This window comes from Stegodyphus dumicola, chromosome 2, assembly GCF_044657685.1.
Source record: "Stegodyphus dumicola isolate Sdum_Otavi_A_Nest chromosome 2, ASM4465768v1".
In the NCBI taxonomy this organism is placed as follows: Eukaryota; Metazoa; Arthropoda; class Arachnida; order Araneae; family Eresidae; genus Stegodyphus; species Stegodyphus dumicola.
Genome location: NC_140769.1, coordinates 259,533,312 through 259,805,146, shown reverse-complemented (window position 1 = coordinate 259,805,146; position 271,835 = coordinate 259,533,312). Strand labels below are relative to the sequence as shown.

Below are 271,835 nucleotides of genomic sequence, written 5' to 3'. Positions count from 1 at the left end.
ATACACAAAATATAATGAGCCCATTTTATTAATAATATTAATTTTCTTTCTCTCTTTTGTGTGTATGAAAATAAGAGACTGACAGATTAAATTTTTCTTTCTCTTTTTTGTGTGTAGGAAAATAAGAGAGTGACAGATTAAATTAATCTTGAAAAGACAATAGAATAATGAAGAATGCTAAATGCATGTGTGTCTTATTTTTGAATACCAGATTTAAAATTTTACTTTCTTTGTATTTGAATCTGAAAAAAAAAAACAGCTTCCAGTGCTCCTTACATATGCATTACTGATAATTAATGTTTTGTTTGAATTATCAACAATATTACTTAATGAACATGTAGATTATGAAATTTTCTTGAATGAATTTCTATAATAAACAAGATAGATATCTAATTGTGAAAGGCAGTATAGAAGATTTTGCAACAAATATTAAACCTTGGAAGTAATTGTGAAAGGCAGTATAGAAGATTTTGCAACAAATATTAAACCTTGGAAGTTTTAATTACGGTGGTATTATTTACGGTGGCCTTTGGGACCCTTAAGTGTCCTGTCATGCTGAATTATATTTACATGTATACATTTTAAACAAAAAGGTGGCCTGCATAAAGTATGATTAAGGACCTTTGGAAATGCAGAAAACAGGTTGTGCCACTGTGTTATATACATCAAAACTTCGACTGAAAGATAATGTCGAACTGAAAGATAATGAAATTAAAAAAGCTGGTCATATGCATTTTGATTCCCAGATGAGTGCTTTCAAATCATGAGTGATGAGGATGATTAGTGGTAACTGGTGACAAATTGGTGGGCATGCTTATTATGAGAGTTCTAATTTTTTAAGGCGTGCATGTGGTAAAAATTAAGGTGTGGAACATCAGGACCCCTGTAGAACCAAAGTACAAGGTGATTATAATTAAAGTTGCAATTTCAAAATGCTTTAAAATTACCAGTAAAAATGACTTGATATTTTAGCAGAACAGTCGTGAGGCAATGGAATTTTTTTTGGTGAAGAAAAAAAAAAAAAAAAAAAGTTCCAAAATGTGCTGATAGATGGCGTTGTCAGGGTTCACATGACTGTTGTGGAGGTATGCACATTCTTAAGACTTGATATATGCACCACAGACATAGTTGTAATAAAAATACAGAACACTAGCGGAAGACCTAATGCTTTGCCTGAATGCTTCATCATGGCTCACAAAGAAGGATCACACTCTGCTCGTGAAGCTTTTCTATCAGAATGCTGATGCTACGTTAACAGCCATCAGGAAGTTCTGGACATTAAAAGGCATAAAATCCAGCCCCATGACCATTCAGCTGACTGAGAAATGTTTGAATACCCTGTGTAAAAAAACTTATTTTATAGGTTACTCTATTTCTACTGTAATTTATTGCATAAAAAACAATTTGGAAATGAACGTGACTTTGAAGTATTTCTAAGTATAAAATAATCTATAAAAAGCATATTGGAGGTCTCTTGAAAAGAGATAACCGTGTTCCAGGGAAAGGAAATTTACCTGCAACTTTAATACTTTAATACTTCTTAATAGGCCTGTGTTAGCAGGAAATTTACCCTGCTATTAGAGGCATCTCAAATCACCCTGATTTGGAGAGACTTCACATTATTCCTAGTTCCGCTGATATGTTGGAATTATCATGCGAAATTGCATGACGTGATCCAGCTCTCTGAAGTAGTATCGTTCAACGCCTGGCTATAGCATTTTTTGACTGACTGCTGCTGTTGTTGAAGGAGTGCTAATGGTTGAGGTAAGGAACGTGACCGTTGCCACATGGGTGTTGGAAGTTTTAACTTATTGGTCTGGAGGAGTCTTGATTTGCTGTCCTGTGTCTCGTGAGTTGATAACGTCTCTTGATTTGTGGTGATGAAATTATACAGTACAAAGTCCGTAATCCGGACTCGTCAGGAGTTTGGCGATTCCGGATTAAGAGATTTTCTGGATTATAGATCATCAATTTAAATCTGGTTAGATGGCTTGCAGAAATTATACAATTAAAAATATGAAACCGTAATTTATGAAATAAAGAGCAATTATGATCTAAAGGGTAACAAATAAAAAAAAACTGCTTAATATTTATTTGTTTACTTTATTAAACATTTCTTTCAATGTAAGTTGCTTCGTTTTTTGTGCTAAATGCGCATGCGTAAAGTATACAAAAAAAAGTTTGTGGCTTTGAGGTCCGGATTACAGACTTTGTACTGTACAGCATTTTTTTCAAACAGTAATATAATATGAAAATTAAGACGAATAAGATAAATTATATACATTATTTACACTATATACAATTCCCCATAGCATTTTAATATTCGTAAATTAGGTAGGAAAATTTGAATCAATCATATGACTACACATTATTAGAACATTTCGATAAATAAATAATAGCTGGTGGCGCCATCTATTGAAAACATAGAATTGCTTGATATTTTTCATAAAAATGGATTGAAGTACGATTCATTAACATGCTGCCGTCGGTAAACGGAGAAAAACCATGTTAAATAATCGCCTGCATTTGTATTGCACAGAACTCTAAGAAGACAGACGGCAGCTGAAAATTTTCGCTAATTATAATTAATAATAAAAACATATTTGAACTAACCATTTGCTACTCTGAAAAAGGATCAGATTATAGTAGCATTTGTCAATCTGTGGTCTTACTACACTTCCAAAAAGGAGAAAAAAAATTCAAATTAATTGAAATGCTACATTATAGGCTAAAAAACCTCTGGAAATTACACATGGTAATCCTCTATAACTTTTTTTCCCAAGACTGACATTTATGAAATTTTTCTCTGTTCATCCTATCCACTCCAGTGTTAACAACAAAGGAGAGATTTAAAGTATTATGACTGAAGTGTTTGTTATGAGCATAAAACCAAACATATAATAGTTAAAAGAATCGGCTTGCCAATCTATTTCATTAATTGTGGATACCAATATTTATTTAGGTTTTAGTTAAAAAACACCCAAATCCCATAAACTTGAATTATTAAAAGCAATTTTAAAGTTTTCCTATTAACCTAATTATTCAATACGTGTAAAATTAACTGAATTTTAATTAACTTCACTTTAAAAATATAAATATAAATATACACATGTTTTCAAAGAAGAAAAGAGGAAGTTAGTCTGCAAAACATTCTAACTTATAAAAGTGGTTCGCTGTTAAAATAAGTTTTGAGAAATCTTGGGCTATAGGATTATTTTATCCCAAATTCAATGTTTTACAACTATAGGTTTATTATTTAAATCTATAATTGTTTTAAATCAGGTTCATTTTTTAAATTAGCATGAAATAACTCTTATTCATTATTATAATTAATTATTGCTATATAATAACTAATTTAATAATAATAATATTAATTTTATTTTTAAAAAGGCATTTTAAAAAATTCAAACGAATGTAATGAAAGTTAAAAAAAATTACGAAAATTTCGCTAATTGTTTTGCAATTATATGCTTATTTTTTAACTATATAATTGTTTTAAATCTTAATGTTTAATCAGGTTTGTTTCTTAAATTATTACAAATTAATTATTATGAATTATTATTACAATAATGACAATAGTAATTATTATTATAGAAATAATAATCATAATTACAATAATGACAATAATAATTATTATTATAACAATAATAATCATAATTATAATAATGACAATAATAATTATTATTATAACAATAATAATCATAATTATAGTAATGACAATAATTATTATTATTACAATACTAATAAACATAATTATAATAATTACAATAATAATTATTATAATAATTAATTTAATAATAATAATAATAATAATTATAATTTTTAAATGCATTTAAAAAATTTCAAACGAATGTAATGAAAGTTAAAAAAACAGAAAGAAAGGAAAATAGAACTTTCATATCTTTTGTGCCATTACTATTTTATATTGCCACTTGTTACTTGCAGGTATTGTTATTTGCAGGTAAAAAAAAGTTTTAATAAGAAGAAATAATATTTGAAATGGGCCATGATCTGGAAACTATTATATAAGAATTAACAATCGATGAGTTACAAAAGCTTCTTTTATAGGCATTGTAGCACATGCTTTGATAGCATGTCCTATTTTGACAGGAAACGGATTCTTGCATAGGGAACTCGTTTTACTTTTTCCCTAACGCATGAAATTAGATGTTTAGAGAAACTATGACATCGGATTTCCTATATTACAAAGTTATTAAAATTTTATTTTATTATTTTTTTTTTTTTAAATTCCAATTTTATGTTTGAATTTTGAAAAATATTCCAGTAAAGAAACAATTAATTGCTGGATCTATCATAATTTATCGTAATGGTTTGCATGTAAGTTTTATTCTAATAAATTTTAATAATTATTCTAATAAATTTTAATAATTATTCTAATACATTTTTCTTTATATTAATATAATCCTCTCTATTTCATGGAAGAAAAGTGCATATAAATTCTAACCTGTACAATGATTAAAATAATTACATTTAATATTGAAATATACAGAAAAAAAATCTGAAAGGTTCAGACTTTTAACGATCTCCCAGAAGGGCTCTTTTAATATTTACTATGGTTTATCAGTAGAGATAATAGATAGAGATGGCCCAAACAGAATAGCCAAACATTTTATATGATATTAGACGAATGTGTACTTATTTAACGCGGGGACGTTATATACAGTGGTGGCCAAAATTGTGGACACTTTTGGAAATTTTTATATTTCTGAACTTTGTATGCTTATAGAAAACGTTACGTTTCACAAAATGCAAACTTGTATATATCATTTTAAAGAGAATGTATTACTGAATTCAATACAAAACACAAAATTCAATTATTTGCAATACAAAAAAGTTAAACATAATAGTTATCGAAATACATTAGATAGTGATGATTGCAGTGAGTTATCAGTATTTAGTTAGGTACCCTTTATTTTTGATTACAGCTTCACATCGACGTTTCATTGAACTGACAAGAGTTTTAAGCTCTTCTTTCGTTATTACATGATGCCAGGAAACAATTATAGCCTCAATTAGTTCCCTTTTATTTGATGAGCGCCTCATTCGGACAAGAGTTTTCAAACGGTGCCATAAATTTTCGATAGGATTGAGGTCAGGACTGTTTCCTGGCCATGACAACAATTTAATGCTCTTTGTACGAAACCACTCTTTCGATATTTTGGCCGTGTGGCAAGGAGCAGAATCCTGCTGAAAAATAAACGAAGCATTGTTGGGAAAGAGATCTCTGATGGAAGGTAGAAGTTTTGGTTCTAGAATAGTGTCAATGTATTTTCTGGCATTCAGTGTCCCATCGATGACATGAAGGCGACCAATACCATCTGCTGATATGACATGCATGACCAAATCATAACACTAACTGAGTTCTTCACAGTTGCTTGAATGCAGTCAGGATGTAGCTCTTCTCCTATTCTATGTCTTACATATTTTCGCCCATCACTACCGAATAATGATATCTTAGTTTCATCACTCCATATAACTTGTGACCACTGATCATCTGTCCAATTAATGTGTTCCTTTGCCCACTGTAGTCTTTTTTTTTCGTTGCTGAAAATTAAGATAAGGCTTTTTTCGTGGAATTCTACTTCTCAGTGCAACATCTGTTAATCTTCTCCTGATTGTTCTTGAACTGACAGAAACACCAGCATCATTCAGATCACTTCTGATGGCCGCTGATGACATTTTTCTATCTTGGAGACATAGTCCTTTTATTCTTCTGTCATCAATAGATGTGGTGTACCTTTTTCGGCCTTTTCCTTCTTTGTTTTTTATTGAATTTGTCTCCTGATATCGTAAACAAAATTTTCGGACTCCAGATGTAGTCACTGAACCACCCACCTGTCTTGCAATTTCAGCATAGGAAAGACCACTTTCTCGTAACACTATAATATTACATCTCTTTCTAGGTGCCCAATCTATTCTTTTATTTGATGTCATCGCTTCTTGACTAAATGTTAAAAATTTTTCCAAAAATCTTACTTGTAATTTCAGTGTATAAGAAACAGGTCCTCCTTCTACAGAACAAAGCAAAATAATAAATTGTTTCAAGTGTAAACATGATGTCAGTTTCTACTGGCAGTTACTAACATTTGATTGGTTCTCAGAACAAGAACAGTGATTGGCCAGGAAAGCTACACATTACAAACCACTTCATAACTGTGTTTTTTATTTATATTAAAATACATATAACTTTCTTTGTATTTGTATTGCAAATAATTGAATTTTGTGTTTTGTATTGAATTCAGTAATAAATTCTCTTTAAAATGATATATACAAGTTTGCATTTTGCGAAACGTAACATTTTCTATAAGCATACAAAGTTCAAAAACATAAAAATTTCTAAAAGTGTCCACAATTTTGGCCCCCATTGTATATATATCTTCCGCAAGTTCAAAAAGTGAAAAATATGTGATGTACTTCTATAAAATTATTTAATGTTTTTAATCAGATATATCATGAATCAAATGCATTTTTATTTCACTGAATTAGATTCAAAAGTAAAAAAATTTCTCATTCAATTAATTCAACTCTCACTTCGCAGGCTAATAATACTTATAATATGAGAACTGATATTAAAATTTATTGTAATAAGTAAATCATTTTAAATTTATATGAGATATGACATACACATTATTCTAAAAATAAAACTCCCAAACGAAATGATTCCTCGAAAACTGGAACTTAGTTCTTGAAATTTTATAGGGAAAACAAAGAGGTTTGATTTTTTACATCACTTTAAAAAGAATGACTATCATCTGGTATCAGCAGGTCTAAGAAAGGTTTTATATAAGTATCAAATGCATATTCTTAGTCCAAAGGGGCTTTCTCCCTGAAGGACTATTGTTTTCGTTTTGCGATTTTGCGTGAATCAATCTGAATGTCCGTTTCACTTTTCAAACTGTTGCCACCAAATATTATCGCCCTGTATTATATTTGAAGAAATTAAATAATGAAGAATCTGCATAAATGTATGTATGTTTTTTGCCTTGTGATAAAACAACGGTACCTAGAGCCGTCAAATTTTCAATGACGTACTCCTACTGCATCTGACGTAATCCCTCGGCATCTGGAAGCCCAAATTTAAAATTTGAAATTTGTTTTAGTATCGATTTCCTATTTTGTAAAACTTTAACGAATTTTTTATTAACAAATTCAAGGATTTCAAAGCGAGCAATGGCAACATTGTACAGAAAAAAACATTTTTATCTCCAGTGCGCTAGACTGTGCATCGGAAATTCTAAAGATATTCTCAATTTAAAATTATTTTGCCATATTGCTCTTGAACTGAATTTTAAGTGCGAATAACATGATATTTAATAAATAAAGAAGATAACATACAAAATGTAAAAAAAAAAAAAAAAAAAAAATTCTTTAAAAATTCTATTGCATTATTTTTATGACACTGCATATTGGGCAATTTGCTTCATCATATTTCTGTCATCTTTATTAAGACACTGTCTGGCCTATAAACGGCGCATACATGTCGCTCTATTTTTTCCATGATTACAATTCTATGAATATCGTCTGCATGCTTACTTAAATCTTAACTTCTCTTAAGACAACAAGTGACAATAACAAGCTAAAGACTAAAAAACATTTCCTAGTAACCATAATATATTTTTTCCTTCCCCTTTCGCTCGCTTCGGCGGTTTGGGCACAGAAAATCGTCGAACGCTTAAGAGGATAGACAAAGCGGGCTATCCACATCTTGTTACAGCTTTAAGAACGTATCGGAAGGGTGATAATATTAGTAAAGGGTGATTAATATTAATTCAACCAAAAGCTATTTCCGGTATTGATAATCGGAAGTTGTTTTACTATGGATAAGACTGAGCGTGGGATTAAAGCCAAACGGAAATATTTTTTATTTATAGCCTCTGACTGGTCGCTTATCGCCTTGTTCTGACAGTTTTGCTTTTCAAGATATTTATCTAACCTAAAAATCCAACACTGGAAATAACAAAATAACGATAGCATCCGAAATTCATAAATGTATTTTGCTTTGAATATATACAGAAAATATTATATATATATATATATGTACATAATTATATATATATATATATATATATATATATATATATATACTAGAAAGCCCGGCGGTCATACGAAATGACCGCTGTTCTAGCTATTATTGTAATTAAAATGATATGTGCAAAGGTGTCTACTAATTCAAACTGAATTACCCAGGGCAGGCGGCGAGAACGCCCCTTTGCCACGGGATTTCCCCCTTCTACTTGCTTAATTGCTTAAAGTAGAGTGCAATGAAGGAAACCACTGGCGTTACATTTCTTAAGAGCCACCGCTAGCTCAATAAATAAAGGTGATTTAAATAATAAAATGTTAGTTCACATGTCAAAGATCTCTTTGTACACAGCATTTCTTGTGTAGATCTTTCCATCATTTTTAAGCTCGCCTTGCAGAGGACCATCCATTATTTTTAATTTTACGTCCGTTCTTTGACGAACTCTTGAACAGGCAACGTGAAGTTGACCGTGCCCAAATGCAGGCTCAGGTAAAAAAATGCCAACACGCTTAAGCGTTTGGCCCTGAGACTTATGGATGGTCATAGCAAAGGCAAGTTTTACAGGAAATTGTCTACGTATCAATTGAAACGGCAATCATGTGCTGTGGCAACTTCACCCCATTGGCTAGTACAGTTACACAGGCAACCAATAAACTATCAGCGACAAACAGACACTTAAGCCGCATATAATAAAGATATTTATTTATTTCATTTTATTTGTTTTTTCATCGTTGCCGGTTTATGCCGGTTGAATATTTCCGAATTCTAATATATATAGATGTTAAATTTATTTATTAAATGTTAAATGCACGTGCTCTTGTATTTTTAATTTTTCCGGTTTAGCTTTCTCATAATATTCGTCCCGCGCTACACTGCACGGGGAATAAAACAATTTACAGCTACGCAAGCAACCAATAAACTATCGGCGACAAACACTTAAGCCACTTATATATATATAGATATTATGTATATATATATATAAACCCAATAATTTATAATTTATAATAAGAAAACTTTCCATATACCATCTTCAAAGAATACAAATTCAATTTGAAACTATGATTTAAAACATTGATTTCAATGTTCCTCCTTCTGACGAAGTTGCATTGAAGTTGATTGAATTCCTTTTCTATTATGTTCGTTTTTCTTTCATTTTTTGAACTGATGTATTACTTGTTTGAAAAGTTTTGGTTTTAACATTTTTAAATTCTTTGTTTTATTCTTTCTTTATTATCTTATCTCCACGATTGGAAGTGGTGGAAGATGAATGTAAATCAATAGTCCAGTAAATTTCACGTAAAACCTTTGTATCTTAAAAAGCACGAAGCAGACAAGAAGATGTCCAACAAAAAGGGCTATCAGATCAAACATATTAAACAATTCTTTTTGCATTTTGAGCATTAATGAAACGGATTTGACAGCGTTCTAAAACTGTGCTATCGCCCTTTTGCGTATGCCAAATTTGTTTTAAAAATACATTCTACACCTGATATGAATAACTATATTTTAATTTATCAAAATAAAATGAAGTTTTAAATTTTTATTACAAATATTTATTTACACAGACATATAACATAAGAGTACTGGAAAGTCTTTTTAGTCCAAAGTGGCGTTAGCCCAGAAAGGCTATTAATTTCGTTTTGTCATTTTGCGTTGGTCCACTATAAATGTCGGTTCACTTTTCAAATTGTTGCCACCAAATATTAGAGCCCTGTGTTATATTTAAAGAAATTAAGTAATAAAGAATCTGCATAAATGTATGTATGTTTCTCGCATTGTGATAAAACGACGGTACCTAGAGCCATCAAAATTTGAATAACGTAATCTACCACCGAATATCTGGAAGCCCAAATTTGGAATTTGAAATTTGTTTTATTATCGATTTCATATTTTGTAACATTTTAACGAATTTTTGATTAACAAGTCCAACGATTTCAAAGCGAGCAATGGCAGTATTGTAAGGAAAAAACATTTTTATCTCCAGCGCCCGAGACTGTACACTGGTGTGCAAAAATTAAGGACGAAGTCGAAAAATTAGCATATCAGCTGAACGAAGAGGCAGAGCGTACAGAAAGACCAATCAGGAGATTAAGTAAGATGATGTACGGTAGCACATGCGCAGATATGCAGGTAGACGTAATGGGGGAGTGTCTGAGTAGTATAAAGCATGTTGTCGGTGTAAGATCAGTATTTCTGGCAAAGAGATTGCACGCCGTATAGCAGTTAAAATCACACCGAGTTGCTGCCTCAGCGAGAAATGGCGAATAATCAATCTGTTAGACGACATCTGGATGCTTTTACCCGAGGTCGAATCATTGGGAAGTTGGAGGAAGGCCGCAGTGTGACAAGTGTGGCTGCAGAGTTCGGAATTGCTCACAGCATCGTTTCACGACTTTGGAGACAATTTCAAACTACAGGAACAGCTATCCGGGGGTTTAGTAGTGGTCGTCCACGAGGAACCACACCCGCAGATGACCGGTATATTGCCTTACAGGCCAAAAGAAACGGGCGGCAGACAGCGGGAGAAATCGCTAGACACACGACACAGGCGACTGGACGACCGATATCGCGTTTTGCCGTGGCCAGAAGACTGCACGGTGGTGGTCTGTTTGCACGACGCCCTGTACGGTGTGTACCTCTAACGCCTGCCCATCGGAGAAGGTGCCGGGAACACCGGAATTGGAGAGACAATGAATGGGGACGAGTACTGTTTACAGATGAGAGCAGATTCAGTCTGAGTAGCGATTCTCATCGCATACTCATCTGGAGAGAGCGGGGAAGCCGCAATCATCCCTCGAACATCATTGAAAGGGACAGGTATGGAGGTGGCGGTGTTCTCGTTTGGGGAGGCATCATGCTTGGTAGTCGTACAGACCTTCACATCTTCGACGCAGGTTCAGTCAACGGGACCCGTTATTATAACGAGATTCTTCTTCCATATGTGCGTCTTTTTAGAGGCGCTATGGGTCCGCAGTTCCTTTTCATGGACGACAATGCACCATGTCATCGCACAGTAGCTGCCGAACAGCTCTTAGAGAGTGAGGATATTGAACGTATGGATTGGCCGGCACGATCTCCGGATCTAATCCCATCGAGCATGTATGGAATTTTCTAGGCAGACGCTTGGCAGCTCGTACCTTACCACCAGTAACGATTCCGGAGCTTCGATTGGCGCTGCAAGACGAATGGGCAGCAATGCCTCAACAACTCATTGACACCCTCATTCTCAGCATGGGCAGACGCTGTGAAACCTGCCTAGCAGTCAGGGGAGATCATATCCCCTATTAAAGACCGGATGTTTCTTGCTGGACACCCATCACAGGGATGTTTCGGCCTTCAGTCGCATTGCGCTCCATGCTACTTTTTCAATAAAGCTTCTTTTTATCCCTCTGATTTCTGTTTTAGTAAGTGTTGCTTACATTACTCATGTCCTTACGTATTGGTGATCTTACGGTATTAAATGTGTTGATTTGGAAAGCTTTTGTACAAAGTTATATTGAAAAAACCGTCTCGTCCTTAATTTTTGCACACCAGTGTATATCGGAAATTCTAAAGATATGCTCATGCGATATTGCTGTTGAACTGAATTTTATAGTTTAAGTGCGAAAGAACATGATATTTAATAAATAAAGGTAGCACACGAAACTTTTAAAAAAACGCCCCTTTGGACGTAATGTAAAATCTGAAAGCTTTGAGATTAATATATATATATATATTGTAGAATGCTTTGAATTCTGTTTCTGTCAGTGATAAACTCAAAACGATTTTCTTTAGCTGTAAGTTTTAGATTTTTAGATAACGTTAACCTTTCTATTATTGCTCTTAGATCACGGACAAGTACAGAGAAGGAGAGGGAGTTCATGAAAAATGGCAAGCTATTTTAAGAGAAAGGAATTGCTTTTTTTACGTTTTTCTTTTCGAACCTATTTAACCATTCAAGACAACTCTCCGAGTATCTTCGCCGCAGGATTTCGCAATTACTTTCTTTTCTTCTCCAGAGCATCCAATCACGATGGAACACTGAACTGCGCCGTTTTGATGTTTGCTGATTATTATTTTTTCTTTTATTTATTTACTTGGAAATGTTTTATTCATATAATTTACTCATTGAAAACGACGAGGAGGAAAACTTTATGAGAATATTGTGTTATGTAATGAAGCAATCACCAATTTCTTTACCTATTTGCCGAAAGTTTGTCTTTATCAGTTACATGATTACAAAACAGTTAAAGTACATTTATTTCTTGCTGTAACGAAAGTTCACTTTACACGATATTTGGCTGTTCTACCTTCGGTTACCAAAAATGACGTGATTTTTTTTTTTCGGTTAGAAGGAATTTGAAAAGGAGTTTCGTTTGAACGGAAAGAAAAAATATTTTTCTGTTCTTATTTTATACCGCGGGAGAAAGAAAATAAAACTTTAAAAGAGTAATAAAAATTAGATAAATTTTGCCGGAAGTTTCGAACGTCTATAAGGAATACGACGTAAAAAAAAAAAAAAAAAAAAAAAAATTGTGAATCTAAACTATGGTCTTCAAACTACGACCGGATCAGCCCGCAAACACTAACTATCCCACCTGCCAAAGGTTTTCTAAATAATTTTATAAAATTTAAAATAAATAAACGTACACATTAACTATTTTATATAATAACCAATCTGGAAATACATTGCTTGTAGTGCATGTTTGTTTTTAGCATACTATAAACATTATACAACCGTTTCTAAATTTACAATGAAAGAAAAACAGGAATACTCTGTATAGTCATTAGGATTTTTTTTTACTTGAAAAGCCGGGATTCGAATATGGACTCTCGAATACGTGCCGAGTGTGCTACAGTTACATCACGAAGTCATGCAGAAAGAAGGGAGAAAATACCTTATAACTCTATTAAAAAACTTAGCATTTTTCTTTTTGCTATAATTAAGGTTTCGTGTGTTTTCTTTACCTACTTCCACAGCAATATTCTAGGTTTGATCATAGAAATTGGCAGCACCTATATATGTGAACAGCTTTTTACGGATTGCAACAATACTGATTAAACCGGATTATTGAAGCTGTAATCAAGAGTAAACAATGTCAACTTTCGCATTAAAAACTAAAGTAACTACCATCAGTAGTGATGTTATTCAATGTTCCTTTCAGCAGTGATGTTATTCAAATATTTTATTCTGTATAGTTGCATTTTCTTTTAATTTTGGAGGTTTTTTTTATCACATAAAACTTGCCTAAAACATGAAACATCTATGTGCAAAAGTTTACAACTGGTCAAAATGTGAACAAAATTGCGTTGCCGAATTGTCACAAACGGAAGCTGAAATTAATTTACATCGCAAACCGAAATATCTGATATTCTGAGACAAGAAAATTTTTGCAAATGTCTAAACAATTTTAAGAAATGGTTAATCTTCGGATTATGGTAACTTGGTGATTTTTTGGCGAAAATTTGGCGACCAACCCTGCTACAGCAACCTGCTAGTTTTTTTTGGATGCCATTTTGTTTTCACGAAATAAAGGCGTTTTTTTTTTTTTTTTTTTTTTTTTTTCCTCAACATTTTTTTTTCCAACAATCTGCTAGCCGAATTACGCTTATGCTAGAACTTTTATGGAACAAAAGTGCTTAATCATGACGAAGATTAGGTGTGCAGAATCGTCCACTTCTTGCCGCGTTTATAAGAATTGCACATACACGGTATCCGTGTACACGTCGATCTATTTTCACTTAAAAAAACATCCCAGAATTGCACAAAAATGGCATTGCGCACACTCTTGACTTTATCCATGTACACTGCTAAAGTCCTAGCTAGTAACCTTTATCGCCTTACCAAAATGTCGCCAAACTACTTGTTACCATATTCCAAAGATTAGCCTAAGAAATTCATGTTAGCTGAAACTAAATTAAAATCTAAATAACATATCTTTCCGTGTTACCATAGCGGCATAGATCCAATCGCATAAATCTCGATGCTTAATTTAAATACATATCTAGGTATTCATCATAATTATATCACCATGGTATGATGAACTAACTAGGTCTTGGCCTTCGAAGCTTCGTGAAAGAGCCAATACGGCCTGCGGGCTAAAAGTTTGAAGACCCCTGAGCTAAACCATGGATTCCCAACTCTTTTCTTGCACCGACTCCTTTTAAAAGAACAATTTTCTTCACCAACCCCCTTAGATTTTTCTCTATGACACAACATAATTCATAATCATAATACGCACAAATATGCTGCAACATAATCGTAATACAAATAATTGCGTGTAAATAACTTACAATTAGATTAACTTACAACAAATGTTTTGAAAAATCGGTTTATTAGACTTACAGATTAGATTTTATTATTTATTGTATTATTGTTATTTTTAATTTTACAAATACGAATAAATTATTTGTCACAAATTCATATTCTGATTGCCCAAAAGTTCGATTTTAATTAATGTAGGTTGTTCACACATTTTTGCTACGATTTTGATTTTTAATAATTGAACTTAAATTTAATTTTAAAATACAAATGTGACTGGCAACAAATTAGAATAAGGTTTAATTATCGTCTACAGTAAGAGGTCTTCAAACCGTGGCCCGCGGGTCCGCTGAAGGCATTTTACTGGCCCACATTTAAATTTGAAGAAAAATTGAAGAATTTTAAGAAATTTTGATTTCAAGAAAAATTGCCTTGTCTGCTTTTTGTCGTAAAAAAACTTTTTTCTCTCATTCTTGATATTTAAAACATTTTATTGACATGCCTGATATTATCTGAGACAAATGTTTCTGAAAATGATCTCAATGATTTGAACTACCGTTTACTGGGAAAAATCCTACTTGTTCATAATCTTTATTACTTTGTGAAAGCTTTTGAGACAAAATTAATACTGCCTGTAAATCAGTTGCTAAATAAGAATTCCACTCACTTTCCAAAATTGATGGAGTGTGTGAAGAACTCTATAACATGGAATTCAAATAATTATGTACAATGGCATTTCAGATTTGAAAGAGGAATTCAAAAGCAGATTTTCCGATTTTCGTGGAAATGAAATTTTGATCAGAATGTTATCCTTGCCGTTTTCAGTAGACGTTAGAATTATTCCATCTGAACTTCAATTAGAATTTATAGATTTACAGTGTGACTGGGCAGAAAAAGTGCAAGTTTCTTTAAAATGCTACATTAATTGTTTTTTATTCGAACTACGTGACTGAAGACAAGTATCCAGGAATTCGTAAACATGCACTTTTTTATATCTTCTATTTTGGCAGCACCAACATATGTGAACAGCTTTTTACGAATTGCAACAACACAGATTAAACCGGATTATTGAAGCTTTAATCAAAAATAAACAATGTCAAATTTCGCATTAAAACTAAAGTAACTACCATCTCCCGCCAATACTGTAAGTTTTTCTTCTTCTTCTTCTTCTTTTTTTTTTTTTTTTTATTGTAAACGCATTTTGTAACACCGTTTTGTACAATCATCTTTATGCTTTTTTATTCCGTAGTTAAGAAAAGTTGCAAAACATTTAAATTCGATTTCCATTTGACTTTTTGGAACCAATGTATATAACGCATAATACAAATCTGTAACACTATACAGAGTGTTTGTAAAGTCCCGGACCCATTTGGATGTTTAATAACTCATAAAATAATGAAGATATAAACAAACTTATGGCATTTATTGATGGAATAACTTATATATTTTCCTCTTCAGGTTTGAATATCTTTACTTTTGTGAATATCGTCAGCGCGTGTGGTTAATTTCAGATAATTTCATTTTCCAGTCTAAATATCTGTACTTTTCTAAATATCGTCTGCTTATTAATTGCATTTTTCTCTCTTTTGTTTTTGGCAACTATTGCAATGTTATATTTTCTTTTGATGTGTTTGTTCTAATATTTTTATATGTGATGTTTTATTCCCGAATTTATGCCAGAATTACAACCGCAATAGCCTCTGTGGATGCCGACATCCTTGCCGGTACCTGGCGTGAAATTGAAAATCGACTTGAAATTCTCCGTGCGACGAAGGGGGCACACGTGGAAGCTCATTGACAAGTGTCATGAAACCTTTGAGTCTATCTAACCATTCGTGTTATTAATTTTAATATATCTTTATTATTTTATGAGTTATTAAATATCAAAATGGGTGCGGGACTTTATAAACACCTTGTATTTTCGCTTAAAATCAATTGTAGTCTTACAAAACAAACCTCCCTTTTTTATATAAATTTTATGACTGCACTATTTTTTTTGACAGAAATGCGGCCCAGGGATCTATTTGAATTTATTGATGTGGTCCTCGGACGTAAAAGGCTGAAGCCCCCTAGTCTACAGCATTAAAATATTCTTTAAAATGTTGCTGAAAAATGAACAATGGGTCGAAGGCTATATTTTTGTACTGTCCGAAGAGAAGTACTCTTATTCATTATTAAAAAAAGATGTGAAAAGTATGGTTTTAATATTTCTACATGTAAAGTAAGTGACATAATCAATGCGAAAGGAAAGAAACGTCAAACCTTACATCTGACTGGGAAAAGGGCAAAAAATGCACACCCGACAAAGGTATGTACAGGTCTTGTTTAATCTAAAGTCGTATTTCTTGTTTTAAAGGAAAATCCAGCCGCCCAAACAGCAATTGCAAAATATTTAAATATCTCTGTAAGAACTGTGAACAGAATTATAAAATATGATTTAAAACTAATCAAAACAAAAACACATGATGTTCATCGCCTGGTGACGAAACATGTTTCTCGGCGTAGGACTATGTCCAGATTGCTGTATGAAAATTATTTGGCAGGAGAAAAATGGAAATTTAATGAGGCTTGGATATATTTATCTGACTGCAATAGAAAAAGATCGATTTTCTGCCGAAAAAGACTAGAGAAAGACTTAATATACTGTTCAGAGAAAACAAGGAATATTTTTCTAAAGGTTTTATGGTTATTACTGGATTCTCTTATAAAGGAAAACTTAAAATAAGGAAAGTAGAAAAAAATGTCAAAATTATTTCAGATTACTATTAGAAATATGTTTTAACACCTATTTTTAAAGAAAAACTTCCACCTCTTTATCCAAACAAGTTCCATCCGGATAAGGTTACAAGCCATACCTCTAAATCGACTGCTCAATTTTTTGAGAAAGTGAGAAATGAAGCCGGAATTGAAGCTATTCCTTTAAAATGCATCCCACCTAAGTCCCCTGTTGTGTCTCCTTTGGATTACTGTGCATTTAGACTTTTAAAACAAGCTCTTTATAAGCGGCATCCCAAAACATTGGATGGATTTTGGAAGATTGTGAAAGAGGAGTGAAATAAAATCAACCTTGGTGTTTTTACGAAAAGATTTTTATCTTGGAAATCAAGATGCATATGATAATTTAACAAAAGGGCTATTAGAAAATAAAATTCTAAGTTTTATTTATATATAAATCTTTGCAAAATCGTTACAAATATGTTGGAACACTTTCTGTATTGATGATAATTTATCATTGATGCAATTTTTTTAATATCATGCATAAAATTTCTTAGCTTAATTCTTAAATCCCCTCGTTAAGACATATTCAACCTGTTTCCTGTTTTCTGTAGTAAGCTGTTGACTTAATAAAGTGTGCCCTCCCCTGAATACGAAGGAAAAAAATCAAAAATGAGCGTTCGGTAGCAACTTTAATTTTGGGATATTTCTCTCGGGTTACTTTTAAATTCATAGCATACATATTTGTTTTATAGAAGACTGAATTGTAGGATAAAGCTTTATAACAATAATTAATTTATTATCAATATTATTATTATGTTTTTGTAATCAATGGGTTCTTGATTAGGCTGATCAACTGCTAGCACATATTCATCGACTCTTTAATCATTATAAACACCGTTCAAAATTTCATTAACACCCAAGATATCCATACTGACGTTTGGAAAACCATGATCTAAACAATTAAGCGTGGTCTAAACAGTGTCGTATTTAATAGAACAGAAACCTCTATTTTTGCTTTGGGACTGGAAGGTAGATAACTATAAAAGTTATAACTTGTCAAACATAAATGATGATGAGATAGAGATAACCTTCATCTTTCCTTCCTTCATGCTTTGTTTTGTGTTCTTTTACCAATGTTGGAAAAAAATAGTGTTTGTAGCATCCCCTCGGGAGCAAATCTCGACCTGCCATGAATTGGTTGTCATACGATGACGAAAAATAAAATGGCAAACATTGTTCGCCGGTAAAAGGATGAAGGACGGTAAACGATGTTTGTGCCACAAAAATGAGGTAAACAGTTATGCTTTTTGTTGTGGCCGGATGCTGTGGAAACAACCGAAGTTTGAACAACAATTTTTTACAACCTTATTAAAATAAAGATTTCCTTATTCAACCCACTATCGAATATTTGGCGATTTAGTTTAATGCATTTTCATTATTAAAACTTGAAAGCTATATGGCGTCATCGCTTACTTTCTCGATTTTGGAATAGAAACTGCATTGCACTCGTGTTGTTTCAATTTCTTCATAAGCTGTACCTTTATTACATGATTCTAACTTTTAGTATTGCTTTGATTTTCACGCGTTATCTTGCATGACCTGACAGTTTTTATTATTAGGAATGTTTCTAGCGGTACCTTTTCAAACTTTCTGAAGCATAGCATCACATAACTTCACGTTGGCATGCCGTGTTTTATGCACGAAACGTGGCAAATGTTGCCATATGCAATCTTTAATTTATCCTTCCAAACGATACGACATATAGTTTCAGGAGTGTCGCTATTTCGGAGTGACATTGTAAGAATTATGTTAATTTTATTAACAGATAAATTTTGAGTTAAACTTCCTTTCCTATCGATTCTTACTTCAATTTACCACTTCCGGCCAGAACGTAGTTTTAGAATCACGTCTGAAATGTTAATAAGGAAGAGCGGTATATAACCACAAAGTTCTACAGTCTTAGTGAGAGAGATACCAGATATTCTGGCTGTACGCTTCCGCCTTTTTAGGCTACTCTCTCGGAAGCTATTAATTATTACCCTCGGCCGTACTTTGGGCCCTTGATAGCTTCGCAGTCATTTAGCGTTAAGGGACCAACTCTGTTAGAATTTTGATAGCTTCGGCTATATCTCTTTCGTTAAGATTAGTTTAGTTTAATTCTTAGTCTCTTAAGTTCAAGCCTAAGTGTCGGCTTTATTGTACAACTCCAAGACGGAGTTTTGTTAAACTTTAGTTGGAATAATAAAGGGTTATTTCACCCTTCTTACTTGTTGTTTTCTATCTCAAGTGATTATTCGCTTACTAGTTCTTAAGGTTCTTCACTTTCAACTGTAACTTAGAAAATACACAGTGGAGAATCCTGCAACATAAAACCTTTAATTGTCTTACAAATTATAAATGTTTAACAAACTGAGCCCATTCAAAAGCAGTGAATGGAAATGTTGATATGTAAATCAGTTATCTACCTCATAGCTAAAAACAAATCTTTGATTTATTTGTTTAATAATATATCTAATCTATACTTCAATGAATGTATAGTAAAATTTAGAATAGTAATGTGCTCTCGTTCTGGATAAAATCAAACATTGATGAAAAAAGTAGTCAGCTAGAATAATCTAAGAAGTTAATCTTATCTGATCAACCAGCATTTTTGCAAAAATAATGGAAAAATGGTGATAAACAGTTGAAGTGGTATCTCGAACCTAACGGCTTACTTCATCCTTCGCCATCAGGCTTTGCATAGTTTCGATCGAATGAAGAACATACAGCAGTTATTAGTCAGAACATAAAGGATAATTTAGATAAGGATCACACTGCAGTTGCACTTTTTGTTAATGTTAGAGCATGTAATTGCATTTGGAGGATATTTCTGCTGAGGAAACTTTGTATTCATGACTATTAGGAAATATGCTAGCATAGATCATCAGCTTTACTAGCCAACAGTGTGTAAGCATACATTACAAATAACTTCAGTCCGGCCTTCCACAGGCAGCAGTGACCAGCTGTTCCTTTTTTAATATATCAAAGATCAACGACATTAACGATTTTATATCTGTGCTAGAAGACAAGGATGTAATGCGAACAAGGATCATATGCTGCCGATTTATCCTCCACCCAAAGATGGACGCAAAGAATATGAGATACACTAAATGAAGCCACAAGCAGGCTAACACAATGAAGCCACAAAGAGGCTAACACAATGAAGCCACAAAGAAGCTATTTGGTGCTATTTAAATAATGTAAATATAAACCGTGGAACGACAGCTTGCTTGACTTTCTCACTGTGTAATAAGCTTGAGTTTTTTACATAATAATACTCAGTACTTCAATGCCAAACTCAAATATTTGGGGATAGTCTTAGATTGAAATTTATCATGGAATTTCTAAGTAGTAAAACTGAAGGGTAAATAATCTTTTGAACTTAATTAAACAGCTAGCAGAAGTCCGTGCGGGATGTGCTACTTCTAGCTTACTTACAGATTATAAACATTGATATGCTCTATTAATAACTTGACGTTGAGAATTGGAAGAACAAGCTGCAATATTTGTAAAACCACGCTCTTCGTCTTCTTTCTGGCTATGTAAAATAAATCCCATAATGGGTATTTGTGCATGGCTCACGAGATGCAAATTTCCAGCTAAACGTTAGACATCCTAAGATGCACCAGAATCTTATGGTAAATTGTCAACGTCTAGAGTAGAAATTCGGCTAGATTTTTATTCATTTTGCTTTGAGGGATGAACTAAAATATGGAATAAATTTCGACTCATCTTTTTACTATATACCTGTGTTCCTATTAAAATTCGAGTATTGGCTTAGGACTGGATCTTTGTCAGTTGTTCTAAAATCAGAAAGCAATCTAGAAATTTAGTTTTCCTTAGCGATGGAAACAACTGAAGAACCTTATCCATAAAATGAATGGCTGCATTTATTTATGCAGATGGCTGCAAGCTTGTTAAAGAGGGTAAAGCCGATGTTGGACCATTATTTAACCTCTTGAATTTCAAAGAACTGCCTATGATGGTGATATTTTGACAGGCCATTCGGACATCACTTTTGACTATAAAACATAGACCTTCGCGTTCTCTAAAATGCTTTTAGATTTCCGCATTACTGAGGTAAAAACCTATCAAGATGCTTAAAAGTTCAAGAATGTCGATTATAACTCACAAATTTATCTAGAATACAATCGTTTTACAATGGATACCAGCTCATTGGGGTATACCTGGGAATGAGGCGACGAATGATCTGGCAAAGAAAAGCATAAAAGTTACACAAAGAACTTCCAATAAAATATTTTTAAAACAGTTGGGAAGATCATAGAGGACGAAGTTAAAAGTTTCTTTATTTGTAATCTTCAAAACTATACTGAAAATAAAGTGTGGAGCAAGAATATGAACTATTTACAGTACTGCACTGGAGAAAGTTCATAGCTGTGATTCGACTAGCAGTTTGACATGATTTTTTGACGTTTCCAAAGGCGTTTTGTGTATTGGCAAAAGAATTTTGTGTCTAATCGATACAATCTGAAATGTATCTAAGTTGTCATTTATTCAACCAATAACTGTGAACTTTTGCAAATAAAGAAATTTTCTTGCATTTATTGTGTATTCAGATACAGAATGGTTTTGTTCGAGGAGTTACTCATTAGGTGGATGCAATAAATATACTATTTGAGGTTTTGAAAAGTGTCTGTTTTAGCTCATGATATACATGCTGAATCTATAAAGTTTTAGGACCCAATTCGAAAAGAATCGAAAGTTGAAGAAAACAATATTTTTAGATTTCCATATACAATGAATTTCAATATAACACTTATTACTTTCATACATCTTCTTGATTCCCAGAATAATTTTTCGGAACAGTGATTAAATCTCTTATTAAAGTTTCCTGAATCTCTTCAGTGTTATTAAAATAAGCAATTTTGGGGTGATATTTCACTTGATGACCGTTCGGATTTCACTTGATGACCCTTTACCGTTCGGATGGCAGGGTCTGGGTTTGGCGTCTACCTGGAGAACGTCTCCTGCCAGAATGCATTGTGCCAACAGTCAAGTTCGGCGGAGGTGAAATTATGGTCTGGGGGTGTTTCTCCTGGTATGGGCTGGGACCCTTAGTCCCCATTCATAGTAAGCTCAACTCCGATGCCTACTGCACTATTTTGAATGACAATGTGCTTCCTACGTTGTGGAAGTTTTACGGGTTGGACCCTTGTTACTTTCAGGACGACAATGCCAGTTGTCATGTTTCGGCGTTGGCACCATACCAAGGCTTGGTATGGTGTCAATGGAGTTCATCGAATGGACTGGCCTGCCCAGAGTCCAGACCTGAACCCTATCGAGAACCTCTGAGACAAGTTGCATCGCTGAATTCAGGGGTGCACTACCTGTGCAAAAATATGCATAAACAGTAATAAAAGGAAGAGGAAGCAGTCTTGTAGGTGCAAATTTGGTGAGCAGTGTGAGAGAGGATGCTGGAAATCGTGTCACTAATTTGCTAAAAACTGTTTCAGAGAAATGGAATTATTGCCCGCAGCAGTAACCAGACGTTCCATTGAGTTTTTTTCAGGACTAACTTCTACCCATTATATCATCATAACTTATGGTGTTAGTTCCCTCTCTAGAATCTTGTGAATTATTTATTTCAATCAAAAAACTGTCACGACCATGGTTTCTACCTGAAAGTTCTGAAACCGAATTCGGTGTAGCTGTGATGAACCTTCTTTACCTCAAACAGGTGATATTTGTTTTGTCTCATGATCATAAGCAAAGCACCAAGATTCATCTCCAGTCACACTTTATTTGAAAAAAATCAGGATTAATGTCTGCCATTTGGATCAAATCATGGCAAACAGAAATTCCAACTTCTTTTGTACTGAGTCTAGTGGTCTGGGATCCACGTTGCATGCGGGTCAAATGCACAATCTAAAGCAGCGGAAAAGTCGGAATAAAATTAAAAAGAATAGGGAATTTTTTAATAAAATTCACATTTTATTTAAATTAAAAAAATTTTCCCCCTACCCCCGATATTTGTCAAAATTATGCACAAACAGTAATAATAATAACAACAATACAAAAAAAATGAATCATGCTTATTTCCTATATGAAATCTTAAGGCAATCTGAAAGAAATTTTTTCAGATTATATTTTGTAATTCAAACGTATTAGCACTAAATATGTAATTTGCAGATTGACTCTTATTCAGATAATTATAATATACTGTATAAGGTATTTCTCCCGCCTTCCTAGCGTGCCTTCGTGGTGTAGTGATAGCACACTGAGCCGGTATTCCAACTCCGGACGTCGAGTGTGCTTCGAATTACACAAGGAACATAGAAAGGAGGAAGAAAATACTTTACAAAATCGTAAAACTCTTCCCTTTATTTTTTGTTATAATGATACTAATTATTTTACGCGAAATGTATATTCTGGGGTCCTGTAAAATTGCTTCGGGAGTAACATGCGGCCCTGGGGCAATCAGTTTAATATTACTCCTGTTGTGAATGCGCCAGAGATAAAACGAGAACAAAGCCTTCTTTTCTAAAGATCATCCTCAGCAGTTTTACGAACAGTGTTTTTGCTGATGTTAAGCTCATCAGCTAACATCTGAAGAAATGGGTGACTAAATTTCAGCAAAGACTGTGAAACGTTTTCGATATTTTCACCCGTTCGAAACTGTGAAGGGTTCCCTTTCCTCAGCCACTCCATCAATTCGTATTCCTCACTAAATCGTCGGTACCAATGGACAAACATTGGATTGTGTTAATGCTTAATCTCTGTATACTTTACACACTATTTCCGATGTCTCAATTTCTGTTTTTTTATGCTTTATAGTAAAACGTTTGTAAGATCTTGTCTTCTTGGGAAGCATAAAATTGGATCAGAATTCTAAAAGAATTTTCACTGTGTTTTGTAAATACCACAGAGACAGAGAAAGAGTGTAAAGGACAGTTTCATCAGTACAAAATAAAGTTTAAGAGATGGCACAAATTCGTGTTTACAGAAGCCAATACTTTTGGCTTAAATCAAAGATAACGGATAAACTAAAATTAATGAAATATAAGTACATCCAAAGATCTTCACGAGGCCCACCAGCGGCCGAGCGGTAAAGTCGCTGAACACTGGTAGTTCGGTCCGAAGTTCGAATCCCGCGAACGGGCTAGCTGCATGGGTGTTTTCGTGGTTTTCTCCATGTGTAACGTGTATACGAGCCAGTTTCCCTTAGAAAGTCCTCCACGAAGGCATCCCTCCCCTTAGGCAGATAGCCATAGTGTGCTGTGCCATAATTAAATACACCACACCACCAAAGATCTTCACAGTATAACTAGCCGGCAAGCGGTCTTTGACTAAAGTCGGCGTAAGCAAGCTTAATGGCAAGAATAATTCAAAGCCTCAGAATTCTGATTGCTAGAAAATCAAAGTTATCAACGTGGCCTTCAAGCAAGCAGAACACGCTCTGATTTTACCCGGCAAAACCTTCATTTAAGTATTTCCTTCTTTTTACCTAATTTGACTAATTTTTGACCAAATTAGGTAAAAAATTAGTTTACCTAAATTTTTAAAATTAGGTAAACTAATAAATTTAGCTTTATCTAAATTTTTAAATTTAGGTAAAACTAAATTTACATTCTGGCAGGGAAATTAAACCAGGCTTGATAGGAAAGTAACTTAAGATTACTGGTTAGAAAATTTAAACGAGACTTTATAACGTTACTACAAGTCTTTGCTCATCTTTCAAATCCAGGACAGTAATCGATAACGAAATGTAATAATAAAAAGTAATAATAATAATAATAAATGATAACAATTATCGTGTATTGTTCCTCGTCCTTTCATTATGATGAAACGTCGAGGAACCCAGTGAAATACGCAACGACTTATCTCTGAGCTCAGACAGCTAAGACGTAGACTCGAGAAGTGTTAAATTACCCTTTTATTCACTCAAATAAATAATAACAGTCGACCTCTACTCGGGCTTACAGGGAAGCCTCTATTTGGGCTTTAACTCAGAATAAGAAACTAATCTAATACTAACTAAAGTAGACTTAGCCGAAGCTAGACACAATTATCTAACGTAGTTGGCCCTTAAGGCTGCGTTCAGACGGCGGCGTAAGGCGTAGTCATAAGGGCATAAAATACGGGAATTTCGTTCACACTTGCGAGAACGGGGTGTAAGCCGTGGCCAATGAGAGAAGCTAAATTTGCGCATGCGTGGATTGTCTACAACTTTCCCGCGCTGTTCTCCTGCTCGATTGATTTCCCACGTTCGCTCTGCTTGTTTTGTGGCAACGAAGTCTTCTGTAGAACGCCGCTTCGTTTTAACTTCCCTGTGATTATCCCGACGCTTATCTCAAACTCGGAGTAAAGTTGAAAACTTTGAACCCTATGCCACGATCCCTAAACCAGATTTTGTGATGTAGCACAGACTGGTTGCCTTGGCAACGGAGCTCGGCTTTAACCACTTATACCCCTTACGCTCCAGTCTGAACGAAGCTTTAGGTGCAACGATGACATCGTTCTTTCAAACCTATAATTAGAAAACATGCCACGTCTTTTAGTGATTTTGTCAAACTTAGCTGATTTGAATTAGGTTTTGTAGTAATAGGTTTTGTTTCATTACTACAATAATTTCTTTAGTGAACAAGAAGTTTTATCTATGCATTAATGGCAGAGATGGGATTGAATTTTGTTTTAATTTTCGAAGACGCCGCTTCGTTTTGCTTCGCTCTGATTGGTCGACGCTTATCCCAAACTCGGTGTAAAGTTGAAAACTTTGAACCCTATGCCACGAGCACTAAATCAGATTTTGTGACGTAGCACAGACTGGTTGTTTTGGCAACGGAGCTCGGCTTTAACCATTTATGCCCTTTGCGCCCCCGTCTGAACGAAGCTTAAAATTAAACTAGCCGGCGAATATCAATATTCACGTATAATGCGGCCGAGCGTAACAGCTTGAATAATTCACCCAGAAGGGAACACCCTCCACTAAGGGCTCCTAGTGTTCTCTCTCGAAGTTAGTTGAACTTCCAATAAATACTACTCCTAACTCATATACATTCAATGCAATTCTAAAAGCTCATTTTGGTAGGGAGTTGTAAGCGGGAAACAAGAACTGAAAGGAAAACTTTCCAAAATTTAAAATAATTATCATAAAATTAAAATACATTTTACACTCATTTGGCAGGTCTAGTGAAATTTGTTAAAAATTTAGTTCAAAAATTTTGTAGACGCACCGGTATTGAACGCAGAAATGAATATTTCTTTACCACTTTATTTATAACGTAAAGCTTTGATGTAGGAAATCCTGATATTTTATGTACTCAGTAATCGAAGTTATGATAGTTAAAGGCAGTGACCTTACCGGGTACAAAAACCGTTTACAGTTTTATGAAGTGTAGCTTAGTTACAGAGACATTAAAGCTGAGAAACTTACAATGTGTAATATTCGCTTAATAAAACATTTTCTGCAGTTTGTCGAAGCATCGATCATTTCTTTACTTTAGAAGCTTTACAATCGTGTAAGAAACAATAGTTAAGCCAATAAGAAAAAATGATATATTTCAGAAGCGATTTGTATTCGACCGTAAAGTCGGTGAAATAAAAATTAGCATTGAAAATATAAAGAGAAAATTTCTTTTTATTGATAAGGTTTTAAATCTTTGGCAGGGTTAGTGAGGAATATAATACTTTTATCTGCAGCACTTATGTAGCATAGAGTGCGTCCATATTTGTGAATGTTCGGATACAATATTTTTTTTTACTACCATATTCGAAGTTAGATAAAGTCTTCAGTATAAGTACGTTTTGCTGAAATATGCACTCACTTATTCTGTCTTTTTCCTTTCATTGTCTTTTTCCTTTCATTTAATTCAGTTTGAACCTAATTCAGTAAAAAAAAAAAAAAAAAAAAAAAAAAAAAAAAAAATATCTTAATTAAACTTACAGTGGCTTGTTTTCACGTACATTTATTCCACAGATAGTCCGGGTTTAATAATCCAAAATTTTATTAATTAAATTGTTTTAAGCTTAGCTGCGTTTGTGCTAGATTTTAACTAGAGATTAACTTTCAGATTTTAACTTTTACATATTTATTTAAATATACATATAAATTGTGTTACCGTGAAAGACCGAAATTGGAGAATATCGACTTTCACCGGAGAATATCAACATTCACCAAATGCGTCGGTAAAAGACCGAATATTTCACTACATTCTTGTATATTCGGACCCTCACCGGTGTATGTCGACAATCACAGATATGCTCTGGTGAAAGTCGAAAAGAGAGGTCATAAAGTGCCATAATAGTTTAAGTTGTTGCAATAAATAAGATTTGAATCACATAATTTAGTAAGTTTTTTATTACTGTTATTTTATTTTCTCGTTTAGAACGTACTGTATAATTAAGTAAGTTTTTAACTTCTATTATTTTCCTTTCTCATTTTGTATGTATTGTGTGTTTTAGGTTCTCCTGTTCTTAAATTTTTATTTCAAGTCTCAAGTGCGTTTATTCACGACTGAGTTACGGAGAAGAAAATATAATATTGTTATAGGTTCAACATTCACCATTAGTACATGGTGAATGTAGACATTGACCGGTGTAAGTCAGAAATAAGAGTATTTGGAAAATATTTCGGACATACACCAAGAGACTATGTGAATGTTGACATTCATTCACCGGTGAAAGTCGACATTCTCCAGATTTCGGTGTTTTACCGTAACATATATATGTATATATATATATATATATATATATGTATATATATATATATATATATATATATATATATATACATACAATGGGGTTACACATGGGGAAAACCACGAAAACGCCCATGCAGCCAGCCCGTTCGCGGGATTCGAACCTCGGACCGAACTACCAGTGTTCAGCGACTTTAGACTTCTAAGCTGGGCCTTTGCAACCAAAGACCGTAAATTTAATCGCCATTCAATATCTTTATTTACTAAGCAGCGTTTGCCCTGAGTTTCGTAAATTATTTTGGAAACATACTTAGTAAAGTATACCGTGGTGTTTAATCTAACTTATTTGACGTAATGAGAACAAGCCCGCTAATTTTATCTTAGCAATAAGTGTTAAGTTTGTGTCTTTTGTTGGTATGAGCCTTAAGCTTGTATAAGTAACAATAACACAAACATACATCAATCTACATGCATCAAGCTAACATTCTGTACAAGCATCTAAATTACTTCTCTGGGGGTTCGAACCTGTTCACTTCGGAATGGCAGCCAGCGTCACTACTCACTATACCTTCGGGGCGGTGTACTCTATTGTCGGATATCAATATATTTTAAATCGAGATTCTAAGATTATTTCTCAGTGTGCTAATTAATTCTCACATTTTTTTTTTTTACTTGATGGCGGGTATTTTACCTAATCACTCCTAAGGCCATAAGTGGTGACCATTTTATTGTGGACGCACCTAATAGGCACCATTTTATTGTGGCCGGTATTCGAACCCGGACCCTTTGGTATCGCAGTAAGCTCCTCTAACCACAATACCGTATGGGCGGTAATCTTACTAATTGTCACAAAGCACAAAACATAGTAACAGTAAGAAATTTTACTTCTGCTTAAATGCGGCCGTAAAAAATATTTTTATTTTTATGAAACATGTCCATAGTACAAAAGAATATTTCAGAATTAAGCAACAATACTCTGAGCGATTAATAGTAAATGCAAGAAATCGTTAAGCATATAATTTTACCTTAACTGGCTTATCAGTTTCGCTGAGTTTTCTTCTTTCTTGGTATTGTTAATTTCTGGAGAAAGCATGAAAACTGTGTTGTAACAATGATAAACAACTGAACTGTTGTTTACTATGCATCATATTTTTTTTCCCACTTCTGACCTTGTTTAATTAAATGACCACGAAGATAACAGGTATTCAATGCCGTCTGGAAATTATTACATGGGGGCATTTTGTACCAACCGAACTGGAGAGGCCATTTCAAGGATATTTGTGTGTTTTTCCTTTACGAAAGATCACTGAAAGTTAACCTGATACCCGTAATAGCATTTTTTATGATAAATCCATTACTACATACGCTTCAATAAAATACACATAATAATATATTCGTTAGTTTTCATAATTAACTTTTACAAAAAGCTTGTTCTTCAGTAGGTTATATTTTTGCGACTGGGTAGTATAATGCTTAAATATACCACAAGAATATATTAAAATTATTTAAAAATTAGCTCAGTTAGCAAAAATATAAGAATAATTTATGTACCTTTTATGTATATTAGCAAAAATATAAGAAGTATTTATGTATATTAGCAAAAATATAAGAATAATTTATGTAATTTACCGTAAACCTTCATCGGTTTGCCTTCCACCACACTTTAAATCATGTCATCCGACTAAACAAAAGTTAGCTTCATTTTATTCATTTTATTCCTATGTTTTCCGTGCTCTTCAAGTTTGCTCCTCCAAACTAGCCCTTGATGAAGAACTAAATTATTTAAAAGCAATAGCTATTGACAGGGGCTTTTCACCCAACATTATTAATCAAGCAGTTAAAAAATTCTCATCTGAACACACTAAAAGCCACACTCTTATTTTAGGAGATTATAAAAATTCTGTTGTCATTCCCTTCTTTCCATCAATTAGCTATAAAGTTGCACATATTTTGCAGAAATTTAACTTTCGGGTTGTTTATTCTCCCATCAATAAAATTCCAACTTCTATACTCAAGGACCCCATTCCGGATATGAATTCCTGGGGTATTTATAGGATTCCTTGCCAGTGTGGTTTAATTTACATTGGCCAATCTAAGAGAGCCTTAAAATTTCGCGTCAAAGAACATGAGGCATATGTTAGAAGAAAGGAAACACAGAAGTCTTCTGTTGCTCAACATTGCTGGTCCGAAAATCACACTTTCAATTTTTCTGCTGCCAAAATTATTCAAAAAACATCTTCCATTGGAGAACTGGATTTTCTAGAGGCATTTCACATTCATAAAAATCTTTCTGTTCTAGTTAACGATCCTAATTCCAATCCAAATTTGCCTTCGGCTTTTAGAGAAATTATGTTTTAGTTCTGGTTTCGCCAACAGATGGCGCCACTTGCTTATTCTTGTTCAGGCTTTCTTATCTTATGTAATCATTATTTCCTATCTTGTTCATTTGCGGTTTTGCAGCTGAAGATGATGGTTCGGTAAAACCATCGAAACTAGTCCTGTGAAAATTTTGTAGGTATAACGCTGATTTTTGTTGTTTGACTTCTGAATTAGTTTTTATTCGGCGTGTTATTGTGTCTTAATAATTTATGTGTTATGATAAATAAGAGACAGTTTTCTCAGGTGATAAATATTTCCCTACTTCCATACGTGATGGATTTTAGTATTTTTTCAGTGCAATTACGTTACAAAATCACCTACTAATCAAGTCTAATTGATAGTGTACACTGAAGATAGACTTAATTAGTTGAAATTAAATATCCTTTCTTGATAGCAATTAAACGAATAGATTAAGGTACAACATACTTTATTTTAACCACTGATAATGTTATGGTAAAGGTGCGTTTCATATATAACATACTCTCGAATTTTCTAATGTAATAGCTTGTTTTGTTCCCAATAGTCTTCCACAAATGTAATCTTAATTTATCCAAGACGAACAACTTACTCTGGAGTATTGATAAAAATCAGCAGGAAAAAAATCTGAGTCAAATCATTTTTAGAAAAAAAGGGAGCTTAATCACTCAAAGATGTTATGGTAAATCAGAGTAAACACTTAATTAGAAATCATTTATACTGATGATACTTTTTGAGTGTATTTAACTGTTTATTTATTTAGGCCTGCCAGCGGACGATCGGTAAAGTCTCTGGACAGTGTTAGTTCAGTCCATGCTTCGAATCTCGCGAACGGGCTGGCTGCATGAGCATTTTTATAGTTTTTCCTACGTGTAACATGTTAATCTAAGCCAGTTTCCCTTACTTAGGCATCCATTCCTTCCGTATAGTACCTTAGGTTGGAACACGTAAGTTTGTAATACTTCTCAAGCCATACCAATAAGTCGCTTACTGTCTTATTAAGAATTAGCCACAAGTTACATTCCTTAAAACCTTAATCAATTGATCTATTCTTAAATTCAGAGATCCGAAGCACATTAACTGAAGCCATATATCAACCTTAAGAAACAACCTCATTTGTATATAAATAAGAGGATTTGTTTGCTCTTTTACTAGGTTCTTAATAAGTTTAAAATCTCTTGCATTTCCAAAGCCAAAATAAATTCCTAACTTTAATACAGGATTTTTACTAGGGTATGAATATGGTTCCTTTACCTATTATAAATTATCTGCAAAGGAATCGATAAAGTACAGTTAAGACATTAGTAATATAGGTACTTAGTACTACAGGTATTAAATTATCGTGCTTATGAAGAGGTTGACTATAGTAATAGCTATTATTTTAGTTTTAGCTCATAAAATAGTAACAATAAATGCACTTCAAAGTGCTCTCATACCAAAGTTTAGAATCTGATATTAATATTTTGAAATATTGCTTGCTTAAAATGTTTTAGATACTTTCCGATGTGAAGATCTTAAATAAAATTTATATTTTTATAAAACAGTGCATACCAGAGGGAAGAAATTAAGTGCGAAATAGAGGACGAATTAAGTGCGAAATAGAGGTGCGAAATAGAGGACATAAGAGCAAAGTTTAAGGACACAATCTGCCAAACAACCAATCAGGATATCGCATAGAGACTTGTATGGTTGGAACTGCGCATATATGCAGGATGATATACTGCCGACGACGTGGGACGTGTTTAAAGATGGTATTATATGCTTTGTATTCAAGGTGGGAGTTATTGGCAGTGCACATCGGTTTGAATGAAACTACGTTGTTGTGGTCGTGATATGTTCAACAGGTAGTTCCGTAGCTACAACCTAATGTCTTGACGACTTTATCTGAGGCCGAATTATTCGGAAGACGAAAGAAGGTCAAATGTGATTAGTATGGCCAAAGAGTTTGTAATCGCATCTCTGTCATGAGCTTGGATGGCGTTTTAAATGACAGGAGCCGCTATCGAGGTTTAGTGGTTCCTGTGTATTAAGTGCGAATTCCACAGAACTGGCAGTTGTGATGACCAAGGATGTAAACCTCCAAGTGTGCCAACTGTCTTGGATTATACGCGGCCTCATATAAGGGTTATGCCAAATTTCTAACATTTATGAGACCAAAAAATTCTTCCGCAGTAAAACCTGTTGTGAGCTTTGCATTATAAGCATTACAGTCTTCAGAAATAACGAAGGAGACACCCAGAAAATTAAGTGACACGTCTGGGATGCTAAAGTACCACAACTGCTGATGCTGAAATACCTATTGTGAATCTAGTGAAATAATATGAATATAATTCTGGTCATAGTGATACTTCTGAACTCATTAAGGTTATGTTAGAGTTTCAAAATATATTCCGTCCAAATTTTGGACGCATATATATGTATATATATATATACAAAAAGTAAAATTCCTGAATTAAAAAAAAAATGCACCTACATGTTAGATAAACTCCATATTCTGCACCTCCTATCTAGCTAAAACTAATTTGCTAATGTTTTAATTTGTATTCAATCACTTTTAAGTTCCTTTTTGTTCTGACTCAGCTTCGGTTTCTTTTATCGTTCTGTTATTGCCATTATTTTAATTGTTGATTTAATTCTCCACTACCGCTAATCTTTTTCTTTACAATCTCTTTTCTTTCTTCTTAGTTATTTGCAAGTTCTTCTTTAACATGGCTAGCAGCATGCAGATCTTGTAGCTATTTGATTCCATCGACCTACAGCCAGGAATACACCATCGAATGAGATAACATGGACTGTTTTATGTTGAACTCTGCTTACGAAATGCCGAATTATGAATAGATAGCTAACGTTCCCACGGACACTTTCGAATCTGAAACGTGTTCGAAAATCTCCAACATCATGTTATCCTGGGATGGAATTACGAAGTACCCATAACAAGTGAACTTCGTTCGCCTGAGCCGAGGTTTTGTAGTCGTCTACGTACAAATACGCGACGAAGAAGCGGCATTCGTCGCTTCTTCGTCGACGTCGTCGTATGCCGCGTAATGACATCACCGTTTCCGGTGGTGTCAGTAACGCAAAGATGGATAATTCATCAATGGAGGTATAGTGTTCTTTACGAATGAGAACTAGTTTAGTCTCACAAACGCTTCTGGACGTCTTATTGTGAGGAGAATCAGAGCATATGCAATTACATCTATAGGCAAAAATATATCACAGCAGACAGCGAGCGAAATCGAAAGTCATAATCAATGTATGGCTGAATACCAGATATCCCCTTTTCACTCTTACCAGGAAAAGGTTTCAGTGACCATTAAGATGTGTGACACTGATACTTACGCATCGAAGAAAGCGTTTCCGGTGGTATCAGTAACGCAACGATGGGATAGTTCAATGGGGGTATAGTGTTCTTTACGAATGAGAACCAGTTTAGTCTCACAAACGGCTTCTGGACGTCTAATCGTGAGGAGAAATCAGAGCGTATGCAATTACACCTCCAACTTGGGAAAAAGATATCGGTTAAAGGCAGTAAGGTTTTTGTTTAAGGAGATATTATGTTTGGCAACCATACAGAGTTCTACATCTTCTAAAGAAGTTCAGTCATTGGCAACTGCTACTGTACTGAAGTGCTTTTTTTCTCGAAGTTTGAGATATGGTTTGAGATATGGTTTCGAGTTCCTTTTCATGTGCAAAAAAGGAGAAACTCTATTATACAGTAGCTGCCACTAAGTTGTTGGAGAAGAAAGATTTTCGCCACTTAGTTTGGCTGTCATGGTCCCTAGATATAAATCCAGCTGAATATGTGTTGGAAGGTTTCATGAGACGCATAGCATCATGATGTTGTCAGCCACCAGTAGCAAGTAGCCACCAGTAGTTATGAAGCTGAGATTAGCTCTACAAGAAGGATAGGGTGCGGTGCTTAACTTATCTGACCGATGACTTCGTAGTGACCATAACCAGGTGGTGAAATTTCTTTTAGATAGGGTTGATGATATCCCTTACTAAGGTTGGCATTTTGTCTTTTTACCTTCCGTCATATAACTGACCTCCGTACTTGCAGCTCTAGGGACTCGCTTCCTTGATTGGTATAGTAGTTAGGAATGTTGGCTGCTGTATCGTGGGTCCCAGGTTCGAATATCGGAGGATATATGGGTGTGTGTAAATGTATAGTGTCTATCTGGCACAGTGGCACCTTAAACACTGGCAAGCTGAAAGTTCTCTCACCTGCTTTGGGGAAGGGGAAGATCACTTGGAGATCTTTGGATCCCTCCCCAAGGATCCCATTAAAAATTCGACGAAACTGTTTAGCTAGTTTTATGAAACTATACCTGTGAGACCATTTGATGAAGTTCTAGTGCTTCGTCCTCTTCTCCTTATCCTGACCTTGGTTTGGAACGCATTTTTGAATAAATGTCCTTGGCATCCCATGGATTCCTTTCTTCGTTGTTGATCTTCATCTTTCTCATAGTATTACATTTCGAACATATTGTGGTACAGATTGTGGTACGCTTCGCAGAGATCGAAAACACTTCTGCGTAATGGTATTTGCGAAAACATTTCCCATCCTTAATTTTTGCCCGCCAAGTATGTGCGTTATTAGGATACCGACCGAGAAGAAAACGCGAGGTCTGTCTGTCGAAAGATAAGATTTTTGGCTGCCCTGTTCCGTGAACTCAGCATACTACAGGTCCACTCCGCCTTTGGGCACTTCGTGGAGGTTCAACCTCCACTATTAGCCTTCCAGGGGAGCAGCGCACCACCTGGATACGACACTAGGCAGCACTGGTCGTCAATTGCTCCTGCCAGTCACAAGGGCGGGCCCGTCGCAGAGGGCCGTTATCCAGCAAACCGGGGGGGGGATAACCCTCCGGCTACGGATACAACCGCTCAGGATATGCCAGACTCCGAGGCCGGCCAATGAATGACATTTCCCAGAACCTTCAGAACCAAGTTCATCAATTTTATATCCCCGTGGCCGAGACTGCCTAGGTACAGATCCTAGCCAGTAGCTCTGTCTGTCGAAAACGATATGTAATTCAGCAAAATTCAGTATGTTAATGTTTTACAGAAGACTGAAAATTCTGTTTTCCGTGATCTTTGTTGGTGTCCGCCGAAAACATCGCGGCAAAAGCAATGCGGACGAAAACATCGCGGAGAAAACAACGCAAGACGAAAACGTAGTGGTACAAAATATCGTGGTCGAAAGTAACGAGGTTAAAAACTTCGCAGTTTAAAATCATCGTCGTCGAAAATATCGGGGTAAAAAATAAAGTACCTATAAATCATCCCGTGACGATAACATTGCAGATATACTATTTCAGGTTTTAAAAGTTGTAAGTGCATTTTCGAATAATGATCTGGGAGCGCAAGAAGGCAAGAAAATTCTGTATTTCATACTTTTGAACGAACTAATAAATTTTTGCTATAAAACTAAGAGGGAAACTTAAGCATTTAAAAATGAGTAGAAAACTAATGCAACTCTATAGCACTTAATAGAATTTTAAATTTAGATAGTTAATTAACGAAAGTTATTAATAAAATAAATTTTTTTATAAAGTTTTACTGGTAAGTTTTTATGAAAAATACAGTCTAAAAATGTTTAGGAAAAGGAAGATAAATAACTACGTAAAAATTGCTTAGTTAATTATCAAATTATTTTCCTTCACGTTTGTTAATCTGTTATTGCTTTAGTGAAAATTACATCTTGTTTTGCTTCTGTTTATTCTTAAAGTGAAATTAATATTTTCACCCTGTTTTCTTCTTGCGCTCTAAAATCATTATGCGAAAATGCATTTACAACTTTTAAAACCTGAAAAACGCACGTGTGCAATGTTATCATCATGCGATGATTTGTAGGTACTTTATTTTTTACCATGATATTTTCGGCGACGATGTTTCTAAATTGTGAAGTTTTTGAACCGCTTTATTTTCAACCACTATATTTTGTATCACGCTATTTTTAGAACTGCGATGTTTTCTCTTTGCTTTCTTTCCTCCCACGATGCTTTGTATTACGGCATTTTCGCCTCGCGTTGTTTTCTCCCCGACATTTTCGTCCGCGATGTTTTCCGCTGTAACCATCTTTGACGTACTCCACTCCAACTGAAAAACTTTATAAAGTACAGGTTTCTGGTCATTACGCACAATGAGATGCAGACAACATAGGGAAAGAAAAATGGCAAACAATGTATTGTTATTATTATATAGTTTGAACTGAAACTTAATCAAACATACTTTGAACTTTGGTGCAGGTGTTATACTGGGTCGATGCTCAAATGTTCTTTAATCCATTCTATTCTTTATTTGGTTGGCAACACTGCATTGCGAAGCTTTTGGTTTTCATTATTCAACTGTTTCTCTTCAGTTTAGGGCTTAATTGTCGCTAACAGGAGCTTGCATGTTGTTAACAGATCGTTTTGGCCATTTTCGAAGCTAATCAGTATGGAATGCCAAGCAGAAAAAAATGAACACTTTCGACAGATTTATCGTCCCTTCTGATTAGCATTTTTTCTGGTCTGTCTCTAACAACATTCAAGAACAAGAGTTTAATGATGAAGCTTCTCTTAGCAACTGACTAACAGATTTCTTCAACTCCAAACTGCAATTCGACAAAAGAGACACTGAACTCCTATCTGGACGGTCATTGACAAAGATGGCTATTACAACAGCGAGGGAAAGGTTTGGTTTATTTAATTATAAAAATGCTCTCGAGGGCTATATGTCTAACGGAAGGGATGCTTTAGTGGAGGAATTTGCCTCGTATACACGTTATACATGGGAAAAAAAAAAAAAAAAAAAAAAAAAAAAAAAAAAAAAAAAACGAAAACACCCATGCAGCCAGCCCGTTCACCGAGATTCGAACCCCGGACCGAATTACCAGTATTCAGCCATTTTGCCGTTCTAGAAGACTTGAATGAATGAGTGATTGATTATTAATTTATGATGCAGCGTGTCAGTGCCTTGTTATTACCCATTGTATTGTTTTGTAGTGTATTGTTATGTATTATATACTAATAAAATCTAATAAATATACTAAACAGTTTAGTTAAAATGATAACTCAGTAAAGTACGGTACGGACTTATACACTAACCCAGTATATTATAATTCAACACACGAAATAACGTATGTATGAAGAATTTCCTTCTTGATTACGTTAGAGGTTAAAAGCGTATGTTCTTGAATGATTTTGCTTCAAAATATTAGTGCATTGAGTGAATTAGAACATAATACACAATGTCTTTTAAATGCGTCTTTGTCAATGGAATTATGAATTTTGATTAATAATAATAAGTGTGGTTTTCGCGCTTAGTTATGAGCGGTGAAGCCGCAATTATTGTCATTGAAAGAGTAAGAATGATATTCCGGGTCTATCTGGAAACCTAATATGTGTGCTGGCAATAGCCTTTGAATACTCAAACCGCGTATTAATAATTTGTTCAAAAATCTACGAATTGCGAAATTATTAATTTTACGCACACAGCTGTTAAGTTTTTTTTAAACAAGTTAAAAAAACGACTAATTATAAATTTTTTGTAGCTATTCTTAAACATTTAGGAGCGAAATTTAAAATATATATATATATATATATATATATATATCAGTTGAAAAAGTAATAAGGTTTAAAATTTGGAGTTTACGATTTACAAAACAAAATAAAATAAATAAAGGAGAGAAAGAAAATCTGATAGGATTCAGATTTTGACTTCGCATCGGAGGGTTTGTGTTAAGGTCTTGTATGCTCTCGCTAAACATCGCAGCTTAAAATTCATTCTTGGACTCATACATGTAACAAATTTTTTTTTTTATCATTTTAGTTTTGTTATTAAGCATCACGTTCTTCACGCTAACACCATATACAATTCAACAGCACAATCACAACATTTTTAAAAGCAGAATGGCAACATATATTTAGAGTTTCCAATACACTGATAAAAGTTGACATACATGTATCTTTTTTTTTTTCAATCTTTGCTCAATGTATAATACTAATGTCCAGTTTTCTTAATAAGATGACTTACAAGCGTTTTCTTGTCTTTTTATTATGTTGCAAACATGCAAAAAGCAAGCAGCAAAATTAAAAAATACTAAAAAACAGCATAACTTCAGAATTCCTGATAGAGTGTTAGGGAGTTGTCCTACAATTTTTTTATATTCCCTGTATTATTTCTTTAAAAACTAACTTCAAGCCAGGCTATCCGCCTAAAATAGTAATCATAAAAATAAATATAAAAAAAGGATATAATAATAGCTTAAATGAGTTTAGCTGGTATCATTTGATAAAAAATATTAATTGCTTGTAATTACACATCTCATGATTTCAATACATCTTTAATATTTAACTCAATCACATTAAAACAGAAAAATATTCTTAAGAACTGTGTTTATTGCTTTTAAATCACTTAGCTTATTACTCAGAAACTTGAAAAAATTTGAAAGTATTTTAGCCTTTACCGAATGGCAACAAGCTAAGATATACAACAAGCGAAGATATGTGAAAGATAAAAGTATTTCATTTCCGGTCGCGGCAAAACACACAAGAAATGAGTTTTGAGTTTCGAGACTAATAGCACATCTGATGCTAAAAACAAAATAGGGAAGAGGAGAAAGAAAAAGGAAACTTTGAAGTGCACCTCTAATATACTAATAAAATTTGGTATCAATGGCGTAGTTTATTTCTCATTACATCTAATTGTTTATCGATGAAATGACTTCCTATAAAAATAAATAAAGTTGATTTCCATTTAAAAAAATTTTGCTGCGTTAAGTAAAGCAATTAGAAAATAATTATTCAGCTGTTTGAAAGTTTAAAAAAGAAAGCAAAAGAAATTTGGCTTAATTTTAATTGATTTTCTTACAACATCAAAATTAAGGTTTTCTTATAATGGTAAGACATTTAAAACAAAACAAAATGAATACGAAAATAACATTAAAAAGTAAAAAACAAAATAAATTCATAACATTATTTAAATCAATATACCCGCATGCTTATCTAAACAAACAACTTAAAATGAATGTAACCTTCAACCAGGTTCAGAGATATTCAGGATCAATAGCATGATGTTCTTCAATAAATAATAAATAAAAATAAATAAAAAAAGCATGCAACCATTATTTAGTCTTTGAATTGTATTCCTTGCAACATGAATAACTTTCAAACATCTAGGCCTGGGTCATACTGAGCAAATGAGACATAAATTAAACTGATCATTACCATTAAAACAGAAAATATCTAATTAAAGCTGGGGAAGAAAGGTCCACCCCCAACTAAAAACCGGTCACACCACGTGACTTCATTTGTAAATAAAAACGAGGGCACTAGAAAGAGCGCCTCAATCGCAGCTGCCGTGCTCGCAGGTAATAGAGGAAGAAGTAGCAGACGATAGACACTTTGTTTTTGTTTCCGTTTGCGAGTGGCCGGCATAGAGAAGAGTGGAAAAAAAGAAAGCACTTTGGAAAATGAAGTCGAAATTCTTGAGTTGTTGGTTACTGGGGTTGTTGTTCTATTTTTGGTGTCCTGACCTTTGTGATGCAGAGCCTGCCATACCAGAACAGGTTCATATATCTTTAGGAGGTAAGTTTAAACGAGCATGTGTATATATATAGATTTTCTGAAACCTGTTGATGATTACCTACGATCAATTAAGCGAATGCGATACAGCGAAGATAGCAGTTATGATTTTGTAAATATTGTTTATTTTTTTATCGTCCCGCTTAAAGCTGTAAAAGTGAACTGAAAGCGACTGTATTTCGTGCTAGTTATTTTTACTGTTGTTAAAATTCCACTATCATATTTCTTCAGTAAAAATTTTATTTTTCTAAAAATGTAATATTATCGTATAAAATCCGTCTGTGGATTTAACTTTATACAGTTGTTTTAATTGTTTTCTCTTCTTTGCAAAATTCCAATTAAAAAATTTCAGATATTTTAGTAGCTAAGTACATTTATGCATCAGTTATAATCTTCGATTAAAAAGATTCCTGATCTACGTCATTGATTTAAACAAATTCTATAACTTTCATAGACTTGATAAGGGAAAATAATCAGTTAAAATTCACTGTTTCAGGGTTTCGACAATTTCACATCACTTAAAACTATTCACTTTATTTTTAATTATGTATATCTTACTAGTTAAAAAGAATTCAGTTAAAAATCACTGTTTCAGGGTTTCGACAATTTCTCATCACTTAAAATAAAACTATTGTTTGCACTTTATTTTTAATTAGATATATCTTACTAGTAAACGCCACTTTAGAAATGTACCAAATAACTTATTTTGTGACCGTTATTTAATGCTGGAATTTTCAAAATTGTATTTTTTCATTTTTCCTTTCTATTAAGCGATATTCGGTTTACATAAAATACAAGCATTATCTTGTATATTCTTGGTACAAGAGTTTTCTTTAAGTTATGTTGATGATATAACGTGTATTTACTCTCTCATTAGTTATTAAACGTCATGAAATTTATTAAACGGAGTAATATCATAAAGGCTTAATTTTCTTTTATTTTGTAAGAAAATAGGAAAAAATGTGTCATTTTTTTAAATATCGTACATAAATTTATTGAAAACGTCTTGAAAAAAAAACTAGTTTTAAAATAAAATGACTGATATCTATTTTTTAACAAAAAGTAGACTCATCTTATTTTAGTATCAGTGTGTGTTGAAAGCAATAACAATTTATAATTAGTATTGCTGCAGCCGTCATAAACTGCATTTATTCATAAACGTCATCAAGTCGTCATAAACGGCGAAGAGAAATAAATAAATAAAGTAATAATAGGTGGTATGCGCTAATCAAAAGGTAGAGAACCGCTGGTTTAGATTTTAACGTTGTACCGGAGGGATTGTTAAGGTTTTTTAAGTTCTCGCTGAGCTCGAAGTGTATCAATCTGCTTTGAACCGACTTCAGCTAAAATAACATTTTTTTTGTCTTTTTATCTTTATTCATGAAAGATAATTTTCTTTGCACTTTCGCCACATGCAGCTCAGCAGCAAAATCGCTAAATATTTAAAAGCAGCATATGTTTAGAATTCTTGATGTAGGAATTCTAAATCAATATTTACTTGTGCCTTTAATTTTTTTATTAACGGCACAATCCTATTAACTAAGAATAGCGTATTAACTTGTGCCGTTAATTTTTTTTCCTGTTCATCACATGTGTGTAGTTATCTGAATAAGATAATATAAACAACTTTTTTTTGTTTTTTACCATTGATGTTTTGTCATTTTAACTTAATTTATCAATCATAACTTTCTTAGCTCTTACGTGACATAACATTCAACAGCATAATCATAAAAATTTAAAAACAAGCATATTTTTAAAATTTAGAGTAGAGTGTCAAGTGCTGCCATTATTTTTTTAAAATTCGCTAAATTATTTCTTTAAAATAATACATGGAGGTAACATTTGATGGCAACATTCTTAAATGCTACGGACAAAGAGGTGAGGATCAAGACTATTTAAGTAATAATTAATAATCAAGATTAAATAAAATATAATATGGTAAATAAAAATATTCATAAATTAATATAAATTAATGATCTTTAAAAAATGATGAAATTACATTACACTAATGCATCTAAAAGTGAAATATAATAATAATAATAATAGTAATAATAATGAAAAATCTGAAAGGTTTCAGATTTTAAATTACGTCCAAAGGTGGCGTTTTTTTTAGCATTTTCTGTGTTACCTTTACTTATTAAATATCATGTTCTTCGCACTTAAACCATAAAATTAAGTTCAAGAGCAATATCGCAAAATAATTTTAAACTGAACATATCTTTAGAATTTCCGATATACAGTCTCGAGAGCTGGAGATAAAAAAAAGTTTTTTCTGTACAACATTGCCATTGCTCGCTTCGAAATCCTGGAGTTTGTTAATCAAAAATTTGTTAAAGGTTTGCAAAATATGAAATTGATAATAAAATAAATTTCAAATTTGGGCTTCCAGATACCTATATTCGCAGGAGAATTAAGTCATTCAAAATTTGATGGCTCTAGGTACCCTTGTTTTATCACATTCATGCAGATTCCCCATTACTTAATTTCTTTAAATATAATACAGGGCGATAATATTTAGTGGCAAAAATTTGAAAAGTGAACAACGCTTGTAGTGAATCATCGCAAAATGCCAAAAGGAAATTAATAATCCTTCTGGGTAAATTGTATCTTTGAACTAATAATAATAATAATAATGATAAAGGTAACTCAAATATAGATAACAGGGAATGGTACAGCGATGGGTAAATAAACGTTTTGAATAGTATTCTTCGGATGAGATAAAACTCTTTCTTATTTTCGCTCTTTCAATTCATTCAAAACTTTCTTGACCGGCTTCGAAGAGTCTATAAGTATTCATCTTCCTGAACAGATGACATTGCGAAATGAAGGATGCATTCCACAGGTGCTTGAGTTTTTCCGCGTATTTTGCGTTTTTGATGGTAAGTGAGGGCAAATACATTCGGTATTTGATATCAGTATCAATTGCTAAACCGGTAAAAATATATTTACGGGTGCTCCTTGGTGAAAGTTGGCGATTTTTGGCGGTACAGGGATACCGAATTTGTGCAGTCCTTTGACTTATTATTTTGGCTTTGTGAAGCCAAAAATCGCCGCTACGCAAAGAAAAAATAACTAGTCAAAGAACTGCACAAGGTTGGTATCCATGTACATATCGACCTATTTTCACTTGGGAAAAAAAAAAAAAAAAAAAAAAAAAAAAAAAATCAGAGAATTACACTAATTTGGCATTGCGCACTATCTTGAGTTTATCCAAGTACACATCGACCTATTTCACTTAAAAAACACCAGAGAATTGCAAAAATTTGGCATTGCGCACTCCCTTGACTTTGTCCATGTACACATCGATCTGTTTTCACTTAAAAAGTCAAAGGAGCACTCAGTTCTACAGTACAGCCAAACAAAAAACACGTAATCTCAATAAACTACATTTTAAATCAAACAATAAAATAACATAAAAAAGGAAATTCATCTTACCAACTACCTAAAGGAAATATCCATTTACTTTATTTAGAAATTTCTACGTCTTCAGTATGCGGCACACAAAATTCCTTAACAGCATCCAAAACCTTCCTAAAATTATCTGAACTAAAATCCGTATATCGGCGTCACCTCATAAATTCACAAAAAGAAGATTTAAAAATATCCTCCGTAGTGGCGGTAGCCTCCGTTCAACCATACGAATTTCCTTCCTACAAACAGGACGCTTATAATGGCTACTAAGTAAACCTTCATTTACACACCATTGAATTAATGCTCTTTTCGCCTTTCGTTCTTAATCGCACAAAAACTTCAGATTAATCTTACCACATTCAGCCATTCTACCGTCTAAACCACAAAACAAGCAATGTATTTCCTAATCAACACACACAAGCACTTACAAATTTTTCCCATCATTCAAAATTTACAGCAACCACGCAACCGATTATGTCATAATAGGGTTTCCATGACATTCAACTACTCAGGTTACCATAAATGAATCAACAACTTGGCGATAAACGAAACAACAACTTAGCAATAATACAAAGGGCACCCTTCAATCTACTTTAACCAAAGAAATTATTGCTAAAAGAGAACTGCTAAAAGAAATGTTGCGTTAGTAACAGTTAGTTTTCTGTTTGTACTGCGAATTAGTTACATAGCAAAGTACTGTAACTCATTTGCCTGAGTCTCAGAAGTTCTCTGTCAGGAATTCAAATTTCACTCAAAAGCTGATATGGCTCTAGTGTAGAATTGGGTGCCCTTTCGATTGGCGACAAATTTTGTTCACTTTTGGCGATGAAACCCCATTTTTTGTTACCACGGCAGTTTTAACTTTAGATTTCTGATGTCTTTTTTAAGTGAAAATAGATCGATGTGTACATGGGCAAAGTCCGCAATGCCGAGATTGTGGAATTCTCTGATGTTTTTTAAGTAAAAACGATCTTGGCGTCAGAAAAGAATCGCGAAAAAACAAGGCGCACCTTATTGTAAACTTTTACCGTTAAGATATATCGGAGCAGGACTTCGGATGGTACCGGCTGAATTTAAGCACTTTTGTTTCCAACTCGATTATTTATTTATATGCGTATTGGCAACAGTAGTGTGAGTTAGAATTTCAATCAATAAATTTGTTTCTTGGGTTTAATAAAAAAACTAAAAGATCTGGAACAGCTCTTTAATTAATATTTGTTCCAGTTTTCTGCTTTTACCATTTCTGTTTTAAAATATCGTAAATTTGATTTTAAGAATAATATCGTTAATGTAAATCAATCATTAATTCAAACAGTTATTAAATTTTCCAAAAAATTTAAAATCTGAAAGGGTTCGGATTTTTAAGTTCATCCAAAAGGGCTCTCATAAAGTTTAAGATGGTTTATCAGTAGAGATTATCAACCGAGATGGCCTAGGTGGGATAGCGAAACATTTCATAGGATATTACACAAATATACATTTAGACTAACATGGAAACGTTATATATCTTCTGCATATTTAAAAAGTGAGAAAATATGGAATATAACTATGTAAAAATATTTAATGTTTCTAATTAGATATAGTATTAAGTCAATCAGATTTAAAAGTAAAAAAAAATATTTTTAACAACTATACTTATTGCTTTTAAATAGTTTAGTTTATTAATTAATTACTGACGGATTAAATGGGAAAAAATAAAAATAATATATTATGTTTTTCCGAATGGCAACAGTCTCAAACGAAAAGTGAAACAACGCATTTACAGTCAACCATTCAAAATCGCATTTGAAGACTACTAATGCTTTTGCGCTAATGATGAAATAATATATTATGTTTTTCCGAATGGCAACAGTCTCGAACGAAAAGTGAAACAACGCATTTACAGTCAACCGTTCAAAATCGCATTTGAAGAGTACTAATACTTTTGCGCTAATGATAAAATAATATATTTTGTTTTTCCGAATGGCAACAGTCTCGAACGAAAAGTGAAACAACGCATTTACAGTCAACCATTCAAAATCGCATTTGAAGACTACTAATGCTTTTGCGCTAATGATGAAAATAACGAAGTGTATGCATGAAAGATTTTGGGAAAAAACTTACAACTGTTATTTAATTGAATGAAATTCCATTTAAATTTGTTTGAATGATTGATCAGTATGTTGATAACTGCATGGCGATTTCTTTATATGTAGAAATAACTTTCATAGTTACACGTCGGAATCTTTCATATAATTTTGTTTCAGACCATTATTTGAAGCAGTCTGAATCTTTATAGCTTATTACAGTGAATAAGATTATTTTTCGGTCTGATTTTATAAAAGATAATTGCAATTACTGCATTTTAACATAATTGCATAAATGCAATTGCATTTGGAAATATAATTTAAAGCTGTGAAAATTTTTGTCATGCTTATGAATAAAGATTCATTTTAATTTAGGATACACTGAAAGGGCCAAAATCAAAACTACGTCACCAAGTTTTAAAAACTTGTTTTCGTTATTATAAAACTTAAAGCAAGTATTATGCTTAAAAGTACAATAACTAAAATTTGAATCATCGTAATATTTTTCGAATTAAACCTGGTCACAAATTTTGAAAAATTTGTTAGTAAAATTCACTGATACATATTTTACTTTTTCATTAATATTAAGGAGACATATTTTATGAAAATTTGTCACTTGTAAGAAATCCGACATAGTTAGCACTAGTCTCAAAAATGCCTTCTCTTTTGCCATCATGTGCTTTCTTTATTTCACAGTGTGAAAGGTATTTAATTTTAATTAACCACATATTATGATTTTAAGCCTCTAGTATAACTCCTTTCTCTGTTTCCCACCAGAATACAAATTAGGTTTTTGTGTATTTAAACTGAGAGTTTTGAATGCTTAGATGACAGCTTCCGGCAGCTGCGTCTTGTTATTACTTCCTGTCGCCATTTTTGCCTAAAACTGTATTCCGGCTTTAGCGTCTTGCTAGCCGACGTTTTAAAATGCGCGCTGGTAATTAATTACCTGAGCCAGCTTAAGTAACCTATTTTATCTGTAGTTTTAAACTACGTTAGCTATGTTTAAATTTAACCCTCTTTTATGTTCATTTAAATACCCACGACTAGTGGAAGTTTCGTCTGCAGCACAACTGGTGCCTCTTCTGTTCAATGTAAGACTAAACAGATTATTTTTCACCTTCTTCAGTATTTTGTGAGCTGTTTAAGATGTAGCAATAATTCGTTACCAGTCTGATAAGGTCTGGAAGATTTTAGCTACCAGATATAACGTAAGCCTAGAAGTGAAACGAAGAAATGACAAATTCTAAACAAAGTAAGCTATTCCACGGGGGAAAAAATGTCTGAAAAACTTTCAAATGAGCATTTTTTACGTTTCCAAACACATTTAACGTTTCGAGAGCATTCGAGCTAACGCCACTTTGTGCTAAAAATATTTAAAAACGACATATCTTTAAACTTTCGGATAGACAGTCTCGCGCGCTGGAGATAAAAAAATGTTTTATTCCCTTCAGTGTTTCCACTGTTTGCTTTTAATCTGTTGAGTTGTTTAATAAAAAATTAGTTAAAAATTTTACAAAATATGAAATAGACAACAAAACAAATTGCAAATTCGCGCTTCCCAGTGCTCTTCGGGTGCAGGACTATGTTAATCAAAATTTGATGACCCTAGGTACCGCGAGAAACATACATAGATTCGTGTACATTCTTCATTATTTAGTTTCTTTAAACATAAAACAGGGCGATAATATTGGTGGCAACAAGTTGAAAAGCGGTTCGGACATTTAAAATGATTTGACTCAAAATGCCGTTTTGAGACAAACAGGCATTCTAGGCTAAGAAACCAGGAATTATAGTAGAGTAGCTTCAGAAACCAGGAATTACAATAGAGTAACTTAAATTTGTAATTTAAAAATAACATTCGAGTTGAGTCCCATGCACGCGTCAGTGAGTGTTTGAAGACAGTATAATGCCACTCGCCCGAGGTCAGAGCTTTGTGTTTAGCATACTGTTATTAATTGAGAAGAATGTAGCGGAAGTAATTGGTATATTATTACATACTTTTTTTTTTGAATTAAACTGTCTCAATATTTTTGATTTTTTATGTAGAGCATACATGGCACTTAAAACTCGTAATGACAACTTAAATGAAGACATGTAGGGTTTCTGTTGTAACTGGGAGCTAGAGTTACAGCCCTGCAGACTCTGCTAGACAGATAGCGATTTATCGCTACGTCTTAAGCAACTCGTAAAATACAGAAGGTTTAAATAACTTTTTATTTAAGTTTCAAACTGAGCATAAAGGCAAACTCCTACGAATCCACCGTTGATGGATATGCAACTTTACGTAACAGGTAATTAAATTCAAACTTTTTTCAATGCATATTGTGATGAATTGTCTTTTATGTGTGATCTAGGACTACCCATAAAACAGAATAAGCGGGCTCATATATTTTGTAAGCGCGCATTTAAAACATCGGCTAGAGAGAATGCTAAAGCCGGAATACCACTTTTAAACAAAGCTGGCAAAAGAATGCTAACACCAAGACGTGTAAACGTTTATATATGATAATTAATGAACTGAAAGGGGAAAATAATTTTACGTAGACTAATGGGAATAACAAATAGATAAATCGATTCTAGTATTTACAGAATTCATCTACAATTTTATATCACGAATAGTAAAAGCGTGGGCCGCCCATGATAAATTAAATTAAAATATCTCATGTGTACACAGCATGATTTCCTTATACGATCTGTTAAATTATACACAGTTTTTGCTGCACTTCGTTTAAACTTATTTCCTCGAATTATTCTAATTTAATTAACCGATCTCTCGAGGCAAGTTGAAAATGATATAAAGAATTGCAGATTTTTACTTCCTTGTAAAGTAAAAAGGAAGTATTGTAATCGCGAAAAGTTTCAGGCAGCATATTTCAACGAAAATATCCATTTTGACCGCTATCGAATGCAATTTAACGATGTTTTTTGTGTGATACTTGTACGTAAGGACAGAATAAAATACTCTTTTCCTTCAAAAAAATTATAAAACTGCTTTAAAATTAATTCTGAAGAGAATTTTTCGTGGCGTACGAACGTATCTCGCATAACTCAAAAACGAGTACCCTCAGAACGTTGAAATTTTGTATATAGGACTGCTATAACATGTAGATGTGCACCTCGTATTTTGGTTGAAATCGGCCGCACCAAACGTATATAAATATATTTATATATATATATCCACTCTGTTACCCGGCTCAGTGATCTCAGTTTCTTTACTCTTATATGTTTGTAAATTGTACATTTTTTTCTTTAAAAATGATTGAATTATATTGTTTTTATCTTCCGGTTAAAGATTTTATGCCTTTAGTAAATCTGTGTGCAATATTTTTAGAATTATCAGTAATTTTAAAGTTGTTTAATTGCCGCTAAGCCTGTTTTTAATGGCGGCCATTGATGTTTACATTCGAAACAGGAGACTAGTGGATTTGTTGCCAGAGAAACTTAGCTTCGCAACAACAAAGATAACGCCTTCATTTATTATTGCCAATTAAATCATGCTTAATACTTTCTGGAATTTTTTCGAGGAAATAAGCGTTTGAGATTACTTTATATAGATATTTTGAGTTTTTATGTATTTTTGCCTTCTCGCGAAGTAAGAACTGAATTAATTAAATGAGAAATACTCAATCATCTGTGAAAAACTGTTTGTTTTGTTTTATTTGCTTAATTTCTTTTATACATAGTTCTAGCTTTATTATAGTATTTGAATAGAACATGTGGCAACGATTAGATGATTCTTTAAATGATATAAATTTTGTGCATTCTGAGTTATAATATGAATGAAATATAATAAATACTGTTAAGTAAACCTAGCGCCAGAGTGTTGCTATGGTAAACAAAGTGAATTTTAAAGAATGCATTTATTCTATTGTGGTTTATGCCTTTGTCGGCGAAGTAGGTTTAATTGAATCTAATAAGTTTAAATAAAATGAAAAAAAAAATGCGTATAATTTAATATTCCGTACAAGGAAGTCATGTGGTGTACACATCAGATTTTTTAAATTAAATAGGCCTGTCAATTTTTGTACAGGAGACAGATTTCTTCAAAAAAAAAGTTTATTTCATAATGAGTATAAAACTTCCCTAAATGTAAGTATAGGAACCGGGAGGCCGCATTAAAATTTAGATTTCGCTATTTTAGAAGCTCTCTCAACTAAAAAATCAAAACCTGCAGATTAAATATACACAAAGCTAATCTGCATTTTGGTGAAAAATACGGAAAAGAGAAGTTACAATAAAGATTTAAATAATAATAACTAGTAATAACTTAAATAATAATAAAAAAGAAAATCTGAAATGTTTTAGATTTTAAATTACGTCCAAAGGGATGTTTCATAAACTTTTTTTGTGCTACCTTTATTTATTAAATATCATGTTCTTCGCACTTAAACCATAAAATTCAGTTTAAGAGCAATATCGCAAAATAATGTTAAAACGGAGCATATCTTTAGAATTTCCGATACACAGTCTCTCGCGCTGGAGATAAAAATGTTTTTTTTGTACAACGTTGCCATTGCTCGCTCTGAAATCCTTGTGTTTGTTAAAGTTTTACAAAAATTCGCTAATGTTTTACAAAATATGAAATCGATAATAAAACAAATTCTAAATTTTAAATTTGGGCTTCCAGATGCCCATATTCGCAGTAGGATTACGTCATTCAAAATTGGATAGCTCTAGGTACCGTTGTTTTATCAGAATGTGAGAAACATACATACGTTTATGCAGACTCTTCATTATTTAATTTCTTCAAATATAATACAGGGCTATAATATTTGGTGGCAACAATTCGAAAAGTGAAACGGACTTTCAGAGTGATTTGACGCAAAATCGCAAAACGAAAACAATAGTCCCTCAGGGACAAAGCCTTTTTGGACTAATAATAACTTTAATATAAGGTTTTTTTCCCCTTAGACTAAGAAATGTAGACTTTAATATAAACTATAAATATAAACTTTAATATAATGTTAGTTTTTAAAAAAATTCTTCACTATTTTCTATTCTTTTATTTTAAATTTTATTATGTAAAGAATAGGGTTTATATAAAATGGAAATCAGATTTATGACTTTTTTTTAAAAGCTTATACATACATTTAAACTTAAGTTATTAAACAGAAAAATGTAGATTCCAGTTTTGGTTTAAAAGTTTGACCTGTAACACCCATATTTCCCCCTACATCTCGACTCTGGGAAAAGATCGTTTACCAAAATATGTCTACTTTTGGTTACAGGCATTTGCTTCCCACGCAGTTAAGGTAATGCATTAGCATAAAAGAAGTGTCGCAAATCCAGTTTCGAGGCTCCTTTTGGGATATTTCTTCTTGCTCTAAGCGAAGTTCAGAATTCCTAATATTTGGTTTTTTTTAATGTATTAAAGCTAAATCAGACAATCATTCAACTCTTTTATCTACTATATGATTTCCAAAACTACATGTCAATATTTTCACGCATGTCTCAAATAAACTACATGAAATGAAATTTCATCTCATGATCTTTGAGTCTACATGCAAGGGAAAAAATGCAATTTTAAAGAAATGTATTTCTATACAATAAGCTTTCATTTAAAATTAATATGATAATTAATGCACTGAAAGGGAAAAATAATGGACTGAAAGGGGAAAAATTATTTTACATAGGCTAATGGGAATAACAAAAAGATCAAATAATTGTAATATTTAAGTTCATCTACAATTTTATATCACGATTAGTAAAAGCGTGGGCTGCCCACGATGAATTAAAATATCTCATGTGTACACAGCATGATTTCCTTATACGGGTTATTAAATTATACACAGTTTTTGTTGCACTTCGTTTAAACTTATTTCCTGGAATTATTCTAACTTAATTAACCGATTCCTCGAGGCAAGTTGAAAATGACATCAAAAATTGCAGATTTTAAAAATTAAATAGGCCTGTCAATTTTTGTACAGGAGTCAGATTTCTTCAAAATTTTGTTTTCTTAACGAATATAAAACTTCCCCAAATATTAGTATAGGAGATAGGAGACCGCATTAAAATTTAGATTTCGATATTTATGCAAAATTAATATCCTTTAAAATGTGCCAAAATACGATTTTTGTTCGTCATTTAAAGCAGTTCTGTAACTTGAAGTATATGATAACGAACAACGATTGCAAAAATAAATGCCGGGTAAAGATTTTTCAGCTGGCTAAGCGGGTATATGTAAATACGTTTGGTATTGCAGATTACTATAAAAAAGGGAGGTGCATAACTAGATGTTATACCAGTTCTATAAACAAAACTTTAAACTTCTATGGTTAGTCTTTTTTTAATAATGCAAGATACATACGTATAGACGTCACACAAACACAAAAATCGTCCAAATGGTTTCAGAAATGGTGAAAATGGTAATTTCTGTTGAAATATGATACCCGAAGTTTTTCGCGATTACAATACTGTATTTACTTTCTACAAGAAATTAAAAAGATTAAATAAAATGACTTATAAATTTGACAATGCAATTAAACTAATAGAAAATTAAAAAAAAATAATGGCTTGTACATTTGATTGTGCAATTAAATGAATGGATTTCGTTATTAGGTGCCTCATGCTTTTCTGATTTCGGATATAAAATTGTAGTTGAATTCTGTAAATAGAATTATTTTATCTTTTATTCACATTAAGCTATATAAATTATTTTTCTCTTTTAGTGCATTAACTATCATATCCACGGTCTAAAAATCTTTTTTCTTTTAACTGTATTTTTTTTTAAAGTTTCAATTATACTTATCAACGATCAAATTTTTAGTCATTATTAAAACACAAGCAGTAATTAAAAGACAGTTATGAAGTTTGTCGAACTGGATATATTAACAATGTTGCGACGAGCATTTTACTTTTAGCTAAAATAAAAGACTAATATCATCAGTTCTTTACTATGTGGCGAACTCAAAAGCAATTTTCCCGCGAGAAATGGGTTTTTCCCTATCGTCTGCTTCAGATTGCAACACGTATTTTAAAAAAGATATAGAAAATCGCTCAATTAATATTTTTTTTAAATCATTCTTATTTTAAAAGAGAGAAAAAAGCTTGTCTTATATTCTGTGAAAATTTCAAAACTTTAAACCCGGTTCATTTTTAGTTGCCGAAATTTCAAAATCATAAGCATCAAATTGTCTAAAAACTGGAGCGATTTTCAAAACAAAACAAAATTTCATTCAAAATTTCAAAACAAAACAAAAATTCAAACATAACAAAATTTCATTCACAGTGAAACACTTAAAAAAACTCTGAAAGGTTTCAGATTTTAAATTGCGTCCAAAGGGGCGTTTTTTTAACATTTTTTGTGTTACCTTTATTTATTAAATATCATGTTCTTCGCACTTAAACCATAAAATTCAGTTCAAGAGCAATATCGCAAAATAATTTTAAATTGAGCATATCTTTAGAATTTCAGATACACAATCTTGCGCGCTGGAGATAAAAAGTTTTTTTTTTTTTTTTTTTTCCCGTACAGTGTTGCCACTGCTCGCTTTGAAATCGTTGAGTTTGTTAACCAAAAATTCGTTAAAGTTTTACAAAATATGAAATCGATAATGAAACAAATTCCAAATTTGGGCTTCCAGATGCCCATATTCGAGTGGAGGACTACGTTATTCAAACTCTGATGTCTCTAGATATCGCTGTTTTTTCATAGTGCGAGAAACATACGTATATATACATTTATGTAGATTCTTCATTACTTAATTTCTTTAAATATAATACAGGGCGATAATATTTGCAGACAACAATTTGAAAAGTGAAACAACGCTTATAGTGAATCAATGCAAAATGCCCAAACGAAATTAATAGTCCTTCTGGGCAAATTGCCCCTTTGGACTAATAATAACTAAATCAGAAGAGTAAATAAGAGCTTATAAAAACATGAGCATTGTAAGCGAAAATATACAAACGCCAAATCTTTACAGATTATGCATTTCTCCAAGCACCGATGTTTTTGTTAGATAAGTAGATGCGAATTAAAGCATCTTGATAATATGAATTCAGCTTGCATAAATAGCTTAGTTTGAAAGAAATTATTTCATTCTCTCGCACTTGCTTTTGTGGTGTAAGTGATTAATAAAATTAGCAAAGCAAGAACTATGTGTTTGGTGTAATTTTAGCCAATCGATTTCGAGGGCAACCAGGTACAGCTACCTCTTCGTCAGGAGCAATGAAATCTACACGACTGGAAAGTAGCAAACGCAGAGATCGTATTTTCTACGGCAGGAAAGCGAACAAGAAGGCAGCGCCATCTATCAGCAAAATAGTAATGAAATAGAAAAAAATAAGTTAATAGAATTTTTAAAAGGGTTAGGAAGGACTGGATTAGACTTAAAAGTCATTAACTAAACAAGATATTTCGAGAACAAGATATTCGGTTTCGAGGGCCGTAAAAAATCGCCAAACTATTGTTGATGCCGATGCTGCCAAAAATAATTGCCAAAAATAATTGCCCTAATAATTGCGACAAGAAACGAAATATAATAGTAAATAACTATCTTAGATTGATGTTTTAATTTAGATGAAAGGTTAATTTCATATAATACTTTTTTATTATTAAATTTATATGAAAAAGGCTAAACATGACGGAATGGAAGCATAAGAGTAAATAACTATTTCAGATCATTATTATAATTTATATAAAAATTGCTAAGCATAACTGAATAGATGCCTGCACCGCTATTTCGCTACCGACTTATTGCTAAAGCATAATTTCATCTCGTTGGTTGTTCAAACGTAATTTTCTATAGTGAATGATGCCTTTTCTTTAAAAATATTCTCGGTAAAGTGCAGAATCGCTCACTTATTTGTTTGCCGCTTTTTACGAAGGTAAAAACAATTGGATTTTTGAGAATTTTCTTTTACGTTTTAAGTGAAAATAGGTCGATGTGTACATAGATAAAGCCGAGGATGTGCGCAGTGCCATTTTTGTGCAATTCTGGGATTTTTTTTAAAACGAAAATAGGTCTATGTGCACATGGATACCGAGTATGTGCAATTCTTAAAAACGCGTTAAACAGTGGGTGATTTTGCATTTTACTCAAAATTTTATTGCCGACTTTTCGTCATGGGCAATTCCCAAATTGTTAAATCCATAGGATATTAATAAAGGATTTAAAATCAAAAAAGGATTTAAAAATTAAACTAGTATTTCAATGGCGTCTTAAGAAATATAGAACTATATAAACTTATGCAATCCGAAATCAGCCGTCATGGTGACGAATCAGCGCGTACGCTCTAGATTTGGCGCGCTGCTAAATGGGCGCGTTTGCTAGATTTGGCGCTTTTGCGCATACATTTTCGCTGCAATTTTTTACGGTCCTCAAAACGGAATAGTACCGATTTTTTCTTTGTGAACGTGAAAGGCTTCAGGAAAATCGAATTCGCCAAGTGAAGAAGCTTTCTAAAAGGTTCTGTATTTTGAATTTCTGGGGCTTGATTCTAAGAATACTACTATTCTTATATCGTTGCTAATTGCAACTGCTTTAACTTCGGGTGACATAACTTAGCATGAGGAGGAACATTTTAATGCGTAATTTTTAAACATCAGTTATAAAAAAAAGTTTTTGTATACACTTGAAAATCACACACACACGGGAAAAAAAAACTGTATAAAATACCATATGACAATTTTTAATATTTTGTACTGCAATAAACAGTTTACTGTCTAATACGCAACGTTTCACACAGAACAAATTTTAAATGAATTTTAAGAAACCAAACTAAATGAACACAACTCTCAGAACACAGGAATAAGTTTCGTTTGTAACTAATACTGTTATTACTGATGCTTATAACGCTAAAAATGAGAAAAATCAGATTGTTTGTGGCTTTTGGTATCTATTATCCAGTCGACCGGCCAAGAAGCGCAATGTAGACCCAATTGTGGAGGAATGTGTCTTTTAGAATCCCATAGAGACAATTGGCGAGTGGCGATCGTTGCCGAGATTTCCGCCAATGGTCGTTGGGACTTTCTTAATACGTAAGTACCTGAACATTTTTTTAAAGCCAATATGTGTAAGATGATATTTCTTTATATGTCATAATCTTCTGACAAAAACTGTTCTTAAGAAACCAGTAAACCACTCATTCTCTAAATCGAATAAAGTACTAAATTAAAATGATCAACCAACGTACACTGCACACACACACACACAAAACAACAACAAAAAAATATTTCTATATCTCCCGTTCTACTGGGCTGATTGACAAAATTCAACTTGTGTTTTTCGTGTCTCGAAAGCGCGATTTAGGATATATATATATATGCAATAATAAAATTCCATAGTCAAGAATACACATAAAATTCTAACTGTATGTTCTTTTCATTTTTAATGGCGACGTTCTCTTATTTGAAAGTACGTGAAATTAAATCCACAGCCCCGCAGTCAAGTTGTTTTTCCCTACTTTTCTACACGTACAGTTATAGAATGTTCTGGAAATATTTAAAGCGAACTGGATTGGTTGACGAGGCTGACGTCATTTCTTGGAAGCTCCGCCTTTCCAGAGACTTTAAAAGGAGTCGCAAAGGAATATCGGGGGCTTTTCTTAAATGTCACGATGCAGTAAACTTCATACAAAAAGTTATTAGTAATTCTTTTTATTTACTCCGGATATCTGATTTTGTAACTGCTATTTCTCCTGAATAATAATAAATAGAGCCTGTTTTTTTTTTTTTTTATTTTTTTTTTTATTTTATTTTTTTAAACCTATCGTCTGATAATTTAAGCTACGACTAAACCTGTTACATCACATATATATAGACTTAGATATATAGTTCGCTTTATATATAGCATTTTTCTAACATGGTATTTTGATACAAAATCGGACTTTTTATGAAATGATATACCAATTTTTTTCCATATTTCCATTCTACGACTCAAATTATACCTGGATATTAAACTTTGTATTTTTTAGTGAGAAATTTATGGAGAAATTTAAAAATTTATCTTGGCGCATTTTTTTCAGTTTGCGCTGGAATACTTAGCGACCTTCTTAATTTATAGCAACATACTTTCCTTTTCTTTTTCATTGCACACTAGCGGAAAAAAGATCATCTTTCATACTTTCAAATAATTTTATCAAAGTGCGTAAACCACATTTGGCGTTATTATCGCTTATAAGAAATATGCCAAATTTCAAAACGTGCCAATATGTAAATTCACGTTTATCTTAGGAGATTTTGAATAGGAAACTCTAATTTTTTGCAGGCATGCTTAGAAATACTTGTACTTTAAGATGATGGTAAAACATTTATAGGTTGTAATACAAAAGGTTTTTCAAGAAACATAGAAAAATTATTTTAAAACACAAATTTTAAAAATAAATCATAAAAATTGGGAGAATGTTATTTTCAGGGAATCTAAATTTCAGAATGTGAAACGAAGAATCAAATGAGTTTAGTAAAAAAGAGATATTAATAAATATATACCAAATTCCATTAACACGCAAGAGCTAAAATTATGAGAGCTAATTTTTTAAAAACTACGCCTGTGATTTTTACAGACCTTGGCAGTTTAGCTTAATTTGAGTCGTAGAATCGAAATATGGAAAAACAAGTGGTATGCTATTTCAGAAAAAGTCCGATTTTGTGTCAAAATACTTATATAAAAACATTGCTATGTATAATTTAATACAATAAATAATAATAAGTTGAATTTCGTCAATCGGCCCATTGATTCACTACAAACGGCGAATCACTTTTCAAACTGTTGCCACAAAATATTATAGCCCTGCGTTATATTTAAAGAAATTAAATAATGAAAATCTGCATAAATGTATGATTATTTCACGAATTGTGTTAAAACAATGGTAAATAGAGCCATCGAATTTTGAATGACGTAATCCTCCTACGAATATGGGTATGTGGAAGACCAAATTAGAAATTTGGAATTTATTTTATGATCGATTTCCTATTTTGTAAAACTTAAACAAATTTTTGATTAACAAACTTCAAGGATTTCGAAGCGAGCCATGGCAACGTTGTACAGAATTTTTAGACCAAAGGGATTTCAGTCCCGAAGGACTATTGCTTTCGTTTTGGCATTTTGCGTCGGACTCATAAACGTCGGTTCACTTTTCAAACTGTTGCCACAAAATGTTAGAGTCCTGCATTATATTTGAAGAAATTAAATAATGAAAAATCTGCATAAATGATTGTCTATTTCTCGCATTGTGATAAAACAATGGTACATAGAGCCATCGAATTTTGAATGACGAAATCCTACTGCGAATATGGGCATCTGAAATCCCAAATTTGGAATTTGTTTTATTATAGATTTTATATTTTGTAAAACTTTAACGAATTTTTGATTTACAAACTCAATGCTTTAAAAACGAGAAATGGCAACGTTATATAGAAAAAAGTACTTTTATCTCCAGCTCGCGAGACTGTGTATATCGGAAATTCTAAAGATATGCTTAATTTAACATTATTTTGCGATATTGCTCTTGAACTGAATTTTATGGTTTAAGTGCAAAGAACATGATATTTAATAAATAAAGGTAACACTCAAAACGTTAAAAAAAACGCCCCTTTGGACGTAATTTAAAATCTGAAACATTTCAGATTTTTTTTTCTTTTTTTTTTATTTATTTTTTGTTATGATTTTTAAGATAGACGAAGAATCGTCTGTTTTTTGCACATCCAAAGTAGATCAATATATGATTAAGTGTGGTTCACAATCCTATTGAGAAGTCTGAAAGTTTCATCCATAGAAATTTTAGTCTTGCAATAGAATGTTAAATGCAATCGAGTTATGGCAATATTCAAAACTTAAATAATATTTTAGTGCATTTTCTTGCAGTGCTCAAGTTAAAGAGCGATATGTCATCGAAGCAATTTTCTTCACCATTGCATAATAAGTGTCTTTGCAAGAACCATCTTTTCATTTGTGTGTTATTCATTAAAAATAAAGAGCGACAACGATGCAGTCGATAATAGGGTCATGCGCCTGCTCCCACTGAAGTTGCCCTTTTTTGTTTTGTGTTGGATATGTGGGCGTTTAAAACAAGCAGAAATTATTGTCTGTCATTTATTTTATGTCAGATTTTTCTTATATTTAATTCCTAAAATGTCCAAAATTTATAAAAAATACCATTCCTTTTTTTCTGATGGTAATTTCATTTTTTTTATTGAAACTTAAGTATTCTAAGGACATTTAGAACACCCTGTAACAAGAGCCAAATATTCAGTGTAAATAGAGAGTGACGGATAAATGGCGATCCGGAAAAGGGAAATTCTCTCGTAGGTCTCCCAGTAGCACGATATGGTAGATTACAACACTAGCGATGTTACTTTATCTCTCCCGCGCGTATCGCCGTAGAAATAAACAAACAAATTTTACACGCTTCTTGTTCCGGTGTTGAAGGAGAATCTCACAGAGGTTTGGAGCTCTTAGCTACGCACGAGTGCCTACAACACTTTCTCTTCCTATTTGCTCCAGCACTTCCTCGGCGTGCATCCCTTTTAACCGTAACCACGAGATTTCGGCACTCAAGCTGCGAAACTTAAAAACCCGTTTACCGTGTCCTACATGGAATTTAGAAAACGAAAGTCATGATCCCACGTTCTATTTCCGATGTATGGCGCATCGGATTCTAAATGTCTCTTTTTTTTTTTCTCATTTTTCTTTTTCAGCTTAATGGATCGTGTCGGAGATTTATTGGTGTTGAATGAGGATTTGTATGCATTAAAACGCTCATATATTCCTTTAATGATTTACTTCTATAAGCAAATATGATTGAATCAAATGAAAAAAAAATTGATAAAACATTATTTCATCTCAATAATTTAGAATGGATTTAATTCTTTAAGCATAATAGATTCAGGTTGGCAACAGCAGTATTACATAAGAGAGAGAATTCGCTACACGTCTTCAGCTCAGTTCAGTTGACGACGAATGGGGACACCTAATATTTACGATGGATTATTAGGTATTGTTCCAAATTCAGCATTAAATAGAGTTAATTAAATTTTAAATAATAATAATTAAAGAATTAATTACATTTTTGATATTACAACGCTAATATAATAGTATAAATTTTGACACACATTTGTGTAAAATAAAACTTAAATAAACATCTTTGTTTAAGTTTTATTTTACACAAAGACGAAAGTATCTCTGAGAACGTGAGTATATATTGGTATTGAGCATCACCTCTCTAAGGCGACCACTTGCAAAGATGGATTTTTATTTGCGGCTGGTTGCCTTAGAGAGACCTCGTTGTATATGATTACTGTTATTGTTTCCGAAAAAAAAATTTTAAATCAAATAAATAAGCATATTTAGTAAAAACCCTCTCTAAAACGACCACCTGCGTTTACAGGTTACTCTGATGGTCTTAAAGAGATCATATTTTCATTCTGTTAATTTTATTCTTTACAAGAAATCTTTTAACGTCAGATAAAAAATAGCATAAACCCATATAAACCAACAAAAGATTTATTATTATATTGATACCAGTAAGAAAACCAGTAAAAGTCAATATAAACCTATACAAACCAGTACAAAGTTCTGCCATTGAAATGTTGGTTGTATGGGGTGTCAAGTGATACTAGTAAGAAAAACCCACAGAGATCAATAGAAACCAGTAAAAGTCAGTAGATACCATCAAAAATTCTACAGGTACCAGTAGAAAGTTTTACTGGTTTCTATGGGTCATTTTGAAACCAGTAAAGAAAACCCACAGAGACCAACAGAAACCAGTAAAAGTCAATAAAAACCCATAAAATCGTATGGATACCCATAAAAAGTTTTACTGGTTTCTATGGGGCATTTTTAGCAGGGGAACTAAGGATAAAATGCAGTTGCACTGAAAATAAGTCCAAAGTTCATAGAGTTTACAGTGTAAAGTTCACAGTTCATGGAGTCCATAAGTTCGATCATACATTCAGTCGATCATACAAATAATCATACTGTCTTAATTAAGCCGTAGCAACTTATGCCCATAAAATGAAATTATAGTCTGTGAGCTTGTAAATAAATAAAATTTTCCATATTACAATACAAAATATAAAAGTATAAATTTTAAATATATTTCCGTGAAAGGGGAACAAAAGAATATAAATAAAATGCAATTAATTACATTAAAAATATGTCCACAATTCATTTCACAAAGTTCGATCATACATTCATAAACACGATCATAAAAATAATCATACTATCTTAGTTGAGCCATAACACCTTATGCTCATAAAATGAAACTATCGTATGTGAGCTTATAAATAAATAAAATTTTTCATATAACAATGCATAATATAAAAGTATAAATTTTGAAACACATTTGCATGAAAGGGGAAACAAACAAGAAAAAATAAAATGCAATTGCATTGAAAATAAGTTCACAGTTTAATGAGTCCACAGTTCATGGAGTCCACAAAGTTTGATCAAACATTCATAAAAACGATCATACAAATGATTATACTGTCTTAATTAAGCCACAACACCTTATGCTCATAAAATAAAATTATTGTGTGTAAGTTTATAAATAAAATAATGAAATTTAAAGAAGTAGTAAATACGCTACTGCTGTATTCATAGTTTTAAGCGCTAAGGCAGATATCTTTTCGCAGTCCAACAAGTAGATTCATAATTTTACAGATTTTGAGAACAAGTTGTTTTTGCTTAGTAAGGAATCTTTTCAAAAGAACTATATTAACTGCAGGAAATTTGATATAGTATTGTTTCATTAAGTAATGAGAAGTATGCATTGATATTTTATTAATGATTCTAAATCAAAAAAATGTCATATGCATATCAGTTGAATTATCTTCGGATGGGCACACAAAAGCTTTCGTCGAAAATCAGTATAACTATAAAAAAATCAAGAAATTTCTATAGTACGATTAAAGTGTTAGTACAGTCAAAAGTCGTTAATTCGGACACCTATAATCCGGACCTAAAAGCTAAAATCTTTCTGAGCATGCGTCGCGTTGACACATGCGCAGAGGCGTTTACGCGTGAGCGTAAGACCTTTACGACTGCGCATATGCGTGTGCGCAAGCGCAGAATACGTTTTTGCGTGCGCGTTTTATGTATAATGGACGGTATAAGCTAAAATTATCTAATTATCTATTTCAGTTAATGTTGATAATTGCGTTGTTCCTTAATCTTCGAATTGGATCCGGCTTATTATTTTTTGCAGACTGTAAGAGCAATTTTATAAAAGTAACCTTCAACTTTCGATTATGTCAAATAGAATTTCCGATGCTGGAGCTCCCAAAGGATGTACAAAACGAAAATATGTTTCGATGTCCATCAAACAAAAAGTGGAATTGCTGCAAAAAAATGGATAAAGACATGAAGAAGGTGACAGAGAGGCTAGTGAAAACGAAAAAATTTCGATTGACAAGTTAGTCGGTATTCTCGAAACAGCAATTACGGGACTTGAACAGCGGAACTTTGTAACTGAACAAGAAATTATGTCTGTTTATAGAATTAAAGAGAAAGTATTATCACATAAAACGAAGCAACTTAAACAACTTACATTGAAAGAAATGTTTAATAAAGTAAACAAATAAATATTAAGCTTTTTTTTTGTAAATTTTGATACCCTTTAGATCATAATTGTTCTTTATTTCATAAATTTCGGTTCCATATTTTTAATTTTAGAATTTCGGCATGCCCCGACCATTGGATTATCATTTATTTCGAAGTTTACAAAACTTTAAAAAAGGTTAGGTATAGTGTTAAATGGTAAACATTTCAGTTACAACTATAACTTCAAATCACACTTGGTTGTGTTCTTTGCTGATAAAGACCAGAATTTCCATGAGCGCGGAATCCTGAAGTTACCAGAAAAATGCCAAAACGTCGTCGAACAGAACAGAAGATATATGGCCGATTAAAGTTCATTTTTTGTGTAAAAAATTTAATTTTATTCCACACTAAAAAACCGAAATTACTTTCTTGCCAATCCAACATTTTTCCTGCGTATTCTCGAGATTTTTCTTTGAAACTATAAGGCAGGATTTAAGGTGTAGGAAATGAAGAAATTGTTTTTATTCCAGTTGCGTTTATCGTAATTGCAGTTTAACTTTAAAAGCTTTGACGCAAGCACATATATCAGTCAAAAGTATCTTCATTTCTTGCAGCTCTTTATTGAAAATATTTAAACGGTTGGTTAAGTGAGCAAAAAATGCTGAATTGCAGCCATCCGGCCTGCCATCCAATCACACACAGTAACAAAGATAAAACCCCCAACGTTTTCATTCCATCTTTTTTTCCTTCAGTAGCAATCGCGAATATGAGCTCAACCCATATCGGTATGTTTCTAAAATCCTAAGCATTATATTGAAAAGAAATACATAATTGAAATGTTTTCCCGGGCCGTGTGAAATTGCTTCAGAATCTGGCAGCAGAAAGCCAGTTTCAGACTACTTGCTTTGGGGAATATTTAACTTTCTGCAGAGGTCTAAGTTCGGTCAGTCTCAAGTCAATGAACCATTCTCCGTTTTGGCTTTGATCTAAATGATGTCTTTCACACATGATTGACAAGATGTAATTATTTCTGTTTTGAATTTTAGAATTCAGCTAACATCTGAGCTCGTTGGCGAACATGCTTCCTTACATATTTGCTTGCGTTTGCTTCATTTACATATTCTATGCCTAAATACCTGGACGCAGCAGGGTTCTAAGCTCAGTGGTAAAGCCCTTGCAGAACGCGTGAGTTACGTCATTAACATATTGCGCGCACGGAAAAAACGGTAAGTTCAGATTGAGGTATAGTTCAGATTGAGGAAGTATGTATAATTTATGCAAACATAAATATTATTGTAACTGAAAGAGAAAATGAAACAGATGTTAACTGAAAGGATTTCTGTCCTGCTTAAGAAGTAGGTACACTGCGAAAAAAAAAAAAAAAAAAAAAAAAATGGCGCAGTTCTGTATCTCCCGTTCTACTGGGCCGATTGATGAAATTCAACTCGCGTTTTTTATGTCTCGAAAGCGCGACTTAGGATATGCATTAGATTTATATATAGCATTGTTCTAATATAGGTATTTTGACACAAAATCGGACTTTTTCTGAAATGACATGCCATTTTTTTTTTTTGCCATATCTCGATTCTACGACCCAAATTATGCCAAACTGCCAAGTTTTATAAAAATCGTACGATAGTTTTAAAAATAGTAGCTCTCAAAATTTTAGCTCCTCCATGTTAATTGAATTTGGCATATATTTGTTAATATCTCTTTTTTTATTAAACTTATTTTATACTTACTTTCGCATTTCCAAATTTAGGTTCATTCCAAATAAAATTCGCCCATTTTTTATGATTTATTTTTAAAATTTGTATTTTTAAATAACTTTAAAAATTTTTTCGAAAACTTTTTTGAGTTATAATCTATAAAATTTTTACCGTCATCTTAAATCTTAAAGTAGATATGTTTCTAAGCATACGTGAAAAAAATTAGAGTTTTTTTAATTCAAAATTTTCTAAGATATACGTAAATTTACATATTGGCGCGTTTTGAAATTTGGCGTATTTATTATAAGCGATAATAACGCCAACTGTGGTTGACGCAGTTTGTTAAAATTATTTGAAAGTATGAACGATGGCTTTTTTTCCGGTCGTCTGCAATCAAAAAAAAAAAAAAAAAAAAAAAAAAAAAGGGGGGGGAAAGGTAAATTAGGTTTCTATAAATTAAGAAGTTCGCTAAGTGAATTATTTATTCTTGGTGCAAACTGAAAAAAATGCGCCAAGTTAAATTTTTTAATTTCTCGGTAAATCTGGCAACAAAGTTTTCAAAATTTAATATTTAGGCATCATTTGAGTCGTAGAATCGAAACTTGGAAAAAAATTGGCATGTCATTTCAGAAAAAGTCCGATATTGTGTCAAAATACCTATATTAGAACAATGCTATATATAAATTTAATATATATACTAAGTCGTGCTTTTGAGAGATAAAAACGCAATTTGAATTTCCTCAATTGGGCGAGTAGAACGGGAGATCATAGAGCTGTCCCTCTCTCTCTCTCTTTTTACTTCCTTGTACGAAGTAAAAAGGAAGTATTGTAATTGCGAAAAGTTTCAGGCAGCATATTTCAACGAAAATATCCATTTTGACCGCTATCGAATGCAATTTAACGATGTTTTTGCGTGATATCTGTACGTAAGGACAGAAAAAAGACTCTTTTCCTCCAAAAAATTATAAAACTGCTTTAAAATGAATTATGAAGAGAATTTTTCGTGGCGTCTGTACGAACGTATGTACGTACGTATCTCGCATAACTCAAAAACGAGTAGCCTCAGAACGTTGAAATTTTGTATATAGGACTGCTATAACATGTAGATGCGCACCTCGTATTTTGGTTGCAATCGGCGGCACCAAACGTATATACATATATTTATATATATATCCCCTCTGTTACCCGGCTCAGTGATCTCAGTTTCTTTACTCTTATATGTTGGTAAATTGTAAATTTTTTGCTTTAAAAATGATTGAATTATGTTGTTTTTATCTTCCTGTTAAGGATTTTATGCCTTTAGTAAATCTGTGTGAAATATTTTTAGAATTATCAGCACTTTTAAAGTTGTTTAATTGCCGCTAAACCTATTTTTAATGGCGGCCATTGATGTTTACATTTGAAACAGGAGACTAGTGGATTTGTTGCCAATCTAGAGAAACTTAGCTTCGCAACAAAAAAGATAACGCATTCATTTATTATTTACAATTAAATCATGCTTAATTCTTTCTGGAATTTTTTCGAGGAAATAAGTGTTTAAGATTTACTTCGTAATTTTTAATATAGATATTTTGAGTTTTTATGTATTTTTGCCTTCTCGCGAAGTGAGAACTGAATTAATTAAATGAGAAATATTCAATCGTCTGTGAAAAACTGTTTCTTTTTTGTTTTGTTTGCTTAATTTCTTTTATACATCCTTCTAGCTTTATTATAGTATTTGAATAGAACATGTGGCAACGATTAGATAATTCTATTCTTTAAATGCTATAAATTTTGTGCATTATGAGTTATAATATGAACGAAATATATAAGATAACTGTTATATAATCATTGGATTATATAACAGTTAACTTAGTTTACGTTATATAATTATTATATAAGTTAACTGTTATATAATTATTAATACTGTTAAGTGAATTTAGCGCCAGAGTGTCGCTATGATAAACAAATACTAGAGTGAATTTTAAAGAATGCATTTATTTTATTGGGGTTTATGCGCCGTCGGGGAAGTAGATTTAATTCAATCCAATAAGTTTAAATGAAATGCAAGAAAAATGCGTATAATTTAATATTCCAATACAAGGAAGTCATGTGGTGTACACATCAGATTTTTTTTTTAGCGTAGTATACATGATGCAGTTACTTATATTAAATAGCTGGCGACTTTTGCTTGGGATAATATCTGATGGAACTTATTAAACGGTTTGCTATAAGTAATGGAAAAGTTTTCGTTTTCAATATCTCTCTTAAAGCGTCCCCTTCTTTCTTCATTTGAGTCAATATCCATTACAAATGCAGACTCTTCCTGTCAATTCGTTTCACTTTTCTTGTCCGTTAAAGGCTTCTTCTTCACGATCGCTGCTTTCACTGTCAGTTGTCACATGTCAATCATATGATGATCCAATTCTTTATATGTCATTTCATGATCATCTTGACTAATTCTTTAATTTACACTTCTTCCATATCTGAAAAAACTTCGCCACCTATTGCTTTTGCAATTTGTACGATTTCTTTGGTTTCATTTTTAATCGATAGAAGTCCTTTAAAATTGTTGACAACTTTTACCAACCGCTGATGTCCAGAAAGCATTCATTATTAATGAATTAAGTTGTTCCCATGCGAGTTTAATTATTTCTGTGCAGTTTCTTATGCTGATTTGCTTCCAAAATGCCATCAATTCTTTCTTTTGTCTAATGCATTATTTGCAGAGATGTAAACATGCATGATCTACGAGGCGTTGAATGTTTTTATGATTCTTGACCTGTTGGTTGGATTAAGAAAGTGGTTTTCGATGGAAAGAATAAAACCTTTACATTTGTATGCAGTATTGTGAGGGCTTCAATACACTGCAGACAAATGTAAGGTTTGCTGTTCTAAGTAATGCTTGACGTTTTTTTACAGGAGGAATTCATAAACTAGTCATTAAAGTAGACTATCAACGCGACGGACTTTCTGCGGCGTACTATGTAAAATTGCCTTGTGTTAGACAAATCAAATGGAAACAATAAATATAACTCGAATACGCAAAAATTGCAAGTCTGCGTTCGGCAAGGATTTGTTGTACCTTAGTAATTACCCTCAATATAATTTTGGTCAATTTTTTGGAACAGCTTGTAACAACAGTTAGAACAGCTTGTAACATCATATTTTGATTTTAAATACCGGTACTTATGTGCTTGTGTGTGTATAAACAAGGAAAATTATAAAAACAAAAATTTTAATGGTGACTGCTCTTATTTTAAAAACAGTACAATTAAGTTTTGTTTTCTAGGTAACAATAATACGGCGTCAGACAATAAATGAATATTCAAAAATAGTAATAAACTTCTTTACTATTATACCTCTTAAATAATATACTTTATATATGCCACTGTAGAGGATGCTTCACAAGTGAAAATGCCCAAGGATGGTTCAAACAACTACTCAGAAGTAAATCTCTCCGCTAAAAACTTCATAATTTAATGGAATTTCTCATAGAAAATTGTGATAATCTAAAGGCAGCATAAATTAAGGCATCACAATTCCACATCAGCATTTTTCGGCATAATTAGCATCACTTCAAGACAGCCCAACTTCAATCAACAAATATGAAACTTACTTCACACTAACTATAAAATTTCTCACAGCTTTATTCTGTGAACTTACTTCATACTAATTATTAACTTCAACAGATAAATATACTTTAACAGACTTATGAACTGTGCACTATAATGAACAGTGAACTATTTATGAATTATTAACTATTTACCAACTGTGAACTATTATTGCAATTCAACATACCATCAAAATTTTATTTATTATGTATATAACCAAAATTTTTTATCTAAATCTTTATTTGTACTCTACATTACGCATTCTATATTCTATGTACGTACCATCAAAACTTCTGTTAATATCTTTATGAATTCTGTCAATGTATGCCAAGTATATGTCAAAATTATGAGTACGTCAAAATCAAAATTTTTATTGTAATATAAAATTTTAAATAAACGTGGTTCCACTGAGTGAGCAATAAAGCTGAAAGTCTTCATGGCGGCACAGCTGCTCACCCAGTGGTCTCCTGTCTCTTGTAGAGGATGCTTCAGCAAATGAAAAAATAATCAGTGAAATGGCTGAGCTTATGAAGTTATAAGGTATTTCTCCCGCCTTCTTAGCATGCCTTCGTAGTGTAGTGGTCAGCACACTGGGCGCGTATTCCAGAGGTCCGTGGTTGGATTCCTGGCGAAGGCGTTGCTCCTTTTTTTATCTCTCCTGCTTCCAATTAACCTAATGTTTCTACAAAGTTTTTCAGAGCAGTTGTTCACATTTAGAGATTGCCTTATTTTAGGTATTAATTTTACTGTTTTATCAGTCACTCTGTTAATTGCTCATATATTGCGCTATACTCATTTATTGTTCACGTTGTGGATGCTTTTTGTAACCACCTATCCATAACTCTGTAAATATGTAACTGAAATTGTTCCCTTCGCCCGCAACGCACCCTTCTTCCATCACTGCACTATTGTCGGTCCCAGCATTTGTTTACACCGCCCCTAGCACTCATCTTGAGCACAATATGTACCAAAGTGTGTTATGTGTACCAAGTTAATTCCGTCAGCGGGACTATTTGGCCGATATGCTAACAGCCCCAGGGGATCGGCTGCCTTGCTGTAAATAAATGAATATTCAAATATAGTAATAAACTTCTTTACTATTATACCTCTTAAATAATATACTTTATATATGTCACTGTAGACTATTTCACTGTCGGTGGAAAAAAAGAAAGAAAGTAGCGTAGAAGACGTGCCACATTTTACAGCGTTTCAGATTTGGGGGACGAATATTATGCTAAAATGGTTTCTGCATGCAGATAACATGATGGCAAATCTTCAATTTGCGTAGAGTCATATAAAATGGGATCTAAATGAATGGTAAAGGATCGTATGTCCCGTTGAATGCCAGGCAGATATACAAAAAAATGAGCTAGAAGAGTAAGAAAAAAATAATACGAAAGCATGGACCCTTGGACCCCATGCATATTGTAACGATACTTCAAGCTGATGGAGATGATATTATTACCTGGAAGATGCTTTCTTGGCATTGCTTCAGGCTCATGATTTCTACTAAACGTCATCTGAATGCTCAAAGGTATTAAAAGATTTTCTTGTTCAAGGCCATCCATTTATGATAACTGCTTATATTTTTGGAAATGGTTACGTTCGGTAAGAAAATACTCCATTCTACCAAGCTGATATTGTCGGCAGATAATCTGAAGAACATGGAGGTTATTTGTCTTACTAGAGTCCCCAATCATCGGATGTTAATCTAATTGAACATCTGTCAGATGACATCGAACGGAGGATCATACAGCTAACTGAACATAGAAATTTAAAATAAGAAAATACCCCATTCTACCAAGCTCATATTGTCGGCAGACAATCTAAAGAACATGGAGGTTATTTGTCTTACTAGAGCCCACAATCATCGGATGTTAATCTAATTGAACATCTGTCAGATGACATCGAACGGAGGATCATACAGCTAACTGAACATAGAAATTTAAAATATAACAGAACTGGGAAGTGCAGTTCATCGGATATGGTCTCATATTTTTGAGTCGAACTACCAACACCTCTTAGAATCTATGTCAAAGAGAATCAAAGCAATAGTAAGAGCAAAAAATACTTGGTAATGTACCAAGTGCATGTTATATTAAATGAGCAATCAGTCTAAAGCTGCTTCTTTTTGGTTAGTATAATTCGTAGTTGGTAAGGCAACCGCGTCAAACATAAATTATTATTGAAATGTATTAGTTTTTAACGCAAGTAATCTATCATGTTAAGATTAAAAAGATCATTTTTGAATGTAATATATATGTAAAGGTAAGATATACAGAGGCTATTTGCCCATTTTTTAGACGATTTTGCTTCGCAATAAAATAAAATCTCCTGCATGGAACGTTCTTTTAAGTGCAACTATGTTTTTGAAGGTATAAATTATCGTCTGCTAAAGTACGGTGTAGAAAGATATTCAAGACTAAGGGATATCAATTAGAACATATAAAGCGCAAAAAATGTTAGGTAAAATATTTCTACAAATACAATGAAACTCGTCTAAAAATGTGCGATCAGCCAACCATTTTGTCTCTTTTTCCATGCAAAATGGCGCTTTTAAAGAAGCAATGGATGGAAGGCTGTTGTTTCTGTTCTTTCCGAGGAAAATTATTCGTATTATTAAAAAACTCTCTGAAAGCCATGGTGTTTCGATATTTAAAGATACAATAGATAATATTGTCAACAAGAAAGGAAAAAAACTTTAGTTTGGCTTCAAGTGGAAAAATTGTTCCGATAATCCAATATCTTAATATATACAAGGAAAACATGAAACGTTTCGAACGTTGCAAAGGTAAGATTTTGAATGTCAAAAGAAAATCCGCCAATTCAAAAAATGCAAAATCATTAAAATTCTTTGTGTCAGCTGTAAACAAAGTGATTAATATTGATTTTAATCTTAAAAGACGAAAAATCGTAATGTGCATCGGATTTTTCCACGACATATCGAAGAACACAGAACTCGCTGCAGAAAGTTCTATGATAAACATTTATTAGAAAAAAAAATGTTGTCACAATAGATGAATATTGGTGTATTTAAATCGTTGCAATAAAAAGAAATCCATTTATTATCATCAAAGAAGAGAATCTTATCTTGAAACAGGGTTTAAAGAACGTAAATAAAGTTTCGCAAAGAAATTTAAGATTATTGCAGGTTTTTGATATAGTGGCAAATTAGAAATAAAGAAATTGGAGAAAAATATTAAGATCAACTCGACACATTATCAGAGACATATTTTTATACCCGATTTTCAAATATGAAACATTTCCTCTTACCCACAGTGCCATCAGTCAGATTCCTTGGACCATTCCTTAGACTTAGGAAAACTGTTGAAGAGCTATGGGATAAAATACTTCTGCCGATTTCATAAAAGGCTTTATTGTCTTGAAAAGTACGGTGTAGAAAGATATTCAAGAATAAGGGATATCAATTAGAACATTTAAAGCACAAAAAATGTTAGGTAAAATATTTCTACAAATACAATGAAACTCGTCTAAAAATGTGCGATCAGCCAACCAGTTTGTTTCTTTTTATTTCTGTTACAATTTGAGATTATTTCATCTAAGGAGAAAACAAGGAAAGACATTTCGAGGATTCTCAATAAAAGAACGATTATTGAAACGAACATATAGCGATGTTTTTTATTTTCCATGAAAGCATCAATTCTAAATTAAGCATCAGAAATAAATGCTGAAATCATTTCCAGATACCTGAAATCTAATTCCAAGCGAATAAGTAATATATTCTTATTATAATTTTTTTTCCACTTTTCACAATAGGCAACGAATAAAAAAGCAGACGATACTAACTATATATAAGCAAACACGGAAAACATTTTACTGATGCATTAAATACAACGCCCAAATTTATTTTTGTCTGCCCTTTTAAATCTCGTTCAAAGAAAATAGTATCATTTCGATATAAAACAGAAATAGCTCTAAAAACGGAATTTTTACATCGTATTTTGCAGATATAGTTTCAACATCTCGAGGTGCTGACCCACATTGCATTTAAAGAGGTTAACGAAGAAGGAAGTATTTTGTACTTTGTCGCTTTTTGTAAAGTTCATTACGTACAGTGACACTATTATAAAACCGCTATGTAAACTCAATTACAATAACTTTCTCCCGATTTAAGTTATATATCAATTATATATTTATTACGAAAAAATACGAATAAAAAGGAAACAAAGGCTGGGCTTAGTTATTAAATTTGCTAAGAATGTAAATAATATATTTTTTTTTTCCTTTGAGAACATACAGACTCCCCGTGCACCACATATGTACAACACGGGGCTTACAGAAGTAAGTTAACTAGAACATTAAAGGTTACATGTATAAATAAACATTAAAAATTACATGCACAAATAAAGCGAACAAAAGCAGAGAACAGCAGTTTGGACTTCACGAAAACAGATAAGTTCACTGGCCAAGTCACTCCGAACATTTTCAAATCGTTCTGTAAGCATAATCTAAGGCCATCAAATGTAGGGCACGAGAAAATCAAATGTTCCACATCCTGAGGAACTCTTTTTGAACATTCACATAAATTGTTTGATCGTAGATTAAAACGAAACAGATAACTTGCAAATTTACCGTGACCAGATAAAAACTGAGACACTTTATAATTTAACGAGAGGAAAGACTCGGAATTCAGTCTATGGTAAACAGAAGGAAGGAACTTTTTGGTGACTTCAGCATTACAAGATGAAATGTATTCCTCATTCCACATAGCTAAAAGCTTTTTTTAATGAAAGGACTTCCAATAACTCTTTGGAATGCTAATGTTGATATCAATGGGTAAATTTAAGGCATCTTTAGCTAAGAAATCAGCATGTAAATAATATTGAAACATTATTTAGCAATCAAAAGTATAACGACCGCAACTTATAAGGTATTTCTCCCGTTTTCTTAGTGATCCTTCGTTGTGTAGTAGTCTGCACGCTCAGCGAGTAATTGAGAGGTCCGCGGTTCGATTCCCGGCGAAGGCGTTGCTAATTTTTCATCTTTCCTGCTTCCAAAAATACCTAATGTCCCTAAAGTGGCGCCCGAACTAAAAGGGTGTTGGATGATGATTCTCCTCACCCAGGATTTGGCGACTGGATACCCTAAAATCCCAGTCGCCCTTTAAAAGGGGGAGTATATAAGGTATTTCTTCCGCCTTCTTAACAAGCCTCCGTGGTGCAGTAGTCTGCATGCTCAGCGCGTAATTGAGAGGTCCGTGGTTCGATTCCCGTCGAAGGCGTTGCTAATATTTCAATCCCTCTAGGTTAAAAAAAAAAAGTCCTAATGTCTCTACAAACTTAATGTAAAAAGTTCCATTAAAAATTTTTTTACAGAGTGTAACATAGGCGTGTTGAAAAGAGTTTCAGCTAATCTAAAATCTCTTCAGCTTCATTAAATACTTATTTTCCTTAAATACTTAGTCATCGATCTGAAATTTTAATAGACCTTAAAATTTATACTTTCTAAAAAGATATGTTACGTTACAGAACTTCTATCATTTTGCGCTTCGATAAACGTACTGAAAAGTGCTGAAAAGGATATTTTGGAAACATAAAGCTTGGGTTCCGCAGATAGATTTGTGGAGGAAAATTATTGAAGAAAGAAAATGAAAACACGAAATACAATGATTATTTTGTCTTAAGTGTTTTAAATTTTATAGAAATAATTCAATACTTCAAGAACAGTAAATACAGGGTTAATATGAACGCGGGGGCAAACCTTTGGGGGGTGGTGATAGAAGGCAGCTATTTGAGCAATGTTCGTCATAGACTATATGGTAGGAACGAAAACAGCGACCCGCTAGGTAGCGCTGTAAAATTTTATAAAAAGGATCGGTCCTTACACCCAACTTGATTCCCTGAGCCAAGCAAGTCCCTAATCTTGGGGTGATCCTCAATAAGTCACTTACATGGTCCCCGCTCATTACATCTATTATCCAGAAGTTTCGAGTTCGTAAAGCCAAACTATACCCCTTAATTGCTTGAAACAGTATACAGGGTAACGGACCCATTTTGATGTTTAATAACTCATAAAATAATAAAGATAGATTAAAATTAATAACATAAATGGTTAGATAGACTCAAAACATTTCATGACCCTTGTCAATGAACTACCACGTGCGCCTCCTTCGTCGCACGAAGAATATCAAGTCGATATTCAATTTCACTCCAGGTACCGGCAAGCATGTCGGCATCCACAGAGGCTATTGCGGTTGTAATTCTGGCTTTTAGGTCATCCATGTTCGACACTCTCCTCCTGTAAACGTTGTCCTTTACAAATCCCCAAAGGAAAAAGTCCATATATCAGGTGATCTAGGTGGCCAAGGAAATGGACCTCCTCGCCCAATCCATCTTCCTGTAAAATGGTCATTCAAAGAACTACGAACGATGGTACCCCAATGAGGTGGTGCACCATCTTGTTGCAAAAAGACATGTCGCTGAAGCTCTTCTAGTTGTGGAAATACGAAGTTTTCCAACATGTCTAAGTGTACGACTGATGAGACCGTCTTTCCTGTAAAAAAAAGAAAGGCCAATGACTCGGTTGTGCATTAGTCCACACCACACATTAACCTTTGGGGAATCCCTTTGTGCCTCACGGTGTTCATGGAGGTTTGGCAATAATTGTCAAAAGCAAAAGAGAGAAAAATGCAATTAATAAGCAGACGATATTTGGAAAAGTACAGATATTTAGACTGGAAAATGAAATTATCTGAAATGAACCACACGCGCAGACGATATTTACAAAAGTAAAGATATTCAAACCTGAAAAGGAAAATATATAAGTTATTCCATCAATAAATGCCATAAGTTTGTTTATATCTTCATTATTTTATGAGTTATTAAACATCAAATGGGTCCGGGACTTTATAAACACCCTGTATTATCTATTGACAACAAGTTACTCATTGATAAGTCCATTCTACGTTCACTTTTGTGTTATGCAAGTCCAGTTCGGGAGTATACCAAAAAAGTAATAGGAAAAGATTGCAAGTCTGCCAAAATACTGTTCAACGACAAATTCTAAATGCTGAATGATATGTAAGGAAGTTATTTATAATGTTAAGGTTATATGTTAAGGTTTTTATGCCTTTAGTAAATCTGCATGCAATATTTGTGGAGTTATCAACAATTTAAAAGTTGTTTAAGTGCAGCTAAGCCTTATAAATTTTGTGATGGTAGACATGTTTGTTTACATTTCAAACTTGGCAAAATAGCGGATTTGTTGCCAATCTAGAGAAACTAAGTTTCACAACAACAAAGATAACGCCTTCTTTTATTATTGCCTATTAAATCATGTTAAATCCATTCTGGAATTTATTCGAGGAAATAAGTGTTTAAGATTTACTTCGTATTTTTTAATATAGATATTTTGAGTTTTTATGTATTTTTGCCTTGTTGAGAAGTGAGAACTGAACTAATTGAATGAGAAATACTGAATAGTCTGTGAAAAACTGTTTCTTTTTTGTTTTGTTTGCTTAATTTCTTTTATACATCGTTTTAGATTTATTATAGTATTTGAATAGATATGTGGCAACGAATAGATAATTCTTCAAATGATATAAATTTATATGCATTGAGTTATAATATGGACGAAATGTAACGCTGTTAAGTGAACCTAGCGCCAGAGTATCGCTATAGTAAACAAATAAAGGGAATTTTAAAGAGTGCATTTATTCTATTGTGGTTTATGCGCTGTCGGCGAAGTAGATTTAATTCAATCCAATAAGTTTAAATGAAATGCAAGAAAAAATGCGTATAATTTAATATTCCGCGTAACGAAATCATGAGGATTTTTTAAAAAGGAGACATGAGCTATACCGTCGCCGGGACTCGAACCACGCACCTCTCGAATACGCGCCGAGCGTGCTGACCACTACACCACGAAGGCATGCTAAGAAGCCGGGATAAATACCTTATAATATGAATATAAAGAATGTTTTCTGTTTATTGAAGCTTAATTTGCTTTAGGGATTGGCATAATACCCGTTTTCAACTTACACGCATGGTTCAGTATCAATAATTGCTAATCATTGCCAAAAACTACTGATCATTGGCAAAATACCTCCCTGCCCTTATGCGCACAGAGAGATATTTTGTCATTCTTTTTTAAACTCTTATTATAGATGACAAACTTGCGAAGTTTTCTTATAAAAGAAGCTTCGAACAAGCCAACTGGAGTCAGTAAATGAACGTTTTTTCTCACACAAAGAGCAAAGAAGGCTGTAAGCCGACTTTATTCTGCGCACAATTCAGATTTCGCATTTAATTCAGGAAAGACTGAAGTTTCTTCTCTCATGGTTTATCATGGTCAATGAATTCTCATCAGAGAAGATAAGAATGACTTTTATGTGTTTTGCTTGACTGCAGCTTAGAACATAAATTTCTCCTCTCGAAAACAGAGCTATTGAAATGCAGATTGTTCTTCACACCATGATGTCCTGCAAGCTAATGGCCATTTCATCGTTTATGAATCATGGAAGATATTCTCTTATCTAAAACTTCTAAACTCTAAGGCGACCGCAGATACACATAAACGAGCTGCTATCGATGCTAAGTATTACAGATAGAAAATAACTCTCAAGCGGACTCGTTTTTTTTTTTTTTTTTTAAAAGTAGTGTAGATGAACTTGAGTAGATTGCAGCTGTGCTTGTGCAAGTGTTGAGTGACGATCGTCTACAGCAGTGGCTCTCACGCGGAACCCCGGCGTTACACTAGTCAAACCCATGGTTCCGCGAATCAAAATAAAAATTCGAAAAGAAAATTATAACGCATGCAATGATTTTATAAAGGAATATGATTTGAATTTTCAGTTGAAGAAAACCATAAAAGAATATTTCCGTGAATAAAAAACTAAATATGAGTGGATAAAAATCTGTTCGATTATTATGATAAATCAGAATACTAGCAAATGAAAGAAAGGGAGACATGTATCGACATATCAACAGACTCGACTTTAAAATCTGAATTTAAGCAAGAGTAGGACCTGCTTTGGGTGCGGATTCATGGGTGGGATACCCAGAATTTTCTCACACAACTATAAACATTTTAACCTATTTGGAACAACGTATTCAAGTGAAAAATCTTTCTCAACATATGTGCCAACAAAAACAAAATACAGTCAAAAGTCTTTAATCCGGACTCTTTCGGACTTCGGCGATTTTGGATTAGCGATTTTTCCGGATTATAGATCATCAGTTTAAATTTGCTAAGCTGGTATGCAGAAATTATAAAATAAAAAATATGAAACCGTAATTTATGAAATAAAGAGCAATTATGATCTAAAGGGTATCAAAATTTACACACACACACAAAAAAAAAAAAAAAAAAAAAAAAAAAAAAAAAAGCTTAATATTTATTTCTTTACTTTATTAAACATTTCTTTCAACGCGCGCATGCGTAAAGCATACATTACACATAGTCGAAATTAGAAAATTTCAACCAGAAAACTATTTGATGTGTACTCGTGATATTTATAATGACGAGGAATTTGATTTAAATCATATCAAAGACAGAATACATCGAGATGAAATACTACATTACTAAGGAATTATAAGACGAATAAAATAAAAACATCTGCCCTGAAGATAAGGATAGTGCTGACAGATCAACTTCCAGTTCATTGCTCGCCGCGACGTCTCCCCCCCCCCCGCAGAGCAGCGTGAAATTGATAAACAGATTTCGAAATGGTTAGAGAAATAAAGGATATGCCTTTATCCATTTTTTGCAGCAATTCCACTTTTTGTTTGATGGACATCGAGGCATACTTTCGCTTTGTATTTTGGCAGCTCCAGCATCGGAAATTCTATTTGACATAATCGGAAGTTCAAGCTCACTTTCATAAAATTGCTCTAACAGTCTGCAAAAAATAATAAGGCGGATCCAATTAGAAGATTAAGGAACAACGCAATCTGCAACATTAACTGAAATAGATAATTAGATAACTTAAGCTTAGCTTATACCGTCCGTTATACATTAAACGCGTATGCGTAAACGTATTATGCGCATGCGCACACGCATATGCGCATGCGTAAAAGCAAAAGTATTACGCGTAAAAGTATTACGCGCGTGCGTGGACGTATTATGCGTTGACGCATGCGCAGAAAGTTTGTAGCTTTGAGGTCCGGATTATAAATGATTCCGGATTATGGGTGTCCGGATTAACGACTTTTGACTGTATTAAAAGAAATTAAATGCAGAATGTGAAATGCGATGCAAATAACATCAGTAAAGATAGACTTCAACAGGTTGCGCAAAAAAGTGTAAGCACACAGCTCACTGTGTACAATGCTATGGTACGCAACACTGCAACACGAGTTAATTGCATTAATTTTAGTAATTACAGTGAATTATTAATAAATTACATTAATTTTATGTTGAAATGTTTGAAGAAAAACCGGCATGGGGCACTCAATTTAAGGCTAGCCGAAAGTCCTCTCGAGAGGTTTGTGGTAGCGGAAGAGTGAATGCAGATTCTCAGACCCGTTGTCCAGGGTTACTCTCTTTCAAAACTGGGGACAGAACTGAGCAAAGTCGTACTGCCATTTGTATGGTGCCCAAGACTGTTGCCAGCAACAAGTGCAATTTTGCCTCCTTGTCACGATGAATTTTGTGGGCTTGGTTTGATATGAGACAAGCGAGATTAGTCACAACAACAAAAGCAAATTTAATACTTTAGCGAATGCTATTAGATGTGGTGTTTCTTTTATAAAATTTGGTTACCTTTGGGAACATAAACTAATGTCCAAAGTTCTAACAGACTCACTTATAACGAATCATCGCTTAATCTGAAGATGATGACAGATTGAAGATAATGACAAAGTCCTGAGAAGGTTACAAATTAACCTTTTTATTAAATTAGAAATTTAACAGAAGAGTTACGTTTTACGCTTAGTAAAGTCCGCCAGCCACTTGTGGCCAGATAGCTTAAAATAACAGTCAAATTCAAATTTAAGTTAAATAAGCTAATACTGCAAGACTACACAGTTCAAATTAACGAGAAGTTGGCTCATGAACCTAACCGGAGTAGATATTTGAATATCGGCAGCAAATAATACGGAGCCCAGAAATTCAAGCGATCAGACTGAGGAAAAAGTAACGTGCGCGCAGACAAGCAGAATCACGCTCTGAATTGGACTCCCAGTCCTTCCTTTAAATACTGTCTTTTTCTACCTCATTTACATTCTGGTAGAGAAACTGAAAAGAAAAGATCCAAAAAATAAAATAACTGGCTAAAGAAAAATAATAGTAGTAACCCTACAGTTTTACTGACTACAACAAAATGCAGGAGCGAAATCTGTCTCAGGAATGGAAAGCTTTTAAGGATTAATTTCTAAAAAACACTTGCATGCATTTACTTTACTGTAGGTTATTTTTTCCCTTCTTTCCGCATGCCTTTGTTGTGTAACTGGAAGCACACTCGGCGTGTATTCGAGAAATCCAGATTCGAGTCTCGGCGAGGACAATGCTCATTTTACATGTTTCCTGCTTCAAAAAATATAATGTTACTACAGTGGCGCCCGAACTAAAATGTTGCGAATGATGATTCTTCCCCACTAGGATGTGGCGATTGGGTCCCCTAATTCCTAGTCACCCTTTAAAAGGGGTAGCATACAAGGTATTTCATCTATCCTTTCCGCATGCCTTCGTGGTGTACTGGTAGCACACTCGGCGCGTACTCGAGAGATTCAGGTTAGAGTCCCGGCCAGGGCATTGCTAATTTTTCATGTACTTCTTCTTCAATATAAACTAATGACTGTATAAGGTAAAAACAAAAAATTACTCATATAACCATCCCTATGTAACCATCCCATATAATCATCCATAAAAATAATATTTACTGCTTAAATTTCAGGATACGGTTAACATGATCACATGCGTAGTGTTGTATAGACTAGTTTCAGATTTTTGTGTGCATCTTCACGATATAGTCCGGAAAATGTAAAAAATTGTCATGGCCGATATCGTTGCTTATACACTCTAGGATCTAAACTAGAGCACAATTCCTAGAACTCAGAGAACATTTTAGGTGTATTGCTCCTAGGTTAAAGTAAAAAGAAATCTCTTTTTATTTCCTTCTACGGAGTAAAGGAAGTATTATAATCACGAAAATTTTCGGGTATCCTATTTCAACGAAAATATCCACTTCAACTACTCTCGAAACCATTTGAACGATGTTTTTGCGGGACATCTGTACGTATGGACAGAATAAAGGACTGTTTTTGCCAAAAAGTATTTTAAAATGGATTCAGTAGAGATTTTTTTCTTGGCGTGATGTACGTACACATGTATAGATCTCGCATAACTCAAGAACCAGTACCGTAGAGCTGACATTTTGTATATGTGACTGCTATAACATCTTATTGCAATCGGCTGTACTGATATATATGTATAGAACCAGTCCTGTAGAACTGACATTTTGTATATATGACTGCTATAGCATGTTACTGCAATCGGCTGTACTGATATATATGTATATTTTCCCACTCTCGTACCTTAGCTGTTTTATTCTTCTATGTTGATAAACTGTGCATTTTCTGTTTTAAAAGTGATTGAATTATGTAGTTTTTATGTTCCGGTTAAGGTTTTTATTTTTTTAGTTAATCCGCATACAACTGTTTTAGAATTATCAAGAATTTAAAACGTTAAGCTGCGAGTTAAGCCTAACGAACTGCCATTTGATACATTTTAAACTCATTAGAATAGCGAATTCAATTTGTGCACCTTCAGTATCTTTTTGCCGAGTGGGACCAAAAGTAAACTTTCAGTTTTCTGCACCGAAAAATCTGTCTTTTTGACCGTTGGCCGAATTGCTTGTTTCTGCAGAGAAACTCTAATTTTAAATGTAAAAATTGTTTTTGTAATTGTTTAACTCTGGGTTTTATGTTTTCTTGTATTTTACAATTTCGAATGAAGATGTTTTGAGTTTTTATGTATTTTTGCTTTGCCACCAAGAGAGAACTATTGAATGAAAAATATATCTCTAAAGCAAATCGAGAACATAAATTTAAATGAAATGCAGCAAAAAATGTGTATAATTTAATAGGCCGTACAAGGAAGTCAGGTGATGTCCACATCAGGCTTTTATAAAAAAAAATTAACAACTAGAAATTTTAAAAAATAGTTAAGGGAAATAATTTTATTTTATCAATGATGCTTATTTTAAATTAGATATTCATCTTACTACTTTATAAACAGAGGTAATAAATATGCGCAATTTGTGAATATATATACAAATCAAGAAAAAATATGCGTAAATTGAATGACTACATCTGTATGAAGATTTTGATACCTTGTGATACTTTTAATAATGTAAATGAGTAGAGACATTACGTATTATTTTGGAAGCAGGCAAGATGAAAAATAAGCAATTGCCCCCGCCGGGAATCGAACCACGGACTCTTGGAACACCGGCCCTGTGTGCAGACCATTACACCCCGAAGGCACGCCAGGAAGGCAGGAGAAATACCTTATAACTGCAGCAGATTTTAACACTCAGAGAAGCTATCAACACATTATTTCTATATCAAAAGCTCTTTTTCTAAACTCAGACGCGTGATGTGTATGTGATGGTGTGAAATACGTTCAGTGTTTTATGGTAGAATTGCAACGTGTTATGCTCTGTAGACCATGCGAATCATGAAATACAACCTCTCTAGCATGACGATTTAGGTTTAAAAGGATTATCCGAAACAATAAACTTTAAGGCTCGAATATAAACCCTTAGATTAAATCATCATATTCTGATCTTTATGTAAAGAGCGATTAAGATAAAGCCTCGTAATCTTCTTAATTAATAGCCGACACTATTTAATTGGTACACTTTCTCATACCGCTAATTATTAGGAAGTTGAGAGTGAAGGTTTTCGGTTAGAGTTGTTGATGTTTTTGCTGAAACATTTGATAAATATTTAAAGGAAGTAGTTAATTTAATTACTTAATCATAGAGAATTGTTAATACTTAGAGTGTTTTGAAAAGTTACGCGAAATATTTTTTTCTCTACAAAATTTTCTATTTTATACCGCCCAGTCTGTATGGTGGTCATGAAGCTGACTGCGATGCCGAAGGGCCTGGGTTCGAATCCCGGAGAAGGCATGGTTGTTTGTCTCTTCATAGGAAAGGCGTTGGTGGCCCACCTATTGGCTGCCTCCGTAATAAAGAGACCACCACATCCAGCCTTGTATAGATTAATGGACTGAGTTACATTTGTAATTGTTCACAATTTGCCATTAGGAAAAAAAATTCTATTTTATTTAAATACCAAAAATTTGAAACATCTCACAAATTACAAGGGTTATCAATTGACACTTTTGCAACTAATGGAAATACAGCCTTCTAAATTAGTTGTCTTAACTTCCAAGAAAAACTTCTAAGAAAATTTATAGAAAACGATGTTAGCGATATTTCGATATTTATTAGCCATATTTCGAAGATATCAAAATATTGAAATCTGGTCTAATATCTTGTTTAGATTACGAATTTCCTCAATTTGCCTTTCCCAGCGAGGAACTTAATTTTCAGTTTTGCACTACTTTAAGTAAAACACGCATTTCTGAGCGTATGAATCTATCATAAAAGTAACAACAATTTCAAATATGACAAAATACATTATATCATTTTGACAATAATTTAATAAATGATTAAAAATGTTGCAAGTATTTAAAGTAAAAACTTAAAAGTTCCATCAAGGAAAAGATGATGATTAAATGCAAAGCTAATGTAGATTCCCCTCTTTTTAATGCGATCTAAAACAAAGTGTCTAAAGTACAAAAAAGAGTGCGTGAGTGACGGAGGATGTGGGCACCACCCCTCTACCATATTGGTTAATTGGTATAGCGCCACTTCCACCCTTAAAGCAACCTTGGTACGTTTAGGTGTACATTGCTGAATGCTACTACCGTTTAGGTAATGTACACATTACTGAGGATTTGAAAGTAAAACCTGCTTAATTATAATTACTATACATTACTGAACACATTACTTGGGATTGAAACATTGGTACACATTTACATTTATAGAACATTGGTACACATTTATATTTAGTTACTCATAATTTAAGATACACATTATTATTATTTATGAGTTCCATAACTTGGCACACATTACTGTATCAGGACTTGTGTTTCTTTTGACTTGCTTTGGAAACATGAATGGTCCTGAATAGGAACAGGGAGCTTACTCAAGCTATGTTCAAGAATGTGTGAAGTAGACAATACAAGCACGAAACCCTTTATTTTCTATACTTTACAGAAATTTCCGAAACTTCGGAATACAGAGACCAACCACTTGTGGTTTAAACGTAATAATTTAAAGACTACTGACTAAAACTCTAACTAAAACTAACTTTGAATTAGTATACAAGTGCCTAGCACTAAGATTGGCCTTTATTTAAAGAAAGGTACGTATGTAGTACGCCGAGCTGCTAAAACTACGATACGTCTGCAATTATCAAGAGGGTTAAACCTCTGGCCTTGAAGGCAACCAGCAACAGAGTGAAAACTCGTAAAACTACAGTGGCAAGCGGCTTGCTTCCAATAACTCCTTCCTCTCTCTCGCTTGGCAAAAAAGCCACAACTTAAGGACTTGGAGTTAGCAAGACAATTTGTATAAATAAGTTAAAGCGTTTAATTCTGGTCGGAAGTAGAAAATAAGAAGTGATAGTACAGTTTTAAAATAAAATAAACGTTAGTAACACTTAGGATCCTTACAACTGAACACATTGCTAAATGTACACACTACTGAGGATTGGAAAATAAACACTTGCTTAATTATAGTTAACATACATTAAGGAAAATATTATTGAATACTCAGCGCGCATTACTTGGGACTGAATTTAAACACTTGCTTAATTTTTATATATTACTGAACACATTGCTGAATGTTTGGTGCACATTGCTAAGGATATGAAATTGAACACTTGCTTAATTATAATTATGCTATTTACACAGATATGTGCACCTATTCGTTTGGAGACATTTTATGCGTAAATCAAGAGAAAAAGAAAGAAACAAAAAACTAGAACTTATTAAAGCTTTACGCGAAACTCAAAAACGTTAGCTTTTTACAGGCGAATAGTTATAATTTAACTGCTTTTATTTGTGTTTATTAAGGCAACTTAGTAGCTTAATATTAGGTCTTTTAGCCAACTTAGTAGCTTAGGTAACTTATTAGCTTAGTATTATATCTTTTAGGCAACTTAGTTGCTTAACTTAGGCAACTTGTAGCGTGCGTATGGGTTCGTAATAGATCGAATGCACAAGCCCTATAAAAAGATAATAAATTTATTCTTATCACATGAAATAAAACAAAATGCTGAAATTTTTCCTCAGAGATATTAGTATAATATCACAGTATGACGCAATATAAACAGTAGCTATATTTTGTACTACTAAAACGTTAAATAGAACTCAATCCAAAACGTAGAGAAAGCTAATTTGTTCTCACCGAGAATTCGCTATAATTAACGACAACTAAGTAAACAACTGAACTGAGATGTTTCTCTCCGGCTTTATAAAGCTTTTTAATCGGGGATGAGAATGTTATGATAATTTCCGTTTTCTCGAGATTTCTACTAAGCAAAAGAGTAGAATTATGAGATATCTATTTATTAAATGTTAAATGCGAGTGCTCCTGTATTTTTACTTTCCCGGCGTAGATTTCTCTTAAAATACGTCTCGCTCTGCATTGCACGAGGATGTGAAACAAATGTAACTATAATTCCACTAAAAATAGCTAACTAAATACAAAATACGTAACAGTATTATTTCTTTTAGGCAACTTATTAGCTTAGTGTTATGTCTTTTAGGCAAATTAATAGCTTAGTATTATGCATTTTAGGCAACTTAATAGCTTAGTATTATGTCTCCTAGGCAACTTAGTAGCTGATACTCAACGATCTGATATGCTGTGAAAACTACCGAGAAAGCAAAGTGTTACGTGCTCTCAATAAAATATAACAGTTGATATTGACATGGTATTGATGCATTTAACAGGCTTGTTGAGGTTTGTTTGTTTAGTTAGATTAATAACTACATTTGAGGAACAAGAATATATTAAAATTTTACTGAAAGAAATCACGGCATATACACTGAAGTGACAAAAGTCATGGGATACCTCCTAATAGTATTTCGTCGGTCCTCCGTTTGCCCGGCGAAGTACAGCAACTCGACGTGGCATGGACTCAACAAGTCGTTGAAAGTCCCCTGCAGGAATATTGAGCCATGCTGCCTCTATAGACGTCCATAATTGTGAACGTGTTGACGGTGCAGGGTTTTGGGCACGAACTGACCTCTCGATGATGTCCCATAAAATTAAATAAAATGATGGGATTCATGTCGGGCGATCTAGGTGGCCAGATTATTCGCTGGAATTGTCCAGAATGTTCTTCTAACCAATCGCGAACAATTGTGGCCCGGTGACATGGCGCATTGTCATCCATAAAAATCCCATCGTTGTTTGAGTACGTGAAGTCCATGAATGGCTGTAAGTGATCTCCAAGTAGCTGAAGGTATCCATTTCCAGTCAATGATCGGTTGAGTTGCACCACAGGATCGAGTCCATGCCATGTAAAAACAGCCCAGACCATTATGGAACCACCATCAGCTTGAACAGTGCCTTGTTGACAACTTGGGTCCATGGCTTCGTGGGCTCTGCGCCACACTCGAACCCTACCATCAGCTCTTACTAACTGAAATCGTGACTCATCTGACCAAGCCACGGTTTTCCATCGGTTTAGGGACCAACCGATATGCTCACGAGCCCACGAGAGTCGCTGCAGGCGATGTCGTGCTGTCAGTAAAGGCACTCGAGTCGGTCTTTTGCTGGTCTAGCCCAAGGAAGACAATTTCGCCGCACTGTCCTATCGGACACGTCCCTCGTACGTCAAACATTGATTTCTTCGGTTATTTGACGCAGTGTTGCTTGTCTGTGAACATTGACAACTCTACGCAGACGTCGCTGGTCTCGGTCGTTAAGTGCAGGTGGTCGGCCACTGCGCTGTCCATGGTGGGATGTTATGCCTGAAATTAGATACTCTCGGCACACTCTTGACACTTTGGATCTCCGAATGTTGAATTCCCTAACGATATCCGAAATGGAATGACCCATGCGTCTAGCTCCAACTACCATTCCGCGTTCAAAGTCTGTTAATTATCGTCGTGTGGCCATAATCACGTCAGAGCCTCTTCACATGAATAACTTGAACATCAATGAAAGCCCTGCCAAAGCACTTCGCATTTATACATTTTCTACGCGATACTACTACCATCTGTATATTTGCGTATTGCTATCCCATGACTTTTGTCACTTCAGTGTACAGTGGAGTACGAAGCTATAAATAACTCTAAGAAAATAGCCGAAATAAGGCAAATTTTCTTTAAAACAGCAATATCACAGAATACCAATATCACTCGCAAAGAAAAGTTTAAAGCAGCAACCATCGAACAAGAAATGTATACAATTGGCACGACTCTTAATAAATGAATTTATCCTTAGCTGTATTTTTTTAAGGGGTTCTCAAACATATCTGGAAGCACTAAAAATAATCCCTTTTAGAATTTTGGCAATAAGTTATCCGAAGCTAATCGAATATCATCAAGTTGGTTAAAAATTGCCAAATTATGACATGAGCCTAAGAAGAGTTTATACCTACTTCTCGGCCTCAGCATTTTTTCGAACAAATGTAGTCCGTGCAATCGTGACTCATCGAACTCAAGTCGTATTCCTAACAAATATCTGACATCAGGCAAAACAGTTCACGTCCAAACGGGACGTATATCAAGCAGGACGTGTTTCGAAGCGGATGTATACCCAAAGTAAACCCTGCAATTTTTTTAAATCAAAGAAAGTAAAACATTTAACGTAACATCGGAAGCAAAGCATCCGAAGTAAAACATTTAACGGTTTTATAACGTGGATTGACAAAAATTCGAATAGCAGAAAACACGGAATGTTTCGAGTTTTAGAATTCCCAGTCTTTTTTTTTTTTCCCTTGAGATTTGAGGAAATTTGGATCTATCCCATCTTTAATGTCTTTACGTTACCCTTATCTGTTCTCCCTTTATAAAATAATAAGCACCGGTACCAGAAATGACGAATTATTTCTAATCACGCAACATTTATAATAATTCCAATTTTATTCGATTGTTCCAGGAAGCCATCTATAATGCAAAAATAGAAATAAAACATGTTTGTGTCTGACATAAAATACAAGAAGACAGGAAGGAATCGTGAGGAGAAAGAGATAAAGCCGCTTTGCGCTGCCCAAGGAGGAAGGGGAGGAACTTCGCTCCAGTTGTTTAACATCTTTTTGCATTTTCTTATAACTTCCATATTATATTTCAATGCAAAATGTGAACAGTGAGTAAAAACTCTAAATATCATAATTAGAATAGAACATTAACAGAAAAAAATTCTGAAAAGTTTCAGATTTTAAATTAAGTCCTAAGGAGCGTTTATTTAACGTTTTACGTGTTACCTTTGTTTATTAAATATCATGTTCTTCGCACTTAAACCGTAAAATTCAATTCAACAGCAATATCGCAAAATAATTTTAAAATGAGCGTTACGAAATGTACAGGCGCGTAAGATGGCTTCCCCTCAAAGCAGTTTTAGGGTTGCCATAAAAAGGGCAAGCGAAAGCAGGGTTCCCATATTTGACGAGAAATCGCCCATTTGGCGATAATTGGCGTCAAAAGTGTCGATATATTATAGACGGACGGAGAACCTTCTGGAACGAATTCTTACCGCTTTAGCCCAGAATGTTCTCGAACACAAGCCGAAAGCTATATAAACCCTACTGGTCCGCAGTCAGTTAGTGTCTCAGAGTGTGCCTCGTTGAGAGGGCGAGTGTGTGTGCCTCGTCTAGCGAGCTGATAGTCAGTCATTGAGCGAGTGTCTCGAAGTCTAGCGCCGAGGTGGTCGTCGAGTGTATCGAGAGAGTCTTTTAGTACATCGCGAATTAGTGCATCGTTGAGTTTTGTTTTAGATTGTGCTGAGTCGAGAGCTATACTCTTGTGTATCGTCGAGCTCATCGCGTGGAGAGTCTCGAGAGTACGCGGAGTTCCGAGAACGACCAAGCAGAGTTGGGAGCTGTACTCGGGTGCTTTCCGGTGAAGCTGTCTTCACCGCGATAGCCTAATGGCTGCGTCGCTGATTGTTCCAGCGAGTGTATTGTAGATCTTCGACGACTATGAAAGTGTTTTAGAGGTGTCCTGATTAATATTGGTAAATAAAGTGTGTTTCGATACTACATCAAGTGTCGTCGTTATTCACTCCAAATCTACGAACCCCATACGAACGTGAAGGAAGAAAATAACGTAACAAGTGGTGTCAGAAGAATAAAAAAAAAAAAAACGTAACAATATCTTTAGAATATCCGATAAACAGTTCCACGCGCTGGAGATGAAAAGGTCCCCGCCCCCGTAGAGTATTGCCAATGCTTGCTTTGAAATCGTTGAGTTTGTTAATCAAAAAATCGTTAAAGTTTTACAAAATATGAAACAGATACAAAACAAATTCCAAATTTGGGTTTATAGATGCCCATATTCGGGTAGAAACCTACGTTATTCAAAATTGGATGGCTCTAGGTACCGTTGTTTTATCACAATGCGAGAAACACTCCTACATTTATGCAGATTCTTCATTATTTAATTCCTTTAAATATAAAACAGGGCAATAATATTTAGTGGCAACAATTTGAAAAGTGAATCGGACATTTATAGTGAATCAACGTAAAATGCCAAAACGAAAATAATAGTCCTTCAGGGCAAATTGCGTCTTTGGACTAATAATAGTGTAAGACTATAAAAAAATGATGTGGATATCACATGACTTCCTTGTACCACCTGTTAAATTGTACGCGCTTTTCGTTACACTTTATTTAAACATAGTTCTTTGAATTATTATAATTTGGTTAATTGATTTTTCAGCGAAAATTGAAAATGACATCAGAAATTGCAAATTTTGAAATTGAATATCCCGGGTAATTGTTGCAGTACGGGAGTCAAAATTCTTAAAAGTTTTGTTTTTTCTTAACGATGTGAAACTGCTCCAATTACAAGTATAGGAATTGGGAGACAGTTTTAAAAGTTAAATTTCGTTATCTGTCCAAAATTAACGTTTTTTAAATTTGACATTATCAAGACATGACTTTATTTGTTACTTAAAACACTACTGTAATTGGAAGTTTATGACTACAACCAACTACTGTGAAAATAAAGGCCGGATAAAGATTTGTAAGTCAGGTAAGAGGATATATATATATACGTGTGTGATTGGCACTGACAATTGCAATAAAAAAGGGAGGTGTATATCTAGATGTTAAAGCAGTCTCCCATAAACAAAATTTCAACCTTCTACGTCTAATTATTTTTGAGTTTATGTATATATATAAGGAAGAAAGTCTGTGTGTTTGTTCTCTAATAACTCAGTCACTATTATAGCTATCTTCACCAAACTTTCTACAATTCTTTTCTGTTGCCCTAGAAAAGATCGACGTCCACTTTTTCAAATAAAAAATAGCTAAAATCAGAGATATTAATTAAAAACTCGGAAAAACGATCCCTTTCGCCCTCATTTTTCGGACTGGCAACTGTCTCGCAAGCTAGAGATGAAAATCTCCTTTATTTCGAAAGTTGTTGCCACTGCTCGCTTTCAAATTCTAGAGTTTTCTAATAAAAAATTTCTGAGTTTTACGATGAAATAAAAATAGCGTTGCCAAACATTAAATACATTGCTCCCGATTCTAAAAATTCGTGGAAAGGCATTTCGGATATTCTCGTCTTCGTACGACTTTAATCAGCCGAAATATTAATTAAAAACTCTGAAAGCGCTAATTTTCGCACTCATTTTTCCCAGTGGCAACAATCTCGGGCGTTCGAGATAAAAATGTTTTATTTACAAAAGTGTTGCTACTGCTCGCTTTCAAATCGTGGAGTTTTTTAATCAAAAATTTGTGAGTTTTACAAAATCTACGCATATAAAGAAAAATGTCTGTTTGTGTGTTTGTTCGCGTTAATTATTTAAATTAAAAAAATTATCTAAATGGATTCGGCAACGGTCAAAAGGGAAATAGGATACCAGAAATATTTTGCAATTACTATACTTCCTTTACTCCGTTCAAAGAAGAAAATGCGATATGACAAACACGTATCTTGTCCATATTTCCAATTCCAGTTTTGAATTTGTTTTAAATAGCAACATGTTCAAAGCAAAATATCACTTCCGGTAGATCGTTTGCAAACAAAATATAATGTGCTTCAATAAATAGAAAGGAGCGTAATACGAAAGTTTGGATTGTTTTTTTTTTAGGTGCAATTGGTGCTGCTAAAAACTGTTTTTGTTAATTTATACCAATATAATCAAACGTTTAGCCCTTACTAATTTTACTAAAAAAGGTGTTCTATTGGACCAATTGAATAATATACAATTTTATGTGGGTTTTAATTAAAGAAAATAAAGTGTTTATAACATATTTAAAATAAATACTTTGAAACCAACACCATAATTTAATTTTATTCTATAGTACGTTATTTCTATTTAATAAATCTGACTTCATTTTGTATATCCACGTGATATTTAGGTATCAATAAAAAATATTCCTTTAATTGGAACAATTTATTATAGTTTATATATATGCAAGAATATTTTATGTTGATTGCTCCCAAAACTGTTATTGGTTTCAAGTAAAGTGCCACTTTCGGTTGTAGAATCTTACCGCAGATCTAATCGGCTCTTTTTATGAATGCAGAAAGCTTAAATCATACAAACATACAAAAATATATTTTTTATAAAAATAGGAAAAACCATAATTCATGTTTATTCACTGCAAACTCACTATTAAATATTTGGAATGAAAACATTACCTCCCTCGTAAGGTACTTCTCCCGCCTTCTTAGCATGCCTTCGTGGTGTAGTGGTCAGCATGCTCGGCACGTATTCGAGAGGTCCGTGGTTCGAGTCCTGGCGAGGGCATTGCTCATTTTTCACGTTTCCAGCATCGAAATAATCTAATGTCTCCATACTCTTGTCTTTGCATAAAGGATGGCGGGAGATAATAAAATGTGGTAACACAAAATGTGGAATCAGGTTAGACAATAACATTCAGTAATACTACTAATACAGCGTCTATTAGAAGTACGCTTGGGTGCAAAATTATGACAATTTCCAAATTAAGTATATTTTTATAAAAGTATGTCACAAATTATGCGGCCTAAGAATTATGCAAATATTCGAGTCCATTACGTACGCGTACACACGCATTTCTGCTGAATTGTGATTGGGAAGGAAATATAAGCGCACAACTTGATTTCCGGTGATTTGTGGGCCTCGTACTCCTTCATGCCATTCGCCGTGTTTCTTGAAAAAGTTGGGTAAATTATGTAAGGTATCAGGTAAAATGAGTAGCTACGAACATATAGATGACAGAATTGTCAGTAGATTAAGGCAGGCAAATCACAAGCGCAGGTGTCTACAGAGCTCAAGTAACGCCCCGCGTCACCTGCATTTTGTGGAAAGAGCTTCAGGACACTGGACGCATACTGAAAAGACCTGTACAAAGTCTACCAAGATCCACAACGACGAATGAAGATGGTTATTTGGCATTTTCAGCGTGGGGATACAGGACTCCTACAGCGTAACAGCTTTCCTGTGAGCTATATGTTACCACTAGAACTCGAGTTCCACGGTCTATAGTTGCCAGAAAGCTTGCTGAGGTAAGACTTGCTGTGTGCCAAGAAACCCTCTATTTGCGGCCCACTAACAGCAGCGCACAGGAGAGAGCGTTTAATATGGTACAGACAACATGAGCCATGGACCAGATTTCAGTGGAGCATCTTACATTTTACAATACAGATGAGTCGAGATTCAGCTTGGACACTGATTCTCAGCGTACCGTATCCGGAGAGAACCAGGAATACTATATAATCCGTTCGGCAGGAAAAAGGATCATTACAGTGGTGGAGGAGTAATGGTTTGGGCAGGCATCATGTTGGATAGCAACACAGACACAGGTACAAATAAAGGTATGGGGACCAGCGATGTACCGTGGGTCAACTGGTAATGTCTTCGTGCTTGTGTTTACAAAGGCTTTCCCACTGCTATGAGGTATATAGAGGAAACCTTAGAGCCCTATGTTTGAATTTTCTGGGGGTGGCAATTGGTCCTGGGTCCCTGTTCATGAAAAAACGCTGGTCTACATAGGGCTCAGCTTTCGACAATTACCTTGAAAGTGGGAATATCCACCACTTGGATTCGCAAGCCAGATATCCTTATCTCTAACACTGGGGGGGGGGTTGCAATTGATCCTGGGTCCTTGTTAAAGAAAAAAACGCTGGTACACATAAGGCTCAGCTTTCGATGATTACCTTGAAAGTAAGAATATTCACCGCTTAGATTCGCAAGCCAGTTATCCTGATCCAGTTATCAGAGCATGTTTAAGACGCTCTTGGGAGGCACATTCATCTCGTCATCCTCCTCCGAGAATCATCCCGGAGTAGCAAATTACCTTGCTGCAGGAGTGGGATCGACTGCCACAAGGACTCCTGCCTCCTGTCCAGTATGCTGTTACACTGCGCAACCTGTCTGGCGGCGAGAGAGGACCATACACCACACGAGGCTCATTTTCAGTTCGATATCATAACGTAGATTTTGGACATATCTGTACAATGATATTTGCTGATAATGACACTTACGTACGTAAAATAACTTTTGAATGGGACATTTGTTTCTGTGTTATAAATGCACATTCGTACCAAATTTCACTAAAATTTGTCCTTTAGTATTTCAGGAATTCGACATAATGTGAAAATTCTCTTAATTGTTCACACGAGTGTACATACAATGCTTACTGAAGGCCTATTGCACACTTCATAACAGAGGACATTACTTCTTGTATCTCTTACGATGTTTTAATTCTTAGTCTTGCAGTTCAATTATTCTTTCAAAATGTTGATTTTGATACACGTAGATGTACTAAATTTATGCTTTTCTTTCCTTATGTAGAAAGAATTAACGAAATGACCATAATGTGGAGCACGTTCAAGAGCACCGACCTGACAACTGTGCTGTATGGAACTTCACCAGACGAGTTGAATTACAGTGAAAACGGTACATGGCAGCTGCTGAATAACAAAGGGACTTATCAGTACATCCATACAGTGAAACTGAAGGATCTTTTAGTAGCAACAAAGTACTGTAAGTAGTAATAATATATTCTGTTACCATTTTTCTAAAACTAATTCATAATCTGTTATGAAATTTCTATCTGAATTGCAAAATACAAGAAGAATTATATCTTTTCTACAGGAAGTTTTATATATCAAGAATCTTGACTTGAATTCTTAGAGCAGTATCATACAGTTTCATACATTGCTCTGTTAGAAGAGTTGTATTACCGCTTTATATTTCTGAAGCTTAACGTTCTTGCAAGAAATACTTAAGTTGATTTTCGTAGATCACCAATATCCAGGCAATGTGCCATGAGTATCTTGCAATTTAATTTGAGATTTTTTTTGTTCTTTGTTTAGCCCAAACAGGCGCTGGCTTGATGAGGCCGCTGAATACTGGTAGTTCGACCGAGGTTCCAATCGCCTTGGATGAGCTGGCTGCAAGGGAAGTTTCGTGGTTTTAGCCATGTGTAATGTGACTGAGAGTCAGTTTACTTAAGAAAGGTACTCCGTCTGTTCTCTCAGAAGAATAATTTTCTCGTGCTTTGCCACAAGCGATTAAACAAAACGAAAGCGTAAAAATAAAAACAGTGCGGTCAAAGATTTCTAAAATACATGCATGCGATCATCACTCAGAACTAAAAAAAAAAGGGCTTTGAGAAAGATGGTGTATTAGTTTGTTTAAAAATATACAGAGCCCATAGGTTTATTCGGAGCAGAAGACATGAAAAATATTGTTGCGTTATACGGGTTAGTGGATTTGGAGTAACTGATGATAACACTTTGTAAGGATCTTAAGTTTTACTAACGTTTATTTTATTTTAAATCTTTACTATCACTTCTTATTTTCTACTTCCGGCCAGAATTAAAAGCTTTAACTTATTTATGCAAATTTGTCTGGCGAACGCCAAGTACTTAAGTTGTGACTTTTTGCCAAGCGAGAGAGAGGGAGGAGTTAGTAGAAGCAGGTCGCTTGCCTTAGCAGTTTTTACTCGGTTGCTGGTTGCCTTCCAGGCCAGAGGTTTAATCCTCTTAATAATTTTAAACGTATTGTAGTGTTAACAGTTCTCTGTACTACATACGGCTTCCTGTTAATATACGGCCAATCTTCCACGTAGGCCCTTGTTTATTATTCCAAAGTTAAGTTAGAGTTTAGTTAATATTTTTATATTCTTACTTTCAGACCACAAGTGGTTGGTCTCTGTATTCCGAAGTCCGGAAATCATTGTAAAGGGAGAAAAATAAAGGGTTTCGTATACCCTTCCTGTGTATCTTGTCTACTTCCCACATTTATTGAACATAGCTTTAGTAAGCTCCCTGTTCCGAGTCAGGTTCTTGAATGTTCCCCAAGCAAGTAAGGAGAAACACTGAACCTGATAACTTGACGAAGAATCAAAACACAATTTATTTGCCAGTATTACACAGGACAACTCCAAAGACATGGTTACAGTCGTTGAAAAACTACGATAAACAAACTGAAACAATCAGGGACACAGCCTTCAGGCTAAGGATAAAGACAGGTTCACGGCTGAGCACTTAAGTACAGCTCCCGACTCGGTCGATCGCTCTCAAGCTTATCTCTGAACTCAAGACACTACTACATTATTTAATTCAAAATACTGCAACTCCGCGTACAGGCAGGGTTTATATAGCTTTCTACCTTCGAGGATATTCTCGGGCAAAGCGCTAAGAATGCGTTCAAGAATGTTCTTGCTTCGTCTGTGGCATATCGCCAATTTTGTCGTCACATTTCGCGCCAAATCTTGCAACCCTACCTTTGCCTGCCCTTTTCGGGCAACCCTAACCTCGTTTTCCGGGTAAACTATCTTAGTGCATCTGGCACTTCGCAACAATATACAATGATCCTGGTGTTGACGAATTATCGTCCAGCACCTTTTCGTTGAGACTTGTAGAATCATTAAGGCCCGTTCCCACTGGGGTTTATCTGAGCTAACGAACACAACTAACGTAGTCGATCCATCCCCAAAACCAGTTTTTTTCCATATAGCAGCAAGTTGAAAAATCGGAACTGTAGGCACAGCGGAGCTAGTCGACACAGGGAACTCACTCCGTTAACTCAGATAAACCCCAGTGGGAACGGCGATTTAGAGTTTGGAAAATGTGCAATGCCCTCACCTGGTCTCCAATCCTGGACCTCTCGAATACGCGTTGAGAATGCTTCCAAGTATACCACGAAGGCATGCGGTAAGGAGAATGAAATTACCTTATAATTTTGTCAAAGATCTTGGATATAAATATACTAAGATGAAACATAAATATTGAGCAAAAAACTGAATGATTTCGCTTTGGTTTTCAGTTCAAATATATTTGTTGCTATCAGTCTGAGCTACATCTTTAAACCTCATAAATGAACTGAGATTGTTTTATTTACTTATGTTTGTAATATCTAAAAAATGGAAGTGCAGCTTTTCTCAAATAAAGAACTGTGTTACTTTAGCTTTAATATTTGACGTTTGGTTTGACGTGGTTTATTTTATTATGGCAAAGCACACTAGGGCTATCTGCCTAAGGGAAGGGATGTCTTCGAAGAGGACTTTCTAAGGAAAACTGTCTCGTTTACAAGTTACAAAGGGAAAAAGCAGAAAAATACCCATGTAGCCCAGGTCGAAACTACCAGCGTTCGGTAATTTTACCGCTCGGCTGCTGGTTGGCCTTATACGACTAAGGTTAAGGGATGAGGAAATCTTATTTATTTGTTTAAACATCTTCCTTTATAATGCTCAGCTGTAAAATCTTTAATTTGATGCTAAAATTTACAAAAGTAATTCAGAAATATTTATTAGAATTTTCCTTATCTTAATATATACATAGAAAATGTGTGTTGACGTCTGTAAAATGTTACAAAAAGAAATAATGAAGCTGAATGCGATTTATTAAGCTTTGTGTTTCGAAACATGCGTATTTCCAAGGTAAACGAGTAGAGACTCTTAGCGATTTTTTTTTAATCGTTAACTTGTCTTAATTTGTTTACGAGATATATGAGTCAAGAAAGACAGTGCTTGAAGGTCGTTTCTGAGAGTTTTTTTTTTACTTTTAACAATTTTTTCTGAGCAGTCTCAAACTGTGAAGTTATTTCATTACAGTTGTTGCTTTCAAAGTTCTGAATTCTTTCGAGTCGTACTCACGAGGGGATTAAATAAAGAAGTAATGAACCTTAACATGACACTAACCGTTATTGCTATTTTCTTTTTATATTATAAGCTTGATTCGTAAATAGAAACAAGCATGACTCACAAGCAGAAATTAATGTACTCAGCACAAAGAATAAAAAAAAAAAAAAAAAAAAAAAAAAAAGGGCGCAGTTTTGTACCTCTTGTTCTACTCGGCAGATTGACGAAATTCAAATTGCGTTTTACATGTCTCGAAAGCGCGACTTAGGATGTATATTAGATTTATATATAGCACTATTTTGATATAGGTAATTTGACACAAAATGTGACTTTTTCTGAAATTTAGAAATAGCAATTTTTTGCAATTTAAAATAGTAATGTTTTCCATATTTCGATTCCATGCCTCAAGTTATGCTTACGTATTAATTATTTTTAAATTAAGGGCGAAATTTATGGAGAAATTTAAAAATTCATTTTGGGGCATTTTTTTCAGTTTGCTCCAAGAATCACTTGGAGAACTTCTTAACTTATAGCAACCTATTTTCCTTTCCCTTTAATCGTTTTACATTTATTATAGTACTTGAATAGAACATGTGGCAACGATTAGATAATTCTTAAAATGCTATAAATTTTGTGCATTCTAAGTTAAAAAATGATTGAAATTTAGCGATGTTAAGTGAACCTAGGGCCAGAGTGTCGCTATAGTAAACAAATATAGTGAATTTTAAAGAGTGCATTTATTCTATTGTGGCTTATGCGCTATCGAGGTGTCCGCCGATAACATCGTGGCAAAATCATCGCGGGCGAAAACGTCGCAGAGAAAACAACGCAAGGCGAAAACGTCGTGCTACAAAACATCGTGGGAGAAAACATCGCAAAGAGAAAACATCGCAGTTCTAAAACATCGTTGTACAAAATATCGTCGTCGAAAATAAAGCGGTTCAAAAACTTCGCAGTTTAAAAACATCGTCGTCGAAAATATCGCGGCAAAAAATAATGTATCAACAAATCATCGCAGGACGATAACATCGCAGACCTGCTTTTTTCAGGCTTTAATAATTGTAAATGGGTATTCCCATAATGATTTGTGAGCGCGAGATGGAAAGAAAGATAATTTTTACTTTCATATTTTTTATTAACTAATCAATTCTTGCTAAAAAAGTAAGAAGGAAACTTAATACTTAAGAATAAACTGAAGCAGAAGAAGAAATAATTTTCATTAAGAGTATTAGATTGACAAAAGTGAAGAAAATAATCTCATAATTAGCAATTTTTTATAGATAAGTTCATGCAGTTACGTAGCTTCCCTTTTCTAAACATTTTTAGATTATACTTTTAATGAAAAATTACCAGTACAAACTTTATAAAAAAATGATTTATTAATGACCTTTGTTAGTTAACTATGTCAGTTTAAAATTATATTAAGTGCTATAAGTTGCCTTAATTTTCTATGCTTAAATTTCCTTCTTACTTTTTCAGCAAAAATTTATTAGTTAATAAAAAATATGAAAGTAAAGAATGTCCTTCTTTCCATCTTGCGCTCACAAATCATTATGGAAATATCCATTTATAATTATTAAAGCCTGAAAAAAACATGTCTGCGATGTTATCGTCATGCGATGATTTGTAGATACTTTATTTTTTACCACGATATTTTCGACGACGATGTTTTTAAACTGCGAAATTTTTGAAACGCTTTATTTTGGACGACGATATTTTGTATCACGATGTTTTAGAACTGCGATGTTTTCTCTTTGCGATGTTTTCTCCCACGATGTTTTGTATCACGACGTTTTCGCCTTGCGTTGTTTTCTCCGCGACGTTTTCGTCCGCGATGTTTTCGGCTGTAACCGCTATCGACGAAGAAGATTTAATGGTAAACAAGTATAGTGAATTGTAAAAAGGTGCATTTATTCTATTGTGGTTTATATGCTATGGACGAAGTGGATTTAATTCAATCCAATAAGTTTAAATGAAATGCAAGGAAAATGAGTATAATTTAATACTCCATACAAGGAAGTCATGTGGTGCACACATTAGAATATTTTCATTGTAAATGAGCGGAAAAAAAGTTGTTCATTACTTAAAATATTTTTAACAAAGCGCGTAAACCGCATTCGGCGTTATTATCGCTTATAACAAATACGCCAAATCGCGCCAATATGTAAATTAACCTACATCTTCAGAAATTTTGAATAAAAAACTGTAATTTTTTGCACGTATGCTTAGAAATACATCTACTTTAAGATGATGGTAAAAATGTTATAGATTATAATTCAAAAGAGTTTTAGAAAAATTTTTAAAAGTTATTTAAAAATAAATCATAAAAAATGGGCGAATTTTATTTGGAATGAACCTAAATTTTGTAATGTGAAAGGAAGAGTCAAATAAATTTAATAAAAAAAGAGAGATTAATAAATATTGTTGCGTTTTTTCGTCCTTCACGTTCGTACGGGGTTCGTGTGGATTTGGAGTGAATAACGACGACAGCACTTGATGGAATATCGAAACACACTTTATTTACCAATATTAATCAGGACAGCTCCAAAACACTTTTACAGTTGTCGAAGATCTACTAAACCAGTCGCTATAAACACGCTAGAACAATCAGCGACGCAACCTTCACACTTTCAGGCAATAACGGTGGAGACAGCTTCACTGCAATCCACCAGAGTACAGCTCCCAACTCTGCTCGGTCGTTCTCGGAACTCCACGTACTCTCGAGACACGCTACAACACGCGATGCAGTCGACGACACACAGAGCACAGCTCCCGACTCTTCGGTTCTGTCGTTCTCGGAGCTTAACACAATCTTTCCACGATGCACAAACCGCGATACGCTAAGAGAGTCTTCTATGCACTCGACGACCCACTCGGCACTGCCTGGCTGTCAAGTCGATGGACTCCGCACGGAGTGACTAACTAACTCGCACTCGCTAGATGAGGCACTCTACTTGACTGCGGATCAGCAGGGTTTATATAGCTTTCGGCTTGTGTTCGAGAACATTCTGGGATAAACCTGTAAGAATTCGTTCCAGAAGGTTCTCCATCGTCCACGGCAGAGCACCAATTTTGTCGCCAAATGTGGCAACTCTGACGTCTATTGCCATTTTATGGCAACCCTAAATCTGCTTTGCGGGGAAGTCATCTTACCGCGACTGGACATTTCATAACAATATAGTATACTAAATTCAATTATCCTTGAGAAGCTGAAATTTTGAGAGCGAATTGTTTAAAAAAACCGCTTGTGCAATTTTTAAAAACACTTGGCAAATCGGCATAATTTGAGTCTATAATCGAAATATGGAAAAAAATTGGCATGTCATTTTAAAAATGTTCGATTTTGTATCAAAATACCTATATTAGAACAATGCTATATATATAAATCTATCCTAAGTCGCGCTTTTAAGACATGAAAAACGCAAGTTGAATATCGTCAATTGGCCTAGTAGAACGGGAGATATAGAACTGTCACAATTTTTTTAGCTGTGTACGTATCCAGTTCTACTTATGACTCAGGCAAAGCAGTATATGTCACTTATTTCAGTGCCAGTCACTCGCAAAAAAGGCAAACAAAGCAAGAAAAAACTATGATTCAGTTTTTAATTCTGTCTGGATAACTACTATTACGAATTTTGTACATATGTAGATAATTTTAGTGAAACTCTGCTATTTGTTTGCATAATGCAACACGAAAATCTAAAGAAACGATACTTTGCAGAAAAAGTAAGAACAAGGGATAGTATTATTGAGTAAAAAGCTATCTCACTAAATCGTCGAGATAGCGCCAAGGTGGCAAGTTTTTATCGCCAAATTTGGCGAGAAACCATTAGATGTCGCTGAACTTGGCGACCATTAGGTGGCGTTTTGTTTCTGTCTCTGTATAATGGGTGTTATAATTGAGTAACTATAATTAATCCCCTTCCGCAACTGTAATCGTACCCGGTCAGCGACTGGGGATTAGAGGACCCAGCCGCCAAATTCTGGTGGTGAAGAATCGTCATCCAATACCTTTTAGTTAGGGCGACACTGAAGTGCCTTTAGGATTTAAGAAGGAAACAGGAAACCTGAGCAATGTCCTCGCCGGGACTCGAACCTGGACGTGATCGAATACACACCGATTGTGCTACCGTTACATCACGAAGACATGCAGAAAGGAAGGAGAAAATATCTTATATACTCCCCCTTTTAAAGGGCGACTGGGGATTAGGGTACCCAGTCGCCAAATCCTGGTGAAGAAGCATCATCTTCCACCACATTTTAGTTCGGGCGCCACTGTTTGCCGTTAGGATGCTTGAAGTAGGAAACATGAAAAATGAGCAATGCGCTCCTCGGACTCGAACCTGGACCTCTCGAATAGCCGATTGTGCTACGAAGGCAAGTAGAAAGGAAGGAGAAAATACATTATAATTGTACTAGTTCTACTAGTTCGATTTAATACACTCATGTCCATAAATTAAGGATAATGCAAAATAAGGAAAAGGAAGAGTTAGAAGCAAAACAAATTTGACTTATTTGTAAAGCTTATTTATTAAACAAAAGGTAAAGAGCAAAAAAAGATGCTATATGTTTGATATTATTAAAAAAATTAGCGATTTTTTCTTCCTGGAGCAAATTGCAAAAAACACCTATTTACAGAAAACCAATATTACATGGTTGGTATGATTGTTAATACATTGTATGTCTCCCAGACGATGCAATACAGTCCGTATAACGCCTAGGCATGCTGAGTATCAAATTATCGATCCGATCTTGGGGGATATTATACCACTCAAAAGCAATGCTCTCCGAAGTTCCGGTAGACATGTAGGAGGAGGTTGACGGGCTGCAACTCGCCGGCCAAGCATGTCCCACACCTGCTCTACTGGATTCAAATCCGGTGAGAATGCTGACCAGTCCATACAGGGGATATCCTCCGATTGAAGGCATTCGCTTACGATGTTTGCACGGTGAGGACGGGCGTTGTCACCCATAAACACAAATTGTGCGCCCATGGCGCCCCGAAACAAACGTACATGTTGTTCCGGAATGACGTCCCGATAGATTTTTCTTGTCATGGTTCCGATTTGAACATGCAGGTCAGTTCTGGAACCCAGAATAATTCCACCCCAAACGAGCACTCCTGCACCACCGTAACGGTGTCGTTCAATGATGTTTTCTTGGTGGTAACGGGTACCTGGAGCTCTCCATATGAAAGTCCGACGAGAATCAGACTGCAAGCTAAACCCGGACTCGTCGGAAAACACCACACAAGCCCACTGTTGCGGTGTTCACTCTCTACTCCAGGCTAACCGCAGGCGACAGTGAGTTGCAGTAAGTGGAACGCATCTGACAGGTCTACGAGCATATAGACCAATCTGCCCTAAGGGTCTGTACACGGTCTGCCTTGAAATTGTCGTACCAGTGGCTGAAGAAAGCTGAAGAGACAGGTCTGAGGCTGTGCTCCACCTGTTTCTTTTGGCAGTAACTGCCAAATACCGGTCCTCATTCGGCGTTGTAACTCTGGGGCGACCTGTTCTGTAACGTCTACTCACATTACCATCATCTTGGAATCGTTGCCAAAGCCTGGAGATGACACTCTGGGCATTCCAAGTTCGTCTGATACTTCCAGTTGGGTACGCCCACATTCCAGACGGCCGATAATTCTACCACGTAAAAAATCATCCAAATGCGTCCTTTGTGTCATAACTATTCGGTTATTGCACTGAAATGCTTATAAAGCGCCTGCGAACAATTTTACTTCTTTGCCTGTATTCCTTACATATCGATCTCTTACACTCTCGTCATTGTGACGTACCATCGGTGTCATCTGGTTACTTCCTGAAATGTGCATATGATTCTTGGAGATGTGTGTAGTGATTTTACATGTGATATGGTTATTTTAGAGTTCGATTTCCGTGTGACTCCGAATTATCCTTAATTTATGGACATGTGTGTACATTGCTTTTAAAAAGTAAAAAGTGTCTATAATGAATGTTTCTTTCGCAGGAACTTTTGCTAAGTGCTTAAAACGGAAAGTTAAACAATTATCTCGCTTAGTGGTGGAATTCATTTTATTCGAAACAAAAAAATCCTTCGGTATTTTCTGTGTTATTTTTTCCAAAATCATAAGCGTTATATGTGTAAAAAATCTTTGCTACCTGTATAGTCCTTATATTCAAATTACATATCTCACGAAATGTTGAATAACTCAAGAGCAAAATCAACATACGACTTCATCGCAAGAAAAAAAGCCTCAAATCTTATTTCAGACTCACATAAATTTCTCAAGAACTGCGCAATGAAATTTTTAGATTCTTCACTCATTCTTTTTCTTCCCCATAAATTGCTTTTATGAAGACTTTTGTCATCAAAAGTCTTCTTTATTCTTTTTTTGAAAGATATTATTCAACCAGATGATAAAGGGGGCATACAAAACTTTAAAGAAAGGATTTTTAATAATGTATTATCAGATGCAGTATCTAAAAGTAAGCAAAGAAAACCAGATGCTAAACTAAAATTAATTGATAAACTACATTGATTAATATTATTTTTCTGCTTACTTAGTTACATTATGAAATAAGGATAGCTTTGATGTATCCCTAAAGTTGTAAATTGAATCTAATTTGGAAATGGATTAAATTTTCGCTCCTTAGAAAAATAAAAAGCTTAATTAATACAACATTACATCAGTGTTTAGTTCAGTTGCTGTTGCTGTTGAGTTTCAACCTCCTCATCTGAGGTGATTTCAATCAGGTCAACGAATTCTTCATTTTTCAAGAGATATAATAAGGGTCTCTCTTTGCCCAGAGTCTTGTGTAACACATAGGTGACAGCTCGTAATTTTGATGTCTAGTCTGCCCGGGGACAGATCCGTGGATTTTCTACCTTTCTTCTTACTGTATTTGAAGCTTTGGTATTCTTTGAAGAACCCTGAGAGTTATGCGTAATGGTGGGTATAGAACTGAGGTTCTCTGCTACAGAAGTACACTGGTATGCAAAAATTAAGGACGAAGTCGAAAAATTAGCATATCAGATGAACGAAGAGGCAGAGCGGACAGAAAGACCAATCAGGAGATTAAGTAAGGTGATGTACGATAGCACATGCGCAGATATGCAGGTAGACGTAATGGGGGAGTGTCTGAGTAGTATAAAACATGTTGTCGGTGTAAGATCAGTATTTCTGGCAAAGAGATTGCACGCCTTATAGCAGTTAAAATCACACCGAGTTGCTGCCTCAGCGAGAAATGGCGAATAATCAATCTGTTAGACGACATCTGGATGCTTTTACCCGAGGTCGAATCATTGGGAAGTTGGAGGAAGGCCGCAGTGTGGCTGCAGAGTTCGAAATTGCTCACAGCATCGTTTCACGACTTTGGAGACAATTTCAACTACAGGAACAGCTATCCGGAGGTTTAGTAGTGGTCGTCTACGAGGAACCACACCCGCAGATGACCGGTATATTGCCTTACAGGCCAGAAGAAACAGGCGGCAGACAGCGGGAGAAATCGCTAGATACACGACACAGGCGACTGGACGACCGGTTATCGCGTTTTACCGTGGCCAGAAGACTGCACGGTGGTGGTCCGTTTGCACGACGCCCTGTACGGTGTGTACCTCTAACGCCTGCCCATCGGATAAGGCGTTCTTTGTGGTGCCGGGAACACCGGAATTGGAGAGACAATGAATGGGGACGAGTATTCTTTACAGATGAGAGCAGATTCAGTCTGAGTAGCGATTCTCATCGCATACTCATCTGGAGAGAGCGGAGAAGCCGCAATCATCCCTCGAACATCATTGAAAGGGACAGGTGTGGAGGTGGCGGTGTTCTCGTTTGGGGAGGCATCATGCTTGGTAGTCATACAGACCTTCACATCTTCGACGCAGGTTCAGTCAACGGGACCCGTTATTGTAACGAGATTCTTCTTCCATATGTGCGTCTTTTTAGAGGCGCTATGGGTCCGCAGTTCCTTTTCATGGACGACAATGCACCATGTCATCGCACAGTAGCTGCCGAACAGCTCTTAGAGAGTGAGGATATTGAGCGTATGGATTGGCCGGCACGATCTCCGGATCTAATCCCATCGAGCATGTATGGAATTTTCTAGGCAGACGCTTGGCAGCTCGTACCTTACCACCAGTAACGATTCCGGAGCTTCGATTGGCGCTGCAAGACGAATGGGCAGCAATGCCTCAACAACTCATTGACAGCCTCATTCTCAGCATGGGCAGACGCTGTGAAACCTGCCTAGCAGTCAGGGGAGATCATATCCCCTATTAAAGACCGGATGTTTCTTGCTGGACACCCATCACAGGGATGTTTCGGCCTTCAGTCGCATTGCGCTCCATGCTACGTTTTCAATAAAGCTTCTTTTTATCCCTCTGATTTCTCTTTTAGTAAGTGTTGCTTACATTACTCATGTCCTTACGTATTGGGGATCTTACGGTATTAAATGTGTTGATTTGGAAAGCTTTTGTACAAAGTTATATTGAAAAAACCGTCTCGTCCTTAATTTTTGCACACCAGTGTATAAATTGCACGAAGTTAAAAAATTAAACATAAGACTTAATCAGTGACTTTCTATCCTTAAGATTTAACAACATAGATGAACATACGTGTCAGACTATGACACATTAATGAAATTATACGATGAATAACGTACGAATGTACTAGACTGATACAATGTAACTTCATCCTACTTAACAGTCCTTTTCATATAGGCAAGTATTTGGCGATGTAGAATGATAATCCAGAATGCTTATGTAGATTCTTATCTCCACTGCGCTGTTTTTTATTAGGATTCCTTGCCACACATTTCTGCACCACGCTTGAGAGAATCATAGCTGCTGGCTACGTTGGCAAACAGCATCAGATAGGCATAGCACGGAGGTCAGACTTCAGTAACATCAGAATCAGGAAGACAGACTACCCTCTCTCCGTCTTCGTCGGGAGGAACCATCCGCACAGCTATATAGTTCGCTTTTCTGCTCAGGGCAATCGCCAACGGGAAAAATGCAAATTTCTAACACTTCTTCTACCATCTCACACTCAAGAGGTTGTGGCATATTTTAAAAGAACCGCTGCATAAGGACCTTTAAACAAAACAGCTGTTCTGGATAAGGATGCAGCACCCTTATGCCGGGCAGCTGATCAAGAAAGTCATAAGGGGCAGCTGTTCGAAAGGAACATTCAGAAGGGTGCTCTGGCATGCGGAATCACGCAGTTGAAAATCATTTTCTGGTTTGAACGTTGTAGAGCCCACTTGATTAACTTCTGTGTGAAAACTGTAAGAGTAGGAACTGCACAGAATAAGGGTTAAAAGTGCCCTTTATTAACTCTTTAAAATTTACAATGCGTCAACTTGACGCTAACAAAATACGTTTCTTCTTGGGCAGTAACTGAAAATCAAAGGATTAACTAAAGATTTGAAGAAAGGTACAAGTCGTCGAACTAAACTACAGGGCTCAGAATAATTCCTGTTTCTTGAACCCCCTTCGAAACTAGCGGCAGCAAGTGAATGCAATTAAGCCCCGCGAACCAGCAATAACTCTGGGAGCCAGAAGCTTAAGCAACAGAGGTGACGGCAATAGTCTAACTCTCCCTCCTTCCTACTGAACCTCGGTTTTTAACCTCTTTCTTCAAGGTAGAATTTGCATTCCTTCACGCACGCTACCAAATTTAAATACTCTGGCATTGACAATCAGGGGAGTAAAGGCTATAAGCCTTTACAATACAAATTAAAAAAATTGGTTATTTATAATAAATATAAATTCCTACAACATGATAGTCCTTATGCCAATCCAACGTTTTTTTAAACGTGAGGGCACCCTTATATGAATCCAGTGTTTTTGTAAAGGTTCGGGCATTCTTATGCACCTCCAGGGTTTTTTTAAGGTGCGGGTACCCTTACGCAAATCCCAGGTTTTGATAAAGGTGCGAGCTCCCTTATACGAATCCAGTATTTTCATAAAGGTGGTGCGCACCCTTATGCAAAGCCTGTATTTTTTTATAAAAGTGCCAATGACTTATTTCGTTTACTGTTTAATTAATTAATCAGTAACTGAAATTAAAATTCGACATGCATAAAGATGCGTACAGCCTTACGAAATTTGCTTTTTTCAAGCTTGAAGGTGAACTTCAGTTAGTGCTGTCTTATGCTGTGGCACCTTTATAAAGGTGTGTGTATTTTCGAACAGTAGTCGAGTGGCATAAGAGTACTCAAGGTGTTCTTTCTTAATTTGGAACTGGCATATTTTACCCCATGCAACAAAAAAACTTTTGCAAAGATCTTGATCTTCTCAGGAATTCGTATTCAGTAATAAAGCTATGGCGGTCGTATATACTTTCATGAGAAAAAAGGCGGCATTCTTTAGTTTTGCAAAATCTAATGCTCTAGGTTCAATTCCAATGTCCAATTCTTTCCTTTTAGTGACTCCACGGAACGCCAGAGTCACCTGGTGTGCTATAATGGCATCAATCCTGCGCGTAACAATATTCTATACATATTCTTCATTTTGTTGGCAATATTTTTTAGAGACAAAGTTAATTATTAGTACAAAGGGGCAATTTGCCCAGAAAGACTATTAATTTTATTTTCGCATTTACTAAGAGCGTTGTTTCACTTTTCAAATTGTTGCCACCAATTATTATCGCCCTGTATAATATTAAAAAGAATAAATAATGAAGAACTTGCATGAATGTATGTATGTTTCTCGCATTGTGATAAAACAACGGTACCTAAAGCCATCCAATTTTGAATAACGTAATCTTCCTGCGACTATGGACATGTGGAAGCCCTAATTTTAATTTGAAATTTGTTTTATGATTGATTTCCTATTTTGTGCTCCTCCAACGAATATTTCATTAACAAACTCAACGATTTCAAAGCGAACAATGGCAACACTGTAAGGGAAAAAATTATACATCTCGCGCGGTACTGTGTATCGAAATTCTGAAGATATGCTCATTTTAAAATTATTTTGCGATATTGTTGTTGATCTGAATTTTATGGTTTCAGTGCGAAGAACATGATATTTGATAAATAAAGGTAACACTCAAAATGTTAAAAAAACGCTCCTTTGGACGTAATTTATAATCTGAAAACCTTTCAGATTTTTTTTTTCTCTAAATGTTATTTTCTATAGAGAAAACACTTGTGATCATTTTCTTTTCTATAACATTCAAATTGGCTTATAGTCTGATCTGTGAAGTACGAAACGTGAGAATTGGAAAAAATAAGTGATTTTTCGAACATAAAGAATTATATGTTGTATTATGTTACGTAAACTTAAAAAAAAAAAAAAAAAAAAAAAAAAAAGGAATCTTTTGCTGCAGGAAGACGTATGTAATCTTACATGACTCTGGAAATGTAACCTGATCACGAACTGTAAAATTTTGAATTCTGCAAACCGAACTTGCTCGAAATGCGAATTGGCGGAAAATCATATAAATCTTTAATTTATTTAAGCAAATATAGCAACCACTGTTATCGTCACACTTTTAGCATAAAATAAATTAAAACTACACTTAAAAAGTACTTCAGTTTCGAAAGCTTTCTTTTTTGTCTTTGTTTTAAACGTCAAAAGGTTGTAACGTTGCGCGCCTCCAACTTGCACGCAACCAAGAGGTGACTGTGAAAACTGGATAAAACACAGAGTCTTGTGAAGGGTTTAAGTCCCTTTTTATTCAACGTAAAAATTTACAATTGCGTGCTCTTGACGCTCACAGACTGCGCCAACTCGGTGGTCAAATAAAAATAATAACCTGAAAAGAAACTAAAGACAAGACTCTAACTACGAGGCTCTCTAAAAATAACTAACTCACCGCGTTTTACAATACCGCTGCTAATTCAGCAAACTGAAGCTCACTTGAACGATTAACACTACTTCCCGGCAAGCACATAGGCCGACACGCGGGGTTCTTCAATTTCTCGCTAACTACCTCCGCGCTCGTAAAGTAAGAACATCACACAGCGAACTCGTTTCCTTTCTATTTAAATCATAATACTTCCGCTGATAATTTGAATCCTTGCGCGTTCTACTAAAATTTACATATTCTGGCATTGGCAGTTCCAGGGGAAAGTAAGGCTTGACAGGAAAGACAGTTTAAACTTAAAATAAATGTTAGTTAAAATAAATATAAACCCTACATTTGCCGCTGCCAGAATTTGGAAAACTTGGAAGCAGGTCCTACAAACGACCTGTTGTAAGTTTCTCTAATTCTGAACTAAGTCTGGAGAACCTCGTTTACACACAAAAAAAAAAATCTTATGTAACAAATTGTATACTAAAATTCTGTTGCTCGTTATAACTCTCTCTTCTTACAGCAACTTTTCCTGGACTTCATCAATCAATCTTGGTCTTTCCTTCCAGCATCTGGAAGGAATAAGTATCAGTATCTTTCTAAATACATTATAATTTGCACTTTCTTGACACAATAAATTTTTGTTTTTAAACGATTCGTTTTTCTTAGTTATTGCTTACTTCACATTCATTCAATTTTTCAAGCATTAATTTAACTTTACCCTGGCTCTCCACCGTGTGTGGTGTCAAACGGGAATATTCGTGTTTTAGTCTTACAACACTTCCCCTAACCACCATGATTTGTTAGAATTCAACGACCAAATAGACACACCTTACTCGACATTCTACAACTCAATGAGCTACTTTAATATTCTTAAAAATTCAAATGTAGGTGGAGAACCCTACAAAACACATTCATTCTAACTTCCCCCTCATTCATCTTTAAACATGCAGGCTTTCGCTCTAAAGCATGACTTTATCTACAATTTAATACTTAAATTTTGACTTCATTGCTTTTAAGCATTCAATTTTAGCATCTACAATTTTATGCTTCTAGACTAAATTCTACTTTTACATAACATTCAAGTCTTTACGTACATTTACAAAATTTTAATACATATGATTTTTACAATTTACCATAAAATGAATAAGAGAAAATAAATTTTTACTTTACTCATTCTTCGCCAAGCTGGCGGTACTGAAACTAAAATTCTTATACAAGAATACGAAGTTATTTTTATCTTCGGCCAAATTTTGGCTTTAACATAACAGAATTAGTCTTTCGACCAACAGAAAATGCTTGTTTTTAGCTTTTACACTTAAAGAAAATAATACTTTTGCCTTAGTTAAATAAAGTAAAACAAAACTAAGTCTCAACCGAGACATATTGACTTTCGTCAAAACAGAACTTCGTACTTATGCATAACATTTCGGAACAAAAGAGAAAAAAAAATATAGAAGGTTTTAACTTATCTTTGAGTTTTCGATGCTTGAAACTCCGTCATTCGTTTTTGGCAATATTGCTCCCAAGTTAGAGGTTTCATGGATGTTAATCTTCTCCTTACTGCCCTCCGAGTATCGTCCACATTACTTTTTCTTTTGCGTCCTCTACATGCTAGCCTCTTGGCGGAGTAATCGTCTGGTGGTTGGCATTTCCGTTTTTCCCTGGGACGGCTGGTCTTGACGTCCTCCGGTCTGGAGTCCTTCTTGAATTTCTTCTGTTCGTCGTATTTTTGTGCCTCCTGTTGCGGTTTCAGTTTCCGGAACGGCGGCCTTGCTGGCACCTGACTCTGTGGCCGTGTGCGCGTTCTCCTTGATGTATAATTTCTCCTGCGATCCTTTGTAGGTGGTGTTTTTCTCTTTACCACGGTTTCTTTACCCGGTTCATCTGTATTTTTGTTTTTCTTAAACGCTGGAGTTTGCAAGTTATTTTTTCTCTTTGCTACCGACGTCCGGGTTGTAGAAGGGCTAGATCTTTCTTCATTTCTCTGTTTCTTGGGTGGTGGAATAGTTGTTGTTATCTCTGGACATTCTACTTCGTTTAGACTTGAGTCCTGCAAGAAACTTTTAAGGATTTCAAAATCATTTGGATTATAGTATTTTTTCACCTGGTCGGGACTTGCTTTACAGATTTCCCCTCTCTCGTTCTTAAGATATAATACTACTCCTTTGATTTCCTGAATTACATAGGGGCCTTCAAACTTTGGAGCTAGCTTTGCCGTAAAATTGTCTGGGGCACTTGATAAAGAAAATTTCCGTTTCAATACTTTATCCCCAACTTTAAAATCTGCTTCACGGCGTTTTCTATCATAATATATTTTCTGCCTATTTCTTGCCGTATCCGAGCTTTTAAGCGCCTGATCAATCAGCTTTTGCACATCTTTTTGTTTAAACTCCTGCTCTCTTTGTTGCACAAAGAATAATTTATCTAAAGGCGTAATTAACTTTCTGCCTAAAAATAATTCTGCTGGAGTTTTTCCCGTAGTATCCTGATTTGCCGTTCTTAAAGCATAAGCTAATTCATTTATGTAGCCATCCCAGCGCTTGTGATGTGTGCTCACGTAACTGCGAATTATTTTTACTATATTTTTATTAACTCTTTCTGCTATGTTAGCCTGTGGTCTATACGGAACCATTTTGATATGGCGTATGCCAAGTCCATTGCATATGTTTTCAAATATTTGACTAATGAATTGTTTTCCGTTATCGCTAATGACTTTTATCGGTGCACCGTATTTTAAAATGTATCTGTGTAAGAATGCATCTGCGACTGTTTTGGCTGACGCGCGTTTAAGTGGAACAATTTCTATCCATTTTGAAAAATGATCTACTATTACTAAAAGAAAACGATTTTTATTTAACTCGCTCTGGGGGAAGGGACCAAGAAGATCTATGCCTAAAATTTCATTCGGAAATGTAGCGCGAATGCTATTTAAGTACCCGGCCGGGCTGTAATTAATATCATTTATTAACTGACATTGATTGCAGGACCTGACATACGCCGTTACTATTTTGTATAATTGCGGGAAATATACCGCCTCGCGTACCCTTTTTAAAGTCTTTCTGACCCCTAAATGGCCCGCTGTTTTTGCTTCGTGTAATTCCTTCAAAATGCTTAATCGAAGCGAGGCTGGGATGACTGGTTTATACTCAAGATTTTCGTTTGTTGTTTTCGTATAGAATAATAAATTATCTATTATTTCATAGTTTTTTGCTCTATTTCTTATCGCATCGATATCTGTGTGCTCGAAGCTTTCGGGGTCTTTCAAATAAGCATAGATATTTCCAAATTCAGGATCAGCTTTCAGTTCAGTAATAATCGTATCTCTAGAATCTAAAATTTTTGAAGTCAACACAGCGCATTTAAGTTCATTTCCTTCATCGTCCAGTTTTATACGAGAAAGTGCGTCAGCTACATTGTTTTCCTTACCCGGTTTATATTTTATTGTGATATTATATTCTTGGAGTTTTAAAGCCCATCTTATTAACCTGGGCGTTAGGTTTTTTCCCGAGTAAAGTCTACCAACAGCCGCATGATCCGAAAAGACAGTTACTGGCGATTTGCCGAAATAAACTCGAAATTTGTGTACAGCCATTAATACGGCTAATGTTTCTCTTTCTGTAGCTGTATAATTCCTTTGTGTCTGATTCAATGTTTTACTAAAAAATGCCAGAGGATGGTTATTTTGCACAAGAACCGCACCCACCGCATAGTCTGACGCATCTGCTGCAATTTCCAGGTTTTCGTCCCCCTCCGGGAATTTTAAAACAGGGGCATTAATTAGCGCTTCTTTTAATCTTTCAAATGCTGTGTTAGCTTCCGCTGTCCACGTAAATTTACCCCTTTTTCTTTTGATTACTAAGAGTGGTTCAACAATATTAGCGAAATCTTTTATGAAAGATCGATAGTATGAACATAACCCAAGGAAAGAAGAAAGTTTCTTGGCGGTGTTGGGCCGTGGGAAATTCTTAATAGCTTTTATTTTTGAATCTTGCGTTTCTATACCCTTTTGCGAAATTTTATAACCAAGATATTTAAGTTCTTTAGTTGCGAACTTGCATTTTGAGGCGTTAATTGTAAGACCGGCCTCTTTTAATAATTTAAAAACTTGTTCTAGATCATTAATGTGTTGTTCCAAGGTACTACTCGTTATAATTATATCATCTAGATAAATTAAAGTTGATTTTCCTAGGACAGGCTTTAGAACAATGTCCATAGCTCTCTGGAATGTTGATGGGGCCCCACACAACCCAAAGGGCATGCGTAAAAATGCATAAGTGCCCGATTTTGTTATAAATGCGGTTTTATGTATATCTTCGGGTCTCATAGCTATTTGATAGTAGCCAGACGTTAAGTCCAAAGTAGACATATATCTTGGCGATTTGATCTGTCTAATGATCTCGTCTATAACCGGCAAAGGGTAAACTGGAAATTTGGTAATATTATTTAGTTTTCTGTAATCAATAGCAAACCTCCAAGCCCTTTTATCCGAAGGAGGAAACTCGTTCTTTTTCCTACATAGTACGACTGGACTCGCGTACTCACTATTTATGGGCGTTATTATTTTATTCTTTAACATCTCCTGAATATGTTCTTCGATGATTACGTCTTTTTGTTTGTCATACCGATAAGGTTTAGTCCTACAAGGTTTTTCGGCATTTAATTGAATCTTGTGCGTGACTATTTGGAAGTTTCCTGGTTTTTCTGAAAATAAATGAGAAAAATTACTCACCACTTTCCTTTCATGGTCATTCAGATGGCTAAGGTCCACTTACGGTGTCTCCACAGGTTCCACCACCCTCCGGTCCATCTCCAACACCACGGAACTATCTTGAAAATTTAATTTGGCCCTCGCGGCCCTTAAAAACTCCATACCTAAAATAAGAGAATTTTGCAGATTTTTCACTATAAAAATTAATACTTTGAGACTTTCCTCTTTTACCTGTAAGTTTAATGATACTTTCCCGATGCAGTGACATGTTTTTCCTTGCGCCGCTATAATTTCCGTATTTTTGGTTTTAAATAATCGTACCCTATAAAAATTCTTTTTGAAGAAATTTTCACTCATAAAATTTCCTTCTGCTCCTGTATCGATGAGGGCTTCTACTGGTACATCGCCAACCAGGACTTGTATAATTGGTAGCTGTGAGTTTTTTACGATGACCGTATTTAAATGTCTACTTGAGGGTTTTTTTAAAACTTCCGGGGTCTGGACCCTCCCTTTCACAGGCCCCTCTACTCGTTTAAAGCTTTCCTTTCAATCTGTGCCTTCTGGGTACGCGGATGTTTATTTTCAAATTTTCTTTTTGGGCCTTGACCTTCGAGTTTCGATGAGTTAGCTTGATAGCTCTTTTCCCCATAAGAGCGATTTCCATTTCTGGTTTCCTCATTTGAAGATTTCCTTCGGGTACTTTGAGAATACGTTGCCCCTCTCGCTTTTTCCGCTATTCTGCGATTTTGAAACTTCACCGCCAATTCGAAGAGTTCCTGCAATGTGCTTGGGTTTCTAATTTCAAAGTAGTCTTGAACAGCGGGTAACAATCTTGGTAATATTATTTCAATAATCTCCGCATCGGGTTTCTTCCCATACAGCATATCCGTTAGCTTAATTTTTCGTAGAATAAAGTCCGTCAATTCTGCTATATCCCGTTGATAGAAACTATATAGTTCGGCTTCCAGCCGTGCGCGATATTTCACTATGGGGAAGGCCTTTACTAACGATTTTTTGAAATTTTCAAATGTATATGTCTGGCTTCCAAATTCCTCTAATAAAAATTTGCCTATATTTTTCCACCATAGCGCGGCCTGTCCTCTTAGTGCTGATGTGGCGATGGCAACTTTTTGTCTTTCAGGAACAGGGTAGAGCTGAAAGTGGTTTTGTAGACCTTCTAGAAATACCGCCACCGAATTTTTTCCGTCGAAATGGACGTTTGGCTTGATTGATGCTCTCAAAGTCTGGACCAGGTATCCAAATCCTTCCAACTGAGTTGTCATTTCTTGGTGTTGTCCAGCGGCTTCCATCCAATTTTCGGCCATTTCAGTTCGATAAGTGTTCGGGCGCCAATGTAACGTTGCGCGCCTCCAACTTGCACGCAACCAAGAGGTGACTGTGAAAACTGGATAAAACACAGAGTCTTGTGAAGGGTTTAAGTCCCTTTTTATTCAACGTAAAAATTTACAATTGCGTGCTCTTGACGCTCACAGACTGCGCCAACTCGGTGGTCAAATAAAAATAATAACCTGAAAAGAAACTAAAGACAAGACTCTAACTACGAGGCTCTCTAAAATAACTAACTCACCGCGTTTTACAATACCGCTGCTAATTCAGCAGACTTGAAGCTCACTTGAACGATTAACTCTACTTCCCGCCAAGCACATAGGCCGACACGCGGGGTTCTTCAATTTCTCGCTAACTACCTCCGCGCTCGTGAAGTAAGAACATCACACACCGAACTCGTTTCCTTTCTATTTAAATCATAATACTTCCGCTGATAATTTGAATCCTTGCGCGTTCTACTCAAATTTACATATTCTGGCATTGGCAGTTCCAGGGGAAAGTAAGGCTTGACAGGAAAGACAGTTTAAACTTAAAATAAATGTTAGTTAAAATAAATATAAACCCTACAAGGTAAAAAGAGGGAAGAACACAATCAAAATGTTATAAATATAATTATATGATGTTTTAGAGTTATTAGAAGTTTTCAATGTCAGGAAACTGAAGAAATGAGCAATAACCTCGCCGGGACTCGAACCTGGACCTCTCGAATACGCTCCAAGTGTGCTCCGTCACACCACGAAGGCATGCAGAAAAGAGGGAGAAAATACCTTATATACTCCCCCTCTTAAAGGGCGACTGGGGATTAGGGGACCCAGTCGCCAAATCCTGGTGGTGAAGAATCATCATCAACCACCTTATAGTTCGGGCGCCAATGTTGAGGCATTAGGTTATTTTGGAGCAGGAGTATATGAAAAATGAGCAATGCCCTCCCCGGGACTCGAACCTGGACCTCTCAAATACGCGCCGAGTGTGCTACCATCACAACACGAAGGCATGCAGAAAGGAGGGAGAAAATATAACATTACCATTTAACAGTTTATAACGTGTCGTATACTTTGGGTTGCATAAATAAACTAGACATTAGAAGACTGCGTAGGGAATTACCTTTAAGTCATAAGTATGAAAAAGTCCGCAGAAAGGTGTAAAGAATCCTTTGTTAACTCAATTTAAAATTCACGAGAGAATGACTGGATCTTTCCCTGTGCGGGCTGTCGCGGTGTAAGTGGGATTGCATCCTTCCCGTGCGGAGTGTCATAGCTACCATGGTACACCTAGCTAAAAACTAGAAAATTTGCAATTCGAATTCACATTCGGTGAGGTAAAAGTACATTTTTCGCATTTAATAAGCTCATTTAATAATATTTAAGATATGATGGTTACAGATTTTGGAATTGTTTTCCGAAAGATACGCTAGTGTAAAGTGTGCGAAAGCTTATGATATTATTCGAAATTTTCATGAACTGAGTAGTGTAAAAATTACAGAATATGTTTGACTTAAATTTATCATTTATTTTAGTTGTTAGAATTTTTAATTTTCTAGTTATAATGATTATTATAAATAAATTTTGTGTCTGTACCTTCTGTGAAAATTTCATTACAAGCGAATGAAAATAGTTTGTTAATAACGATAGCTGTTGCAGGTATTTCAATAGTTACGATAGTTTTCTCTTTGTTTCCTTTTCATAATTAAAGCATCCCTCATAACAGATTGAGAACATTCTTCTAATTAAATATTGAGTTAGTTTTCTGGCTGAGAAGAATAGCATTTTTTTGGGGGTCTAATTAGTCTGCTGTTTTGCTGTTCATCTCATGTTCAAGAGGATGTCCTCATGAGTAACATTCATGGGCTGGCCTGTATATTTTCTCGTACCAGAAAACTGCGTTTAAGTGTCATACGTTTTACAAGAATTATGAAGCCTTTTTTCAAGATTCTATTAAACAAAAAATAAGGATTTATTTTAAAAGTAAAATATTATTTACATATTGAAAGAATAAAATTATGAAATAACTGATGAAAGGAAGATTTCCATTCTAATAAATTAATTTCAAAAATTATTCCGTAATTTGTCCTGTAAAAACGCAAATTATAATTTTTATTAGCCCCAAAGAGGCTTTAGCCCAAATGGGTTATTAGTTTCGAAATGAGAATTTGCGTTGAATCACTACAAATGGCGTATCACTTTTAAAACTGTTGCTGCCAAATATATTGCCCAACATTATTTTTTAAAAATTAAATAATGAAGAGTCTGCATGAACGTATGCATGTTTCTAGAACTGTTAAAAACAGCGGGACCTAGAGCCTGTAACACGCAGTGCCGTCTGCAATTTGTGGAAACACTTTCAAGACACTGAATCCATATTCAGAAGAACTGGACAAGGTCGACTAAGAACCACAGCGACGAATGGAGAACGTGCACAGGACTGCTACAGCTTCACAGCTCTCACGACAACGATCGTCCACATGGGGCTCAGCTGGTCGATGATTATCTGGCAAGTGGGGTTATTCGCTGCTTGGATAGGCCAGGTAAGGCCTCATTACCTTAACCCTATTACAGCGTGTCTGAGTCGCTCTTGGAAGGACAATTTCATCTTGCCATCCACCTCCAAGAACCACCTCGAAGCAGAAAACTGCATTGCTGCAAGGAATGTGATCGACTGCCCCAGAGACACCTCAGCTGTCTTCCGTCCAGTATTCCATCAAGCTGCGCGATCTGTTTAGGTGTGACCACGGGACCACGTGATCACAGTTCTGTATCATAGCGTGGATCAGAAAACTGCATCGCTGAAGGAATGTTATCGACTGACCCAGAGACTCCTCAGCTGCCTTCCGTCCACTATTCCATCAAGCTGCGCGATCTGTTTGGGTGTGACCACGGGACCACGTGACCACAGTTCTGTATCATAGCGTGGATCAGAAAACTGCATTGCTGAAGGAATGTGATCGACTGCCCCAGAGACTCCTCAGCTGCCTTCCGTCCAGTATTCCATCAAGCTGCGCGATCTGTTTGGGTGTGACCACGGGACCACGTGATCACAGTTCTGTATCATAGCGTGGATCAGAAAACTGCATTGCTGAAGGAATGTTATCGACTGTCCCAGAGACTCCTCAGCTGCCTTCCGTCCAGTATTCCATCAAGCTGCGCGATCTGTTTAGGTGTGACCACGGGACCACGTGATCACAGTTCTGTATCATAGCGTGGATCAGAAAACTGCATTGCTGAAGGAATGTCATCGACTGCCCCAGAGACTCCTCAGCTGCCTTCCGTCCAGTAGTCCATCATGCTGCGCGATCTGTTTGGGTATGACCACGTGACCACAGCTCTGTATCATAGCGTGGATCAGAAAACTGCATTGCTGAAGGAATGTGATCGACTGCCCCAGAGACTCCTCAGCTGCCTTCCGTCCAGTATTCCATCAAGCTACGCGATGTGTTAGGGTGTGACCACGGGACCACGTGACCACAGTTCTGTATCATAGCGTGGATTTTGGACATCCCTGCACTATGAGCTTCACTGATAATCATGCGTACACAAAATGACTTTTGGATGGTACATCTCTTTCGCTATTATAAATGTATATTCATGTTAAATTTCATTTAAATCTGTCCATTAGGTTTTCAAGAATTTGACATAATGAACAAATTCTCTTAATTTTCCAAACGAGTGTATGTCTAGCAGCTGTACCTGTGCGGCTGTGATTTTAGCTTAAGTACCTTATGTAAGACAAAATGTACGTAGGCCGGTATTCAACTGCAACAGCTGTGCAGCTTTGCAACTTAGACATGCCAGTCTTGATCGCGACAGGCTACATAAGCGTATGTTAACATCTGCATCTCATATAAAAGCGGATGAAGTCACAGAATACTATATCTGTCATACATAAATAAAGAAAGGAAAAAAGTGATGTTACTTGTAACATTTTTGATTTCACGAAAATGTTTTTTTTTTTTTTTTTTAAACTTCATTCTATTAGGAATAGAATATTTTGATTACAGACAGATGGTATAAATACGCGAAGAGTAAAATCGGATACAAGGGTTCTAGAAACTCCCAGTATATTACGTTAGATAATCATTTAAAATGAACACAATTTTTTTTTCCGAATTTTTCTTCGAATTCATGTGGGAAAATCTTTTTAGTGAATTTTATCTCTTGCACATACTTTAAGCGTTTAGTTTAGATACATTTGAAGACGCTTTATTAAAAGAGTTTGGAAAATAGTTTCAATAACATTCCGAAAACATTATTTAGATTAGTTATGTTCTTGTTTTGGTATGCAACTGAAATTTTATTAATTTAATAATTTTTCTTAATACCTCTACTTATTTTAATTTTAATTTGCTCATTTAAAGATAAATAATAATAATAATAATAATTTAAAGATATTTTAATTTGTTCATTTAATTAATAGTTTAAATATTTTAGTATTCTTTACTGCTATAACTGCCAATGATGTTCTAAGGACTTCGAAAAGCATGCCAAATGCAGTAATAAATGGGGAAAATGATAGGAATAAAACAAAGTTTATCAAATATGAAGAACTGCTGAATACTTACTTTAGAAAAAAAAATCTGATGTGTACACCACATGACTTCCTTGTACGGAATATTAAATTATACGCATTTTTTCTTGCATTTCATTTAACTTATTATATTGAATTAAACCTACTTCGCCGACAGCGCATAAACCACAATAGAATAAATGCATTCTTTAAAATTCACTTTGTTTACCATAGCGACACTCTGGCGCTAGGTTTACTTAACAGCATTATATTTCGTTCATATTATAACTCAGAATGCACAAAATTTATATCATTTAAAGAATTATCTAATCGTTGCCACAAGTTCTATTCAAATACTATAACAAAGCTAGAACGATGTATAAAAGAAATTAAGCAAACAAAACGAAAAAGAAACAGTTTTTCACAGACGATTGAGTATTTCTCATTCAATTAATTCAGTTTTCTCTTTGCGACAAGGCAAAAATATATAAAAACTCAAAATATCTGTATTAAAAACTACGAAGTAAATCTTAAATACTTATTTCCTCGAAAAAATTCCAGAAAGGATTAAGCATGATTTAATTGGCAATAATAAATGAAGGCGTTATTTTTGTGTTGCGAAGCTTAGTCTCTCTAGATTGGCAACAAATCTACAATTCTGCTGTTTCAAATGTAAACAAATATGTCCGCCATGTTATTTAAAACTTAACCGCATTTAAACAGCTTTTAAATTGTTGATAATTGTACAAATATTGCTTCCAGAATTACGAAAGGCATAAAAACTTTAACCGGAAGATAAAAACAACATAATTCAATCATTTTTAAAGCAAAAAATGTACAATTTACAAGCATATAAGAGTAAAAAAACTGAGATCACTGAGCCGGGTAACAGAGTGGATATATTTATAAATATATTTATATACGTTTGGCGCGGCCGATTGAAACCAAAATACGAGGTGCAGATCTACATGTTATAGTAGTCTTATATACAAAATTTCAACGTTCTGAGGGTACTCGTTTTTGAGTTATGCGAGATACGTACGTACGCACGCACGTACGTACATACGTTCGTACAGACGTCACGAAAAATTCTCTTCAGAATTCATTTTAAAGCAGTTTTTTAATTTTTTTGGAGGAAAATAGTCTTTTATTTCTTTTTCCTTAAGTATAGATATCACGCAAAAACATCGTTAAATTGAATTCGAAAGTGGTCAAAGTGGATATGTTCGTTGAAATATGCTGCCTGAAGCTTTTCGCGATTACAATACTTCCTTTTTACTTCGTAGAAGGAAATAAAAAGCTACAAAAATAAAATAAAATAAACTCACGACAGAAAAATCTACAAAATGATAACATAAAATAAAATCCTTTGTTCTTTAACATTTATTTGCTTGCTTCAAGGAATGATTTATCTATCGAAAGATATCCAGCATTTTCCATGTCAGTTTTTATAAATATTTTGGCAACAGATATCCATTCTGACGAATTGTTGTGGTTTAGAAATCAGAATTTGCAAACGCGGGCAAATAATGAATCATTAGAAAACATTACATATGAGCTATGCACAAGATTTTTATTATTCATTCTCGTACAAGGTTTTAGCCAAGCATACCAGATACAATTGCTACTTTTACCATATCAGAGAATCAAAGAATATCAAGTTCTTTTATGCCGAAAATAAAAATAAAAATATTCTATTTTTTGCGATTATTTTGTTATTATCTTCTTCTTCTTCCTAAAATATTTGTTTGTTTGTCTGTTATAGATTACAGAGTAGGTGATGGAAAAATTTTCAGCCGAGTTTTCGACTTCAGAACTTTACAGAAGGGAACTGATTGGAACCCACGAGTAGTGATATATGGAGATCTAGGTTACAGAGATGGGATTTCAGCGAAATTGCTAAAGGAAGAGGTCGCTAATGAAACGGTCGATGTCATTATACACAATGGTAAGAAAACTTAGATTGATAAATTTGCTGTTTCTATAGATGTATTTTCAATCCGAAAAAGCGTAGAAACCTGAGAGGAATAGTAATATTAATTGTGTAATTTGACTCATACGTTATTATAAAGTTGGCATAAACATTCTCAACATCATTTATAAATAATCTAGTCGTCTCCTTTTTAATATGCATGAATCTACATCGGAAGCACCAAATTTGCCTATATACACAACTCTGAGATGTCACTGAAGATTCTCTCACAAAAATAAGTTCTGTGATTTACAGTACATTTTATGAAAGTTACGCAAAGAATGCAATTTATTTACTGAACTAGTTTAAATGTCATGTGTTATGAGCATCTGCAAAAAAAGAAAAAAACAAAAAGATTGAAACTTGATAACCATTGAAATACCTCGCACAGAACAGTGGTACAGGTGTTTCTAGTTGACCGTAGAAAACACTCTACAATATGATGGCACGTGAACAAAATTTAATCACAAAGCTTAGAAAGAAATATATTGTTTTGTTATAGAGTATTGAGATTATTCTGTACCACTATTTAATGAAGACATGAGCTAAGAATTTCCTTTAATCCACTGGAGCTCTACGGATAACAGTTGAAGACTATTCGGAAATTACTGTCCTATAATTAATTGATGAAAAAAAAATTGCCACAAAATTTAATTCTAAACTGGTAACTGTGTCTTGAGATTTTTAGCCATACTTGAACTGCTAAGTTTTATAGTTGGGCAAGCTGATGGAGGAATGGTACACTTTGTACAGTTTAAAAAAATCTGATGTGTACACCACATGACTTCCTTGTACGGAATATTAAATTATGCGCATTTTTTCTTGCGTTTCGTTTAAACTTATTGGATTGAATTAAATCTACTTCGCCGTCAGCGCATAAACCACAATAGAATAAATGTATTCTTTAAAATTCACTCTATTTGTTTACCATAGCGACACTCTGGCGCTAGGTTCACTTAACAGTATTATATTTTGTTCATATTATAACTCATAATGCACAAAAATTGTATCATTTAAAGAATAGAATTATCTAATCGTTGCCACATGTTCTATTCAAATACTATAATAAAGCTAGAACGATGTATAAAAGAAATTAAGCAAACAAAACAAAAAAGAAACAGTTTTTCACAGACAATTGAGTATTTCTCATTCAATTAATTCAGTCCTCACTTCGTGACAAGGTAAAAAATACATAAAAACTCAAAATATTGTATTAAAAATTATGAAGTAAATCTTAAACACTTATTTCCTCGAAAAATTCCAAAAAGGATTAAGCATGATTTAATTGGCAATAATAAATGAAGGAGTTATCTTTGTTGTTGTTAAATTAAGTTTCTCTGGATTGGCAACAAATCCACTATCCTGCTGTTTCAAATGTAAATAAGCAATGGCCGTCATCAAAAGAATTATTAGGCTTAGAGGCTTTAAACAACTTTTGTTGATAATTCTTAAATTGTTGATAATTCTAAAACTATTGCATACATATTTACTAAAGGCATAAAAACCTTAACCGGAAGATGAGAACAGCATAATTCAATCACTTTTAAAGCAAAAAAGGGACAATTTACAAACATATAAGAGTAAACTGAGATCACTGAGCCGGGTAACAGAGTGGATATATATATAAATATATTTATATATGTTTGGTGCGGCCGATTGCAACCGAAATGCGAGGTGCACATCTACATGTTATAGCAGTCCTGTATACAAAATTGCAACGTTCTGAGGCTACTCGTTTTTGAGTTATATGAGATACATACGTACGTACATACGTTCGTACAGACGCCATGAAAAATTCTCTTCAGAATTCATTTTAAAGCAGTTTTATAATTTTTTGTATAAGAGTATTTTATTCTGTCCTTACGTACAGATATCACGCAAAAACATCGTTAAATTGCATTCGATAGCGGTCAAAATGGATATTTTCGTTGAAATATGCTGCTTGAAACTTTTCGCTATTACAATATTTCCTTTTTACTTCGTACAAGGAAGTAAAAAAAGGATTCTTTTTTTTTCCGAAACGGATTTTAAAATGGATTCTAAAGGGATGTTTTTCTTGACGTCTGTACGTACATATGTATGTATCTCACATAACTCAAGAAATGACTAGAACATTCATATTTTGTATATGCTACTGCTATAACATTCAGTTGTGCACCTCCCTTTTTTATTGCAACAAAAGCGTCACACGTACACATAATATGTACCCACCCCTTTACCCACTTAAAAAGGCTTAACTTTCGCAGTCGTTAGTCGTAGTCATATACCTCCAATCCCAAAAGTGTTTTTAAATGACGAAAATATTCATGTTTTGGAAATGTCAAATTAGAAAAAGAATTAATTTTGAAAAAATTAAATACAGGAAGTTTGACTTCCATAAGACAAAAATTCACCTGTATAATTAATTCAAACTTTGCAGTATTTTATCTCATTTTCAACTTGCTTTGAGGGATAATTTTTTTAAGGTAGAATAAGTTGAGAAACCGAGTTAAAGTGCAGCAAAAAATATGTATGATTTATTAGACCATACAAGGAAGCCATGTGGTGTTCGCATGAAATTTTTACATATAATGAAGGATTATATTTTTACTTCGCTATTTCGTTTAGCGTAAAAAATTATTTTTCTTTTCCAGTTGCACTGCAACATTTGGTTTATAATATGCAGTTAACTAAATTCAATACACACCTGCTAATCGAACTCACTCCTACACATCCATATACACTAGTCATCATAAATTAAAGAAAAATCACAAAAATCACGATTACTGAAAAAGTTACATGTAGAATTTAATGAAACTTACCCACAATATACAATACATAGTAAGGTATCAAATAACATAAAAAGAAATTACCAGACAAATATGGTAGCATAGAAATTAGCACACGTATAAAATGAAAAATCGAAGGTGTCAGTTTGCTATAGGAAAAGTACATTCAATATGGAATATGATCGCCTCTAGAAGTAATACATCACATACAGCGATGTGTGATGTTTTCAATTATGCGGTCTATCAGTTTCATAGGGAGCGAGAGCCATTGCTCTTGCAAAGCAGTTTCAAGGGCGACAGGGTCTGAGGGGTCAGATTGAGAGCAGCTAGGTGTCTCCCTAAAGCATCTCAAACGTGCTCGATAGGATTCAAGTACGTGGATCGAGCTGGCCACTCCATGCGCTGCTTCCTGTTGAAGACAATCATCTACGATACGAGCCCTGTGCGGTCTTGCGTTATCGTTCTGTAACAGGAAAGCATCACCTATTGCCCCGGCATATGGGCGCACATTAAGATCGAGGTTGTCATCTATATGACTGAGCATTTACAGTTCCTCTTGGAACGACATGGAGGTCTGTGCGTCCACCCAAAGAGATGCCACCCCAAACACAGACACTGCCCCTTCCGTATGCATCATTTTCGCAGATGTTTGACGGATGATAACGGGTTCTAGATTCTCTCCATATCAAATAATGCTTACAATGGTTTTCTAGACTAAACCTGGACTCATCCGTAAAGAGAACCGCCCTTCTTTGATCAAGCGTTCAGTGGACATGTTGTCGTGCCCACTGAAAACGGTCCCTCTTATGGCGTGACGTGAGCGGCACACAAATGGCTGGTCGCCTCGCGTACAGACCACCTTCGTGAAGCCTTCTACGCACAGTTGACGTTGACACGAACCTTCCGGTGGCTGCAGCAACGGAGGGTCTAAGAAGAGTGAGTCGGAGTAGCGGTTCTATTCCTGCATAAACAAAATGTCAAATATCGGTCATCGGCGCTCGTCGTAGCAGTTGGCTGTCCTTGGCTGAACCTCCTAGATGCCGAATCTGTGGTTTGAAATTGCCCCTAAAGTCTATGAACCACAGAAGGACTCACATTTAGTCATCTGGCCACTTCTGTTTGATTTTGTCCTGCCTCTAGTCTCCCAATGGCTCTCCATCGCAGTTCTGTTGGCAAATGATGCCTGGAGGTCATTGTTACGAATTGGCTATCTCAGATTTCTGATGTCACTGTCACAGTGAAATATGTGGGCTTGCTCTCAAACATGGACTTTTATGCTCCTCGCAGATGACGTATTCCGAAAGCAGCGCCACTAATTTGTATATCGCAGTTTTATTCAGCTATTCTTACTTGGCAACATATTCAAATTTTACACGGTTTGGCTTATTTTTCAGGGAGTTATCGCTATTTTTGTGATTTTTCACTCAGCGCTACAAAAACTACAAAGACTGTTATTTTGCAAATTAAATCTTTTCAGGTGCGGCGGGAAGCGCCCGTATCCAATAATTATTTGACTATGATCAAAATGACGTATCCATTCTCATATTTTTAGAAACTTCAAAGTTCAACAAGTAATCTTTCCTTGTTCCCGAAATGTTTCATTTCAGTTTCCAGCAACCATAATAGAACTCCTTCAATTTATCAATAACAATTCTTTTTGATGCCTGAATATCGAACGCATCTCCCGCATTATTTAACGCATCTCCCGCACTGCTTATAACACCGATATGGACTTTCACCCAGTTCATTTTCCCTTCGTGTATTTTTTTCAACTTTTACAAGGAGATCTTTTACATATGAGACCAAAATACATATCTGCTGGTGCTTCCAAACCAGATATTGAGTCTCTCTCTCTATATATATACAGGGTGATTATAATTAAAGTTTAAGTTTCAAAACGCTATAAAAAAAGAACCACTCATGAAAATGACGTCAAATTTGAAAGGAATGTTATTGAAGAAGGCGGAAAGCGTATGGCAGAAGAAAAAATTTAGTTTCAAAAGTTAGCAACAGATGGCGCTGCAAGCGGAAGAAGACAAATTAAAATGTTAGTTAAATTTCAGTCTTATAAAGCCGCCAGGTACCAGGCTGTTCCTCATTTCGCGTCTCAGACGTTCGCCATAAGTGTTTCATTGCAGGACCGCGCTCTGCTGGTAAAACTGTATTACAAGAATGACGATTGTGCAAGAGTAGCTCTGCAAAAATTCAGGATACTGAAGGGTATAAAAGAAGGCGTTGGTCCAATGAGTGTCGTATGTCTAAAGAAAATGATGCAAAAATTCGAAACGACAGGTTCGTTTGAAGTGCAATCTGGTAGAGGGAGAAAACGAGTGCATTCGACGGTAGTTGAAGAAGTGGCCACAGCATTACAGAAGGGGTCGGCCGGTGGTGTGCAACCGTGCAGTGCACGAGGAATTGCCCGAACATTGGACAGGCCTACGAGCACGGTGCTGAAAATTGTACGAAACATCCTGCAATGCTATCCGTACAAAATTGGCCATGTGCAAGAGTTGCTTCCGTCTGACTTGACAGCTAGGGAGACGTTTGCGTTAGAATTCCTGGCTCGCATGGAAGTGGATAATGAATGGCCGTGGAAAATTTTGTGGACAGATGAAGCCCATTTCCGTCTGACAGGATACGTGAATACCCAGAATTGTCGAATATGGGCAACAGAAAATCCACTGGCAACGCACCCCGTACCACTTCATCCTAAAAAGGTCACGGTATGGTGTGGCTTTACGGCATCATTCATCCTACAACCATATTTTTTCGAGCAGACGGGTGCTTCCGGTCCTGTTACCGCAACCGTCACTGGTCAGAGGTATGCGTCTCATTTGCACAACCACGTGATTCCAGCTCTGCAACAGCGTGGATGTGTGGATGAAATCATTTTTAAGCAAGATGCGCTCCTCCGCACATTGCACATCCCGTGAAGCAGCTGCAGAGGCGCCATTTTGGAAATGCTCGAATTATCAGCCGTCATTTCCCTACAGACTGGCCATCCCGATCGCCTGATCTTACTCCGTGTGATTTCTGGCTGTGAGGATATCTGAAGGATGTTGTGTTCCATGCTCCAATTGCAAATTTAGCGGAATTAAAGGCACGCATTTCGCAACGCATTCTGAACATCACCCCGGAGACACTGCGATTCGTTGTGGAACATGCTGTTTGTCGCTTTCAACTTGTTGCACACAACGGTGGACACCATAATGAACATGTTTTGCGCCAGTTCCGAACTTCTTTGATGAATGGTTCTTATGCGGTATGTCGCCGCAAAACTCTTGAAACCGATTTGTCCCTTTCGATGTGATATGTACAGTCATGCAAATAAAATTATTCAACAATTCTAATTTGTCAATGCGTTTTAATGTGTAACTTCCACCTTAGCCGTTGTTTTACGAATCATTTCTCGTCGTGATTCTGCCGCTTACAGCGCCATATGTTGCTAACTTTTGAAACTAAATTTTTTCTTCTGCCATACGCTTTCCGCTTTCTTGAATAACATTCCTTTCAAATTTCACATCATTTTCATCAGTGGTTCTTTTTTTATAGCGTTTTGAAACTTAAACTTTAATTATAATCACCCTGTATATATATATGTTACGGTGAAACACCGAAATCTGGAGAATGTCGACTTTCACCGGGGAAGTTTTCAACATTCACATAGTCGCTTGGTGTATGTCCGAAATATTTTCCAAATACTCTTATTTCTGACTTACACCGGTGAATGTCGACATTCACCATGTACTAATGGGGTGAATGTTGAACATATAAGAATATTATATTTCTTCTCCGTAATTCATTCGCGAAAAAACCCACTTGAGACTCAGAATAAGAACTTAAGAATATAAGAACTTAAAATACACAGTACATTCAAAATGAGAAAGGAAAATAATAGAAGTTATAAACTTACCAAATTATGTGATTCAAATCTTATTTATTGCAACAACTTAAACTATTATGACACTTTGAATTGCACAAGAGGCCCTTGCTTTTACAACTGCATTTATTTGTGGAACACTTCCTTTTGGAATGGCAGCGTGTACATATACTTCTCTCTTTTCGACCTACACCAGAGCACATCTGTGATTGTCAACATACTGCGGTGAGGGTCCGAATGTACAAGAATGTAAAGAAATGTTCGATCTTTCACCGACGTATTTGGTGAATGTTGACATTCTCCGGTGAAAGTCGACATTCTCCAATTTCGGTCTTTCACGGTAACATATATATATATATATATATATATTAATATATTTTTTTATAAGTCAGGTTTTTATCAATCCATTTAAGAGCAAATACGATAGCTGCTAGTTATTTAGGCTTGAAAAACTGAATTGTAATGTTCAAGTCTAATTTTGCTACATTCTGCTTCTGTACGGTTTGGCTTATTTTTGAGGGAGTTATCGCTATTTTTGTGATTTTTCCTTAATTTATGATAACCAGTGTACATTAAATATACAGATTAAAGAGTAATTCGTTTTTGAAATTTTTTTTTGCTCAGTTACCGATTTTTACATGCTTTGGGTGCAATAATTTTTATATCACATAGCTGTTTTTTTAGCTGATCCCAAGGGAATTCGGATTTTAAAAATACAAGCTATATCGCAGTCATAGTCTTCAGAGTTTTTCAGATAAAGGAATAATTACAATGCAGTAATACATAAATCTTTGAAAGATATCACAAAACATTGATTAAAACATTTTGCATAGAACTGAAAAGAATTTAATGATTCATAAGACATAAACATGAGAGACACTTTACTTTTGAATTAAAATTCAGCGTTGCTGCACATTTAATGCTGGTACATGTTAAAAAGCACTTTTTTTCATGAGACCTTTCTAATTTTCCTACATGTTTAAGCTAAAACCCACAAAAATGGGTTTAATTGAAAACTGATTCTAATTTTTACATCATCCGCCTAATTTCATTAAGTCTTAATAACCACTAGTACTAACAGAACTATGCAGAGTTTATATATATTGTTACGTTATTTTTTTCTTCTTCTTGACGTTACGTACGTTCGGGGTTCTTGTGGATTTGGAGTGAATAACGAGAACAGCACTTCTTGATGAAGTATCGAAACACACTTTATTTAGCCAATATTAATCAGGACAGCTCCAATAACGCGTTTACACAGTCGTCGAATAACTACTATACATTCGCTGGAACAATCAGCGACACAGTTTTCACACTGTCAAGCAATAATGGTGAAGACAGCTTCACTGCAAAGTACCAGAGTACAGCTCCCGACTCTGCTGGGTCGTTCTCGGAACTTCACATACTCTCGAGACTCTCCACGCCACAACTCGTGATGCACTCGACGACACACAGAGCACGGCTCCCGACTCTTCGGTTCAGTCTTTCCCGGAGCTCCACACTCTCTTTCGACGATGCACTAACTGCGATACACTAAGAGATTCTTCGATGCACTGGACGACCAACTCAGCGCTAGACTTCGAGACACTCGCTCAATGACTGACTATCAGCTCGCTAGACAAGGCACACACTCAACTGCGGACCAGTAGGGTTTGTATAGCTTTCGGCTTGTGTTCGAGAACATTCTGGGCTAAACTGGTAAGAATTAGTACCAGAAGGTTCTCCGTCCGTCCATGGCATATCGCCAATTTTGTCGCCAAATGGGCGGTTTATCGCCAAATGTGGCAAACCCGCTTTTCCTTGCCATTTTATGGCAACCCTAAAACTGCTTTGCGGGGAAGTCATCTTACTGCGCCTGTACATTTCGTAACAATATATTTCTTTTCATGATTTATTTTAAATATGTGAAGACTAAGAATATGTATTGACTCAGAAGTATTATTTCAGATATAGAATTAGAAATTGCAAATTTTATATGTTATCTAAAATTTGTGTTCTTATTTGCAGGAGACATAGCATATGACCTTCATACGGTAAGCCTTATTTTACATTTGTATTCTCCTAAATTTGCATTTTGATATTTAATATTATACTGGAAAACGTGCATAAATTGATATAATTATAATTACAAAACAATTTTTAAAAATATAAACATGCCTAGTATTTTTGTGCATTAACCTGCTGAAAAGTTATCAGCAAAGTCATAAAGTAAGAAATTTAGAACTAATTTTTCACAGTGACCAAAAATTGAAATTCATAATTAATAAATTTCAAATAATCTTATAAATGCAGCAAAGAATTAAAAAAATGTTAAAAATCAAAACTTTTAAACAAGCAATACTCCAACTCAAAAAGTTAATGAAATTGAATGGAAAAAAAAAAAAAAAAAAAAAAAAAGACTAATCCAAGCAACTTCAATGTCCCTTCGTCGGGGGGAGGAACATTGAAATCAATTGAAATCTTTCTTCGACAAAAATCCTTACTTTTCTATATCCAGAATTAGCTGATGAACATTTCAATATATTTTAATTATAATAGTTCACCCAAAAATTCTGGCCCTTTCTCAAAGCAAGGAAAAAAACAAAATAAATTCTAATTAGAATCTTGTTGTGAAAAATTAGTTGTAAATTTCCTACTTTATGTCTTTATTGATATAATTATATATATATTATAAAGTGTCGTCTTTTTTGGTAGCATAAAATAAACGAGAATTCTAAACACTTCAGTGGTTTATCAATATGTGTTTGAAATTACAACAGAAACATAAGAAAGGTAATGTAATGTAATGTATACGAGTGTGCTGCAACCCTCCTGGCCGAAAATAATCGGCCTCATGGCTAACGCAGCACTCCCTACGCAGAATAAAACAAAAAATACAGTTAAAAACATCAAACGAAAATTCCCAATATTGTTCTAATGGCATTTACAATGTTTATCAAATTCTTTGCAAATCTAAACTCTTTCCTGCATCAATAGAATTTCTTTATGTTACCATGTTTTTCCCTAACATAATGCAATAATACGCAATCTTCGACGAAATGTCATGCATTGCCCTCAGCGCTACAAAAACTACAAAGACTGTTATTTTGCAAATTAAATCTTTTCAGGTGCGGCGGAAAGCGCCCGTATCCAATAATTATTTGACTGTGATCAAAATGACGTATCTATTCTCATATTTTTAGAAACTTCAAAGTTCAACAAGTAATCTTTCCTTGTTCCCGAAATGTTTCATTTCAGTTTCCAGCAACCATAATAGAACTCCTTCAATTTATCAATAACAATTCTTTTTGATGCCTGAATATCGAACGCATCTCCCGCATTATTCATAGCAGCCTCTTTTGCCAATATGTCCGTCTTTCCCATTGCTTATAACACCAATATGGACTTTCACCCAGTTCATTTTCTCTCCGTGTATTTTTTTCAACTTTTACAAGGAGATCTTTTACATATGAGACCAAAATATTTGTTTTATACATATCTGCTGGTGCTTCCAAACCAGATATTGAGTCTCTCTCTCTCTATATATATATATTATATATATATATGTTACGGTGAAACACCGAAATCTGGAGAATGTCGACTTTTACCGGGGAAATTTTCAACATTCACATAGTCGCTTGGTGTATGTCCGAAATATTTTCCAAATACTCTTATTTCTGACTTACACCGGTGAATGTCGACATTCACCATGTACTAATGGGGTGATTGTTGAACATATAAGAATATTATATTTCCTTCTCCGTAACTCAGTCGCGAATAAACCCACTTGAGACTTGAAATTAAAACTTAAGAACAGGAGAACCTAAAACAGAACATTTCGAAAACTAAACTGAAACTATAGGTGAAGTGAAAGTAGTAGTTATTATCCAGGAGAAGTAGTAGTAGTTATTATGAGCAATAATAATTGTTGCCTACAGATCTTTCAAAACATGCTCTGCTTCTTGAGATTTCTAAGTTCTTGCACGATCTTAGACGAAAGTAGCTGTGCAAAGATTTGATGCATGGGGATGTCGAAATAATCCTTTTGCTTTCGGACATGTACCAATAATGATTTTAAGGCGGATTAGTAGCCACACTCTCCCGCATATAAGCACGACTCTTTCCTACGCCTCAAGTACTAGGCAAATGTTTAGGCTACCATTTCTGAAGTGCTGGATATATTATATTCGTGCTATACACATTATTTTTTGGTAAAAGCTTAGGGTATGTTACACGAATGTTATCAAAGCTTTGGCCTGTTTTATTTTTCTTTTCTCAGAGCAAAGAAATCTCTGTTATATGGCGGAAACGAATCGAATTTACCGTAATAGATTTAATATTATCGCATGTTTTCATAAAGCTTTCTGAATCTTAGCCAAAAAGGTACTTAATGCAAAAATATTTAGTGCCTCTTGTGGCGAGATAACTTAAAGTAACAGTAAATCAAAATGTAAAATTTAGTTTAAAATGAGCTACTAGCGGAAGGCCACACGAATCAGATTGTGTGTAATTTAATAGGAAGGAAGGAAATTACAAGGAAGTCATGTGGCATCCACATCACAGAGCTCATGTATTGAAAGTATTTAGTCAGCTACTCAATTAGGAAGGAACAGAAAAACAAGTCAACAGAGTCTGCCATTTCTTATTCCGCATTAAGTAGCAAATTTTAAATCTCCATTGTAAACTAAATGTTTTAGCTGTATTAAACGTAGAAAATACGTGGTACTTGTATGTCCCAGCCCCCAGGAAAATGTTTATATCTGCTAATTGACGAAAAGTCCAGCATAAGTCAAATCAGAATATTACATACGAGAATGACACACGCCTAAATAAGATTGAACTTGACTTATATTCGCGAAGCAAATGCGGCTATTAAAGCTAAAGTTGATCAAGCTGTGGAAATCAGTAGCAAGTAGTTGCCAGAGAGTATCCAACCAATAATAGCTGCTAAAGGTTTAGTCTCGAACAGAGGTGGACAAAACCGCTGTTTTATGAGATCAACGCGGAACCAATCACTCAATGAAAAGAATGGAGTTTTGTTTAGTGACTCACCACTCACTAAAAATAACTTTGATAAATACGCTGGGGAATTGGGAGAAAATCAAGAATACTGAGCGAGGATGGAGTGAAGAGCAGAAAAAAATCGAACGAGCTATGGATGAGGAGGACTCATTAAGACGAACGTAAACCTCCAGGACTGATTTCTTTCTGCTGAGATTTTGAGATTCCCTTAAGCTTCGTTCAGACAATGGTTTTATCATCATAAAGCTTGGTGGTTTAAGGCATAAGAAACGTTAAGTCAATTCACACTTATTTAGCAGGGTTTAAGCCATAGCCAGTCAGGGAAGGGAAATGTGCACATGCGTAAATGTGTAGCTGAGCGAAACCGTCGACCGGCGTTTGATTCGCTGTGATTGGTCGGTTCTTACACCAGGTGACAGAAAGTTGAAAATTTAGAACATTTAGGCAAAATCCTTAAACCAGTTTTTCTGACGTAGAAAGGTCTGGTTGCTTAACAACGAAGCTCGGCTAGACCACTATGGGTTTAAAACCACGGTGTGAACGAAGCTTTAAACCTCCTTTCGACATAGAACTAACAATAACGTTCTAGAATAAAAGGTATTCAAAAATTTGGGAAAGGATAAAAATTAAACTCATTTTTAACATGGGAGGATAAACTTGTTCCTAAAATGTGAATCCATCTTTCGAGGCATAATTCCAAAAAGAACTCTAAAAGAATAACCACTCTCTTTTGACGAATCAGTTTTCGATCGCTCAGTAAAGTGAATCGGTTCTTCGAACCAATTTGACAAGTGATGGTAAAAAATCCGTTTTCCTATGCATGGCTTAATTTCCCTTATGATGAAAATCACATTTTTAAATAAAAAATGTATTTTCTTGGAAACTGTGATAGCAATATTTCTCAGGATTTTCACGATTTTTTGAAGTATTGTAATTTTGAATACGGATTTAAGCTAGCAAAGTCCTCAAAAGCTTTCATTTCTTGCTTACAGTATTTTATTTTTCAAGAAATAGAATTCTAAAAATATTTTAGCCGCGACTGTTCTATATAAATTGACATATTCCTACATCAAGATAAAAATAACATTGAATTGTAATCAAATTTTACAAACATCTTATTTAATGTATTAGATGTAACCAAAAATATCATTAATGGTTTATTTAAGCAGTGCCTAAACTAAGTTTAAAGGTTGAAGCGTCATTGTGACACCATTTTATACATATTCCATAGTCACATGACCCTTCTATCACGTTTTCGATGACTATGAATGGGAAGACTGAAACGGGAATGGCTCTTACTTACCCCATCAAAAGAGGCTGAAATGGCACGATTTTTAAAAAAGACCTTAACTAAAAACGTCTGAAATGAGATATGATCCCTCGGGAAAGCCGTAAATGGGAAAGCCGAAATGGAATATCATGTTTTATTTTGCTACGGAAGAACCAAGGAAGTTGGAAGTTCCGGAGGCAGCTGCAACTAAATCGACTACCTACTGTGATGTTTTCATTACAGACCAATGAGTCTTACAAATGAACTTTCATTCATTACGATTTTCTCCAGATTTCGGAAATAAGTCCCAATTGGAAAAGCCGAAATGGAACTTTATGCTGCTGCAGAAGTACCATGAGCAGCTAAAAGTTCGAGACAGCTGCATCTAAACTGACTAGCTGCTGTGATGCTTTTGTTACAGAGAGCCTTCAAAACGGGCCTTCATTCTTTTCCGCCCTTCTCCAGCGTTTAGGAAATTAGTTCCAGTTGGAAAAGCCGAAATGAAACATCGTGTTTCATCTTCATGCAGAGAAACTATGAGCAGCTGGAAGTATCGGAGCAGCTGCATCTAAGTCGACTACCTGATGCTTTCGTTACAGACAAATGAGCCTTTCAACTTAACTTTTATCCTTTCCTGCCCTTCTACAGCGTTTAGGAAATTAGTTCCAGTTCCAAGTGTTTCTAGTAGTTGTTATTGTAATTTTTGAAACTGTAGAGTTGCGCGCCTCCAACCTGCACGCAACCAAGAGGTGACTGTTGAAACTGGAAAATAGACAGAGTCTTGCTAAGGGTTTAAGTCCCTTTTTATTCAACTTAAGAAATTACAATTGCGTGCTCTTGACGCTCACAAACTACGCCGACCCGGCGGTAAAATAAAAATAAGAACCTGAAAAGGAAATGATAACAAGACTCTAACTACGAGGATCTCTAAAAGTAACTAACCTCACCGCGTTTTACAATACCGCTGCTAATTCAGCAAACTTTGAATATCACGTTGAACGATTAACAATTCTCCGAGGCAAGCACACAGGCCGAAACGCGGGGTTCTTCAGTTTCTGGCTAACTACCTCCGCGCTCGTGAAGCAAGAACAGCACACCTCGAACTCGTTTCCATTCTATTTAACTCAGCATACTTCCGCTGATAATTTGAATCCTTGCGGGTTCTACTAAAATTTACATACTCTGGCATTGGCAGTTCCAGGGGAAAGTAAGGCTTGACAGGAAAGATAGTTTAAACTTAAAATAAATGTTAGTTAAAATAAATATAAACCCTACAAAACTTACAAAAATTTCGCTACTTTAGTTTTCGTCTACATTTTCTATAGACACCGTCTAACTCTCCATTAAAAAATAAATAGAAATGTTCGAGTTTCGAAAAAGAAGTTTTCGGTGACATCAAAGAACTAGTACCATATTATATATTTGAAACTAGGAATTTGTAAAATTAAGCAATTTTTCTCAAATAATGTACAATATAAATATGTGATATAATTTTCGATACATTTAAATATATCAAGTGACATAAATATTTCGAGCACTAACCAGTGGTAGGGCCAGACAACTAAAATATAATATAGGCAAAATATTGTAAAAAATAAATATTATAAGAAAGAAAAATATGTAATGCTTTTAATGCTAGTGTCATTTCTAAGCTTCTGATAGTAATTAATTAATAATAACAGAGAGAAAGAACTGCGTTTATTACTTTTAAATTTCTTAATTTATTAACTTATTTATTATTCTTAATTATAAGTTATTTCTCCTGCATTCCTAGCATACCTTCGTGGTGTAGTAGTCAGCACGCTCGGCGCGTATTCGAGAGGTCTGTGGTTAGCGTTCCGACGAGGGCATTGATCATTTTTCATTTCTCCTGCTTTCAAAATAACCTAATGTATCTACAAATGAAAAGAAAAATTAAATATGTTGCCGAAGTTGCAACAAACTTGTACGTGGAAGATAAAAATGGTTTGTATTGAACAGTGGGAACACATTTCTTTTAAACAACCGATTTCCTTTAGTGAAATGTAAAGGCTAGTGAAATGGAAGGATTTTACGCTTTGAGGAGTGGCAACGCATTTCTTTTAAATCGCCGAGTTTTCTGATTAAATTTGAAACAAATATTTTATGCTTTGCAGTGTGGCAACACATTTCTTTTTAATATTCGAATTTGTTAATAAAGATTTCATTAAATCATTAAATTCGCACACATATGAAATAAATCTAAAAGAAGTTCGAAATTCAGAATACTGGCTTTGATGTGCACGTGTTCGGATAGAGGATTACATGTGTTCAACAGATTCTTTATTTTTTTTTAATAATAAAGATGAACAGTTGAGTTCGAATGTATGTTAAAAATTAACAAAAGTTATTAAAAACATTCGATAGAAAAATGTTACAGAAGCGAAAGTACCATTAAAATAATTATTTTAAAATGAGTATGTGTCTCAAAATGGTATATCATATGATACATTTTGTGGAATGCATCTAAAATGTAAAAAAAAAAAAACATACTTCTGATTATCGTTTGCAACTCAAAAACACGTTGATTTAATTTGAAGAATGCAATTTGTTACAGAAGGCTTAATTTACCGTTGCATCATAAACAAAACGAAACGAAAATCAAGAATGTTTTTCCTTTTAAAACATATTTATGTCAAAACTTATGTTAAATATCTTCAGCACAGTCATTTTTTACGACTGCCAATTTAAATAAACTGGGTTAGCCGTTCTTCAAGTTTTAAAAATTAATTCGGCTTTAAATGAGCCAAACGGAAATCGTTGACCAATTTTCGGTGTCTTCTACTTATGCTTCTCTAATGCATTAGTTTCTCTTCTATTAAATGCGTTTTACGCAACATTAAACTCAACGATATTCATTTTTTTGTTCTTTATTGCGTGCTGAATTTTCCTCTCTGGCTGAAGAGAAAGTAAATGATGTCAAGAGATTCTTTTCTTCTTTTCTCTTCTTGTTTTCTTTTTCATCAAACAGAGCGAAAAAGTGTGATAAGACACAGAGATGTGAGCTAGTTTCCTCAATAAAAATTTAATCCTAATTATTAATTTCCTGAGATATCATTCGCTATGCAGTAGTATTTAGAACAGCATTTGAAATTTTAAAGATATGAATGTAAAGTACAGCAAACCGTTGCGAACTGGAGAAAAGTGATTTTGCGTATCCTCGTTAATTCAATTCTGTTCATTTAATTTACCGGCCCACCAGCGGCCGAGCGGTAAAGTCGCTGAACACTGGTAGTTCGATCCGAGGTTCGAATCCCGCGAACGGGCTGGCTGCATGGATGTTTTCGTGGTTTTCCCCATGTGTAACGTGTATACGAGCCAGTTTCCCTTAGAAAGTCCTCCACGAAGGTATCCCTACCCTTAGGCAGATAGCCCTGGTGTGCTTTGCCATAATTAAATACACCACCATTTAATTTACCGAAAGCGCGATTTTCAATTATGAGCGTTACGCTGCAGAGTGTCGGCCGCATCTTTGATAACAGATTTGAAAACTCATTCCTTAAAGAAGTCATATTACTACAGTATTACTTAGAACAGCAAACCCTAAGCTTCTAATTCTCGATAATGCTCCAGGAAACGAAACTGAAGCTCTCACAAAATTTGATTCGAGATGGTTGGTGCATTGGTTTTATTCCTTCGACAGAACACCACTTCCTTAATATAACCAATGGGTCAAGGAGTCATAAAAACATTCAATGTCTATTATGTCGAGCATGTATATATCTCTGCGAATAAAGCATTGGTATGTGCCTACCCTAAATTCGTCGTTTTGGTGAAAATTTTCGAAAATGTTTTTATTTATTCATTTTATAGGCCATATATTTAGGTTTCCAAAAATGCTTTATTTTTGTGTTTACGATAAATAGAAGCAAAGTTATAGTATAAAAAGTAAACTGGAAGTGAATTTTTGGATGCGGAAGTTGGCATTTAAATGGTCGTAAAAATGTAAACAATAAGTTTAAACAACTATTTTCTAATTATTAAACAATATAAAAGCTGTAAAAACAACACATCTTTCACTCTGTGACACTTTGCTGATAAAATGCCTACATGGGAAGACTCAAAACAATAATGAGTATTTTAATAACCTTTTGAGGTATATTTTGCCTAAAGAAACTTTTGTCCAACTGAAAACATTGCTTTTAGGTGCAGATATTGCTGTATTATTATTTAATTCAAGATATTTAGGACTTTTACCTATTTTCAGGTATATAGAAATAGAAATTAATCCCATTATGCTTAAAAGCTATATGGGAATAGACAAACAGCGAATTCAGAAATAGAAACACCAATCTATACAAGCAGCAAACTTAACCAGTAAAACACTAAAAGGTATAAGTCAAAATTAGTTAAGAATGAAGTAAAAGAGGGCCTAACATACAAATAAGGCGAGGTTTAAAGGTCTAAAGTGACTACAAAATTTTTTGTGCTGTATTAAAATCTTTAACTGCATTTTCTGAGAAATTGTGTTTTTCGTTACTTTTGATTGCGATTACATTAATTTCTCAAAATATATTTAGAATATTGAAATGAAACTTTGCCAAAATGTTTTATTCATCTTTATCTGTGTTCTGTAGCAAAATCTGACCTCTTTGTATTTATTTATTGATTTTATTGACAGTATTTGAAAGAAAAGAGGATTGTTTTGTTTAAATTTTGAGTTTTTGCACCAAGTTTTGAATATTTCAAAAACTTTTATAAGTACTGCAAATCTTTTGGTACAGAACACAGGTAAGTATGTTAATTATATACTGCGTAATATTAATGAAGTATATTCATTAGAATTTATTTTAGGAGATCTGGCGTAAATGAAAATTTTCACTAAAATTTTACTAAATATTGCCTATATTTGAAAAATTAATGAAACGTTCTATAAAATTCCATTTAAATTCATAGTTTTGTATCTCATCTTACTCAAAAACATGTGTGTTTAGTTAAAATTTTATGTATTTAAAAAAAAGGGCTCCGTATGTAGGCACATACGTTAAAGGAAGAAAAGCTCTACACACTAATGACATTTTGGAAGCAAATCAACGTAAGATATTGCATAAAAATGATTAAACTTGCATACTTTATTTTTTACCACGATATTTTCGACGACGATGTTTTTAAACTGCGAAGTTTTTGAACCGCTTTATTTTCGACGACGATGTTTTGTACCACGATGTTTTAGAACTGCGATGTTTTCTCCCACGATGTTTTTGTAGCACGACGTTTTCGCCTTGCGTTGTTTTCTCTGCGACGTTTGCGTCCACGATGTTATCGGTGGACACCCATGATACTCATGTTATTGCCTATGTCACTTCCATCAGGCGCGATTTTCTGCACCTGGGCGCGTATTCCAGAGGACCGCGGCTCGATTTCCGGCGAAGGCGTTGCATAATTTTTATCTCTCCTGCTGTGAAAAAAAAAAAAAACCTAATGTCTGTACAACTCTAAAGGAAAATAATGTTGTTCAGGAACAAGAATTCTTCTCATGCGTAGAAAATGTTATAATTCTAGTACGAAATACTTAAGAGTTGTAGTGTTAAGAGTTATTTTGCAAAAGTTAGTAAGTTTCAGTAGATTAATTTACGAACTGAAATTGCATGGTCTGATTTAGAAGGAAGAAGTTGCTACTGGAATTATAAAAGATTCCATAAATACTGATGACCCGTTTGATAAACGTACATTGTTGAACCAGGTAATTAAATACCAAAGGGTAGATTGTGGTTCAGGCTCTGAAAAAATATCAGACAGTGTTCAAGAGAAGAAAAAGCAATAAAAAATTAATATTTTGTGCTGCAATATTTTTAAAATGGTTCAGTTCCGATGTCTCTTCCTGGGACATCTGCTCCAGTTGAGATTTTTCAGTTATGGGGAATATTTGGCCTGCAGAAAGGAGTAAACTTTCAGTGTCTACTGTTAAACATCTGCTAAATATTAAAATAAATTCAGTACTTTCTTATGTGAATTTCATGATGTAATCAAAACAAACAAACCATTTCTAAAATCTGTTATTGATTAGTCAACAAACCAGTTTTTGATATTTGCGCAGCTTTTCTCAGTCAAATGAAATTTCACAGCAAGAAAGGCTTATTTTTAGCAAAACTTCATTTGCCAACTAATTCTTATTAAAATGTGACCAATAGATCAGTTGTCAGATAATATTTTTATCAGTTAATGAGATTACTGTTTTCATCATGTTCTTATGTCATATCTATTGAAAAGTATAAATAAATAAATTAAGTTTAATGTTTCAATAAATTGTTAAGACTTTTAATTAATTTAAAAAATATATCCCTGGTTGGTCAACATTTGTATCATTTTTTCCCTTTTAATTACAATAATATTTAGGGTTTGTATAATCTGTACATTTTTTTCTAAATGTCAAGTACTTCTAACGCTTTTTCTCCATAGTAAGTTAACTTTGCCGAACGCTATTTTGCCATAAGCGCAGTGTGTTAATGATATAAGCCCCGTTTAAGTTTGACCCGTTTAATAAGAGTTTACTGTGCTCGTAGAGTTTTTATTCAAGGAGAAAACGGTGTTGATTCAACGAAAATGTATGCGTATATTATAAAGATAGATTACTTCTTAAAGAGTGAAATGTCAAAATATAAAATGTGGCAAAACACTGAAAAGTTTAAAAATGTACGGTAAAGGTTCCTCAAGTTCTCTTTCACCTAGATTTAGAAGCTGGACTAGTCCAGTTATACAGAGTGTTTATAAAGTCCCGGACCCATTTTGATGTTCAATAACTCATAAAATAATAAAGATAGATTAAAATTAATAACATAAATGGTTAGTTAGACTCAAAAAGTTTCATGACCCTTGTCAATGAACTTCCACGTGTGCCCCCTTCGTCGCACGGAAAATATCAAAGTCCATATTCAATTTCACTCCAGGTACCGGCAAGCATGTCGGCACCCACAGAGGCTATTGCGGTTGTAATTCTGGCTTTTAGGTCATCCATGTACGAAATTCTCCTCCTGTAAACGTTGTCCTTTACAAATCCCCAAAGGAAAAAGTCCAGCGGCGTTATATCAGGTGATCTGGGTGGCCAAGGAATTGGACCTCCTCTCCCAATCCATCTTCCTGTAAAATGGTCATTCAAAGACCTAAAATTGATGGTACCCCAATGAGGTGGTGCACCATCTTGTTGCAAAAAGACATGTGGCTGAAGCTCTTCTAGTTGTGGAAATACGAAGTTTTCCAACATGTCTAAGTGTACGACTGATGAGACCGTCTTTTCTGTAAAAAAGAAAGGCCCAACGACTCGGTCGTGCGTTAGTCCACACCCCACATTAACCTTTGGGGAATCCCTTTGTGCCTCACGGTATTCATGGAGGTTTTCAGATCCCCATATGCGCACATTATGGCGATTAACAATGCCAGAAAGATGTGTGTATGTGTATTTAATTATGGGAAAGCACACTAGGGCTATCTGCCTAAGGGGAGGGATGCCTTCGTGGAGGACTTTCTAAGGGAAACTGGCTCGTATACACGTTACACATGGGGAAAACCACGAAAACGCCCATGCAGCCAGTCCGTTCGCGGTATTCGAAGCTCGGACCGAACTACCAGTGTTCAGCGACTTTACCGCTCGGCCGCTGGTGGGCGCCAGAAAAGATGAAAGAATGTGTACGACGATATTATAGACGATATTTAGAAAAGTACAGATATTTAGACTGGAAAATGAAATTATCTGAAATTAACCCACGTGCAGACGATATTTACAAAAGCAAAGATATGCAAACCTGAAAAGGAAAATATATAAGTTATTCCATCGGTAAATGCCATAAGGTTGTTTATATCTTCATTATTTTATGAGTTATTAAACATCAAAATGGGTCCAGGACTTTATAAACACCCTGTATTAGAGAAGGAAGTTCAGATCTTACTCTGCCGAACACATTGCACACAAAATAAATTGGCACAGTTCTATATCTCTCGTTCTAGTGGACTGATTGACGAAATTCAACTTGCATTTTTCAAGTCTTGAAAGCACGACGTAGGATATATATTAGATGTACATACAGCATGGTTCTAACATAGGCATTCTGACACAAAATAAGACTTTTTCTGAATTGATCATACCAATGTTTTTCCAGATTTCAATTTTACGAATCATATGCGTAAATATTAAATTTTATAAAATTTGCCGAGAAACCTATCAACAAATTTAAAAATTTCTCTTAGCGCAATTTTTTCAGTTTGCGCCAAGAATAATTCACTTGCGAAATTCTTAATTTGTGCAATCTTTTTTTCTTTTCCTTTTTCCATAGCGCAGGAGCGGAAAAAAAGGTGCTTCATTCATTGTTTCAAATAATTTTAACAATGCGCGTAAAGCTCATTTAGCATTATCATCGCATATAACAAATGCACCAAATTTCGAAACGTGCCAAAATATAAATTCACGCATATCTTACAAACTTTTGCATAAAAAACTCTAACTGTTTTCAGGTCTGCCTAAAAGTAAATGGCCTTTAAGGTTATAATTCAAAAATATTTTCGAAACAATTATAAAATTTACTACAAAACAAATTTTAAAAACAAATCAGAAAATATCTGCGAATTTTATTAGTATTGAATCTAAATTTCGAATTGCGAAAGAAAGAATCAATGAAGTTTAAATACAAAGCGGAGAATAAATATATATCAAATTCGATTAGCACTGAGGAGCTAAGCTTTGAGAGCTAATTTTTTAGAAACTGTTCCGGCGATTTTTAGAAAACTTGACAATTTAGCATAATTTGAGTCGTAGAATTAAAATATGAAAAAAAAAAAAAAAAAAAAAAAATGTCATTTCAGAAAAATGTCCAATTTTGTGTCATAATACCTACATTAGAACAATGCTATATGTAAATCTAATACACCTCCTATGTCGCCGTTTCGAGATATGAAAAATTCGAATTAGATTTCGTCAATCAGCGCTGCAGAACGTAAGATATAAAACTGTTCCTGTACGAAGTAAAAAGTAAGTATTGTAATCGCAAAAAGTTTCAGGCAGTATATTTCAACGAAAATATCCATTTTGACCGCTTTCGAATGCAATTTAAACGATGTTTTTGCGTGATATCTGTACATAAGGATAGAATAAAAGACTCTTTTCCTCCAAAAAAATTATAAAACTGCTTTAAAATGAATTATGAAGAGAATTTTTCGTGGCGTCTGTACGAACGTATGTACGTACGTACGTATCTCGCATAACTCAAAAAACGAGTAGCCTCAGAACGTTGAAATTTTGTATATAGGACTACTATAACATGTAGATGTGCACCTCGTATTTTGGTTGCCATCGGCCACGCCAAACTTATATATAAATATATTTATATATATATATATATCCACTCTGTTACCCGGCTCAGTGATCTCAGTTTCTTTACTCTTATATGTTTGTAAATTGCACATTTTTTGCTTTAAAAATGATTGAATTATGTTGTTCTTATCTTCCGGTTAAGGTTTTTATGCCTTTAAATAATCTGTATGCAATATTTTTAGAATTATCAACAATTTAAAAGTTGTTTAAGTGCCGCTAAGCCTAATAATTTTTTTGATGGCAGCCATTGCTTGTTTGCATTTGAAACAGCAGAGTAGTGAATTTGTTACCAATCTAGAGATACGTAGCTTCGCAACAACAAAGATAACGCCTTAATTTATTATTGCGAAGTAAATCATGCTTAATCTTTTCTGGAATTTTTTCCAGGAAATAAGTTTTTAAGATTTAGTTAATTTTTAATAATTTAATTTTTATTAATTAGTAATTTTTAATACAGATATTTTGAGTTTTTATGTATTTTTGCCTTATCGCGAAGTAAGAACTGAATTAATTGAATGAGAAATACTGAATCGTCTGTGAAAAACTTTTTCCTTTTTGTTTTGTTTGCTTAATTTCTTTTATACATCGTTCTAGCTTTGTTATAGTATTTGAATAGAACATGTGGATTATTAGATAATTCTTTATATGATATAAATTTTCTGAATTCTGCGTTATATACTGACGAAAACTCTTTAGTAGTTAAATACCAGAAGAAAGTAAGTCATAATATGAACGAAATATAATTCTGTTAAGTGAACCTAGCGCCAGAGTGTCGCTATGGGAAACAAATAGAGTTAATTTTAAAGAATGCATTTATTTTGTGGTTTATGCGCTGTCGGCGAAGTAGATTTAATTCAATCCAATATGTTTAAACGAAATGCAAGAAAAAATGCGTATAATTTAATATTCCGTACAAGGAAGTCATGTGGTGTACACATCAGATTTTTTAATATTAAATTCCTACTATTAACTCACACTCTCCCTATAGTACCTTGTTCACATTTTCAATCGTTAATAAAATACTTTTTATTCATCCATTCAAGCTCGAGTACATTTTTTTAAACTTGTAGTGGATGACATTTAATGTTAATACAGTTTTTTTCACATATTAAAGATATTTAAAATTTCACATATTTCACATATTAAGACTTATAAATAAGAATCGTTTATTAAGAATTCTCACGTGCTGTAAAAATTACTTTTATAAGAGCTTATAAATAAAGTTACATGACTGTGATAAATGGGATTGTAATGTTTAACAAAAATAAGTGGCAACAATAAGACAGAGTCTAAAGATTTTATGCTGTAAAAATTAATTTTATAACAGCTTATAAATAAATTTACATGACTGTGATAAATGGGATTGTAATATTTAACAAAAATAAGTGGCAACAGTAAGACAGAGTTCTAAAGATTTTGTGCTGTAAAAATTAATTTTGTAACAGCTTATAAATAAAGTTACATGACTGTGATAAATGGGATTGTAATATTTAACAAAAATAAGTGGCAACAGTAAGACCGAGTTCTAAAGATTTTTAATGTGTATGGAATTAAGAATTGTAGTTTTATAGAGTTAGATGAAGCGGATGTAATATCCCATTTATGTAGCGAAAATTATCATAAGTAAGAATTGACTTAAAATTTTTTTTTATATTACTTGTTTTTGTGCAAGGTGTACGTAGTTCGCAAGTAATAAGGTTCGCCGTTAATTCATCAGATTTGAAGCAAATGGAATGCAATTTTGAGAGCTGCCGTGCAACAGATATAGACAAATATAAAAACCGATTGTGTTAAGAAAAACGTTAAAAATTTTTTAATGATTTCCTCTTGAATCATTTTCCTACATAGCAGGTTTCGAGTAAAGCATTCAAGTAATAATTTCAGCAATTCTTTTCCAGTAACCTTCTTTATAATTGTAATTAAATATAATATGAAATGGTTGTAATAACATTCATCAATCATTAGAATTTATTAGAAACCGTTATTTTGTTCTAAGTAATTATTTTTGGATTTCAAAAAATTATTATATAATTCTAAATATAGTTGAGTATTCATGCTTGTTTCCAGTTCTTATTTCTATAGAAAATGGAATATATTTACCTTTCATTGACAATACAATAGAAGAAATCATTCAATTGAGGAAGCGATGTGTAATTATGTAATGAATTCTAAAGACGAGATAGGATGGATAGTTTTGGCTAAAACTCGTTATTTACTCAGTTGATGGTCATAGTCCAGTTCCCAGTTTCGTGTGAAAGGTATTTGTGTCATCTGTCAATCATTCATCCCATCAGTTTAATTTAACATTCCCAAATTGAAACTGTAGTTATTTGTACCAGAAATATACGAATTCAAATCATTTAGTTTCAAATAAAGTTTTCTCACATTCATTTTTGACATCAGCTTTTCAAGCAACGAAGGGACCGCCAGATTCTTTGAATAAATAGCTCGAGTAGACTTTATATTGAAATATTCAGGACAAAAACATACTGAATGCATTGTAGAGGGTGTTTACCCATTTTTAGAAAAATGTTCATAAAGAATTTAAAAAAAAAAAAAAAAAAAGCAAATGGTTTTGTAATAAAAATTTCCGACAAATGCTTATTATTTGAAATGAGAAATATCGTCTGCTACTTTTAAGTTTATTCTTCTTTCACAATGTCGCATGTAAACAAGCTATGCATCGAAGGCTATGTTTTTACGTTTTTCAAATAGAAATATTCGTAAACGATGTGAAAACGTTGTAAAGTGCATGGCATTAAAATTTTCCGGTGCAAAAACAGCAACATTATTAAGGAAATTGGAAATTCATCAATTATTACTTCCACATCGGGGGAAAAAATAAAAAATAAACACCCTCCAAATGATTACATACAGTTTTCTATTTTTTCTGGTTACAGCCGAAAACATCGCGGCAAAAACATCGCGGACGAAAACGTCGCAGAGAAAACAACGCAAGGCGAAAACGTCGTGCTACAAAACATCGTGGGAGAAAACATCGCAAAGAGAAAACATCGCAGTTCTAAAACATCGTGGTACAAAACATCGTCGTCGAAAATAAAGCGGTTCAAAAACTTCGCAGTTTAAAAATATCGTCGTCGAAAATATCGTGGTAAAAAATAAAGTATCTACAAATCATCGCATGACGATAACATCGCAGACATGCTTTTTTTAGGCTTTAATAACAGTAAATAGATATTCCCATAATAATTTGAGAGCGCAAGATGTAAAGAATAATAATTTTTACTTTCACATTTTTTGATTAACTAATAAATTTTTGCTGAAAAAGTAAGAAGGAAACATAAGCATAGAAAATTAAATGCAACTTATAGATTATACTTTTTATGAAAAATTACCAGTAAAAACTTTATAAAAAATGATTTATAAAGTTTTCCTTCGTTAGTTAACTGTGTCGGTTTAAAATTCTATAAGTTGCATCAATTTTCTATGCTTAAGTTTCTATCTTATTTTATCGGCAAAAATGTATTAGTTAATAAAAAATATGAAAGTAAAAAATTATCCTTCTTTCCATCTTGCACTCACAAATCATTATGGGAATTTACAGTTATTAAAGCCTGAAAAAAGCATGTCTGCGATGTTATCGTCACGCGATGATTTGTAGATACTTTATTTTTTACCACGATATTTTCGACGACGATGTTTTGTACCACGATGTTTTAGAACTGCGATGTTTTCTCTTTGCGATGTTTTCTCCCACGATGTTTTGTAGCACGACGTTTTCGCCTTGCGTTGTTTTCTCTGCGACGTTTTCGTCCGTGATGTTATCGGCGGACACCATTTTTTCTAACGTTAAATTGTTGGTAACAAGGTGTGTGTGTGTGAATAATGGCAAAGCCTCGAGGGCTATCTGCCTAAGAGGAGGGATGCCTTCGTGGAGGACTTTCTAAGGGAAACTGGCTCGTATACACGTTACACATGGGGAAAACCACGAAAACGCCCATGCAGCCAGCCCGTTCGCAGGATTCGAACCTCGGACCGAACTACCAGTGTTCAGCGATTTCACCGCTCGGCCGCTGGTGGGCGTTGGTAACAAGGAAAATCCACCGACGTAGAAATCCTGTGCAAAATCTTTAAATGCATTTGTAACGACAACTAATAAAATAACAAACCAAGATTTACTACTTAAAAAGGATAAAAAGCATAATTTTCACCAGCGGTTGCTGACGCATGTGGCTCAACGTAGATGAGTCTGTAGAATCTTGTATGAAAACTATTTAGCAGGAGATAAATCGAAATACATTGTGATCCGCAATGAAAATAAGAAGTGCGTAAAAAAATCTTAAAATCAACTCAACGTGCTATCAAGAAAATGTTTTACGTCTGATATTTACAGAAAAATTGCATTTCTTTATCCCACTGACTTTCAAAAAGTGAAACATCATCAAGACAAAGCAAAAAGCCCTACTTCGAAAAGTACCACTCCATTCCTTGAAAAATGAAGACTGATACAGGTATTGCATATATACCTTTTCAAATTATTTCTGCAATGTCTCCCGATGTTTCACCTATACCCTATAGATTTTTGTCTATTCAAAAAGATACTTTCTAAGCGCAAACGCACCACGTATGAAAGAAGAGATGGTTAACCTCAATGAAATGAAGGCTGCAATTTAATTCCAAAATTCAGATCAATGTCATTAGTGGAAATCAGCCAAATAAATCTCATTGACTGCTCAGAATTCATATGGGATCTAGACATGCACTCCAATACACAAGGGTGGTCATAAAAAGTCTTTGGAGATATATGAACCCCTAGCGGTCATTCGGCTCAACCAATCTAAATGATATTTCGGATATTGTTATTTGAAGGTATGCGCTTGGGATTGCGATGATTTAAACAATAGAGCTCTCACGGTTACGGTTACAATGAAAATATTTCAAACTTTACAAATGGCGTTTTTGTCATTGCGTGCATCGTTCCAACGTTCGTTATGGTTTACAGAGCGCTGATCAGTTTGCGCAGGAAAAAGTGGGTTTTACCATTCAAATTTTGAACTGTTTTCACTGTAACCGTAGCCGTGAGAGTTCTATTGTTTTAAAATCATCACAATCTCGAGCGCATACCTTCAAATATGAATACCAGAAACTTCATTCCTATTAGTCGAGCAGATACGCCGCTAAGGTTTCATAATCGGAGAAGTTTGTTATGACCACCCTGTATAACACTGTAAAATTGAAATCGTAACTGGCGGAGAAAAGATTCTGTTTGTTTGGTTGAAGTGCATAGAACTACTAGCTTCGTTGTCCTTGGAGCACTTCTATATGTCACTGTTAATGTATGAAACGTTGGCTTTCTATAGAATACCTAGGCATTTTATAGACTGCCTGGCGTTTTTGGACAAAGCATGAAATCTGAGAACTATCATATATATTCTCTAAACACTGTGTATAACCTAGGCATTCTATATAATGACAAATGCTATTTAGGCAAAATATTAAAAAACATATCATCATAAGGCTATTATAATATTTAAAAGACGTGCATTCCTTAAAAATACAAAAAATTAATTTGAAGAAAAAAATTAAAGAGATTATTAAAAATTTTAATCAAAATACGTAAAGAAAAGGGAAAAATCCTGCAAAACAAAACATATGCCTTTCTTATTAAAGAAAAAAAAAACTATATTTTTATCATAAAGAACACTACTTCTTGCAGCATGGTAGGTTTGAATGATATTTTGAACTAAACTTCCTTACGTTTTTCACACACGGACATTTCATATTTTATCACTTTGTGTTGCACGTATGCTTGATAAATTCTTGACCGCTTTCACTGGACCGATCAATGGCAACTGGCGGGAAGTGAATTCGTGGTCAAGAATATCTTCAATTCTAATCAAGTTCTTAAGGCGTAAAGTCAATTGTCGTCTGTGATGTAGTTGTTTTAAAATTTCTTCAGAAATTCCACGTCGGTAGAAAGTGTCCTCCGTCACATTCATTCCAACTCCCAATACGCTGCTGGAATCATCTTGTCCTTTGTCAACGTCAGGAACTCACCCAGTAGTTCCTAAAAAGCAGTGAGAAATATTTTTTAGGAATTCATTTTCATTTCTTTGGCTGTTTCATATTTGCCCTTTGTCATTTGTCATTCTATAGAATGCCTAGGAAATGTGTGAAATGTTAATCGTTTCATACTTTGCCCTTTGTCATTCTATAGAATGCCTAGAAACGTGTGAAATGTTAATCGTTTCATACTTTCCCATTTGTCATTTGTCATTCTAGAATGCCTAGGAAACGTGTGGAATGTTAATCGTTTCATACTGTGGCCTTTATCATTTGTCATTCTATAGAATGCCTAGGAAACGTGCGAAATGTTAATCATTTCATACTTTGCCCTTTGTCATTTGTCATTATGTAGAATGCCTAGGAAATGTGTGAAATGTTAATCGTTTCATACTTTGCCCTTTGTCATTTGTCATCCTATAGAATGCCTAAAAACGTGTGAAATGTTAATCGTTTTATACTTTGCCCTTTGTCATTTGTCATTCTATAGAATGCCTAAAAACGTGTGAAATGTTAATCGTTTCATACTTTGCCCTTTGTCATTTGTCATTCTATAGAATGCGTAGGAAATGTGTGAAATGTTAATTGTTTCATACATTGTCGGCCAGTTTTTGGCATTATATAAAATGCCTAGATAATGTCTTAGAAAATGCCTTATGGAGGAGTTTTATATTAGTTTTCTTAACTAATAATAGTAAACATAAGGTGAATAATGTTTGCAGTGTTACATATGTTATTTCGTATTCAAAGACTTTTGTATTTGAAGTACTTTCTTCGATTTCTGAATTGACTCTCTCTTATAGAACAACGGCCGAGTGGGCGATAACTTCATGAACATGATAGAGCCAATAGCTTCAAGAGTACCGTATATGGTGTCCGTGGGAAATCACGAAGCTTTCAATTGGTAAGTTAAGAATTTTATTTTATTTTTCTTCCGTCAATGCTTCTGTTAAACTGATAAGGAAATGGAAAATAAAGCGTTTAGTATTTTAACAGATCGAAAATTTTCTCTTTTATTTTATTACTATAAACGTAAGAAACAAGTTACAAATTGGACATAAAATTGCTCAGTATTTGAGGTTTTACGGAACGTTTTGATTTTTACCTCCTTGTATATCATAAAAAATTTAGGGTACCGTATTTCAATGTAAATATCCCTTTTGATCGATCCCTATTCCATCTGGACCATATTTATGAGTAACGTCTATATATATGGACAGAATATACTATTCTGTTTATGTACGTCGAGGGTACGTTGTGTAGGTACTATTAACTAATGGTTTAACTACATATCTTACACACATATCTTATTCACTACATGGTTGGGCTACTTGGTTTTTTGATATTGGGAATGGAAAATGCTAATTTAAATTGAAAAAATGAAGTTTCTGTAAAAGGAAATAAAATTGGAAATGTATTGTTACGAAATGCCCAGCCGAGGTAAGATAGCTTCCCCGCAAAGAGGGTTTAGTGTTGCCAAAAATGGAAAAGAAAGGCAAGATTTGCCAGATTTGAAGCGAAATAGCCCTTTTGGCCACATTTGGCGATATGCGATAGACGGAGCGAGAACATTCTGGAACGAATTTTTACCTCCTTGTTCCAGAATGTTCTCAAAGGCAAGTCAAAAGCTATATAAACCCTTCCTGTAAGCGGGGTATATCGTGAGTATATCAAGGGGAATATCGACAGCTCAAGAAATGATGGCTACGTTGAGTTCAGTAATAGTGTCTTGAGCTCCGAGAGCGACCGAATCGAGTCGGGAGCTGCATTTTAGTGCTTTGCCGTGAAGGTGTCTTCATTGTAGCCTGAAGGTTATGTTGCTTATTGTTTCAGCGTGTTTATCGTAATTTTTGACGACTGTAACTCGTCTTTGGGAGGCCCACCAGCGGCCGAGCGGTAAAGTCGCTGAACACTGGTAGTTCGGTCCGAGGTTCGAATCCCGCGAACGGGATGGCTGCATGGGTGTTTTCGTGGTTTTCCCCATGTGTAACGTGTATACGAGCGACTTTCCCTTAGAAAGTCCTCCACGAAGGCATCCCTTCCCTTAGGCAGATAGCCTAGTGTGCTTTGCCATAATTAAATACACCAACACCAACACGTCAGATATTCTGTGAAATACTGACGAAAAAATTGTGTTTTGAATTTTTATCAAATGTTGTCATCAATCACTCCCAATCCACGAACCCGTAGAACACACTATATTGAGAAAAATGCTCTTTTAACATTAGAAATGTCCAAAGTATTCATTTCTATTACCTTTATATTTTGTAACTTTACGCTATGCTGTTACGACATACCAATTAATAACCCCATGAAATATGAAGCGAATTATCGCTAGATCTGAAATAAGTCATGATAAGGTTTTAAATAACCATTCCTATTAAACAGAAATTCGAACACAAATCGACTTTCTTGTGCTAATATTATCAACGATAACTTATAGTGAGGCAGCTATGCAGAAACAGTCACATTTCAATCAAACTTGTAACAGTACTCAAAAACTACAGAATTTAAACCTTACTCGAAGATGGCTCAGTAATTCTATCCGAGCATCAAAATTAACTTGTTGGCAGCGATATAACGGAAAGCCAAATGAAGCCATCACAGCTGTCGGGAACTAAGCACAGAATGAAACACTCGCTTTCCTAAACACAAAAACCTCACTTTAAATACTAGCTACACTCATCTGCATTCTGTTGGGGAGAGCGGAAAGTTATAGTAAAGACCCAAATCATAAGAGCCGGGTTAATTTAAGTAATACTAATCATACAGCGTTACCTACCAAATACCAGTTTTCCCGGGTGTTACCACCGTTCGACAAAATCTAAATGCTTTGCTATGCAAATTAAAACGTCGCGCAATTTAATTCTGTGTCTTAAACTTCTAAAGATATCTGTAGGTGATGTAATTTAGAATGCATCTAAGGCTTAAGAATTATAATATACTTAACTGATAAGTTTTATAAACAATTCCATTAATTTTGTAATTAAACGAATTTCTAATTTTTTAGAAACAATTATTATAATTTAAATAATTTAGATAAATTATTTAAACATAATAATTTAAATTATTAAATTAAGCACAATTAATTTTTATTATTTAAATTTAATGATCAATATTTTAAAAGTAATAATTTATTAAAAATATTTGGATCCTTTATTTTTTAGTTTAATTTTATTTATTTATCTAGTTTGATAATGTTTGGGAGGTGCGAAAATTTGAAGATTTTCTGCTTCCTTGTCTTTTCTGCTTCTATTAGAGGCATAAATCATTGCATGTGCCAAGTTATGAAACAAGCAAAATCACCGAGTGTTACGGGAAGGGTTCGATTGAAAAGTGTGATTTATATATAGCGAATTAAGATACGATAGTAACTATATCTTAATAATCTTAATAAATATATCCATTTAAAAGTCTGATTTATGTATAGTGAAATCAGATAAAGATATCATTTTTATCTTAATAAATAAAGATATCGATTGAGAGATAAAGATAAGGATTGAAACATCCGATTTTATATATAGCAAATTAAAATATTAGCTTTATCTTAATAAACAGTCTGTTTTATATATAGCGAATTAAGACAAAGATAGCTTTTTTTTAATAAATAAAGATAAAGATATAGATTGAAAAATCTGATTTATATGTAGCAAATAAAGATATATTAGTGAATGACTAGGTTAATTACATTTTTTAAAAAGAGGTTTGCAATGGAAATCAGATCAATCTCATAAGGTAAACACATGAAACTATAATCTGCTTACTTGACTGCTTTTAGAGAAGTATTCATAATCATAAGAATTTGTTCTTCTCAGGAACTATACGAATTACAAGACCAGATTCGATATGCCTGGTACAGAAGACAACTTATGGTACAGGTAAGAATTTTTTCCTACATATTAGAAATAGATATTGCTTTATGTAAAATATTTATTAAAAAATGTATAGGGCTACATATAAATCTACGTAATGATATAATGATTAGTATTTTTATATATGAAGTGAAATTTTCAATGCAGCCATTCACCTCTTTTTCATTATTTTGTCCTAAATAGACGATCTGTTGTCATTTTATTACTTAATAACCACTTCAGACGCCTAAAATAGTTATTATAAAAATAATATATATATCTGAAAGTTTTCAGATATAAATCTCAAATTAGATACAAATCTATGTATATATCTGAAAGATTGAGATGTAATATATATATATCTCAATCTTTCAGATATATATAAATCAGATATAAATCTGAAAGTTTTCAGATTTAACGGTCACCCAAAAGGGCTTGTTAAGATTTTTTACGCTGTCCCTGAGCTCACAGTCCACAAATTGAGTTGAACTCACTCATGCGAACCCATTTTTTTTTTTTTTTTTTTTGGCTTTCTAGGTTTGTTATTAAGCATCGTTTTCTTCTCACTTATGCTACATACAGATCAACTTCAAAATTAAAAAGAAATTAAAAGCAACATAGCAGCATATGTATAGAATTTTCGATTATAGATGCCGTGTTGCCATATATTTTTTCTATTTTTAGTTTTTTTCAGTCTTTTCTCAGTGCAACAGTTCATCATATGAATATCCAATTTTCTTAGTAAGATGGATTGCATAACGTTTTTTTAAAAAATCTTTTAGTTATTAACGTTTTATGTGTTAACTTTATTCATTGAATATAATGTTCTTCGTACTTCAGCCATATAAAATGCGATTCAATAGCAAAGTCACAAAGTATTTAAAAATGGCATATCTTTCGAATTTCCGATATACAGTCTTGCACATTGGAGATAAAAATGCTTCATTTCCTACAGTGATGCCACTGCTCAATTTCCAATCTTTGAGTTTGTTTATCAAAAACTCATTAAAAATTTTACAAAATATGAAATATATATTTACAAAATATGTTTAATTATTTATTTCATATTTTGTAAAACTTTAATGAATTTTTTTATTAACATACTTAACGATTCGAAAACGAGCACTTATAACATTGTACGGAATAAAAATATTTTTATCTCCAGCGCGCCAGACTGTCTATTGGAAATTCGAAATATATGCCATTTTTAAATTTTGTGATTTTGCTCTTGAGTCGAATTTTATGTGGTGCAAGTGCGAAGAGTTTTCAAGCACATTTGATAAATAAAGTTAACACACAAAAAGTTGGTTTAATATGATTATGATTATTATATTTTCGTACTATTTTATTATATTGCTTTGTTTTTATCTCAATTTTGACTTTATTTCTTCTTGTTGGTCACCAACTTTGATTTTATTTTGGCTCTTGATTGTACATATATACATATGTGTGTGTGTAAATACATATTGTGCAGTTCAAATTATTGAAAATATATTCTTTAAATAATGGACTTGCAAATTTTTAAAATTAAATACATGTACGCTATAATGTGGGATTGACATCTTAAGTACCTTAGCTTGTACTTCAGTCGATATGAAGATTTGGTAATTTTTATAATGTATATTAAGTAAATGATGAAATATGCTTGCTTACAGGAAGGAAAATAAGTAAATTAAATATGTTTACTTGCGATACACTTTACTATTATATACATGATACTTTCAGGTCTTATTAGAGCATTTTAAACTAAAACTCTTAAATAAATTAATTAGAACCAAGCTCAGAAGTTATTGAAGAGGGTAAGGTTTGTAAATTATGAAAACACCACTAGATGACAGCACCAAAATCTAATCGCAATAGAAAATGCGACTGTATGGACGTTTTCGTGATTTTCATCATACGTAACGTACATACGAACCAAATTCCTTAATATATCCTCCACAAAAGTATCTCTCCTCTTCGACAGATAGCCTTCAAGTGCTTTGTCACAATCACATAAACCAAACCAGCTATACTATCAGAAAATTTAGAAATTCTTACAGTCTTACTTGTGGCGCCATCTGTTGCAAGACTAGATGACTACTAAACAAAAAAATTAAGGAAGTTTGAAGAAACTATAGAAATAGAAAGTACAGTGAGCTAAAAAGAGAAATGCCTTTATTTCTCTAAAGTAAATTCTCATCATCAAATCTTTAAGGCATTATTTATACAAAGTGAAAAAGCAACTGTAAAAATAGGACTATTTAATTTTACATCTAATTCTTATATATTTTTTACATATTGCCACTTTTTGTCTTTTCCTATTTTTTGCATTTTTTCATGATAAACATATTTCTCAGAAATATTATTTCAAAACGAAGCTAAATTTTGATGTATTATGAAATTGTACAGAATTTGCTATGATTTTATTTACGAGCACATTTTTCTGGAAAATTTCCAGGCACTGGCTGCTGATTGGATGTTAAATAAAAAAACTCATTTTGTTTGCTAATAAGAAATTTAAGCGTTGATTAAAACCATTACATTTTTCTCTTCACAGCTTCAAATTAGGTCCAGTCCATTTTGTAGTAATGAGCACAGAAGTGTACTTTTTCCTTCTTTATGGAGGGCTGGAATCTGTACACTCTCATTACCAGTGGCTTGATGACACCCTTCGGGTAAGAAATCATGCTTTATTGATTGATTTAATTCCTTTAATTTTATTTATGTCATCTTAATTATCAGTTTACTTATTTCAGTATATTATGTTTTCAGTATTTATTATAGAGGTGTATTTTTCCCCATTCTATTACATTATTATTGTTACTATTATTATTACCGAGAGGTATTTTTTCCTTTCTGTTATTTATTATATTATTATGCTCACTGAAAACATTTTCAATCACTTACTACCATTCAGATTATCAGATAAAACAAAAGGTTCAAGAGTCTAGTCATACTGACAGATGATAATTTAAGATCCAGTGTTCTATTTTGGATTTCGAAGCAGAATAAATTTGTAGAAAGGTTTTCGTATAAAACGTAGCAGAAGTTAATATTAAATGAATCTATCCACGAACAACAATCTAAGAATTCAAATGAAAATTAAAAAATGTATGGAATATCTAAAATTTGCAGATAAAGTCAATGCTTATAGAAAACTTTAATGAAATATTAATTAAATGAAATATAAAATAATGAAATATTAATTAATGAATTATTATATAAAACTTTAATATAATATTATCAAAATTATAGGAAACTTCCTATATTTGGCAAAAGCAGTCGAGAAATTAAGTCCGGGGTAAAGTTACTATACTAAACATGCAAGTTTCTTTCAAATTATCGTTGTTTCTAATAATTTTTACTCTGTCCATTTATTGGGAAGTTGTGGGGGGGGGGCGTGAAAACCATTTTTATCTTGCAACACGTTGCTGCAACTATAGACTCCAAACAAAAGATACGCAAAAAAAGTTTTTTGGCAAATAATTCTGTTTTCACTTAACGCAGTTTTGATTTTTTACGTCCTTTTACGAAGTAAAGGAAGTATTATAATCACCAAAAATTTCCGATATCATATTTCAAATGAAATATCCATTTTGATAGTTTCCAAATCTATTGGAATGATTTTTTTTTCCCGTGACATCTGCAAGTACGAACAGAATAAAGGACTCTTTTTTTTTTTTCCAAAATGTAAAATACATTCAAATTCTAAAATGGATTTAAAATAGATTCTAAAGAGATTTTTTCGTGATATCTGTGCATACGTACTTTTCCCGTACAGTGTTGCCATTCCTTGCTTTGAAATCGTTGAGTTTGTTAATAAAAAATTCTTTAATGTTTGGAAAAATATTAAATAGATAATAAAACAAATTTCAAATTAGGGCTTCCAGATGCCCCTATTCGGTGGAGGATTACGTTATTCAAATTTGGATGGCTCTAGATACCGTTGTTTTATCATAATGCGAGAAACATACATACATTTATGTAGATTCTTCGTTATTTAATTTCTTCAAATATAATACAGGGCTGCAATATTTGGTGGCAGCAGTTTGAAAAGGGAATCGAGGCAAAATACCAAAAAAATTAATAGCCCTTTGAGCTATTTATTAATTAAATTTAATTTAATTAGTAAATAATGAAATGTAAATTTTAGTGTGATCTTCCAGTTACTAGATTTATATTTGGGAAAGTTTTATGCGCATGACGAAGAAATAAAATTATAAGAAGTTTGACTCCCGTACGACAAAAATTGACCTGGATATTTAATTTCAAAATTTGCTGATTTTGGTGTCGTTTTTAACTTGTCTTGAGAAACCGGTTAATTAAGTTAGAATAATTCGAGGAAATAAGTTTAAATGAAGTTCAGGAAAAAATGTGTTTAATTTAATAGGTCGTACAAGGAAGTCATGTGATTCCCATATCAGGTTTTTTATTGCTTTTGTTACTACTTTTTATTGCTGTTATAGATAATTACCTCAGAAGCAGATCAAAATACATTTTATGCATCCTTTTATGCTCATAAAGCTGAATTATTAAGCTTTTGTTCGTTTGACTGTTCCCGAGTAAAATTCCTTTTTATTCGTTTTTATATGAGGAAGTAAATGTGATTCAAATTTGCTAAACTCTTTACTTATTCACATTAATTGGCTGACGAAGACGGGTTTTTAAAAATTCCTTTTTAATTTCATTTATTTTTTAATTGATAATAAATAGCATACAGGTTGTCCATAATTTAATCCCTGATAACAAAATTAAACTGAAATTTAATTTTAAGAAGGAACCGGAAATAATTTATATCGATATAATCTTAAATTCCAGGAATTTCGTTTGTTTTAACTTTTGGGAATGACTTCCTTGTACAGCTTGTTAAATTATACACATTTTTTGCTCTATTTCACTCAAAACTATTACCTCGAATTTCATTAGAGATATATTTCTTATTCAAACAATTCAGTTCTCACTTCCGTGCAAGGCAAAAATACGTAAAAGTTCAAAACATCTTCTATAAAAATTGTAAAATACAGAAAAACATGAAACACTAAATACAGTTATAAACAGTTAAAAAATATATATTAAACTTCGAGTTTCTACGCAAAAACAAGTAATTCAGACAGCATGTAGGAAGACGGATTTTTCGGTGCATAAAACTGAAAGTTTACTTTTGGTTTCACTCGTGGAAAAGACACTGAAATTGGTGCACAAATTGAATTAATTCATTATTCGACTAAGTGTTTGAAGTGTAATGCACAGATATACAGGTACTGCACCAAAATATCGCCACGTTTGGTGACTTTTGACGATTTCTTCCCCAAATTTGGCAACAAATACCGTCGCCAGCTTGTCGATATATCGCCATTTCAGTGAGATAACAATTTACTTAATGATAAATAGACTTGCCCCTGTAATGTTATTTTTCCCGAACAGTCTCGTCTCTTTCAAGAATTTAAAAACGTATTATACAGAAAATACTACAATTTCACTTATAGCTTACCTAAAGTTATTTACATATATACGAAATCTGTAACAATATGCAACAGGCATGAAAATAAGTCATAAAGTATTCCCTCTGTATCGAAATGATTGCTCTGGACTTCAAGGCGTAAATATAATTTATTAAGTAAAATACAATTATATGAGTAATTGTTTAAATAAAAATTTATTTAATATTTATTATAAAAGTACATGTTATTAGTCCAAAAGGGCTTTGTTCCTGAGAGACTATTGTTTTCGTTTTGCAATTTTGCGTCGAATCACTCTGAATGTCCATTTCACTTTTCAAACTGTTGCCACAAAATATTATCGCCCTGTATTATATTTGAAGAAATTAAATAATGAAGAATCTTCACAAATGTATGTATGTTTCTCGCATTGTGTTTAAACAACGGTACCTACAGCCATCCAATTTTGAATGACGTAATCCTACCACGAATATGGGCATCTGGAAGCCCAAATTTTAAATTTGTAAATTGTTTTGTTATCGATTTCCTAATTTTGAAAAACTTTAAAGAATCTTTGATTAACAATCTCAAGGGTTTCAAAGCGAGCGATGGCAACGTCGTACAGAAAAAACATTTTTATCTCGAGCGCATGAGACTGTGTATCGGAAATTCGAAAGATATGCTCAATTTAAAATTAATTTGCAATATTGCTCTTGAACTGAATTTTAGGGTTTAAGTGCGAAGAACATGATATTTAATAAATAAAGGTAGCACAAAATGAAAAAAAAAAAAATCTGAAATGTTTCAGATTTTAAATTACGTCCAAAGGGGCGTTTTTTAACATTTTGTGTGTTACCTTTCTTTATTAAATATCATGTTCCTCGCACTTAAACCATAAGATCCAGTGCAACAGCAATATCGCAAAATAGTTTTAAAACGAGCCTATCTTTAGAATTTCCGATACAGAGACTCACGCGCGGGAGATAAAAATGTTTTTTCTGCACAACGTTGCCATTGCTCGCTTTGAAATCCTTGAGTTTGTTAATCAAAAATTCGTCAAAGTTTTAAAAAATAGGAAATCGATCATAAAACAAATTTCAAATTTCAAATTTGGTCTTCCACATGCTCATATTCGTTGGAGGATTACGTTATTCAAAATTCGATGACTCTATGTATCGTTGTTTTATCACAATACGAGAAATATACATACATTTATGCAGATTTTTCATTATTTAATTTCTTCAAATATAATGCAGGACTCTAACATTTTGTGGCAACAGTTTGAAAAGTGAACCGACATTTATGAGTCCGACGCAAAATGCCAAAACGAAACTAATAGTCCTTCGGGATTCAAATCCCTTTGCACTAAAAAAAAAAAAAAAAAACGCCCTTTTGAACGTAATTTAAAATCTGAAACCTTTCAGATTTTCTTTTTTTATTTAATTTTTAAACTTATTTTTTGCTTCATGAGCCGCAATAATGGATTATCTGATATCAATAATCTCTGATACTTTTCGGGAACGTGTTTTGAGATCGAAGCACTACGTTTTTCATGTGCGGCAGCTTATAATTAGTATTTCTCCGCTAGCCTGAGCAATGCATTCTATAATCGAACACGCATCCTTTAAAGTTTCGATTTTTAACGTACTAAACGCATGAATAAGTTGGTCTTTGTTGGTAGACACAATTTGATTTTGTAAAGCTTGTATGCATTAAAGTATCTTAAATCCAGGATATTAAAGTCAAGGCTTTTGGGAGGTTGACCGAGGCAAGAAACAATTTTGGTTAAAGCATTATGCTTTTGTACCAATAGCCGCTACAATACCATGCTTATGACTTCCATTTTAAAGTTTCTTAATAGCTTCTGTAAAATCGCATTTCTCTGTTAAGACCTTAAATTGCATATCTTTCCTATATCTCTGTGTAGGAAAAAATAAATATAAATATCGATGTAGTGTTTTTTTACCAGTTAGATGAAAATTGTAAGGAGCTGAGAAAATTTAAATTTGCTAATAAACTCTGTACGTTTAACAAAATAAATTTAATTAAAATACAAACACTGCAGAAAAGAATTAGATGGCAAAATTAATAAAAATAATGCAAAGAAATTTACCCGGGGAAATATTATTCATGAAATTTATCAAATACCATAGATATTTAAAACGATCTTCTTCCCGGTTAAGTCTAGCCTTATTTCAATTTTTTTTTTTTCAAATAGCTTTTTTGTGTGTCCTCTGGATAAAGAGTAAAGTTTGCGTAGTAATGAAGATTTATTCACTACTTTATTTATTATATACATACTTGTTCTTGATCCATGTCATTTAAAATTTTCTATTATTAATAATAGTTTAGGGTGTGTTTGTAGAATATATGTTAATTATAATGGACTTTTTTAATAATAACAAATTAAATTTGCAATTTCATGCCACTATGAAACTGTTTAGTATCACATTTGATTTCTCACATATGGTTTTCAAAATTTCATTACTTTTATTACATTGCTTTACTTTATAGCTGAAATTAAAAACCTTATGAATACAGTAGATGCCGCTTAGAGTGATCTCTGTTACTGTTCGAATATTGTTATTTTTCGAATATTGTTATTGAATTAGCGAAGTTGCAGCCCATTTGTACACGAAAACATGGAACATACTTCGGTTAATGTGATCGAAATTTTACACAGTAATTTTTTTAAACTTAAGTAGAGTCACCAAATAAGCGGAAAATAGATTGTAAAAATTGGAAGTGACAGAAAAATATCACCATATAAAGGATTAAGTTACCAAACAATTTGGTTTCAATTTTAAATCAACAATTTTAAAATTAAGCAAAAGATGCAACCTAATGTGTAAATTTTTAAATAACGCTATCGGTTATGAGAACAGTCCTACATACAGATCCCTCCTCTAAGATAATAAAACAATTTCTGCAGAATCCCTGCCCTTTTCCCTGGGTCCTGGAAAAAAAAAGAAATCCATGACAACATCATGGAGGTAGGAAGTCCTTTCTTCTCTCCATGGAAAACATCTACTAAGATTGTTTTTTTTGCCTAACTTTTAATTTTACATTAGGATATTCTTTTTCAACGAGAGATACCCTCCATGTATTAACATTATTGTTTCATTATCGGTTAAATAATTCCCAGAAACGTTTTGAACAGTTCGTAAATGAACTTTTAAATTAAACACATCGTTAAGATATTAAAGACATGTTCATAAACAAATTTTTGCCTTTTCCAAATTAGATGGGGGAACTACCAATTTTTATATATTCATGGCTACATTTATATTAATTTATTTACATTCCATTGTTATTTTGAACAGCATTTCTTTTCTCATCCTTTAATGCTATTAAAAACGTCGTGGACAAAACGTGATTACATTTAAGCGGCGCCTACTTTCTCTATTTTTGGATCTCGAGACTACGCTTCAGATTAGTTGCTAGTTCCAGAATCTTTGCATAGATGGCGCTCCTAATATTACTCAAATTTGACTACGGTTTCTGGAGGCTTCGACAACATTAACATTCGTAAAACTAGAGAAAGAAAATGTTGCAAACTTTCTCTTATTAACAGAAAAAGAAAACGATTTCGTATAACCGTTTATTGTCAAGATTAAATCTGAATACTTTTGTAAAATAAATAAGAAGAATAAGTAAACACGCTGATTAAAAAAATAGAAAAGTACTTTTGGGTAGAACTTATAATTAAGAACACAAGAACGTAACTGGTACTCAACTGAAGAACATACAAATACATGGAAGAATGTACTTTATCATCTAGGCATCGTCCAAACATAAACACAAATTCAAATAAACTTACAGTGAAGACGTTGAATTTAATTCTTTACGTCAAAAGAAATGTAAAAGACTTTCAATATTTTAAACGGCAGAAAATTCTTCCATGAATACATTTTTCAATAGTGATGTATATAAGAACATCATTACGATCAATGCTATTTCAACGATAATTTTAATGTTTTTAGTGCTTAAACGATCGTTAAAAAACGCTGATGTGTACGCCACTTGAATTCTTTGTACGGAATAATAAATTACATGCATTTTTTCTGTATTTCATTTAAACTTATTTCCTCGAACTTCATTAGAGATACATTTCTCATTCAATTCATTCATTTCTCATTCAATTCATTTCTTATCATTCATACATTTCTCATTCAATTCATTCATTTCTCACTTCGCGGCAAGGCAAAAATACATAAAAACTCAAAATGACTTCATTAAAAATTGAAAGATAGAGAAAAACATAAAACACCTAAACATTTTTTACCATTAAAATTACGGTTTCTACGCAAAAAAATGCAATTCAGCTCAGCAGGCTAGCAGGCAGATTTTTCGGATCACAAAACTAAAAGTTTCCTTTTGGTTCCACTCGGCAAAAAGACACTGAAAGGGCAGGAAGAACTAATTCACTATTCTGTTAAGTTTCAAATGTAAACAAAGATAGCTGCTATTGTAACGAAAAATAGGCTTAGCCCTACTCAAAAAACTTTTAAATTGTTGATAATTCTACAAATATTGCATGCAGATTTACTAAACCTTAGCTGGAAGATAACAACAACATAATTCAGTTATTTTTAAAGCAAAAATTGCACAATTTATCAACATATAAGAATAAAATAAAACTGAGCTCACTCAGCCGAGTAAAAGAGTGGATATATATGTGAATACTCAGAAATGTTAGATTCAAGTTGTAATATGCAGGCGTGTACATTTGTAGAAAACTACACATTTATAATTGATTAGCGTTTTCGATAAAAACTTAAATGTTTGCTTATTTCTATTGAAATAAAACTCTGTTTTTTTTTTCTTCTTTTACAGCAAGCAAATCTTCCACAGAACAGAGCGAAATGGCCTTGGGTCGTGACGTTAGGTCATAGGCCAATGTATTGTTCCAATACGGCTTTGCGATACTGCAGGCTGGAATCAAATCCCGTAAGTTTATTTTTATTAATTATTATACTGAAAAATCAGCTTTAATCTTCAGAATAACTGCGCTTCCAAGAGATAAAATCTGTTTCAAGCAATTAAAGGAGTTAAAGGGGTACTTACGTATTAAAGCAACCACCTTGGCGCAATTTGGCAACTTTTTACAGATGAAAAGACGCAAGTTTTTATTGGGTTAAGTTGGTGGCTTTCGCGACTTTTAAAAAAAAATATTCCCAGACCATCAATAATTATTATTTAGCTCGAAAACAGTAACAGCATACGAAAAGGGAACATATTTTAATAATTTAAACTATAAATTTTAATTATTAAATAAGCATTACGTGAGACATGAAAAATAAATCACATTTTCCTTCATATTTTACTTTAAATTTTATTCTTCTCCCCTCAGCACACAGAACATCAGAGAATTATAAAATATCCCTCAAAATCCTGCAACGGCTATCTGCTAACAGCATCTCCTCGTTTTTCCCTGTAAAGATTTTGCGTCAAAATTCTGTGTTCCTGAAGAAATTTTACCGCTTTCTTTCACCGCTGATAAATTGCATAAACGCATCTTTTAAAATTAATTGTAAGGTATGAAATATCCCGATTTGTTTATAAAAGCCGTTGGAATAGAACAAAAAAACGCATGCGAAAATGGCGACGTTGCTTGACTGAAGGATTGTTATGAGCATTGTGTTATTTGAAGAATCGTTATGTGCATGGCTGCCAGAATTTGGTAAATTCTTAAAATTTGGCGAATTCTACTAAGGTGATTGCCATAACATTGTACCATTTAAACAAGGAATTTAAATTGGAGAAGAAATTAAACTTGAACTACACAGCAATGCCACAAAGAAAAACTGAGTCGAAAAATGTGTAAGGCGTCCTACGGATGCGATTCAAAACCTCCAGCAACATTTGAGAACGTGTCAGAGCGCTATATTGAAGGATTTAAGAACGGAAATTTTTTATGTAAAGCTTTTAACTTTTATTTCTTTAATGTTAGAAATATCTTTACGTTGTCGGCTTTAATTTCGTTAAAAATCCATTTCATGACATGAGAAGGTAATATAAAATCATATGTAATGAACAATTGAACAGAATCTCTCATTGGAACATTTGAAAGAGTAAACTTACATGGCAAGAGCAAAATCTTCTAACAATAAAATAACATCATAATAATAACATCTAACAGAAGCAATTTCAAATTTAGTCGCATAGTAGGGACGCGTGAAGCCTGCTGATCTTGCCCAAGAATGGACTGTTGCTGGACAGTAGGGATCTGGATCTGCAAAGGTGCTGGCAGTAATGGCTGCTTCAACCTTTGCTGCTCATTGGCGGAATCAAGACTGTTGAAGGCGAAGATGTATGAATGCGAGGCAAGATCGGATGATTGTGAGGCAGCCGAAACTACTGTAATGGCGTCATTGTCCGCTATCCAACGTGCTGTAGCTTTTTCCGTACCACCCATGGCCCCTTCTGCCATCTTACGGTGCTTGGCTAAGGCGGGCTCCCAGAGGCTTTAAGACGTCTGCTTTTAACCAACGACAGAGGATCAAGGATCAAGGAAGTGGAAGTTACGGAGTTCGTAGGCAATTACGCCTTTACCTCCACATCTTCAAAGGAAATTACATCATCAAAAAGAGGGTGTCAAATAGGGTAAAAATTTTGAAAAGCCGAATGACTTGGAATAAGTGCCTTCACACTGAGTCAAAAAAAGGCAAAAAACTCAGAAGGTCTTAATTTTGTGCCGAAAAAGGGCCAGAATAATTTAGATAGGGTAAGCCAAAATAAAATTTTGACTGGAGAAATAAAAGATGAAGTTTCCTTGAACCTTGATAATCGTGTTTTGCATACGTCAGAGGCGAAGAATACGCAGGGGAATTTCCGATGCGCGTTCTTCAGGGGTGGGAGGGAGGGGGGAACCTGTTTATAGGTCGAAAAAGTAGTTCTGCCAGTGATCAGCTGGGAGGGAGAAGTTTCGTTTTTGACCGCTATTCAATGCAGTATTTAAGGTCTAAAATGACGTTGTTAAACGCCTGAGAAAGTTCCTTTTTAAAGGAAGAAAGGAGCAGTATTTAAAAATCTTTTCATTTTAAGTCAGTTCAAGAGTTAAAAAGTATATTTTAATTCAGTCCTTTTAGACTGTGATGTTTCTTATTAAAGAAACGTTAAAGGGAGTTCCTCGAGTTAATGCTGTGTGCATTAAAGAACTTTAGAGGCGGGGGGGGGTTAAGGAACGAGAGGTAGTTATTCACATGGCTGTCAGTATGCTCATATCTAGCCCGTTTAAATGGGAGAGCTGAATATTCCTGGTTAAAAACCGCTCTGGGTCTTTTCCGGGAAGAAACAACAGCAGGATCATATACGGGTAGCATATGAAGCACAGGATTAGCAACATGTTGAATATTTTTGAAAAATTTTTCCGAAAGTCGCTGTATATAGCGATTGATGGGCATAATTTTGAGGTCATTATGAATCTCTTCGTTCCGTACAAACCGACGACAGAGTCGTCTGGAGTGGTTTCGTAGCCAATCATCATGGCTGCTGGCCGATTGACATCGCATTGTGTTCAGCGATGTATCCCGCTTCAGCCTTGCAAAAGATGACCATCGAGTTCGTGTGTAGAGGGGCCATATATAGCGTTCTCAGTCAGCCTTTGTTTGACAGAGGCACACAGCCATAACACCCGGTGTGATGGCGTAGGGTGCTATCTCTTACAACAGCAGGTTCACTTTAGTCATCCTGCTTACAACTTTAATATGTCAACGGTATGTTGATGATATCCTGCGACCGTTTGTGTTACCTTCATGACACGTCACATGAAGCCATGTTCCAACAGGATAATACTAGATCCCATAAGACTCCGATATCTCTGTACAGTATCCGAGGTGTTAATACTGTTTTTTGGCCAACAAGGTCACCAGACATTTCATCAATAAAACGCATGTTATGCTGCCAGATTTGGGCACTCTAAAATGTCGCAGATCTAGAGAAACAATTGACGAATGCCAAGCAGAATGTATTGCAGGATGAGATTAGAATTCTTTATCACTCCTTACCTCAACGTTTATAAGCGAACATCGTCGCCACGGAGGGAAGATTTCACCAATTTCTGATCTGAATTATTTAATGGGCAATTTCTAGCCAGTGATGTGTCCTATAGCTTTCAATGTTAATCATTTCATCACCTGCGCGTGAGAATCACACATCTCTAAATTCAATAAAACAGTCATTTCCTTCATGGTGTTTTTCCACCCCCCTAAAAAATGAACGTTACCTCCATATTTCAAGTTTCAAGAATAAATCAATTAAATAACATTACATGAAGGTTAATTCTTAAGATGAAGATTAATACTTTAAGGCAAAACTACTATTCAATATGTTTTGAAACTGTAACAAAATATATAAAATCCTTTCCGTGTCAATTAATTTTATGAGAATACGAAAGTAATGTGCATAGCAGTTAATTTCTCACATTCTGGCTGAAATAGGAAACGTCTTAATTTGCATTCAATGAGGAATAGTGAAAATGCGAATGTACTCAAAAATGAATAATGAGAGTTTTCCGAATGTCCTTGCTTATATTCAAATGAATATTCCAATTAAATGACCGCAAAATGTCTAATTTTCGAGCTATGTGCAAGTTTTGTAATTAGCTAACAATTGATGCGTAGCTGATGTTGGATTCTTGTAAGAGTAATGCAGTTTCGCTTTTGAAAATATGTCATAAAATAAACACAAATATACATATCAATAAAGGAAAGGCTTATGAATTAGTTTATTTCATAAGAATATTTGTTGAACTGTAGTTAATGTTCTATATCAATAGTTGCAAACAACGTACCACATTTCGGCGCTCTTACAGCTTTTTATATTAATATGCAGCTCCTTACGCTTGAGACGAACAATAGGTATCAAAAGCTTTGACTTATTGCCATTTTATTGTTGCTTCTTGATTGCCTTGTTCACATGCTATTGAAGCAATAACCTTAATTATATCTTCTCGAAAAAAATTTAGCAGCCTAACTTGCCAATCTTAATTTTGAAATAGCAAATCTAATTTAAATTTTTTTACTTATTACATTGTTTTAAAAAGTTTACTAGGAAACATATAAGTGAGTTTCAGTGTTTTGAAATGAATGGGTACAAAATTTCATTTGAAACGTTGTTTATTATTTCTTAGTAAATGTTTAAGTTTATGTATGTGTATGTTATTTGTAGTTTTGTGCATGTTTTGTAAACGCACGATACGACCAACACACGTCCTCTCAAACATACCTGTTAAAATTTCACATGCATCAGTTTATTATGGAAAAAATGAAAATTTTTCTTTTAAAAGAATTGTTTTCATCATCGATTTCCTTATATTTGTCTCTACTATATACAGCGTACAAACATAATCATAATGCTAGTAACTGCACGTAAATAACTTAAAGATAACAACTAGACTAAGAATATGAATGGAAGTTTTAAAAAATTGTTTACTAAATTTAAGTTTTATTTATTTATTTATTTGTTATCATTATTATTACTATAAATTTTACAGTTATAAACAAGTTTCCAGAAATAAAAATCTAAGTGCATGAAAGTTCTATTATGCGATAACCGCGCTTCCTATGGATGAATTTGTTTTAAGTATTTGACATAAAAGAGCTTAAATCAATTCTTAAATCATCTCGTTCAGTTGTTTTCCGTAGTAAATTATTCATTAGACTGAAGCCTACTTTCGCTGTGTAAGAAGAAAGAAAAAGAAAAAAAAAAAGGCCAATAATGTTGGTTCGGCAACATCGTTTGTTCTGGAATCAAACATTCGGCAACACTTTCTGTTCTGGAACCAACACTCGGCAACATAATATTGGCTCGGCAACATTTTTTATTATGGGGTATTTCTCTCCGATAACATTTAGATTCAGAACTTAGCATACCAATGCTTTTGTGTAATCAATGAGATCTTAATTAAGCCGATCGCTTGCTGGTGCATATTCGGCTTTGGAGCCCTAAATCATCATTGAACCTATAAAATGTCATCGACCCTCAGGGGCTCAGCACCCACCTCGTTGGAATCCCCTGAAGTCTGTTACCTTTTAATTCCATATACATAAAATTAAGTAAATACTCCAACTTCTTAATTTCGTTTTATAGTAATGAACAGTAATTTAATGCCGCAATTTTTATTTAGGTAAGAGTTGGTCTACTTCGTAACTATGGCTTGGAAAAATTGCTATATGAACATGGTGTAGATGTTGCGTTCTGGGGACACAACCACTGCTATGAGAGATTATTCCCTACGTACGATGGACAGGTAAATTTCTTGATGTTTAATGACATCGTTTCAAATTATGAATGCTAGTCCTGATATTGTGATAACATATTGTAATGTTGACTAAGGGTGAAAGATTCTGAGAGATTTTTGCGTCATTTACATTTTCAGGTATATAATGGTAGTTTCTCTGATCCATACAGAAACCCTAAAGCGCCTGTTCACATAACTAGCGGAGCTGCGGTAAGTTTGTGTTATATATTGTTACAAAAATTGTTTTTAAACACTTCTGTAATTATTTCATGAATGGAGAGAAATAAAAAATTCTTTCTAGTCTACAACACAAGTTAACCCTCACTAAAATAAAAAAACTTATATCTATCTATCTATCTATCTATATAAATTTAAACAAATTTAAATTTTAACAAACAAGTATATACGTAAAAAAGCAAATTTAAAGTTAAAATAATTAAAAAATGTGCAAACATATAAAAGATTTAATTTTCGAACTAATCTACAATATCATTTAAATTCAGATAGCATAAGTAAATCAAGTGCAAAACCAAACCATGAAAATAAATTCACCTATTTAGTAAATTAAAATTAATCTAAAAAATTTTTTAAAAATGCATAAGTGAATGACTGTTGAGCAGGCAGGAGACAGACTTATCAAGCGGAAGTTGCTTCCAAATCTAACTCTCCAATCATTCAATTCGTGTTTCGTCATTCATGCAGGCAAGGGTAAAAGTCAAAACCAAAATTAAAGAGTGAAGAATATGATCTCTTTACTTTTGGTTACATCTATCTATCTATCTATCTATATGTATATACCCCAAAATGGGACATATTTATAAAAATGAAAGAATCTTTTATATTAACAAGAATAATACATGAAAGTGACCCAATATTTCTCTCTCTCACTATATATATGTATATAAAACTACTCATTAAAACGTTGATGATGTGAAAGATAAGAGCTATCAAAGCTATACTTATGCAGTTGGTTATTATACATAGGTAAATTACAATTACAGATAGGTTTGACTTGCAGAGCGCAAAGTGCGTATTCCCATCATGGATATATGTACGAAAGTCTCACTGGGCTGATAAAAGTGATAGGAGAAGGAAAGTTTACCAGCGAGAAGACTTCAATCAATCCTAAAACAAGGATTGCTAGCAGCTACTCCATTTTCGTTTTCTGCTCCACTTCTTCTTACAGTGATAAATTACGACTTTAGTACCTTTCCCATTCCTCCTTCTTAACATGGTTAGACCAAGTCACTATCTTCTAGTGTTCTAGGAACTCTGGTTCTCTCAAGTGCAAGTGTCTTCCGCAGTTAAGGCCACATCAAGCAGGGAATACTGCATAATTTTCATGCTGATTTTAGAACATATTATAACGTTTAAATTTCGTGATGTTTGCCGGTAGTGTTCTACATTTGGTATCAAAATAATTCTTGGAAAAGGACTCTTATTGTTCAGAGAGTTTCGGTTTCTACACAGTTGCCTATTTTCGGCAGTGCCGCCTAAAGAGCATTATGGGCCATTGCCCACTATCCGGGACCCTACTGTCCTTGGACAAATTCCTGTCCAGGTCCCTACGATACCCACTCACAGGCATAAATGTTAATGGAATGAAAATGGATTAGCATGGAGTCCCTATGCTCGTAGGATCCGCGAACATATGCTCAGCGGGCTCAAGCATTGAAATAGCCTTAATAGTCAATGTTTTACTGGAATTCTTGTATTTTGAATCTTGCCTTGAATTGAGCTGGAGGTGAAAATACTGTGACCCGTTTCACGAGGCCCTGCTACCCATTTGGCAAGGACCTATTACCATACCTCAATGATAATCTTGTAAATCGCAATTACTTGACACTTTCACTGGTCAGAGTCCTTTAAGCGCTCACAGACATCTACTGTTATATATCAACTGCCATAGTTTAAAATCATTTATGAGAAATGGAGTGAGTTTCCTATTCTGAATGGGAATATCTATAACAATTTTTCTGCCTCTTCAATGTATAAAAGTACACATAGACTAGGAAAGAGAGCCATCTGTTAATTATAAATAACTGAAAAAGATCTGTTATTGAGATTTAATGGTAGACATGTGCATCAATACGTAATGTATCCTCCATGTTTTCGAGTTAAAGTAGGCTTACATTTGCAAAACACTAATTTATGAACTACATGGTTTTGCGGACTATCACTTTGGTTAAAATCATTTTTGATTTCTTTTAATGCTAATGCTGTTGCTTGCTTCCGACATTAAGAACATTTTTGTTTTGGTTTTTACGTAAAATAGGGAGTCAACAGAGTAAGTCGTTATTACACAAATCACTAAATATACAGATGAATCACAGAATTCAAAACTAATGGTTTGTTTGGTAACAGTATTTTTTTCTCAAAATTTGTCGTATAAATATAGTGAACTGTATCCTTTGCAGTTACGGAATATACTATAATACATCTTTCATAGAGTATGTTTTATTTTTTTATTTATTATTATTATTATTGCTTCGTTCATAATGAGTTCAATGCACACAGAACCTATTATAACTTTATAAAATTTATTTTATGAAAAGAAACACTTTATAAACTAGTGATTGTATGAAATAACTGAATTATTCTTTTTAACTATAACATATACACTATATAAACATTAGACAGAGAGTTAATCTCAAACAATTAAAAAATTAATCTCAAACAAATTAAGCATAAAATTATTAAAAATAAATAATTTTATGAAAAAGTTACGAAATTGTATAAAAAATAAATTATAGAAAATTAATCCCAAATGCAATCACAATTAGCGTGTTATAAAACGCCTAATAATGTTACCTTATGTTTTAAACTTAAAACTACGTTTCTTAGAGGTCAGTGATCTCTCTTTTTATGCATGTCAGTGCAAATAACCTTTAACGAAAGCCTGAAATTATTTTAATAAAATGTCAAAATTCATTCTCGTTTAACTTAAGTCTCTTTAAACATCTAGTAATCTCACTCGAAAGGGCGCGGAGTAAGTAAATCAAATAAAGAAGTGATTGCACTTTAAAAGCATCCATCGCTGAAAGCAAGTTGAATGACCGTAGCTATAAATTACGTCTTTCGGGAATTTTCCAAATCTTGTTAATAGCCTGCAATAAAATTCGTTCACCGACTCCAGATTGAGAAGGATTAATCCGGAATTCATTCACCTTCTCTCCCAATGGATACGTGAATGAAAATATTTTTTATTCTATTTTAAGACTAATTTTCTTTTTAAAGGAGTAAAATGTATAATTTTATTCTTCTAAATATATATTTTAATTACAGTGTTAATATGTACGAGAAAAAAAATTAATGTCGTGTTGTAAGTCTTTGTTTTGTATTTGTTTAACGCTAATGTGTTGGCTGTTCGCACATTTTTTAGATGATTTTGTTTTGCAAAACGATCGTCTGCTTAGAATTTGTTTTTTAACTGCGGCTATGTTTTTGAAAGTATAAATTATCGTCTGCTATTTGACACTTTTGTTTTCATGCAAAATGACGCTTTTAAAGAAGCAATGGATCAGTATCAGTATCAGTAGCTGGCGCAGCCCGACCCGCCTAACCAAACAAGTTGGTCTTATGGTCATGACAGGCCACTCCCATTTCAACAAATGAAAAGAAGCAATGGATGAAAGGCTATGTTTGTGCTGTTTCCGAAGAAACATTCGTATTAAAAAACGCTGTGAAAGCCATGGCCTTTCGATATCTAAAGCTGCGATAGGTAATAATATTGTCAACAAGGAAGGAAACAAACGTCAAAGTTTGGCTTCAAGTGGAAGAGTTATTCCAGATATAAATCCAAAGAAAAAAAGCGGAATATTTCGAATGTTGCAAAAGTAAGATCTTGCTAAAAGAATGTTGCAAAGGTTAGGTATTGCTAAAAGAATGTTGCAAAGGTGAGTTATTGCTAAAAGAATGTTGCAAAGGTGAGGTATTGCTAAAAGAAAATACACCAAGTCGGAGGACAATTCCAAAATCATTAATATGCTCGGTGACAACTGTAAACGAAATGATTCATGCTAATTTGAATCTTAAAAAAGCGAAAATACATAATGTGCATCGTCTTTCCCCACGACATATCACCGAACATAGAACTCGCTGCAGAATCTTTTATGAGAAACATTTATCGGCAGAAAAATGGAAAACTTTTATCACAATAGATGACTCTTGATGTACTTAAATGACAGCAATAAAAAGAGATCTATTTGTTATCATCAAAGAGGAAAACAAATCTTAAAACATGGTTCAAGGAATTTAAAGAAAGTTTTTCAAGGAGAACTTATGATTGGAGCTGGTTTTTAATAGAGCGACAAATTAAAAATAAAGACAATGGAGAAACATGTTAAGATCAACTCTAATCGGAAATATATTTTATACCCAGTTTTCACATATGAAATACCTTAGCTTTACCTATGGATTTTTGTGCTTTTAGTCTTTTAAAATCGGATTGTCCAAACTTCGACATACAAGCCTCCTAGGGCTTTGGAAAGCGGTTTAAGAAGAGGAATGGGATAAAGTACACTACACAAAGGAAAAAAAAAAAAAAAAAAGGACAGTCCTTATATCTTCCGTTCTAGCGGGCCCATTGACAAAATTCAACTTGCGTTTTTCATATCTTGAAAGCGCGACTTTGTATATGTATTATATTTATATATAGCATTGTTCTAATATAGGTATTTTGACACGAAATCGGACTTTTTTCTGAAATGACATGCCAATGTTTTTCCATATTTCTATTCTACGACTCAAATTATGCCAAACTGCCAAGTTTTGTGAAAAATCGCACGAGTACGTTTTAAAAAATTATCTTCTCAATGGTACTTGAATTGGATATATATTTATTAATATCTATTTTTTAATTAAACTTATTTCATTCTTCCTTTCATATTTCGAAATCTAAGCGCATTCCTAATAAAATACGCCTATTTTTTATGATTTATGTTTCAAATTTGTATTTTTAAATAATTTTTATAAATTTTTCGAAAAACATTTTGAATTATAACTTATAAAAGTTTTGCCATCATCTTAAAGAAGATGTATTTCTAAGCATACCTGCAAAAAATTAGAGTTTTTTATTCAAAATTTCCTAAGGTATACGCGAATTTACATTTTGGCGTGTTTTCAAATTTGACCTACTATTTATTATAAGCGATAATAACGAAAATGTGGTTTACACATTTTGTTAAAATTATTTGAAAGTATGAAGATGACGTCTTTTCCGCTCATGGACAGTGACGAAAAAGGAAAAGAAAATAGGTTGCTATAAACTAAGAAGTTCGCCAAGTGAATTATTCTTGGCGCAAACTGAAAAAAATTCGCCAATATATATTTTTAAATTTCTCCAAAAGTTCTCACCAAAAATTACAAAATTTAATAGCTAGGCATAATTTGATTGGTAGAATCGATATAAATGAAAATCGTCTAAAATGTGCGAACAGCCTTTGTAATAAAAGAAAAAATATTAATTTATAACAGCTAAGATATTACTTAAAGTTTGCTGTTTACACGGACAGCTAAAGGAAATGTTTGCTTCCGATAGCAGGATTTTATGTCACAAACGATGCTGGTTTTCCCTTCTTTATTCAATTTCTTAAAAGGCGTAAATTAATTTGCAGGTTAATATTCAATACTCTTATTTTTGTTGTTTGACTTCTAAATTAATATTTGTTCGGCGTGTTATTGTATCTTAATTCAATATATCGTTTGCGAGATTTTTCTTTCACAGAACACCTGAAGATCTATTAATAGAACAGTTTCGTGTCCAGAAAAGCTAATGCATCAATATTAATACAATGGTTGCCAGATTTTGCTTGCGCAAAACAATTAATGAACATCCATTTAACTAATTTATTGCAATTTTTAATTTCTTGATGAAACAGAGTGTTTATATTTCTATAATCATTATAAATTTGCGTGTTAACTTTGTACTGTTTTGGAATATGCATATTTAAAAATGTAATTAACCCTGATGAATTAGTTTCAAATTATAAAAATTCTCTTGCCTTTTCCACTCCTTATTAAGAGAAAAATTGTATAGGATTAAAATCTTAATTAACTTGAGAGTTGTATTCTGTACAGAGAGTTATTTCGGACTGCAAACGTTTCAAAATACATAACTACTGATTAATTATTTTAAACTACAAGGAACTTACTGAATTTTCGATTTCTATTAGAAACTTTTTGTTTCTAATTTTTGTTCTAAAACATAACTGATGTTCTCTTCCTATTATTTATTATATTAATGTTGTTAAAAGTAGCACTAAATTTTGATAATAATGTTTTTGAATACAATTTCTAACTTTCTTGAATAAATTTACCTTTATCTTTTTTCTTCCGCACTGTCTTAAATGCGGTGCACTATTGAAAGAAAGAAATTTTGCTTTCCTATTCTCTAACGAATATAATAGTGCTTTAAATTAACACGACCAGTCAGCGTAACTGTATCTCATCCAACATTCAACTCTTGTTTTCAGCTCCTAATGATCTGCTTGGAATAATTCTTTTATGTGTCAATATTTATACTGAATCCTCAAGGAAAGAACTGAAAGTTTTGACTACTTAAGGATCTCTTTCAGGTTGTTTGTGACTACTCTCATTTTCAAAAACATTACTTGTAAAAGTAAACGTTAATTAACAGAGAATGTCCAATCCAGGCACATTTTTTTTTCTTTGCCTTTTTGAATCATATTAACTAAGATGCTGATGTCACTGCTAACGTTCGAAATCATAACTAAAACAGGCAGTTCATGCCTTAAACCTTATTCGTCTCATAATTAACATCGAAACAATTCTCAGAATACAAATAAAAAAATCTGATGTGTACACCACATGGCTTCCTTGTACGGAATATTAAATTATACGCATTTTTTCTTGCATTTCATTTAAACTTATTGGATTTAATTAAATCTACTTCGTCGACAGCGCATAAACCACAATAGAATAAATGCATTCTTTAAAATTCACTCTAGTATTGGTTTACCATAGCGACACTCTGGCGCTAGATTCACTTAACAGTATTATATTTCGTTCATACTATAACTCATAATGCACAAAAATTGTATCATTTAAAGAATAGAATTATCTACTCGTTGCCACATGTTTTATTCAAAACATTATTTATTTATTATAAAGCTAGAATGATGTATAAAAGAAATGAAGCAAACAAAACAAAAAAGAAACAGTTTTTCACAGACGATTGAGTATTTCTCATTCAATTAATTCAGTTCTCACTTCGCGAGAAGGCAAAAATACATGAAAACTCGAAATATCTATATTAAAAATTACGAAGTAAATCTTAAACACTTATTTCCTCGAAAAAATTCCAGAAAGGATTAAGCATGATTTAATTGGCAATAATAAATGAATGCGTTATCTTTGTTGTTGCGAAGCTAAGTTTCTCTAGATTGGCAACAAATCCACTAGTCTGCTGTTTCAAATGTAAACAATCAATGGCCGCCATAAAACAAGGGCTTAGCGGCACTTAAACAACTTTAAAATTGTTGATAATTCAAAATTTTACTAAAGGCATAAAAACCTTAACCGGAAGATAAAAACAACATAATTCAATCATTTTTAAAAGCAAAAAATGTACAATTTACAAACATATAAGAGTAAAGAAACTGAGATCACTGAGCTGGATAACAGAGTGGATATATATATAAATATTTTTATGCAGCATTTTGAGCAAATATATAAAATATATTTATAATATTATTTATAAAATAATATTAAAAATATTATTGTAATATTATTTTTGCAGCATTTTGCGCAAAAAATTTTTAAGACCAAATAGGTCTTACGTCACATTACTTGTTAGCTTTTCAATTTCTATTTCGATTTTATAAATATATTTATATCTGTTTGGTGCTGCCGATTGCAACCAAAATACGAGGTGCACATCTACATGTCATAGCAGTCCTATATACAAAATTTAAACGTTCTGAGGCTACTCGTTTTTGAGTTATGCGAGATACGTACGTACATACGTTCCTAGAGACGCCACGAAAAATTCTCTTCAGAATTAATTTTAAAGCAGTTTTATAATTTTTTGGAGGAAACGAGTCTTTTATTCTGTCCTTACGTACAGATATCATGCAAAAACATCGTTAAATTGCATTCGATAGCGGTGAAAATGGATATTTTCGTTGAAATATGCTGCCTGAAACTTTTTGAGATTACAATACTTCCTTTTTACTTCGTACAAGGAAGTAAAAATTAGATCATAATAATAAGGCTTATAAAGACCTGCTGGTCGTACTAATGGAACCTAAAAATTCACAGTTTTAAATATACATAAATTTTTTTACTTGTTTCCTAAAATGAAGGTTTTAAGGCTCAGGTTTTTGCTTTATATTCCCTAACAAATATTTGACTTTCTCAGCTTAATTAAATTAAACATTTTGATACTTTCAATTATTTTCAAATAGTGAGTTAGTATTTAGGAGGTTTAACAGCAATTCATATAAACGTTGTGAATAAACCTACCAGAAGAGCAAAAAAATTAACCAAAAATTTGGAATATTTTTTTCAAATACAAGCAGTAATTACTTTTATAGGTGAAAATATTCGGAACAAATACGGATAGTTTCATCAATTTACATCCCAAATGTGCATAGCGAATATAAAAAAACCTGATGCGGATACCACATGACTTCCATGTATTGGCATATTCAATTACACACATTTTTGCTCTGCTTCATTTAAACTTATTTCCTTTAATTATTCTAAATTAATTAACCGATCCCTCCAGGCAAGTTAAAATGACATCAAAAATTGCAAATTTTGAAATTAAATATCCCGGTTAGTATTTGTCGTACGAGATCAAACTTTTTGTAATTTTATTTTTTCATAGCGAGTATAAAACCTTTCTAGAAATAAGTATAAAAACCGGGAGACCGCATTTAAAGTTAAATTTCGTTATTTGTCCAAAATTATTATTATTATTTTTTAAATTTGCCATTGTCAACACATGAATATTTTCGTCATTTAAAACACTTCTACAATTAGAAGTATATGACTACGACCAACGATTGCGAAAATAAGGGGAGGGTAGCGAGATACGTACATACATGCATGTGAGATACATATACGTCCGTAAATTTGTGTCTCGTACGTACAGACATCAAGAGAAAACCTCTCCTGAATGCATTTTAAATCCATTTTGCAATCCGATTTGGAAAAACAAGAGTCCTTTATTCTAGCCTTACGCTGAAACGTCACGCAAACAAATCGTTCGAATAGATTCGGAAACGCTAAAAATGGATATTTACGCTGAAATATGATATCCAAAATTTTTTGCGATTACAATACTTTCTTTGTAACGTAGAGAGGCTATTTGAACATTTTTTAAACGACTTTCATTGTAATTACGGAAATATTTTACCTAAAATTTTTATGTTTTAAATATTTTTTTTTCGGATAAACCGTATTCTTCACTACTTCTATATACTGTAATTGTAATGTGTCATTTAGCTTTCCAGAGTCGAAGGAGATTGGTCAGTCGACGTTTGGACAACCCGCTTTTTAACCCTTTCCGGCACGCTACCTTTTAACGTCGGAATTTTGATAAAAAAAAAGGTAGGCAGTCTAATTAGGCCTAGTAAAATTTTGTGAAAATAGCACTTATCGTTTTGATTCTGTGGGTGTGCCCAAAGTGGCACACTGATTGAATAGAGCTTCGAAAAGAGTGCTGAAACGAGCATTGTTGTCAGTGAACTGACCGATAAGATGCGGAGAAACAAAGAATGCAGACTCTCAGTTGTCCTAGATTATCGGTGAGCCCGGTCTGGGCCCACCTAGGGTTCGCCGTTTGATTTTAGGCAAGATTTCAAGGTAAAAATTTAAAACTAATATGGAATAAGGATATTAGCATACAGCCAAAAAAAAAAACTAACATAGAAATTTCTTTTCAAACAATTCCTTTTATACCCTAAAAAAATCTGGAAGATTTCTTTGAAAAATGAGTGTCTTAAAAAACTAAACATGGCTAAAATATATGGGCTTGTTTGTGTTGAGCTGCCATCTACTATAAATAAAGAAGGTTCAGAGTAACCTATAAATCCTTTTTCATTCAATTTTTCTGTGCGTACAGAAGGAAATTTTTAGGTGTGTCCAGACCAGACACACTGTATCGCAAAGGGCTAAAAGGCCGAAAGAGCAAAAACACATTGGTGATAGATAAGGAGATTTAGTTAAGGGTATGAATGAAGGGTATAGCATTCTTACCCGTTTCTAGTTCCGTTTTTTTTTTCCAGGAAATTAATAATAGACTTTGATGTTTCGCTGCCTCCTTTGTCTTGATGCAGTTCTACTGCTTGTTGGCACTGTGTGTAAACAGAAGGTATTTAATATTTGGGAATTGGGTATCAAATATGTTTTTGATAATATGTGGAGTTGATCTTAATATTTTTCTCCATCTCATTGTTTTTAATTTGTTGTTATATCAAAAACAGCAATAATTATAAACCCCTTAAAAATTTCTTCACATTCTTTAAACCATGTTTTGAGATTTTTTTTTCTCCTCTTTGAGGATCACAAATGGATCTCTTTTTATTGGAGTCATTTAAGTACAGCCAAGATTTATCTATTATGACAACATTTTTCCATTCATAAATGTTTTTCATGAAGAATTCTACATAGCGTTCTGCGTTCGTCGATAAGTCCTGGAGAAAGACGATGCACATTATGTTATTTCGCCTTTTTAGCGCTCAAATCAGCATTAATCACTTTGCTTACAGTTCACACTGAGCATTTTAATGATTTTGCAACTGTCTTGGCGGATTTTCTTTTAACATTAAAGATCTTACTTTTGCAACATTCGAAACATTCCGTTTGTACTTTGGATATGTATTTGGAGCAATATTTTCACATGAAGCTGAATTTTAACGTTTTTTTCCCCTTTGTTTTTGGCAACATTACCTATCGTAGCTTTAGATATTGCATAAACCATGGCTTTCGTAACGCTTTTTGATAACTAGATACGAGTAAATTTCTTCGGAAAGAACGCAAACATAGCTTTCCGTCAACTGCTTCTTTAAAAGCGACATTTAACATGAAAACAAAACTTTCAAATAACAAAAGATAATTTATACTTTCAAAAACACGTTGCAGTTAAAAAAAAAATTCTAAGCAGAAGTTTTTTTTTTTCAGTCCAAAGGGACTTTGTCCCTGACGGACTGTTTTTTTTTTTTTGTTTTGCAGTTTTGTGTCGAAACACTCTGAATGTCCGTTTCCCTTTTCAAACTGTTGCCACCAAATATTATCGCCTTGTGTTATATTTGAAGAAATTAAATAATGAGCAATCTGCATAAATGTATGTATGTTTCTTGCATTGTGATCAAACAACGGTACCTAGAGCCATCCAATTATCCAATTTTGAATATCGTAATCGTCCTACGAATATGGGCATGTGGAAGACCAAATTTGAAATTTGGAATTTGTTTCATTATTGATTTCATATTTTGTAAACCATTACCGAATTTTTGATAAACAAACTCAACAATATCAAAGAGAGCAATGGTAACGTTGTACAGAAAAAAACATTTTTATTTCCAGCGTGTGAGACTGTGTATCGGAAATTCTAAAGATATGTTCATTTTAAAATTATTTTGCGACATTGCTGTTGAACTGAATTTTATGGTCTAACTGCGAAGAACATGATATTTAATAGATAAAGGTAACACACAAAAACGTTAAAAAACGCCCCTTTGGACGTAATTTAAAATCTGAAAACGTTCAGATATTCGTTTTTTATTTAGTTATTTATTTTTTCTAACAACAAAGAATTGTTTAAAAAATGTGCCAACAGCCTTTGTACAAGGTAGTAAAAAAATACGTTAACCGTCTGTTGTGGTCGATTAATGCTCACTTGTCTAACCTATAATAAGCCCAAGCCCACGTAAGATACACCTGTTGTTGGAAACGACCTTGTGTATCTAACAGGGGAAGGGGAGATTTAGCTTAGCTCCACATATTTAGAGTGCCTCCATGCCGCATGGACACTATGTACATACAAACATCCATGCGTCCTGCGGGATTCGAACACGGGCCCTTCGACAGTCAGAGACGATAACCACTATACGGGTTAGGCGGCTGACACTATGTAAATGTGAACATTTTAAAGCTACACGAGTCCACGCCACAAACATTTTTTTCTCTTCGCCTTTTCTAATATAAGACGTTTTTAAACTATATGAAAGAATTTTCTTTCATTATTCAGATTAAAACTGTAAGTATTTCTGGATCGAAGTTGTAAATATTACTGTAGGTCCGCAACTCGTGCAAGGACAATAGAAGTACTTTGGAAAAGGCCGCATAATACGAAACATCGGCTGCAATATTTCTCTGATTCTGAGGTGATGAAATATTGCTTTTACTTAAAAATCTGACTTATTTTGATGCTAGTTATAATCGAATAACAAATAAAGTTCCAGTAAAACTTTATTTGTTATTCGATTTGAAAAAGAAAATCAAGATTAATTAATCTATAATAAACTGAAGTACTTACCATACGTACAGAAATATGTACTATATTTTGCTTTAAGGTATTTTCGTTTATGTATGTAAGCAATTCTTTTCGGCAACGCGATGCATTTCTTGTTTCCTGCATTGAAAATTTTCAGATATTTCAGCTCTTTTTCACTCAGACGTTGGCAATGTGTAATTCAAAGATTATGTATACGAATACATACGTCGGAAATAATATGTTTGTTTCTAGAAACCCGCAACGATCCCACATATGGATGTTATTTCTTGTTACACCGTCTTGCGTATTTTGTTTCCCAAGTTGCTAACAGTTAAGGTTTTTCTTAAAGTTTTACAAACATCTTTTTATTTCCTATCTTTTGCTTATTTTCGTAATTTTATCTCGAAGAAAAATTCATTGAAAATAAAAACAAATAAAAGGGCCTTCCAAAATTATTTAAAGAACGATTCAATTTTCTTAGTATTATATTTCTTATATAGTTTAATTCCATATAAAAGTCTTGTAAAGCCATTTTATAAGGTAGTCCCCCCCCCTCCTTTCTGCATGCCTTCGTGGCGTAACTTTTAGCACACTCGGCGCTTATTCGAAAGATCATGGTTCGAGTTCCGGTGAGGGCATTGTTCGTTTTTCACTTTTCCTGCGTCTCAAAAAATGCTGACGAGCCTACAGTGGCGCCCGAACTTAAAGGTGGTGTATGATAAATCTTTACCACCAGGATTTCGCGATTGGGTCCTCCTAATCCCCAATCGCTTTTTAAAAGAAGGTGTATGTAAGGTATTTTCTCCCTCCTTTCTGCATGCCTTCGTGGTATAACGATTAGCACACTCGGCGTGTGTTCGAGAGGTCCACGTTCGAGTCCTGGCGACAGCACTCTCACTTTTAATGCTTCCTGCGGGAAAAATCCTAGTGACTCTATAATCTTAGTTAAAAAACAACTAAACATTGATTTGATAAAAGGCGAAAAGTATAAAAATATAAAAATGAAGTGAAAAAATATAAAAATGCATGCCAAAATTTTAAAACTGCGTCTGGAATTCTAAACAGATGTTGCTGTGCAGCTTTCAAAAATCCGTATAACTTTGCTGTTTGTTGTTGTACTGTATGTGCCGTAAGTGCGAAGGAAAAAAATGCTTAAACGCTTAAAAGACAAAACAAGTGGGGGTTAGCAGGAGTGAGTGCAAGAGCAGACTGTGAGCTCAGCAAGAGCATAAGAAAACCTTAACAAATCCTTTTGGGTGACCGTTAAAATCTGAAATCTTTCATAATTTTTTAATGTATGTCTTGATAAATATTTAGAAAGCGAAATCTGAAATTAAGTTAAAATGAAATTTAAATTTAGCTAATTATGTGAAGTTTAGTTTAATTGTAAGGTTTGTGACCTCAGCTGCTTTCCGTCCGCAAGCAGTTTCAGTTTAAAACCACTGATCTAGTCGATCGCTTGGAAGCCACATAATGGTTAACTTACATTAAAGAAAGAAGACAGATAGATATCGAAGTTCTTTAATAGCTTCAGTTGGATCTCCCTTAATAAATTCGTAACTCAGAGCTTCCACTAGCAAAAAAAGTTTGTATTTGAATAGAGGTAACTAGCTTCGAGGTTTGCAGTCACGACCAAAGATTTACGCATGTGTTTTTTAATCCAGAAGTAACCTTTTGTCTTATATCTCCCAAATCCCTCTGCATCTTAAACACTTACAATGATTTCCCCGTGGCATGCGTCTGCCCAAGACAGAACTATCTAAGGAAATTAATCTGTTATTATACCAAAATAAGAGCTAAAACTCTAGATTTCTTTATCTTTTCCTTTTTCTGTCGTGCACCCTTTTTAGTAGATTAACATATTTCTGTAAAGGTCTGGTACTGCGTATTACGTTGCGAAGTAAATGAACTTTAATACATGGTTCGAAATAATAGATTAACAAAATTCAAAGAAAGAATGACATTAATTACATTAAAGTGTCCCTAAAACAAATAAAGGTAGTGTTTTATACGATTAGAGCAAAGACTCGAGGGCTGTCTGCGTAAGAGAAGATATGCCGTCGTGGAGGACTTTCTAAGAGAACTGGCTCGTATGCACGTTACACATGATGAAAACCACGGTAGTGTTTTAATGTTAGCGACTTATGACACTTAGCCTCTTTTTTTAAGTCGCTGGGTTTTATATATGTCATATATATCTCATTTTTTAATCAGATTTTAATGTCGCACCAGAGGATTTTTTAACGTTTTTTTATGCTTTCGCTAAGTATCACAGGTCGCCAATTTACTATTAGACTCACATCTACTAATACGCTACATAAAATTCAATATGAAAATCGCCAAATATTTAAAAACAGCCTAAATTTAGAATTGTAGATTGAATATTAGTGGTTGCCATACATTTTTTACGTTCGCTACATTATGTCTTTGAAAACTAGTCATTCGAGAGTTTAGTCGCCTAAAAGAGTTACCATAAAAAAGAAAAATAATATATAGAAGATTTTAAGAAGCCCAAATGATGTGATTTCTAGTTAGAAATTTCATGATTTAAATGCCTTTTTATTTAAATTACTCAGATAATACAGCGTAAAAAGTACTTTTAAGAACTGCGTGTTTTGCGTTTCGATCACTTGGTTGCCTACTGGGTAACATAATAAATTTAAAACTTAAATATCTTACCTTTTACTGAGTGGCAACACATTGGCGTGCAAAAATAATAAGTATTCTATTTGAGACCGCGATGGGCTTTGTTTCAAAAAAGCCAAATTTGTGGATAAAAATTTAATAAGATCTTGCATTTTGGCGGATGGCAATAGTATGGTGTGCTGGGGATAAAAATAATTCCTTTCGAATAGTGCTGCTACTTTTTGCAGTCAAATTGCTTAGTTTGTTAAAGAAAAAGTCGTTAAAGTTGTGCAAAATGTGAAAAAAATTTCCTAAAAATTAAAAAAAGATTTGAAAGCTTTCAGATTTTATATTACGCCAGAAGGGACGTTTTTAACGTTTTGGGTGTTACTTATCAAATATCCTGTTCTTCGCACTTAAATTATAAAATTCGGTTCAACAGCAATATCACAAAATATTTAAAAGAGCATATCTTTGGAATTTTAGATACACAGTCTCGCGCGCTGAAGACAAATTTGTTTTGTTTTCTTTTTTTTTTCCTACAGTGTTGCCACTGCTCGCTTTGAAATCGTTGAGTTTGTGAACCAAACATTCTTTAATGTTTGACAAAATATGGAATCCATAATGAAACAAATTTCAAATTCTAATTTAGAACTTCCAGATGCCCATATTCGGTGGAGGGTTACGTTGTTCAAAACTTGATGTCACTATTTACCGTTGTTTTATCAGAATGTGAGAAACATACACACATTTATGTAGATTCTTAAATTATTTAACTTCTTTTAGTTAAATTCTTTAACGTCTTTAAATATAACACAGGGCGATAATTTTTGGAGGCAGCAATTTGAAAAGTGAAATGGATATTTATATCATCAACGCAAAATGCCAAAACGAAATTAATAGCCCTTCTGGGCCAACACCCTTTGGGATAATAAATCGAAAACACAAATTCAAATTTCAAAATTCAGACTTCAAGGAGCCCATGTTCGTATGTTAAAAATTCGATGGCTCTGGGTTTCGTCGTTGTCTCACAATGAGAGAAACGTACATACGTACATACAGATTAGTCATTAATTTTTTTAAAATAGCACATCGCGATAAGGTTTGTTGGCCAGAATTTGAAAATTGGTTTCGGACACCAAAAGTGATACGGGCGAAATGTGCATTTCGAAGCATAGTAATATAATAGTATCTCTGGTGCTAATAATCTTTAAATGAGTATACTGCAGCTTATATAAGACATTGGCTTGAAAAGCTTTAGTTTCCATTATTTCTGAAGAGGACAGGGTATTGTTTTGAACAAGAAGCTTTTACCTTTTCCTATGAAATATTATAATTTAAACTTTATTTTTTATGTTTATTTGTAACTTTCTGTCCGTGCCTTATTATGAGATTATTACAAATAAATGCAATTTCATAATTTTATTACGCAAGAGAGCGTGTTTTGTTTAACAAATGAACGACTCAGTTTTGCTGCGAAATGTACAAATTATACTATTTGTTACATAAGCACTCTTTTTCATTACTCGCATTTTTTTATTATATAACTTTTACAATCAAATTACAGTTACTGAGGTATCTTTCAATGAAGTATAACTCTTACAAGCTTCAAACCGAAAGTACAGAAAGTTACGAATTAGTTGTTCAGAAGAAGACACTTATATTTAGATTTTCATTCACTCTTAGTTCTCAGAAACTTCAAAATCATCTTAATATTTTGAAATTTATGAGTCCCACTTTTTATTTTGAATGGAAATTTTGCGTCTTTTCATCGTCTCCATTAACAGAAACGTAAATGCAATGCAAAGAAAGGAGAAAAGAGAATGTATGCCGCTAATACTGTTACGAAATTTGTACATAGATAGATGATTTCTGTTCAGTTATATGTGAAATAGTTGTGTGTAACGTAATGCGAAAAAACATTTAGAGACAAGCTGTGCAGAAAAGTAAGAATACAGGAACAGGTCCATTTAACATTGAGTAAATGGGTATCTCGGTCCAAAACAGTTGTCAGCTTGGTCATTTGGCGATTTCTCGCCAAGCTGACGACTGTTTTGGCGTCTTATTTTGATGCCAAATATGGCAAGAAATAACCAAAAGTCGGCACTCATTTGGGGACATTTGTGTCCCGTTCTTGTATCACCTATTGTAATTGAATAAATGTAATTTTTTTTTATTATTTCCAATGGCAGATTATGAACAGTCTATAACAGAGCCCATTAATCTAACATATCTCTTGCCTCCCAGTTACGCTCGGCGAGAAAAGGTTTGCGCAAAGCAGGACAGTGGGGTAGATGTGCGGCATCCATCATCTCTGCAGAGCTGCACACAGTGCATATCGGAAAAGGAACAATTTTGAATGTATGAAGATGGTATTGTAGGCAGTCATGTCCGATGGCAAGGCGGAATTCAGCGACCGCTCTACGCCTTGGGCCATTACACAAATTCGGGATAGCATTCTTCCAAGATTTATGAGAAACACGATGATAGAGATCTTCCCGAGCAGGTACTTTGATAGATCTTTTAATAAGATCCCTAACAGTATGGAAAGGAAAAGGACGAGAAATATTCTGCATAATTAAAGCACCCTTTTTTGCCAAGAAGTCGGCTTTTTCGTTACCTGGAATCCCCACAGTGGGCTGGAACCCACTGGAGGACTATAGTTTCCTCAAGTGAAGCCAGGTTTTGTAGATAATGTCGACAAACCAACATGTCCTGTGATATGGGTTTTCATCTGAAACGATAGCCAACAGAGCAGCTCGGGAATCACTGAGTATAACAGTGCTTGTGAAGTTTTCTTGTGAAGTGGCATGGTAGCTGGTACAGGAGCTATGCAAATAGCAGCAATTTCTCCGTCAAACGCGGAACCTCGGCCCACAGGGATGTAGAAAGAGAACATTTGGGAGAAAACTCAGGATATTTCAGATGCATTAGGGCCATCAGACAGGAGGGATCCATCAGTGAAGATCCGAAACCACTCTGGCTCAGGGTAAAAAATATTTAATACTTCGAAAGCGAGGGTAGACGGTAAAATTGAATAAATGTAGTAAGTCACTATATTAGTTGCAAGTGTAATTTGACCCTCATATTGCTTTCCAATAATGACCGGTACCGTAGCGTGGTGCTGTAGTCCAGCTGCTTTGGAGGTCTGGGCTGATCGGACGGCGGGAGGATGGGATCTCTGTCCTCTCTTTCTCTTGTGTTGGAAATTCCTAGTGGATCATGGGTCCACCAGATCGTTTAAGGAGGAGCGAACCGGCTCATGAGGCAAAAGCTCCCGCACGGTGTAGGAGTGGGATAGCGCTTTTCGGTAATTTCGACAAGCAGAAAGTGCTAGAAATATCTCGGTGGCTCTTGAAAACTATAGAATCCGGTAATAGGGTGGACTTTAGCCTTGGGGCAGGATAATTCCAACCTATGTTGACAAATTTATAAGGCCGGAGAGAGCATCTGTTCTCAGTTATTGTTCTTACTAGTTGTTAGTCCATCGGGAACTTAGATATCTCCGGATTAACTTTCTCTTTAGGTGTGCTTTACATTGTGTTATGTTTAACGCTTTTAGTAGTTTGAAATGTAGCACAATGATAAATACAGTGAACACATGTACGGGTATTTCTGTGGAAAATTCCAGAACTTTGAAGTGTTTCATTTGATAAAAAATAAATTTAAACTATCACCGGACCTATGTGCATTCAAACTATTACGAGCCAGTACGCACGCAACAATACGAAAAGGGTGAAGTAGTAGTGACCGGGCTAGGAAGTGATGCATGGAGATAGAGGCGAATTAGTACAAAATAGTGAGTCAGCGTTTCGGATGTTAGCGTTGGTTCAGGACATATTGTCCATGGCTTATTGTGATATAGCCAAGTATTGGCGCGATTGCTGCCACGTTAGTTAACTGGAAAATTGAGAATCGTCGCGTCCATACCTGTATGGGACCTACGGTTCTTAAAAGAATAGTTACATGAGATGAAACGTGGCAGCCCTATGACCAACCTGAAACAAAAAGATGGGGAATGCGATGATACCATGACGGATACTAATAGCATAATTTTGGAACGATAAATGGAAAAGAATATAACAGTGACCAGTACGTATTTGCAAATCTGTCCAAAATCACCTCGGTCCTGTAACGAGGAATAAACAGCATTATTATTGCATGATATTTCCCGAGCACCTATTTCGTTCAACGTTTCCAACAATTCAGGATATGATATCTGAAACTCCGGTAAATAGGGTCAAATGTATTACACTGACTTTATTCACCAAATCTCGCCTACACTGAGTTTTATGAGTTCAAGTGCTTCCAAGAGGCAGTGATAGGCGAGGCCTTTTCGAAGAGATCAAAACCGCTGTAGGCGAGTGGCAACAGCCACAACCTTCTTTCGTATATCATGCCCTTCCGATGGGCTGGAATGCATCCTTAACATGTCTTGAGGCTACGTCAAAAAATGATTATATGTAAAAATTTTCCACTTTTCACCCTTTCTCTTACAAAGTCTCGTTTAAGTTTCAAACCAGTTATTTTATATTAATATTCTTTCCTCTCAATCTCATTTCCATTTTCCTGTCAGACTAGCTCGTGCGATATTCAAATGAGGTAGAAAGAAGAGAGTGTTTAAAGAAAAGTTTTAGAAGGTAGAATAAGAGCGTGTTCTGCCCGTTTGAAGGCCACGTTGCTAAACTTTATTCTCTGCGGCGTTGAGTTTTTCATTCCATTAGGCTTGTTACGCATAGGTTAGAAACAGCTTGAGGGTTATTCTAATTGTGGAGCCTTTAGGCTAAACCAGAATTTCTTAAATTGTAGGTCGCGACCACCACGGGGGTCGCCGAACCTACAGCAAGAGGTAGCCAAAAATTTTAGCAGTTTTGATATTTTTTTAATTTATTATATTATAATAATTTTAGAATTACCCAATATTTTTACACAATGTATCTGAAAATAAATAAAACATAAGACAATACAGGCAAAGAGAAAACGAAAACGTGTCGACACATTCTTTTTATAAGAAGATGTGAAAAATGAGCAGTGCTGTCGCCGAGACTCGAACCTCGGACCTCTTGAATATCCACTGAATGTGCTGGCCATTACACCACGAAGGCATTCTAAGAAGCCGTGAGCAATACCTTATAAAACTTAGTTTCACTAATTTAGTTCATCCATTATCTTTGATTTAAGACAAAACGTTTGGTTTCTGTGAACAAGAATTCTGTAAGCAAGAGCTGGTGTCCTCTGATAAACTCTATCTGAGTTAATAATAGGGTCCTTTACACACTTTCTTTGTCTCTGTGGTACTTATAAGACATAGCCATAATTCGCCACCAGTCTTTTAGAGTGTGGATGTAGTTTATACTTGCTTCCTAAGAACACCAAACTCTATAGCGCCATAGTTAATTATTAACATTTTGAATGAACCGCATAAGTGTACCAATCGGGTTTTGATTTCTCTGATCGAAGAACGTACTAGAATGAGATTGTAATATTAAATAATCTTCTAGACTTTTTAAAATTTATGTAAAAAACGATAAGTGGTAATAATAGCATACAACATTTATAAATAAAAGGTTGTTTACCTGAAACGTGTACCCCCAATCATTCTGATTAATTTTTGCAAAAGTTTGAGAATAAATTTACAATGAATTTGAAGAGGCATTCTTTAGGACAACGGATACCAAATATTGATAAAAATTCGAAAAGAAAGTTTTTTTGAAATCATTCTGATTAGAGAAAAAGGAACTGAATACTGTGATTAAAGCAAAATCAGCTTCGTACAAAACATTGATTTCGCTATTAATTTATGTTTACAATTCAATTCAATGGAAATAAATCTACTGTTAATTTAAATTAAATGGATAAACGTATTCTCGTTTATGATACTGTTACGAATTTTGTACTTGTATAGCTAATTTTAGTAGAATTATAGGTATAATTGTTATATTTTTTTGTGTAATGTAGTGCAAGATAAATTTTAAGAGAAGACTATGCCGGAAAAGTAAGAATACAGGGCAAGTGCATTTAACATTGAGTAAATGGGTATCTTGGCAATTTCGAAAGATATCGCAAAGCTGACAACAGTTTTAGCGACCTATTTTGTCGCCAATTTTGGCAAGAAATCACCAAAAGTCGTGAAGCTTGGGGACCATTTGTTTCGGTTGCTGTATCACCGTAATAAGTAGTGTAAATGAATAAATGTAATTGACCACTATGTTAGCTGTAACCGTAATTCCACCTTCGTATTGTTTTCCAGTAAATTCGAGAAGCAGAAAGTACTAGAAATATCTCGGAGGCCGGTTGAAAACTATAAAAGACCGAAAAATGAACATCTGGGGCTGTCGGTTGCTTAGTTATTGTTGTTGCGAGTTGTAGTTTCGCGTGAACTGAGATAAATCCGAGTTAGCGTTCTCTTTAGATGCGCTTTGCGTCGTGTTTAGCGTTTTAAATAGTTTGAAGTGTAAACACTGATTATACCGTGTAATACTCGAACACTTGTACGAATATTTTTGGGGAAATTCCTTGAGTCTTGAAAGAGTCTTGAAATATTTCTTTTGATAAAAATAAATTTTATTAACCTATTACCGGACTTGTGTATTCAATCTATTATGAATTCGTACCCACTCAACAATACCATACTTTCCTAATTGCTTTTTACGTAATTGTTAGAAATGCAAAAAGCGATTTTTCTTTCAATATGTTTCAGTCATCATTACGTTACACAAGTGATTTCTGGTAAAATATAATAACTCTATGAAATGAGATTATACAGTAAAGTCTTTACATTGCTGATATCAGACCCATTTTGATTTTTTAGGGCAATCAAGAAGGCTCCACCAACATCAGGAATTCCCGCCAACCATGGAGTGCTTTTGCAAGTATAGAAAAAGGTTACACGCGTATGATACCGCACAATAAAACACATCTTTATCTCGAACAAGTATCCGCAGAAAAGGTGAGTGGCATAAAATTTATTCTGTGCCAGTTGTTTAGTATATATTTTTGTCGGCGACACATAGCTATAGTTTATATATTATAGAAATAGCTGACGTTTGAATACGCTTCTAAAAGTGCTTCACTTCCTTTTATGTACTTTACTTTTGTTAAGGAAAGAAATGACGAAGTAAACAGGATATTTTTGCGTGGGAGTAAGAGCACGCATTTCAATGTTTTCTTGTCACCATTCTTAAAAATCCCACAGATATATTTTTCTGCATCGTGCAGCTCTGCAAAGAATTTCATAAGAAAGTTGAAGACTAATGTGTTGAGATGACAACTATGTAAAAATAGCAAAGTTTAGAAGAACCAGAATAAAAATTCGGTTACTGTGTCTTAAATGCAACTAGTTTTTAAGTCTAAATTTAGTGTGCTTTTGTTAATTGGCTAAAATTCCATAAGCGGGGGAAGTTGGCGCCAAACTATTTTGGCCTTCAAAATTTGGCGAATTTTTTAGGCGCACTAAATGAAAGCACTAAAATGTGATTTTTAAACGTAAACAGAATAGTAACTTTTAAGTTTTCCAGTAGTGAAACGCCGTTATTTTATGTAAATAGAAAAGTAAAATGAGATGATAAAATACTAGATGAGTAAAACAGTAAAATGAGATGATAAAATACGAGATGAGTAAAACAGTAAAATGAGATGATAAAATACCAGATGAGTAAAACAAAGTCCAACAGCTTTGCAAGTAAAAGCATAGCCCTATATATGTATGTAATTCATCATAAAATAGTAGAATGAACAATTCTTGTAAATAATTATTGAGTAAATAAATGTATACACATATCAGATCAGAGCACTGCGAAGTCAGTTTTAAACGTAAACAGAATAGCAAATTATGCGTATTCAGCATCATAAACTAACTAAAATATTCAAGTTACTATCGTCGTGGAATTCAAATTACTAAACAACTTTCGTTCAAAGCTTTAAACATTCCGCATCTTTCGATTGCCACATGCAAGAAACAAAACTAAAAAAAAAAAAAAATTAACTAAATAAAATTAAATGAAAACATTGATAAATTATAAACTTCATGTCATTTGAAATCCAACAGTCTCCCACCAACAACAGCTTAATCTTCTGCAAATATAAATATTTATATAAATATAATATTAATCATATATATAACAATAATATTAAACAGTAAAACAAGCACAGTATTGCAAAATTAAATTTAAAAAAGAAAAAAATCTGGCTACACTAAATTCGCGCTCTTACAGTTACCGAAATAAAGCTCTAGGTTTGCCACAAGAAAATATACAGCCGGAAACCACACCCAAATTAAAATCGTGCCAAATAAAAACTCTCGCCAAGCTTGGCGCTCGCCCCGATTATGGAATTTTAACCTGTTAATTTATTATTTCAGTGTAAATCCTTTGGATGCTCACAAAGTTAGGCAAACTAAATACGTAAACACGAACGACGTTTAGCCTAAAAATGGCTATTAGTCTGCAAATCGGATTTTGCATCGATTCACTATAAACAGCGAATCATTTTCAAATTGTTGCCACCAAATATTACCGTAAGGAGTAAGTACAATAGCAGACTGATAGCTCTGCAAGCGGATGAAAGTCCTTAACAAACCTTTATGGGCCGCCATTAAAATCTGAAGCCTATTAGATTTTATAAAAAAAAATATTTATTTATTTTTTTAATTCCTTAACAGTTAGTTTAGAATATGTAGTCGTCAATAAAACGGCAGCCATACCATTTCAAATGGATTATGGACCATAAATTAGGAAAATTCGTACTATTATTATAATATCTGGATTTTTGTTCCCGAGACTTTAGTTTAGAATAGACTTCAAAGATTCAAACGGACTGTCCTTCCATTTTTCTATTTCGATTTCCTAAGCAATAACGGAAATTAAACTCTGAAATGATTCTTTCTTAACGAGGAATCTAAAATGTTAACTAACTGGCGAAGCTATTAAGGGCCTAAAATACGGCCGAGCATAGTAATAGCTTATAGAGGGCGTAGCCAAATGGGAAAAGCGCGCTAGTCAGAATCTCTGGCTCTCTAACGAAGTCAGTGGAATTTCGACTTAAATACCGCTCTTACTCATTTGCATTAACTGCGATTTTAAAAACCCACTATGGCAGGAAATTGTAAGCTGGAATTAGGAGAGATAGGAAAGTAGCTTTAATTAAAGATAACTGTTCAAATTTAGGATAAACCTTACAGAATATCAACTAGTAACGTGGCCTTCAGCGGCTGGAACACGCTTTGACTAAGCAATCTAAAACCTCCTTTTAAATACTATCGCTTTCTTCCACATTTAAATACGTGAGAGCTAAAATTTGCATTCCGGAAGGAAAACGGAAAGGGAGAAATGACAGTAAACATACTCACCATATGATAACTGCTAAATTTAAACAATTACCTTACACCCTGTATTAAGCAATGGAAATTCCAAATTAACTTTTTGAAATTTACGGGTACGATGAGCTGATCATATTTTCAGAAAATGCTTTAGAGTGATGTAATAAATTTCTTTGTGGAAGTACATTTATATTTTTCTAATTATTGACTGTATATTTCCGTTTTTTTTTTTTTCAGAATGGCAAAATCATCGATAAATTCTTCATTATCAAAGATAAACACGGCTCTTACGCTAAACTCTTCCCAGAAAATGCCCAAAAGAGGAAAAGCAAGAGAAAATTAAGAATCGGTCGCCTTTTTGGTCTTTAACGGAAAGCGATTAATAAAGAAGCTAAGAAGCAGATGGAATGGTTACAAAAAGACTCACTGATGCGGAAAAATGCAGCTTAAATTCGGGACTGATGGTGGAAAAGGAGAGAAAAACTTGGCCATATTGCAGGATCCCTCAGTGGAACAAATGGAAAATATCTCTGTTCCTTCACTATTTCAGAGGTTTTATATGGACATTCTTTTATTTTATGCTGACACATTTTATTACTTTCCAAAAATACATTTATTACCTATCCTATAAGAAGTTAACTTTAAAATAGAAATTTTTCATCCTACCTTTCCGAGGTTGAAGACACAGAAAAATAACATTTCTTAACCAAAGATTTGCTAACTTAACCTTTTAACTGCTTAAGGGTTTTGGGTCCGGAACCCTTAATTTTCCATAGTTGCCATGAGAAAGAAATATTTTCTTGATTATAAAACTAAAATGCTTGTATACCTAGATTATTTTACTTTTAGTACACTGCCTTAATTTTTTGGACGTATTTCAAGATGCACTATATATACGTACTTAACGGTGTTAAAATATGTTTTTTAGAACGTATATATGCTGCTTGGAAGGTTGAAGAGATTTAAAAGGGATAGCCAATGAGAGGAACCCTAGCTTGACTTCTAAATAGAACAAGAGAAGTTTTAATTTCATCCAAAACTGTGTGATTTGCTTTGTAAAAGATCACACTGAATGTTGAAGAATGCATGTGAGACTCTAAGCTTCGAATGTTCTACATAAACAGTGAACACTTAATGTTTTTTTTTGCAAATTTCTACTAGCGAATCTCAGAATCGAACGAATCATGAAAAAAGAATTGAGATTCGAAACGAATTGTCGAGCTTCTATCTTTAAAATATTTTGAATTCTAATTTAACAAACCTTTAATGTTTTTCTCTGAAAACGTTAAGATTAGTTATTAAACTAATCTTAACGTTTAAATAAGTTTAGTTACATAAACCTCCAATAGAAGCTTTCATTAAATAAAAGAAAACTTTTTCCGGATGTAAGAAATAATTAATTAAGAATTTGATTAAGAAATTTAAAAAAAGGATTTTTATTAATTTTCTAGAGAATGTTTCGTATTGCACTTCGAATATTTATGCTGACTCTTAAATTAATACCCGCCTTCTTACGGTTCCTTTGAATTAAAAAAACATTCTGGAAAAATGTTAAAAGCCAAACAATTATTCAAATATTTTTGCTTAATAACGTTAAATTAGAAACTCAGGATTTCAGATTTTTAATTATATACTTCATTTTATGACTATTATTCTTTTATTAAGGATTTGAAAGACTGGAGACATCTTTTAAATTTCGGATTTGAAAGTACTTTAGAAGTTTTCACATCTTTACTTATTATCTTAATTAGTTATGTTTTCATTATATAGCTACCTTTTTAATCCATTTATTTTATCTCATGCATTTCAATTTTAAATACATACGTATAGTTTGCACAGGAGACCTCAAAAGAATTCACAACACAACAGCAGTAATTGAATCCTTGGAACAAAGAAATTATTAAAAATATAAAAGACAGTATTGTCACAATTTCTTTAAAAAGTGGAGATGGTATTTCGTGATGCAATTTTGACAACTTATTAATAAAATTAGCAGTATTTTTTTATACTATTTTCTAGTATTACTCTGGTCACTTTGGGTTTTCATTTATTTCAATTTAAGCTCAATTTAGTTCTGTAGAAGTCCGTTTTATTTGTATTGAAAGCATTTAACAAAGGGAAGTAATATGTTCGCATATGGACAGCCATGGAATATAAATACAAACCTCCCATTAAAACATTCAAATAAAATACAGTTTAGTCTCGATTATCCGGGCTAATGTCGGGGAAGTAGATTACGGATAATTGAAAAATAAATCCACATTGTCAGTGCACATTATTTGTGTTTATTTCTTGAAATAAATTAGAGATTTTATTTTGATTTTGAGAGCGTTTAAATATTTGTCGAATTTCAGTGAATATTTTTCGAAGCGTTTTTTTATCATTGCATTTGAATCCTCTTTTGTTGACGAAGTCCAATAGAGTTTCATCAAAAGTCATTGCTTTCTCATGATTAATGTAATTTTCTGTACCTTCTTCCCATGGTACCCTTACCACGGTTCCTTGGTTCCGTTACCTTACCACGATTACCTCGATTACACCGAGTAATCGAGGTAATCGTTGAAAATAAACCTGAAGACGCAATTCAGCGGAGATTTTAGTGCATGTTCGAACTTTTGTATATTTATTTTTTACAAACTCTCGCTCGAGCTAGCGTTAAGTGTGCGTGGGTGGGCACTTCCACGCACAGAATATCCGCAAACCGGATAATCCACTCCCAAATAATCTAGAGTACACTGTTTGTTAAATAAAATTAAATGTAACAGGATATTTAAACGAATTATATATGAAAATATTTAGTATAATTCTGTGTCATGTTTCAGTGAGGGTAAATTTGGCGATTTGAAAAATTTCTAATCTAAAACGTTTTCTTCCTAGTATTTCGTGCAATTTTGTTTTTAAATATATAAATTTTTTAAAAATTTCAAAGAGCTCTCGAGTAATTAAAATACTACATTACAATGGAATATAAAAAAATTATTTACGATTTAGTAAATCATAAATATTTTGTTTATGTTTCATTTAACACTACATGCTGTTTTCATAACTTATAAGTTATTATTAGAAATATAAAAAACATATTTTGAACATTTTATAACCTTAAAGTAGAATTTCTGCAACTAATATAATTTCTAAAATTATTTTCTATCAAGGGCGCTACAAACGAAAATATAATACATAAAAGTGTGTATTTGGCATACATTATAAAAATGAATTTCTAAAATAAAAACAAAATTTAGGAAAAGTGAAATATTCTGGTATTTTGAAAGAAAATTATCATTTGCAAGATAACTTTTATGATAATTCTATATAACGACCATGTAGTAAAAATTATTTTACTTTAAACTGAAATTCGAAACGAGAATAATAATAATAAAAAATTGTTTATTTAACACTTCTTTCCCTCCCCCGAAAAAAATTATTAAACTGTAGAGCGAAAAAATACTTCTTTTGAATTGATGCAAAACGAAAACATGTTTTTATATCCTTCAGGGGACTAAAAATGAAAATATTTCTCCCCATGTTTGTGCCGTGAAATGACAGGTTACTAAAAATTCACATTGCCTGAATAAGTTGTTGTGGCATAAAATTGAATAAATTCTTTAGTTTTGCATAAAACTTTTCTCTGAAATAACTCCTTCGCTTCGATTTTATTCATTCTTAAACATCTTATTTTATTCACAAAATACGTGTTTGTATGTTCAATGCACAAATTAACATTTAAATTTATTCAATTCTTCGCATCGAATACTCTAAATTTATATATTCCATGTCATTTTTCGTTGTTTAATTAGTATTAGCACTGACACTCTGATAATTGAATAGGATTCTTCTTCTACTAGACCTTAAAAATCGGAAAATGCACGAAACATACTTGAAATTCGAAAAATTGCCCATAAAATCAAACTTCGCTTTATAGGGGAATTTAAAAATGAAACTATGCTGTTCTAAAATTGTTTATACTTATTACAGCTATGAATTTTGTATAAATACAATATTAGGTTAAATATTTTACACACACAAACACATATAAACATATATTATGGTGAAACACCGAAATCTAGAGAATGTCGACTTTCACTTTGGTGAATGTCAACATTCACATAGTCGTTTGGTGTATGTCCGAAATGTTTTCCAAATATTATTTCTAACTTACACCGGTCAATGTTGACATTCACCATGCACTAATGGTGAATGTTGGAACATACAAGAATATTATATTTTCTTCTCCGTAATTCAGTCGCGAAAAAACGCACTTGAGACTTAAAAATAAGAACTTAAGAACTTAAAACGCACAGTACATTCGAAATGAGAAAGAAAAATAATAGAAGTTAAAAACTTACTTAATTATACAAATGTTCTAAATGAGATAAATATGTATGTTCTAAATGAGAAGATAAAATAATAGTACAGTACAATGTCCGTAATCCGGACTCCTCGGGACTTCGGCGATTCCGGATTAGGGGTTTTTCCGGATCATCAATTTAAATCTGGTAAGATGGCATGCAGAAACGATAAAATTTAAAATATGAAATCGTAATTTATGAAATAAAGAACAATTATGATCTAAAGGGTATCAAAATTTACAAAAAAAGCTTAATATTTATTTGTTTACTTTATTAAACATTTCTTTCAATGTAAGTTGTTTAAGATGCATCCACAAAAAATTCAAAAACTTCCTTTTTCTTGTGTCATATATAGTGGACTTTCCAATGCCATACTTCTCGCATAATTTTGAGACGGCTATGCCTTTATCCATTTTTTGCAATAATTCCACTTTTTGTTTAATGGACATCGAAACATGCTTTCGCTTTGTAGATCCTTTGGCAGCTCCAGAATGGGAAACTCTTTTTGACATAATCGAAAGTTCAAGCTTAATTTTTATAAAATTGTTCTAACAGTCTGCAAAAAATAATAAGCCGGATCCAATTAGAAGATTAAGGAACAGCGCAATCTGCAACATTAACTGAAATGCCTTAAATAATTTTTACCTAGTTCATACCGTCCGTTATACATGAAACGCGCATGCGCATAAAGTTTGTAGCTTTGAGTTCCGGATTATAGATTATTCCGGATTATGGACGTCTGGATTACAGACTTAGTACTGTAATAAAAAGCATTCTAAATTATGTGATTCAAATCTTATTTATTGCAACAACTTAAACGTCGCCTCTTTGCCGACTCTTCTCTTTTCGACCTAAACCAGACCATATCTGTGATTGTCGACATACAAAGGTGAGGGTCCGAATGTACAAAAATGTAATGCAATATTCGATCTTTCATCTACATATTTGGTGAATATTGACCTTCTCCGGTCGACATTCTCCAATCACGTCTTTCACGGTAACATATGTGTTATCGTAAAAAACGTTTATTTTATATAATGTAAAATGCAAACTTTATATTACCAATTAAAAAAAAAATAAACTTTATTTCAAAGTTTAAACAAAGCAAACAAAACAAAATAAAAATAAAAATAAATAAAATAAAATTTGAAAGCTTTCAGATTTTATATTACGTCCAAAGGCGCGTTTCTTTCACGAGGGATTCAAAACGGGATTTAAAAAGGGTATAAGAAACCTCGCGCATAAAATATCCGTGCTTGATGATGCACGCTATGTCAATGTTAATGGAACGCTTTGAAATAGTTCAGTTATCCCAAATTCCAAATTTGGGCTTCCAGGTGCCCATATTCGAGTGGAGGAATGTCTGCAGGTATCCTTATATTTTCTCAATGCGAGAAACATACATACATTCACTCAGATTCTCGATTATTTAATTTCTTTAAATATAACGCAGGCCTTTAATATTTGGTCAGTATTACGAAGTCAGCAGAAAAGGTGTATATAACCCTTTATTAACTCAAATAAAATTAACAGTCGGCACCAACTCGTGCTTACAAAGGTCAGCACTTTTGGTTTAAATCAAAAGGTAATGAATAACATGAAAAATTGATGAAGCCTAACGACTTCACAGTATAACTAACGTGAGAGCTGGCTTTGGCCGAAGTCAGCGTAAACAAACCTAATGGTAAGAATAACTCAACACTGTAGAATTCTAATCGCTGGAGAATCAACATTAGCAACGTGACCTTCAAGCAGGCAGAACATGCCCTGATTTCACCCTTCAACTCTTTCCTTTAAGGACTTTCTTTTTGTAACTAATTTGAGTACCGCGTGTGCCGAAAATTTGCATTTTGTCAGGGAAATGAAATGAGGTTTGATAGGAAAGGTACTTTAACTTAAAATAACGGATTAGAAAATCAAACATTACTTTACAATGTATACAATGTACAGAAAATATTTTTATTTGTTTTCAGATACTAAATCTGGATTTGAATTTATGTCGAATGGCATAAAAATCCAATATGCGTATAAAATATTTTTAAAACTGAACTAAAAATAAAACATTTATAGTCATATTTAGAGTATTTTACCATGGGCTGTTTTGTCTTGAACTATTTTGCTGTGGGCTGTTTTGATGAGTCACGCACCTTCTGTCCAGTCTCCAGTGCATATAAAATTGCACACCTACTGAGAGAATTTACCAACTTTGATTTTCAACCACTCGTTTAAAACGAAGAGACACAACCGTCACTTTAAGACGCGAGTTTCACACATTAAACTCCAGAGATTATGAAATTTCGTAATTATACCGTAAAAACAAGCCTCGACTTGGAAGAACCTAATTTAACTCCATTTAGGTATATTAAAGCACATAAAGCAAATCCGCCTAAAGTGACGGATTATTTCGCCAAAGACTGTATAGATGGAATAGACGTATAAGTGTATTATACGACAGGAAAAAACATGAAAACCTCAGGTGAATAGCATGTTCAACTGTCCTACGTAAAACACGGAGCTAACTTATGGAATATTTCGGTTATAAGTACTCAGGTAGGTAGTGTAGCTTTCGTGAAATATCACAAAAAATTTAACTGTTTCAAGTTGTTTTGGGTTGGTTTATTTAACTATGGCAAACACTCGATGGTAATCTGCCTAAGAGGAGGGATACCTTCGTGGAAGACTTTCTAAAAGAAACTGGCTGGTACACGTTACACAAGGGTAAAATCACGAAAACGCCCCTGCAACCTCGTCCATTCGCCGAGGTTTGATCCCCGGACCGAACTACCTTTATTCAGCGACTTTACCGCTCGACCGTTTGATTGATTTTAGTAAAGAATTTAACAAGTCAATCTTTCTTATTTAATTAAAATCAGCAAGTTATTTGAAATGACAGATACTATGCATCCCATTTTACTTTAGTCTATGTAGCAATATATTAGTTTTCTTGAACGTACAGCAAAAATTTAAGTTCAAGTAATCTTCCAGTCCCCCCCCCCAACCCCACCCCTGAAATTATTTTCCGTAAAGTAAATTATCTGCAAGTATAAAAGTTGAAATATGTTTTCCTGGCTGAAATCCAATGAAAATAAATGTTCGATCCTCCATTTTAATGTTTGGTTATAAACTTTGATGTTTTGTTTTAATATTTTTCGGCAGAGCATACTTTTGTATGATCTTTTCATGGCTGCAAATGTTAAGCATATTTCAACAGAACAACGTGAAACGTGAAATAAAGAAAGAAAATATTTTCTTCTATGCATGCATTCTATCGGCGTGAAGTATAAAAATATTTCATAGCATAATTCCCAGATAAATCAATTTGATACTAAACGCTTGCTACCAAATTAAATTTGCCCCCACTCATATTTAATAAAAAAAAGAACGGCAAAGTTCCTAATAGAATTTACTCTCACATTTTGATTTATGGTTTGAAGAAATTGATTTTTTTCGTTATTTTTCTAACAGGCATAAAATCAAAGACAAATACCTAGACTGGAGCTTCGATTCAGAAGAAACAAATTTATTTCCTTCTAGCTGCCCATTCGTTTACGAAAAAATCTTTTAAATATTTAATAATTTTTAGCCTTATTTTGATACCATGTACCCTACTGATGATTGTACACTTGACAAGCATTATATACTCATTCTTTGTAGAAATTATTAAAAAATAAGTCTTTGCAGTGCATTCCAACATCGATGTTTGTTTGCTAGCTGTGTGACGGACAAATAGTTTAACAGCTTTTCCAAGTAATACGTAATGCTTGTAGAAGGTGGTGTTAAATTATCCATTTGTTCACAAACGTTGCTTTCCTATTGTCAAATATTAACTTACAACAAGTTAAAAATATTTTCCATTGATTATAACAAAATATTGAAAGAAATGAGGTCTAAAATTTTCAGATTACAATGCAGCACTTCTAAAAGTTTACCATTTAAGTTTAAAAAAAATCTGAAAGCTTTCAGATTTTATATTATGCCCAAAGGGGTGTTTTGTTAACCTTTGTGTGTTACCTTTGTTTATTAAATATCACGTTCTTCGCACTTAAACCATAAAATTCAATTCAACGCCAATATCGCAAAATAATTTAAAAACAGCATATCTTTAGAATTTCTGATGCACAGTCTCGCGCGCTGGAGATAAAAATGTTTTGTTTTTTTCGTACGATCTTGTCATTGCTTGCTATGAAATCGTTCAGTTTGTAAATCAAAAATTCGTTAAAGTGTTACAAAATATGAAATCGATTAATAAAACGAATTCCAAATTCCAAATTTAGTCTTCCAGGTGCTCATATTGGAGTGGAAAACTACGCTATACAAAATTTGATATCTGTAGGTATCGCTGTTTTATCATAGTGCGAAAACCATACATACATTCATGCAGATTCTTCATTATTTAACTTCTTTAAATACAGTGCAGGGCTGTAATATTTGGTGGCCACAATTTGAAAAGTGAAACGCCGTTTATAGTCGAAATAAAATGCCACAATAAAATTAATAGCCCTCCTGGGCAAATTACCCGTTTGGGCTAAAAAGTTAAAAAAATACTTGAGGATGTGAGATAAGTATTAAAAAGAGACATCAACCTAATCTTGATACACAGATTCCGCATTAATACCTGAAATAATAATAATCTTGGTTAGAAAAAAATCATGTGATATTATCTCATTGTAAATTAACGCCACTTGGAGCTTTAATACAGAAACAACTTATTTATTCGAGGTACAATTGTATATTTCTTTCCCTGTACTGTCTTTGCTCGAGGTTTTTAACAAATATTTCACTTAAAGTAGAAATACCTTTTATTTGAATAGGACAAGAAAATAGTCTACTGAAAGCAATGCAACACATTTTATAGGTGATTAACTTTTTGTAGGTGATTGCTTACAGGTGATAACTAAACTATTGTTTAATTTAAATATTTAGGGAAAGTCTTTAGGGGATGATTCAGTAATATTTAGTTAATATTAACATCCATTCCAGTTTCAAACATCAGTATTATTTTACTGTATTGGTCTGAATACAGAACGGCTTCGTACGTGGCTTGTTTTGGTTTAGTTTGGTTTACCTGATTATGGCAAAGCACTCAGGGGATATCTGGCTATGGGAAAGGATACCTTCGTGGAGGACTTTCTAAAGGAAACTGGCTCGTATACGCATGAAAAAAACGTGAAAACTCCCATGCATCCAGCCCTTTCTTGGGATTCGAATCTCAGACCGAACTATCAGTGTTCAGCGACTTTACCGCTCGGCTGCTGGTGGGCACCGTCTCATATATGAGGAGCTGGCTCAAAAAGTTTCAGGAACAGCCTTCGTATAATATTGACTTACTAATATGCATTTTCACACACTGAAGATGTTTCATAAAAAATATACGAAAAAAATATTCAGGAAAGTAAAAATGTTTGAAAATTGTTTCTGCAAAATTTAAATTCTTCTTAAATTTCTGCTTTAAATTAAATTAAATAATTTTTTAAAACAATTTTTGTTTGAAAGCAAAATTTAAGGAATATGTGATGCAAGTAAGCCAAAATGGCGCGTTAGAATTTTTTTAGTGTGCCCATAAGTGTACTCCAAAAATTGTTTAAGTGGTGTATTAAATTATGGCAAAGCACACTAGGGCTATCTGCCTAAGGGAAAGGGATGCCTTCGTGGAGAACTTTCTAAAAAAATTGTTTAAGAGCTACGTATCTAAATTTAAAAAATCTAATTAGAAGAATGCATTAAATATCTAATTGAAATAAAATATTTGCTTCAAACCCTTGCTTAAGAGAAAATTACTTTTTAATCAAACATATTTTGATATTTAAATTTTTATATGCATATGTGTCTATGTTGAGTGTTCTAGTGTTACTCAATCAAACAAACATATTTTGATATTTAAATTTTTATATGCATATGTGTCTATGTTGAGTGTTCTAGAGTTCTTTCACGATCAATTCAATGCATACTTTTTGCTCTGTTTTAACAGCGTTCATTTTGAATCTCGAACGTGTCTGAAACTTTAAAATAAATGAAAATTATTTTTTTATCTTTTAAAACTTTTGTAACATTATATAATTAATTTAGGTAATCAGATATAAATATGAAACATTTATATATGTGTTTTTTGTATAATGTTTACATGTGTGTGTCTTTGTAATGTCACCGCTATATTGTTTGTTTTAATCGCTCATAGCAAAGCGCACGGAGTCTATTTCTTAAATGAGATTTATATTCTTGGAGAACTGTTTTGTAGTAGCATTATACACATGAACAAAAATTTTGAACTTTAATTTGTTTTATTAATCTCTGATTTGAACTTTGATTTATTTTATTAATTTCATAACTGATATCTAGTCAAACTTTAAGCTTATATTTATAAAGCAAATGGATCATCTTTTCTTTGTGAATATATGCGTGTGTGTTACTGTAATTTCTAATATGTGTTTGCTCAACTTGTTTAAATTAATTATTATTGAATGTAAATACAATTTTTTTGCGTGTAATCTAAGCAGAAAATTTAATTTTGCAAAATGTGTGTAAATAAAAGGATTTTTTTCTCTAGTATCTGCTTGTTTTCTGTGTTATTAAGTCTGAGAAAGACACAAATGATTTGTTTTCCGTTCAAATGAAACATGAAAATGATGAAACAGAAGCAGGCCTTCAGAGAATATTGCATCAGCTTAATTCAACTATCATGCTTTGCATCATGTTGTATAAGTTTCTAAATTTATAAGTACAATACACCATACAGACTTTTGAGAATTTTTTTTTTCCTTTTCATTTCTAATTTTAAGCTGGGAAGTATGATTAAACCGCCGTAATTCAACCAATGGCATCCCTCGAGGGAGGATAGAGCAGCCGGTCCGCCCCAGGCGCACATTTTTAGGTTCGAGAGTTTTGTGTGATACTTTATTTACAGAGGTTAGTCAGACAGATTTTTGAAAAAGGTAGGACATTAGTTTCTCAACTAATAATTAATTTCTTAATACTAAGAATAGTTTCTTAATTGTCATACAGAATCAAATTTAGAAATAAAAAAAATTCTGAAAGGTTTCAGATTTAAAATTACGTCCAAAAGGGCGTTTTTCTAACGTCTTGGTGTGTCACATTTATTTATTAAATATCATGTTCTTTGCACTTAAACTGCAAAATTTAGTTCAACAGCAATGTGGCAAAATAATTTTAAAATGAGCCTATCTTTAGAATTTCCGATACTCAATTCGACGCGCTAGAGATAAAAAGGTTTTTTTCTCCGTAGTGTGTTGCCATTGATAGCTTTTAAATTGTTGAGTTTGTTAATCAAAAGTTCGTTAAAGTTTTACAAAATATGAAATCCATAATAAAACAAATTCCAAATTTCAAATTTGGTCTTGCACATACCCATATTCGTAGAAGGATTACGGCATCCAAAATTGGATGGCTCTAGGTACCATTATTTTATCACAGTGCGAGAAACATACATACATTTATACAGATTCTTCATTATTTAATTTCTTCAAATATAATACAGGGCGATAATATTTGGTGGCAACGATTTGAAGAGTGATACCGCCTTTTAAAGTTTTCAGCGCAAAATCGCAAAACGAAAACAATAGTCCTTCAGGAACAAAGCCCCTTTGAACTAAAAAAAAATTTTTTTTCAAGATAAAGTAGTGAAAGAAATTCCCACGTGGTTTCATGATCTGTATACTTTAGGTATACTTTTTTATTCTGTCGAAACGTTTGAATGCAAATTACGAATATCAACAAAATTATAATCACGATAACATTCATGATGAAAAAACTCCGAATATTTACCAATGAACATGTCTCAGTGTAACCAACGCTCAATATAACTAACAAAAATGTCTCAGTTCAATATAACCAACAAATGTTTAATAAATGAATCTCAATAAAACCAACGAAAGCTCAATAAATGAATCTCAATATAACCAGCAAACATGTCTTAATGTAACCAACGCTCAATATAACTAACAAAAATGTCTCAGCTCAATGTAACTAAACAAATTTGATAAATGAATCTCAGTATAACCAACGAAAGCTCAATAAACGTACCTAAATATTAATATAACCAACAAAAATGTCTCAGCTCAATATAACGAACAAAAGCTCAATAAATAAATCTCAGTGTAACCCAAAATGTCTAAAATGAAGCTCAATATAACCAACAAAAATGTCTCAGCTCAATATAACCAACAAAAACTCGATAAATGAATCTCAGTATAACCAATAAAAGCTCAATAAACGTATCTAATATAAATATAAACAACAAAAATGTCCAAAATGAAGCTGAATATAACCAACAGAAATTTCTAAAATGAAGCTCAATCTAACCAGCAAAAATGTCTTGCAAGTACCAAATTTTAAGATACCCGATTACGATTGACCCGAAGAGTTTTGAGAATGGTACAAATAAATCTGTGATTGGTGTTATTTAGTAGAATACTATTTAAAATTATAGAAAAAGGTAATAAATATATTATTAAAGTACAATGTTTGGATTTTTCTTCCATTTGGGTTAAAAATGTGTTAAATTTCAAGATTACTAGATATGCTTCCACAAAGATATTTATCAATATTTTGCTTTCATTTTTGTCACATATTAAGATATAACGAATTAAGTAGACTAAAATCTAAGTAATAAAATAAAATGTTTATTAAATTTACCTTTTTGAGTACATGCACTAGCTATTTTTTGGGAAATTTCTCTCCTTTCGTTTACAAAATTGTCTGAAAAAATTTAGATAGGCACATAAACCTAAACTTTTAGTCCCTTCAGTTAGCAATATTTCATAAAGTATTTGTTGAAAGTTCGGTAAAATTACTGCAGTAATATTTTAAGTTAAAAGTTTGTTCATAACAAAAATGTTGAAATAATCAAGTTTTACAAAAATTAGATTTAATGTAACGCAAACACAAACAGAAAGAAAAATAATGTTGCCAAGTATGAAAATTAAATTCGAAACTGAACTTGTTTCCGAGCATTTAACAACAAATAGAAACTTTCAAAATCATCTTTTGAACATCACCAAAAGTGTTCAAATGAAACTTTCTTAGTTTAAAGCTATTTAGAATAGTGTATATCCCTTTAAACATCAACTTCCAGATTCTTAAACAGAAACTTACGTTTCACTGCGTAGTGCAAGAACAACCATAATTCTGCTTCTAACGGCCGGAAAGACAAAATAAAAGTAATTTTCGTAATCTTATTAATAAAAAAATATATTTGTTTTTAAAAGATTTCATCAAAATTGCCGATTAGAACTTAATTGGATATCTAATATAAACATAGTTAACTTAATTTAATAATAATTTCATCAGGTGCAACTCTAACAGGTACAATCTACACAAAAATCAAATAGGACATTTCTATATCACCCGTTCTACTGGGCCAATCGAAGAAATTTCATTTGCATTTTTCGTGTCTCCAAAGCATGACGTAGGATATACATTACATTTATAGCATTATTCTAACATAAGTATTCTGACGTTTAAATCAGACTTTTTTTTTAAATGGCATAGCGAAAGTTTTTCATATTTCGATTCTACTACTCAAATTATACCCAAGTATTAAATTTTGTAAAATTTGGTGAGAAACTTAACGTGAAATCTAAAAATTTACCTTGGTTCACTTTTTTCAGTTTGCGCCAAGAATAATTCACTTGGCGAAATTCTTAATTTATGGTAACCTATTTTTTCCATTCTGCAGGAGAGTAAAAAGAGTTGCGCGTTCATTCTTTCAAATAATTTTAACAAAGTGCGTAAAGCACTTTGGCATTATTATAATGTATAAAAAAAAAGCCAAATTTCAAAACGCGTCAGTATATAAATTCACGTATACCATTGTCAGTTTTGAATAAAAAATTCTAATTTTTTTGCAGATATGCCCATACATACAGCTACTTTAAGGTGATGTTAAATATTTTATAGGTTACTATTCAGAAATGTTTATAAAAATTTTAAAAAAATACTAAAATTACAAAAAAAAAAAAAAAAAAAAAAAAAACAGAAAATATCTGCGAATTTTATTTGGACTGAGCCTAAATTTTGAACTGCGAAAGAAGGAATGAAGTAAGTTTAGTCAAAAGAGATATTAACGAATATATATCAAATTCAATTAACACTGAGGAGCTAAACTTTTGAGAGCTAATTTTTTAAATACTATTTGTGTGACTTTTACAAAACTCGGCACTTTGGCATAATTTGATTCGTAGATTCGAAATATGAAAAAAGTAAGTATGCCATTTCAGAAAAAGTCCGATTTTGTGTCAGAATAAATATGTTAGAATAATGCTAATATATATTCTATGTCGCGCTTTAGAAAAATTAAAAACACAAGTTAAATTTCATCCTAGTAGAACGGGAGATATAGAGAACTGTCCCATTTTATTTTGTGCCAAGTCTATCAAACTTGAATGGACTTCGAATAGAAAATAAACATAAATTTGAGTTGGTTTCTTTACGTCATTATTGTTTATGTATGCTTTGATAAATATTTAGTAAGCGAATTAAAAATTAAAATATTTTTTTATTTATTTTGGAAAAACACATGGTCTATTGGTTGTTTGCAGATCTTGATCTTACTCTGTTACATGATTGAGAAGAATGACTGTTTTAAAGTAATAGGCAACTTTTAGGCTAACTGGCATTTCCCAAGAATATGGAAACTGACAGGAATATTGTTTAGTTGCGTTAGAGATATCTTAAGCCGTTTGCTAACTTTAACAAAAATAAATGTTAACATTCTTTGGGAACTTAAAAGTCCGACATCTCTCAACAATGATTACAGTACAATGGATACAAAATATTTGGTTTGCAACGCTGTGACATTTCCGACAATGCGATAATACTGGTTGCTCGCTTTAATATTAATGGAATGAGGCAGATCAGCCCATGATAATCTTGGTGCCAGTTATGACACATACTAATAATCTTGTCAATCTTTTAGCATCTGTAAGCCTTAGTAGGTCCGTGAACCCATAGATCATTCTTTTTCTGCGGAAATGCATTCCAAGATCTGTTCTGATCCCTGAACGCTAGGCATCAGCAGCTAAAGCCCCAGTGCGCAGTTTCTGGTAATGATTCGAAGTTGCGTTTTCGTAGAAATGTCCGTTACGGTTACAAACTCGTGCTGTGGATCGATGCCATCTTCCTTCCACCCCCGCAGCGATCAGCTGCCTCCCACGCATCTTATGGTGACCTTTTCTTGCGCTGAAAGACTCCCGAAATGCAACTCCGTCATTGGTTGGTTGTTTTCTCTCTATCACCCTTGTCGTTCTTTTTCTTTGGAGACTTTTGGATGCTCTTTTTAAGGCAGGTGTTATGTAGGGGATAAATTGGATTACCTCGCGGATTTTTAAGGCCGCAGTGTAATTTTGTTAATGGCGATGAATATTAAATGAGGTATCCGCTAATTCGGAGGATTTCGTGGAAATTAAAAGATGTTAATTTATACGAAGGAGAAAAATTTTGTCGAAACTGAATTATAAGGCATAACGAACATTCATACGCTGTTCAATAACATTTGAAATAAATAATGACATTTATAAATAAGCAATCTGTACATATTAGGAAAAGTAATAAAAATAAATTGTAATAAAATTACACAATAAACATATGGAAATAATAAGCACGATAAATGATAAAAAAGACATAAAATGTGATGAATAGCGTTCAATAAATAGTAATAAATAATAATATGACTGATAAATTAATAGAGTAATAATAATTACAATTATAAACATGAAAGATGCAGTACAGCTTCCATTATCCTACTCACGCTCTTTTAATGACCTTAATTATTTTATTCGATCATGACAAATGTTATTTTTTCTGGATTCATTTGCTACTATAACTTAAACTGTAATAAAATTACATAATAAACATACTGAAATAATAAGCACGATAAATGATAAAAAAGACATAAAATGTGATGAATAGCGTTCAATAAATAGTAATAAATAATAATATGACTGATAAACTAATAGAGTAATAATAATTACAATTATAAACATGAAAGATACAGTACAGCTTCCATTATCCTACTCACGCTCTTTTAATGACCTTAATTATTTTATTCGATCATGACAAATGTTATTTTTTCTGGATTCATTTGCTACTATAACTTAAACTGTAATAAAATTACATAATAAACATATTGAAATAATAAGCACGATAAATGATAAAAAAGACGTAAAATGTGATGAATAGCGTTCAATAAATAGTAATAAATAATAATATGACTGATAAATTAATAGAGTAATAATAATTACAATTATAAACATGAAAGTTGCGGTACAGCTTCCATTATCCTACTCACGCTCTTTTAATGACCTTAATTATTTTATTCGATCATGACAAATGTTATTTTTTCTGGATTCATTTGCTACTATAACTTGATGAAAAAAACTAGGTCTATAACTTTATGAATTAAAAAACAGAAAAGAAATTAAATGAAACGTGGAAAATACTTTTATTCTAATACAAAAAGGCTATATATGTCGAAAACAAAATGATTATGTGACCAGGCTACCGTGCGTTTGCAATCGCCTGATACAGTGGCTCCCAAAAGTGTTCGTACACTTATGATTTTCATTGAAATAGGGCTCTATCCATTAATTAAAAGTAAACTTTCTGACCCAGATTTCGCACAGATTTTGAATGAGATTTTAATAATAAGATCTGTAACCTATTCGTAACAAAATTACATGAAATATTTTTAACATATAGCGAAACTTTATTTTTAAGAAATTAATAATCAAAAAATGATAAACATTTTATCTCACAAAAGTCTTCGTGCACTGAAATATTTTTGGATAAAATCAAAATTAGAATTATCGTTTGCCGCTTTTTTTTTAATTTTTGCATTGTGGTGGCATTTGAAAAAAATCGTTTGCTTTAATGTTTTATTGTTTACTTCATAATATTGTATTTATTATTGAAACATGAGTCGCAGTCGTAAATAAATTGCAAACAGCATTCGAAAATTGATAATTTTTTTAATAGTGGTAAATCAATTCGAAATATCGCTAAATTAGTTAATTTATCCCATTCTACAGTGCAGTATGTGATAAAACGCTCTAAAGAAAAAAAATCGAATTGAAAACAATGTAAGAAAAGGTTGACCAAGAAAGTTAACTAAACGTGATGAGAGATTTATTATTATAAAATTTGTGAAAAACCATGTTTCAGTGCTGTAAAAGTTTCTGCAGAATTGAATGCAAAGTTTTCTACTTCAATTTTACCTTAAACTGTTCGACGAGTTCTCAGAGAAACTGGATTACATGGGCGTTCTGCCTGTAAAAAAAAAAAAAGAAAAAAAAGTTAATGAGAAAAGCAGAAAGCTTAGGCTTTCATTCGCAAAATCAATGATAAATACACACCTGAAACGTACTGGAATAATGTCCTATTTGCTGACGAAAGCAAATTTAACATTTTTGATTCCGATGGTCGAATAACTGTATGGAAAAAAAAATGAGGAACTTCATTCTAAGAACATAGTTGGAACAGTTAAGCATGGCGGTGGAGGTGTGTGGAAGGGGGCATGACACCATCAGGAATAGGTAATTTGGTATTGATCGATGGCATAATGAATCATTCTCTTTATTTAAATATTTTAAGAGACAATTTAAAATTATCAGCCCAAAATTTAGGTATTGGAAACAACTTTATTTTTAATCATGATAACGATCCTAAGTATACGGCTCTCAACGTTCGCCTGTAGTGTCGCCATAATTGTCCACAGATTTTGAAAACACCACCTCAGTCGACAGATTTAAACCCCATAGAACACATCTGGAAAGAGCTGGAGGTTAGAGTTCGAAAACACGACATCAAAACGAAAAGCGAACTCAAAACAGCCATGATGGACGAATGGATGAACATGGATACAGAAAAAAAAAAAAAAAAAAAAACTGGTAAAATCTATTTCCAGACGTTTAAAAACTTTTGTGGTTGCTAAAGGATATAGTACTACTAATATTAATTTAACGAAAAATGAAGATATTTACTAATATGTCAAGAGTTTTTTGAAGTGTACGAAGACTTTTGTGAGATGAAATATTTGTGATTTTTTGATTATTAATTCCTTAAAAACAAAATTTCGCTATATTTAAAAAATATTTCATGTAATTTTGTTACGAATAGATTATAGAACTTATTATTAAAATCTCATTCAGAAAGTTTACTTTTAACTCCCTATTTCAATGAAAATGATTAAGTGTACGAACGCTTTTGGAGGTGTCCGCCGATAACATCGCGGCGAAAACATCGCGGACAAAAACGTCGCAGAGAAAACAACGCAAGGCGAAAACGTCGTGCTACTAACCATCGTGGAAGAAAACATCGCAAAGAGAAAACTTCGTAGTTCTAAAACATCGTCGTCGAAAATAAAGCGGTTCAAAAACTTCGCAGTTTAAAAACATCGTCGTCGAAAATATCGTGGTAAAAATAAAGTATCTACAAATCATCGCATGACGATAACATCGCAGATATGCTTTTTTTTTCAGATTTTAATAATTGTAAATGGATATTCCCATAATGATTTGTGAGCGCAAAATGTAAAGAAGGATAATTTGGTTTTCATATTTTATATTAACTAATAAATTTTTGCTGAGAAAATAAGAAGGAAACTTAAGCATGGAAAATTAATGCAACTTATAGCACTTAATAGAAATTTAAACCGACATAATTAACTAACAAAGACCATTAATAAATAATTTTTTTAACGTTTTTACTGGTAATTTTTCATAAAAAGTATAATAAGTTGCGTTTAATTTTCTATGCTTAAGTTTCCTTCATACTTTTTGAGCAAAAAGTTATTAGTTAATAAAAAATGTGAAAGTAAAGAAAGAAATTATCCTTCTTTACATCTTTCGCTCACAAATTATTATGGAAATATCTATTTACAGTTATTAAAGCCTGAAAAAAGCATGTCTGCGATGTTATCGTCATGCGATGATTTGTAGATACTTTATTTTTTACCACGATATTTTCGACGACGATGTTTTCAAACTGTGAAGTTTTTGAACCGCTTTATTTTAGACGACGATGTTTTGTACCACGATGTTTTAGAACTGCGATGTTTTTTCTCTTTGCGATGTTTTCTCCCACGATGTTTTGTAGCACGACGTTTTCGCCTTGCGTTGTTTTCTCTGCGACGTTTTCGTCCGCGATGTTTTCGGCTGTAACCCTTTTGGAAGCCACTGTTTTTTTTTCCCGTCAGGCCTTGCGATAAATGTTTATGTAAACAATTATTTGGAACTCGGAATGTAACCGATATTTTTTGCTTTCTAGGTTAGTTTATTCCTTATTATTTTCTCGGATTACCTAATTAATTGGATTATATTTCAGTCTAATATGTTTATGTATGAGATATGCTGTGAATAAAAATAAAACAAACTTGGACAAAATTTATCTTCAAAATTGATTCATCAAAATTGATGCGAGAATCACGTTTATGCTTTAGTGTACTGTACTATTATTTTTTTCAATATATCCTCACAGAAATCACGAAAATACAACCCTTCTCATAAGAAAAATTCTTAGACTGCAATGCTATTTATATTAAACATATTTGTTAATAAATTAACATATATATATTATTTCGTTCATATAATGCATCTACACTTTCGCTGTGCAATATCTTTGTGATAATATTAATATTCCAATGAACCTAGTATCATTTCTCAGTTCTTTATATCTCGGTAAAAGAAATATCCATTCTTTTCACTCACTACGCCAAGATTTTCTGCGAAACACTGCATAGGAGAAAATTAGAGAATAAATAATAACAACCTAACCTCTTTCTCGTGTTTATCAAATTTGTTTTCGGCGCGTAAATACAAATACATATACTTGTATGCCCAAATAGTTATAAACGCTTTTTTTGTTCTTACTACAGCTTAATTCTTGATGGTATTAGGTTCTGATAAAGTTTGTAGCCTTGGGCAGAAATTACTGTAAATTATATTTATCACAGACTGTAGATGTTCATCTGTCAATTGTTCTTTTTTTATCATCTCTCAGCTGCGAATTTTATTTAATTATTTTATTTATTTATTATTTTACTGCGAATGTATTTCCAAACAAAACCATTATTCTTAATGCAAAAGTTCGTAAATGAGCTAGTGTGAATAAAAGCTTATGTAACTGCATCTTGAAATATTTGAGTAAGATTTACACCACACTGTAAATTTGTTAAGTGCATTCTTACATTTTCTGGCGTTCGTTTTTAATGGGGTGTCCATTTTTAATGAAAACGAAAATAGTATAAACTCCAGCGTCAAGTTACTTGAAATTTTTGTAACACCGTATTTACAACAAATGCATAATTGGAATTTAAGATACATAGCTCCTGCGGGAGCAACTAGTTTGACACTGTTGATCTAAAGGTTCTCAAAACATCAAGTTTCAATTTTTAATTCTTACAGTTCATATTATATGCAGACACACGCAAAGTTTTTTTCCTCCTATAAACTGCAGTAGTAGCAGAAAATTTGCGCTGCAGTAAATATGATTAAAAGAGAGAAACACTTTTTTTTTTACATTTGACGGAAATTCTGTTAATTTAACTTCATTAAATAAGGATTACTCAACTGTCACTCTTTTCCAGAAAATTGTGCGTTGAGCGCAGAAAATGCAGCTACAAGTAAAAACAAATTTTTACTTAGACATTTTTCAAGAGTGCATTTATATTACTCAATGTACAGCTAAAGGATTTAACCATTTCTTTTTTCCCATAGTACATGTTCATGGAAGACATTTCAGAGTGCGCAGAATGGGAGAGCTCGTGAAGTGTTACAGTTAAAGAATAACGTTTTCTAGGCTATCCTCATAGGTTCTAATTGTGTGAGCTTAAAATGCATATCAGTGATATGTAAAATGGGGGGGGGAGGGTATTTATATTATTATGCGTATACTTTCTATTTAGAATTTATGCTGTAAACAAACTCTCCTCATTAATTGCCTTATTTTACGCGGCACATTTACACTTTCATCATAGCTAGAAAGTACGCATTTTCTTAAACAAAATTTATCACAGAAATACACAAGATGTTTACACATCTTTAGAATGGTTTAGGGGCCAATAAATTAATCTTTAAAATGTAAAGAGTACTTTTTTAAATGTTCGAACTTATGGCGGTTTTGGGGACTTAGTCTGCATCGTGAGTTTCATGATAGAACGACCTTTCGTAAAATTTCCATGTTATTGGTTTCCACTGCTCTTCCTTTGTTTTATAGAGTCCATTAATCGTGGTACGTTTGAGCTTAGAAAGAGGTCTTTTCAAGAGACCAAAAATACAGTAGTCTATAGGTGAAACACCAGGACAAGGAAATATGCTGAAAAATCATATTTGCAATACCTGTATCAGTCGTAATTGTTTTCAAAGCATGCAGTGCTACTTTTCGAAGTATGACTTTTTGCTTTGTTTTGACGAAGTTTCGCACTCTGGAAGTCCTTGGGACAAAGAAATGGAATTTCTTCTAAAAATATCGAACTTTTTAAGAAAGAATTAATGCTTTTGATAGTACTTTGAGCTAATTTTGCCCCATTCTTCTTATTTTTAGTTTCATTTGCAAAAGAATCCGGCGACAATCATAATCCTCTTACTGAAACTTCCTTTGCATCAATGGAAGCAGGTTTATATAATTTGTCTCTTCGTTTTCGATAATTAATAGACCGTTTTTAAATTGCAACTATTTAGGTAAATCTATACTTCATGAAAGGTGACAATGTATTTCCATTTATCTCCTGCTGAATAGTTTTCATACAGGGTTCTACGTTGACCCACATGACTGAGCAAAGGCTGACTAACATTATGTTTTTCAAGTAGTAACAACACAGCTTCAAAACATCGGGTTAGCCATGTTGGCGTGTTTATTGCCCATTGAAAAACATTCGCCAAGCAGTGGGCTAAACCGCATTTTAACCATCTTCAATTATTATTTTGTTTATGGCTGCTACAGATGTATTTAAAGACTTTGCAATTGATTTCTGAGTTGGCAGATATACTATTGTAACAATGCTTTAAATTTATAAACTTTAGTATGTACCTTTTTCGATATTTGAGTCTTCGTTCTATCTAGAAGTAATGATTGATAGTTTCTCTCTCATCAATTAATAATATTGCTTATTTTGCACTTAGAAATTTTAATATGCATTTTACAACTTTTTTGAGTTATAGTATAGGAATATTTCTCTTCGGAAAGTGAATAAATAATAACAATTGACATATCCTTCAATAAATAGCTTGCTTACTTGCAACACAGGAGAATAAATTTAAAAGTAGCAGACGATATTTCTCATTTTTCAAAATAAGCTGTTGCCAGAAATATTTATTTAAAAAAATTTGCTTTTTAAAATTATTTGTGCAAATCGTTCTAAAAATATGTCGATATTCTCTGCATATTTACGTTTCTTCTGAAATTTGATAGTCTTAATAATATTCTTTAATTTTCATTTTCTTTCAGTGATTCCTTTTTAGGAAAAAATTGAAATGTACTTTTAATACGTCTGAAAAGTAAATGCTAGTTTTTCCCCATTCATTAACGTATAATACACAAAGTCTCCTCAATGTTTACTTTCTGAAATATATTTTGACCCTGAAGTTATGTGCTGAAAAGTATTATTTCTACTTGTTTTCTTGAAGAAATTTTTTTACCAAAATTTCAACGTTTTCCAATTCTCATTTTAATGGTCAAATATTTAAGGAAATGTAAGAAGCATTAAGCGAAAGATAAATATTTATTTTTTGAAATTACCCTTTTTTATAACTACTATTAATACTTCAGAATATTTCAAACAAAAATTATGAATAAAGAATAAATAGTATTTCGTAATAAACTTTTATCGTGAAAATCTGCAACAGGTACGAAAAGAAATATTTTCTCCCCATTGGCTGGACAATTTTTCGAAGACGTACATCAAGAATGGCTAAAACCATTAGTCTTATCTTCAGCCGTTCTATCGTCAAGAATATTGGCCAACTGCACAAAGCAACGAGACCTATAAAGAAAATGTACTTGAGTCCATTAAAATTTTTTTTTTAAATTACTTCATGTATTATTGTCTTAATTATTTTTTAAGCGCTTACTTTGAAAAGGGTCAATTCAAATTAATTACTCTGTAAGGTTCATTTTAATTTTATAAGCCGTTATTTTGTGTCAACTCCTTTTCCTATCAAGTATTGTTTCATTTCCCTGCCAGAATGCAAATTTTCAGCGCTCGCGATATTCCAATTAGGTAGAAAGAAGGAAGTATTTAAAGGAATGCATTGAAGGGTGAAATTAGAGCGTGTTCTGCCTGCTCTAAGACCACATTGCTAACTTTCATTCTCTGGCAGTTCTCTAATTCTTGCCATTAGGGTTGTATTTTCTGACTTTGCTCAGAGCCAACTTGCACGCTAGTTAAACTGTGAAGCTGTTAGGCTAGATTTAAATTTCATCAAATTTAATTTATCAATTACCTTTAATTTAAAGCCAAACGTGTTGGCTTCTGTAAGCGTGAGTTGGTGCCATCTATTAAACTGGGTTATTAAAATAATCCTTTACACCCTTTCCTGTATCTGTGGTACTTAAACGACATAGCGATAATTACCTTATTGTCTTTTAGAGTTTGGGACCTAGTTTTTATAAACAAAGAACACCAAACTCTTTAAGATAACTGAGAAAATTAGAAATTAATAAGAAAAAAAAATTAATCTTTATCTTTAAAGAACTACAGAATTTTACTTTTTCGCCATTGTTTCTTCATAATAGTTCTCCTAAATTAATTTTATTCTGAATTTTTATTTAGTGTTTTTGCCCTTCTTATCTTTCAATTTATTTTTTTGCCATATTATAAGTTTTCATTTCAAAACGGAGGTAGAATTAGCTTTCCTCGGATTTTTTAATCAGAGGACCTTTTCGCAAGTTACATAATTTTGCTTTTAGGATATTCATGTAATTTATTTGAAATTCATTCTTCTTGCGAACTTGTTTCATCTTTCTACTGGCTTGTTGAAAATGATCTTAGATCAAATCTTAAAATCGTATACCTAAATGTTTGAGCATTTTTTATTTCTTGTACGAAGTAAAGGTTACAGCCGAAAACATCGCGGCAAAAACATCGCGGACGGAAACGTCGCGGAGAAAACAACGCAACGCGAAAACGTCGTGCTACAAAACATCGTGGGAGAAAACATCGCAAAGAGAAAACATCGCAGTCCTAAAACATCGTGGTACAAAACATCGTCGCCGAAAATAAAGCGGTTCAAAAACTTCGCAATTTAAAAACATCGTCGTCGAAAATATTGTGGTAAAAAATAAAGTATCTACAAATCATCGCATGACGATAACATCGCAGACATGCTTTTTTCATACATGCTTTTCGCAAACATGCGTTAATAACTGTAAATGGATATTCCCATAATGATTTGTGAGCGCAAAATGGAAAGAAGTATAATTTTTACTTTCACATTTTTTTATTAACTAATAATTTTTTTCTGAAAAAGTAAGAAGGAAACTTAAGCATAGCAAATTAATGCAACTTATAGCAATTAATAGAATTTTAAACCGACATAGTTAACTAACAAAGGCCATTAATAAATAATTTTTTATAAAGTTTTTACTGGTAATTTTTCATGAAAAGTATAATCTATAAGTTGCATTTAATTTTCTATGCTTAAGTTTCCTTCTTACTTTTTCAGAAAAAAATTATTAGTTAATAAAAAATGTGAAAGTAAAAATTATCCTTCTTTACATTTTGCGCTCACAAATCTTTATGGGAATATTCATTTACAGTTATTAAAGCATGTATAGAAAAAGCATGTCTGCGATGTTATCGTCATGCGATGATTTGTAGATACTTTATTTTTTACCACGATATTTTTGACGACGATGTTTTTAAACTGCGAAGTTTTTGAACCGCTTTATTTTCGACGACGATGTTTTGTACCACGATGTTTTAGGACTGCGATGTTTTCTCTTTGCAATGTTTTCTCCCACGATGTTTTGTAGCACGATGTTTTCGCCTTGCGTTGTTTTCTCCGCGACATTTTCGTCCGCGATGTTTTTGCCGCGATGTTATCGGCGGACACCGAAGTAAAGGGTCGCGAAACATTTTGGGTATCATATTTGAAAGAAAATATGCATTTTGACCGCTATCGAATGCAATTTAACAATGGTTTTGATTGACATCTGTACACGCCTCTGGATAGTGGAGGACGCGGGACATATGCCTGTTTACCTCTATTAAACACCAGGCGTCCCCGTCTTCCGTCACCTGTCACCTGTACATAAGAGCAGAATAAAGCACATATTTTCCCAAAACGGATTTTAAAATAGATTTAAAATGGATTCATAAGAGAATTTTGTTGTAATGTATGTATGCATCTCGCATAAATCAAAAACGAGTAGTCTCAGAATGTTAAGATCTTGTATTTAGGACTGCTATAACACGCAGTTGTGCATCTCTCTGTTTGGTTATAATCGGCGACACCAAAAGTGTGTATATATATATATATATAGCGGTATATTTTTAACTCACTCGTATTAATCGCCAAGAATTTCTTAGTTTCTTGTTCCATGACGAAAGCAATTACAAATCGAAGAAAGAATAATCTTTAAAATGCTAGTGTCGAAGAAAGAGTTTCAATGCAAATTAAAATGTTTCTCATTTTTAATACTCGATTTTGCAATTGGAAGGCATTCTTAGATTATGTATGGTGAATGTCTCCATTTCCAGTAGTAATTTACTAAGTCTTACGAGCCTTTGTAGAATCATCTCTTAAGATTTACTAATTACGTTATTTGTTTCACTATTATGTTGTTATTACGCTAATTAGTTATTTGTTCGCGCTCATTATGCCAAACATTATTTCTCTTTTGATTATTCAAAAGATTACAAGAGGAATTTATTAGAATAAAGCAAATTGCGTGGGATAGTTTAAAACAGTTTTATTTTCCAAATTCCATTTAGTCTTTTAACTGATTATCGTATTCATCTCATGTTAATTTTCATTCGATCACTCTAACAGTGCTTAATATGAAATCGAAATAAAAAGAATTAATCCACTTTATTGAAAAAAACATTCAAGCAGACTTGAAATTTCTCAGTCACAGAAACAATGAAAATACAATAAGCTTCGTTTGTTTTTGGTAACTTGTGCACTTGCTTGTTAAGTATTCACTCACAAACAAATAATCTATGAATAATAAATGACCGCCAGATAAAAATAGTTATAAGTTATTAACGTATTACAAAACTGTTCGCATATTTTTAGACTACTTTGCTTTGTTATAAAAAGCATTCGCCTGCATGGAAATTATCTTTTAACTGCAAATATATTTTCCAAAGTGTAAATTATCGTCTGCTACTTGAAAATTTCATTTTCATGTAAAATGGCGGTTTTAAAGAAGTAATAGAGGAAGGCTATTTTTCTCCTTTTTCCGAGGAAAATTATTCGTATTCAGTTATTAAAAAATGCTGTAAAAGCCATGCGGTTTCGATATCTAAAACAACAATAGGTAATAATATTAATGATAAAGGGAAAAAGCGTCAAAGTTTGGCTTAAAGAAGAAATTGTTCAAAATAGATATCCAAGGGAAAAACGGAATATTTCGAATGTTGCAAAGGTAAGAACTTTAATGTTAAAAGAAAATCTTCGAAGTTAAAAGACAGTTGAATAATCATTAAAATGTTCAATGTCAATTGTAAACAAAATTAATGCTGAATTGAGTCTTAAAAAGGCCAAAAAAAAGTAATGTGCATTTCCTTTCTCCACGAAATATCGCCGAAAACATAACGCCCTATTTATTCTTGTTGCAGGTATTTAATATGGCGAATAAATAAATAAATAAATAAAAGATAATAAAAAACTCAAAAAGAAAATCTGAAAGGTTTCAGATTTTAGATTACGTCCAAATGGGCGTTTTTTTAACATTTTGTCTATTATCTTTATGTATTAAATATCCCATTCTTCGCGCTTAAACTATAAAATTCAGTTCAAGAGCAGTATCGCAAAATAGTTTTAAACTGAGCATATCCTTGAGAATTTCCGATACAGAATCTCGCACGCTGGAGATAAAAACCTTTTTTCTGTACAACGTTGCCATGGCTCGTTTTGAAATCCTTGAGTTTGCTAATCGAAAATTCGTTAAAATTTTACAAAATATGAAATCGATAATAAAACAAATTCCAAATTTCAAATTTGGGCTTCCACATGCCCATATTTGCAGTAGGATTAAGTCATTCAAAATTCTAGGGCTCTATGTACCGTTGTTTTATCACAATGCGAAAAATATACATACGTTTATGCAGATTTTTCATTATTCAATTTCTTCAAATATAATGCAGAACTCTAATATTTGGTGGCAACAGTTTGAAGAGTGAAACGGACATTTATAATGAACCATCACAAAATCGCACAACGAAAACAACAGTCCTTCAGGAACAAAGCCTCTTTGGACTAATAAAAAATTTTTTAAAATTCTGAAATGTTTCAGATTTTAAATTACTTCCAAAGGGGTGTTTTTTAAACGCCTTGTGTTTTACCTTTATTTTTTAAATATCAAAACCATACTCTTCACTCATATCACTACTAAATCTCCTGATGTATTAATACACGGAGTTTTGCGCTTTTTGGCTTTTAAAAAGCGAATTGTCCTAATGTCGACTCACATCTCTCCGTGAACTTTGGAAATCTGTTCAAGAGGAATCGGATAAAATACCTTTTTTAATACTAATACAGGCTTCATTTTCTTTGAAATTGCGGTGCAGAAAGATAGTAAAGAATAATGGTTATCAAATGGAACATTTAACACACAAAACGTTTAGGTAAAATATTTCTGTAAAGACAATGAAATCGTCTAAACAATGTGTGCACAAGCCTTTGTAAAAATAAAACACCATGAACAAGAAAAGGTTTTTCATACGATAAGCTTTTATCTAAAATGGATACGATAATGAATGGACTAAAACGAGAAAAAATATTTGTTTAATTAATTAAATTTTCATATAGTTTATCGGAAATAATAGATTAATTAATTCTATTTAGAAAATTCATCTACAGTTTTGCATAGCAAATAATAAAAACGTGGAGCGCCTAAAAGCGAAATGTAATTGCATTGTAAAATTCATATTCCATTATCTACTATTTTAATTTACCATGAACCCCACGCTTTTTTCATTCACAATGTGAAATTGTAGATGAATTTTGTACATAGAATTGTTTCATCTATCATTCTCAATAAAATATACAATAAATTATTTTTCTATTTTTGATTCATGAATTAAAATACCCAATTTAAATAAAAGCTTATAGTAGAAAAACCTTTATTTTTAATTGTATTTTATTCTGCGTTTTTTAGTATTTATTCTGTATAGTATTTTATTCTACTTATTTTAGTATTATGTATTTTATTCTGCGTTTTTTAATTGTATTTTATTACACGTTATCAATGATGAAATTTTCAGTCATTATTAAAACACAATAAACCATAAGATAATTATACAGAAAAGAAAAATAAAATGAAAAACAATAAAATTGTTCAGAGAATTGAAGAAGTCGCTTTGAATATGCAAATATGGGAACTAAATATAACAACATTGTAACAATGAGCATTTTGCCTGAAGGTAAAATGGAAAACGAATATCGACAGTTCGTCATTAAGTGTGCCGAGATGATAACACAAAAGCAATTTTTACACGTGAAATGTCTTCGTCTGCCTCAGACTACAACATACTATTAAAAAAATTTATAAATGGAGCAGTTAACATTTCTTTTTATCATTCTGGTTTTAAAAGAGAGAGAAAAGTTTGCTTTATAATCTCTGAAAATTTCAAACTTTACATCCGATCGATTTTTAGATTTAGAAACCATAAAGTCTAATAATCTAAAGAAGGGATGATTTTCAATATTTTAGAAAGTAAGTTACAGTTTCTCACGCACGTTTCATTGGAGAAATTAAAAAATATTTTTGGCTTTACTCGAACTGTGCAAACAATAAAATTCTTATGTGCTCAGTTTGTTCGATAAACGAAGGTATATGGGAAAAATCGATTAAATATTAAATAAAAAAATCTAAATTGAATTTTGAAAACATCGCTTAATCGTATTGTATTGTAATCAACTAACAGTGTGTGTTGAAAATTTAAACTCGATATCTTATCTGGAAGTAGTTAAAAATCGATGGTAAATTTCTTCTCATAGTGAAGCACTAAGAGTGAACTAAAGAAAAGCTGATAAAAAGAAGTTTTCATTTTAAAACACCACGTTTTATATGAATAAAATACAAGGAGGGGATGTGAAAGGCTGACAACAAATATATCTATATCCATATCTATCTATATATATATATACAGGGTGTTTATAAACTCCCGGACCCATTTTGATGTTTAATAACTCATAAAATAATTGTTTTATTCAGTCTTTCTCATGAGAGCACGGCCATTGTCGACATTTTCAGATGTAAGCGAGAAATAAGGATATTTATGAAATATTTCGGACATACAACAAACGACTATGTGAATGTTAACATTCGCTGGAGAATGACCACGTTCTTCAGATTTCGGTCTTTCACGTTAACATATATATTAACTAACTTAAGCTGCGTAGATATTGAATACTTTGTGTTTGGGGAAGTCAATATTGTTTTCCTGCGTGCTTTGAAACATTTGACAACATATAATAATTTCTTAAGCAGGAATTACACCAAACCCGCTTTCTCTCACCGAGGTCGCTTTGAGAAGAAGAATGTCCCAGAGATTTGCTTGATCACTTTTTTTTGAAATACCTTTATTTGACATAGCAGTTACTCTCCGTGGCGTAATCATAACCTTAACTATAATTTTAAATAAACACTGCACGAATAATTTCTTAACTGAAATTAACGATAAAATAGAATGCACGGATTGAAAGTTAACTTATTAATTGTACTTACCTGAATATTAAGCGACCATACAATTCGTATAAACATAACCGAAATAAAATTTAGATGGAAAATTCTACGAATCGATTTAAAGAAAAAACCTCAATTTAATTGATAGCTAAATATAACGTATAGAACAATCTTTTCTGAAAGAAATAGGTTTCTGGAACACCTATCGTAAGCAATCTTATCTATTATTCTTAAAAATGCAATAGTTGCAAAAGAGAAAGAAGGAATGGAACTGGCTGATCTAAGCAGGATTACTGGATGTTGTCTGCTTTCGTTTCTCTTTATAAAATTATGGGTCTAAAAGAAAATTACTTAGCTTTCTGTATTTAATGATTTCGTACATTAGATTTCTTCCCCCTCATGCAACTTTTCCATTGTTTGCCTAAACTAATACTAGGCATTTTATTGTTATTTTCAAAAGTTGTATGTTCTTTAATACGATATTCTATTGCAGTCGTAGCCAAGCTCTATGCATTCGAGGAAAAAATTAAATATCGTCTTTGGACTCTACACTATGTTTTGCTTCAAAATACTTGGACATACATGCTGGAATATTAAAAGCAGGTTATACAAGACTTTGGGGTTATTAATTTCAAATAATCCTTAACCCTCAGCTGGATTAGAGCTATTTAGTAATAAGCAGCTTTTAAAAATTTGGAAATATTTTTAATAATAATTTTTCCGAGTGGCAACAGTCTCGCGCGCTGGAGATAAAAATCTGCTTTACTTCGAAAAGTGTTACTAGTGCTCGCTTTCAGATCGCAGAGTTTGTTAATAAAATATTTCTAAATTTTACAAAATAGGAAACAAAAATAACATTTCCAAACATTAAATATATTATTATTATTAGTCCAAAGAGTTTTGTTTTCGTTTTGCTATTCTACGCTGAATCACAGTAAACGGCGAATCCCTTTTCAAACTGTTGCCACTGAATGTTATAGTCCTGCATTATATTTGAAGAAATTAAATAATGAAAAATATGCGTAAATATATGTATATTTCTCGCATTGTGATAAAACAACGGTACATAGAGCCATCGAGTTTTGAATGACGTAATCTTCCTTCGAATATCGGCATGTGGAAGACCAAATTTGAAACTTGGAACTTGTTTTAGTATCGATTTCATATTTTGTAAAACTTTAACGAATTTTTGATTAACAAACACAACGATTTCAAAGCGAGCAATGGCAACACTCTACGGAAGGAAAAAAAACTTTTTATCTCCAGCACGTGGAACTGTGTATCGGATATTCTAAAGATATGCTCATTTAAACATTATTTTGAGATATTGCTGTAGAACTGAATTTTATGGTTAAAGTGCGAAGAATATGATATATAATAAATAAAGGTAACACACGAAACTTTCAAAAACTCCCCTTTGGACGTAACCTTTCAGAAATTTTTTTCTCTTATAAAATAAATTTCATCAAGCTATCATCAGTTCTATGTGCTCTATTATAATAATCTATTACGAACCTGTAGGACCGCAACAATACTTTTTTCTTCTGCAGTAATATATCACTCAGTTACTATAATAAATTAATAACTAAAACCAAACCACAGTAATTTGAATTAAGTTAATTTGTATTTAAATTACTTTGCTTAGGATTGTATTAACGAGACTACCATTGAGGTATTTTCATTCTATGTAATAGTTTGTTTTCTCATTGTGTTACGAATAAAGTTATTTAGAGTTGAAAATTTTGTAGCATAACTGATTAAAATATTTTTACTTAACTTCCTGTCAATTTTATAATGGTTCTTAATGAATTATTTTATTACACAAATTTTTATATCTGTAAATAATGGTTTGTTGTTAGAAGTTATACCTGGCTAAAAACTAATTAAAAGCAGTGAGTTAACAATGCTGTTTTAAAGAGAACAATTCATACTTTGTAACTCTTTTGGACAAGGAAGACTTAAAGGATTTAATATATGTCCCCACACAAAGCAAGTCCCAAGCTTACGGCTAAAGTATTGATACAGTAAATAACCGACTGTGACCTAGCAGTCAAAGCCCATCAACAAAGCATCCAACTAAAGAACATGGACACCAATGGAATTCACCATTTCTTTTCTCAAATCATCAATCAATGTCTGTGTGTCTATGTGTACTATTTATCAGACTTACACCATCCTAAATCAGTTAAGAAGAAACCTCCTAAGAATGTGATAACAAAAACGAGAAGACACATTTCTGCACAATTAAGCGTTACAGTTCTATAAATGTAATCATTTGCATGTATCGTGAGAAGTAAAAATAATATAGGGCGTGTGTTTGGAATTTCAGACATATCAATTAAATGGCTAGTAATTAAGATATAATAACACACTTAACAAGCATTAATTTAGAATTCAAACAACAAAAATTAGAGTTATACTTGCATAATTTCGCGGGTTTATTTTCTATGGTTTTACAGAACCATCGAAACTAGTCCCGTGAAAATTTGCAACACTGAATTAGCAACGCTGATTTCCCGCAAAATTCAACGCTGATTTTTGTTGTCTGCATTATAAATTAATAAATGGATAGTAATTAATACAAATATTTTCTTGCTTCTTTAATATAACTATTAAAGACTATACATTAATTAATATCGTTATTTAAATTTAACGACTACTTCACCTATGATTTTTAATTTATGGTTTTGTAATTAGTTTTCTTGTTATTGAATGGCAACGATTATTATTGTTGTTAAAAAATATTCTTTCCTTTTTTATGTAATGATTAGAACGTTCAGCTTTTTTCGATGTTGTTTATGTTAGCAATGCTAATTTAAGTCCACATTTTAACTGATGAAATAGCTATTAATTTTTAAAATTATTGTATTAATTCATCTGGAGAAGTAATTCATTTGGGTGATTTAAAAGGTATCCGTAACTTTGTGTTTACAGTTGTTCTTTACAGATAACTACCAGCTATAAGTTTCCTTTGTAATTTAACTAATCTTTTGCGCGATTGTATATATGCATTTTAATTGCTTCGATCTTACAAAGTGCTTTTATATTTAGATAGACTGCAAATGAGGTTTTCAATCCATTTTAAAGAAATATTTCAGAATTAAAAAATAGCGTCATGTTTATTTCGCAGTATGTTTAAGAAATGTTCGGTTTTATTAAACATTGTATTCAAAAAAGTGTGCTATAGCGTTTTTTATGATATTTTGCATTCCATTGATATATGCTCATTGCTGAAAAAGTGACGTCGTGAATGTATATTTAAACTGCGAACGAGCCGATTTCCTTGCTAAGGCTGCGACTAAGCGGGAATTGACACTTTTGTCAATATCACTAATTCCTTTTTTTATTAGTCAATATTACTAATTCGTTTTTATTTCTTTTTATTTTTATTATTTATATATTATATTTTATTATATCACTAATTCCTTACACACTTTGTCAATATCACTAATTCCTTTTATTTATCACTAATTCCTTTTTTATTTTTTTGTCAATATCACTAATTCCTTTTTCACCTTTTTATAAGAAGGTCATGTATGAAAGTATTGTGGAGTCGTGGAACCACGAATTCATTAATTCAAATAAAGGGAGCTTAACAAAGAGATTTTTCCCTTCTATCAAGATGAGATTGTCATGTCATCACTTCTTCACAGACTATAAATTAACCCAATTTCTTACTGGCTATGGAGATTTCAAAAGTTATTTGAATGGATTTAAGTTGAGCTCTGAGTCTGTTTGTGATTGTAGCCTCGGTGGAGAAATCATCCTTGATCATCCCAGATCAATTAATCATCCTTAATTTCATTTCAGTTTTTTCTTCTGTTTATTTTGTATTGTGTTTCACACTTACTTCTGTAAGCTCCATGTGATACTATGTGGTACATGGGGAACTTATTGTGTTTCTTTAATTAAAAAAATTAGAATATAATTATTTTTCACTAGCCTCGATGATCCACCTGAGTAGTACCTATAAAATAATGTTTCACGCAAAAGAATGCCGCCCCTACAAATGTTCCGTCCGGGGCGGGCAGCCTCTTTGTAGCTACATCAATCGTTGTTGCACCTTTTCTAGAACATTTTTCTATCAGCATAAAATTAAAGGGCATAAAACTCTCTTCTTAAATTCATAATAATTAAAATGTTATAATTTCATTTAGTTATGGGTAGTTAAGCTTCTCAAACTAAAAATGTCGAAAATGAATAATTAATATGAAAGTGGTTTTAAATGTAATAAACTCGCTTATTGTGCAACAGCGGAATAATCTCCTAATGACTCCCATTTGCTGTATGGAATAGTTCTCTTACCCACAGCTGCACGTCCAGAATATAAATTTAATTTACTCCGCACTGAAAATTTACTCTTGTTTTAAATTATGCACTGCAGTTGCTTTCAGAGTTATACATATTGTCAAGTAATGTGGCTTCTCTCTAATTAGTGTGCACCAAGAAAAATGAGCATTATACCTGTAGAAAATCTTTCCATATAATTATTCTTGAGGACTACATACCATAGAGAATAAAATATAAATGAGAATAATTAAAGAGGTAAAATAAGTATTGAAATGTCGTAATTCAATACACCTTAATATGTGCATTGATTATGCATGCAATACATTTCCTTAATATTTACATTTAAATATTTCATGTACTTAATGCTCAGAATACTTTAAATGTACAGATTTTAGATCTGCTGAACTCTGTCTCTGTATGGTACTATGTTTTAAAAAATTAATTTTTATAACTGCTAATGTGACAAACAAATTAACTGCGGAATGTAGTGCTTATTAGCCCAAAGGGGCAATTTGCGCAGAAGGGCTATTAATTTCGTTTTGGCATTTTGTGTTGATTTACTATAAACGGCGAATCACTTTTTAAATTGTTGTCACCAAATATTATCGCCTTGTGTTATATTTAAAGAAATTAAACAATGAAGAATCTGCGTAAATGTGTGTATGTTTCTCGCATTGTGATGAAACAGCGATACCTAGAGCTGTCAAATTTTGAATAAGGTACGTCTCCACCTCAATATGGGTATCTGGAAGCCAAATTTGGAATTTGGAATTTGTTTTATTATCTATTTCATAGTCTGTAAAGCATTTATGGGTTTTTGATTAAGAAACTCAGCGATTTCAAAGCGAGCAATGGCAACACCGTACAGTGGAAAAATCATTTTTATGTCCAGCGCGCGAGACTGTATAGGAAATTCCAAAGGTTTGCTTTTTTAAATAGTTTGTGACACTGCTGTTGACTGCTCTTAAATTTGATAATTTAAGAGCGAAGAACATGATGTTTAATAAATAAAGGTAACACACAAAATATTAAAAAAACGCTTTAGTGGTATATTCATAGTCAGTGCTGGTATTTTATTATTTATTACTAATTTCTTAACAGTAAAACATAGTAAAATTTGTAATACAATAAATAATATATTGCATTACTACAACCACGAAGAAAATAACACCACCATCGCACAACAATAACTAGAGCGGCGCCATATTGCTTGTTTGGGAAACTTCCGAGAGTGGGGGAGGGAGCATGGGAGGGAGGGGGAATTTTTTTCCTCACGTCGGCGTTAACAGGGAGAAAAGTTTTGCGATTGTGAATGAACTTGTTCGCGTTAAAGAGATGTTGGTTGATACCGGTGTTTATTTGTAATATCAGAAATGTAAGTGCTTATGTGTGTGTATTCAGAGAACCAACTCGTAGCAAAAACCACCTCCCTAAGACGACCGCCTCTGAAAGAGACCAGTATTTCTGAAAACATAAGTATACTTTGATATTGAATATTCCCTCTGTAAGGCGACCATTCACAAAGAAAATTCTGCGAGTGTGGCTGGTCGCCTTAGAGAGATTCCTTCCGTAGATGCAATCTCCCTAAGACGACCACCTCTAAAAGATAAACGTATCTCTGAGAACGTGAGTATATATTGGTATTAAGTATCACCTCTCTAAGGCGACCACTTGCAAAGATGAATTTTTATTTGCGGCTGGTCGCCTTAGAGAGACCTCGTTGTGTGTGGTGTATTATGATTACTGTTACTGTTTCCGAAAAAAAAAATTAAATCAAATAAATAAGCATATTTAGTAAAAACCTTCTCTAAAACGACCACCTGCGTTTCCAGTTTACTCTGATGGTCTTAAAGAGATCATATTTTCATTCTGTTAATTTTATTGTTTACAAGAAGTCTATTAACGTCAGATAAAAAAATAGCATAAACCCATATAAATCAACAGAAGATTTATTATTATATTGATACCAGTAAGAAAACCAGTAAAAGTCAATATAAACCTATACAAACCAGTACATCAAGTTCTGCCATTGATGTTGGTTGTATGGGTCTCAAGTGATACCAGTAAGAAGACCCACAGAGATCAATAGAAACCAGTAAAAGTCAGTAGAGACCGTCAAAAATTCTATAGGTACCAGTAGAAAGTTTTACTGGTTTCTATGGGTCATTTTGAAACCAGTAAGAAAAACCCACAGAGACCAACAGAAGGGTACCCATAAAAAGTTTTACTGATTTCTATGGAGCATTTTTAGCAGGATCCTTTGGGTGTAATATAAAATCTGAAAGCTTTCAGATTTTTTTTTTTAGTCCAAAGGGGCTTTGTCCCTGAAGAACTATTGTTTTCTTTTTGCGATTTTGCGTTGAATCACTATAAATGCCCCTTTCACTTTTCAAACTGTTGCCACCAAATGTTAGAGTTTTGCATTATATTTGAAGAAATTAAATGATAAAAAAATCTGCATAAATGTATGCCTATTTCTCGCATTGTGATAAAACAACGGTGCATAGAGCCATCGAATTTTGAAAGACGTAATCCTTCTACGAATATGGGTATGTGGAAGACCAAATTTGAAATTTGGAATTTGTTTTATTATTGGTTTCATATTTTGTAAAACTGTAACGAATTTTTCAGTAACAAACTCAACGATTTAAAAGCGAGCAATGGCAACACTCTACGGCGTGGGGAAAAACCTTTTTATCTCCAGCACGCAGAACTGTGTATCTGAAATTCTAAAGACAGGCTCATTTTTGAATTATTTTGTGACATTGCTATTGAACTGAGTTTTATGGTTTAAGTGCAAAAAACACGATATTTAATAAATTAAGGTAACACACAAAACGCAAAACTTTAAAAAAACGCCCCTTTGTACGTAATTTAAAACCTGAAACCTTTCAGGTAGTTTTTATTTATTTATTCTTTTTAAATATTAAATTAATAATATAATAACTAGAAGCCTCTAAAATTCTTAGTGATCTCTGGAAACTCCTTACTCTTTTTTCGGGAATTTTAGAGACTCGCCGCAACTGTTTGAAGTTAACTCGTTAAAATAGAGTTATAGTCACCATACATTTTACATAGGCAATTTATATGGTTAATGTATTTGTCATAGTCTGTAAGACATACACATTTTCAATCAATTTGGTTTCCTTATTTTAGTATTGTTTGCTTATTTTTACAAAATCAAGATACTGTTGTTATAAGGTATTTTCTCTCTCTCGCTTCAGCATGACTTCGTGGTGTAACGGGGTAGCACACTCGGCGCAGAATCGAGAGGTGGAGGTTCCAATCCTGGCGTGGGCACTGTACACTTTTTGACGTCTTCTGCCTCAAAATAACAGAATAACTCTACATTATACCTATTTGTGTATTTTGGTTTTAACTTCTAACTTAATTAATATTTACTTTGGGTATAAAGAATATTTATCTCTCTTTGACAGTATAATGCGTATAATGATTTTTGGACATTTAAATTGGGAAAATAATACCAATATTGTGTTTCAAGACTATTAAAGACACTATTAGTTTTATTTCCTTCTGCTTGAAAGGTTTCAAAGAAAATATATAAAAAATCTGAAATGTTTCAGATTTTAAATTACGTCCAAAGGGGCTTTTTTTAACATTTTGTGTGTTACCTTTATTTATTAAATATCACGTTCTTTGCACTTAAACCATAAAATTATGTTCAATAGCAATGTCGTAAAATAATTTTAAAATGAGCATATCTTTAAAATTTCCTATACACAGTTCTACGCGCTGAAGATAAGAAAGTTTTTTTTCCCCGTAGAGTGTTGCCATTGCTCGCTTTGAAATCCTTGAGTTTGTTAATCAAAAAGTCGTTAAAGATTTACAAATTATGAAACCGTAAATAAAACAAATTCCAAATTTCAAATTTGGTTTTCCACATGCCCATATTCGTAGGAGGATTACGTCATTCAAAATTCGATGGTTCTATGTACTGTTGTTTTACCACAATGCTAGAAATATGCATACATTTATGCAGATGTTTCATTATTTAAGTTCTTCAAATATAATGCAGAACACTAACATTTTGTGGCAACAGTTTGAAAAGTGAAACGGAAATTTATAGTGATTCAACGCAAAACGAAAACAATAGTCCTTCAGGGAAAAAGCCCCTTTGGACTAAAAATTGATTTTATTATTAGAGAAAAATAAGCATAAAATCAGTTTTTAAATAATTATTAAGAGAATTTCAAAGGGAAGGCATTTAAAAGAGGCTTTCATTGATCGCAGTTTGTAAAACAGGATAAAAAGAATTTACTAAGCTTAATGAGAACTCAAAAGCAAAGCTTTTTTCCCCATATTATACCAATGTTGTTTATCACATTTGCGAGAAGTATATCTTTGTTTCCATTTGACAAACTAGTCACGATAGATGTTTTGATTTGGTTTCCGGGAGATTTTGAAATACCAAAGTTCATCAATTATACTTATCTCTTTTAACGATCAATATCTAATTTACGTTTTCCATTTCTAACGTTGTCATTTGCAGAATACCTCTCTCTCTGAGTAACTGTTATTTTAATTAGCAGATGGTTTAAATACGATTTTCACATCAAAGATAATTTAAATATATCTTTTTAAATTACTCAAAGGCTTTGGTTTAGCACGATTTCTGGACAATTTATTGCCACTTCGTTAAAACCTTAAAGCCTTGTTTATGCAAGAAACATGCTGCCAGAGTTTTTTAATGAATGCCGAGAATATTCTTTTTGTTATTTTGCATCTTATAAATACCTTTCAACAAAGAAATAAATAAGGAATACATGCTCGTTTCATTACCACTTTTAATAAGTTTGTTTGAACCATAAAAGCATTCTTAATTTAAAACAGATAAATAAATTTTGTCGATAATATATGAATTGTAACATAAAACGTCCTCTTGTAATAATAAAAATATTGTTGCGTGCGTACGGACTCCTAACAGATTAAATGCACACAGACTTGAAGATATCTTCATGAAATTTATTTTACCGAAAGAAACACTTCAGAGTTCTGTATCTTTCCAGAAAAATACTCGTACAGCTTTTCACAGTATCACACAGTACAATAAGTAGCTGCACTTCAAATTATTAAAAACTTTAAACACAACGCAATGCAAAGGGTATCTAAAGAGGGAAGCTAACCCGGAATTCTCTCATTGCTACGACTCACGCTGAACTAATAACTGGGAGCAGACGCTTTCTCCGGTCATTTATAGTTTTCACGCGGTCGCCGAGAAATCTCTATCAAATTCCATTTCTCGAAATTACTAAAAGGCACATGAGGGCCAGATATGGTTGCACTTACAACAGGATCAATTACAGTTATTCAATTACAATACCCATTACAGTTATACAGGCACCGGGCCAATAAGTCGCTAAATGGTTGCCATCGTCAGCGACTTTTGCGATTTCTCTTGAAATTTGGCGCCTAAAATTAGTCGCTAAAACCATCGCCAGCTTGACGATATCTCGCCAACTTAGCGAGATAACCATTTTCTCAATTTTAAATACTACCTGCCCCTGTATTTTTATTTTTCTGTAAAAGCTTCTCTTCTTTAAATTTTCATGTTAACATTATAAACAAAATACTATAATTTCACTGAAATTAATTACATGTGTACAAAATTCGTAACAACATAATACATACATCGATTTGATAACAATGATTTAGCTGCTGAACTTTATTATAACCATGTTAATTATATTTTATATTGCTATATCTTAAAAAGTATCATTACGAAATGCCCAACAGCGGTAAAATAGCTTCTCTGCACAGCGGTTTTAGGGTTGCCAGAAAACGGTGTTGTGTAGCAAATTTAATATAATTAAATGAATCACAGAAATCAAAATTTTAATTTGTAAATATTTAAAATTTTAGCTACACAACAAGTTTGGATATATTCTTTTATTTGGCTTATTAATTCTTTTGCAATCTATTTGGGTTATTTGGTTTTACGCGAACAGCGTCTTCAATCTTGTACACTCAGACAATGGATGTAGGTGAATTTTCATGTAATAAACTCAATTTTTCATGATAAAAATTAAGCCAAACTCTTAGTATTTAATATCAATAGTTGCAGAAAAATTAGCTCTTTAATTTGATATAACTTTTGTTTTCCTAACTTCAATTGCATTTTAGTTATGAGCTTTTAATTAATAGATTATTGCCGTTGTCATTGTGATTTCTATTCTGGGGGAAGAAATCACCCTCTTTCCGGTAAATTGGTCGTTTTTCGAGTTTTCAGTGCACTTTCCTTGGGACTGCGTACAGGGTTATTGAAATTCCACGTCTCTCCCCTGTGCGAGGCGTGGCTGGTTGGCGACTGGTTGACGACTTGGAGTGAGTGAGTGAGTGCACCGCTATGATGGCTTCCGACCACGGACATGAACCAAACGGAATTATATACCATCACGGCGGGGAAGACTCCAGAGTAACAAGGTTGAATATTATAAACTAATAACAGTTTTTACATATTGTTAACTGCAAGGCACTAAGCGTTATTCTGGTTATCTGCTTTAAGTTCTGAACTTTTGAAACATTATAATATTATCCACGGTTGTTTCTGCTTAGGCAGTGACCTGAGATTTTCTCTATTTTATCAAGAGCTATTCTGTTTTTGAGTGTGTTAGTCGTCCACATTGCCCAGGCACAGTCCGCTGGTTTCTTCAAGTGCCAGGTTCTTGTATGTACACAATGGAAGTAATAATGGTCCGTGTCGCCTTCCTCTCCGCATTCGCAGAAAGGAGTATCCCTAAGTCTGAATCTGTTCAGGTATACTGGGAATGGTCCATGACCTGTCAAGAACTGTGTTTAGGCTAGCACAGCGGGTCTTTATTTCCATGTTAACTTTTGGCAGTAAGCGAAATGTCCTTCGTCCTACCTCTGCCTCTGTCCATCTACTTTACCAATTTTGTAGCAGACTTGTCAAAGTTATTCGCTTAATATGAGACCAAGGAAGTTTAGTTGGTCTTTCTAATATATCCGTGCAGTTGGCTGCCTGCTTGGAATATTCGTTGGGGTTTCAAAGTGGTTGTTTTGGCGAGATTGTTAGCATGAAGGAATGCTGAGGTTGCAACTGGTTTCATTTTTGGCGAGGCGTGAGCATTGCCAAGTTGGTATTCCAGCGCGTTCCTTTTTAACGCGCGGTTTTGAGGGACAAAGTGATTTTTTGGACTTTTGACTTGACTTCGGAGGTTGTTGCTCGCAGGCAGCTGATTTTTCGGAAGGATGAATTTTCCAACAGTTGGATCTAAGGGGTTCTTGCCCATGAGATTTGAACGATTGCCATAGTTCGGCATCTTGTCCTCGACGGACTTATTTTTTCTTAGTTGGTTTTTCGCAATCTCTAACGCTTAAGTTACTCAAAAAAATTATATATATAAAAATGGAAAGAAAATTGATTCCTGGAATTTGTGCCGTTAGAAAGAAAAATATCAGTTTCTCCTCAACACGTTGAGGCGTCATCTGTTTCGATGTTATACTACTACGCCGCTATGAATTAATCTACACTATGCAAGAAGATTTTGCTGTTTCTCGGGGGTCGCCCCTGCAAAGCAGATGCTAACTTAATCCAGTACAGTAGAATGCTTCATTTTGCGTGATTCTACTCCTAGTGCTTTTACGCTCTATGAGGATGGTTTTCATCGATTCCACTAACCCGAATTTTCCTTTGTCATCTGTCATCTCATAGATCTTCTCTTTGCTGAACATTTAGGTTTTGGGCTGCCCTGCTCCGGGAACTTAATCCCACTGCAGGTCTACTCTCCCTTTGGGCACATCGTGGAGGTTCAACCTCCACTATTACCCTCCAGAAGAACAGCGCACCACCTGGGGACAGGCCCCAGGCAGCACCGGTCGTCTAATGCTCCTACCAGTCGCTTGGGCGAGCCCGTCGCAGCGGGACATTACCCAGCGACCCCAGGGGAGACCAGGAAGTGTAACAAAGGCGAGAGACGGTTGCGAGGAAACACATCTGGTTTATTGGTTTATGACCTTTTTGCTAACATTGGAGGCAGTAGGGTGCTGTGTTGTCGCGTTTTACTAATGGCGTTTGAAACGAAAATCGTCTTGCCTTCGCTTTGTTAAAGTGGCAGTTTTGCTTACTTCAAGACAGTGGGTTGAACTAAGCTTAGGTAATTGGATTCTCTTAAAGCTTAGTTCCACTTGTTAGTTGGGGGGTCCATTTTTTTTCTCACGTTGTGTGTACAGATGTTTTTAGATTGCATTGTCAGATTTCTAGTGTTTGATTCGTCATGGGTGTGTCATTTTCTCAGTTTAGATAATGTAAAATTCCGGGATTGGTAAGATTTAATTTGATGATTTTTTTGTAGGCCTATGAACTTACAGAGGCGGAGAAACCGAGATTTCCCGGGTGCTTGCACCAGGCTAGAATTCATTCTAATTCTGATTCCGATTTTCGAGCTAAAAGGAAAAGGAGAAGCAGAAAGTGTGGCGGGGCTTTCCCCTTGCGGGGCGAGCGACGTGAACCAGCGGGCAGCGGTTATGGTTGTAGCGGAGTCTGATTTGAGTGAATTTTTGGGCAGCCGCGATATGAAAGAGAAAAAACGATCGAGGGGCGTTTTGCCCTGCTGCGGGCTTCCTGAGCGAGAGGGTTTGAGCTGCGTTTTTATTTGCTTTAGAGGATGCATTCTTTTCTGCGAGATGTTTAAAAGTTTTGTGCGAGCTGCAAGGAGAATTTTTACTGTGAGCTGATTACTACTTTAGTGCGAGATGTATAGAGGAAAATCTACCAAGAAAATTTAGCCCAGATTTTCTCTCTTTACCCGAATCTCAGGTTAATATCTTATATACCCGAAAATTTGACATTCCCGAAGTGAATATACATGACACTTGGAAGTTCCGGAACGATGTGTAGTTATTACTATCCGGCTCCTGTAGTTCCTGACGCCTAGACGATCCACACAGAAATATGGCCCTGAAGAACGAACTTTTCCCTGATCTAGCGGTTAGTTTTATACAAAGGGCTTCACCCTGTTTCCAGATATTCTTCTCCAGAATGGACTGCGAGTGTTAGTTTATTAACTGTGATCAAGGTGTTGGCTCAAGGAAATAGACTTCCTCCGTGAGAAAAATTGGACTCTTCCATCAAGATTATATATTCCGGAAAATCTGTGAGTGATTTTTAAATTTTTCTACCTCTCTATCTTTTCAAATTACTTAAACGAAAATTATTTATTTTATATATGTAAACTACTAAATGATTAGAATATTTTTAAAGTCTGTAAATGAAGGTTTAAAAATTTGTTTTACCAGCTTAATTAGTGAGCTATTGAATGTCAAAAATAGTAAACTTACAAATTAATATGAGTATGTTAATTTTGGAATGAAATATGTGTTATTTTTCATCTTAAGGTATGCTAATTTTTGTAAGTTGTAATTGCGTGTGACATTATGTGTTACTTTTCATAGTAAAATATGTGGTAGGATTACTGATCATTTATCCATTATTTAGTAATAAATTAATATGCTAGAAATTAATAAATGTGTGGTTAAAATTTAATTGCATTTGTGTATTTATCTTGTGTGTAATTTACTGTGGTCTGTCCTGTCCGTTCATTTGTTTGAGCCGGGAGGCTTTTAAGAAACATGGAGTTTTATTTAATTTGGGGTTATTGATTTTCCCCTAGTGGGCTTCACAACGCGCTCTATTGTACTAAACCAATACCACTATACCATTGATAAGATATGATATACGATAGTTTATTCGATTGATTGTTCGATATATGTGAATGTTATGATAAATATATTTTCTTTTTGAGTATTTTGTCCGGCACCATCAGTTTCAGTTAAGTTTGAAAAAACTATTAAAACCCCCTAATTTTCAGATATTTAACATCTTCACCATTGTAGCCCGAAGGCTGTCTTGCTGATTGTTTTACCGTGTTTGTCGTAGTTTTCTATGGCTGCAAAGGCGTCTCCTGTGTAATACTGACGAATAAATTGCGTTTTGATTCTTCGTCAAGTGTTGTCGCAAATTCACGAATCCGTAGAAATGCAACAGTATGATTCTTGCTCTACTAAAAAAATGAATATGGAATTTCTTTTGATGATGTTAAATACATTTTTAAGTCATCTCATACCTTTGCAGCTCAGTTAAAAATAAGAGTCGCTTCTTCTGACTGCTCTAAACTCCTCACTGTTCTCAAAATTCATAATGTTAAATTCTATTTCGCTTAAATTGTATTCATTAAAATTTTAGTGCCTGGCACATGGATATTCACCCAACTAGTTTTTTCCCCGAGTAACACATCTATTACAAAATCTTGACTTAGAATTGTCTGCAATGTCACTTCTTCAATTTAAATTAAATTTAAATTTAAACTAAAGTTAAAAGAGGAATAAAATACCTTTACGAATCTTATTCTCATAGGCTGACAGGACGAATTAATTTGATTCGCCTTACCTTATTTCACGTTAATTTTATCTGTTCACTCAAAATAAACATTATTCTTCAATTGGAAGGGATCTGACATACGAAATCCCCTTAGTCCATTTACATTAGCATATTACACTTCGAAGTCACGTTGTTTAAACAAATTTATTTCCATTTTTAATCCTGTTATATTTCTTGCATTTGATGGAAAGGAAGACGTTTTAACATGCATTTGGTTAATAATGAATTTTGGCGTTTCTTCCATTTAACTTGTTTTTGAAATATACCCATTTCTTCTTTGAAGAAATTTTAATAATATGGAATATGTAAGAAAGAGAAAAAAATATTTCTTTGCTTATTTTTTCATCTTGCTCAATCTCATGAATTCACCCAAAAGAAATGGTTTCTTTTTAACCTTCCTGTTTTATACGAAACTGACATTTAGCCGTCTCAAAACATTTTTTCTTACGAACCCAATTATTATTTAAGAGGTTCTGATGTAGATGAGATTTCTAATCGCCTGTTATTAGCTAAGAAGTTAAGAGTTTTCATTTCGTTTTTAACATAAAGCATTCCTCTACAAACCAGATTTATAAAATTATGATTATTGCTTTCTTTCCATTTGCTGCTTTCCATTTTCAGTTAATTAAAATTGTGCCTTTTTTACTTATTTCCCGTGAACTACATTCTTGGTTTTGTTACTCATCTCACTTGTCTGAATCAGGTCAAGTCAACGAATTACTATCGTTGGCAAGCGGTATTAGATTTCGTCTATCTTTGGCCAGAGATTTGAACACAATATTATTCCTTAGTGAGAGTCCGACTTTGCTCAGCTTTGTTTCAGGTTTGAAGATAAGAACCCTGGAGAGGAACTCCGAGGCATACCATACTATTCCTTAATGGCAGTCTGACTTTGTTCCGTTCTGCGCCAGTTTTGAAGGAGAGTAGCCCCGGGGGACACTAGGGAACGTCATATTATTCCTTAGTGACAGTTCATCTTTGCTCAGCTCTGCCCCAGGTTTCAAGGAGAGTACCTCGGGAGACACTAAGAAACACCATATTATTCTTTAGTGATGGTCCAACTTTGCTCAGTTCTGCCCCAGTTTTGAAGGAACAGTACGGAAAGGAGATATTAAGGAATACGATGTTATTTCTTGTTGACAGTTCAGGTTTGCTCAGTTCTTGCACAGTTTTGATGGTGACTACCCCGGAGGACACTAGAACTGAGCAAAGATAGACTTTGCTCAGTTCTGCCTCATTTGAAGGAGAGTACCACGGGTGACACTAAGGAACACCATATTATTCCTTAGTGACAATCCGACTTTGTTCAGTTCTGCCGGAGGTTTGAAGGAGAGTACTCTAGAACTGAGCAAAAATAGACTTTGCTCAGTTCTGCCTCATTTGAAGGAGAGTACCACGGGTGACACTAAGGAACACCATATTATTCCTTAGTGACATTCCGACTTTGTTCAGTTCTGCCGGAGGTTTGAAGGAGAGTACTCTCGAAGAGACTAAGGAGCATCCTATTATTCCATAGTGACAGCCGACGTTGCTCAGTTCTGCAATAAGTTTTAATGAAAGTACCCCTGGGGGCTCTAAGGAACACCACATTATTTCTTAATCCAACTTTGCTCATTTCTGCCCCAGTTTTGATTGGTTGGGTTTCGTTTAGGTGACTGTGGCAAAGCTTCGAGGGCTATCTGCCTAAAGGGAGAGATGCATTCGTGGAGGATGTGCTAAGGGAAAGGAGCTTTTATACACGTGACACATGGGGGAAAACCATGCAGCCAGGCCATTCGCGGGATTCGAACCTCAGATCGAATTACCCATGCTTAGCTACTTTACCTCTCTGCCGCTGGTCCCCCCCAGTTCTGAAGGAGAGTACTCCGTAGGACATGTCTGAAGTCCTCCCACCCCTCTCGATAGAACTTTCGGTTCACCACATATTTTGAGTGCCCTAAAGCCGCACAGACACTATACATTTACAAACATTAGTGCCTTTTCTGGGATTCGAGCCCGGCACTTTGATACGGCAGTCAGACTCACTGACCACTTTTCTATCTATGCGCCAGTATATTCTTAAGCACTTTTAAGCCTATAATTTTAAGTTTCTCTGCTCAGCCAATTCCAATTTGGAATACTCATCACCTCAGAAGATACGAAAGCTCGGTTGAATCAAAATAAATTCAGAGCTCTTAAGATCAGCAAAGAAGTTATACAGTATTATGGGGGATTAGTCAGTAAAAGCTTTTGCTATGAACCTTCTTGAAATTAACTTATCTGCGCAGAGATCAGGAAATAATTGCCGATTATGGTTTCAAGTAAACTGCATATAATTCTAAGATGATGAATTTAAAGTAAATTTATCATCTTTGAATTGAAGGTTGGTTTAAGTTACCATTATCACGACACATATTTAACTAGGTATAATTAAAGCACAATTTACTATACCTAATTGAATATATATAAATTAAAATATGATTAATTGGGTAATATGATTGTAGGCGCAGTTGATATTTAACTACGTCGGCTTTGTGTTGCAACTGGCAAAAACAATACACAATTCGTATCTATTTGAAGCAATCAATGATTATTTTAAGTATCTGTTCATAAAAATACTCAAGACAAGTTAAAAATTAATCAATTTTGTTTGGGTTATTTAACTATGACAAAGCACTCGAGGGCTATTTGCTTAAGAGAAAGCATGCCTTCGTGGAGGATTTTACAATACAATAAATGACTTTATTTATTTACAGGGCTTGAAAAGAAATTTAACAAGTTAGAAATGTTTAGATCAAACACAGACACTTTTAAATTCGTGGTCAAAAATGGCTTCTTTATTTTTTTGGTCCTTAAGTTAGATCTAAAACGTCACTTGAATAAGAGAAAAAAAGGAAAAAAAAGATTGAAAGAAGAAAAGAAAAAAAGAGAAAAAAAAGGATTTATAAAATACGGAAGCTAGTGTTACTTGCGCGAAAACAAACGATTGCTTTTCATATAATATTTTATGAATGCTCCTGGAAAATGTTATTATTTCCCAGAAGAATAAAGCGAGCCGCGCAAATAGAAAGAATGCGATATTATGCGTAGGATGTATGATACAAGCGAGCACGATACTTTAGAAATACTTCTCGTGTAATGAAAGGAGAATACTAATCTTATTTTATTTGTTAATACCGTCTACATTTACAAAAAGGCTGCTGACATTGAAAACAATACCACATTATATTTCAATAATATAAAAGCTATTGATACTTACTGTGGATTCTTTAAGAGTATATTGTTGAACGGTGAAACGCAGAATACAGGAAATTATTTCGTTAACACGATTAAATTATTTACATAATTTATACAATAATAAAATCTCTCAATTAATATTTTTTGTACTTAAAGACATCAAATAAACGAAGCAAAAGCATAAATAGAAATTTAAATTTAAATCCTGAAATTTAAAACTTCATGTGGAATTACTGCGCGTTCGCTTTTTAGGAACAGAGCATGTATCCTCAAAGAATTTACATAATTAAAAATAATTAAGGTTTGCTTACTTTTTTAACCAGCCTTTCTTCCCTTTTAGAAGTTTACTTTTTCTGCAACTACCCTTTCTTCGCACACAGAAACATTCAACAACAATATGAGTTTATCTTGCAACACATATAATGCGAATTGTTGTGCACTTCTTCATAGTGAATTGAGTATGTTATCATTTAAGCACAGTTCCCTTCAGATGAGTAACATTTCTCAAAACGTTAGCGAAAAGTACAGTTCGGGTGATTTTTCCCATGCTGCCACCCATTAGGGTTCAAAGTTCAGTGCGGACAAGCTACGGCCCCCTCCTTTAATTTTCAGCACTGAAAACGTGTTTGTTTGGAGGGAAGATGCGAGAAATTTCGACTTTGTTCTCAAGAGTAAACTTTTTTTTTAATTGTTTACCACTGCCGATGTCACTGCTCCTACAGAATCCGGTTGAAAAAACATTCCTTGAAATTTTGCGTGAAAATAGGTTTCGTCACTTTTGGAGGGGTTAGATTTATAAGATATTTTCTCCCTCCTTTCTGTATGCCTTCGTGGTGCAACTGTAGCACACTCGGCACGGTCACCCCCTGGGATGCAAAATCTTTCAGAAATTAAATTAAATACTGCCATTATGAAATTTTGCCTTTGCCCGAGATACTAATTTTACTAAACAACCTACCTACCACTGCGTTGCTGGATACCGGGGTGCAGTTCTGCTTTTTGTTGCATTCAGAAAGCATTTTCTAAAGCATGCAAAAAGGTGGGACAAAATAACTTATATACTCTCCCTTTTAAGGAGCGATTGGGGAAAAGCGAACCCAATCGCCAAATCTTGGTGGTGAAGAACCATCATCCAACAGCTTTTAATTCGGGGGTCTCTGTAGAATCATTAGGTTATTTTGAAGCCTGAGGCATGACAAATTAGCGAAAGCCCTTGCCGGGACTGGAACCTTGACCTCTCGAATATGCGCTGAGTGTGGTAACAGTTGTATCACGAAGGAAGGGAAAAGAAAAGAGGGAAAAAATAGCTTATAGACTTTTTCTTGGAAAAAAGGCTTCAAGTTATTACGCTTCTCTCGTTGGTTAGAGAGATTTACGAAAGGATTTAAATGGATAGCTATTAATTTAAATCCCAGGTTCAGCAGAAATTCAAATTCAAATTTGGGGATTTCCTTCAAAACGTTCTGAGAAGTTGTACTGCGATTTCCGCTAGTGAGCAATTTTGAAACTACATTTTTTATTTCTTCTTTTTCTTCTTCATTTTGGTAAGAAAGTCATCATCTAATATTTCCTTATAGACGCTATTAGATAGACGGAAATTTCGTTCGGTTTGTCTTTTATTACGGTTTGTCGGTTCCTGCGGCTTATCAATTATAACGGTTTGTCCGTTTTTAATGTTAGTCAGTCATTACATTTTGCCATTTCCCATTGGTTTGTCAGTTATTACAGTTTGTCAGTTCCTATCGTTTGCTATTTTCTGCATTTTATTCTTTCTTCAGTTATTACAGTTTGTCAGTTCCTATCGTTTGCCATTTTCTGTATTTTATTCTTTCTTCAGTTATTACAGTTTGTCAGTTCCTATCGTTTGCTATTTTCTGCATTTTATTCTTTCTTCAGTTATTACAGTTTGTCAGTTCCTATCGTTTGCCATTTTCTGCATTTTATTCTTTCTTCAGTTATTACAGTTTTTCAGTTCCTATCGTTTGCCATTTTCAGCATTTTATTCTTTCTTCAGTTATTACGATCTGTGAGTTCCTACGGTTTGTCAGATATTACACATTGTCAGGTCCTATGGTTTGCCATTTCTTACAGTTTGTCAGTTATTACGGTTTGTCATTTCCTATAGTTTCTCAGTACCTACGGTTTCGTAGTTATTACAGTTTGCCAGCTCCTACTGTTTGTCAGTTAGGTACATCTTTTCCGCGTAAAACTCCTTGATATTGAAGTCGTATATTTAGTGAGAATAATTCTGAAATATCAAGCTGGTTTATTCACCTTTAAGTTCATTGAGTTTCCTTAATAGACAGGTGCTGTAGCAATTAAATTTCCTAAGAGAAGAAAGAGTTTACTTCCCATTTATAACTTCTTGAGAATTTGATCGTTGTGATAGCTTCTCAAATTCTGGGAACGAGAGCAGTAAATGTCGTTAAATTGCTAGCGATTCTTTGATGTTTAAATGTTAATAGTATAATCATACATCGCATTGTTTTATCTAAATAGAGTATTCATGGTTGACAAATAAAATCAAAATCGTTAAAGTTTTGGACTATTATTACTTACAATGCGATTGTTGTACATCATAAAAAACAATACTGCATCCTTAAAAACAAGATCTTTATTTTTCAAATAATAAAAATTAGCTGTGAGTATAACATTTGAACACAGAAAAGGTACTGAAAAATTTTCAGATACATGATATAAATGCTACTGAAATGTCACGTGCAACGTTATATGGCCTCGCAAGTGTTGCCATTACTTGCGACAAAATACATTTAATGTATTTTCCTGAGGAATTAGAAAGTTGATGATACTCAGGTGCTATTTTCCTTTAACACAGAATAAGATCTTGAATTTATTTTTCAAATTTAAACAATAGATTTCAAAACTAAATGAGCAACTGTAAAGCAATAATTATATTTCTCAATAATTTATATCTGAATATTATTTTTAACAAATCTATAGCTGATTACTAAGATATAAACAGTATTCTATATTGAATAATTAAATTCTTTTTATTGAATAAATTCTCAAGTCTCCCTGTTGCGTTAATATTCAATAAAATAATACAGTATTCTATATTGAATAATTAAAATCTTTTTATTGAATAAATTCGCAAGTCTCCCTGTTGCGTTAACGTTCAATAAAATAATAACACATCAAATTTCTTTCCCATCATTTTGGTTGTGTTATTTTGAATTGCTCATTTTAATTATAAGATTTTAGTACCCCAGAAAAACGTATGTTCATTTCATCGTTCATTTCTGGTAGACTAAATCTTAAATTAGTAAGCCTGAGTAAATACTTACAGTCGTTTCAAGATTTAATTAAAATCTTCGTACAAAGCTTAGCTTGCAGGTTTTGTTTATTTTTATGACTTTCTTGTTTTTTACTTCCTTGTACGAAGTAAAAAGGAAGTATTATAATCGCGAAAAGTTTCAGGCAGCATATTTCAACGAAAATATCCATTTTAACCGCTATCGAATGCAATTTAACGATGTTTTTGCGTGATATCTGTAAGCAAGGACAGAATAAAAGACTCTTTTCCTCCAAAAAAATTATAAAACTGCTTTAAAATGAATTCTGAAGAGAATTTTTCGTGGCGTCTGTACGAACGTATGTACGTACGTACGTTCGTGCGTACGTACGTATCTCGCATAACTCAAAAACGAGTAGCCTCAGAACGTTGAAATTTTGTATATAGGACTGCTATAACATGTAGATGTGCACCTCGTATTTTGGTTGCAATCGGCCGCACCAAACGTATATAAATATATTTATATATATATCCATTCTATTACCTGGCTCAGTGATATCAGTTTCTTTACTCTTATATGTTTGTAAATTGTACATTTTCTTCTTTAAAAATGATTGAATTGTATTGCTTTTATCTTCCGGATAAGGATTTTATGCCTTTAGAAAATCTGTGTGCAATATTTTTAGAATTATCAGCAATTTTAAGGTTGTTTAATTGCCGCTAAGCCTGTTTTAATGGCGGCCATTGATGTTTACATTTGAAACAGGAGACTAGTGGATTTGTTGCCAATCTAGAGAAACTTAGCTTCGCAACAACAAAGATAACGCATTCATTTATTATTGCCAATTAAATCATGCTTAATTCTTTCTGGAATTTTTTCGAGGAAATAAGAGTTTGAGATTTACTTCGTAATTTTTAATATAGATATTTTGAGTTTTTATGTATTTTTGCCTTCTCTAGAAGAAGAACTGAATTAATTAAATGAGAAATACTCTCGTCTGTGGAAAACTGTTTCTTTTTTGTTTAGTTTGCTTAATTTCTTTTATACATAGTTCTAGCTTTATTATAGTATTTGAATAGAACATGTGGCAACGATTAGATAATTCTTTAAATGATATACATTTTGTGCATTCTGAGTTATAATATGAATGAAATATAATACTGTTAAGTAAACCTAGCGCCAGAGTGTCGTAATGGTAAACAAAGTGAATTTTAAAGAATGTATTTATTCTGTTGTGGTTTATGCGCTTTCGGAGAAGTAGGTTTAATTCACTCTAATAAGTTTAAATAAAATGCAAGAAAAAATGCGTATAATTTAATATTCCGTACAAGGAAGTCATGTGGTGTATACATCAGATTTTTTAATTTTAAAATACTTGCAAACTTTTAAAATATTACCTCATAATTTTAAAATATTTGGAAACTTTAATGGTAAAATGTTTCAATTGTTAAGAGAGTATTCTTAAATTTTCAGACTGAAATTTTTCCTGAGAAATGAGACAAATAAATGTTTTGAATGTATTGATTAATTTTAAAGGGAAATTAAAAAAACGAAATTTTCAAAATATCACATAATTTTTTTATGAATAAATCTATGTGATTCCAAGAAATCCTTTATCATCATAAAAAATTGTTGTTTTTATGCTAACCTATAAAGGCTTAATCTCAAATTAAACTAAGCACTAAAGCAAGCTTAAAATTTGAAAAGTGAAAATTAGGTTAATAAACAAATTCAGATATTTCACCAGATGCAACCTTAATCTTCCGTTAGCCTTGCAAAGCAATATATATGTTAGCTCTTCAAAAAGTTTGACCGAGTTTCCAAATTTAGTTCCGCCTATTTAAGTTAAATAGCAGTTCTGGGATTTGGGAACAGATTAACATTAGAAGCTCTCAAATGTCGGCACGTGTTCTTTGTTTCCATGGCAACAGAAAATCGACGTCAGGGATATGCTGACGAGCTTGCACTTCCGGGTATTTGCTGAGAAAATACTCAAGTTTTAAGAAGTTAATTTCCTTCCTTTCCGAGATTGACATCCTCCAGTGGAGAAAAAAATAATTGTTGAAATTTCTGGAATTAAGGAAGTTTTAAGATTCTAAATGCGAGCTATATTTCGTGGTTACAAATATTTATGTTTGCCATATCCTCATTTGGAGAACCGAGAACCCTAGAATCAACATGATTAACATGATTCTAGGGCTCTTGATTCCTCAAATCTGAAAACTTTGGAATTTAAGCACTTGCAATCTTCTCATGACGTAGGTTTCCCCATGACTGAAGGATGCAATTTTGCATTAAAAGTGTAATCTAGGAAATGAATATGTAAATTTCATTTTTGCATAGCTATTGATACGGAGAATCATTAAAAGTTGCAAAATGCAACTTTTATTCACATATGAAGAGTCCTTGTCTGAAGCTTCCCGAAATGTTTTGGACTATAACATTACATTACCTTACCATGAATAAATATAGCATTTCCTGGTCTTAGAAACTACAGATACCACCTACGATAAACCAAACCCACAGCAAGACAGGAACTGTAAAGTGATATTATGAAGCAGATGAAAGACAAAAGCCTATTACGTTGGTTTCTTTGTCTCTGCACTGTAAATGTTGGCCTTAATGCTCCAGGTACAATTTGGCTCAATAAATCATGTTCAGTGTAACCTGAAGTAAATTGTCCGGTTGGGTGCTGGTGATATGCATTGGTTACATTCTATTCTACTATTTGAAATGTTTATCATATATCTCCGGGCACAGTTTGGTACGATACCTCAAGTTCAGTGCAGCTTGCTGTAACTTGTGCAATTAGATGCTGGTGTAAGCTGCATTATGTACATTCTGTTCCACTGTTTTGAAATGTTGACCATACTGGCTCAGTTTGGCTCGATGGATCATATACAGTGTGACACGTTTTCTTTTTGAATGCTGGTGATAGCATTTCCTATATTCCGTTCCAATATGTCGAGAGCTCGTGGATTGTTCTGGTAAAACTTTCTTTGAAGTAACCCTACAAATCAAAATAACAAGTGGACAGATTAGGCGATCGTGGAGACCACAGCTTCTTCGTCAATTTCCTGAAGATTCTTTCTCATCACACTCTAAGTATCATCATTTTAGAAGATAGCTAGAAGATAGCTAAAATGAATTCGGTTTCCCAGGAGAACGCTCGGTCGGGTAGCATAATTATACTCTTTTACCAAGCAGCAACCGAAGCATATGTTACTAATCGCTGAATTAAGGAAGAAGTTACCTTCCTACGAGATGTTCAAGACAAAAGTGACCTATACTCCAAAATCGTACTCACAAAATAGCTACCACACAAATTTCGCTCCTTTCTTAGACACAGACACACCAGAGGAAGGACCTCAGATCCAGGTCCATATTCTAGAGGGCCCATACAGAGTTTGGAATATCCGTCGTCCGTGGGACCTCGTCCTCGCGGGCGTAACCCCCTCAGTCCCAGTCCGGCTTTTACAAAGCATTGGGCAGAATAAATTGTTGCAAAATCTAAACCTCTGTCACCTTGCCTCCGTGCACCACTCCATCGGCAAAAATTCCATTGTTTGTGGGTGCTCTGTCCACTCTGTCAGTCCCCGCCACGAGAACTGAATGGGGTCAAACTCCCGGGAACTCAATCGACGATCTCCGTTCTAGCTCCACCACAGCCGACGGAACAGACACGACAGTACCAGTACGGTCCCTGCTAAGTCTCAGTACAATACTCGGGTTCTAGTCCTGTGAAGCCAAATTATATACCCCCGGGGTTGAGACTGCCTAGGTACAGATCCTAACCAGTACTTCCCAGGCGTTCGCCTGAGTCAACCCCCCGGGGAAGGAGATCCCTTCTTAGAGCCAAATTTCCAAAATGCACAAAACAACTCATCTGCGCAACCGCAACTAGTCAGGTCCAGTTGCCAAAGTGTCTTACGGGTAATAAAAGGTCAACAGGTTTGGCAAACCCCCTCCTTTGCCAAACCTGTTGACCTTTTTTTACCCGTAAGACAAACATTAACCACTGACTCTTGTCAAGCCCTCCTATTCACCTCCTAACAACCGAGACAAAGGAATTTCCTTCTAGAATGTACCAAAGAAATTCAGGTTTTGAAAGGCAAATGACATAGCAGAATTTGTTTTTCCCTGAATTTTTCACAAAGAATACGAAGCTTTCCCTGTTACATTTAATAAAAAGAAAAGTATAACATTGAACCATCGGTTTTTCCAAAACGTGAAATTCAGTCAACAGAATATTAATACATTAAATTAATAATCCAAAGAATTAAATTAAACTAATTTTGTTTTTTCCCAAATGAAAATTATAATTAACCTAAGCTTTTCTCAACAGAAAATTCAAACAATTATCAACTTAACAATCTGGAATGCTAGCATAACCTTGTTCCAGTCTCCTAACAGACACTAAGAGAATTATAGTTGCGTTTGAATCAACTATAGAATCTTGAAAAGGTTTAAACAACGTTTATATTAAAACAGAGCTTTGAACATAAACGCACTTCTTGTGCCAACAGAATCAACCGTCACTTGCGAGGAGGTAACTAACTATAACAGCAGTCAAGTTCAAATTTAAAACGTAGATTAGTAACCAAAGACTTCCCAGTTAAACTTAAGCTGGTTTAAACACTCTAACCAGCGACCATATTTAAATGTCGGCGGCAATAATGCAAAGCCAATTAATTACAAACTTATCGGAGCTGTAGAACTAAGGTAACCGAACGACAAGAGGCAGAATCACGCTCAGTTTTACAATCCAAAAACCTCAACTTAAGTACTTCTAACTCATTTATTTACATTCTGGTGAGAGTAAGGAAAGGATAAGTTATAGCAAAGGCTGAAATTATAAATAACGGGCTAATTTAAATAATAAATTTTACAACATCTAGGGTACACGTTCTTCTTTTCCCTCCATTTAATTTTACATGCATAAACGAATGTAAGAGTATATGGAAAGAACCTGAGAAAGTGTCAAATTAAATTCATATAATTCGATTTTTGTATACATACTTTGATTCTGCGAATACTAAAAATTCTAATCCATTGTTTTTCCATCTTCTCTAAATCAAAAGCAAAGTGCTTTCGTTATACATATATACAAATTGGTTAGACACATATAAGTATCGTTACATAGGTATACGCATCTTTACACATACATACAGAGGTTGTTCGTCCATTTTTTAGACGACTTTGCTTTGCTATTAAAAAATCGCCTGCTTGGAAGACATTTTTTTAATTGCAACTATATTTTTCAAAGTATAAATTATCGTTTGCTATTTGATAATTTTGTTTTGAAACAAAGTGGCTGTTTTAGAGAAGCAATGGACGGAAGGCTATGTTTGTGCTCTTTCCGAAGAAAATTATTCGTTATTAGTTATTAAAAAAATGCTGTGAAAGCCATGATGTTTCCATATCTAAAGCAACAATAGATAATACTGTTAATAAGAAAGGAAGAAAACGTCAAAGTTTGGCTATAAGGAGAAAAATTGTTCAAAATACGTATCCAAGGAAAAATTGGAATGTTTCAAAGGTAACGCAGCAGACTCTAAGGAATGCGATACCCATTCGGCAAATATCCATACGGGGGGGGGGTGGCAGGAATTCGAGAATTAACTTAGTTTAATGACTCCTCCCTAAAATGTTTTCATAGATGTCCATACTGCTGTGATGACAGTCTATATAGCAAAACAGAAATAAAGGAATTCAAATTTGCCATATGTTGTATTGTCATTTTATTTACATACTAACTGAATAAGGTTTGAAGAAAATCTGTTGGATAAAAATCAATTGAAATTTAACTTCAAGATTTTACTCAGACAAGGAACCGAACAGCATCTACGAATCTCTCGCATACTTTATACGTTCTTTAAAAATTTGAGTATTATGTTTAAACTGCGATAAAAACAGAAAATCAGCGAAGCATTTTATGCTCTTATTTAAAATGCCGTTAGGAAGAAAAACCTGCAGTCAGATATAGGGTAGCTTTATGAATAATTTAAGAACCTAATATAGAGAAAATAACATGCTTCATTTAAGTTCTAATTAACGAAAAAATTTCTCTTTTTAAATTCTGTAAAATTTAGAAAGCCATAAATGATCGCAAGATAAATAACCTAACGATAAGATAACAAGATGTGATAAGATAAACGAGAATGTGAACGTCCGATTAGTTTTAGCTGTTTTAAACCTCAAAAAAATGAAATAAGATTTATTATTAGCTCAGATGTTTATTTTACGAAATCTCATTATATTTATTGAGCGTTATTAATACGGTAAAAACGGACTTTTCGGATTTCTATTAAAATTGTGAGGAAGGGCGTTAAAATATTTGGCAAAAGAAATCTCTTAATTAAAATAAATTTTAAACTAACTTTACACATTTAATATTAGAAGTGAATTATTTCTGTGCGTTTTTCGACAGATTTCATTTAGCATTTTAGTTCTAGCACTAGTATTTCAAAAGTGTTAAAACCTTATCTCCTAACTTCTTTTTTTCTTATTATGCTTTCTATTTTCTGAATGAAAGCGTCACAAATTTTGCTTTTTTACTTCCTTGTACAAAGTAAAGAAAGTATTATTATCGCAAAAAATTTCGGGTATCATATTTCAACGAAAATATCCATTTTGTGCTCTCTTGAAACCATTAGAATGTTTTTTTTTGCGTGACATCTGTACGTACGGACAGACTAAAGGACTACTTTTCCCAAAATGGATTCATAAGGCACTTTTCCTTAACGTTTGTACGTACGTGCATGAGTATGTAAGTACATATGTATGTATATTCCATAACTCAAAAACGAGTAGTCGTAGAATGTTGAAATTTTGCATATGGGAATTCATATTCATTCTGTTACTCGGCTCTGTAAGCTCAGTATTGTTATTCTTATATGTTGATAAACTGTGCACCTCTTGCTTTAAAAGTGAATGAATTAGGTTTTTCTTATGTTCCGTTTAACGTTTTTACGCTCTTAGTCAATATGTTTGCAATAGCTGTAGAATAATCAACCATTTAACAGTGGCACTAGGCTTAGCGAGGCCACCATTTGTTTACATTTGAAATTCTTAATAGAATAGTGAATTCAGTCAGTTAGTGCACCGACTTCAGCGTCTTTTTGCCCAGTGGGATAAAAAGTTATCTTTCAATTTTTGTGTACCTAAAATTTGGTCTTCTTACCCGTTGGCCGAATTGCTTGTTTCGATACAGAAAATTTTATTTTAATCGTAGAAATGTTTTTAAGTCTTTTAACTGCCTTCCCGCCAAATGAGAACTAAACTGACAGAATGAGAAATATAGTTCTAGCGAAATAAGTTTGAATGACGCGAAGCAAAAAATGCTTTGCTTCATTCAAACTTATTTCGCTATGTACGGCTTATTAAACTATAATTATGTACGGCTTATTAAACTATAACATGTAAGGCTTAGTAAACAATAATTTAATAAGCCGTACATGGACTTCATATGGTGCCTATATCAGATATTTTTTTATTCATTAGCTTAAAAGTGTTATCAGTCTCGAAACACGATTTCGCGTTGATTCTCTTTAAATGTCATCCAATGTCAATGGTGTTGTTTTTCCTTTTCAGTGGAGTCTATTGCCAGTCGAAAGGACCACCAGCGGCCGAGCGGTAAAGTCGCTGAACACTGGTAGTTCGGTCCGAGATTCGAATCCCGCGAATGGGCTGGCTGCATGGGCGTTTTCGTGGTTTTCCCCATGTGTAACGTGTATACGAGCCAGTTTCCCTTACAAAGTCCTCCACGAAGGTATCCATCCCCTTAGGCAGAGAGCCCTAGTGTGCTTTGCCGTAATCTCAATCAACCAAACCAAACTATTACCATTCGGAAAAAGTACCATATTATTCTTTCATATTGTTACGAATTTGGTATTTAAAAAGCTAATGTTAGTTCAATTATAAATTAAATGGTTTTATTTCTCGCGCAGTGCAGCGCGTGACGAATATTAAAAGAAAGCTAAGCCGGAAAAATTAAAAATACTAGAGCGCGTGCGTTAAATAAAAAAATATCTTTTTTTGATTTCGAGAAAGTGCTGGAAAATTCTAGCGCGTGATTTTAAAATCTTATAAAAGGAGGAAAACATCTTAGTTTGTAGTAGTTGCTTAGTTTGTTGTTGTTTAGAAAACTGCCGTTGTTGATTATAGCGAATTCGCGGATTAGCGTTCTTTAGCTGTTTTGAATTACGTTCTATTGTACATTTAAGTAGTTAAAAGATAACTACTGTGAGATATTGTGATACTGCATGATAATTTGAGAAAATTTAAGCATTTCTGTTGTGATAATAATAAATTTTTGTTCATTTTTCATCGGACTTGTGCATTCATTTCATAACGAACCCGTACGCACGCAACAATTTTTGGTGTCAGAAGTGGGATTTTGAATGCCAATCACAAGAGCGATGGAAGAACAGTTAAAACAATTCATGGTAGCCTTTGCTACATTTAAAGAAGAAATGAAAGACTCTGTTAAAGAAGAAATTAGGTCCGTTAAAGAAGAAATGAAGTTGGGCCAGGAATCCGTTAAAGGAAAAATGAAGTTGGGCCAGGAATCCGTTAAAGGAGAAGTGAAATTGGGCCAGGAATCCGTTAAGGAAGAGATGAAATCTCTTAAAAATGAGATGAAAGCAGGTCAGGACAAAATGAAAAGAGAAATTACATGCGTAATAGAATATAAATTTGAGGCTATGGAAGGCAGAATAGACGCGGTTAAAACTAAAGTTGGACAAATAGAAGAAAGAGTTTCTTCGGTAAAAGAACAAGTAGAAGAAGAATTTCTTCTGTAAAAGAACATATAGAAGAGAGAGTATCTGCCGTTCAACAACAAATTGAGGAAAGGGTTTCTGCTGAGCATAGCGACAGAAGGAAGCAATTCTGAGGGTTTTAAATTCTTACCGATGCCTGCTCGTCCATCTCTGAAGTTATTCACATATGATGGGAAGACATCCTGGCAAGTGTATAAAACACAATTTTCTATCGTTTCGGATGCGAATGGATGGGATTCCCAAACTAAGGCCTGTCATCTCGCCGCTTCTCTGAGAGCAGACGCAGCGGATATCCTTCAGATGCTTCCAGAAAACCAAAGACTTGACTTCGAAGCTCTATCCGGCGCATTGGAGCTGCGCTTTGGCGAGAAGTGTTTAAAAGACTACAGCAGGCTTCAATTAAAATCCCGTCAACAGAAGCCCACCGAATCACTCCAGGAACTCGCCACGGATGTTGAAAGGCTGTCCCACCTCGCCTCTACGGAGTGTCCGAGAGAAACGAGGGAAATCCTGTCCCTGCAGTATTTCATCGATGGCATCCGGGACCCTGAAATACAGAAAGCACTGCGAATGGCGGATGTTAAAGATCTGAAAAGCGTTCTAGTGTACGCCATGAAATTGGAGGCAGCCCAGCAAGCAACTCTTAGGGATCGCTACCCAGTCAGAGCTGTGCGAGTCCACGACCCAGGGGACCAATTGATGGCTCGTTTAGATAATTTATCCAGACAAGTCGATGCTTTGATACGGAGTAGCAATGAGAACAAAGTGGCTGTAAGATGTTGGAGATGTGGTTCTGAAGGTCACCTACGACGGCATTGCAGAACACCCCAGGGCACGGATAATGAAACGGATGAGTTGACAAGACCAGTGAATGCTTTAAGACGGAATAGTGGTCAAACAAAACCGACCCTAAAGTGCTGGAATTGCGGTGTTGAAGGCTACCTACGAAGGAACTGCAGAACTCCCCAGAGCACGGAAAATAAGACATACGATATAAACAGACAATTAAATGCCACGGGAAGGAAAAGGACTGACAAGAAACCAAAGTGCTGGAACTGTGGAGCTGAAGGCCACGTACGAAAGAATTGCAGAACACCCCAGGGTACGAAAATTGAGACAATTTCTGAGCAACGACGCAGGAAACAAATTAATGACCATATCAAGGAACGGAGGTTGCCAGATAATGAAAAATCCTGTTTTAAAGCGCTTAAGATCTCTATAGTGAGTGGCAACAATAACGGACTGTAATTCAATGGGAATATCGATGGAGTTCCTTGCAATATGATCATTGACACAGGAGCTAATGTTACCATCATTAGGAAAGATTTAGCTGAACAGTTTAAAGATAAACTTATTTGGACGCCATCCTGTGTTACCCTTTAGACTGCGTCTGGTGACAAGATCGACATAACTGGGAAGTTAAACGTAAACATCACGTTTGGAAGTGCCGCCTACCATCACACGGCATATGTGGCGGATATTACAGATCCATGCATACTCGGATTGGACTTTTTAAGGAAATACAATTTTTCCTTAGACTTCAAAAACAACAAACTGCTTTCAGCATCTGGTGACATGACTATCCATCCTCAGAAGAGATCCTCACTTGGAAATGCCGACGCCTTGTCCGAAAGACCCAGCTCGGGAAGCCGCCGAAATCATACCAGGGTCGAAAAGAAACGCAAGACTACCAGCTATTCTCCATCTCAGAAGCTCTTCGGTCGAGACCTTCGTCTTCCTTGTGACCACGTGTTTGATCGCCATACGGATGCGCCTTCATCGCCTGAGGAACACATCCAAGACGCCCAGACCCGGTTTGAGGGGATGCACCGTTCTGCACGAAAGCGAGTCAACTTGGCGACGGAGAAAATGAAGACCAGATGCGACACAAGAGCTACTAGACAGAGATCCAACAAAGGAGACAAGGTGTGGTTGTGGAAGCCAATTCAACGAAAAGGACTGAGTCCTAAATTACAGTCACCTTCGGATGGTCCATATACAGTGCTGAACACGAATGACGTCGTGGTTCGAATCCCCGAGTCTTCGAACTCTTACGACAGGTTAGCTTATTACTATGGCCATAGTACATAATGTAAATAATTGTAAATATTATAAGACCATGGTCCATTTTGTTTTTAAATGTATATTTGATTAGTATTTGATAGCATTTGATTTGTTTAAGTTAGTTATTGCATTTATTGTTTATATTGTTTCATATTGTAATGTAATGTTTATGCCTCAGTTGCATTTATGCCACAGTTGTAAGTTTAGCTTCCTGTCCAGGGATTGTACTGCCCGGGACGTGCAGTCCTTGGGAAGGGGGCAGTGTTACGAATTTGGTATTTAAAAAGCTAATGTTAGTTCAATTATAAATTAAATGGTTTTATTTCTCGCGCAGTGCAGCGCGTGACGAATATTAAAAGAAAGCTAAGCCGGAAAAATTAAAAATACTAGAGCGCGTGCTTTAAATAAATAAATATCTCTTTTTGATTTCGAGAAAGTGCTGGAAAATTCTAGCGCGTGATTTTAAAATCTTATAAAAGGAGGAAAACATCTCAGTTTGTAGTAGTTGCTTAGTTTGTTGTTATTTAGAAAACTGCCGTTGTTGATTATAGCGAATTCGCGGATTAGCGTTCTTTAGCTGTTTTGAATTACGTTCTATTGTACATTTAAGTAGTTAAAAGATAACTACTGTGAGATATTGTGATACTGCATGATAATTTGAGAAAATTTAAGCATTTCTGTTGTGATAATAATAAATTTTTGTTCATTTTTCATCGGACTTGTGCATTCATTTCATAACGATCCCGTACGCACGCAACAATATTTAATCTGTCTATTATTAATTAACAAAGTGAACTAACTATAAAAGATGTAGATGCAATTATTAAGAATCTCTCTTACTTTTTCTTCCGACTCATTTAAGTAAAAATGCATTTAATCTATATATCTAATTAAAGAATTACATATTTTTATCGAATTACGTTAAATGTTTTTCACTTTTCAAATATGCAGAAGTTATACAACGTTCCCATAATCTAAATGCATATTCATCTAGTATCCTGTAAAATTTTCGCTGTTCCTCCTAGGCCATATATACTGACAATCTTTCTGATAAATCATATTGTTGCGTGCGTGCTGGTTCGTAACAGATTGAATGCATAAGTCTGACAAAAGGTTAATAAAGTTTATTCATATCAAACGAAATATAACAGAAAGCTGGAATTTCTCTCAGAGATATTCGTACAAGTGTTCACAGTATCAGCAGTAATAATCTGTAATTATGCTTTAAACTAATAAAAACGTTGAATTGAATGCAAAGCGCAGAGAAAGCTAATCCAATCAACAATAGCAACAGCAGCTAACTAAACAACTGAGGTGAGATGTCTCTCTCCTGCTTTTTAAAGCTTTTTAATCTGTCGCGAGAGAGTTCTAGTAATTTCTTTGCTTCTCGAGATTAATGAAAACCAACAAAAGGATAGAATTAAGGTTACAGCTAACACATTAATCAATTATATTTATTTAATTACAATACAAATAAAAGAGAGAGAGAGCTATTTATTCAACTTTAAATGCAGGCGCTCTTATATTTTTACTTTTTCGGCTAGCTTTCTCTTAAAATTTAAAACGCCCAGCACTGCACGGGGAAATAAAACGATTTTAATTATAATTCTACTAAAATTAGCTATTTAAATACAAAATTCGTAGCAATATACTTTAAAGCAACCATTTGGGCAACTGCCATTTGGGTGTGAAACAAGCAATCTGGCCGACGGGCAGGAAGAACAAATTGTCGGTGCACAAAATTGAAAGTTAACTTCGATCCCATTCTGCGAAAAGGTACTGAATTGGTGCACCTACTGACTTAATTCACTATTCTTCTCAAAGTTTCAAATCCTTGACCGGAAAGTAAGAAAAACATAATTCAACCACTTTTTAAAGCAAAAATTGCAAAATTTACCAGTATATAAGAATAAAAAAACTGAGCTCACTAAGCTGGCTAACAGTGTGGGTATATATATATATATATGTCAGTCCCATAATCAAAATTTCAACGTTCTGACACAACTCTTTCTTGAGTTATGCGAGATACACACGTACGTATAGGTACGTACAAACGTCACGGGAACATCTCTCCTGAATCAATTTTAAATCCATTCTGCAATCCTTTTTGGCAAAAAGAGTCCTTTATTCTGTCCGTATCACGCAAAAGCTGCTTTCAAATGAATTCGAGAGAGAACAGAATGGATATTTTCGTTGAAATTTGATGTACGAAATTTTTTTGCGATTACAATACTTTTTTTGCTTCGCACAAGAAATTAAAAACTGCAAAACATTATCATATTTGCTCGTGCATGTTGTCTGGACGTAAGTGGCTATTACATTTTGAAGATCCACAGCTCAAATCCCGCCTAGAGCGTAGGTGATTTTTTATCTTTAAAATCTTAATTCTTTCTCTAAAGGTCTAACTGTTTAATAAATTAAGTTTCAACTCACGTCAGACGTAGTATTTTTTGTAGTTTAACTGCAATGTGGATAACAGCCAGTTCTTTATAGAATATATTCCACCAAGCATCTCTCCTTTTAGATACACAGCCCTCACGTGCTATGCGATATATTAAATATTACTAACTCAATTTAAACCAGGAGTGTATCAATAGACTTTACATAAATATTCTACTGACCAGTCACAACTCTGACATGATTTACAAAATTATAGAAATCGAAAATTATAAAAATCAGCCAAACAATATTTTGTATTCAGTTTTAATTTTGTTTCCGCTAAACATAATAATCTCTTGCATTGTCACTAAGTATTAGCACAAATAATTTTACGAGATAAAATACCCTAAAAACTATCTTAAAAGAATTTGTATAAATAAATAAATTAACCTTAATTAGACTTATTCTTGAAACTATCAGGTTGACTGAAAAGTGGAGCAAAATTCATGCGTATAAGTAAGTATATAAGGGGAAAATATATCATTGCTCTCATTGAATTCTGGACGTAATATCCATCCGTTTCCATTTTCTACCTATCTTTCAGGCAACTTCTCAATATTTACTTTGAAGAATTTGTTTTGTTTTCGATGAAATACTCATTTTTCACATTTTCAGTGTCCTGTTTGTTTTACTGTGGAAGGTTTTCCCAACGTGAACATAATGATCTAAGTAGGAAATAATCAGAAGAGGCAATATCTGGGCTCTTAGGCGCATAAATCAAAATTACAAATTATTAAGGTTTTGTCGAGTCCCTAACTCTGAATGCCATTTAGTGTTTACTGAAGAATTTGAGGATCGCTGATGAAATGCATCAGGCCTTGTTAAATTTTATCAATTTTGTGGTTGTTAAAAATTTATTTCTTTAATAGGAGAAGTGAAATATTATTCACTTACCATCATTCTTTTTACTGCGAAGTCCATTCCTTTTTGTCTACCGCAATCCACAGCTGTACTCTTATTCCATTCCACATTCTACACTGAGACATAATTTGTCTTTGCACTTCATTAAATTTCAGATAATAACGGTTCTTGAAAGGAGAAATAGGTTTTTCAAAATAAATAAAACCAGTTTTACAATATCAACAATTTTAATTAAATTTTAAAATAAGACAAAAGTATTAACTATTCCATCATAAAATACTCAATTATTTATATGCAAATATCTTTAGAATATTATTTTTGTGTTGCCATTCCTGAAAATACAACATCTCTTTTTTTTTCTGCTCTAGATGGCGTCCATAGTTGCTGCGTAATTTGCAAGGAAACGTGACAGACCTGTTGATTAATGCAGCTGACTTAATGGATAAGGTAGTTTCAAATTATCTAAAAAAGTCTGCAATAATGCTTTTGTTATTTCTCTAACATTTTAATATAGTCCGTCACTTTCATATAGTAGGATAAGCACAGCCATACCTTCTTTGGATGCGATTCCCCTCCCAGGAAGAATATCTTTTGGAATCAAACAGTGTCTTTTTTAATGACATTAGTGAAAACCCATTTTTTCTTCTTCAGTCACGGCAAATCAGTATATGTTGGTGGTAGTTTTCAGCTGTGAGCTCATATGGAATACAAATACCTGCATGAGAAAAACCTTTCCCTTCATCGGCAGTAATATTTTGTTATCTGTAGCCAGCAGTATTTCCTCCTTATTTCTTTCCTAGTAAAACGAGGCTTAAATTTCATGGATATATTCAGTTCATCCGTTCTTCTCTTTGTCGCCATCTTTTAGATTCAACCTCAAGATTGCTGATTCCGGTTCAGAAATTCTTCAGCTGCTTTGTAATTGATATACACTGATAGCACAAAGGTATATTGAATAAAAATCTTCCAACTTCCAAATATATATTGTAAAACAATATATATCTGCATGCAGCACTAAGAAAGAATGGTGTAGAGAATTTATAACTTCAGGTAATATATCGTTTATCTATGAATGAAAATAATGAAATCTTAGTTCAGTGAAGTGGGAAAAGAAAATGCATGGTTATTGAGATTATAATAATTTCATTTTCAGAATTATTTTGGTATACTTCTATGCATTTGAACATTGGTAGAAGAGCAAAATTCTGCTTATTTCTGACCAACGCAATACATTGTAATTGACATAATTTACAAAAGATATATCACTCACTTAAAGTGTAGAAATGGTAACCACATGGCTTCAAGGTACTTCTTCACTTCTCAAGACAGAGTTTCTCTAAGAATAACTTAGTTATGGGCAAATAAATGAAAGTCTGAATCAGTACCCAGCACATCTTCTGCACTTTCTAACACTGTAGTAATTTTAATAGTAAAATATCTACATCTTTGGCTATTTATTTCGTCTAAATAAGTATGAAATTATACAACTGTCGTAGTTTATTTTCTCTAAACAAACAGAAATTCTATAACTGTGACTGTTTATTTTCTCTAAATAAGCAGAACATTCTGCAACTGTTGCAGGTTATTTTCCCCAAATAAGCATGAAATTCTACAACTGTGATTGTTTATTTTCTCTAAATTCTACAACTGTGGTAGTTTATTTTCTCTAAACAAACGGAAATTCTATAACTGTGACTGTTTATTTTCATAAATAAGCGGAACATTCTGCAACTGTTGCAGTTTATTTTCTCCAAATAAGCAGGAAATTTTACAACTGTGATTGTTTATTTTCTCTAAATTCTACAACTGTGGCAGTTTATTTTCTCTAAATTCTACAACTGTTGTAGTTTAATTTTCTCTAAATAAGCAGAAAATTCTACAACTTTGACTGATTATTTTGTCTAAAGTCTACAATCGTTGCAGTTTACTTTATCTAAATAAGCAGGGAATTCTACAACTGTGGGAGTCTATATTTTCTCATAATAAACAGGAAGTTCTACAACTGTGGCAATTAATTTTCTCTAATTAAGCAGGAAATTCTTTTACGATTGTGGATGTTTATTGTTTATAATTAAACAGGAAATTCTACACGTGTTGCAGTTTATTTTCTATAACTAAGTAGGGAATTCTACAACTAATTTCTTATTATTTTTTCTAATTTCTTATTAATTTTAATTTATGATGATTTATTAAAATATGACCGGTTTCCAAAAACATCATAAGACGACTCTTTTGCTTTTGTGCAAATGCCGTGAGATCATAACACTCACATTTCTTAGGATTACACTGAGTTTTTATCTCGTTTCAAATTCATAGATCCTTCCTTTGACTTTCGTTACATTCAAGATACGCATTTTTCACTAATTCTGTTCACCATCACAGCCTTTTTCTTCTTACTGACTCAGAACAAGTTTTAAGAACACATATGACTTTTCATGTGTACACTCGTTACCAGTAATGTATGAAAGCCAGCATGATTAACATTTCGTTACATTTGCAAATGGTTAACGGCTCATACATTTTCTAGGCATAGGAACTAACTTCCTACGCATAGCATTTAGTACATTTCCTAGGCATTGATTAAGCAAATGGTTAGCATTTCATACATTTTCGAGGGATTCTATAGAACACAAAATGGCAACACGGACAAGTATGAAATAGATCTCCAATTCGTTTCGAATATCTAGACATTTAATACATTATTAGATAAGCTATCACGATTCCATACATCTTCATACATTGTTTTCTTTAATAAGAACGTCATAAATTCTGCTTTGAATAATTTTTATTTTTAATTACGTATTCTGAATAAAAGGTTCTTTTAAAGATTTTGCATTTTTAAGGAATGCACGTCTTTTAAATAATAGCCTTACAGTAGCATCTTCTAACACTTTCCCTAAGTAGCATTTGTCGTTCTAAAGAATGCTTAGGTACTGTGTACAATGTCTAGGGAATTCTCAAATTTCATGCTTTGCCGAAAATCACTAAGGCTGTTCGCACATTTTTAGACGATTTTCATTCTATTTAGAGAAAAATTTTACCTAATTTTTTTTTGTTTTAAATATTTAATTTGTTAACTCTTATTCTTCACTATCTTTCTGCACCGTAATTTCCAAGACAATAAAGCCTTTTTTTAGTGTCGAAAGATGTATTTTATCTCATTTCTCTTGAACAGCTTTCAAAAGTCCAAGGAGGATTGTAGGTCGATGTTCAGAAAATTCGCTTTTTAAAAGTGCAAATGAGCAAACATCCGTGCCGGAGGTTTAGTGGGGATACGAGTAAAGGGCATCACCTTGATACAGGTTTCTGTGCCATGTCGCTGCTTGTTTTGTCTCGATGCAGTTTTACTCATTGATGGCACTGTGGGTAAATTTCATATTTGAGGGTAAGAAAGTTTGAGGATATTTAAATACTTGAGCTATAAGAGAAGGTATTTCAAGTTTGAAAACTGGGTATAAAATATGTTACTGATAATAAGTGAAGTTTGCCTTAAGGGGTGTTGGAACCCCAAAACCTTAAAAAAATTGTAATTTCGGATTTTTGCATTTTCATATTCGCTACACTTTTATCTTTCTAAAAATACCATTCTTTAATCTCTATGAAAGTTAGAACTGTAATAATATCTAGTTTTAATTTGTCATCTACTGCTTTGATCAATGAGGATTTTTACATAAAAACGCTTTTTTCTTCAAACGTGATATTTTTATACTCGATGTACCTTTTCTCAGAAACTACTGCTCACAGGTATCTAAACTTTTTATGGCTTATTTATTAGGTTCCCTAATATTTACTGAAATGAGCTTTTTGTAATAAACTTAGAAAAAAATTTTTTAAAATTTTTTTGTGTGAGAAAAGTGCTAAAGTTTACTATGCTTAACAAAATATTCTGTAATTTACTCTAAAATTCAAAATAGCTTTAAAAGCTCATTTCAGTATAATCAGATAGGTATACTTTGATTACAGGAAACATTTCAAGCTTATATCGACAGCAGACTTTGAGAAAAGGTACATCGAAAATGGCCAATTTAACATTGTCGGTATAGGGGTTTCTGATACCCCTTAACAGTTTTCTGCACTTCATTTAATTTTTATTTGTCGTCGTATCAAAAACCAGTAACAATCATAAATCCCTTTGAAAAACTTTCTTTAGATTCCTTGAATCAATTTCTAAGATTTTTTACTTCACTTTGATGATAATAAATGGATCTCGTTCATTGCGCTTATTTAAATATACCCAGGATACATCTATTGTGACAACATGTTTCCATTTTTCTTCAAATAATTACTTCTAATAGAGAATTCTGCAGCGCGGTCTGCTTTCGGAGATATGTAATTGAGAAAGGCAATGCCCATTACGTTTAAGGTTCAAATGAGCATTATTCACTTTGTTTACAGTTATAAACTGAGCATTTTAATGATTATGCAACTGTCCTTTAATTTATTTAATTTTCTTTTAACATTAATGTCCTTACCTGTGCAGCATTCTAAACGTTACTCTTAACCCTTTGTTGCATACAAATAATCTAGAGAAGTTAAACGAAAATGTTTGTATTTTTTCTACTTAAAATAACCTTAGTAATAATTAAAAAAATTAATTTTATTCAAATATAGTTTTAAATAATTGCTACAGTTTGTTCACTAGTGTGCAGCAGGCATACAAATCTCTTCCCAATGATTTACGGTCATTGCATTTGAAATCATTTCCTGCCTTGTTTGCAGTGATCATTACCATCTTCTAAATGGTAAATCTACAACTGACATGTACATACAGATCCCCCAAAATACCTTCATTTCGTCCATTGTGATTGAATTCATTTTGCTACGATTTTGTAACCTGTACCTATCGGATTCAAATGTCAAATGTTCTAGAAATTCCTTGCCAAACATAAACATTTCCAGTGGTGTTTTGGCTTGATAAGTAGTACATTGGGGTTTCAATTCACTCTTTTCGGTAGATCTTTATCTACCCACTCCACAATTTTCTCAAACTGACATTCAAAATAAAATGTCTAAAATAACTAATTACGAATAAAAAATGGCAGTATAAGAAAATGTAAGCAATATTATGTAATGTTTACTATGAGAAATTGTACTAACTTGGAAACAGAAGTAGCAGCCATTTTCCAAATAGCAATGCTTTACTTAGTGATGCTATACAGCCATCTATGATCGACAGTTGAAAGTTCTAAATATAGAATGAATAAACACAGGAATGGAATATATTAAGGCACTTACAAAAGAATAAACAAATTTAAACTTTTGTCTACTAGAGTGGACATAATGCAACAAAGGGTTAATAAAATACAAACAAGTTATGGTTACATAGCTTGGTGAATACAAACAATTTAGGGTTACATAATTTGCAAAATACATAGTTTTCTTACATGATGCTAATATATACAAATAGATTCTTTTACAACGGGTGAAAAAATTCAAATAGCAGCAGATTCTTTTTCTCAATTACAGACTATGAAGTAACATTCCCATGTATCCGCCATTTATTCTGAGCTTTACATTTATTTCATTGAAATTCTTAATATATCTTATGAATTCTTATACTTTTTTAATTGTTTCCTGAAAATAATTAGAGCTTAAAGTAGAAGTTAAATGGGACTGAATTATTGTAATTTTAAGAAACACCCAAAAGTAATTCAAGCCTACATATTTTCAAATACTTATGCTAGACATATATAATTTAATTACTTAGCATAAAACACTTCAGGAATTTTCATGAGATATTTGTTATCAATGCTATTAATCTCAGAATAATTTTATAATATAGAAATCATCTAAATTATTCTAAATAAGAAATCAACACTTTCTTGAAAGAAGTTGATGCAGCAGCCAAATAAAGTTAATTACATTGGTTCAGATAATTAGTGTGAAGATTACATTAATTTTCTTGAACATTCATATTCGTATAGTATTACAAATGAGATGAAACCTAACAAGCATTTCACAGCATCAGATTTTTAGTTGGCGATTTGTAGTTGTACTGATGGCTAAATCTGCATGTACTTGAAATTTTGATCGATTTACACTTTTCTCGTTAAGTATTTAAAAATACTTAGTATCGTCAAATTGATTGCAAGTTTAAATAAATAAGGCTATTATGTTGCCCATTTTCCTTAAGTTCAGATAAATCAAGCCAATAGAATTTAAGAGCTTTACGCAATCATCCCAAATAACGCTTTCCTTTAAGACATTCAAATGACTATTCTTCACAGGTACAATCTTTTTGAAGAGAAAATTAATTTTATTTTACAAGTAACTGACGAGTTTTCTTTACAAGGAACTTAAATTAATAAATTTAACACCTTAATAAAGAATTACAATTTCTTAAAGTTTTTAAATTCTTAAAAAAAGTCCTGTGATTTTAGTGGAGCAACATTGCAGGACATTACCTGGGGCTAACGATTCCCTTCACAATTCCTCAACTGATAATGTTAACCATTCTGCCTGTATCAATTTAATAGCCATTTGTCGAATTGAATTCTTATATTCTCCACCTTCTGATTAGTATGAGACGAATCCCGGCCATATACAGACCTGAAGATCTAGCTTTTCTTGTAAAATTTCACCGGCATTCTAACATGGGCCTCTTTGGCCGTGGACGGTTGAGTTTTCATGACACAACAGAAATCCTCAGCCATATTCTGAAAATGGATGCTCGTTTTGTTATTACTTTAGTAAATTCTTCCTGAGTATGAATTCTCTGATCATTGACGAATCATCACACTCTTAGATCCACAGCTAAAAGACCTCTTTGGCCACGGATCGATCTGTTTGAGATGTAAATGACCTGTTCAGCCATGGAGCATGAGCTTTCATAGCGCAACAGAAGCTCAATGTTATCTTTAGTTTGTGATTTTTTTCAATAAATTCTTCCAGAGCATCAATACACTGGCCATGAAAGGATGAGCAAACTCATTGATCTATGGCCAAAAGACCTCTTTGGACATGAATACGCGAGTTTTCACGGCACAATACAAGCCCAATGTTAGATTCTGAAAATTTATATTTGATTTGTTTTTGCTTCAATAAATTCTTCTTGATGATCAATTTCCCAGCCATTGACAGACTCACCGATCCATGACCAAAAGACCTCTTTGTCCATGGAAGGATAAGGTTTTACAGCACGCCAGAAGGCTATAGATACATTCTAAAAATTTATGTTTTTGTTTTTATTTCAGTAATATTTTCTTGAACATTCGTTCTTCGACCATGGTTGGATCAAGTACAGAGTATAGAATCTAGCCAAAACACGGGTCATTAAACTCGTCCATCCACAGCCGAAGGACTCTTTGGCCATGAACTGATTAGGTTTCACGGTGTGACAGAAACCCAGAGTAAGATTCTAAAAATTTATGTTTGTTTTGTTTCTACTTTAACAAATTCCTCCTTGGCCTCAATTCCACCGTAATGTATCTTCTTGTAACTTCTCTAACTAAATCTTGCTTTGGAGCCTTACTCTATTTTGGTTTTATCACAATATTTATGCAGATAAAATTAAAAAATTATTTGAAGATCAATTCACAAACCTGCTACTGATCTCTAGTTTCGTAAGCATTCTGTAATAATGATATTCTTCCGAAAAATAAGATAACGTTATCTCATTAAATTCTTATTTGAAATTATTCTCCAGTTTGTCCTGTGCTATTTAAGAAAGAAAATTTCTAAGTCAAATTAGTATACTCCGTATCTGCTAGACGTATAAATGTGCATCTTTGAGAAAATAATTATAAAACTTTCAAAATACACGAACTTAACTTCTACGAAAAGCAGATTCATGGGAACTTAAAATCAATGTTTATCCTTGTTCATTTAAAGATGAAGAAGTACACCACGTGGAAATTATCTTTACAGTCAAGAACTGCTTTACATAAGAAGAGAGCTCATTGTTGAAAAACAGTTGACAAGATGCTTGCTCACACGAAATGCGTTTTATTTGAATACTAAATCTTCATCTGTTTCCCTTCCACAGCATTTCAAATGCTGTCATCCTACGAAACCTTCTTATTATTTCTTCTGTTTCAGCTTAATTTTATTTTTTCCTTTACTGAGCACTCCAGGTTTGTTCCTCGAAGTCGGCTCTTGGTTGAACTACTTAAGCATTGAAGCATTGGACTACTTGAATGCAGTTGTTATTAATGGAGGATTTTCATTTAATATAATTGACAAGAAGTTAAAAAAATCTCATTTGAACCCAACAAAAAACACTCTCGTTTTAGAAGATTATAAGAATTCTGTAGTCATTTCTGTCTTTCCATCTATTGGGTATAAAACTGCACCCATTTCACTGAATTTTAACTTTCGTGTCATTTTTCTCCTCCTACCAATAAAATTCGGGATTCCCTACTTAAAGATCCCAATTCGGATATGAACTCCTGGGGTATTCCTGTATTACTTCTTGCCAGTGGGGCTTGCAGTTTAATACACAGTGCTCAGTCTAAGACAGCTTTAAAACTTAGCAATATTTTCCAACATTTCTCTGTTTCAGTTCCCTGATGCTCAAAATTTTTGGCCAATATATCATAATATCCATTTTTCTGCAACCAACATTATTCAAAAAACAGATTATGTTAGTGAATTAGATTTTCTAAATGCATTTCACAGTCATAAAAATATTAAAAGATATCGGTTCTAGTTAACGATCCAAATTCTAACCTGAATTTATTCTCGTATATTAGAGAAATTATATTATAACTGTGTTCCTTAGTTAGTAGATAACTACAGTAAGTCTGTTTTCGTTTGTTAATAGAAATTTATCGAAATTTTTACTATATTATTTACACTGGTATCGCGGGAGACTGACTTTTTTTCTTGTTATTTTCCCTCGTACAGCTGAAGAAAAAGGTTCTTTAGTCATACCTTATGAACTGCTAAGGATACAAAATGTAGATAGTTTGTCTATGAAGCCTTTTTCTAAGAGGTTTTTTTTTGTCGATTGGTTTACGTTAGCATCTTTATTATTAGCATCGAAAATACGTTAGCATCTTTTTCTCGCAGCGAAATGGAGACAAATGTAGCGCATAATTTTAATCGCTGTCTGCCTGTAATTGATTTGAATAAAGGCTCCAGTGACTGAATTTCAGCAATGTAGGAAAATGTAAGGCGTGGCCATGTGAGAAATCAGCTTAATTAATAGTTAGGTGTGGAATTAAAGAGAGAAGATACAGTGTTGGCCAAAATTGAGGACACTTTTGGAAATTTTTATGTTTTTGAACGTTGTATGCTTATAGAAAACATTACGTTTCACAAAATGCAAACTTGTATATATCATTTTAAAGAGAATTTATTACTCAATTCAATACAAAACACAAAATTCAATTATTTGCAATACATAAAAGTTAAACGATAATAGTTATCGATATACATTAAATAGCGATGATTGCAGTGCGTTATCAGTACTTAGTAGGGTACCCTTTATTTTTGATTACAGCTTCACATCGACGTTTCATTGAGCTGACAAGAGTTTTTAGCTCTTCTTTCGTTATTACATGATGCCAGGAAACAATTATAGACTCAATTAGTTCCCTTTTATTTGATGGGCGCCTCATTCGGACAAGAGTTTTCAAACGGTGCCAAAAATTTTCGATAGGATTGAGGTCAAGACTGTTTCCTGGCCATGACAACAATTTAATGCTCTTTGTACGAAACCACTCTTTCGATATTTTGGCCGTGTGGCAAGGAGCAGAATCCTGCTGAAAAATAAACGAAGCATTGTTGGGAAAGAGATCTCTGATGGAAGGTAGAAGTTTTGGTTCTAGAATAGTGTCAATGTATTTTCTGGCATTCAGTGTCCCATCGATGACATGAAGGCGACCCATACCATCTGCTGACATGCATGACCAAAGCATAACACTAACTGGGTTCTTCACAGTTGCTTGAATGCAGCTCTTCTCCTATTCTACGTCTTACATATTTTCGCCCATCACTGCCGAATAACGATATCTTAGTTTCATCATTCCATATAACTTGTAAACCTGATCATCTGTCCAATTAATATGTTCCTTTGCCCACTGTAGTCTTTTTTTTTTCGTTGCTGATAGTTAAGATAAGGCTTTTTTCGTGAAATTCTACCTCTCAGTCCAACATCTGTTAATCTTCTCGTGATTGTTCTTGAACTGACAGGAACACCAGCATCATTCAGATCACTTCTGATGGCCGCTGATGACATTTTTCTATCTTGGAGACATAGTCCTTTTATTCTTCTATCATCAATAGATGTGGTGCACCTTTTTCGTCCTTTTCCTTCTTTGTTTTTTTATTGACTTTGTCTCCTGATATCGTAAACAAAACTTTCGGACTCCAGATGTAGTCACTGAACCATCCACCTGTCTTGCAATTTCAGCATAGGAAAGACGACTTTCTCGTAACACAATAATATTACATTTCTTTCTAGGTGTCCAATCTACTCTTTTATTTGACGTCATTGCTTCTTGACTAAATATTAAAAATTTTTACAAAAATTCCTACTTGCAATTGCAGTGTATAAGAAACAGGTCCTCCTTCTACAGAACAAAGGAAAATAATGAATTGTTTCAAGTGTAAACATGATGTCAGCTTCTGCTGGCAGTTACTAGCATTTGATTGGTTCTCGGAACAAGAACAGTGATTGGCCAGGAAAGCTACACATTACAAACCACTTCATAACTGTGTTTTGTATTTATATTAAAACACATATAACTTTTTTGTATTGCAAATAATTGAATTTTGTGTTTCGTATTGAATTCAGTAATAAATTCTCTTTAAAATGATATATACAAGTTTACATTTTGCGAAACGTAACATTTTCTATAAGCATACAAAGTTCAAAAACATAAAAATTTCCAAAAGTATCCACAATTTTGGCCACCGCTGTATTGTCAAAAAAAGAGAAAGCAATGTTAAGAAGCGATAAAAAGAGAGTGAAAGGAAAGAAGAAGAAGTTCTAACAAGTATCTTTATAACATTAGCGAACATGAAGAAGAAAACGAAACTGAGAATATAGATAATAACTGATAAAAAGATTGTACTAAATAATACAGGACAAAGACCGAAGTAGTGATGTGATGATTCGCAAGCATGTGTGAAAAAGAACATTTATTGGACATATATCGGCCTCATGTAGGTGATCAGCTGAATTCAATTATTACTTAGTGTACGTTGAAATGCTGCTCGAGACTGTTGTTTAGGTATGATGAAGAAAAAGAACGTGAACGTTGGGTTGTTTTTTCACGTTAAAACCTATGTTAATGTTATTTTATATATCTGGCTTCGAATCTTGATTTTCTGAAGAACACAAACCTTATCCAAACTTAAAGGTTTATTCAACTAATATCTCCAAAATGATGATAACTTAACATCATGAACAAACTTAACATCTTAGGTGGAAAAATACCCGCACATTCAAATTCCTAGGAATGCCTTGAACTATTCGGCGACTGAGGAAAAGAACACATCTTATACGGACAAAATTCCGTCTGGTTCCTTTGGCATAATTTCCCATTTAAAGTTGAACTGGACTGAAAAACGCCTGACTGGAACCCGGACTGAACTGGAATTGGAACCCAGGCTGGACTGGACCGGAACCATCATCCCCTCAAAAATTCTCTGGGCAGGTCTGCTCTGCTTCGAACTGAAAATGAACTGCGCCGCTACCAAGAAAAGCACCACCTCTTATTGACGGCGGTTGCCGTTACTACAGACGATTATGCAAATATTTAACAGTTAAATCCCTTGTAACGATGGTGCAACGTTCTCGCCGTGTTCCAGTCTGCCGTGTGTTGACAACGACGAAATTCCGATTATGTTGCCCTTTGAATGATAATAAACAGAAGTGTTGTTCGAGACTGTTATTTAAGGTATATGCAAATAAATGAATTTGAACTCGTAAATTCCCAAAAAGAGCATCTATACGACGATCTGGGCGATGTGTCCTTGTCTATGATGTGTTATAAAGAGATTGTTCTGGACTGATATTTGGCGCGACGGAGAGGACATGGTTTACTGCCATTAGAAAAGATTATATTCAGGGACGTCTATCAAGTCAAGTTACGCTGTGCCCTTGCTCCACGTGGAGCGTCGATTGTGTTAGTCTTAAGCATCGCACATATTCTTTTACAGACTTTTTGGAAACCCAAGAAATCTAATTACTCCCATGTAAATACTCTTCCCCTCTTAGCATGTAGTAATGAATTTGTTATTCATGAGGATGAACTATCATATAATCCTAAATAAGTTAATTTTTCATATGAATGTTGTGAATTTTTGGAATTTTTTAGGATTATATAAATTGAATGATTAAATGGTTAATATTTATGAAAGGCAATTAGTTACGAGATTCAACATTTAGGTAACAAAATTATTTTAATGCCTATTCATTAAGAGCTTTCTAAAGATTTTAATGTATCAGATATTGACTTATAAATTTTAAAATATTAAACAATATGAATGATTCTTATATTTATATTTATGTGTTTATACGTTTACAATAGCGCAGCTTTATAAGAATTTTAAGTTATTTCTATCGCATCGAACCTGAGTATGATTCATTTGTGACAGTGAAGTTAAAGAATACAAATTAATGTCTAAAATAAAGCATTAGTTTGTGGAGATTAAGAACCCTAAACTGTGGTTTTTCATCTGAATATGATATACCGTATTTACTCGCGCATTTTTCTTCCCATAGCTTTCTAGCTTAAAGTTCTGAAAATATTTTTAACAGTCGTGCATCTTTCCCCTTGCTGAAGGGGTTCAGAAAGCAAGCTCCCTTAAATTTCAAAATGGATTCGTTCGCGTAAGGATTCTTTTCGTCTTATTAATTGATTTGCTCGTAGATTTGGGGTGAATAGGCTATGATTGTTGGAACGGTAATTGTAAAGCAATTCAAGACAACGGAGATATATAATGCTGTTGAGGAATCTGAAGATTATTCTATGTGGGAAGATAGACTAAACGGTGATTATGGGGATGGCCATGGTGATAAAGAAGATGACATCATGTAAGCTGTAACAAACAGCTATTACACAATTCTATGGCTGAAGTCTTTTGTCAATAAATAGACATGTTTATGTTCCAGTATTTTTATAATGTTCCACAATAAATCCTTGAACTAATTTAGAATCAGCGCATAAAATGGCATTTATTTTGATATATTTATTTGATATATTTTGATTTATTTTTGACATATTTTGAATTATTTGATATATTTTGATTTATTTTTGACATATTTTGATTTATTTTACCCATTTTGATAGACATTACAATTTTTATGAGCATGAATATTATGATTATGAATGTGACTCTGTACGGTTGAACAGCAGCAGAACTTATGCATTGTCTTTGAAATAATAGATTTTGCAAAGACTTTCTTGAACAGATTGATTGAACTTTGGACTGTACTTTCTTAACTGTAAGACGTTCTTTCTTAACTAGAACAAATTAGTACATCATTACATTTTCTTACGTAGTTATAATTGTTAATATTTATATATTTTTTGCATTATAAGTGACTTAGTGAGTGTAACAGTTATTATTTTTAACGTTTTTGATTTTTATAATACTTACTTAAGTATTGTAAAAATTGTAAATAATAGGTGTTAAAATTTTATTTAAATGCATATATATTGATAATGGGAAGTTTTTTAAGACTACACTGGAAACTTCCTGGATCTGTTCAAGTATTTAGCATTTTTGTGAATTCACAGAATATTACTTCAAAAATTTGTAACTTTGCATTATCTTAGTTTAAAATAAATGCCCTTCGTCTTTTGAGCCTGTCACTGGCTAATTGTAGATATTGGGCTAGTTAGAAAGAAATTTCGTTGGCCCAAATAGATAGCATCATGTTTGTTCTGTTAATCTTCTATCAATCTTATAGATTCGACAGATTAATCTTCGAAATTCGACAGGAGACACCTTTAGATTGCTGTAGGAACTGATTCCGTGTATATTTATTTAAAACTGTTAGTTCACGGCCAGTTATAACATGAGGTGCGAAAATGAAAATTTTTCGGCACATTTAACATTTTTTATTTTCATTAAGGCACAGCGGGTGAGGCTCAAAAAAGAGATATTTGAAGGTTGTGGTATTGATTGTTTGTTAAACAGAACTGTGCAGGCAAGCCTCCACATTATGCAGCGCCGGGTGTGCTAACCGCAACCGCTCAAGGACAATACGAAAAAGATTGCAACAACCGGTTTCTCGCTCTTCTGCTGCTGGCGTTCGAGGGTGTAGGACGGGCTTCGGTCTAACTTCCTACCAAAGGTAGACACGGAACGTCTTATAACAATAGCCCCACTGACACAGTACATAACCGGTCATGGCCCATTTTCATCTTATTTTATGCGTCATGGCATCTCAGCATCTGACAATTGTGTCTGTGGCATGCTAGGTTCTCTCGAGCGCTACCTATTTGACTGCAGTCTAACAACAAACCACCACTTACCACATCCAACGAATGATAGAACACTTTACTATCGTTTCATAGTCAAACACCCGCCAGCTATACGGAGTATCTGCGCAGTCGTACAGCAAATCAACGCCCTAGGGCAAGACATTTGCGAGCCACAATAGCATGGTACTGCAGACAATGTACTCAACGATTAGATATTCGCAGTATGTACACATTCTGTAATACACATTCC

At 33.7% G+C, this 271,835-nt stretch overlaps 1 protein-coding gene across 1 annotated transcript; it reads left to right on the top strand.

Annotated features, from left to right (window-relative positions):
- The first annotated feature begins 39,389 nt into the window (after positions 1-39,389).
- LOC118190696 (acid phosphatase type 7-like) lies at positions 39,390-202,563 on the top strand. The gene is made up of 12 exons (XM_035361451.2): positions 39,390-39,627; positions 91,888-92,079; positions 119,288-119,470; positions 128,150-128,175; positions 148,560-148,660; positions 151,572-151,634; positions 154,147-154,264; positions 161,864-161,977; positions 167,157-167,279; positions 167,409-167,480; positions 189,170-189,307; positions 191,912-202,563. The coding sequence occupies exons 1-12, from the start codon at positions 39,513-39,515 to the stop codon at positions 192,041-192,043; spliced, it is 1,377 nt and encodes a 458-aa protein (XP_035217342.1). The 5' UTR covers positions 39,390-39,512; the 3' UTR covers positions 192,044-202,563.
- Positions 202,564-271,835: the final 69,272 nt, after the last annotated feature.

Excerpts from the sequence above, each read along its gene's own strand:
- LOC118190696 (XM_035361451.2), top strand. The coding sequence starts at position 39,513 with ATGAAGTCGAAATTCTTGAGTTGTTGGTTACTGGGGTTGTTGTTCTAT. Across the intron at positions 92,080-119,287 it reads TTTAGTAGCAACAAAGTACT|ATTACAGAGTAGGTGATGGA; the intron begins GTAAGTAGTAAT and ends TGTCTGTTATAG. Across the intron at positions 148,661-151,571 it reads AATCACGAAGCTTTCAATTG|GAACTATACGAATTACAAGA; the intron begins GTAAGTTAAGAA and ends TGTTCTTCTCAG.